Source organism: Lampris incognitus, chromosome 4 (assembly GCF_029633865.1).
Source record: "Lampris incognitus isolate fLamInc1 chromosome 4, fLamInc1.hap2, whole genome shotgun sequence".
Classification (NCBI taxonomy): Eukaryota; Metazoa; Chordata; class Actinopteri; order Lampriformes; family Lampridae; genus Lampris; species Lampris incognitus.
This window is the reverse complement of record NC_079214.1, coordinates 47,517,584-47,754,719: the sequence shown is the minus strand read 5'-3', so window position 1 is coordinate 47,754,719 and position 237,136 is coordinate 47,517,584. Positions and strand designations below refer to the sequence as shown.

The 237,136-nt window shown below is 43.7% G+C and overlaps 4 protein-coding genes and 1 long non-coding RNA gene across 6 annotated transcripts; 2 read left to right on the top strand and 3 right to left on the bottom strand.

The window, feature by feature from the left end:
• Positions 1–5,604: 5,604 nt before the first annotated feature.
• Positions 5,605–9,000, bottom strand: LOC130111699 (cocaine- and amphetamine-regulated transcript protein-like). Its single transcript, XM_056278962.1, has 4 exons — positions 8,991–9,000; positions 6,255–6,421; positions 5,978–6,061; positions 5,605–5,712 (listed from the first exon to the last, which is right to left on the bottom strand). Exons 2-4 carry the CDS (start codon positions 6,417–6,419, stop codon positions 5,605–5,607), a joined length of 357 nt encoding a protein of 118 aa, XP_056134937.1. The 5' UTR covers positions 6,420–6,421; positions 8,991–9,000.
• A 51,520-nt stretch (positions 9,001–60,520) lies between these two features.
• Positions 60,521–62,023, bottom strand: cartl (cocaine- and amphetamine-regulated transcript-like). Its single transcript, XM_056279202.1, has 3 exons — positions 61,805–62,023; positions 61,588–61,665; positions 60,521–60,904 (listed from the first exon to the last, which is right to left on the bottom strand). Exons 1-3 carry the CDS (start codon positions 61,940–61,942, stop codon positions 60,797–60,799), a joined length of 324 nt encoding a protein of 107 aa, XP_056135177.1. The 5' UTR covers positions 61,943–62,023; the 3' UTR covers positions 60,521–60,796.
• Positions 62,024–67,701: 5,678 nt separating this feature from the next.
• iqgap1 (IQ motif containing GTPase activating protein 1) lies at positions 67,702–131,296 on the top strand. 2 transcript variants are annotated; one of them, XM_056279234.1, is made up of 37 exons: positions 67,702–67,914; positions 69,271–69,373; positions 87,746–87,902; positions 88,388–88,465; positions 88,873–88,949; positions 89,948–90,015; positions 90,864–90,977; positions 91,321–91,499; positions 91,833–91,920; positions 97,144–97,301; positions 97,520–97,604; positions 97,884–98,047; positions 98,382–98,542; positions 100,227–100,351; positions 100,766–100,929; positions 106,460–106,550; positions 106,990–107,157; positions 107,295–107,437; positions 107,529–107,699; positions 107,858–107,941; positions 108,061–108,132; positions 108,503–108,572; positions 108,711–109,075; positions 109,239–109,402; positions 109,980–110,204; positions 110,725–110,865; positions 111,454–111,538; positions 112,807–113,039; positions 113,581–113,713; positions 113,995–114,097; positions 115,546–115,681; positions 115,817–115,904; positions 117,792–118,001; positions 118,954–119,120; positions 119,887–120,009; positions 127,638–127,746; positions 129,422–131,296. In XM_056279234.1, the coding sequence occupies exons 1-37, from the start codon at positions 67,869–67,871 to the stop codon at positions 129,533–129,535; spliced, it is 4,962 nt and encodes a 1,653-aa protein (XP_056135209.1). In that variant the 5' UTR covers positions 67,702–67,868; the 3' UTR covers positions 129,536–131,296. The 2 variants fall into 2 exon arrangements, with proteins under 2 accessions (XP_056135209.1, XP_056135210.1); XM_056279235.1 differs by lacking the exon at positions 107,529–107,699.
• Positions 101,472–103,530, bottom strand: LOC130111934 (uncharacterized). The gene is made up of 3 exons (XR_008810190.1): positions 103,420–103,530; positions 103,215–103,313; positions 101,472–101,549 (listed from the first exon to the last, which is right to left on the bottom strand). It is a non-coding gene; the product is annotated as an uncharacterized LOC130111934 (long non-coding RNA).
• A 230-nt stretch (positions 131,297–131,526) lies between the features above and the next one.
• crtc3 (CREB regulated transcription coactivator 3) lies at positions 131,527–217,626 on the top strand. Its single transcript, XM_056278352.1, has 15 exons — positions 131,527–132,795; positions 141,240–141,350; positions 143,244–143,374; positions 150,319–150,378; positions 173,510–173,572; positions 174,723–174,826; positions 181,806–181,844; positions 181,951–182,036; positions 188,647–188,696; positions 193,135–193,355; positions 194,860–195,125; positions 196,088–196,246; positions 197,448–197,531; positions 213,851–214,073; positions 216,592–217,626. Exons 1-15 carry the CDS (start codon positions 132,664–132,666, stop codon positions 216,795–216,797), a joined length of 1,935 nt encoding a protein of 644 aa, XP_056134327.1. The 5' UTR covers positions 131,527–132,663; the 3' UTR covers positions 216,798–217,626.
• The last annotated feature ends 19,510 nt before the right edge of the window (positions 217,627–237,136 follow it).

Below are 237,136 nucleotides of genomic sequence, written 5' to 3'. Positions count from 1 at the left end.
CTGGACTCGTTAAAAGCACAGACGGTTAATTAGCTGTAGCTCTCGCAGAAACCGATATTAAACCGATATCACAGCAGTTCGTGTGACGCGGGGACGGATCGATACATTGGTCAAGTCAATGTCAGTGGTGTAATGTTCTGTGCCCTCTGGCTATGTTAACTTATAACATTAATAAAGCAAGGACGACTTCTCTCGTGCTGGGTGTTTATTCATCGACCGGATTCCGACTGACGTTGTTACGTACATCACGTGACTTTGTTGTGGCGCTACGGAAAGCCGTAAGGGACATTAGCAAATCAAATGTTACTAGCAAATATTACATCTCCCTTTTTCTGAAAAGTGCTGCTTTCTCTGCAGAGATACAGACCACGTTGAGCACGTTTATAAGCGAATACAATCTTAATAAGAAAGAATATGAAAGTGGAACTCTTATATAACTGGACTGCAACAAAGTAGTGTAAAACATTTCCTTCACTGTCTAAATGTGACACCGTAATAACATTTCATCTTTTTTTTCATTTCATTACTGGTAACTGCAAACAGCAGGTAGGTACACAAGGTAAGTGAACGCTGTAAATATTTCTTTTCAAAACATAGCAGGTATAGTACAGGTTGGTGTAAAATTCTCTTTTTTTAACATTCATAAGTCAAGGATTTGTCTTGGTTTGATCGTGCGACCTGACCTCGTGGTGTAACCAGGCTGTGTGTCTGGTTGTCGCTGATTGTTCGTGTCTGGAGGTTCAGCATGCTCTTGCTGATGGGCTTGTGTGTTGTTGTTAGCGCTGGTAACAGTCTGCTGTGAAGTGTGTGTGTGCGTAGTGTGAGTGTTCACTCTGCTTTGTCGCAGGTGTTGACGGTTGCGTTGGTAGATCTGACCTTCTTTGGTTTGGATGTGGTAGCTCCTCTCTGTGTTCGCTGGTCTTTCCACAGTTGCAGGTCTCCAGGATCCATCCTCCTGCCGGAAGCGGATTGGTGTGCCTGCGGGCAGGTGGGGCAGAGGTTTGGCTGTTCGGTTGTAGTATGCCTGCTGGCGCTGTTGACATACCTCTCTCCTTTTGTGAACATCCTCCTGACTGGCGATCTGTGGCTGCAGGTGTTTTGCTGTTGATGGGAGAATGGACCGCAGCCTCCGACTCATCAGTAGCTGTGCCGGTGATTTCAGGTTGTCCACCGGTGTGTTGCGATACTCCAGTAAGCTCATGTAGGGGTCTTTGTTCTCAGCTTTGGCTTTGTCCAGGATGCGTTTGGCCGTCTGGACAGTCTTCTCGGAGAGGCCGTTGCTCTGTGGGTAGTGGGGGCTTGTGGTGGTGTGTGAGAAACCCCATGTCTGTGAGAAGTTGCGGAACTCACCAGAGCTGTAGCACGGACCGTTGTCGCTGATGATAGTCTCGGGGATTCCGTGTCGAGCCATTGCTGCTTTCAGCTTCATGATGACGGCAGATGAGGTGCAGCTGTAAAGTCTTTCTAGCTCGAAGAATCTGGAGTAGTAGTCCACAGTGACTATGAAGTCCTGTGAGTTCCATGTGAATAGGTCTGTGCCTATCACTTGCCACGGCCGCTCGGGTATGGCGTGTGACATCATTGGTTCCTTTGCATTTGCGCTGCGCCGTTCTTGGCATATGCTGCAGTCTGCTACCGCATCCTCGATCTGTTTCCCCATGCCAGGCCAGAACAGTAAGTCTCTTGCTCGGCATTTGCTTTTTTCCACGCCAAGGTGGCTGGCATGGATGCGCTGTATCATGTCCTTGCGAAGCTTTTGGGGGACAATGATTCTCTCACCTTTGAACAGGATACCGTCCATTTCTGAGATTTCTGCTCTGTGGTTCCAGTATTCCTGGATGCTGGGCGGGCACTTTTTCTTTGTGTCTGGCCAGCCAGTGAGTGTGGCTCGTCTGAGTGCGGTGAGCTGTGGATCTTGCGCTGTTTCCTGCTTGATTTCTGTGAGTCTTGTGTCGCTCACAGGGATGTTGCTGAGGACTGTGTGCACTTGGGCCTCCATCCCTTCCTGTAGGTCACTGTCGTGGTGTTCTATTGACTTGCGTGACAGTGTGTCGGCCACCGGTATGTCCTTACCGGGGCGGTGGATGATTTGGATGTCGTATTTTTGGAGCGCCAGGATCATCCGTTGCAGCCGGGGTGGTGCTGCTGCCAGTGGCTTTTTTAGTATTGCCTCCAGAGGCTTGTGGTCTGACTCCACAATCACTTTTCGTCCATACATGTACTCGTGGAACCTCTTGCAGCCGAAGACCACAGCGTAGAGCTCCTTCTCTATCTGTGCGTAGTTTTCTTCAGTGCTGTTGAGTGACTTGGACGCATAGGCAATTGGTTTGCCATCTTGGAGCATGACAGCCCCAAGGCCACTTTTGGATGCATCCACTTGGAGTCGCAGCTCTTTCTGCGGGTCGAAATATGAGAGTACTGGACCTGGGTGCTGTGTAATGAGATTCTTCATCTCTTGGAACGCCTTGTCGTGGACTGCATCCCACACAAACTCACTGTCCTGTTTCAGAAGCTGTCTGAGGGGTGAGTTTATCTGTGAGAGGTGTGGAGCAAATCTGGCGAGGTAGTTGATCATGCCGAGGACTGTCTCCAGCTCTGCTTTGTTCTGTGGGGGTTGCATGTCCTTGACCGCCTTCACCTTGTGTGGGTCTGGTTTGATGCCTTCGTGTGAGAGCGTGTGGCCGAAGTAGCTTACCTCGGACACGCATATGTGACACTTGTCGGGGTTGAGCCGCACCCCTCGCTCCCTTGTGCGCTTCAGCATCGCTCTGAGACGCTGGTCATGTTCCTCTTTAGTCTTGCCGAACACTAGTATATCGTCCACTATGGCCGTCACACCGTCCAATCCTTCATATGTTTCATCCACGCGTCTCTGGAACTCGTCTTGAGCGGACACGATTCCGAATGGCAGTCTGAGGAAACGATACCTGCCAAACACTGTGTTAAATGTCGTCAACATTGAGGATTCAGTGCTCAGTTTGATGGCCCAATAGCCTGACCGCGCGTCTAACACGCTAAAGTACTCAGCTCCAGCGAGCTTTGTGGTGGCGTCCTCCAGCGTGGGGAGGGGATAGTGAGGTCGTTGTATCACTTTGTTAAGAGCTCTGGGGTCTAAACACACTCTAAGTTTGCCTGTCTTTGGCTTCTCAACAATGACGAGTGCGTTCACCCATTCTGTGGGTTCTGTTACCTTACAGATTATGCCGCCTTTCTCCATGCTGTCAAGCTCGTCCCTCAGTTTGCTGCGTAGGGCGATGGGGATTCTGCGTGGCGGGCAGACGACCGGCGTTGCATCTGGTGTGACGCGGAAGGTGCACTCGCCTGGGAACTCTCCTATTCCCTGGAAAACATCTGCATACTCATCCATTATGCTCTGTGATGTGACATTGTTTTCCTCGCTCACAGCCATCACTATTTTTACCAAGTTTAGGTCACGGCATGTTTTCATTGCCATGACTGGTGGGGCGTTTGTGTCAATGACGTAAAAGTCCAGCATCATTGCATTGTCTCTGTACTTACATTTGAGTTTGCATGTGCCTTTCACGCTCAGCGCGCCTCCTCCATATTCAGTGAGTCTGTGTATTGCTGGTTTCAGTGTCACATTTTTGAACAGCGCCTGGAACAGGTTGGTGGGAATAGTATTGGCCTGTGCCCCAGTGTCTAGTTTAAACTTTACCTTCTGTGGAGGTGTGCCAATTCCAACCTCTACGTAAGCCTGCTCGTTGCTTTTTCCGTTGTTCTCTATTGAGATGCAGTCTATGTACAGCTCTGTCTGTTCTCCCACAGCGGTGCTCTCCACTGTAATGTTGTCGAAGTACAGTTCTTCCTGCTCTCTGTCAGTGGTGTACTCTTCTGGGTTCTCTCCGACGGCATGTACTGTGCCGCGGTAGTACTTTGTCTGTCCCTGGGAGCTAGACTTGCATACTTTAGCAAAATGATTGAGCTTCTTGCATTTAATGCATTGTTTACCCTTAGCTGGGCAAGTGGCTTTAGCGCCGTGTAGCCCTCCACAATAGCTACACGCCCTAGCGGCGGTGCTAACGTTACCCTCCCTTTGTCTGAAGTTAGCGTTAGCTGCTTTGGGTGCGTTCGGTTTGTAAGTCTTTCTGCCTATTGCGTGCACCGTTTCATGTGTGCTGCCCTGGCCCATAAACGTTAGCTGTTGCTTTGCTAGCTCGTGTGAGCGGGCTACATCTATGGCTTTTTCTAGCGTTAGCTCAGCTCCCTGGCTAAGTAGCTTTTCTCTCACTCTGGGTGAGTTGGTGGCAAACACGATGCGGTCCCTGACCATCTCGTCGGCATTTGGGTAGCCACAGTCTTTGACTAGGAGCTTTAGCTCAGTTACAAATCGTTCGAAGGATTCACTCTCTCCCTGCATCTTTTCATGAAATTTATATCTGGCATAAATCGGGTTTGCTTTGGGGGTGATGTACTCAGTGTACTTATCGTAGTACGTTTCTAGCTTCTTGGCTTGTTCTCCGCTGAGTGTCCAAGTGTTGTGCACATCGCGCCCTTTTTCCCCTATCCAGAGCAGGAGGTAGCTGCATTTCTCCTCTTCATTCTTCCCGCGCAGGGGGCCCGTGAACATTAGCTCCGTTGTTTGTCGAAATCGTCTCCATGCTTCAGGTAAGTTCGCCGATTCCCAGTCCATCCGTGGAGCTGGAACGCCGTACGAATCCATATTGGGTATTTAAACTCCGCTACTCTGACACCATGTAATGTTCTGTGCCCTCTGGCTATGTTAACTTATAACATTAATAAAGCAAGGACGACTTCTCTCGTGCTGGGTGTTTATTCATCGACCGGATTCCGACTGACGTTGTTACGTACATCACGTGACTTTGTTGTGGCGCTACGGAAAGCCGTAAGGGACATTAGCAAATCAAATGTTACTAGCAAATATTACAAGTGGCGCATGTCAGAATTAAAAGATGTGCTAAATCAGCTCCGACTGACGGTGGCCGTGTCAGAAAATGGGTCAACATCGATCATGACTAGTCGTCCAATGGCAGGTTTATACCCACAGCCGACTTCCTGTGAATCAGACTATCTGAATATTGGTGAATATAACGGAATTGCTGTAAACCTATTGTAACAAAGCATCGAATCAATAACATCGGACCACCAACGTGTCGTGTGTTGACTGATTCCCCGGTCTCTGGTGGACGTTCATAAATCTTGACCGATCTGTGTGAGATCATAGCAATAAAGATAATAAAAAGTGAATAGCGCAATACCTGTCCAATTTGAAATGCAGTGACCGTGTCAGAACACAGAGAATACATCCAAATACGATCACGCCGCAACTTTACAAGTCACACACACACACACACACACACACACACACACACACACACACACACACACACACACACACACACACACACACACACACACACACACACTCACACACACACTCGACAAGACACTTACAGTTCAAAATATTTTTTTCTGGGGGGGGTCGCATTCCAAATAAATCCTGTTATTGTATCATAGAGAACATAAACACGTCTATATGTTACACAGGAACGATGTACCGACATTTCAGACGGGGGGGGGGGGTTGTTTCCCACCAGCTCACGTCCACAGACATCCAGCGAAAGTTCATAAACATTTCAGTAGAAAGAAGTTGCAGAGAGCTCCACGCGGACAGTCGCACATCCTGCCGATCCGTGCGCCTTTTCTCACGGCGCACTGCTCCCCGACCTCACACTGAAATGGGGGGGGGGGGGATCCAGAGGTTACTGTAATGCATGGAAACCCCTCCGCACACCACACCAAACCACAACACACACTACAACATAACATATCACACCAGACCACATTACATCACACCACGCCGCGACATATTCAGGATGGAGCGAGGATGAAGATGAAGATGATCCACAATGAACGTATAGATACACAACGTGACAGCCACCGAATGCAATGAACAAAACTAAATCCGTTTAATTCATGACTAACGCACAGCCCGTACCGTTGGGACTTGACCGAATTTCTTCTCCCAGTGTGGCAGTCGCTTTGTCTGCAGCTTTTCCAGAACTTCCTGGAGAGCGCCAAGCTGTCGAGATATAACAGCAACAACAACAACAAAATATATATTACGTCACTGGTAACTCAGAACTGAGACATACAGACAGAGCAAGACACGCAGAGGGAGAAGTCGTCATTTGACTCGCTGGAATATCAGCAGTCGTCGTTGTGCTTGGTCTAAGTTGCGTAAAATCAACCATTTGGTCAGAAGACATGCTCACCAGTTGCTTTTCATTGGTCAGGTTTGGACCTTTGGGGTAAAAGTCCCGCAAGGCTCGGACTTTGAGGTCTTCCTCTGAGTCCCAGTCGTACATCTCGGCTCCGAATACGACGGACAGCATCATGACGCACACAGCCACCTTGGTCCACAGTCTGGAGCTGTCCATGGCCCCGCCACAAATGTGCAGAAGACTGACTGAGATGGCAGATATACTAAAGTTTCCCCCCCAACCCTCATCACCTTTTATCTGTCTCTTCCCATCTCCAGGACCGCCCGCTCCGCCGTGCTGCTTTGATTTTTTTGTCCATGCGTAAGATAGCGCGGGGTGACTCATTGCGTAAAGTTGCTGGGCAAATTTGCCCCCAACTTGACACAACGCCGAAAGTCAACGGATGGAAACATTTTTAGGAGGGGCAGGCCTATAATGTTTAATAGTTTGTGATTCGTACAAGCAAAACATGATCACGAATCTGACATTACGGATCCGTGAGATACCTGAACAGAAGAGATGGTGTGAATTGTCTTGGAGAGGGACTTGATGAATGGGTGCTATCTATCTATCGATCGATCGATCTATCGATCTATCTATCTATCTATCTATCTATCTATCTATCTATCTATCTACAGTTTATGTCACTATGTAGAGAGCTCCATCTATGACCTTATTTTCCATCTGAAGCCACCTCTGTCCATGGTCACCGCTCTGGGGTTAAACGTCGACCTGTTCTGGACAGGCAAACCCATGCCGCTGCAGCACATATTGTTTCCTGAAGCAGCGTCTCTTTTTCCAGGCTCAGTGTTGACCGATGCAAAAGCTGCAAACTGTTTTATTAATACCCAACTCCAGTGTTTTCCTGCTTTAACAGCCATTAGCCGAGACAGAGACGGAAGACCAGGCGGCTTTGACTGCTGGCAGCTTGCATGACTCATCTTTCTGTCCTGACGTCCAATGTCTTCTGCAGCTGTATTCATGGCAGTCGTTGGTTGCCTGTTCCGAATTTAGTTGTTTGTTTGTTTTCAGTTCAGGGCACACAAATGTGACTTTCTGTGTTTGTGGCGTGATGTTGCGACGAGATAAGGTATAGTGCTGAATGTGATCTCAGATCACGTAATATGAGCAACGAGGCACAATTTCATGAGAGTGATTTATTTGAAAAGTGGCTAGCATTAAGATGACTAGAGCAAATGTTGAACAGGTCGAGGGTTTATCTTCTCCTGGTCATCGTTCTATTATTGGAGCTACAAATTATGAAATATGTTGTTGTCTGCTAAACTCTGACATTCCTCTAATCTGGTTTTCCAGCAAAGGACGCACTTAGTTCATGCACCATGGAAAATTCAATCATCCAAATTTCATCAAAAATTTGGCCATTCTTCTTGAAGTATGACCAACAAGTATCGAGATGTGTACAGAATAGAAACCCTGCCACTGTCCTCCAGGGAGGGTAACCTTGTATTTGTCAGTACCAAACAGCAACCCCTACTGATTATTCTTCAGGAAAAGAAGAAATAGTACATATAGCACCTTTACTAAGCAACAGTACAAAATGAGAAAAAAATCATCTTTGTGGGAAGAATCATTCTAATAAATTTGGCTCTTTGTCTCCCTTTGTTACCCAGGGTAAACTCAGGTTGGCTGGGACATCAGGTTGAGTGGACACTGTGTTCATTTTTCAGACAAATCACGACAGATTGTAGATGTGCATGTGCTAAATGCAAAATATAGGTTTTGATTCGTCTGATAGTCACACTGGATATGGTCTCGTTTGTCAAAAATCGTTTTGCCATCATCACTTTTCAGTGTATCCTTTTTCTGCTCTCAGTCATCAGGGGAACCTGGCCGGTAAGAGGGCTTACCACCCAGTAACGAGGATAACAGCAACCCGGGCCCAGTGTGTGTTGTTACTTATAATGTATTGCACAGTTATGTTCATGTGATCCTATAATCATTAAAGGTGCTGGCCTTGAACTGAGATTATTCATTTAATTCTTGATTACATTTTGTCAGTGCACCCATGGGCATTTAATTGAATGTTAACATAACGTGGTTCATGTAAAGCATGACATACGTTTACGCAAACTGTAAATAAATAAATAAATAATAATTGCATTTAGTTAATTAGTTAGTTAGTTAGTTACTTAGTAAATGTTATCGTTAACTTGTAAAATGTGGCGAATAAAGAGATGCTGGCTCTCCTCTTCTTCCTCCATTTCCAAGAACAGCTCCAATGTACCAGCCTCCCGACTGGGCAGGGGACTGGCCGTCCGCTGCCCTCCATGGAGAAGCTGACGTCAAGGTGAAAGGGAGGGCGGGAACCAGAGACCCTCCGCACAGTCATCCGCTGTGTAAAACGCCTCTTCTCTGGGACTGTGTCAGTACACTATGAAGTGTCACGTCGTGCAGCTTTTCTTCCACATAAACTCTCATCTGCACCGTTTCTGGACTCCTCTTCAACATTCTCCGTTCAACCTAGCACATTTCTGAAAGGAAATGTTTGTACAATCCTCCACCATTCATAATGTCTGCATAATTAATCCCTCGATCAAGCAATCAACCATTGAATGAATGAATGAATCAATCAATCAATCAAAAATTATGAAGCACATTTCTTCTTTTTTTCATGACGAAATAGTGGAACAGATGTTTTACTGAAGAGTATGTATAAAGTCGTGTCTATCAACACGGCACGGTGGCGCAGTGGTTAGCGCTGTCGCCTCACAGCAAGAGGGTCCCGGGTTCGAACCCTGGGAATGTCCAACCTTGGGGTCGGCCTCTGTGTGGAGTTTGCATGTTCTCCCCGTGTCTGCGGTGGGTTTTCTCCTGGTACTCCGGTTTCCCCCACCATCAACAAGAAATGCGTGTTAGGGTATAGGGTCTGTGCCCCTGCCCGAGGCGTGGCAAGACGAACTGGAATTGGTCCGCGGGTGCTGCACGGCGGCTGCCCACTGCTCCTAGCTACACAACTAGGATGGATTAAATGCAGAGTAATTTCTCTAAGGGGATTAATAAAGTATATCAAAATCAAACAAACACGCGCGCGCGCACACACACATAGACGCATGTATTCACACACACACACACACACACACACACACACACGGACATGTATAGAAACGAACAAGGGAAATACACAAGCAGATACTACATAACCCCCCCCCCCACACACACACACACACACACACATATACGTACACACAAATACATACACACGGGGACACGCGCAAAAACAAACAAGGGTTTGTCACAACCGCCCCCGCCCTCCCAGGTCTCACCCTCTTCGTTCCAGGCGCCCTTATCTTGGCCAGTCCCCTGCCCTGGTCTCTCCGGTTTGTATGTGTATATGTGCTTCAGGGATAGAGGCTAGGTCTACCACCTGGATCTCCTCTATCAACCGTAGGAAAAAGAGGGCGCCCGGGTAGCGTAGCGGTCTACTCAGTTGCCTACCAACACGAGATCGCCGGGTCGAATCCCCGTGTTATAGTCCATGGCCCAGAGCCCAAAATTTCCTATTTCGGTACACTCAAGGTGGCAAAACTTACTTATAATTTTTGAAAGGATCCATGTCTGTAGATGATATTTTGGTATGATAACAATTCCTGAGTGGCAGCTGTATCACAGTTATCAGCTCATGAAGTTAACCACCCCCTAAAGTAAATTGCATTTTAGACGCTGGTGCATATCCTGGTTTAGCCTCATGGTCAGGACATTTTTCAATGTTCTATAATATTGTCTTTGGTATCATTTTAAAGGGGACCTTCTTAGCTTTCATTCAAGTCCTGTTGTGGATATTTCTCACAAATATAGAGGTCACTTGAGCTCTTCAACCCGTCAATAACACACATCTTTCTGCAATTTTCGCCTAAACTATATACTTTCTTTTAGCCCTGTGGCATCTAGGAATATCAGGGACACAAAACACAAAAACTGTAATACTCACAGGACTGTAAAGATTCAGGAAATGTATAATATACCCATACTATTTCATTGTGTGAGGTGATTGTGAACCTTAAATTAGAAGGGCATTATTACTAAGAAACTAACTAGACCAAAGCCAGTTAGTCCATGGGTCAGACCAGATATCGATATCACCCAAGGTGACACAACTTCACTGGTGCCATTTTATTTGGTACACTAACAGAAGTAAAATAATACATGATAACCTTTCCAAATGAGCAGCTATTTCATTTTTCTTTCAGGAAACCTGTTTCTGTGCCTCTCACGATTGTGTATTTGCCCAGATTTTTACAAATATAGCATTTCAACACCCCTGGTACTGATTAGCCTAGCTTAAACTCTGGAACAGTTCTTAGTTGGCCAACAACCAAGGATAACCAGTAATGTGTACTTCCATTCATTGTGCTAAACTAGGCTAACGTGCAGCCAGATAGCTTTCTACTAAACACATATAGAGGAAACTGGTATCTATCTTCTTGTCTCACTCTGGAGAAGATTGTAAGCTAATTTCCCATAATGTTAGCATGTTCTTTTAATGTATATGTTAATATGATTAGTTAAAGTGGCTACGAGGAACTTTCATCTTGTGTTGATTTTAGCGGCCTCATGTGGACAAAATACAGCTGTTGCATAGCAACTAGGTAATGTATCTATTTGTGGCTATGTAAGATAAATAATGGTAATATGACGCTGGTGAAGCAAAGTAAACTTTGTTTCAGTAGTGTTCATACACCTAAATTACATGTATTTGTTTGTATGTGGCAGGTGAAAACTGACTGAATATGGCCACTGGTGAACAAGCAAGTTTTTACCCAATACCAAAGCGCCCACGGGTGGAGTGCATTATCCACTGTTCTGATGATACAGATAAGCTGGTTTCACTACAAAGTGTCGACTCATGGAGAACTCTGCTCAGGGCAGCTCAGATACGAAATCATGCACCAGTTTTGAAACTGGCATAAGACATTCCTGAGGGACAGATTCCAGCAATCTACTACCACAGAAAGTGTCGCAGTATCTTCACTATGAAGCAAATTCTTGATGGCCTCCTTGCAAAAGAAAAGAAAAGTTGTGTCTCTGCTGAAGAGAAACAATCTAAGAGAGTAGCTCGACATGCTCCAAGTACATCTAGGACTTATGATGCAGAGTGCATATTTTGTCAGAAAAACAGCAAATATTCCAAGAGACAGAATACGAGAGAAGTACTGGTGCAGTGTCGAGAACTGCGAGCTGATGCAAAGATCAGGAGTGCAGCCACAAAGAAAAGGGACAGCAGAATCCTTGCCATTGTGAGTAGAGACCTTGTAGCAGCTGAAGGGCACTACCACAGGTCATGCTATAGACTTTACACCAAAGAAGAGGTTTCCAAAGGAGAGGTTGCCAGCAATGAAGATGATGATGCTGCAGCCCAGTATGAAGCTGCTGTGAATAAGGCATACAATGAGCTGTTCCTCTTCATCAGGATGGAGCTTTTTGGCAATCCTCAAGTGATGACAATGACTGATCTCTCTTCTAGACTGGTAGCTTCAATGAACTCCCAAGGCATTGCCCAAGTCAAGGAATCAACCAAGAAGCACATAAGGCAAAACCTGGAGAGTGAGTTTGCTGGAGCCTTGCAGATATTCCCTGATGAGAAAGGAAAATTCCTCCTCTATCCCGATAACTTGTCCATGAGGGAACTTGCCAAAGAAAATCAGTCTCTCAAAAGGGAGCTGCAGACCCTGAAAAGTGTCAGTGCACAAGATGTTATAGCCAAAGCAGCCATCAAATTGAGAGCAGACATTAAAAGTCAAGATGTTCCTCAAACCTGGCCGCCTGAAGTCAAACCAGAAGCAGAATGTCCTACCATTCCAGAGTCACTCATTATCTTCCTGTACTCTCTACTCACAGGCTCAAATGATCCTGATCATGCATCCCAGAGAGTGCAGTGCCTTCTGCAGTCATTTGGCCATGACATAGTATATGCAGTGACATGTGGAAATACCAAGCCTTCCAAGCACATTGTTCTGCCATTAAGTGTCAAATCGTTGACAGGAAATGTAGAGTTGATAAACATCCTCAACCGACTTGGTCACAGTGTGTCCTATTCACAGATGGAAGAGATCAACACTGCCCTGTGTCTCCAGAAATTCTCATCATCAGGGAGTGGCATTGCCCTTCCAGCTAACATCCATCCTGGCATATTCACAACTTTAGCCTGGGACAATATCGACCGTCTTGAAGAAACTGTCAGTGGTGAGGGAACATCTCACAGAGTCAATGGGATTGCTGTGCAAGCAAAGCCAGTCAACCCACTTCCTGTCCAACCCATGCCCACTGTTCCCAAAACAAAGAAGAGAAGCATTGATGGACCCCCACCAATGTTACCAACTTACAATGCTGGACAACGGGTAGGGCCACCACAAAGCAAAAAGTCAGATGCCGATACTGCAGCCAATACTAAGCTTGCCAGAGAGAAAAACCTTCTTTGGGTCCTAGCACGCATGTCACAACAAGAAGAACAGTCAGTCAGCAGCTGGACAGGCTTCAACGTCCTGACTCGAGGAGAGATGATGGTCATCCCCGACAATATAGGCTATCTGCCTACCATCAATGCTCCAGCGACACAAATGTCTACTGTCAACGAGGTGCTTAACCAGTCACTGAGCATCATGCAGTGCTTAGGCCTGAGGAAGATTGTCTGTGTCTTTGACCAAGCCCTGTATGCGAAGGCTGTCGAGATCACATGGAAACACCATGACAAGTTCCATGATATCATCGTTAGGCTTGGGGTATTCCACACCATCTGCACACTGCTGGCAATAATAGGAAAGCGTTTCCAAGATGCTGGACTCAAAGACCTCTGCATTGAGTCTGGCATGATTGCAGAAGGCTCAATTGCTGGTGTTATGGATGGCCGCAAGTACAACAGGGCAGTGCGACTACACAAGCTCCTGTATGAGGCTCTCATGCGACTGACCTTGAATGGTTTCCTGTCCTGGTTGGAAGAAACTCACAGGAATGACATGGTTCACCTGAATGAGACACTGAAGACCATTGACAGCCTTGGGAAAGAAGTCTCACAACATGCTTTGAAGGAGGTCCTCGAGAACAGCTCTTGTACACGCATCATGGATCTATGTGAAGTCTACCGTGAGTTCCTTAGAGGTGGAAACAGCAGCCTCTCGAACTTCTGGATGTCCTATTTGGACATGGTTGAAATCTTGTTGGGGCTCATCCGAGCATCCAGAGAGGGAGACTGGATGCTACACTTGGCTAGCATTCGAGCAATGATCCCATGGTGCTTTGCTTATGACAGGATGAATTATGCACGCTACCTCCCCTACTACTACGCCCAGATGTCTGAGCTGCCCATCACACACCCAGATGTGTACACAGAATTCATGGAAGGAGGCTTCTCAGTCCAACTGGGCTCCACCAATCCCTTTGGCCGAATCCCTGTTGACCAAGCTATAGAAGAAACGGTGAACAAAGACACCCAAACAGCTGGAGGGACAAAGGGATTCAGCTTGAAGCCAGGAGCTGTGACCAAATATTATCTCACAGCTGAGTATAGAAGCATGTACCTCAGACAGCTGAGAGACCTGACAGGTCAAGGCAGGTGCAAATGGTCTCATCCAGATCTACAGAGTCCAAGGATCAAGAGAGATGAAGCAGATGTCCAGTCTCTCATGGACCTTATGGAGAATAACTGGCTCAATCCTATGTCCCCTGATGAGATTGATTTGGTTAGCCTCTCCACTGGCAACATGGCTCCACCTGATGTGACCATAGATCTCTTGAGAGCTCTTGAGAAAGGAGAAGAGGCCTACCAAGCATTCCAGCAAACAAGGTTAGATGCAGACCCACCACCTGTGAAATTCCATGACAAGATGACCAAGCAAAGTCTGAAAACATTCTCCAATGTCAGCACAAAACAAGCTCATGGAAAGAAAGCACAGGATGTGGTTCTGAAGGCAGATAGAAACCTTTTCAGTCACATGATCCTGGTGGCTGAAAGCAGGAAGGTGAATCTGAAGGATGTCCTTGCCTACCCATTGGGCCCACTACCATGGGCACTGGCAAATGCTGATGGGTCCTTACGAAAAACAAACAAGGCTGCACTTGCCAGAGAGCTTGAAAAGAATGTATCTCCTGCAGAAGACATCCCAATCCCATCTACTTTCATCATTGATGGGATGAGCCTGGTCCAAAAAATGAATGGCAACAACAAAACCTTTGCACAGGTGGCAGAGTCAGCCTTGACCCAGGTCCTCCATGAGGGAGCACAGAGTGGGAGGATTGATGTTGTTTTTGATGTCTATCACCAGACTTCGATCAAAGATGCTGAACGACTGAACCGGGGTGGAGACATCACTCTCCAGTACAAGAATCTTGCAGGGGGACACCACGTCCAGCAGTGGAGAACATTTCTGTGCAGTTCCTCCAACAAGACCAGTCTCATCAAGTTTCTGGTGGAAGAGTGGAAACTCCCACGATACAGAGCTATGCTGCATGGCAAGGTGTTGTACATGACCTGTGAGGAAACCTGCTACAAGTTGACAGAAGATGGGTGTGAGGAAGCAGCAGAACTGCACTCCACACATGAAGAAGCTGACACCCGTCTGCTCCTGCATGCATTGCATGCAGCAAATGCGGGCTCAAAGTCAGTTATCATCACAGCTGAGGACACTGATGTCATGGTGCTTTGTCTTGGCTTCCAGAAGGACATCAGCTGTCCCATCTACCAGAAGCGTGGGACTCAGAACCGCACACGGTTTGTCGACATCACCAAACTGGCAAGTTCACTTGGAGACAGCATCTGTGACAGCCTAATTGGCTTACATGCCTTCACAGGCTGCGACACTGTCAGTGCATTCGCTGGTCGAGGGAAGCTGAATGCCCTGAAGATAGTGAGAAAGCACACTTCCTGCCAAGAGACTTTTAGTCAACTGGGACAGACATGGAATGTGAGTGATGAGCTGTTCCAGAAAATTGAGCAGTTCACCTGTCGGATGTATGTTGCTAATAGCAGCACTGCTGAGGTGAACAAACTGCGTTACCAGCTCTTCTGCACCAAAAGGGGAGAGGTTGAGTCCAGCCAGCTGCCACCATGTAGAGACTGTCTCTTTATGCATGTTCAACGAGCCAACTATCAGGCAGCAATATGGAAGTGCTGTCTGCAGGCTAACCCTGTGGTGCCAAGCCCTACTGAGTATGGATGGACAGACGATGAAGGCAAGCTGGCCATTTACTGGATGCGCTCCCCACCTGCACCAGATGTGGTCTTGGAAATGCTAACATGCAAGTGTGTGCATTCATGCAAAATGCCAAGCTGCATGTGCCTGTCAAATGGACTTCCATGCACAGACATGTGCAGGTTACAGACCTGCAGTAACCAAAAACAGCAGGATGGTCCAGAACTGGACTTTGAACTTGGGGAGTCAGATGATGAGAGAAACGAGCAGTTTGATGAATGACAGTGTGATTATTCTGATGGTATTACTGTGGCAGTAGTCTATTGATGCACAGGATGTTGATTCTGGACTTGGTTACCCAGAGCTTGATAACAATCTACTACTACTTTCGGCTGCTCCCGTTAGGGGTCGCCACAGCGGATCATCCGTTTCCATTTCTTCCTGTCTTCTGCGTCTTCCTCTGTCACACCAGCCACCTGCATGTCTTCCCTCACCACATCCATAAACCTCCTCTTTGGCCTTCCTCTTCTCCTCTTCCCTGGCAGCTCCATATTCAGCATCCTTCTCCCAATATACTCAGCATCTCTCCTCCACACATATCCAAGCCATCTCAATCTTGCCTCTCTTGCTTTGTCTCCAAACCGTCCAACCTGAGCGGTCCCTCTAATATAATCGTTCCTAATCCTGTCCTTCTTCGTTACTCCCAGTGAAAATCTTAGCATCTTCAACTCTGCCACCTCCAGCTCCGCCTCCTGTCTTTTCGTCAGTGCCACTGTCTCCAAACCATATAACATAGCTGGTCTCACAACCATCTTGTAAACTTTCCCTTTAACTCTTGCTGGTACCCTTCTGTCGCAAATCACTCCTGACACACTTCTCCACCCACTCCAACCTGCCTGCACTCTCTTTTTCACCTCTCTACTGCACTCCCCGTTACTTTGGACAGTTGACCCCAAGTATTTAAACTCAGATGTCTTTGTCACCTCCACTCCTTGCATCCTGACCATTCCACTGTCCTCTCTCTCATTCACGCATAGGTATTCCGTCTTGCTCCTACTGACTTTCATTCCTCTTCTCTCTAGTGCATACCTCCACCTCTCCAGGCTCTCCTCAACCTGCACCCTACTCTCACTACAGATCACAATGTCATCCGTGAACATCATCGTCCATGGAGACTCCTGCCTGATCTTGTCCGTCAACCTGTCCATCACCATTGCAAACAAGAAAGGGCTAAGAGCCGATCCTTGATGTAATCCCACCTCCACCTTGAACCCATCCGTCATTCCAACCGCACACCTCACCATTGTCACACTTCCCTCATACGTATCCTGCACCACTCCTACATACTTCTCTGCAACTCCTGACTTCCTCATACAATACCACACCTCCTCTCTCGGTACTCTGTCATAAGCTTTCTCTAAATCTACAAAGACACAATGCAACTCTTTCTGGCCTTCTCTATACTTCTCAATCAACATTCTCAAAGCAAACATCGCATCTGTGGTGCTCTTTCGTGGCATGAAACCATACTGCTGCTCGCTGATCGTCACCTCTCCTCTTAACCTAGCTTCTATTACTCTTTCCCAAATCTTCATGCTGTGGCTGATCAACTTTATACCTCTCTAGTTGTTACAGTTCTGCACATCGCCCTTGTTCTTGAAAATCGGTACCAGTATGCTTCTTCTCCACTCCTCAGGCATCCTCTCACTTTCCAGGATTGTGTTAAACAATCTAGTTAGAAACTCCACTGCCATCTCTCCTAAACATCTCCATGCCTCCACAGGTATGTCATCAGGACCAACTGCCTTTCCATTCTTCATCCTCTTCATAGCTGCCCTCACTTCCTCCTTGCTAATCCGCTGAACTTCCTGATTCACTATCCCTACATCATCCAACCTTCTCTCTCTCTCATTTTCTTCATTCATCAGCCCCTCAAAGTATTCCTTCCACCTTCTTAGCACACTCTCCTCGCTTGTCAGCACATTTCCATCTCTATCCTTGATCGCCCTAACTTGCTAGACATCCTTTGCAGCTTGGTCCCTCTGTCTAGCCAATCGGTACAAGTCCTTTTCTCCTTCCTTAGTGTCTAATCTGTCATACAACTCACCATACGCCTTTTCCTTTGCCTTTGCCACCTCTCTCTTTGCTTTACGCTGCATCTCCTTGTACTCCTGTCTACTTTCTTCATCTCTCTGACTATCCCACTTCTTCTTTGCCAACCTTTTCCTCTGTATAATTTGCTGTACTTCCTCATCCCACCACCAAGTCTCCTTGTCTTCCTTCCTCTGTCCTGATGACACACCAAGTACCTTCCTAGCTGTCTCCCTCACTATTTCTGCAGTGGTTTTCCAGCCATCTGGCAACTCTTCACTACCACCCAGTGCCTGTCTTAACTCCTGCCTGAACTCCACACAACAGTCTTCCTTCTTCAACTTCCACCATTTGATCTTCGGCTGTGTCTTCACTCGCTTCCTCTTCTTGGTCTCCAAAGTCATCCTACAGACCACCATCTGATGCTGCCTGGCTACGCTCTCCCCTGTCACCACCTTGCAGTCTCCAATCCCTTTTAGATGGTGCCTTCTACATAAGATATAGTCCACCTGTGTGCACTTCCCTCCACTCTTGTACGTCACCCTGTGTTCCTCCCTCTTCTTGAAATATGTATTCACCACAGCCATTTCCATCCTTTTCGCAAAATCGACCACCATCTGTCCTTCCACATTTCTCTTCTTGACTCCATACTTTCCCATCACCTCCTCATCACCTCTGTTCCCTTCACCAACATGTCCATTGAAGTCCGCTCCAATCACCACTCTCTCCTCCTTGGGTACCCTCTCCACCATGTCGTCCAACTCATTCCAGAATTCTTCTTTTTCATCCATCTCACACCCAACTTGCGGGGCATATGCGCTGATAACATTCAGCAATAAACCTTCAATTTCCAGCTTCATACTCATCACTCTGTCTGACACTCTCTTCACCTCCAGCACGCTCTTGACATACTCTTCCTTCAGAATTACCCCTACCCCATTTCTCCTCCCATTCACACCATGGTAGAAGAGTTTGAACCCACCTCCGATACTCCTGGCCTTACTCCCCTTCCACCTGGTCTCTTGCACACACAGTATGCCTACCTTTCTTCTTTCCATCATGTCAGCCAGCTCTCTCCCTTTACCAGTCATAGTGCCAACATTCAAAGTTCCAACTCTCACCTCCACATGCCTACCCTTCCTCCTCTCTAGCTGCCTCTGGACATGCTTTCCTCCTCTCCTTCTCCTTCGCCCAACAGTAGCATAGTTTCCACCGACACCCTACTGGTTAACAGTACCGGTGGCGGTCGTTGGTAACCCGGGCCTCGACCGATCCGGTATGTAAGTCTTATTTATGATCCGCATATTTGATTTGGCAAAGATTTTACGCCGGATGCCCTTCCTGACGCAACCCTCCCCATTTGTCCGGGCTTGGGACCGGCACTAAGGATGCACTGGCTTGTGCATCCTCAGTGGCTGGGTTAGAGCTTGATAACAATAATGTAACCATATTCACATATACCCATTACCATACCCATTACCATTACACATACCCACTAATGATATGGGATTACATGTATCATTGACTAAGTATATGTAAATGTCAATGTTGTTTAAAATATTAAAATAGTTCATTACCTCACTATGGTATTCCTTTTTATCATGTATTTTGATTGTGTATTTAAACAAATGTATAGAGACCAGTTTGTGACCTAACTGGCTTTGGTCTAGTTCTCATTTAAGGCTCACAATCACCTCACACAATGAAATAGTATGGGTATATTATACATTTTCTGAATCTTTACAGTCCTGTGAGTATTACAGTTTTTGTGTTTTGCGTCCCTGATATTCCTAGATGCCACAGGGCTAAAAGAAAGTATATAGTTTAGGCGAAAATTGCAGAAAGATGTGTGTTATTGACGGGTTGAAGAGCTCAAGTGACCTCTATATTTGTGAGAAATATCCACAACAGGACTTGAATGAAAGCTAAGAAGGTCCCCTTTAAAATGATACCAAAGACAATATTATAGAACATTGAAAAATGTCCTGACCATGAGGCTAAACCAGGATATGCACCAGCGTCTAAAATGCAATTTAGTTTAGCGGGTGGTTAACTTCATGAGCTGATAACTGTGATACAGCTGCCACTCAGGAATGGTTATCATACGAAAAATATCATCTACAGACATGGATCCTTTCAAAAATTATAAGTAAGTTTTGCCACCTTGAGTGTACCGAAATATCGTCTGGCCCATGGACTATTACCTCCGGCTTGGTCGGGCGTCCCTACAGACACTGTGTCTGCGAGTGGGAAGTCAGGTATTTATTCTGGTCGTTGCACTAGCGCCTCCTCTGGTCGGTTGGGGCGTCCCTCTGATCGGCAGAGAGGGGGTGGAGCGGCGACCGGGATGGCTCAAGAGCGGGATGCCATGTATTGGTTCATGTACAAAGTATCTGGCGGGCCAGATATAATTGGGGAGAAAAAAGGGGGAAACTTGGGGGGGAGCCGGAGCCGGCGGAAGAAGATGAAAAAGAAGGAGAACATAAGAAGAGATGGCGCTGTGAGTAGATGTGTTTCTGCAGCGGAAGTTTGGCGAAGGCAATTCTCTCAAAATTCTACTCTTTAAATAACAATTTACATAGCAAAAGATTGATCTATGTTCTTCTAAGGAACTAATCTCAATGATATGCTGATAACTACACCCTACTGGGCGGTGATTCAAGTTTTCGGCTGCCAAAGTAAGTCTGTCTATATTCAACTAAGCTAGCTAAGATGTCCACCCAAGCCGCCAAAAAATTGAGGAATGCTCCGTCAACTGCCGAACCAACCCAGATTAAAGTGCAAAATAACATCATACAAATCCGCTTTTGGAAAATCAATGAAAGAGCAGACCAACTCGAAGGTATGATCGAGAAGAACTCCGCTGAAATTGAGAACATGAGTGAGGCTCTTAACGCAATTAACAGAGAGGTCACGGAATTAAGGAAAGAAAGCGATATGCTGAAAATAGAAAATGTGGAGTTAAAGAAAAAGATGGCAGAACTGGAATCAAGAGTTAATGAGCAAGAGCGATACAGCCGAAGATGGTGTCTACGCCTGTATGGTGCAGCTGAAAATCCTGCTGAAAATGTAAAAGCCAGAGTCAGAGAAATCTGCAGTGTAGTGATTCCAGAGGCGGTGAAGAATGAGGTGGCAGCAGCGTTTGACATAGCACGCCGTCTTTGTCGACTTAAAACCAGGGAAGAAGAAACGTGAGACCACGCCCGATCATCATGAGATTTGTGTCGAGAGCAGCGAGGGATCTCACATGGAAGTATACCAAGCAAAGCGTCTCTGAAAAGTCATGGATACAGCTTCAAGGAGGATCTCACCACCAGTGACAAAGCAGCAAGGAGTCGTCTGTGGCCAGCGGTGGAGGAAGGCAAGAAAGGAGGGCAAGACTGCCTACTTCAGTGGAGTCAGAACGTTTATTGATGGGAAGGAAGTGCATCCTGATGGAAAGTAAAGGTAAACGAAAACTAACAGATAATTTTATCTGAAATTGTTGAGTGTATTAAATGTCTTAAAGACAACAAATCCCCAGGTAATGACGGTCTGACAGGGGAATTTTATAACACCTTCACCTCAACACTTGCACCTTTCTTACTAGCCATGTTTAGAGAATCTATTCAAAAGGGTGAGCTTCATAGTACGCTAAAGCAAGGGGTAATTACATTAATTCCCAAGGTAAACAAAGATAGACTACACATTGAAAATTGGAGACCTGTTAGTCTACTTAACAATGATGGTAAATTATTTGCTTTTGCTAAGAGACTAAAACAAGGATTAAATCAGATAATAGATGAAGAGCAATCCGGTTTTATGCAAAAGAGACATATTAGTGATAATATTTGTTTGATACTGAATATGATAGATTATAATAATCTGATACCTGATGAAAGTTTTATTTTGTTTATTGACTTCTACAAGGCTTTTGATACAATTGAACATGAGTTTATCTTTAAAGCCATTCCCTTTTTTGGTTTTGGAAAATATTTTCAAAATGCAATTGAAACACTATATACTGGCTGTTCCAGCTCTGGGAAGTTAATGTATGGCACATCAGAAAGATTTAACATTCATTGTGGTATTAGACAAGGCTGTCCAGTATCTCATTTTTATTTTGTTAGTTACCCAAACAATGGCTACGCATAAAAAAAACAAAAACAAAAAACACCCCTCCTAGGAATAAATACAGTGGGGAAGAATTTCAAACTTTGTCAACTAGCAGATAATACTCCAATTTTTCTAAAAGACCAAAGTCAGGTTTCAAAAGCAGTGGCTTGTATAAATGAGTTTACTAATGTTTTAGGTTTAAAATGAACTTGGATAATTCTGTCTTATTCCCAATTAAACCTTGTGTTCTGTCAGATTGGTATGGGATCCCAATTAAAGAAAAGGTAACTTGCTTAGGTATTGTTATTTGTAAGAATTTGGAACAACGATCTAAATTAAATTTTGATCTTATTATTGAAAAAACAAAATTGAAATTGAATTCGTGATTAATGAGAGATATTTGTTCTGTTATCCAAAGCAGAAGGAATCCCTAGATCAGTGTATTTATCATTGTCACTCAGTATCCCAACAAATATTACAAAGAAATTGGATATAAAAAAAACCCATTATCTTAAAAAAGACATTATCAGAGGTAGTAATGAACAATGTGGTCTCGAAGTCTTGGATTTTAATTTATTGAATAATACTTTTAAGATATAGAATTTTTAAAGAATCCCAACAGTATCTGGTATGCTTTTCTTGCATATTTATTTAATTCTACTGGTGGCATTGATTTTCTTTTGTTAGAATGCTATTTTTCTGTTGACAAAATCCCAATTAAATTAGCTAACTTCCATAGAGAAGCTCTTTTAGCATGGGTATTGGTATACAGTGCATCTGGAAAGTATTCACACCCCTTCACTTTCCCCACATTTTGTTATGTTACAGCCTTATTCCAAAATGGATTAAATTCCTTTTTTTCCTCATCAATCTCCATACAATACCCCATAATGACAAAGTGAAAAAGGTTTTGTAGAAATGTTTGCAAATTTATTAAAAATAAAAAACCGAAATATTGCATGTACGTAAGTATTCACATCCTTTGCTGTGACACTCAAAATTGAGCTCAGGTTCATCCTGTTTCCACTTATCACCCTTGAGATGTTTCTACATCTTGATTGGAGTCCACCTGTAGTAAATTCAATTGATTGGACATGATTTGGAAAGGCACACACCTGTCTATATAAGGTCCCACTGTTGACAGTGCATGTCAGAGCAGAAACCAAGCCATGCAGTCAAAGGAATTGTCTGTGGACCTCCGAGACAGGATTGTATCAAGGCACAGATCTGGGGAAGGGTACAAAAAATTTCTACAAATTTGAAGGTCCCGAAGAGCACAGTGGTCTCCATCATTCAAGTCAAACACAAAACAGAAAGTTAAAATAATTGTGAAGGGAGCTGAGAAGTATTTGGGTATAAAAGATGTATCCTGGGAACATATTAATAAAAGCCTTGAAGCAGATGGAAAGCCGTGAGGACCAGGTGATAGGACAATCTGATTATTTTGCAATGAAATGCAAGAAGTTTGATATCGAATTGCCAGGAGTTTAAAGGATTCATTAAAGATCTTAAAAAGAAACCAGAAACCATATGTGTACAGGAAACCTGGCTGAAACCAGAATTAGAAATTTGTTATCAAAGGATAACAGAGTTAGATGTGAGGGCAATGGAGGAGTGTGTATTATATTTTAGAAGCAAGAGATGCAATATAGAGCTTTGGGGTAAGGAACAAGAGTTGGAATATTTGGTAATTGAAGTTTGGACAAGAGAGGGAAATGTTAACGTTGTTAACTTTTACAATCCATGTAAGAAGTTTTTGATAGAATTAATGGATGAGCTAACTGTGCATTTAGGCAGGAAAGTGATATGGATGTCCAGGTAGCATAGTGGCCTATTCTGTTGCCTACCAACACAAGGGTCGCCGGTTCGAATCCTTGTGTGACATCCGGCTTGGTTGGGCATCTCTACAGACACAATTGGCCGTGTCTGCGGGTGGGAAGCCGGATGTGTCCTGGTCGCTGCATTAGCGCCACCTTTGGTCAGTCAGGGTGCCTGTTTGGGGGGGGGGGATGGCATGATCCTCCCATACACTATGTCCCCTTGGCGAAACTCCTCACTGTCAGGTGAAAAGAAGGCGCTAGCGACTCCACATGTATCAGAGGAGGTATGTGGTAGTCTGCAGACCTCCCGGATTGGCAGAGGGTGGAGCAGTGACTGGGACGGCTCGGAACAGAGGGGTAACTGGCCAAGTACAACTGGGGAGAAAAAGGAGGAAAAATCCAAAAAAGGAAAGGAGGGAAAGTGATATGTTGTGGTGATTTTTAATGCCCATAGCACATTATGGGGTAATGGAAGTGATGACAATGGAATGGTGATTGAAGAGTTAATGGAGAATAAAAACCTAGTGTGCCTAAATGACGGAAGTGGTACAAGAATCAAAAGCAGAACAGGTACGGAATCGGCATTAGATCTTACACTAGTGTCAGATTCATTGGCATGTGTTTGCTCAAAGGAAGTAATTAGAGGAACGAGTGTAGGAAGTGACCACTATCCTATAATGATTGAAGTTGGGTTTGGAAGAACATGCTACTGATGGGTTACAGAAATGGTCTTCCATTGGTGCTGACTGGGAGAAATTTATGTATATCAATGAACAAGAAATGCAAACAATTGATATTAATGGAGATATTGATAGTTTAAATGTTTTTGTTTGTAAAGCTATTCTAGAGGCTGCAAAAAAAGTCAATTCGGATGAAGGGAGGTAAGCACAAAAGGAAAATTGTACCATGGTGGACAAAAGAATGTGATAAAGCAAGAGAAATAAAGCTTTTAAAATGTTGAAAAGGAATATAAAAGGTATATAAAGGAATATCAAAGGATGCAAACAAATGTAAGAAGAATCCTAAAAAATGCAAAGAAGGAATTTTGGAGGTCATTTTGTAACTCAGTGGGAAGGGAAACAAATTGATAAAATTTGGAGAATGATAAAAAGAATGAATGGGATCAAAAGAGAACATGAGTATCCAGTATTAAATGTGATGGGATGGCGGCCTGTCCAGGGTGTCTCCCCGCCTGCTGCCCAGTGACTGCTGGGATAGGCTCCAGCATCCCCGCGACCCTGAGAGCAGGATAAGCGGTTTGGATAATGGATGGATGGACAGTATTAAATGGTGGTGAAGTAACAGCAGTGAGAGATGAAGAGAAGGCAGAGATGCGGGTAAAAACTTTGGTTAAAATTCACAGTTCTACCAATATAAGTGAAGAAGGGAAAAGAGGAAAGTAAAATACAATAGCAGAGAATGAAGAGCTATTACAGCAAGAAGAAGACTCCAGTGACCTAATAACAAGCCATTTACAAAGACAGAACTGGATCGCTCTCTCGAGAAAACCAAGACGTCAGCACCAGGAAAAGATCAGATTTGTTATTTAATGATAAACCATCTTCATGAACCATCGAAGGATATTTCATTGGAATTATATAATAAAGTTTTGGAGGATGGGAAATTCCCACAAAGCTGGAAGGAGGCTGTTGTAATTCCAATACATAAACCAGAAAGGATTGTACAAACTCAGAGAATTATAGACCAATTGCTTTAACTTCAAACATATGCAAAATAATGGAGAAAATTATAAATGAAAGGTTAACATATTATATAGAAAATAAAGGTTATATATCTAAATACCAGATTGGCTTCAGGAGAGGAAGAAATACCATCGATCCAGCTGTATGTTTAGAACATGAAATTAGAAAAGCATAGATAAACAGAAAGTGTAGTGGCTGACTTTTTGATATAGAGAAGGCATATGATATGATGTGGGGGAGAAGGATTAATAATCAGACTTTGCAAATTAGGTATCAAAGGTAGAATTTAAAGATGGATTAAGGACTTTTTGCAAGGAAGATCAATACAAGTTAGAATAGGAAAGAAATATTTTGCTGTTGAAAATTGAACACCTCAAGGAAGCATAGTAAGCCCTTTATTATTTTCCATAATGGTAAATGATGTATTTATGGGAATGGAGAATGAGATGGGCATTTTGCAGATGATGGGGCAATTTGGAAGAGGGGAAGAGATGTGAAATTCATTGTAAAGAAACTGCAGGGGGCTATTATGAAAGTAGAAGAATGGTCATATAAATGGGCTTTAAATTTTCAGTTAAGACAAAGACTGTTCTTTACAAGGAAAAGAATTGGTAATGAAGTAAAACTAAAAGGATCTAATAAGAATTGGAAAGAGTGAAACACTAAGTTTTTAGGGGTATGGTTTGATGAAAGAATTACATGGCTTATACATATTCAGAAAGTAGTGGACAAATGTAAGAACGTACTAAACATAATGAGGTGTTTCGTTGGAAGTGAATGGGGGGGGGGGGGTAGGGGGGTAGATAGAATTGCTTTGAAGGCCATATACAGTGGTTTAATTTGGTCCGTATTAGATTATGGTTGTGTGGTGTATGGGTCAGCAGCAAACACTTCTATACATTTTTTTTTTAGATAAGATACAGTATCAGGCTTTGAGATTATGCACAGGTGCATTTAAAACAACCCCAACAGCAGCATTACAGGGGGAAATGGAAGACATGCCATTAGAAATGAGGATATAGCTATCATTGAACTACTGGGTTAATTTACAGGGCTATAGTCAGGATCATCCAACACTAGACACTTTAACTCCTTGTTGGGAAAAGGACAGGAGGGAAACAAAAAGCTTTGGATGGACAATGCCACAGAATGCAATAGAACTTGAAGTAGATCAATTAAACATTAGTCCAACAGTGCCTTTGCCAGCAATACCACCTTGGATACTTCCAGATGCCACAGTAGATTTCACATTATTAGAAAAGAAGAATAAAGATAAGGAGTTTGATTATGATTCACATACCATACAGGCTTATATTGATAATTACCACAGTTATGTGTTCCTGTAAAGCCCCTTGAGGAAAATTTGTAATTTGTGATATTGGGCTACATAATTGATTTAACCTGCATCCAGATTTATACAGATGCATCAAAGAGTTCAGTAAATAAAGGAGGAGTTGCATTTATTGTTCCAGAATTTCATATTAAAGTAAGGAAAAGGATCAATGAGGAAATATCAGTACACACAGCAGAAATGCTTGCAATATTGTTAGCAGTGCAAGTGGATAGAGGAAACAAGACCATTGAGAGCAATTATTTGTTCAGATTCAAGTTCACCGCTAGCCAGTTTACAATACAGCCATTCAAACAGCAGACCAGACATTTTAACAGAGGTACAACAAACATTATATAGAATTCAAATGATGGGTCTTACAGTATAATTTTCATGGGTACCGGCACACATTGGCATTAAGGGAAATGAAATAGCAGATAAGGTTACAAAGAAGGCTACAAAACATAATCACTTAGATTTAGGAGTTAATTTAAGCAAGACAGAAAAAAGAGCATTATTAAGCACAGATTGAAGGAAAGGTGGCAAAAGCAATGGGAGGAAGAGAGGAAAGGACGATGGTTTTACACAGTTCAAAGAAAAGTGGGAGAAAGGAGGTGTGCAGGCAGGGACAGGGGAGATGAGACAATAATTTAAACACTCAGATTTGGACAAACTGGACTAAACAGTACCCTTTGCAAAACAGGCAAACACAATACAGGCAGATGTGACTACTGTGGGCAAGAAGAAACAGTAGAGCATCTTATGATATATTGTCAGAAATATGTGGCAGATAGAGGGAGTATGACTCAAAATCTCTGGAAAATCAAAGTACAATTTGATTTAGTAGATATTCTACAGAAGAATTCAAGTGAGGTCTTTTTTTGTGCAGGGAATAGTGTAACTAATAGACATTCTGATCCACACTCCATACCAGTTAGTGGCGGTAATGCACCAATTCGTCGCCAATAAACAAGAAGAAGAAGAAGAGGAGGAAGAGGAGGAGGAGGAAGAGGAAGAGGAAGAAGAAGAAGAAGAAGTAGCAGCAGCAGCAGCAGCAGCAGCCACCTTGCCAGATCGTAGTGCCTGCGCAATTCAGTTTATGGTTCCAATCTTTATGTTGAGCCATTGCCTGTTACCTGGTTGCCCTCCAAGTTTCCCCACAGTCGTGCCTGCTCTGCCCAGCCCCTGCCTCCGATTGTTGGTCTGTCTCCATGGAACTCCGTTTTGTCTCCCTGGTTTGGTCAAGGTCCCCCTCCCCTGTGCGCTTCCCCCTCCTCCCCCCCCTCCCCAATTGTAATTAGCCAAATACCCCACTCTTCCGTGCCATCCTGGTCGCTGCTCCACCCCCTCTGCTGATCCGAGGAGGGCTACAGATTACCACATGCTTCCTCTGATACATGTGGAGTCGCCAGCCGCTTCCTTTCATCTGACAGCGAGGAGTTTTGCCGAGGGGATGTAGCACGTGAGAGGATCACGCTATTCCCCCCAGTCCCCCCCCCCCCGAACAGGCACCCTGGCCGACCAGAGGAGGCGCTAGTGCAGCGACCAGGACACATACCCACAGCCGGCTTACCACCTGCAGACACAGCTAATTGTGTCTGTATTGACTCCCGACCAAGCTGGAGGTAACACGGGGATTCAAACCGCCAATCCCCGTGTTGGTAGGCAATGGAACCGCTACGCAACCCGAACAACATGTGCTCTTGCCCTGGACCCAGTGTTCCGCTGTACCGGCTCCTCGTCTTGCCTGGCATTAAAATACTTCCATCCATCCATCCATTATCCAGACAGCTTATCCTGATCTCAAGGTCATGGGGATGATGGAGCCTATCCCAGCAGTCATTGGGCAGCAGGCGGGGAGACACCCTGGACAGGCCAGCAGGCAGACACACACACTCCCACATAGGGACAACTTAGTATGGCTGATTCACCTGACCTACATGTCATTGGACTGTGGGAGGAAACCGGAGCATCCAGAGGAAACCCACGCAGACACTGGGAGAACATGCAAACTCCACACAGAGGATGAACTGGGATGAACCCAAAGACTTGTTTTGCTGAAACCCTGGCTTGAGGCGGTCTGTGTTGGTATATTGGCTGACACATACAGCCTTGCAGCCCCAGTTAACAGAGTTACAGAGACGAGTACAAGCAGATCCCCCCATGCACACACACTTAGAGGCACACGTTTAGAAATTTGAGCGTAATGTGTATGCAGGTTTAACGTTCCAATGAAGGACTACATCAGCAGTGTTGTCAGTTTCTCATTTGATTGAACACATTTGTCCATTTAGAAGTTATATTTTCAAAATGGTTAACACAGGCCTGAACTGAGTCGCTGACCAAAATGACACATTTTGCTTGCAAAAAAGTTTGAACACTCACTAAACGTTAACATGCAACAAAAGCGAATATTCAAAACACAACTTATGTTCAAATTTGTTGAATCACAAAAAAATACAGCTATCAATATAAACTGGTTCAACCTCAATTTGTGCTATGACTGCCATTTGTTGATACTTCCATAGTGCTAGTATGTGCCAAAAAAGACAAGTATATATCACAGCATGATTTGAATTGTGTTCTCCGCAGATGATTTGACTAGAGATAACAAACCCTGCTGTACTCTTTTGCCAAGTTTTCTTCATTATTCTTGCGTGCAGGTCTTTCTGTGCCCATGGACTGTTGTTGACATGTAAGACCTACAGTAAGCACCTTGACAAATTCAGACAGTCATTATGGTACAGCTTTTGTACTGCATTCTTTCTTCACCAAACCAATAAAGAATTTCACCCAAAATCAGAAATGTTGAATACTGTAAATAAAACTAAAATAAACATAACAGCAACCAAAGGAAAATTTATGGGTGGAAATATCCAAAAAACAAAGAGTTGAAATACTCAGAATTTTACATTTTGGTGCATTCGTTCCTGAAGATTAGGCCACAGGTTCTCATTAACATTGCACCAAAAAATCTCCTTGTGTGGCGTATCCATCCCTGACTGTCCTCTGCACCTATTGCCAGGCAACCAGCTTTCATTGCCTCCTGGAGGGAGGGACAGCTGGTCACATGGCTGATGATTATATACCTTCCATCTCCAAGCAGAGAAGAATTCTTCTATTGGGTTCAGAAGAGGAGTATAGAGAAAGGAATTGCATCATCATATGAGACTGTGCTGCAAACCATTCACAAGGCGAGAGCGGTGGAGGGCAACATTGTCCCAAATGATGACATACAGAGTCACGCCAGGCCTCAACAGCCCTCTCTCATCTACCAGTCTTTCATTCAGTGTATCAAGAAATGTGATGAGGCATTCTGTATTGTATGGGCTGATAGTTGGTATGTGGCAAAGGACAGCATCATTAGAGATGGCAGCACACATGGCAATATTGGCGCCACTCTGACCTGGCGCTGTAGCAGTGGCTCTCTGCCCAATGATGTTCTTCCCGCATCGCCTCACTTTAGAGAGACTGGAGCTGGCTTCATCCACATAAGTGAATGTGTGATGTGCCCCTTTCAGCTTCAAGCTCCATTATTCTCTAAGAAAAACCAAATTCATAAAACAAATTATTCTAGTTGCATGTATATGGTATGACAAGGCATTCCAATACAATAACACATCCTTACCGGCACATCCTGGAGTCTTGCCTCCTTCACCATGTCAGAGCTTCTTTGGAATGGAACTCTGTACAGCTGCTTCATTCCAACATGGTTTCATGTAAGGATTCAATCAATAGTAGCCAAACTCACACCGTTCATAATTCCAAACACTCCCTGATCTGCAATTACTGCTGTCTGGATTTTACACAGTCCGATCACATTGGTTGCCGTGACCATATCTATGATGGCCACCTCCTGGTCAGAACTAAAGCTCTGTCCTCTGTCACCAGTGTTTTGTAACCTGTGGATTCTATAAAGTAAATGTAAAAAAGCATGTCAAAATTGACATTATGACAGTCACAGTACAGCTGAAATACACACATTGTGACTTACCTATTCTCGTTCGGAAAAGGTCTGACAATGTCCCAGGGCTCCAACTCAGAATGCTAAAGGACATGCCAGGATTGATGACATGGTCAATTGTTGCCCGAATTTAATCTGAAACTTGAGCTCTGTTTTCTCCTCTTGCAGCGGCTCCTCCACCACACATGCAAACTCCTCTTCCTCAGGCCTCTTACTGTCCTTACATGTCTTTGATCCATGCTTGCAAATAGCAACACAGAAGTGGCATCTTTTATAGATGGATAAGGACTGATTGCTGATTGAAGAGTTATGCAAAGGCATTTCACACGGGTGCACTAGAGATTCACAATTTCTCTGAGCTGCGAATAGATGTTTTCCTTTTGTTTAAAACAGTTAATCCAATAGAGGTGTGGGTCTTTTTCTGAGATCTGTGTTTTGAAAAAGGGTGTGAAAAATGTGTGAATGAAAAGTGTTAACATATTTGCAAGAGAAGATGTCTGCTGTGCTAAGAAGGTGATAATGAAGATCAAGTGGATCCCAGTTTCATTAAGCGTGTTTTAGCAATCGAGACTGGTCTACTGTATGTTTCACAGTGTCCTCCTGAACATGATATATCCAGTAAAAATAAAATCGTCCCATCCCGTTCTGCTCTCAGGAATTATAGTGGAATGGATTCCAGTGGCACGGGGGTCCATTTCAGTATTGCCCACTATAACCCAATTTCACCAGAGCACAACCTGATGTCACACACTGGTATGGGCAGGTATAGGTTTGCACTTGTGGATACATCCTATTGGTCCAGACAAACATTCACTTCGCCAAGTTAGATTGAACTTTACATGCGTCTTGATGAGCGCAAAATGTCTTTGAATCACAATAAACTCAAAAGCCACCTATCATTTTTTCTTTTTTGGATGAACTTGTTAAGAATGTTGCTTTCAGTTAGTTGTTGCAGTTGGCTTAATGATTTATCTCAGGTGAAATGAGTAGGCTAACAGCCATCAAAACATTGGGATAGATGTTCTTGTGTGTCCTTGCCTAGACTGCTGCAGGGAAATAACTCATCGTATCTGCATCTGAGCTTAGACATGGTCTGAGCCAGTGAAGGCGTAGACACAATTTCAGGCCAAAGTGGACACCAAAACTGTATGTCAGCAGATCTGCATTAACACATCCCTAAGTGCTCCACCGCACAAACCCTGGTGCAGTCAGGTTCCTCACCAGCATACAAATTTACCAAATGGACACATGCATTAACAATACACCTTGTGCCCAAGGAAAATTACCAATCAGCCTGCATTTGCACCTCTACCGGCCTTCAACTAGTCCGTGTGTGTGTGTTATAGGTATGTGGGTGCACGTACACATGCTTGCTTGCATGTGTGTTTTCAGATGTGAATCCCCATGTCTATACGGATATATTAGATGAGGTGTGTATCTCATTTCAAATAAAACGTACAAGGGTAGCTCCGCCATTTCCTCCTTACACGTAATCCTCTCCCTCCTCTTTCATGCTAACTCACCTCTCATTTGTTTCTAGCAGTTGGACTGACAGACACCCGTGCTGCATCATTATTCATATATACCACCAGCACCTAAAGATAGCTGTATCAGTCTTGAACGGTCGTCTCTCTCCCCTACTCCATATTTTACCTTACAATGTGTTTTCTTTATTATAGCGGCAAAAAATAAACTGTGATGCCTTTTGCAAATAAGGAGGTGGTGTGAGGAAGGAAGAGGGTGACAGACAGAGACAGAAACGGCATGTACGGGCCAAGCTTTAACTACATATCCATACAACTGTGACCAAGCTGTGGGCAAAGAGCATTTCCCTGTATAGGAAATGCTTTACATGGACAGGAGGGAGATGAGAAAGACAAGACCGATGAAGAGGGTCACTTCAGATTGATTCTCTCTCTCTCTCTCTCTCTCTCTCTCTCTCTCTCCCTCTCCCACACTCCACTCTGTCTCTCTTTCAGTTTTCAGTGTTTTCTTCAAAACATGGTTGACCCCATCTGGATCGGCCGCCGGAGCACAAGCAATTTTCTTGACAGAGCACCAACGGGGTCCCGTGTTAATTCCATCGATGAGTCATACGTACAAGTTTAACTCATAATGCAGTTATCTTTGTTTGATAAATCCACTATTAATGAGCAACAATATTCTAACTGTCTAGCAGATGCAACAGAATGATACCCCAATCATAAAACCCATCTCTGCCACTAGACATGGTCGGGGCTTTGTGTATGACTCTGCCAGTGGCTGTGACTTCTGATGTCTTACAACCGAATGAGTCATTGACTGCCTTTATGTACTGCAAGTTTAATGGGATTTTCCTGTTGTGGTGCCCCTTCGCGCTGAACCCGAGCAATCATATAGTTTGTCAACCTCTTGGGTAACTGAGTTTTCCTGTGGAAAAGTTTTATCGAAATCATTACAACTTATTGAAAGTTTGCACTTGTGGGAGAGGCTTCGCATTGTTCACATGCAGGCTTACAACGGTATATCAGGATTTACTTTGTGAGGGAGCCAAGATAATGGTTGCAGAGGTCATGAGCCTCAGTGTTGATAAGGAGAAATTGCCTTGACACCTTCATATTTCCCAAGGACACATTGGCGGTGATTACAGGTGAATCACAGCATTCAACCATTGCTTCCCATGGTGCTTAAGAGATGCTCAGCCAAACGCTCCTCATCTGATCAAGTGTGTTTAAAGCCAAAGGATGTAACTGCATAGTATTACTGCACATCCACTATTGACTGACTGGCTGTCACCTGAATCCAGGCTCCTTGCCGACTTTCATTATTTTCTGCATGAATTGCCTTCAATTATAACAAATCCAGCAAAAATTAGCGGACAGAATGGGAAGACCGATATGTCACGTCAGGCGAATTAGTTCCCTAGTGTTCACAGCACAGTTACAGATATCACCTAAATTGAAATTTGTCAAGCTTAGATTGCACAATGTGCCATAACCCACCAACTACACTCACCCCCCCACACACACACACACATCAATCTTCAGTTGACCTGTTGTGTTGGGTTTTTTTTATATCCTCCTCCACTAACGTCCACCCTCTCACTTATCTCTCAGCAAAGTTAACTCCATCTGAATCTTTGGGAGGAAAATGTGTTCTTTCACCCTTGGGTGGGTGGAGGAGATGATTAATGCAAAGACCTATCAGTATTCACCACCAAATTAACACATTATAAAAGCTTTAAAAGGCTGCCTGTCAGAGCAGAAACTCAAACCTCTTGAAATGTGTCACACGTGGCTAGGTCAAGTCAGTTTTGAACTGTCTGTCATGTAAGCAGGAAGAGGAAGTAGCTTTTGCCGTCACTCAGTGGAAAGAAAAATGCATTGAAAAATAATTAAAAGTACGTGAATGATAGTGCCGTGCACTATCATTTTTGTGTATCCTATGCTGAGTTTATCTGCTTCTCTGTGCTGTTAAGCACTTTGAGCTGCATTTCATGCATGAAGGGGGTTATATGAATTAAGATCATTATCATTGTTGTCGTTAAACATTCGGAAGTGAGAGTTGCCTGAGCCCAACCTTTCTTTTTGGAAAACACGAGAGAACACGGAGGCACTGAGATCACCAGATCGGTAAATAACATGCAGTCTATCAGGGCAGCATCCTTCCGGAGCACTCTCGTGCATTATCTTGAGGTTATTATGGGTTGAGGTCTTTCTCCTTCCTACACATTTTAACTTTGGTCTCATTTCATGCTCATTTCTCCAATTGCAGTGTAGAGGAATCCTGGTGGTAACCATTTTTACAACACTGATAAGATATTCCCTCCCTCCTCCTACCCTTTGTATAATGTATTGTGTATGTGTGTGTGTGTGTGGGGGGGGGGCACAAATATACAAACACACAGATATACACACCCACACACCAACACACATCCAGACAGACTGACAAATTGGCTGCATTGAGAAAACGTGCAAGGACCCAAGTGTGCACAAATGCAGTCTTTTACAGAAAGGGACATGCAGGCATTATGAGCTTTGTTTTGCAATGGTATTATCCTTGAGCAGATAGGGATTTACACCCCGTGGACCCACCACCTGCGGGGATGAGCACTGGGGTAGAGTGCAATGCAGGCCTGGGCGGCAGGCAAAGGCAGCGACTGGGGCGTGCCGACTTCCGGCAGACTGGTCCAGGAGGACCAACTGGGAAGAGACCCCGGGGTAGACCCAGAACTCACTGGAGGGACTACATGTCCATTCTGGCCTGGGAACACCTTGGGATCCCCCAGGAGGAGCTGGCGGGCATTGCTGGGGAGAGGGACATCTGGAGTGCCCTACTTAGCTTGCTGCCACCGCGACCTGACCCTGGATGAGAGAGAGAGAGATAGGGATTTATCTTTTCAGTCTGTTACCACCAATAGTAATACTTATCTACCCATACTTAAATATACAGCATTTATTTGGCGTAAAACATCGTTTTCAATTTCTTTTTGTGATGGTAATCGTTACCACAAACTTGTAATTGTTGGAAAACTTCACAATGGTGAATCACTGTTCTGCATTTGAATGGTTGCTATCAGGTGTTGCACTACAAATACTGTATAAGTGCCAAATGACAAGAACGTCCCTCAGACCCACATTAAAATATTCTCTAACCTTAATCCTGAGATCATGTCAAAGGGGAGCATTAGGAAAAGGCAGACCAAATAGATCCTGTCTAAATGTCACACTGCAGAAAAAAATTTAATCTCGTTAGAGTTTCAATCTACTTCGATAGGACTGGTATGTAAATCAGTTTCAATTTGAAGTTTCTCCCATTGTTTGAGACAGAAGGAAAGTGCTAACCACTGAAGACGGGAAGCTGCAGAAAAAAGTAGCTAGTCTCCACTATACTAGATGTTTCAATTAGACTGAACATGACAGGGGAGGTCATGTGGAAGAAAAGATCCAAACTACTACTACTACTACTACTACTACTACTACTACTACTACATTTGGCTGCTCCCATTAGGGGTGACCACAGCAGATCATCTGTTTCCATCTCTTCCTGTCCTCTGCATCTTCCTCTGTCATGCCAGCCTCTTGCATGTCCTCCCTCACCAAATCCATAAACCTCCTCTTTGGCCTTCTTCTTTTCCTCTTCCCTGGCAGCTCCATATTCAGCATCCTTCTCCCAGTATACCCAGCATCTCTCTTCTACACATGTCCAAGCCATCCCAATCTTACCTCTCTTGATTTGTCTCCAAACTGTCCAACCTGAGCTGTCCCACTAATATACTCATTCCTATTCCTGTCCTTCTTCGTCACTCCCATTGAAAAGCTTAGCATCTTCAACTCTGCCACCTCCAGCTCCACCTCCTGTCTTTTTGTCAGTGCCACTGTCTCCAAACCATATAAAATAGCTGGTTTTACTACCATCTTGTAAACCTTTCCTTTAACTCTTGCTGGTATCCATCCATCTATCCATTATCTGAACCGCTTATCCTGCTCTCAGGGTCATGGGGATGCTGGAGCCTATTCCAGCAGTCATTGGACAGCAGGTGGGGAGACACCCTGGACAGGCTGCCAGGCCATCACAGGGCCGACATACACACACACACACACTCATACCTAGGGACAATTTAGTATGGCCGATTCACCTGACTTAAATGTCTTTGGACTGTGGGAGGAAACCGGAGCCCCTGGAGGAAACCGACGCAAACACGGGGAGAACATGCAAACACCGCACAGAGGATGACCCGGGATGACCCACAAGATTGGACAACCCTAGGGCTCGAACCCAGGACCTTCTTGCTGTGAGGCAACTGTGCTAACCACTGCGCCACCATGCCACTCTTGCTGGTATCCTTCTGTCACAAATCACTCCTGACACTCTTCTCCACCCACTCCACCCTGCCTGCACTCTCTTCTGCACCTCTCTTCCACACTCCCTGTTACTTTGAACAGTTGATCCCAAGTATTTAAACTCATATGCCTTCGTCACCTCTACTCTTTGTATCCTCACCATTCCACTGTCCTCCCTCTCATTCACACATACAGTGCATCCGGAAAGTATTCACACCCCTTCACTTTCCCCACATTTTGTTATGTTACAGCCTTATTCCAAAATGGATTAAATTCCTTTTTTTTCTCATCAATGTCCACACAATACCCCATAATGATAAAGTGAAAAATGTTTTGTAGAAATGTTTGCAAATTTATTAAAAATAAAAAACTGAAATATTGCATGTACATAAGTATTCACATCCTTTGCTATGACACTCAAAATTGAGCTCAGGTTCATCCTGTTTCCACTTTCTACATCTTGATTGGAGACCACCCGTAGTAAATTCAATTGATTGGACATGGTTTGGAAAGGCACACACCTGTCTGTATAAGGTCCCACTGTTGACAGTGCATGTCAGAGCAGAAACAAAGCCAATAAGTCAAAGGAATTGTCTGTGGACCTCCGAGACAGGATTGTATAGAGGCACAGATCTGGGGAAGGGTACAAAAAAATTTCTACAGCTTTGAAGGTCCCGAAGAGCACAGTGGTCTCCATCATTCGTAAATGGAAGAAGTTTGGATCCACCAGGACTCTTCCTAGAGCTGGCCGCCCAGCCAAACTGAGCAATTGGGGGAGAAGGGCCTTGGTCAGGGAGGTGACCAAGAACCCGATGGTCACTCTGACAGAGCTCCAGCGTTACTCTGTGGAGATGGGAGAACCTTCCAGAAGGACAACCATCTCTGCAGCACTCCACCAATCAGACCTTTATGGTAGAGTGGCCAGATGGAAGCCTCTGCTCCATAAAAGGCACATGACAGCCCGCTTGGAGTTTGCCAGAAAGCACCTAAAGGACTCTCAGACCATGAGAAACAAGATTCTCTGGTCTGATGAAACCAAGATTGAACTCTTTGGCCTGAATTCCAAACGTCATGTCTGGAGGAAACCAGGCCCCTCTCATCACCTTGCTAATACCATCCCTACAGTGAAGCATGGTGGTGGCAGCGTCATGCTGTGGGGATGTTTTTCAGCGGCAGGAACTGGGAGACTAGTCAGGATCGAGGGAAAGATGAATGGAGTAAAGTACAGAGAGATCCTTGATGAAAACCTGCTCCAGAGCATTCAGGGCCTCAGACTGGGGCGAAGGTTTACCTTTCAACACGACAACGACCCTAAGCACACAGCCAAGACAACGAAGGAGTGGCTTCGGGACAAGTCTGTGAATGTCCTTGAGTGGCCCAGCCAGAGCCCAGACTTGAACCCCATTGAACATCTCTGGAAAGACCTGAAAATAGCTGTGCAGCGACGCTCCCCATCTAACCTTACAGAGCTCGAGAGGATCTGCAGAGAAGAATGGGAGAAATACCCCAAATATAGGTGTGCCAAGCTTGTAGCTTCATACCCAAGAAGATTTGAGGCTGTAATCGCTGCCAAGGGTGCCTCAACCAAGTACTGAGTAAAGGGTGTGAATACTTATGTACATGCAATATTTCAGTTTTTTATTTTTAATAAATTTGCAAAAGTTTCTACAAAACATTTTTCACTTTGTCATTATGGGGTATTGTATGTAGCTTGATGAGGGAAAAAAGGAATTTAATCCATTTTGGAATAAGGCTGTAAAATAACAAAATATGGGGAAAGTGAAGGGGTGTGAATACTTTCCGGATGCACTGTATATGTATTCCATCTTATGCCTATTGTCTTCCATTCCTCTTCTCTCCAGTGCATACCTCCACCTCTCCATGCTCTCCTCAACCTGCACCCTACTCTCGCTACAGATCATAAATGTCATCCGCGAACATCATAGTCCACGGAGACTCTTGCCTGATCTCATCCGTCAACCTGTCCATCACCATTGCAAACAAGAAAGGACTCAGAGCCGATCCTTGATGTAATCCTACCCCTTGAACCCATCTGTCATTCCAACTGCACACCTCACCACTGTCACACTTCCCTCATACATATCCTGCACCACTAAATACTTCTCTGCTACTCCTGACTTCCTCATGCAATACCACACCTCCTCTCTTGGCACCCTGTCATATGCTTTCTCTAAATCCACAAAGCCACAATGTAACTCCTTTTGGCCTTCTCTATACTTCTCCATCAACATTCTCAAAGCAAACATCGCATCTTTAGTGTTCTTTTGTGGCATGAAACCATACTGCTGCTCACTAATCATCACATCTCCTGTTAACCTTGGTTCCACTACTCTTTCCCATATCTTCATGCTGTCACTGATTAACTTTATACTGCTGTAGTTACTACAGCTCTGCAAATCACTCCTGAAAATTGGTACCAGTATGCTTCTTCTCCATTCCTAAGGCATCTTCTTACTTTCCAAGATTGTGTTAAACAATCTAGTTTAAAACTCCACTGCCATCTCTCCTAAACATCTCCATGCCTCCGCAGCCATGTCATCTGGACCAACTGCCTTTCCACTCTTCAGTTGGGTGAAGCTGAGTCGCAGGCCCAGCCCTGGCACAGTGGATGTGTGTGTGTGTGTGTGTGTGTGTGTGGGGAGGGGGGGGGTTGGGATGGACACATTATAAACAGGTGGAGTTGGGCTGGACTTGTGGGTTTATGACTTGGCCAGTCAAACCAGCTCCTCTCATACCTTTTAAATGCTCTGTGGCCATATTTCATGTCAGTCAGTTGAGAAGGCCCTAACTAACACTGATGCCCTGCTCCGCGTTAATGTCCACAGCAGCATCATGTCACATCATGACCACACAGCTGATGTGCTGCCTGAGGCAGTTTGGAGGTGGAAGACGAGAATCCAGCTCCGAACATTTGCATGAATTATATTTATTACAGATGTGGTGACAGGAAAGTAATTAGTGTGAAGAAATAAAGGCAAGCCATGACATTAACTTATAATTGTGACGTGGCTAACAAGTTGGCATTGAGGATAATAAGCAGCGCAAATCCCCTCACCTGCAATAGAGGAAGCTTCATTATCCAAATGTCACAATAAACATTTTACAAAGTCTCGCAGTAAACTTGATGGACATGGTAGTATGGACGTTCCTCTGCGAAGAGTCCAATGACATTGTAGCTCTGTTAATAATCACCTGTGAATCATGGTGCCATTTTAAGAAGAAAAGTCGACTCTGCTTATAGCAACAGCATCTCTAAACTCTGGTAATACATGCTGGAAATAATTTGAGATGCAGCTCAATGTTTTATTGGATATTTCAGGTTGACTTCCTTCTTTGGATTTCTCTCTATATCTGAATGCACCTGAATTTGAGGACCTCGGGTTTTTCTGCGGCAGATCTTTTGGTCAAGGAGTACCTTCCTCAATACTTTGGGCTAATAGTCTTCAAGACAGCTTAAGTGCCTTTGAGCAAAGGGCAGTTAACATGTGGATCTGAACCTGCTTGATGATTTACCAATAGAAATGACATCAGTAAAATTCAGTTTACCAAGCACATAAATTCACTGGAATTTGCTTGGTTGACATTCATTTAGGTACAGGTCAACATCCGGCATCTTAGGAAGGGGAGCCCACCAAGTTCAGAGAGACAGGGCCAAGTGGACTATGGGCTGGTTTCACAGACAAGGCTTAAATCAAGCCAGGATCAGTCCTTAATCCATACTAGTTAAACTAGGACATTTAAGTAGCCTCCATGAACGTATCTTAAATTTGGTTTAGTTAGTCAAAGACTATGGAGTCCTGGAGTAAGATAAGTAAGTCTAAATGAGAGCACCTGGGTTAAACCTCATCAGGTTAAGTATGAGCACATGACGTTCGTGTCATGGTGCTCATAAAAACCCGGAGTGGAATCGAAAACACAATTTAATGGTATGAATCCTGAGACATAACAATGGCAGAGGCAAAAAGAATTCGTTCAAAAACTTTAGTGAGTATGAAAAAACGCTACTAAAACAAATATCAAACCATCCAGTTATTGAAAGTAAAAACCATACTACTGCTACTGAGCAAAAGAAAAAGAATGCTTGGGCCGCAATTTGCAGTGAATTCAATGCAAATGAAAATGTAACCACAAGAACAGTACAACAACTTCAGGTGAGAAATCTACATTATTATCAGTATTCCACATTTATCATATTCATATTTTTGACATTATTAATATTGAATGATATCTGCCTTTAGACTCTGTGGAAGAACATTAAACTGGCTTTAAAAAGAGAAAATGCAAAGACCAGAAAAGAGAGATTTAATACTGGTGGTGGACCACCAAAAAAAGACAAGGCTGATGAATTGAGTGACTTGCTGTCTGGAATAATTAAACCCCAGCAGCCTCTGGATGGTATACCAGACGGTGACCATTCGGATAGTTCAGATGAAGAACTGAGCACAAATGGTAAATAAACCAAAGAAAGTAAATTGGTTACTTCCTTTAGTAAATGTATTACACTGACTGTGTCAATCTTTATTCTTCTTCCATTCTATGGACGATATGAGTTTATTTGTGCTTCTAACAGTGTTGTTTTTTCCAGAGGAAAGGAATCTGAGCAGTGTGGAAGAGCCTGCAGTGTCCAGTGAGTGTGGGCCCTCTACATCTACTGTAACATCCTTAAGAGAAGATGCTGCTGCCACCTCTCAACAGAGAACAAAAAAGATGACCATGCATAAAAAGTTAGCCAGAGAATTTCATGAGCATAAAATGAAATATCTGAAGGAAGAACATGAAATGAAAATGAGAATTCTACAGGTTGAATTGGATATGAAGTTGGAAGAGAGAGCTATCCAAAAAAGATACAGTAATGAGACAATTGTGATTGCCAGTCATGATGAACAATATACGTAAAAATAAATAAATGTTTTGTCATTTGCATATTCATGAGTTTGAGTATTTTAATCACGACAAACTACATTTCAAACCAGCTTTAGTTTAGTCACTCGTTTAATTTGCTGCACACCATGTACAGAAAAAACATTATGCAAGCAAACATAGGCCATAATGAATACATTCCATATTTAAATGCATCTCATCTAGCTGAAGTGCTGCAATGTGAAAGCAGCTCTGTATGCAAGTCCTCTTTGGTCATTCCCTGCCTCAGCCATGGGCACATCTGTTTGATCCTGGTCTTCCATTAGAGGATCAGGACAGCAATGCTGCCTCAGGTAGTTGTGGAGCACAGCTCTAGCAATTATCACCTTGCAGCATCTTCTTGGCTCAAAACAAAGTGTATTGCGTAAACACTGGAATCGATTTTTCCATACTCCAAACATACGCTCGACCAGCCCTCTAGTGCGGATATGAGCTCTGTTGTATCTTTGCTGCTCAGTGGGATTTATGTATGGGGTGAATAAAAAGTTACTCTGACCATATCCACTGTCACCAAGGAGTAGTCCACTATGTTGTCCTCTCTGAAATTGAGCACACAATGAAGAGTTGAGAAAAATCCTTGAATCGTGAGTTGCACCTTTCCAACAGGCAACAATGTTAGAAAACTCTAAATTAGGAGTGCATTCACCCTGAACATTGATGGAAAACCAGTTCTTGCGGTTCCTGTACTCCTCAGCATCAGGAGTTGATGGTCACTTGATGGGAACATGACATCCATCTATACAGCCAATCAGTCCTGGGAAGTGCCCATATTCATAGAATTGCACTTTATAGTTGGCTTGGCCAGGAGCATCAGGAAACTTGATGTAAATATTCCTCAGTTCACAAATGGCCCTACAGACTTTGTGAACTATTCTACACATAGTTGCTTCACTGGCACCACATAAATCACCAGTTTCACGACGAAACATTCCAGAAGCCAGATATCTCAAAGTGATCAGAACTTGGAGAGAACTGGGTAACGGCCTTCCTCTTTGAGACAGAGAGGAAAGTCTAGGATCAAGCAAAGATATGATCTCCAGTGCATTTTCTTTATACATACGAAAGCGGTCTTGAAAAGTTATTTCATCAAAGTAATTTAATGGATTACTTCTATCCACAAGTACTCGTCTGGCTGGCCTCTGTATTGCATGTTGGTCTTCATTTAGCTATTCCAAGTAGTTCATGCTCCCTCGCAAACTGCTAAGCAGAAATTAAACCTGCCTCTTTGAAGGATTAATTTAAGCTTCAATTTAGTCCTAGAGTAACTATGATCCTCCTTCTCACAGTCGGTTTAGTTTAATCCAGAACAGGCTAAACCTAGGACTATTTTAAGATGTGTCTGTGCAAGTCACTTTAAGTTAAGACAACTCAAACAGACATTTTAGTCTGGGACTAGGCTTAAGCCTTGTCTGTGAAACTGGCCCTATATGATTTACTGCTGGATTTAACAAATAACACAGATAGCTGCAGCCATACCAACATGTACCCTGGCTCTGCCGAATTATGGAAGCTAAGCAGGTAATTGGCTAGTGCTTGGATGGAAGACCTCCTGGCAACGCTGAGTTCCTGCTGGAAGTGGTGTTGGTGGGCGAGTACGGGGCAGTCTTCCCTCTAGTCCTAATAAAAAACAACAAAAGTCCCAGTGCTGTAGGAGATGCCGTTCTTCAGATGAGACATTAAAACCGAGGTCCTGACTCACTATGGTCATTAAAGATCCCATGGCACTTATCGCAAAGAGTAGGGGTTCCCCAGTGTCCTGGCAAAAATCCCAATCTGGCTCTCTCCATCTGGCCACCTAATCACCCCCCTGTGTAATTTGTTCAATGATTCCTCCCTCTCCACCTCAAGCTGATGTGTGTTGAGCGTCCTGGTGCAAAATGGCTGCCGTGAATCACCCATGTGGGTGCTACACATTGGTAGTTGAGATGAGTTCCCCCTCTTCACTGTGAAGTGCTTTGGGTGTCTAGATAAAGCACTATATAAATGTAATCCATTATTGTTATTGTCATCTGTCGAAGTGGAAATTAACTACAGGCCTACATAGTATGCTGGGACATTGTCTGATAGCGGAATGAATCTAGTATTAGTCATTGATGTCAAAGAGTTTGCAGCAAAAGCCAATCTAAAGTTTTGGTGACACATGCTGTACACACAATTAAACATCTAAATAATATAATAGTGCCACTGTGTTGCCTTTTGCCACCACTGTTCACCAACCTTGCATTCAACTATTTCTTTTTCACATGTCACATATAATAGTGACAAAAACAAATGTCGTTTTTCTACAAACCTGGAAAGTAATTAGGAATGCTACATAATTAATTCTGGGTGGGCATCGTTATTAGAGTTCTCATAATGACTCACATTAGTCACAGAGGCTTCCCCTCTCTCCCGTTGAATCAACATATTGAGACACTGTCTTTTTTCTGACAACCAAACGAGAATAACTCCTTTGGCAGGGAAATTACACTAGGCCCAAAGGTCGTTAGTGGTCTGACTTAATGTCTTATTGCCTGCCTGAAATAAGGTCAGTCATGGCAAAACCTGTCTGTCCAGCGGCAAAACCCCAAACCAAACATCACAGAGCTTTAAACAAATCCACTGGGTCATATAACACCTAGATAGATTTATGTAAATGTCAGGCCTATAGATAGATGGGATTTGTAGACCAGCAGATTAGATCAGAAGGCTTACGTAGTTTGCTAGAGAGAAGCCCTGAGGTAAACCAAGCAAAGCTAAATTTATAGACGTTCCTGAAAGAAGCGAAGAATAATTTGAGATGGAAATAATTTGAGATGGAAATGACTGGAACAGGTTATCTGAGAACACTTTTCAAATGAAGGCTGGTTTCACAAAATTTGGTGGTGGTAAAGTTAGACTCAGACGTGCTACACAGTCCAAACAGTTTAATAAGTGTATTGCTGCCAGACATTCAGTTGTGAATTTAAAGGGCTTATTATAGGCTACAGAGCGGCTGCAGTCCAGAAACTTGACTGAACTGCCAAATTCAGGGTAAAGGTGGGACTTGTAGACCAAGTATAAGATTGTTTTTTGTTTTTCTTGCCCTTTTGTATCTGTTTAAGTCGAAGAGTACTGCTGCCGTCGTGTGTGGCTGCCACTTCTCCCTCTCGTTATGTTTATCTGTGGGTTTGTTTCACCCCGTTTATTGTAAAGCGACTTTGAGTGGTAGAAAAGCACTATATAAGTTTGATTTATTATCATTATTATTATTATTATTATTATTATTATTATCATCTTTATTATTATACTATCTGCTTTAAGCCATTACTGGGAACAAATTTGCATAAATGTCCCATTGTGCACATCAGTGAAATGCACGTGTCACCGTGTGTCGTTATGTGATGCTGTTGGCTCTAGCTCCATTTCGTTGTTACCAGAGTCTACCAGAGATTAAAACGAGTAAAGCTAAGGGAAAAACTTTCACCATTCCCCCACAGTGCATACGAGACCACGCAGCCACCAAGCTGGGGACTTTGCCTTCCATCTTTTTATTTATTGTAGTGCGCTTTAAGCTCACTGAAATACATTCTATAAAATGTGCTATATAAAGAAACTCTTATTATTATTATTATCATTATTGTTATTATTAATATATTTGCTTTGACATCTTTGCTTATCATCCACTGTCCCATTGGTGTGAATCCCTGCACCCGAGGTATTTTATGCCCCCCGCCAAACTTAATATATATATTTAAACATGATAGTGAACAGTATACACAGAAACTTGATTACAATTCCAAAACAAATAACAAATGAGGATCAAGCTGCCGCGTAATAGATGATTTTAGATTAATAGTGCCCTCTACTGGTATACTGGTATCCCAGAACGGAACTGTGGGAGCAACATGGATGAAATTAGGCCTTATTTCGTCACTTTTATTTATAGAAAGGCTGATTCGGGGTCTCAAGGAATGAAATACACTTAGCACGATTTCCGATTCCCACACTGAAACAATACCTTGTAACTTCCCCCCTTTTCCTCCCCAGTTGTATCCGGCCAATTACCCCACTCGTCCGAACCGTCCCGGTCGCTGCTCCACCCCCTCTGCCGATCCGGGGAAGGCTGCAGACTACCACATGCCTCCTCCGAAACGTGGAGTCGCCAGCCGCTTCTTTTCACCTCGCAGTGAGGAGTTTCGCCAGGGGAACGTAGCGTGTGGGAAGATCACGTCCCCCCCCCCCCCCGAACAGGCGCCCTGACCGACCAGAGGAGGCGCTAGTGCAGCGACCAGGACACATACCTACATCCGGCTTCCCACCTGCGGGGGCGCCCGACCAAACTGGAGGTCACGCTAGGATTTGAACCAACGATCCCCGGGAAAAACTTTCACCGTAGGTAGGCAATGGAATAGACCACCACGCCACCCGGACACCCTTGGTACCTACCTGGTACCAATAACACCTGGTGACTAGTTTCAACAGCAGTTTGACATGGTGCATGAGATGAGAATACAGGAGCCAGAAGGAAATCCAGCTAGAGCGCCACCAAGTCCAGTTTAATTACTGATATCAAGTTGCTGATGTGAACAACTAAAGTTATAAAGGTGATTTTGCAAGATTAAGTAGCAAGATTAAGTTTAGGGTGGGGGGGGTACGCGAGGTAGGGTAGGGGTGTGTATTATCAGGTCTGCGGTTGTGTCATCCCAACAACTTGTGAGCATCATTCAAATGGGTACCTGCTATTGATGACTGACGTGATCTTTCTATATAGATTGCAGAAATCATTGGATTGCTATTTGGATGTCATGCAAAACGTTGCATGGCAGTGGTTCATCCAAATGATCCTGGTGTAAGCCACCATTCTTTTATCTATTTAGGAGTTTTTTTTTAGATTTGTTTTACAAAAATGTCATTGTTTGCTATGGCACTGGAACAATTTTTTCTAAAAAGTAATTTACATGTCCAATCTGGCCTGGGACCGCCTTGGGGTCCCCCAGGAGGAGCTGGAGGGTGTTGCTGGGGAGAGGGATGTCTGAAGTGCCCTACTTAGCTTGCTGCCACCATGACCTGACCCCGGAGAAGCAGCTGATGACGAGATGAGATGAGAGTTTACTTTTCTTGAAAAACGGACTTGGTATGGACTAAACCAAAGCTCTAATAGTGAAATCTATTATCTGGGTGCTTGGAAGCTGAATATTGAAGGCAGAATATTGAAATCAAGTCAATTTTATTTGTATAGCCCAATATAAGGTTAATTGGAATTCAGTTTTTTCAAGTAACATTTCATTGAGTTGATAGCATATTAGTGTAAAATGAATAACAAAAATAGAAGAAAATCTTGTTTATATTCCGCAAACAAAGCTATTTTGTTAATTCACATAAAATTGCCACCCTGAGGAAACACCATAATGGACGTCTGCAAATTTAGATTTTGACTTATCGTCTCTGTTCCTTTCTCAAAGCGACATGTGTGTGCAGTAAATGATGAAAGTCTAGTGAGTGGCGTACGCTGCAGCCCACCTGTCTGTTACTCCATCCTATACAGTGTCCATTCACATCACCACAGCAGACTGTCAGCATTCACTTCACTGGGCAGGTTCAGATTGGTTTTGTCCCTTCAGGCCACATTTGTAAATGAAAACGAGATAAAGCTAAGAAGTGTCATGTAGATGAATAACGCACCCACCAACGTTGACTTCAGATAATTGGCATCCTAATGAAAATATTTGCCTCAACTGAGATGTAGATGTGAGCAATCAGAATAAGAGCACCTCTTTTCTCCAATCCAAAAATATGTACCATAACATCTATAGTCGAGATGCCTCGAGTTTAAATTAAAATTTCATTTCAGGATAAAGGATTACCAATGGTACCGTACTGTGTTATTTCAATACTCAGCCTGCCTAACAGTGAAGACAAAACTCAGTTACATTTTTTTTTTGCTCAGAGATATTGGTGATGGATCATTTTCATAAGCTTTATAGTTTCCTGAAACCGGAGGATTTCTCATTTGTTTTGTGAAATCCCAGGAGCACAATCAAAGATTAGTGAACACATTTTAAAGTATTATTCACAGTGACGCCATAAAGGTCAGGTTCACATTTGTTTCGTTTGTAATCATTGGACCAAAGCCTTAAGATAACATTCAGCATGCATGTTGTGAAGTATATTCTACTAATTTACGCCGGCTTTGATTATCTTGTGCTTATTCCACTATACAGAAAATGAGACGGCAAAAATCTGAAACCATATACTGTTGTCTTCACATGCTACATGCTACTTGTCTGTACAGCAGGTCTGCACATTAGGACAACACAATCACACCATCATGAAGAGTCATTATGATGAGAATCTCCTTTCATTGGAATACTAGTTGACCTGAGGAGAAGCAATCCCTCATTTTCCCTTTCATATAAACTCTGCATTTTGAGAGAAGTTGATTGGATGAAACGCAAGCTCTGTTATTCGCTAACATAATTAGTTAGCTGTGCTATATAAGCCTAATGCACTCTGGCATCACTAATCCAATTACAACATTCATAAAAGAGAACCTTATCACAACCTGTGCTAATTGGTAACACAGCATAATTAAAATCTCCTGTATGCTGCACAGCATTATGGTTTGGAGCAAAGGATGTCACAGGCGAGAAAAAAACCCCCCACCTTTATCTGAGTTTTGCAGCTTGACTCCAGAGGGATGTTGAATCACAGCGCATGACATTTTTACTGAAAACATTACTTGAAAAAGTAGCTTTTAACGTCATCGCCGGACTCTAGAAGGAAGAAATGGCTGTGCGGACTCTAATGAGGCAGGGAGGCTTTTTAACCAACTTTGGGGTGAATTTAACCTGGTAACATATAACGGTTTGCTGTTTTTGGCTTCATTGATGGATTACCATGCCCACACGAATAGGATGCATAGGGCTGTGTTGAATAATACTGTTGATGACTGTTGAATGTCCAATTTGTCATTATCACACAAATAACTTGTTATGATGAAACACTGGGTGTGGAATGAGGGACAGAGCAGGATTGCATCATTTCCCCCCCTTCCTTTTCTCATCTTGAATTAACCAGTCCAGTGAATAAAAAAACTTTCCTTATTCAAGGCAAATAAAGTAAAATAAAAAACATTTCTAAACACCAGATTATTACATTTTTATATGTGTACAGATCACTTTTTTAGGACGCCATTGCTGGAAGAAACTGTGTCAGTCATTGTTTTAATAAACACTCATAGGAGGGGAACGGGGGGGGGGCAGAGGGGAATGGGGGGAATCAGTCACCAAGAATCTTACCGTGACAGTTTCATCATTGGGTCAAAGGTTAACTGAGTATCTGTTGCCTTTCGGTGGTTACCAAATGACCCTCATCATTTCTCCTCCTCCTCCTCCCCCTCCCCCTCCTCCTTCTTCTTCCTCTCTCTCTCTCTCTCTCTCTCTCTCTCTCTCTCTCTCTCTCTCTGTGTCTTTCACTCCACACTATTCATAAATGTGAAGTGTTCGCCAATAATGAAGCAATAAAACCGCGTCTCTGAGGAACTGTTAAAGTATGCCATCCATCCAGAATGGTAACAAAGCAAACATACAATAATCAACAGGAAATGCAACACTAGTGATGTCAGTCAGTGGGGGGGGGGGGGGGGGGGCTCTGCTAATCAATTCAGATGCCTGTATTCAACAGGAGGTGAATGATTTGACGCTGTTAAGATGCCACCCATCTACTCCATCGCTATATTTTATATTATTCATTTTCATCTTGGGTGCGCAAAGTTGGGGGGGTTCCTCTCGCCATCGCTGTTTCTAGAGTACTTCCTAAAATACTGTAGTAATAACATATGGTAATACAACAATACTGTAAAACTAGTGTGCTGTAGTGGTAGAATACGCTAGTACTAAGATACCATAGTGCCATTATACTGTTGTGCTAGTGTCCTTTCGTACAAGAATACTATGGTACAAGTATACTGTATTAATAGTATGATGAAGTTGTTGAATTATGCAGTACTAGTATGAGATAGTTCTTCTATGATATAGCACTAGTTTTGTACTCTGTAGTTTTAGTACTCTGTGATACTAGTAAACTGTTGCTCTAGAGTACTGTCATATTTGCAGTCATCCTAGTATACTGCAGTACTAGTACTGTATAGTGTAGCACTAGTATGATGTAATTTTAGCATACAGTGTTTCTAGAAAACAGTAGTTGTAACCTACATAACTCGGGATCTATTTTCTCTTAACCCTACATTTCAATATTTTTATCGTCTCCCACTGTTATCAATTAACCTTGGTTCTAAAGTGTTCAATAATCATCAAGTTTTGTTACTTTTTACTTACTTGTCTTTATAGTATGCAGTGGCTCTAGTACACAGTAGTACTAGTATACATCAGCTGTAGTTTGCAGTAGTTGTCGTACCCTGCTGTGTGTTCTTCTTGTGACGAATCTGTAGTATGTAGTAGTTCTAGTATACAGTACACATACTATGTATAGTAGTGTGTGTACCATACTATGTATAGTATGATGTATGTGGTATTTCTAGTGTACAGTGTTGGTATTGTTTGATCATAGCAATAGCCTGCCTTGTCTAGATTTCCTGTGTCATAGAGCAAAGTGTTGGTCACATTTTCCTACCAGCTGGATGCATTCATTATGTACCAGTACCACCACTCTCATCCTGTTTCCTTTATACTGTATAAAGACAGGAAGCGCTGCTCTGCCTGACAGCTGGTACAGCAGTGCACGCCGCATAAATAAACAGACAGACAAAAAGGGAGAGAAAGTAATGAGGGAGCGACAAAGGGAAAAGAGAGAGAGAGAAAAGAGGAAGACAGAGAGTAATTTTTGAGTTCAGGTAAGCTGGAGCCGCACCTTGGTAGATGTTGTGTAGAGCCCACACACATAAAGGTAACAAAGAAAGTAAAACAGAAGCACTGAGATGTTTCTCCCCCCCCCCCCACCTCTTTAACCAAAACCACACTGTGGTAGCCTCGGGCTGTGGTAGCCTCGGGCTGCAGACAGATGGGGGGGGGGGGGCGCTGTCGCGGGAGTGCAGATGCAATGCAGAGACTGATTAGTGATCAGCCACAGATGTGTTAGTCTAACCACCTCTTCTGTATATACCGCAGTGAGGCTGGGTCCGAGGGATGCTGACTGACACACACGGGGAACTTGGCAGAAACACAGAGCTGGAAACAGAGAGACGGAGGAAAGGGGAGCCCCTCGATGAACTGGCTCCAGCACCAGAGCACACCGGCTGTGCGGGAGACTAAATGAGAGAGACACTGTTAAACAAAACCTGTGTTAACCACCAAACCCGTGTCCACCTCCATCGCAAACCCTTCCCGTGGCATAGACTTGTCACACAGACGGAATGACTTCAACCAAAGAATACTGATTCTTTTACACCAACACCTTCTTTTATTCCTCCACCCCGGCCTCAGATGCTGACTTAGCAACAGGCAGGGGCTATGGGTATTGACATCACCTTTACAAGCCAAGCAGAATTCAGTAATAAACACCCGTTCTCTTTGATTGTTGGTCGGTTTTATTGCAGGTTGAACTGCTTCAGGCATTGCGTGAGGACTGGGAGCAATACACCGCTTTCCTTTCTCCTCACCCCAGCCCCCAAAGCCAAGAGGCCATATCACCTTCAAATTAGCAGTCCTCATTTATAGCAGTCTTTTCTGGATAAGGGCTTTACGTAAGTCACCACTGAAGGCACAAATCCCACTGTGCTGTGTGTTATATATGTATGGGAGCTGCCTCTCAAGGTCTGAATTTTGAAAAAGTTCATAATCATGTCCCAAATAGAGACACAAGTTTCATCTGTGGTCACAGTTTGCAGCCGAGAAGTAGTCTGCATCGACTATGAGCTGAGAATGAAGGTGTGTCTCAATTCCTGATGGAGGATGGAGGATTAGTCTATGGTCCTGTATGCTATCCTGTTTTATATGAAGAAAAAAGAAAGCCACTTTACTTTTTTGTTGTACAGTTGTTCGGTTACGTTGAAATTTGTCTTCTCCATTTCACCCGTCCTATTGTATAGGAGCAGTGGGCAGCTGCAGCACCCGGGGACCAACTCCAGTTCTTTTTCCATTGCCTTGGTCAGGAGCACAGACAGGAGTATTAACCCTACTGAGACGTTACTTTATTAGAATGTGAGAAGAGTACTTTTATTTTGAAGTTTATTTGCTCCCCCTAGCCTTCCTCACGTGACTTAAATTCAGCAAATAGTTTCCTGCCTGATAATCATGGTAACAGCACAGTCCAGCTTTCCATGCGGAGTTTCATATGTTTGCCCAGCTCCTGTGTTTATTGCTTCTATCTACGTTTGTGCCTTGGAGAGCATCGTCTTTTTACAAAAAAGGTTGAATGTTCCTCAACTTGGACCGGGACTCTGTATTTCTTTGGGATTCTTCATGTTGGCTATCTGTCGGCCTGTTTATACATGGACACAAACACGTAGGACAGAATAGTAAAAAGACGACGTCACGGCGGGCACTACAGCAACAGGATCAATAAACAATGATGGACAACGACGTAGCCAATGGAAACACTGAAGGTGATGAGACGAAACAGGACCGCTCACCTGACGCTGCATCTCTACATTCCGCCTCATCATCTGGATCTAAAACCTCCTCAACTGGCAAAGCTGCAATCAGGGCTCGCGCCAAAGTCGAAGCTGCCCGCGCACGTGCATCCTATGGTCAACGGGAAGCTGAATTAAAGGTAGAGGAGGCCTGTATAGCAGCTCACCTGAAATTAGAAGAGGCTCGTCTAGCAACTGACATTAAAGTTAAAGAAGCTCAAATAGCTGCCGAGTTATCAACATTGGGGCATGAGAAGGAGGTAGCGGCAGCTATAGCAGAAGCTCAAGTTCTCGAAGAAGCGGCTGAACTTGAAGATCGTGAGGGAAGCGAGAAGAGTCGATACAAATCGGTTAGCAACAGACTTCAACGCACACGTGACTCCGTCGAACACCACTCTAAGCTACAGACTAATTAAGAGGAGCCCCCAGAACTTGAACGATATACGCAGCTCAGAGCCCCTCACCTCTCAGCCACGAACGATGTTCATGCAGTACAGCAACCTGCAACCACAACGCCAGCTGCCGCACATCAACCTGCAAGTTCAATGCCAGCAGCTCCAGCACAGCAACCTGCGAGGTCAGCGCCTGCAGCTCCGGCACAGCAACCTGCGAGGTCAGCGCCTGCAGCTCCGGCACAGCAACCTGCGAGGTCAGCGCCTGCAGCTCTTGCACAGCAACCTGCGAGGTCAACACCTGCAGTACATCACCAACATCCTGCTCAGCTCTCCCCTCCTCAGCCTCCTCCTGCTCAGCTGCACCACTCTCCTCTCAGAGACTCACCGCAGCCACATCGTGATGACACGACTGGTATAAATGACATTGCGAGGTACCTGGTGCGCCGAGAGCTTGTGAATTCTGGTCTCATCCAGTTCAACGAGTGCCCAGAAAATTATTGGGCGTGGAAGTCCTCTTTCTTCAACGCCATTGAAGGACTGAACTTAACTGCCAGCGAGGAGCTCGACCTCTTGACAAAGTGGTTAGGAAAAATGTCCTCAGAGCACGTTACAAGGATTCGCTCTGTGCACGTCGCCAACCCTGTTGTGGGCCTACAACTTGTCTGTGAACGCCTAGAAGAGTGCTATGGCTCCTCTGAAGTGATCGAGAGAGCGTTCTTCGAGAGGCTAGAGAACTTTCCAAAAATCTCTCAGAAAGACCCCGTAAAGTTGAGGGAACTGGGAGACCTGCTGATGGAGTTAGACTCTGCTAAGTATGAGGGCTACCTGCCGGGGCTCTCGTACTTGGACACCGCCAGGGGTGTCAACCCGATCGTTGAGAAGCTGCCACACAGTCTACAAGAGAGGTGGATAACTAAGGGTTCCCAGTACAAAGAGCAGCACCATGTCTCTTTCCCCCCATTCACCTTCTTCGCAGACTTTATCTGCAGCGAGGCACGCAGAAGAAATGACCCCAGCTTTACTCTCCTTTCAGCTCCCTTGAAAACGTCCAACAAGTCCTCCTCAGGGTCCTCAAAACATGAGCGATCAGAAAAGGAATCCAGACACGCCAAAAGGCATGTCTCCACCCACAAGACAGAGGTCTCAACAAACCACTCAGCTTCTCAGTCACGCAGTTCGAGCAGCAAGCCTGACGACATTGGGAAACAATGTCCCATCCATCAGAAGCCCCATCCTCTAAAGAAATGTCGGGGTTTTCGAAGCAAGCCTCTTGAGGAGCGCAAAGCCTTTCTGAAAGAGAATGGTGCCTGCTACAGGTGTTGCTCCTCCACAAATCACCTGGCGAAGAACTGTAAGGCAACTTTGAAGTGCAGCGAATGCAAGAGCGATGACCACATAGCGGCGCTCCACCCTGGACCTCCTCCATGGGACAAAAAAGACATGGACCCCACCTTAGAGCATGGCGGGGAGAGTGAAGAGGAGGCGCCTCCACCAGCAGTCACCTCTAAATGCACAGAAGTCTGTGGCAGAGGCCAAAGCCTCAGATCCTGTGCCAAAATCTGCCTGGTGAAGGTATACCCCAAAGCACACCCAGACAGAGCTACTAACATCTACATCGTCCTGGACGACCAGAGCAATAGATCTCTGGCAAGGTCTGAATTCTTCAACCTCTTCCAAATCAGAGGTTCAGACTCACCGTACACCCTGCGTACATGTGCAGGAGTCACCGAGACATCTGGAAGAAGAGCCACAGGGTTCTTGGCAGAGTCGTTGGATGGAAAAATAAGTGTGGTGCTTCCAACACTCATCGAGTGCAACCATATGCCTGACGATCGGTCAGAAATCCCGACCCCAGAAGCTGCACAGCACCACAGCCACCTGAAGTCCATCGCTCGCAGAATCCCTCGCCTGGACCCTGAAGCCCAGATCCTGATACTTCTGGGACGCGACATCCTTCAGGTCCATAAAGTCAGGGAGCAACGCAATGGTCCTCCCAGCGCCCCCTATGCCCAACGTCTAGACCTGGGTTGGGTGGTTATAGGGGACGTGTGCCTGGGTTCAGCCCACAAGCCAGCAGCTGTGACTTCCTATCGCACCAGCGTGCTCGAAAACGGAAGGCCATCTCTCCTCACTCCATGCCCCAACCGTCTCCAGGTCAAGGAAAGATTCAGTTCCAAAGCACAGAACAGCACCTCTCCTCCTTACAGCGTCAAACATGACACCCCAGTCCCTGATGACTGCAGCCTAGGCAGCACTATCTTCCAGAGTACTAAAGATGACGACAAAGTGGGGCTTTCCATCGAAGATCGTCTGTTCCTGGAGTTCATGGACAGAGAGATGGTGATGGACGACACCAACAGCTGGGTGGCGCCTCTCCCATTCCAATCCCCTCGTCGACGGCTCCCGAACAATCGAGACCAAGCTCTTAGCAGACTTACCTCTCTCCGCCGCACCTTGGAAAGAAAGCCTAAGATGAAAGCCGACTTCGTCACCTTCATGCAAAACATCTTTGATTACGACCAGGCTGAGTTGGCCCCACCGCTACCGGAGGGAAGTGATTGCTGGTACTTACCTATCTTCGGTGTCTACCACCCTCAAAAGCCAGACAAGATCAGGGTTGTCTTTGACTCCAGCGCTCAACATCACGGCATCTCCCTGAACGATGTGCTACTTACCGGCCCGGATCTGAACAACAGCTTGCTGGGAGTCTTGCTGCGCTTCCGAAGAGAAACAGTGGCTGTCATAGCAGACATCGAGCAGATGTTTCACAGCTTCGTCGTTCGAGAAGACAACAGAGATTTCCTGCGTTTCCTGTGGTTCAACAACAATGACCCCAACCAAGAGGTTGTCGAGTATCGCATGAAAGTCCGCGTATTCGGCAACTCACCATCCCCAGCTGTCGCCATCTATGGACTTCACCGAGCAGCAGAACACGGCTCCAGGGAACACGGAATGGATGCCAAGCACTTCATGGAACGCGACTTCTACGTCGACGACGGCCTCAAGTCGCTCCCGCCAGCCACAGAAGCCATCGACCTGTTGAAAAGGGCACAGGAGATGCTTGCTGCCTCAAACCTGAGACTCCATAAGATAGTGTCAAACAATTCTGATGTCCTGGAGGCCTTCCCTCCAGAAGACCATGCAAAGGGACTGCAAAACTTGGACTTCAACGACAACTCCACCCTCACCCAACGCAGCCTGGGACTCAGCTGGGAACTCAAGCACGACATCTTCACCTTCAGAGCAACGGCCACAGAGAAGCCCTTCACCCGCAGAGGTGCTCTAGCCATGGTGAACAGCTTGTTTGAGCCCCTCGGTCTCGTTGCTCCAGTCGTCATTCAGGGAAAGTTTCTGCTGCGAGAACTCACCTGCAATGAACCTCTCGACTGGGACACCCCTCTACCAGATGAAAAGGAAGCAGAATGGAGGATGTGGAAAGATTCATTACAAGACCTGAAAGACATCAGGATACCAAGAGCCTACACTCCCACCACCCTATCTACCGCGCAAAGGAATGAGCTCCACGTCTTCTCTGACGCTTCAGTGAAGGCTATCGCCGCGGTAGCTTACCTCAAGGTGATCGACAGTGATGGAGAGTGTCATGTCGGTTTTGTCCTGGGAAAGGCGAAACTGGCGCCTCCGTCCGCTCATACTATCCCAAGACTGGAGCTTGGCGCCGCTGTGCTGGCAGTGGAAATGGCAGAGCTTGTGGAGAGGGAGTTGGACATCCGTGTAGACACGATGCGGTTCTACACAGACAGCAAAGTTGTCTTAGGGTACATATACAACCAGACCAGGCGGTTCTATGTGTACGTCTGCAACAGAATGCAGCGAATCAGGAAGTTCACCAAACCAGAACAGTGGAGCTACGTCCACACAGCTCAAAACCCAGCGGATCATGCTACCCGATCGGTACCTGCCGCCGAGCTAACAAACACTACATGGCTCACAGGACCCCCTTTCCTGTCCCCGCCTGACGGAATTCACACTCCTGAAGAGGAGCCTCACGAACTCATCGACCCGGATTCTGACAGTGAGGTGCATTCTCATGCCACGACTCTCTCCGTCCCTCCAGCTCACCTGGGATCTCATCGCTTTGAGCGGTTCTCCTCATGGAAGTCTCTTGTGCGAGCTATCGCATCCCTAACCCGCATCTTGGAGCTCAAAAAAGCTGCTGTGGAAGACAACCTCAAAACCTGTATCGGTCCCACAAAGTCTTGCACAGCGGAACAGCTATCGATGTCAGAGACTGTCATCATCAGCTGTGTGGAAAGACAGACCTACATCTCGCCAACACCTTTTGGCACCGATGGAGGCGTGAGTACCTCCCCACACTCCAAAGTCGCAGCAAGTGGCAGGACATGCGTCCTAACACCAAGGAGGGCGACCTAGTTTTGCTGAAGGACAATCAAGTGACGAGGAACGAGTGGCCCCTGGCTCTTGTTAGAAAGACATTCCCTGGCCAGGATGGAAAGGTCAGGAAGATTGAGCTCAAGGTCACAAAATATGGATCTACAAAGACCTTCCTGAGGCCTGTCTCCGAGACAGTCCTACTCATGCCTGCTGAGGATATGGACTGAGTTAGTTTGTGTTCTCTGGACATGCTCCTCCTGTTAGTTTAAGGTAGTGGTATAGTAATTATACCAGGCGGGGAGTGTGACGTTACTTTATTAGAATGTGAGAAGAGTACTTTTATTTTGAAGTTTATTTGCTCCCCCTAGCCTTCCTCACGTGACTTAAATTCAGGAAATAGTTTCCTGCCTGATAGTCATGGTAACAGTACAGTCCAGCTTTCCATGCGGAGTTTCATATGTTTGCCCAGCTCCTGTGTTTATTGCTTCTATCTACGTTTGTGCCTTGGAGAGCATCGTCTTTTTACAAAAAAGGTTGAATTCTCAAAGTTCCTCAACTTGGACCAGGACTCTGTATTTCTTTGGGGTTCTTCATGTTGGCTATCTGTCGGCCTGTTTATACATGGGCACAAACACGTAGGACAGAATACCTACCATGCATGTCTTTTTGATGGCGGGAGGAAACCGGAGCATACCCAAGCAGACACCGGGAGAACACGCAAACTCCACACAGAAAGGACCTGGGACTGCCTGGGGTTTGAACCCAGGACCTTCTTGCTGTGAGGCAACAGCGCTAACCACTGGGCCACCATGCCACCACAGATATGCAAGAGGGTGTTCATGCCTTCTCACATATCATATCTTAAAAAAATAAACAAGTTGGGTCCACGGTGGTGTAGCGGTCTAAGCATCGGCTTTGTGTTGATGCAGTTGCCCACTGGGGGACTGGGGTTCGCACCCCGGTCTCGTCAGATCCGACTATGGCCGGACTCGATGAAGCAGCAATAATTGGCAACGCTGTCTTCGGGTCGGGAGAAGGGCGGAGTCGGCTTGTGTTCGTCACATGAATGCGTCTCTGGGTGTGTTGGAAAAAGCAGTGGTTCGGCCTGGATTCCCCTTGTCACGAAAGTGGCGAGGCAGTCTCCTTCGAGACTGCCGGCCGGAGAGATGCAGTTGGCAAACACATGGAGTACGAGGGTGGGTGTTTGAACTAGAATAGGGATCGATTGGCTACTAAATTGGGAGAAAAGAAAAAATCAGAAATAAAAAAACAAGTTTTTGATAATATAAAAGGACCGTATTTGCATGTTTTCTCTGTGTTCATCTGGGTTTCCTCACACAGTCCTCATATATATGTATATTAGGTTAAGTGAATACTCTAATTTGTCCATAGGTGTGAATAGGAACGTGTGTGAATGTGCACTCTGCCCTTTGATGGATCAGTGACATGTCCAGGTTGTCTCCATGCCTATACGCCCATTTCACCCCGTGGCCATCTTGGATTTGAAAAAAAAAACCAAGCGGTGGGAATTTAGCCACGCCCCCTTCTTACTCAATCGGAAATCAATGCAGCCGGGGCCAGCAGCAAACATGGTTTGGACTACCAACCTCGAGCACCTACCGTCATTTACCACAATATGAAAACTAAGCTGGATCTTTTCTTTTTCGATTACTTTCTGCCTCTCCTGTGCCAGTGAGGAGAGACACACACACAGGGCTGTATTCAAAGAAGCTGTTTAATCACAATAAAATAAAAAATAAGATACATTTCATTTTTATACTGTACATTCAATATTTATACATTAGATTGTCCCATCTACAATATTTTCATTCTTTGTCCTTTAACTTTAACAAAACTGTTGGTTAATTTTAAACTAAAATATGTTCAGTCAACTGTCATTCTGTTGTAGCGATAAACTGGAACTCGCTACCAACTCAAATCATCAATTGTTTACTAAATTAAGATAGTGATTGCTCATCTCAAGGTGTGGGCTAAAAAATGGGACTGTACTGAAATGAAGTTAAATATGTTTCAATCTATCTAAGGTTAGTGTGCACTATTTTCTTGTCAGCTGAATTTAACAAAGGTTTAAAACAGTGGTCCCTGAAAATTTGTTAGGAGATCACACACAGTCCACAGTTGGTTGACTGTTCCACTTAGTGAAAGGGGTCTCCATCAAAAATGTGGTACTCCTTTATGCGTCTTATTGACCGTTCGACGTGTATTCTCAAGCCAGCAATACTCTGTGTGTCTGTGAGCTCATCACAGCTAAACTGTCCACTTGGGCCTAAAAATGCAGGGATGACAAGTTTTACATCTATTTCATCGAGCAGGTCTTTGATAAGGAAACCCTTATCGGCCATGGCCTCATCACCTGACTCTAAGAGGTCCAGAACACCTGACCTCTTAGTTATCTCCTTATCAGAAATACATCCTGTGTATAGATTACTTACCAGGCTGTGTATAGATTACTTACCAGGCTAACTGACCCTGAGGGAGTGATCCCAATTAGGGATTTCAGTGTAGTGTTACTTTTATAATGGCAGTATGTCATGGTGTTCAAAACCTTCCAACTAGCTGTTTCGATGCGGATCTCTGTGCAGTCTAGTATCACTCTTGTGTTTGGGTAGAATTCCCTGAATACTGGTGGCATTAGCTCATCTACTGCTGCTCTGCTAGGCCATATTGGGAGGGTCCCTAACATAAAGAGCAAATAGTTGGCCCACGTCGTACAGTTCCTGCTGACTGTGGCCGGCGACACATTGAATCGTACAGATAAATCCAGAGCAAAAAAGCCCTGCCTCACACGGCACAAGAACAGGAAAAACTGATCAATCAGTGATAAATGCTCTGCATGGAAGTCGGACACAGAAATGTGTTCTAGGTTATGGCTGTTCCTTTGCATTTGAGTCCATCGCACCATGGACTCTGCAGTAGGCTGTAAAGCTAGGAAGAGTGCTTTGAGGGTGTGGTAATCCTTAAAACCAGTGTAAAACCTGATCAGATTGGGCGCACACTGGAAGCGTTCTAGACCAAAACGCTCACCTTTCAGCTTTTTATTTTCGTCCTCCAGGAAAGCAATGCGTTTCTTTACTGCGTCAAGCTGGTCTTCCACAGAAAGGGGCTTCACGTCGTAGTCATGATCAGGTAGAGTCGCCCAAACCTCACTGGACACATGAGGATATGTCATACATGTGGGAAGCAATATAAATCCACACATTTTCCTGTTATCAAGATGATGTGTCAGAACAGAGCTATCCACTATTGAAAGATTAGTGAATATATATATATATACACACACACATATATACAGATTTATTTCTTTCCCTTCTTTGATAGCAGTTGCAGGATGGTACACAGCAGTACGACATGTTGCTTCCAGCAGTGTTTTCAATTAAGTAAGAAGGGGGCGTGGCTAAATTCCCACCGCTTGGTTTTTTAAAATCCAAGATGGCCGCGGCGTGAAATGGGCGTATTGGGACAGACTCCAGATCCCCCTGCTACACACTCTCAGGCTGAGAGGGAGCGCGACATGTCAACCATGATGAGTGTTACACATGGAAAACCATGCAGATGTGTTGGTGCACAAGAGCCCTGGAAATATTTCCCTACAGTGAGAAATGGCGATCATACATTCACCGAGGCCAGCTACTTGATCTATGATGCTGATATTGAAGGGAGATTCTCCTCATCAGGCCGATGGACTAGAAGACCCTGTGAGGAGTATAAGCAAGATCGATTCAGAATTACAGCAACCGTAGCACTGCCTGCCTTATCTGTCTCCTGCCCCCCCCCCCCCACACACACACCACACATAGACTCTCGTGATTTCATATAATATGCTTTGGTATAAAGCATGTTGCATCTGGTTTTGATATGCAAACTATGCTTTATTTGTAAAGTTTGATTAGTTGGTAGGTTAAATGATGAAAGTCCTATGGGCCCGCTCTATGTATCTAAATAACAATGTGTGACTCTGTCATGATTGTGTGATTGCCAAGCAATATTTAAAAGACATGAAAAATAATTTTGGTAACTAGAATTCAAAGGAATAATATGACGGACAAGTACGGCGAATAATATATTTATTCAACATTGGACATGCTACATACTCATTACAGTCAGCAATACAAAATCCATGCTCTTCTTCAGAAAAATAACGACAACAACAACAACAACAACAACCCTTTATGATAATTGATTATGATGACATGGGACTAACAGTGAACTATCTGTCTGGCTTGTGGTTGCTACATAGCCACCCCTTGATAGATGGTGATGGATGGGGGCTGTTTGCACTGCTGCAGAGCCGTTACTGGCCGTGATTCTGTGAGGAGGACAACTGGTTCTAGATACACTTGAGAAGGTATGAGTTGCAGTTGCTCCCCCTGCCACAGTCACACAACTTCCCAATGCGGGGCCCGAATTTCATCGCACATCTATCACCCATCCCACACTATGATGAAAAAGAGAGAGTCAGAGCGAGAGAGAGAGGGAGTTAGAGAGAGAGACAGACAGACAGAGAGAAAGTGTGTGTGTGTGTGTGTGTGTGAGAGAGAGAGAGAGAGAGAGAGAGAGAGAGAGAGAGAGAGAGAGAGAGAGAGAGAGAGAGAGAGAGAGAGAGAGAGAGAGAGAGAGAGAGAGAGAGAGGTTAGTAACTTAGATAATTAAACATTATTGATGAGCTGCTCAAAGATCCGGCCTGTTGTGAATAATTTCATCCGTACAGTTTGAGTTAGAGTCACATTCTCGTTAAACCTATTAATTACACTCATTTGAGGCCCAACATGCTCAGTGGTTACAATGGTCTTCCCTGTTATCTTTTAATTGCTAACATAATGCCTGCTGGTTCAGCTCAGATGAACAACAGAGTGAATTATTGCCTAATTTACTAACAGAAGAGGAAAAAAACAAGACATTTATCAATGAGCCCAATTATGATCCCAAAGTTAAATTAGTCACTTAACAATAGGCTCCATATAGTTTGCCACAAATTACAGACAATTTATCTTAATTAAGGCCCTGTGAAGTGTGTTATGGATATGCTGTCAAAAAACATTTCTGGAGAGCCCCTTTTTTCTTCTAAATGCTGCTATTATAGACTTTAATTTCAGAATGAGTTGATCTTGAGATAGTTACCAGCGGGATGCTGCCTCGCTTTTCTGTCGAGGAAACGCGGTAGTGCATCCTTCCCAGAAGAGTCTCGATCGCGTCTATCTGGTTAATTAAGACAGGGATGGAGGAGATTAACTAATAAATGCGTAGAAGTTTCACGCCACAGCCTTTGTTCAACTTCATCCACAGGAAATTGACCCAAGGTTTCAGGAAAATATGGACCGGTGATATTGGTACTTACAAGCTCTCTCTCCGCTGTTACATCGGACTTGTCACCTCCGAAGTCTTCCACGGAAGCCTCCTTAGACGCCTGGCCGTAACACATGACGGACAGCAGGCCGACGCACAGCAGCCCGCGGAGGATCCCTGAGCTCTCCATGGTCCTAGCGGGGCACGAGACGGAGGGTCGCGCGGCGGGAGAGTTGTGGAGTCGCAGGTCCGGAGATGTTCAACACGTTAAGTCCAGCAGACCCCCCCCCTCTCTCTCATCAACTCATAGCCCCGCCCGCAAGGCTATGCTGCAGTGTCAATCACATAAAAAAAGTATCATCACTGGCCGGAGGATGCAAACGGCGCCTAATGCCCCTTTCAGAATGCTTTTGTTTAGTTACGGGACTCTTCGCAGTAGCATTTTTATGCTGGATAGTGAAACCTATACATATTTAGTCTAATTTTTTTGTTTTGTTTTTGTCTCAATACTTCTCACTTGTTACAACGCCAGATGGAATTACAGCCACTGATCGCGCGGTACTTAGGTTAATCAGTATAGCCAATAGAAATGGCACATTTTCTTTCTTTCATCTGGATAACCTATACTTAATAAGTGCAGTCCGTCCTCAGGGCAATAATTTTCGGATATATTCAATACTGAAGGACGGCCCCAAAAGAAAGAGAAATGTGTTACTACGGGGTGCCATTATTGAACATTAATTGTTATTACCAGCGATTTACATTTACCAATTTCCATTATTGCGTGCAAACAACTGATATGCCCCGAGCAGAGCTTGTGTGTGTGTGTGTGTGCGTGCGTGTGTTCAAATGAGGAAGTGAGGAGCACTTTTATGCGTCTCGAGAAGATGACGCTATTCGCGTCTTAAGCTATGACGTAGGCACGTCCCTGTTGCGTAGGCGCGCGCGCGCGAATTTGCTTCCGGCTCCATCGACTTGTTGGCAATATGCCTCACTGCTGTGTCCCCCTTTGTTTAAATCGATCAGAGAGTAAAACTGAGACCAAACTGTCTTTCTATCGCTTTCCTCCGAAAGACAAAGATAAGAAGAGATGGCTGCAGTTAATACGGTAAGTTGCTATTGAAGAAATGCATTGAAAATCGAAGTTTGGCGCCGACTTTTGTGCTAAGTGCAGACTAGCTACTACCGGTAGCTACCCTCTTGTTACCGAAATCCACGTTACATACTAGACAGGTATTTAGATTTTTAGCTAATTCAACAAGCGAGGATCAATATATGTGCTTTTCCATATGTTTTTCTGCTCAATAAGGCTTTAATCAGAGTGTAGTGGAGGGTAAACAAGCATCGGTTAGCCACTTATGTTGTTACTACTACAACCCTGTCTGTGAAGACATACAGTTACTGTAAGCAAGCATTATGTCAGCTACACACTCGGAAAACTGCATTATTCTATGCATTGTTAGCCCATGATTATCTAAAACGAGATGATGCATCTCAAGGGGATTATCATTAAAGAGACTTGGAGTAAATGCATGAATAAGCAGGGGTACATAACGTTAGATAGTCCAGGTGAATGTGCTGTTTCTGCCTGTTTTGTTACAGTAGTTTCACTTCTGACTTTTCCCATATAAATCAAAAAATGAAACTTCATATCTACAAAAAATAATGTTTTTGTAGGGAGACTGACATCTAATTCTAAAGCCTTACTATGTAACCTTTCCTTTATGAAAAGGCTATGAAAAGGCTATAATATTTGCCCCCCCCCCAAAAAAAAACTGTATTGTATAGTATGTGAATACAATATAACTTGCCCAATCTGTATGGTAGACTGTTTGTATAATATCATTATACAATCTTTACAGTAGAGTATGTTAACACAATAGAAATTGTGTTTTAAATAATTGATGGTTAAAGTGGCATTCTTTAACTTTTTTTGATAAAAAAATAAAGTTGATTTTGGTCAAGATTTACCACTATCTTTCACTGAAGGAGGTAACACTACTAATTCAGCCTATTTCCCATTCACAAATCCTTCACCATCTGTTACAATGCCCATGTTTGTGACTGTGTCTAACCAGACACAGACACAAAAATGGGCATTGTAGCAGATGCTGAAGATTTCATGAATGGGAAATAGGCTGAATTAGTACAGTGTTACCTCCTTCAGTGAAAGATAGTGGTAAATCTTGACCAAAATCAACTTTATTTTTTATCGAAAAAAGTTAAAGAATGCCACTTTAATTGTTCAAATCCAGGGCAGACGATAAGTTACAATGCAGCTTCAAGTTTTCATTGCCAATCATTTCTAAATCTCTCATTCTTTTTTTTTTACAGGCGTGATGGCTTTACACCAAGCCCCTGCTCAAGGGTGTGCAGTTGGCATTTTCCAAATGGCAAAGCTGCTGGCCCATCACGTTTTGCTTGGAACGAGGGGAAGACTTTCCCAGGCCACCTCAGCCTTCCACACAAGAAGAGAAAAACAGTACCACTCCCTCCCAGTGGTGAAGAAGGGACAAATGAACTTGAATTACAAAATTCTGACATTGCAACCGCAGAGCCCCCTAGTACTTCAGACAACCCAACCGCAGACACCCCTAGTACTTCAGACAACCCAACCGCAGACACCCCTAATACTTCAGACAACCCAACCGCAGACACCCCTGGTACTTCAGACAACCCAACCGCAGACACCCCTAGTACTTCAGACAACCCAACCGCAGACACCCCTAATACTTCAGACAACCCAACCGCAGACACCCCTGGTACTTCAGACAACCCAACCGCAGACACCCCTCGTACTTCAGACAACCCTTTTAACAGTGTTGCGCTGCTAGAGATAGAGGTTGACATGTTGAGAAGAGAGAATGAAAAATTGAAAAGAGAATTGGAGAAACAAAAACAGACCTTTTCCTTCAGCCAAATATCTTCCAATCGTGTCAAAGTAAAATATTTCACTGGCTTACCAGATGTTGCTACCGTCCTGGTTTTGGAAGCACTCTTATCTAAGTTTGAGCTACAATATCATTCGAATTGGACAGTCCAGTCTATGCCACTAGTCGATCAGTTGCTACTGACTTTGATGAAGCTCAAACTTAATTCTGGTCATGAAGACCTTGCAACCAGGTTTAATTGCAGTACAGCCACAGTTACCAACATTTTTATCACCATTGTCAGTGCCCTGTATGACATTTTATATGTTGGTATGCTTGAGAACAACATCCCCTCCATAGAGAAGAACCAGGCATCGTTGCCAGAGTGTTTCCGTCCGTTTCCTAACTGTAGGATTGTGCTCGATTGCACAGAGTTAGCAGTCTCCAGGACAGAGAGGCTTGACAAACAGAATCATTTATGGAGCCAGTACAAAAAACGGACCACACACAAAGCCTTAATAGGTGTAGCTCCTAATGGAGTGATAACATTTGTCAGTGACTATTATGGTGGAAGTGCCTCAGACAAGGCTATTACATTAGATTCTGGAGTTCTCAATCATCTACGCCCAGGAGACATGGTGATGGCAGATAAAGGCTTCACAATCCGGGACATCTTGCCAGAAGGGGTTTCACTCAACATCCCGTCTTTCCTTGTTAATGGACAGTTCACACAAGAAGAAGTTAAGAAAAACAAACTCATATCCAGTGCTAGGATCCATGTGGAGCGCTCCATTCAGAGGTTGAAATTGTTCAACATTTTGGACAATATCCCATATCAGTTCACTAAAAACATAAACAAAATACTGAAAGTGTGCGTGTGTCTTACCAACCTACAAACACCAATTCTTCGGGAAATAGCATGAAATGACTTGAATAAATGTAAGCAGAATCAGATTCATGTATTTATACTTTTAATAAAGTAATACTGAATTAAGAACACTGCTTGATTTTTTTAATCAAAACACATTTGTAACAAAATGCATAGTGCAAAAACTAATGTCACTGTAAAAAGTATAAAGTGCAAAACATCAACATTGGTAACAAAATGCATAGTGCAAAAACTACTGTCAACGTAAAATGTATAAAGTGCAAAACATCAACATTGGTAACAAAATGCATAGTGCAAAAACTACTTGTCAACGTAAAGAAGAGGATCACCATATGATGAATACAACATTTAAATATGCAAATTTGCATATTTAAATGATAATGATGTACCGTGCATGTTCACATCATGTATACTTTACATTACTTAACCACTTATCCAACCCATATGGTTGGACAGAGTCCTTCAGGGCTCTAACTAAGTGTCTTGTGTTTTATGTTATTATGTTATGCTCTCCTCGAACCATCACCTTAACGTGGTGGAGAGGTTTGAGTGACCCCATGAATCCCGAGAGCTATGTTGTCTGTAGCCTTGCGCTACTGTAGGGTCACACATGGCAAACTGGTCTAGGAGGGAACAGACTTAAGAATGGTTCAAGAGCTGTGAGGAGTTGTGCCCCACAGTCCTTAAATACGCACAAAGGTTTAAATTTGATTAATTTGATTAATTAAATTTAATTAAAACCCTTGGCAAACTCGTCTGAGGATGACTAAATGAATGCTGGGGTTCATGTGGTTAAGACCATTCTTCTAATATTACATGTTTCCAAACATTTTGGACAAAATAGAACATTTTACATCAAGGTGCCCAGAGATTTCCTGGTGCCCAGCTGACCTGTATCCAACGTGGCCTATAACGTTAATAAGAAACAAATCGTAGCACACATGGTAGCCCTAAAATGGCTGTGATCTTACATGTAAGTCTATATTTCATTAATTCCTAATATGTATTTTAAATTCATTAAACCTTTACAGCGTTACAGTATGTACGATCATAGCCATTCTGGAGCTAGACACATGAAAAGCTAGCCTTGGATCCAAGAACGTCAGAGTTATTTTAACAAGTCAAACGTCGGAAAACAATTATCTACCGACAAAATAAAGCACTGGCAGTCTTTATCCAAGGCTTATGAATCGCCAGTAAACGTGGGATATAACATCAGAAGCCAGAATACCCAACATTACCAAGCTAACGCTAGCTAACCCTGTTAGCTCACTCACCTCAACCTGATAAACTTTTTGTTTCATGGAAGCCTGTACCTTGCCTTTTATAATGCCCCCTGAAACATTTACGTTCACAACTCTATCTGAATTGAAAGCATTGAGACCCTTTTTCACCCTGAGAGGTTCGTCTTTAAAAAAAGACGTTAATGTAAATATATTTACGGGTTCAGACATATTGTTTTGAGTGGAAAATAATGCAGTGAGATTCCCCAAGGCACCGGAAGTATAACTCCGCCCACACGTGACGTCTTGTCGTGACGTCGTGCTTAAGAGCCGAATGGACGGATTCCCGCTTCACGCCTGGTTATATAACACTCTGCTCCATCAAAACGACGATATTATAATGAAACACCATTGACTGTGGTGATGGACATTTGTTGGCCCTAAATTTAGTCACGATAAAAAAAAACGAGTTGACGACACATATCACATTCAATAATAAAACGGTGTGCGATGTGTCAGATTAACCTGAGATAGAATCGCCGAGAGGCCAGGCGGCATCAAGGTAGGCCTATATCACTATTTTTGTCATATATTGGTGTGTGTGTGTGTGTGTGTGTGTGTGTGTGTGTGTGTGTGTGTGTGTGTGTGTGTGTGTGTGTGTGTGTGTGTGTGTGTGTGTGTGAGGTTAAGCGGTTTGGATAATGGATGGATCCAAACTGATGGATGGTGTGGGTGAAGAGGGTCCATCCATTATCCAAACCGCTTATCCTCACACACACCAATATATGACAAGTAGTAGTAGTAGTAGTAGTAGTAGTAGGTGTATGTGAAGAGGATGACTCTAATAACCAGGAGATGGCGCTGCATCCCTGGTTTCACCGAGAGGCGGCCGAGGGTGTTTCCTGAAATGCATACTTTAGGATTAGGAAGAACACACCCTGTGACATCAGTGAAGTTGAAGCGGGGGGGGAAAGTCTCAACTGCAGAGAAGGAGCGAAGGGGCCGTGAGGTCCATCCCATTTTTAGTGATATTGCCAGCGAGGACAGTAAAGGGAGGACAAATTAACCAAACGCAGCGTAAGTGACGACACATCTGACCGCGGAGCGGGGACTATAACTTTTTTTCGAGAGAGGATGTCAACTTCAGACGAGGCAGACGGGCTGCGGCCGAGATATGGATGTAAGTGAAAACTTTCTTCACCTTGAGATGCCAAGTACTGTATGGCTGAAAGGCTTTTGCTGCCACCGAGCAGGAATGCCGAGCTCCGTATCGACGGGCTTTTATGCGCAAAAACAAAAAAAGGAAGTTACTACGCGTCTCTTTCAGAAAAGGCTTTCATACCTAGGGTCCTTCCATATTTGACAGCATGGCATATCTGATTAACTTCCGCGTTTTTATTATCAGCTATATAGGTGGTAGGCCTGTTTGCACGATCACCCCCCCCCCAACCCACTCTCCATAACTATTAAGCATGAACATAGCTTAGACTACTTTGTCATCACAGGCGCACATGGATTTTAAGGTGGTTTAAGATTTGATCGCACATGAACTATTGAAAATGAAGCTGTAATTGTCGGTGTTGTAGCATGCAATGCCCGCTAACAGCTTTTGTCCCATTTACCAACCAAATGTGAAGAGGTACTGGATAACTTTTCAGACACGCCACTCGATTCCAGCGCATTATGTTTCAATACAGGTCAATGAGGCAGTATCGTGGAAGAAGACATTTACTACAACCATAAAAAGACTTGATCAGAGGCTCTCCTTAATAACCGACAGATTTTATAGTGGGAATGACGCCGTCTGCTCAGGATCCCATTGGCTAAATTTGAAGGGACGGCTGAAAATAGATTGTATTGCGCTGCTACCCCCCCCCCCCCACACACACACATTCGCCCCAGCATGATTAAAACAGAATAAAAAAAAAAAACTTGATATGCAGGATGCTGGACTGGGTCTTGGTACAGTCTGTATAGGGTCTACAGTATTTTGTGATGTGAATAACGCACACGCTTTCAGTCTGTGACCAAAGTGTAAATACACAATCTGTCATTTATGCATAACTGAAGTACATATGCAGAATACACAGTAATGCTAACTCTCATATGAATTCAAGCAGACCTTAACAAATAGATGCTTTTTACATTTATTTTTTATCCCCCCCCCCCCCCCCCCGGCCAATTACCCCACTCTTCCGAGCCTTCCGGTCGCTGCTCCACCCTCTCTGCCGATTTTTGTTTTTATTTTTTAACATTTCTGGGAAGTGTATGGACAACTAGGGAATACACAACAAGCTTTTTGTCAGAGCTCATCTTGATGTCTGAGTGAATAAATGGATATTTTATATTCTTGTTGGAATGTTCGCCTCATCATTAGGGTATTTTTTTCCTGCCCAGTGAGTGATAGGTTGACATAGAGAGAACCAGGCAGGCACAGTCCTCGATTCACTCAGATACTGTCCCAGGTGCTAAGATGCATTGCTGTGATGGGTACATGCTTGCTCAGTGTACATGGGCTCTTGTGTTTTGTTCCCAGCGGTTCTGGATGGCGTGGAGCGGCTCACAGCAGAGGAGATGGACGAGAGGCGGCAGCAGAATATGGCCTATGAGTACCTGTGTCACTTGGAAGAGGCCAAGAGGTAAGAACCAGATCATATAAACAGGAGACAAACACCTGTGTGTGCTCATTCAATTGTCAGTCCCCTGAATTCTTTCCAAAGGGCGTTGGGGATGTTTCTAGTAGATGCAAAATGACAGCAGTATCCGGCTATCATAGCTTTGACACCATAAGACTTAGTTATCCAAAGGAGTTGAATCAAGTGCAACTGGACTTGGTATATATATTCGTGAAGACGTTTCGCCTCTCATCCAAGAGGCTTCCTCAGTTCGTGCCTTTCTGAATATATATACCAAGTCCAGTTGCACTTGATTCAACTCCATTGGATAACCATGACCTGGATGAATGAGAACATTCACAGACATAAGACTTAGTATGAAAGACTTGATTGTTGTCTTTTTTCTTTTTCTTTTTTTATTCAATTGCAGTGATGTGTTAATCACTGTCGAGTTGTTGCTGCCCTGGTTGTTCATATGAGATCAAAGTGCTTCAAATAACAGAAGAAGATGAGTTATTAAAGTTAGTATTATTATATGAGTCATGATGGATAATACCATTAAAATAACATAAGTTTTAGAGGACAAATTTCACCATTTCCTGGTGCATGTTCATTTGAGTGTAGTAGGTGCATGCATGCATCCATGCACGCACATGTGCAGAGTGCATGCATGTATGTTTCTAATAGTTCTTGGCCAGGCCCTACTGTGCACTCTCCTTTACAGAAGAGGAAGGGCTTAAGCAAGACAGGAAATGACTCAGTCTCCGTTGATATTAGTCTCTCCCACTGTTGCCACAGAAACCTGTGGTTGTCAGAGTAACAGGTTCCGGTGTTGTGAGGGTGTATGCACAGATGAAAAGCTGAGTGGTTCATGTGCTGTGTTACTTGATTGTGTACCCCACTCCCAAGCAAATCCTACCCCCCACCCCTTCAAATCCCCCAACTCAACCACTCTTCTTTCAGCTCACCTAAGCCCACTTCTGACCAGTTCTCTGTCACGCACATTGTTGTGTCAGTAAATGTAAAGTGATGATGTTGAAAGCACTGACCCCCAGCCCTTACTATTTATTGGTTGTAATGGTGTTGGTCAGGGTACATGAGTTTATGAAGCTGTTAAACTCACCGCCTATTATTCTGGACAAGAGAGTCAGCTAAAACACGACAATACAAACTGAAATGTAATTGACAGAGGCGAGTATTTGTCGTTGCAAATTAACTTGACACAAAGATTCTAGTTACACGTCGCATTGAAATTAATCTTGGGTCATTGGATAGCAATCCAATTTCACTCGTTTTCAGAAAAAGTAAAGCTGTAAATGCACCCAGAAACTCGTTGGGGTTGAACTGTAAACCACATCTACCCCTCCCATAAATGAGGAATTTTAACTGTGAGCAGCAAAGTGCTGGTGGGATACAATGGGTTTTCAATCTGGCTATCAATCTTGCTTTTTGATAATTGGTGTAAATGCAATGTGGATAATTCACATCTGGAATACATTCTGGATCCAAGTTGCCTAAAATGCCAAATGGAAATGGGGCTCCAGTTACGAAATGCCACCTATGTTTGTTTGCGCTGCTCATGAATGTGCCTGTACCTCACCTTATGAGTCCCCTGCTGCAGGGGGAGGTCATCATAGGGAGGACTTGTTGTTTATTTGGTGAGTTTCAGGTAAACCTGGGCTGCATGTGATCGCCTGCAGGCTAAAGCTGAGGAGGGGAGGAATGCTGAGGAATGTGTGGTATGATGAGAATTCCTCTGACAGGTGAACTGCGAGGTGGGACGGTGTACCTATGTTGGAGTGGGAAGGTGTACTTGTGTTTCTGTGTTGATCAGTCTGTGTGTGACACGGCGTTGGCTGCAGAAATGCATTGTTGGCCTGTCACAGTTATGGCGTCAGTCCTATGATGGGTTTAATGAATTGTACTTATTAGTATTTTTGCAGGGCTCTTGCAGTTAAGCCTCCAGACATGGGTGTGGCCTGTACCTGAAACTATCACTGAGACATTGCTCTGAATTTCCATGAGTTTATCATATGCAGCCTCAGAGTCTTAAGCATGTTATCTTGTGATATTTGAATAGTGAGTGCTTAGCGCTCACCTCTCAGGCAGATCACAGTTTGACCTTTCCAACGATGGCAGTATGTGAACCCTCTCATATGTTAACTTTGATCTGATCGCGTCGTTGAAGCAAACTGTAAAATGCTCTTGCTTTGTTTTAGTCAGTTTTTTCTACACTTTGTCTTGCTCTCTCTCTCTCTCTCTCTCTCTCTCTCTCTCTCTCTCTCTCTCTCTCTCTCTCTCTCTGCTGGGAATGTAGTGGGGCATGTTTTCAGTTGTGGGGTTGAAAGAACACTCGCTCCTTATCAAATTGCTGAGAAATGGAACATTTCCAGGCTGTTCAAAAATAGATTCATTGGTGATGAATGAAGTTCCAGCTAGCCTGCAAACTTTTTCTTGTATCAGTGCCTGTGATCTCTCTCTCTCTCTCGAGTGGAAGTGCGAGTGAGTGAACGGAGCGACAGCGTTTTTTGCTTCGGTGTGAGCGAGAATTTCCATGCTTTCTCTTTCTTTTCTGTATCTATTTTCGTGATTAGTTTGTTGTTAGGTGGTCACTTTTTTTGGGTGTAGTTTGGTGGTGCGGTTGGCAGCCAGGCACTATGCTCGTTGTCAGTAGTAGTGCGGAGCTGGAGAAACTGACACGCCGTCATGCGGTTAAGATATTGCCGAGTGTCGGCTGTTCAGCGGAGGAGGCCAGCTATGCTGTTGGAGAGGTTGTCGGGTTTGAAAGTGTGAAGTCTGCTTCGCGTATGAACAAAGCTGTTGTCATTTTCTTAGATGACGTGGCCAAAGTTGGAAAAGTTGTGGAAAATGGCGTCGTGATTCGCGACTCTTTCACCCCTGTTCTCCCGCTGGTGAACCTGGCAAAGAAGGTCACTATTTCAAACGCGCCTCCGTTCATTAAGAATGAAGTGTTGGCCACGGAGCTGTCGCGTTTCGGGCAGCTGGTGTCCCCCATTAAATTGGTTCTGCTGGGGTCCAAGTCGCCAAAACTAAGACACGTTGTGTGTCACAGAAGACAGGTGTTCATGATCCTTAAGGACAACACAGGCGATTTAAACCTGACTTTCACGTTCAAAGTAGACGGTTTTAGTTATAACGTGTTTGCCACCTCTGAGACGATGAAATGCTTCGGTTGCGGTGCAGAAGGACATGTGGTTCGGTCTTGCCCTGAGGCCGGACAGCAGACCAGCTCGAACCCTCCTGAAGCGCCGCAGCCTGAAGCGCCGCAGCCCGAAGCGCCGCAGCCTGACGCGCCGCGGCCTGAGGCGCCGCAGCCTGAAGCGCCGCAGCCTGAAGCCGAGTCTGACTCGCCTGGTGCGCAGCAGTCCGCAGAGAAAGTAGAGGAGACCGAGGCAGACACGCAGGACAGGGAGCAGAGTGAGGAACAGGACCAAGCTAAGAGTCGAAATGATGCCGATAATGCCCAGACCAGAGAGAAACCGGAAAAATGTAAGCTGACAGAGGATAGGAAATGTGATAAAGGTAAAATGAACTGTGGTCAGAGTGTGGAAAGTGTGGTCAGTGAGGAACTGGTAGATGGCAACATGTTTACGGAGGAGACTGGTTTAACAGCTAAACGCAGTAAAAGGAAAATGCCTGACAAAGAGCATTGATTTTTGTGAATGTTTATGCCCCAGTTTCGGGCGTTGAGAGAATGAGACTGCTGAACACCTTATGTGATGTAATTCACAATTGTACCGATTTCTTTTTGTTTCTGGGAGGTGATTTCAATTGCACGGAAAATGCCAAACTAGACAGGAACCATCTAGAGCCTCATCCCGCTTCATCTGCTAAACTTAAGCGGTTGATTGAAACCCATGGCCTACAGGATGTTTGGAGAGGTTTTTACAAGAGTGACAGGCAGTACACGTGGAGTCACTCCAAGGATAATTTGTTATCTCTGGCCAGACTTGATCGTTTTTATTGTTTCAAACATAATTTTGGTATCTTTAAATCAAGTCAAATAACTCCTGTTGGTTTTTCTGACCATTGTCTTGTTCAGTGCTCTTTTTTCATTCAGAATGTTAAAGTACAGAGTGCATATTGGCATTTTAATACTGGTCTTCTACATGATAGAACTTTCAGAGAGGCTGTCGAGTTTCTTTGGGCTTTGCATGGAAAAAGCAAGACCACTTTTTCTTCATTACAGCAATGGTGGGATGTAGGAAAGAGCAAGATAAGACAATTATGTCAGGAGTATACTCGCAATGTCACCAAGTACATTACCAGATCTCTTAAAGAACTGGAGATTGAAGTAGTAGAGTTACAGGGTTTAGTGGATTCTACAAGAAATCAAGGGCATATTGAAGCCCTTAAAGCTAAAAAGGCTGCCTTAGCCAACCTGTTGGGCACTACAGCACAGGGAGCTCTGGTCCGTTCACGTTTCATGAATGTGTCTCAAATGGATGCCCCATCACAGTTTTTTTTTGGTTTGGAGCGAAGGAATGGTCAGAGGAAGATCATTCATTCGTTACGCTCTGGCGATGGAACCACAATAACGGGAACCCCTGAGATCCGCAGATATGCCACCTCCTTCTACAATGATCTGTTTAAAAGTGAATTTGTGGAGGATGCAGAGTTGGCCAGTTCTTTTTATGCTGGGCTACCTCAGGTGGACAGTGATACCAATGCGGTGTTAGATGCAGAACTGTCTCTGAATGAACTGTACACTGCTCTCATGAGCCTGGGCAATTGTAAAGCACCTGGCATTGATGGACTGCCCGTTGGATTTTATAAGTCTTTCTGGTCTGTGGTCGGCAAAGATTTGCTGGAGGTGCTTCAGGACAGTTTGTGCAGAGGACAGCTACTGCTGAGCTGTAGAAGGGCAGTTATCACTTTGCTGCCGAAAAAGGGGGATCTACAAGACCTGAAGAACTGGAGACCTGTATCTCTGCTGTGTGGGGACTATAAAATCCTCTCTAAAGTTTTAGCCTCTAGATTTAGAGGTGATGAGTAAGGCCATTCATGTTGACCAGACTTACTGTGTGCCCGGCAGGTTAATAAGTGACAATATCACACTAATTCGGCACGTTTTGGAACTCTCTGGATCATTGGGTGTAGATACTGGTATCGTTTCCATAGACCAGGAAAAGGCTTTTGACCGGGTTGAACACAAGTACCTGTGGCAGACGCTAAATGCCTTTGGGTTCAGCCCAGGTTTCATAGCCAAGATCCAGGTACTGTACCGTGACATTGTGAGTATACTAAAAATTAATGGTGGTTTGGCTGCACCTTTCATTGTACAGAGGGGAGTACGTCAAGGATGCGCACTCTCTGGAATGCTGTACTCCCTTTCCATTGAGCCTTTCCTTCACAAACTCAGGGAAAAACTCTAAGGTGTTTTTTTCCCAGGTTGTACCACAGCTGTTAAGGTCTCAGCATATGCAGATGACGTTATGATAATGATTAACAAACAGAGTGATATTGATACCTTGGAGGGGACTGTAGGTCTTTTCAATAGTTTGTCATCTGCTAAGGTAAACTGGGGAAAAAAGTGAAGCCTTGATGGTTGGGAAAAGGCCACTTGACAATTTAGTTCTACCGGGAGGGCTGATTTGGAAAAAAGGAGGGATAAAGTACTTGGGAGTTTATTTGGGTGAAGAATCTGTGTTGGAAAAGAACTGGGAGAACATTTTAGAAAAAATAGAAGGCCGGCTTAAAAAGTGGAAGTGGCTCCTGCCAAGCATGTCTTACAGAGGGAGGACGCTTGTAATCAACAATCTAGTATCCTCCTCATTATGGCACAGATTAGTTTGTGTTGACCCCCCTCCAAATTTACTTGCAAGAATTCAAGCTGTTTTAGTTGATTTTTTTTGGGATAAATTACATTGGATTCCCCAGGCTGTCCTTTTTCTCCCAAAGGAGGAAGGAGGACAAGAACTTGCACATTTGGCCAGTAGAGGCGCTGCGTTCCGCCTTCAATTCCTCCAGAGACTGCTTTATGGCCCGAAAGACTTGGTGTGGAGACCACTGGCACACATAGTGTTGCAGAAGTTTGGTGGTTTGGGACTGCATGACTCGCTGTTCCTCATGGATTTGAAGACTGTGAAGTTTCAAACCCTGCCACCTTTCTACCGCGGTGTCTTCACAGTGTGGAAGATGGTGGTGAAAGAGAGGACAAAGCAATGCGACTCCCTGTACTGGTTGTTGAGGGAGCCTGTGGCGCATGGAGGACGTCTGAACACACCCTGCTGGGCAGGATCGGCAGTCACAGAAGTGTTTTGCAGAGCAGGTTTTCTAACCCTTGAATCGGTGGTGAACGCTGCTGGACCTGACTTGTGCAATGCAGCTGCTCTTGCGGCTGGTCTGGGAGTGCGTTCTGTGAGGATCATCAACAAGCTGCTTGAACACTGGAAACGCTGTCTGACGGGGCATGAATTCATCCTGTTGAATGAATACAGCAATGGTTTGATCGTGCCTCATACAGATGATCCTTTTCCTTGTTTAAGTATTCGTCCCAGCTTTGATGACTGTTCAGGCTTTTTTTTAATGAGAAGAGAAGTACTTTTCTAAATTTAGAAGAAGCAAAAGGCAAACTACTGTATGGAACGATGGTTAAATGTCTAAACAAGGGTAAACTACATGACCGTGTCGACACACCTTGGCGAAGTCATCTGGGCTTGGGAGTCGATGTCAGACCTGCTTGGAGGGGTTTATACAAACCACCATTAACAAAGAAGGTTGCTGACTTGAAGTGGAGGATTGTGCATGGGATAGTAGCAGTTAATGCTTTTCTCTCTGTTATTGGTCAGGGTGTGAGTGATAAATGTATTTTTTGCCCTTACAAAGAAACTGTTTTCCACTGTTACCTGGAGTGCGTGCGCCTGGTACCACTGTTCATGTTGTTGGAGAGTTTATTCAGAAAGGTAGGGGAGGTTTTCTCCAAGCACACTTTCATTCTGGGGTTTGTGTATAAACGAACTGTAAAAGAAAAATGTCAACTGATGAATTTCCTCCTGGGACAAGCAAAACTGGCCATATATGTAAGCAGAAAAAGAAAGATAGAAGACTCAGTAGACACTGATGTAAAGCTGCTGTTTACTAGAATGGTAAAAGCCAGGATGATTCTTGATTTCAATTATTACAAAGAAATGAAAGATACCCAGCAATTCAGTGCTATCTGGGCTTACAGGGAAGTGTTGTGCTCAGTAAAAGATGACCAACTTGTTTTTTCTGGAGAATTGATGTGATTTACCTTTTATTTTCTACGCAATTTATTTATTGGCTTGTGGTTTGAATATGATTGTATTTTTCTAAAATAAAAGTCACTTTTTAAAAATAAAAAAAACCTCTCTCTCTCTCTCGCTCTCTCTCTCTCTCTCTCTCTCCCTCTCCCTCCCTCCTATCACTCTATCTCTGTGTGTGTGTGTGCAGTATAGTTTGTTTATGTTGAAATAGATTTACATGTGTGTCATCAGATCATTACATCATTGACATGTGCAATATGTTGGTGTCAGTGGTTGTATTCTGCATAACAGAAGGGTGACAGCTTAAAAATGCTAAGCAATGTGGAATTATGAGAGGAGGGGCTGGATCTACCTTTGTGGGGAAAGAGGAGAGCGAATTGCATGTATTTTGCCTTTTCCTCACCATACTAAAAACAGCCATTGTGTTGTTGACGTTTATTGTTTTAACAAGTCCTGGCTATTTTATTCTTCTGTGTTTTTAATTTATTTCTAAAATGTCATATGTTATTCTGTATTTCCTATTTAGTTTTAGCCTTTTAGTGCCAGGCGTTAAGCATTTTGAAGTGCCATTGTGTATGAAAGGTGCTATACAAATGAACTGGCCTTGCCTTGTAGAGTTCATTGTTTAGCTTAGGCTGATTTTGTTGATAGTGTTGTTTCTATGAAGTAGAGATAAGGCTAAGTCGGGGTAATTTGCAACACAGGGAGTGTCAGTGCATTCACTGGGATGTGGTCTGTCGTAGAATCAGCCTCTTTCCTGCTCCATTGGTCATCTATAATTTATTCACAATGTTGCATCACTCATCACACTACATTATTCATCACCTATATACCATGTTATGTTTTCCACAATGTTACTTTATCAAGTTGTCAACTTTAATTACCACATTTGCATCTTTATTCAAAATTTAACATATTTTCATTTGACTGCTATTTGTATTATTCATTGCCCTGTGGGTGGTGAGATACTTACTGGTATTGGGACAGTTAGTTATTTTCCCCTCGGCCTGTGGCGTTAACCTCATAAACTAACAAATACAGACTTATTTCTTCATACCAATGAGGGTACAACTTCTGTTCCATTACCGCTACTTCTCATGTGTAGTGTGGAGTCATTGCTTGGTTCTTTATTTTATGATTTACAAATTGCCCTAATTACTTCCGGTTATATACCAAAGCACAGTATGATCTAGCAGTATCTCTTTTATTCTTTCCTAATAGACAACTTTCTTGCTACTAGCTGCACTGAAAATAAAGAGAGGAATGGTTACTGTGTTTTTCCTAGAGCAGCACTAACAGGCTGACATGCTTTCATCCTTCCTTTGCTTTACCGGTCACATAATTCAGTCAAGCAGCACACTGGCTCACCGTGTAAAGGCTTTCACCTTGGACCTGTACTAACACGGCATCCCAAGGAGACAGTATAGTCCTGAAGTGAAGTATGTTATACTAACATGCCGTGTGGCCCGGCAGTTCCCTTCTGTTTTTATCTCTAGAGTCTAAACTTTCTCACTGCTCTCCATACTCATGACAAACTGAAATATAGACCATGGATCTTAACGCCTCTGGTTTGCGCTTTTTATTTTTATGTTATTACTTATTACACTTCAGGTTTACATTTATCCTCACAGGGAAAAAACATTTTCACCATGGACCATAAGTTGGTATACACTCACCCATGTCGTGTCATCCTTCTGGTAGGCTGCATTTTTTCCCCTGTGTCACTGACTGACAGAGTGACTGATGGATGGATGGATGGACGGATGGACTGACTGACTGACAGCCTGCTGCTGTTGCAGGCACTCAATTAGCAGCCTAATTCACAGCCTTTCCTTCACTGTTCTGGGCCCTACAGGCACTCCATACTACAGCAATGAGTTCATAGTGTGTTTGTATGGGAGACACGCATGTCTGCTTTGAAGCAGTCTTACAATCTGTTATTAGAGCTAACTGTGTTAACAGATTCAAAAAGGATTATCTACAAGTAATCAGCATTTAACCTGAGAGGAGCATGTTGCTATTGATAGAGTAGGGCTGGGCAGTAATTTCATATTATCGTTCAACATATCTTGAACATGGTAATCTATACGGAGGAAATTAATTTATTTTCATATTGTGACACAGTTTTGTTTGCTTGATTAATGATGACAATAATCTGTTGACTAAAATTACTCGCAAAATGAGGTCTGAAGTATCAGGAAATATTATTTGAAAACTAGTTTTGGTTTGATTTTTATGCTTTAGCAAACAGTTCAATGTGATGATGAGCCTCGGTTGGATTCTTAAAGATGGTATTCTTGTATATGTAAAAATTAATATTGGGATATATATCGAAGTTGTGTAAAATTCCCCGTGATTATATTTTCCATAGCAGCACTAAAAAAGAGGCCCGTTGAATACTACCGTGGTTATGTCATTGAATCTTCTGAATCCCTCCTATTTTTTGTTCCTTGTTCAGTGTATAAGCACACGGATTCCACGCTTTTCACAGTCAGTCTCAAGGTTTATCCAGAACCAGTTTACAAGTGTTAACGCTTAAGTTTTACACATATTTTACACCTATAAAATGAAATGATTACCAGTGTTGGATAACAGCGGGTATTTAGGGTGAGGGAAAAAAACTCAAAATGAGTCAAGGCGAGGCTTTAAAGCAGATCATCTTTGCATTCTCTCTCAGCAAAGCGCTCCAACTCCAGCTCAATTCCCCTTATAATAGGGCTGGCCATTTATCTTGATTTCCTGTTTCCAAATAATTTCCAAGCGCCCATTTCTGTTGCTGCCACCACTGTGCCTATTATGTAATGTCCTTCTCGATGGTGTGCTGCTGTGCAGAGCAGCTAAGGACCGGTGGGTGTAGGCATTTGCTAGGTGAGATTCTTTCAGTGCTGATGGGACTATAGTCCCGGCTGGTGTCCTGCCATGCTACAAACGTGGCTTTTAAAGCTAGCAGGCCCCCTGTTGAAGAGGCCTAAAGGTAATAAAATTAAACACACATCTCTCACTTTAATGTGCTTTTTACAAAGTGTCCCAAGACTCATGGGAAACCTTGAAAAGCTGTGAATTTTCAAAATTGCATTTTCCAGTCCTGTAAACCTTATGAGAGATCAGGTTTTTGAAAAGTCCTGAAAATTGATTTGTTCACTTCAAACAGATTAGTTGTTGACTCATGTTTTCCCCCCTCATGGGCACATACACACAGAAGTGTTCCCAGTGTTTCTTCAAATGAGGTCTTGGAAATTTGATAAGGTGTCATTTAATTTAATGCTGTAGCTGAAAATGCCTTGGTGCCTTGTTGGAAAAAGTCTATGCCTTGGTCACTGTGAGAATGTTAGAGCTAGAAGCGTTTGGGTGCAGGCTTGGCTGTTACTACAGACAGACTATGTTACAAGTACCATAGGCTGCTTGGTGAGTGCTGTAGTGAAAGCCTAACTTGTCTGTAAAAGGTTCAGAAAGACTATCTGTTTCTGGGTGACTGAAGGAGGGGTCAATGCTTCATAAAGGCCCTCTGAAATTCTGCAAAACCATTCCACCCACCCTTTCACTCGCCTTCCCCCTCAGCCTTTCACTTGACCATTTGTGAAATCTGAGACTAGAAGTTACTCTTCCAGTATGGAAAACAGTCTCAGGTAGATCCGGCATGTTTATATAGCAGGCAGATTGAAACAACAGCCATGGGGGACTGATTAGAGTCATGGGGGAAGATATGTTGTCTCCAAAGCAGCTTTAAGGCCCCCACAGACTATAGTTTGTGACCATCTTGGACAATTATTATGTCACGTTGTGTGGCAGGAAAAAGGTAAAATCCAAAATCAGGACCACTTTATTTGTCATTTAATTTCATCTTGATACATCTCCCTCTGTCAGACTGTGTAAGCTGAAGTGAGACTACTGTCACATTGTGCGTTTGGTGGAAGGACTAGACTATGACCTATATCATCCGATGGCAAGCTGACCATGCACTAAGACTGAAAAAGAAATTCTGACTTGTCTCAAGGAAAAAAACATGCAGTTGCATTTGACTTGAGAAAACTAAAAAAAAAAAAGGAGAGAGAGAGAAGGGGATAAGGATTCGGACTTGTTTGACCATGTTTAGGTTCTTTCCACAGCTGGTGTGGCAAGATGTCATCGTTTCCTACCACGCTCCTTCCTATTGGTCTCTCTCCAGTATGATGTCGTAGCAATAGCTCGTATTGTTCTAGCACCTGCCACACTACACAATCATGGCCCAAGTTTCCTGACGCTGCTGGAACTATGTTGGGGCCTACAATTTGGTGGATTCAAACTGTTGGCTGTTCTTATCCCTGTCACACTGAACAACCCAAGACAGCCGACCGTCATTCATTACGTGACTGTAGACGGCCGTATGAAATGGCAGACTGTCCTCTTGCTTGATCAGCGGGTCTACCCACCTTACGCAGTCCTAGGTTTTCCCTTATTTCCCAGTCTCCATGTTGTTAGCCCTGGGCTGGTATTTGCACTCCCAGAATATCCACTGGGAACCAATATGGCCATATCCCAGCGCTTTGCTGGTCAGACAGGAACTGATGACTCATATTTTAGTGGGAAAACCCCCAGGGTGTGATGGTATTTTTTTTTTGTTGCTTTGACTGTTGACTAGACTTCCTCTATTTCATCGACTGGCCTTTCACCATTTCTAGCTTATTCTTTTATATTATAATGCCATTTATTCTGATTCTGTTCTTAGTTTAACTTTTTTCTCTCTTTTTTTTTTTTACTCCTACTGTTTTGAAAACTACTTGTTTCATTTTCTCAAGTGTACATTAATTAAGATAACTTGACGAAAGCTTGTCTCATCTTAACCCCTTGGCACCCTAGTGGAATGAGAAATAAGAGTTTAATGTTGTCACACATGTTTGTATACACACACACACACGTCTCCTGAATGCATGACTGTGTGTTGAGCACTAACCTGTGTATGGTGAGGTGAAATGAATGGTGTTAGCTCAGCTGCTCTGACTCTTTCTTGCGGTGATAGTGAAGAGGTCAGGCAGCGCAGGATTCCACTGCTGCAGCAAACCATGTAATGGGCAATTTGGCTCCAACTTCCATCCTTTTCTTTCTCCTCCCTTTGGCCATCTTTCCTCTCATTCCCCTTCTTCTTTTTTTGTGTTTTGTCTTCTTGAATCTCCCATGATCACACAAAAGGCCTGGTCTGGCCAGTGGATAATTCTAGACTGGTTGGATAATTGACTGTTTAAGAGAGGAGGATGCTGTTGAAATTATGTGTCATCGTAGACAATGTCTCCCACCCACTCCATGACATGCTGGTCGGGCACAGGAGTACTTTTAGTAAGAGACTCATTCTGCCAAAATGCACTACAGAGCGCCACAGGATGTCATTCCTGCCTGTGGCCATCAAACTTTACAACTTCTCCCACAGACTGTCAGACACTCGGCATTAATGGTCATTGGACTGGCCCTTCGACTTGTTTTACCCTGTCAGGTTTTTTTTGTGCTGTTTTTTTTTTGTGCTGCGGTAGTGCGGTATAGATAGGGTGTTATGTGCACCATGCTTGTTTACATAATTTGTTCTTATTTCTATTTCTTATTTTATATTTTATTTCTATTTGTTGCTGTTTTTCTTGTTTCTGTTTGTTCCTATTTTCTTTTTATCTTGTATCTTGTCAGTCTCTAGTTTTTTCTTACTAGAGCATGTGTCTGTAATAGAACCCAATTTCCCCCCAGGGATGAATAAAGTATTCTGATTCTGATTACCAAATTTCTCAGAGTACATAACTGTTTTTATGCCCAATAAAATTTCAAGATGAGCTTAACTACTATTTTGGTGTTGAACTTGTATGTCACATGAAGATTTCGATTTTTTTTTATTTTGATATACTTTATTCATCCCTGTGGGGAAATAATGCTCTGCATTTAACCCATCCTAGCTGTGTAGCTAGGAGCAGTGGGCAGCTACTGTGCTACACCTGGGGACCAACTCCAGTTCATCTTGCCATGCCTCGGTCAGGGGCACAGACCGGAGTATAAACCCTAACATGCATGTGTTTTTGATGATGGGGTAAACCGGAGCACCTGGAGAAAACCCACCGCAGACACGGGGAGAACATGTAAACTCCACACACAGGACGACCCGGGATGACCCCCAAGGTTGGACAACCCCGGGGTTCGAACCCAGGACCTTCTTGCTGTGAGGCGACAGCACTAACCACTGCGCCACCGTGCTGCCCAAAGTGATAAATGGACTAAGCTAACTGTAGCTAACTTGCCACTGAAATAGTAAGTGTACTTGTCAGTGGTTTCCATATTCATTTTGAAGTGTGGTCCTCCACACAGGTTAATCATAGAAGGCACTTGTGAAGGTCAGATCTTGACTTGAGGAAGGGAGTAAAACATATACTGCCCTCTATGTAGTTGCTGGTGCTAACACAAATCTGTGTTACAGTTTGCCCAGCAACACCTTTATTTCACTTTTTGCCATATCTTTTTACTAATCAAGCAGTATCTGTTGCATCAATTCTGCTCCCTGTTTTTCTTAGTGATGTGTTGGATATTGGAGGAAGTAAGGCAATTGTTGGTCACCTGTTACTGGATCGTTGTTAGTATTTTGCCAAACAATCCGTACATGCAGTTTGCATGGCATCACAAGAAACAGGCTGAAAGCAAACAGAGCCAGCATGGGGGAGAGCAATCCTGTGTCTGTCACTTATTCAAGTCAAGTCAGTTTATTAATAGAGCCCATGTAAAAATGTTGACCATTGTGCTGTACAGAGAAATCAAGGATACACATATAAGTAATACGAAAGAAAAAAGATAATTAGAACAAAAAGCACAATCATAAAACACTTGTGGCTATATGTATAATTTTCTAAGATAAGTTAAGATGAATATTACAGTGTTGATTTTGTTTGTTTGTTTTTGTTTTATGATTCCTGTATCCGCATTGTGTAAAAAGCTGTCTAAGGCGGAGCACTGTGTAAACACATGCCTGCTTTTGAGTAGATGGACTAAGACTTTGTGCAGATTTGACAGTTATATAATTTTCTGTTGCACATTATTTTTCTCAGTTTTTTGCCTTGCACCAACTCCGGCTTGTAGAGCCAGATGTTTATCTTATTTGGCCTTCCGGTTAATGCCACTTGGTCTGCCTTGGTTGAACCTTGCAGGTGTTATGACCCCATGACAGAGCCCTTAGGATTAGTAAGAAATGCATATAACTCACCACACAAAGATAACAACATGTGGTGCATTTCTGAAGTACTTTTTTTCCCTGTAATCTCAGGCATCCCGGGCTTCTCTTCACCTTTTACTGGTTTTAGCCATGGGCATTGTCAGGCTTGACAGTCAGCCTTTTACCCTTCTCCTAACACTGCAGTCCTCCTCCTGCTTTGTGTCCAGTGTCGACATAACAGGTAACTGTATTTCTGTGTGTTGCAGGTCAGAGAGACATTGAATAGCAATTTTTTTTTACTCTCTTAAAGATAAGAGAAAGGGGCCATTTACGATCAAGAAAGACATCTCTGCTTCGTGGGACACTAGATCAGCCGAGTTGTCTTGCTATAGGATGGAGTTTGGAGCAAAGCGAGGATGGTTCAGCTGAGTTCAATGGGAGCGCGTACTGAATGGCTAGTTGCCAATGGAGATACTGGATCCTAGATGGCTGCAATGTAAACAAGTCCATCAAAATGAAAGGCCCAACCCAACTGACCCTCACAATGAGTTCAATGTCTACGAGCAGCAAGTGAACAATGCATCCTCGCATCATTAAACCAAGGCTCATGTTAGTATAAGCAGCATATCATGTCATCGTGTTGAAACAGGAAGTGTAGAGGAAGTTCTTTGTGTAGCAAGAAATGTATGTTTGTGTTATGCAGAGAACTCGGTGAAAAAGGAAGTTTGTGTTCAGTACGTGGACTTGAAAGAATCTGCCATTCCTCAGACTAAACATAATCCATTCACTTGCTGAAGCCAAACACTTAGCCTTCATGGACTGCAGATATGACAGTTTGTAAAGCCACCAGCACCGGTGGCTTTCCACCAGTACCAACAGCAGTCGTGAGATTGAATTGTGTTGAGATCTCTGTGTCTTCGTGGTTACAGGCCTCTTCCTATGAGAGCAACCTCTGAACTCTGCACGAGTTCAGGCTTCCTGTCAGGGATTTTCTGGTTCACTGATTTGGATGTGTGTGCCTTTACAGTAGTATTGTGTTTTACCTTTTATCATAACTGACTTGGCCTCACAGCCAGTCTGTCCTGAGACAGGGAATAGCTGAAACCTCCAGCTAGAGGTTAGAAGTGTGAGCTGCAACTTTCACTTTTCATTGGGGATTGATAATGACTGTATGCTATTCTAATCAGAGTTATACTTTTTCTTTCCAATACATAATTATACCATAACCACTGGTGCCAAAGGATCTCTTGTTCACTTGTTCACTTGTTCAAGTCAGTATGTGGAGATACTTTTGGTATTTTTTTTTCTTTTTATTCCAGACATGAGTATATGTGCCACGTTCACATTTTGATGATTTAGTTTGCTGTTCTCTTGTTGTTGGAGCTCTATTGTTGATATTCTGAAATCCCATTCATAGCTGGGCTAGTTATTGGCTAAGTGTTGGGTGTGTCTGTGTTTGCGCTAGGCTGGGAAGGGTGTGCGGCCCTGATAAAAAAGAAGTATGGAGCCTTTCACTGCTCCAGTGTGGCCTGAAAGGGGGCGTTGTTCCTTACCGCTTAGCCCAGGCACCAAGCCTCAGGGCTGGCTGCTCTGGTCTGAATAGGAGGCCTGTGTCTGGAGACCCCATGTCATGACTTCCTGGGAAGGGAGTTGTTTCAGCTGCTGGTTAACAGGCCTGTGCACTAAAAGATTTTGTGTGTGTGTGTGTGTGTGTGTGTGTGTGTGTGTGTGTGTGTGTGTGTGTGTGTGTGTGTGTGAGAGAGAGAGAGAGAGAGAGAGAGAGAGAGAGAGAGAGAGAGAGAGAGAGAGAGAGAGAGAGAGAGAGAGAGAGAGAGAGAGAGAGAGAGAGAGAGAGAGAGAGAGAGAGAGAGAGAGAGAGAGAGAGAGAGAGAGAGAGAGAGAGAGAGAGAGAGAGAGAGAGAGAGAGATTCTCAGGAAGGAGTTAACTCTAATATTTTCCTGTCCAAGGCCAAAGTTGCAGAGGAGTGGGAGGTTTTTTTTTTTTCGTCGCAGTGTGTGTTTGACCTCAGCCAGTCTGTTCTCTGACTGTGAAATATCTCACGGCTGATGTTAAACTCTTACTTTCATATCAGATAGCTCATACTTTTGAGGCCACATTAAATGGGGCAGGCACACATGACTGCACAACACTGGAGGAAAGTGAGCAAACCAGTGTATGCTTTTAGGAATCTCGATTTATTATAGTCATCTATTTATTTATTTATTTTTGGATTTGTTCCCCTCTTTTTCTTCCCGATTGTACTTGGCCAGTTACCTCACTCTTCCGAGCCGTCCCAGTCGCTGCTCCACCCCCTCTGCCAATCCGGGGAGGGCTGCAGACTACCACATGCCTCCAGAGGAGGCACTAGTGCAGCGACCAGGACATATACCCACATCCAGCTTCCCACCCGCAGACAGACAATTGTGTCTGTAGGGACGCCCGACCAAGCAGGAGGTAACACGGGGATTCGAACCGGCGATCCCTGTGTTGGTAGGCAACAGAATAGACTGCCATGCCACCCAGATACCCTCGATTTATTATATTTAAAGGATGGGAAATCATGTTTGTGATTTGTTGAATGACAAATGATGGGTATTAGCAGTGGACAAATGAAACCACACATTTTAAGATACCAACATTGAAATTTGGGCCACTGTGCTCAAAAAGTTTATTTGCTAACAGAGAATTTCCCAGGAACCACTAGTGATATGTCACAAATAAAACCAAAGTGACTTGATTCTATACAAATCTCTGACCTTCCCACAAAGAAAAATGTGTGATGGCTCTTAAGGACAAAAATTCATCGGGTCTTAATCATTTTTGTCCAGCCACCTCAAAACTTAATGGACGTAGCCTACATTGTTCTGTAAAGTTACTCGAAAAGGTTTGTGTCTTAATCACTGCTTTGGTATGGACAGTGAAAAGGTCTGACGGCAGCGTCTGTAGTAGTTACTGGCGAGCGATGGCATGAGGTAGTGGAATCCAGTCAGCCGGGCCCGTCCCAGTGGGAGAGCTCAGTGTATCTGTGCTGTGGCCCTGGGCTGACACCGGCTGTCAGCAGTGACTCTGAACTTTGACCTCAAAGAAATTAAATGTCATCTTGGAGGAATGCTGGGAATTCACTGTGATGGAGGAGTGGATACCACAGGCCCCGTTTAATGTTTTTTGTTTTGGTATCTGGGGATGTTTCAATGTATAAATGCTTATTATTAGCACGATAGTCTAAAAACGAAATAACACCATGTTAAGATCTGTAACTATAATATCACATACAACAGCTGACATGGTGGCTGAACAGTTGGCGGAAAGAAATATTAAACTGAACACTCAGTGCTTTTTTTCCTATAGTTTCACTTTCTCATGCTCAATTCCTACTGACATTTATACACACGCGCACGCACATATGCACATACACACAGGCATGTACGTGCACATTATTTTTTGCCATGCTAAACTTTCAGTAAAATTATGCTATCACTCTATTGGTATCTCAGTCTCATACCCAAACGTTTTCACTGTGCAGAAATGTTTCACCTTAGGTTATACTAATTTATGAGTGAACACACTGCTGTCAGTGTCACTGACAGGCAGTGCTGCAGGTGGGTTGGCTGGTTGTGTCCTCTTGGCTCAGGTTTTACCAAGAAGCTGCGTTCATTTTATTAAATAAAACATTTGAAAAGTGAATCCTCATTTGCGTTTTTGTCTGCTTATCTATCTATCTATCTATCTATCTATCTATCTATCTATCTATCTATCTATCTATCTATCTATCTATCTATCTATCTATCTATCTATTTAATTTTTTTTTGCATTTTCAGCTGCTGGAAAAACAGATTCTATGGAATAAGTTTTGCATGTATGGGTTCTTTCCGTACACTCATCTCTCCCCCATCAGATGTCCTTGCTTGGTACCTGGTACATTATGTATATTCACATGCTCTTTGTGTCCTGCATAGTATGTGTCTTGATGTGTTATGGGTTTCTGCTGGTCTTCCTAGATGGATGCAGGCATGTCTAGATGAGGAGCTCCCGCCCACCACAGAACTGGAGGAGGGACTAAGGAACGGTGTTTATCTGGCCAAACTGGGCAACTTCTTTGCTCCACACACAGTCTCCCTGAAGAAGATCTACGACCGTGAGCAGACCCGTTACAAGGTGGGAAAACAGGGGCAAATATCATATCATATCATGTACATGATCACTCTCCATGAAGGTCACGTGTTTAAAACACTCCCAAGGTGTCATTTGTAAATTTCCCCCCAATATTTGGTTCCTAGTCTCTGGGGTATTGTGCTATGAACACCAGGGTTGAAGCATTTGATTTGCTTTTTGCTTTGTCTTCAATGTAGTCTTAGCTAAAATGAGGTGTGCTTCCTCTAACAGCACAATAAGGCTGTCTTGGTCAGCCAGCCAGTCAGTCAGTTAATACCTATACAGATATTTACACATTTTGGTCTGTCTGTCTATAAATCTATTGATCGATCAGTGTTTTCCTGTGTTGTTTTGACACCCAGCAGTAACAGTTGCATGGAGCGTCAATTCAATGTGTCTGTTGTTTAACTGAGTAAGGCCCAAGTTTACTCTATGAGATTGGAATGAATGACGTGTATGTGTGCTGAATTTGTCTTTATCTCCTACAGGCGACGGGTCTCCATTTCAGACACACAGACAATGTTATTCAGTGGCTTAATGCCATGACAGAGAAGGGCCTGCCAAAGGTGAGAATAACTAGCTAGCAGGCTCAATCTGGCTCTGTCATACCTCCTTTCTCTTCTAGCTATCTGTCTACCTCTTTTCCTCTTTCTATTGCTTTCTCTCTCTGCCTCGCCGTCTCTCTCACTTTCATTCCCTCTGTCTATCTGCCTCACACAGTCTCCCTCTTTCCAACTCTGCCTGTTTCTCTCACAAACTCTTGACTTTCATACCCAGCAAACACAGTCTCCGACACACTGCTTTCAGTGACAGTGTCGGAGCATGTGAAGGGCCTCTTGTGTAAGCCCTTGGTTGGGCTCATACACAGCACCACTCCTGCAGATCATGCTGGGACACGTCTGTATCCCACAATTAACCGTAAATTGCTGAGATCACCGCCCCGAGTGTCTCACTGTCCACAACTCTGTTTCAGATCTTCTACCCAGAGACTACAGATATCTACGATAGAAAGAACATGCCTCGCTGCATCTATTGTATACATGCTCTCAGGTATATGCGCTCTCTCTCTCTCCTCTCCCCCCCCCTCTCTCTCTCTCTCTCTCTCTCTCTCTCTCCCCCTCTCCCCCTCTCTGGTTCTACCTGTGAATCGGGCCTTCTTGCTCTGCAATCTCCTTATTGTGCTGAAGTCAAACACAGTTACAGCCCTGTTCCAACTCCTCCATTGCTGTTCACCAAGTAAACAGATTACAAACAAATAAACACAGAGCCTAAGAGGTCACAGAAGAGATCATTTGCTTGTGTGCAGAATGTTCCTTTCTCTTCAGAGTTGTGTGAATTCCTTAATTTATCAGATCTCTGTGTTCAAATTACTCAGGAATTTGTTCTAGAAAATGGTATATATTCCTCGATGGGGCTGAGAATGATTCAAGTCTCTCTGACATCTTTATGAGGTGAACAGTGCAGTTTTTCAGCTGAGAGGCATTCAGTGCTAAAAAGTGGAAAGCCCCCAACCCCCCCCCCCCTTCCCACACTCCCTATATTTTAGTAGAAAACTCTGTTTTTTAATAGGGCTCGCTGGTAGATATAGAATGAATGCAAGGTCCAGGGCTGTCAATCTGGTCTCTAGAGGCAGGAAGTCATCCAATAGAGAAGGAGTCAAGGCATCGTGGAGAAGAGGGATGATGCCAGTTTCTGTGTGTGCTCGTCAATGTGTGTGTCTGTGTTTCTTTGTGTATATATGTTTATGTGATTGATCGTGTGTGTGCATGTGTTTGTGTATGCTCTAGGCTAGATGACTAGCTGTATGTTGGACTAAGGCCTTTTGAACACAAAGCCCAGATTTCTACAATATAACTGTATTTATAAACTGTATTAATTTAAAGTCAGTAGAAGAACAATGGACTGTCACTACTACAGCCCATGCCTTGGCCCAGCTGCCTGAAAATCACTGTCAAAGTTTCTGGCTACTTCCATTTCTCTGCTCCCCCCTTCTCCCTTTCCTCTCCCCTCTTACTTTCTGCTAACTCGTTCTCGTTCCTCCTCTACAGCCTCTACCTGTTTAAGCTGGGCCTGGCACCGCAGATCCAGGATCTCTATGGCAAAGTAGATTTCACAGGTAAGACTGATCGTGGCCGGCCTCAAACCATATCTGAACCACTTTTCTCTACTTAGATCCATCATCCGACTGTCAGTTTGAAGTTACAATCCTGAAGATCATCGTTTTGGTTTAACTCCAGAGGTCCGTTCTAAGTGAAATGTTGAATCGGAGTCAGCAGTGCTGTTGTGTCAGTGCCCTCTGCAATCTCTGTATTATAAACATGGTTGAACCTGGGTTTTAGCTGTTGATATTGTAATATCTGTTGATAAAGTTCTTCTTTGAGCTTGTTCTGCCCTATCAGCTTGTAAGCCACAAAAATTCCTCTCCAACTTGCAGAAATCCGTCTTATTCCTTCACATTTAGCTGCTATGGTGAAGACATAACATGCCACATTATTTGTACTTGGAGTCACAAGGAATATTGATATGATTGTTTGTGGATTAGCTATTTCCCTGAATACACCAAAAAGTTGTACAAAGACCATTTGTTTTCATGTAAATCTTTGTGGTTATAAATTAGATTCTAAAATGATATCAGATTGGCACAGTTAACAGGAAGCAAATGGGGAAATGAAAGGGCAGAGAGAGGAGCTGTAGTGTGGAGACTAAAGGGTGGAAAGTTTGTTTCTTCTTTTTTTTTCAACTACTGGTGTGGAGGAGCTGCTGGTAATGTGTAAGTCATTAGTAATTGTTAGAGCTTTTCCTGTTGTTGGGGCTCCCGCTCGATCCCCTGTCCCAGGGCCAGGAGGTTCTCTTTCTCTTTTTCCATCTCTCTAGGCTGCCAGGCTTTCCCTCCCTTCACCCTGCCCCCATCTTAAACCCATCTCTGAGTCCCTCGTTTCATTTCCATTCATCTTCCTTTTCCAGAGGAGGAGATCAACAACATGAAGAGTGAGCTGGAAAAGTATGGAATCCAGATGCCCGCCTTCAGCAAGATTGGCGGGATCTTGGCCAATGAGCTCTCGGTGGATGAAGCTGCATGTGAGCAGGGCTCCTATGTCACAGGGAGTGGGCGGGACTAAGGGCCATGTCAGCAACCAGGTGCTGGTTATACCATGAACTATGTTATAACCAGCAGCCGGTTGCTGACATGTGACTTGTATTAAACCTATATTGTACACATTGAAACAGAACACATTTACCAACCTATATGTGTCAGAAGGAGATTTGAAAAGAGATCAGAGACAAATATTATGTAATCCATAAAGAAGTAATTTATCATCCATTATCATCAAGTGTGTAATATCATCAGGTATTATTTTATCCATTAAAAAGGTCCTCTGTGAGTATGAAATTCTTCACCAGTCTCTTTCTCTACCTTCAGTGCATGCTGCTGTGATAGCCATTAATGAAGCCATCGATCAGCGTGTACCTGAGGGTACCTTGGCTGCCATGAATAACCCCAACGCTATGCTGGTCAACCTTGACCCCAGCTCCGGCCAGCACTACCAGGACATGCTCGACCACGCCAAGGGGGAGAAGGTGGCCAACTCACGCAAGCGGGTACGAAGCCGAGCATCTGGCCAGAGGAAGCAGTCTTTCCCTCATTTAACGAGAAATACAGAAAATGATATTCTGCTCTCAGGAATTAAATTAATTCAATTCAAAACTACCCAAGTCTCACATAAGCATTAAACAGAACTTATGTATAAGAGCAATATTTTAAATACCGATGAGACTGGTTTTATAAATGTTCTTTTCCTCCGGATTGGTACACCACTTCTTGGGGATAGTTTTGTCCTGTGACAGGGATGTTCTGTAATGTGTAATAAGTGAGGAGACCTTGCCATTCTCTTTGTTTTCATATGTGGTTGTTGTGTTGTGCTCCCTGTCTAGCTGGGGGAGAATGCAGATGCAGAGAGAGATGTTTATGAGGAGCTTCTCACACAAGCGGAGATACAGGGGAACGTCAACAAGGTCAACTGTAAGTCACTGCTCCATATCCTGATTCTGATTTTGATTTTTTTTTTTTTGATTTTGATATACATTATTAATCCCTGTGGGGAAATTCTTCTCTGCATTTAACCCTTCCTACCTGTGTAGCTAAGAGCAGTGGGCAGCCACCGTGCAGCGCCCAGGGACCAACTCCAGTTGGTCTTGCCATGTTTTTGCTGGCTGTGATGACATCATCACCCATTATGAGTGGTTGGGATGGTTGAACACAGTGGACCCCTACCTTTCTGTCAATTACTAACATACTCAAACAAACACACACACACACACACACACACACACCTATATACTGACTGTGTGTTTTCCTACATCTATCTATCTATCTATCTATCTATCTATCTATCTATCTATCTATCTATCTATCTATAGATAGATAGATAGATAGATAGATAGATGTAGGAAAACACACTGTCAATAAGTATTACGTTGCCAGATAGATAGATAGATGTAGGAAAACACACAGTCAATAAATATTACGTTGCTCTGCGTCACGCCCCTAATTACGGTGGACAGCAACCAATGAAAGGATAGAAAATATTTGAAATATTACAACCAATGGGGTAGGTAGTTACGATGCACAGCAACCAATGGTGGGATAGAAAACATTACAATCAATGGGGTAGGGTTTGGGGCTTATTTTGAAAAAGCAAGGATTTAAAGGGCCAGGGCACTGCTGAAAAAGCATACATTTAAAATATAACAAGATAACGTCAAATGGGGTAATTTACATGTATCATATAGTGGAGCGGTGTTGAGGTACATTTGGAAGGAATATATATATATATCCATCCATCCATTTTCTGAACCGCTTATCCTGCTGTCAGGGTCGTGTGTGTGTGTGTCAGCCTTGTGATGTCCTGGCGGCCTGTACAGGGTGTCTCCCCACCTGCTGCCCAATGACTGCTGGAATAGGCTCCAGCATCCCCGCGACCCTGAGAGCAAGATAAGCGGTTCAGATGATGGATGGATGGATGGATGGATATATATATAGATATAGATATGTGTGTGTGTGTGTGTGTGTGTGTGTGTGTGGGGATAGTGAATCAGGAAGTGCGGTGGATTAGCATTAACAAGGACGAAGTGAGGGCAGCTATGAAGAGGATGACGAGTGGAAAGGAAGTTGGTCCTGATGACATACCTGTGGAGGCATGGAGATGGTTAGGAGAGATGGCAGTGAAATTTTTAACTAGAGTGTTTAACACAATCTTGGAAAGTGAGAGGATGCCTGAGGAGTGGAGAAGAAGCATACTGGTACCAATTTTCAAGAATAAGGGTGAAGTGCAGAGCTGTAGTAATTACAGAGGTATAAAGTTGATCAGCCACAGCATGAAAATATTGGAAAGAGTAGTGGAAGCTAGGTTGAGAGGAGAGGTGATGATCAGCGAGCAGCAGTATGGTTTCATGCCACAAAAGAGCACCACAGATGTGATGTTTGTTTTGAGAATGTTGATTGAGAAGTATAGAGAAGGCCAGGAGGAGTTACATTGGGCACATTCTCTAAATCCACATTTCTTTGTGGATTTAGAGAAAGCATATGACAGGATGCCAAAAGAGGAGGTGTGGTATTGTATGAGGAAGTCGGGAGTTGCAGAGAAGTATGTAGGAGTGGTGCAGGATATGTATGAGTGCAGTGTGACAGTGGTGAGGTGTGTGGTTGGAATGACAGATGGGTTCAAGGTGGAGGTGGGATTACATCAAGGATCGGCTCTGAGCCCTTTCTTGTTTGCAATGGTGATGGACAGGTTGACGGATGAGATAAGGCAGGAGTCTCTGTGGACTATGATGTTTCTGGATGACATTGTGATCTGTAGCGAGAGTAGGGAGCAGGTTGAGGAGAGCCTGGAGAAGTGGAGGTATGCACTGGAGAGAAGGGGAATGAAAGTCAGTAGGAGCAAGACAGAATCCATGAACGAGAGGGAGGATGGTGGAATGGTGAAGATGCAAGGAGTAGAGGTGACGAAGGCATATGAGTTTAAATACTTATGGTCAACTGTTCAAAGTAACGGGGAGTACAGAAGAGAGGTGAAGGACAGAGTGCAGGCAGGGTGGAGTGGGTGGAGAAGAGTGTCAGGAGTGATTTGTGACAGAAGGGTACCAGCAAGAATTAAAGGGAAGGTTTACAAGATGATAGTGAGACCTGCTATGTTATATGGGTTGAAGACAGTGGCACTGAAGAAAAGACAGGAGGCGGAGCTGGAGGTGGCAGAGTTGAAGATGCTAAGATTGGGAGTGATGAAGAAGGACAGGATTAGGAATGAGTGTAATAGAGGGACAGCTCAGGTTGGACGGTTTGGAGACAAAGCAAGAGAGGCAAGATTGAGATGGCTTGGACATGTGTGGAGGAGAGATGCTGGGTATATTGGGATAAGGATGCTGAATATGGAGCTGCTGGGGAAGAGAAAAAGAGGAAGGCCAAAGAGGAGGTTTATGGGTGTTGTGTGGTGAGAGAGGACATCCAGGTGGCTGGTGTGACAGAGGAAGATGCAGAGGACAGGAAGAAATGGAAACAGATGATCCACTGTGGCGACCCCTAATGGGAGCAGCCAAAAATCATAGTAGTAGATATACACTCACCGGCCACTTTATTAGGCACACCCGTCCAACTGCTCGTTAACGCAAATTTCTAATCAGCCAATCACATGCCAGCAACTCAATGCATTTAGGCATGTAGACATGGTCAAGACGATCTGCTGCAGTTCAAACCGAGCATCAGAATGGGGAAGAAAGGTGATTTAAGTGACTTTGAACGTGGCATGGTTGTTGGTGCCAGACGGGCTGGTCTGAGTATTTCAGAAACTGCTGATCTACTGGGATTTTCACGCACAACCATCTCCAGGGTTTACAGAGAATGGTCCGAAAAAGAGAAAATATCCAGTGAGCGGCAGTTCTGTGGGCGAAAATGCCTTGTTGATGCCAGAGGTCAGAGGAGAATGGCCAGACTGGTTCGAGCTGATAGAAAGGCAACAGTAAGTCAAATAACCACTCATTACAACCGAGGTATGCAGAAGAGCATCTCTGAACGCACAACACGTCGAACCTTGAGGCAGATGGGCTACAGCAGCAGAAGACCACACCGGGTGCCACTCCTGTCAGCTAAGAACAGGAAACTGAGGCTACAATTCGCACAGGCTCACCAAAATTGGACAATAGAAGATTGGAAAAACGTTGCCTGGTCTGATGAGTCTCGATTTCTGCTGCGACATTCGGATGGTAGGGTCAGAATTTGGCATCAACAACATGAAAGCATGGATCCATCCTGCCTTGTATCAACGGTTCAGGCTGGTGGTGGTGGTGTAATGGTGTGGGGGATATTTTCTTGGCACACTTTGGGCCCCTTAGTACCAATTGAGCATCGTGTCAACGCCACAGCCTACCTGAGTATTGTTGCTGACCATGTCCATCCCTTTATGACCACAGTGTTCCCATCTTCTGATGGCTACTTCCAGCAGGATAATGCGCCATGTCATAAAGCTCAAATCATCTCAGACTGGTTTCTTGAACATGACAATGAGTTCCACAGTCACCAGATCTCAATACAATAGAGCAACTTTGGGATGTGGTGGACTGGGAGATTCGCATCATGGATGTGCAGCCGACAAATCTGCAGCAACTGCGTGATGCTATCATGACAATATGGGCCAAACTCTCTGAGGAATGTTTCCAGTACCTTGTTGAATCTATGCCACGAAGGATTAAGGCAGTTCTGAAGGCAAAAGGGGGTCCAACCCGGTACTAGCAAGGTGTACCTAATAAAGTGGCCAGTGAGTGTATATATATATATATATATATATATATATATATATATATATATATATATATATATATATAATATCATACATATAAAATGTCTACCACAGCAGACAGGATCCAAGGTACAGGCTGGACAAAGTTGCCCCTGAGAGAGTCCAGCATATATAGTAGCAGGCTGTAAGACCCAGCCTAGGGCAGCATAGGCTGAGAAGCAAAACCAAGTTGCCGGGATAGTAACATCTGTGTAAGGGGGATTCTTTATTTACACATACATACATACATACATACATACATACATACATACATACATACATACATACATACATACTAAGACATTCAGTCTTCTCTTTCTGGACCAGGATTTATATCCAACCCGCTTCAACTGAAGCCTCCATCAACCTTCAGCCCCCTCCCCTCACCCTTCCCCTGGTTCATATCTTGCACCAACACTGCCCATCAGCACACTCACATACAACCACACATGCATGCATTTGGCCCGTACACTGAGCAAAGATACAAAAAATTGATTGCAGCGCTCTAAATTTAAAATGTGTTCATTGAGGCTTGAGAATGCAAGAGCAGAGAAATTCTGAAAAACATTTTACAATTCCAAGCACATCATAAAAATGTAAGACTTGCAGTGAAAATGTTCAGCGCCCCGTGGCTCTTCCTCAAATGGTTCATACCATTTTTCTTCCTGCTATAAGCATGAAATTCTTTAGTGAAGTACAACCTCACAAGCATCATGTCAACTGAACGGATGTAGAATAAGTCTGTGTCACCTCTCTCAAAGAAACAAACACTGGCAGTGAGTGCTTGGATGGCGCTGTGTGAAAAGCAGGTACTGACTGCTGGGAGGAGGTGGTACCTAGTTGTTGCAGAAGTTGAGATAAGTTTCAGAGTAAAAGAAATGCTCCTCCCACTTTCTCATTTTACATATTGTGATAATAAAGGTAAAATGTCAAATTAACAGCCAAATCTATTATCAACTACTTACCAATTCATTTATCAGTCGATTCATTTTTAATTTCTCCTCTCTGCTTAGACAAAGGAGGTCTAGCTTTTGTTTGTTCTCTAGTCCTGCCCCTCCTCTATTCTTAATGATTTGGAGAACTTGAAGGGGTGTTGATGAGCTATGCAATTCAGCAAAATTTGAAAATTTTTTGCACCTTGGAACGAGATTGAGCTTTCATGATGCTAACCTGTAAATGGAGGTGAAGAAGTCCCTGCATTGGGCTGAGTGCTTCAAGCACCACCTTTGCTTTTTTTACAGGTTTCCTGTGGACACATGGTCAAAATTTACTGAACTCAAATTAACCACTTCCGTATATGCTTATGTGACATTCATTCAACTGTACAAAATGTGCTATCCAAATAAAGTTTGATTGACAGATGATATCATTAGCTCTGTTCAGATGCTAACCTTTAACCCTTCCTTTACCAGTGAGGAATGCCCTTAGTGCAGCAGAGCAGGCCCTGCTCGGTGGGGACGAGGACAAGCTATTTGACGCGCTGAAGGCGATGGGCCTTAAGAACCTGCAAACGCAGAACAAGGGCTGGTACCTCAAACAACTGCTGGCTGACCGAGAGAATAATGAACAGGTTGGACCCTCTCATATTCTTTTATTCTTTTTTTGTTTGCTTTTATTTCATAGGGGCTGTTCATTTTTAAAAGAAGAAGAGCCTACTCTTTCTATAGAGGATTACATTCTTGCATAGAGCAGGAACCTCTTAAGTTCCACTGTGCACTGGTTAAAAAAAAAAAAAAAAACAAGACCAAAAAGCTAAATATTGAATTTCCCCCTCTTTTCTCTTCTAAGACCTCTCAAGGAGAAGCCCTGATGAAGGACAAGTTACAGAATGGGGTGGATGTGGCCAATCACATTGCAGAAGACTACCTGAAGAGTATGTGCTCAAAATTAGACAGTCTCACAGCATGGCACCCTTGAGATTGTTGTCATCATCTTGCTGCCAGCTGTTTTCTGATCCTTTTTATTCTCATCTGCAACGTGTATCATTGTGTTTTTGAGTATGCATGTAATGTATGGGCTTACATTTCTGTGCACCCATGTTTGTGTGTATGTATGCCTGCATGCACGCGTGTGTGTGTGTGTGTGTGTGTGTGTGTGTGTGTGTGTGTGTGTGTGTGTGTGTGTGTGTGTGTGTGTGTGTGTGTGTGTGTAGTGCTGCAGGCGGTAGAGCGTATCAATGCGGCCATCCGGGCAGGTGTAGCAGAGAAGACGGTGGAGGAGCTGATGAAGCCCGAGGCCCAGTTGCCTGAGGTTTACCCAAGCGCTGCAGACCTCTACCAGAGAGAGCTTGTCAGCCTGCAGCAGCAAAGCTCTGAGGTACCCATGCACAAATTCTCTGTATATTAAAAAGTCTGAATTGTATCTACATAACAATGATGTCAGTATATAATGGCAAAGAATATACCAGTTATTATTACAAGTTCATCATATAGCACAAGACAGCCGGTCTCTACATTATTAGCTCCATAGTGTCTCTATACATGAAGTATGTCAAAATACACAAAAATACAAATACGTATACACTATACCAGTACACATGAACTTTTAGGCATTAGTGAGGGCATCATGAAATGTTTGGTTATTTGTTGTTTGTATTCATGTTAAGTGGCAGCTTGACATATGAGATTAATTTGCGGCCTGTGTCCCGCAGGGTTCGCTATCCCACCCTGAGCTGCTGGTTGCTGTGGAGATGCTGTCGTCAGTGGTGCTGATGAACGCAGCGATGGATGTTGGGGACAGAGCCGCCCTCTGGAAACAACTGTCCAGCTCCGTCACTGGACTCAGCAACGTGGAGGACGAGTATGCGCAGAGGTAGGAGCATGGGTTATCAAGGACACGTCAAACAGTCAGCCCATGAGCTTTTTTTGCATGTTTTGTGAATGATGGAAGCCGGGCAGTTTATGTGGTGACTGTGGGTTAGTGGTTTTTGTTAGTGGCTATGTTAGCATGCACACAATAGTATGATAAAGTTCTCTATGCCAAATGCCCCTTCCATAGCATACCCTTAGCATGCAGCTTGCCCTCTTTTGATGACAGATGATGCTCTTTGTTTTGTTAAAATATGGTAACTTTGAAGGATTAAAATTGCTAGTGGTTGTTCTGTTTTTTTGCATCTTAGTATGAACTTTTCAATTTCTTTCAGCACTTGTAAACTTGTTCAGGCATATTCACATATTCACTCCTTTTCATTCAGCAACCCTTTTGAAAATTTGCCCATTATCAATTTTGAAAAAAAATATTTATTTTTATCTATTTTTCATTTTATTACTTTATTGATCCTCACGGGGAAATTCTTCCTCTGCATTTAACCCATCCTAGCTGTGTAGCTAGGAGCAGTGGGCAGCCGCCGTGCAGCACACGGGGGGCAACTCCAACTTTAGGCGTAAGGACATAAGGACTTTGTGACAAAAGAATGCCGTTGAGGGTAAAGAGCAAAGTATACAAATCAATGGTTAGGCCTGCCATGCTCTATGGTATGGAAGCAGTGACAACAACAGAGAGGCTAGAACAGGGGTGGCTAACCATGTGCAATAGAGAGCCATGTGTATGCAGGTTTTCATTCCAGCCAGACTTCACACCAGGTGATTTCACTGATTAGCAACCCTTCAACCAATGAGGAAGAATGTATCAGTGAAATCACCTGGTGTGGAGTCAGGTTGGAATGAAAACCTGCATACACGTGGCTCTCCATGGCACATGGTTAGCCACCACTGGGCTAGAATCCACATTACAACAGAGATGAGCATGCTGCATTGGTCCTTGGAGTGACTAGAAAAGACTGGAAGGAAATGAAGAAGTGAGAGCTACGTTCAAGATCAGAGGAATGGATGAGAAGTTGAGAGAGACAAGATTGAGATGGTTTGGACATGTCCAGAGAGAAGACTTTGACTATATAGGAAAGAAGGTATTGGACCTGGAAAAATACCTGTAAAAAGAGGAAGACCAAGGAAAAGATAGAGAGAACTGATATAAGAGGACATGAGGAGGGTTGGACAGTGGGAAAGGGATGCGTCAGACAGAAAGCTATGAAAAATCCGCTGTGGTGACCACTGAGAAATAGGAAACAAGCCAAAAGAAGAAGATTTAGACATAAAGACAGTTTCAGGTTCACCTCAAAATTGCTGAGATGTTTTTTTTTCTTCCTCCGTTCTTTGTGCAGTGTAAATGATGACTTTCCAATACTAGATGAGTGTTGTCTGTCTGGCTGTTGTCACTTGCCAAATGGCAGCAAAAAAGTGACATGAAAACTCTTGTTTAGAGCAATAATGTCATTAATGTGTTAACATGTCTAAATAGCCTTTAGTTAATCTGAGTCATATCAGAATAACCCATATTTTGAATGGTGAAATGCTTACTTTGACTGAGACCTTATTCAGTCAGTGGGAATTGAAAAAACTTGTTTACAAAGTTATCTCTTATTTAAAATACTTTATTAATCAGATTCAATATTGGAATATTGGTAGGGCTATTGATTGGGTCCATGTGTATCCCTCAGGTACATGGACGAGCTGATGAGGCTGAAGGCAGCAGCCAGAGAAGAAGGCAGTGATTACCTGACCTGGAATGACATCCAGGCTTGTGTTGACCAGGTCAACCTGACAGTGCAGGAAGAGCACGAACGTGAGGGACACACACTATACACATATGTACTACACACAAACACACATGCACATTAACATACATTCACAAAGAAATACACGTGCACATACTAGAGGTATACACACAAAATATACGCACATAAACATACACATAAACAAGGACCCAAGATTTCCTAATCCAAACCTAGATCCAACTCAGAGCCCTAACATGACATATGGTTGTTCTTAGTCCTAGGACTCTCACATACCCACACAAACTCACACATAATCACACTGGGACACACACACAGGGGAACATTTACACAAAAAAGACACACATGTTTGAATTGTCTGTTTTATGTCGCAGCTCATCCTCAGTGACTATGCCACTGGTGTTTGTCTTGACTCATTCCAGTCACCATAGCGACAGACTGACTCTCTCTGGGTGTGTGTTTAGGTATTGCTGCTATAGGTCAGATAAATGAGGCGCTGGATGAAGGGGATCCTCAGAGGACGCTGGCGATGCTCCAGCACCCCTCAGCTAAACTCACTGACGTGGACCCATCTGTGGCCCAGCACTACTACGACAAGCTCCTGGAGGCCCGCAGAGAAAAGGCTCATGTAAGATAGATACACACGCACACACACACACACACACTTATAATCACGCTCTCAAATCACCAGCAGCTCGGTGTGGATGTTTATTTGGCTGGTGTCTCTGATTTGCTTTGCCATTGGGATCTCTCTCTGTCTGTCAGCTGCCCTCCGTCACCGTCCAGTTGGTTCTACTTTCTCATCAAAACAGTTGTTTACTAGTGTAGCAGTCTATTCCGTTGCCTACCAACATGAGGATCGCCAGTTCGAATCCCCATGTTGCCTCCCACTTGGTCGGGCGTCCCTACAGACACAATTGGCTGTGTCTGCGAGTGGGAAGGCAGATGTGGGTATGTGTCCTGGTTGCTGCACTAGCGCCTCCTCTGGTTGGTCGAGGCGCCTGTTCAGGGGGGAGGGGGAACTGGGGGGAATAGCGTGATCCTCCCATGCGCTATGTCGCTCTGGCGAAACTCCTCACTGTCAGGTGAAAAGAAGTGGCTGGGAATCCACATGTACGTATTGGGAAGAGGCATGTGGTAGTTTGCAGCCCTCCCCGCATCGGCAGAGGGGGTGGAGCAGCGACCAGGACAGCTCGGAAAATGGGGTAATTGGCCAAGTACAATTGGGGAGACCGAGGGGAAAAAAACCTAAAAAAAACAACAGAAAAAACAAAAAACTCGTTTACTCATGTCTTGTTTACTCATGATAAAAGCATCTAACTTTGCCACAAAAGCAAAAACCGTCACATTATGTTTATACAAACTGGCTAGAGGGGCTTTTCATCAACTCACTAACAGTGTTCTGCATTAGCATTGTAAAGTTATTCTTATAGTTTGTTTGTTGGCTACAGAAAGAGCTAAATATGCAAATGGACACAATAAAATGAAAACTAAATGGATGTTTAGCATCAATGTAGGGATGACCTTAATTCACATGTATGCATTCTCTGGGTTGATACTTGCTCCCTTCTTGTGTGATTTGCTTTTCTGTGAGTGTCTCTTATTCAGACCAGCAATATGCAAACATTTACCACCTCATGCAAATGGCACTCAGCTACAGTAAAAGAGGTGTTAATCAACCTGTCTCAGCAAGTTACACGTTTCAACGCTGAGTTTTATAGTGTCACTAAAAAGACACTTAATATGTTAATATGATGTCATGGTTGCAGCAGAAGTGTTTGCTATTGTAAACAGCACAGGTTGTACTACAAACACTTCAGAAACCATAAAACCCTACAGGAGTTCGGTACGTAGGCGGTACATATTTTATTGATGTTGAAAGCCTGAACATCAGTACAGTTTTCTACTCTGATAGAATTATCAATATAAGTGGTAATAAAGGCTGTAAACTTTTAGCTAGTTCGTAGTTTGCTGTTTAATAAAGAAGCACACAATAATTAAATGAACACATTTTTTTCATGACTAACACTTGAATAACTGTGACAATATAAGTAATTGACCAGTTTATACATAGAAATTACTTTACATGCTAATTCATATACATTTCAGTGAAAGTAAAGATGAACATTGTGAGGGGGCATCTGGGTAGTGTGGCAGTCTATTCCGTTGCCTACCAACACGGGGATCGCCAGTTCGAATCCCCGTGTTACCTACGGCTTCGTCGTGCGTCCCTACAGACACAATTGGCTGTGTCTGCAGGTGGTAAGCTGGATGTGGGTATGTGTCCTGGTCGCTGCACTAGCGCCTCCTCTGGTCGGTCCGGGCACCTGTTCGGGGGGGAGGGGGAACTGGGGGGAATAGCATGATCTTCCCATGCGCTACATCCCCCTGGCGAAATGCCTCACTGTCAGGTGAAAAGAAGCAGCTGGTGACTCCACATGTATTGGAAGAGGCATGTGGTAGTCTGCAGCCCTCCTCGGATTGGCGGAGGGGGTGGAGCAGCGACCGGGACAGGTAGGAAGAGTGGGGTAATTGGCCGGATACAATTGGGAGGGGCAAAAAAAAAATTGTGAATAAATAATTGACCAATTTATATATTGCAATTACTTGACATACTAATTCATAGACATTTCAGTGAAAGTAAAAGGAGAACGTCACGTTAAGCTAAATTTAAAATGTTTTAAATGTATAACTTGAAAGTGCAAGTCCTGCACAATTCAAGCCCTTCTTTCTGTTGAATCACCCTGACATATATATGTCAGCCAAGTGCCGCTGAATATCGCCGGTGAAGAATGTATTGTCCCAAGGTGCTTAGTGTCAGATGTGTCATCCCTGCATGACTCGCGCAGACTGCCGATGTCATGCTGTGGTTCCCGCTCTTTCGAACGCCCGTCTGCTACTACTCCTACTCACTTCCTGTCTGGCCGAGCGTATGGGGTCAGGATCTGTCTCTGCTTGCTGTCAGTATCTCTCTATACAGGCCCGGGTCTGTCTTTGGTTCCGTCCATGTCTCTATGATAGGGAAAGAGAGCCTTCCTTTTGTTATAATTGCTACCAACAAAGACATGTCACTCTAGAAAGAACCTGAAATACTGAGCACCCTGACTCATTTGCTTACGTTATCGCAGCTTGGGGAGGTGAAGGGGTGATTGCGGTTTTTGTACGTGCATGTCTCTGTCTTGTTTTTGCATATGATGACACAGCTGAGCAACATTTTGGAGGCTGTTCTCTGTCGAAGGAGAAACCGAAAAGCCGGGTCAGTTTTAGGTGAGGTCAAAAGGGGTTTTAACACTGTTGTGTAGAGCTGCACAGGAGAGTCACACTCGGTTGGTGCAGGTTAAAATTACGCTGTGCTGCGGAAACCCAGGTTTCTCATTAGAACCTGGGATTAAATATTTTGTCGAGGTGTAGATTTCTGGTGGGCGGGGCCCTTAAATTCAACAGCTCCCACGTTTTGTCAGTTTTTGGATCTCCGTCTTGTTTTGTCCTGTGTAAATAAAGATAAAATGTCTTATCAGGGCTACATTTCTGGATTCTCAGCTACTGCCCCATGTTTCCAATGTCAACAGCCGTTTGTTACATTAAGAGCCTCTGTTTCATCACGTGGGAACTAGGTGGCTGCTTGCTGGCAGGCGCCATTTTCCATCATGCTTTGAAAACGAGCACAAAAAAAAAACAGCAAACTATTTCCCTGGTGATTTCACAGGCACAGGAAATAACAAGGCAGGGAACAGTCAATTGCTTCCATAAAAGGCCAGAAAGCTAACGGCTATATTAGATGGACTACCTTCAGATGGCTTCAGTCTTTTGACTCAGAACCATGAGTAGGAAAACACAGACACACACACACACACACACACACACACACACACACACACACACACACACACACACACACACACACACACACACACACACAACACTGTCCTGTTGATGTTGTGTGGACGTTTGTCTGTTTGAGAGGGTTGGGCTTAGAGGGAACTTCCTGCCGGATTTCAAAGGCCTGGTGTTCCCCTCATGTGCTCTTTCTTCAGCTGGTGTGTGTCTGTGGGGGGGGGGGGGTTGCATAAAGGAGATGTGGACTCAAGAGAAAAAGGCGTGATCAACTGAGGAGAGGGAAAACAAGTGCGTAGCAAAGATTCATAAGTCACAAAGCGCTATTTTCAAACAGTGTGAGATCAGAGGATGCCAGAAAAAGCTTCTTCTTTCTTCTGGGCTGGTGTTTTATCTGTGACCTTGTGTTATTGCAGCAGTTGGTCGATAGACAGTTAGCCAAGGGTCTCTTTCCATTGTGGACTGAGCACCAGCTGCCAGATAACCAACATCAGGCATTCTGTCACAGACTGACCAATAGATGGAGTGCAGACCACAGTGTAGCTGTCTGCCGACCTCACTGCTGTGGACGTTGTGTGTATGTATTTGTGGGTGTATGTGTGTACTTTACTGTCTGCTTTTCTAACAGTTTCTTATCTCGTGTTTGCTGTGCCCTTGGTAATGGCATTACATACATCAATATACAACATGAAATATACGCATATATAAAACATAGGCTGACATATCCATAATCTATGTGTATCGCCAGTATCGTATCTCACTTTCAAGCTAATAGTATGAGAATATACAATTGGGGAAGGCATTTTTAGACATGAATTTCACTTCCCTTTTTTTCCATCAGAAGTGGTGTGCATAGAAAAGGGTGCTGAACGAACGCGAGATACGCCCAAGCTTCACCCTCAGTCACCGCCAGCACCAGCCTCAGCTAAACACCAGCGATCAGTTACATTGACTCACCCCCTACAAACATCAATCATAGCGCCAAAGTACAGATACACAAAACATTAATCAGCTCTTTACCGGCTAAGGCTGTGTGCACTATAAATAAAACGGTTTTCCTCCCCACAGGGCTGTGCTGCTACACATCTGCTACTTGCCTATTCCACATCCTTAACCCCCCCCCCACACACACACACACTCACTCACTCGCACTCACAATCTCTCTCTCTCGCACCCCCCCCCCCCACACACACACTCACCCACCCACCCACCTTCAGACCAGGTATCAGTCCCCTTCATTCATCCTTCATTCATCAGTACAATCAGAGGGGGGAGGGGCAAAGGAGTGGAGAGGCCCAAAGCAAATTAGTTGTTTTAATTGAAACCCGCAGGTAGTAAGCAGTTCTCTCTCTCTCTGTCTCTCTAACTCCCTCTCTCGCGCGCTTCTTAAACAACTCGACTAAAAAGCGTTTGTACTCACAGCCACGCAGTTACAACGGGGGTGTGTGTGCTCAGCTCTCACTAAACGGCTCGTGTGAGTTTAGATCTCACAAGTTTTACTCAAATTTCCTGCTGCTCTCTCTCTCTCTCACACACACACACACACACACACACACGGCACAAGACACAGTAGACCACCTAGAGGATGGTACAGACTGCCATCTAGAGGCAGCCTTTTGTTATAACAGAATGTGATTACAGTTTAAGCGTTGTGGTTGAGCTCGTAGTGAGTCTAGTTTGCAGACTGGTGTGTTTTGTGTTGGGTTAAGAATGCTGTGATTGACCAAAATGTTGGGTTTCTTTAAGCTGTAGTGGTTGACAGTGCATGTGCTGAACTTTACAGCAAGAAAAAAAATAGAGGAAAAATTATGAAATCCTCTGCTAATATGATGTTACTTTATTAAACAGCACGAACTATTTTACCATCTTGCGCTTTCTACTGTATTTTATAAATGTTTATTATGTGCCATGAGAAATAATTAACTTGAACATTTTTTATATGTTACGTCATATAATTTCCTTATAAAATTTGAATTCATTTGAGAGCAGGATTTTGGATACTTAAAATATTCATCACCAAAGACTAGGTTACTTTAAAGTAAGCCATCAAACTCTTCTGTCAAAGAATCATTTTGAAGACAAAATGTGTGGATCGGCAGCCCATACTTCTATGTAGATATCACGATGAGCCACTCAAAGGAGATATGGTGCCCCAAAGGTGTGTGTGTGTGTGTGTGTGTGTGTGTGTGTGTGTGTGTGTGTGTGTGTGTGTGTGTGTGTGTGTGTGTGTGTGTGTGTTTGTGTTGTGTTTGTACATGCATGCGCTGAAGAATTCTGAACTGTTTTTATTTTGTTTTTCAGTATTTGTTCTTGTGTTCCTCCAGGAAACTCAGGACCCGTCTGCCGTCTTGTGGTTGGATGAGATCCAGGATGCTATACTCATGGCCAACAAGGACACACAGGAGGCCTTACAGTGTAAGAAACCACACTTCTATACTATTACAACTACTGCCATTATTGCAGTTACTACTACTACTTCTATTGCTATTGCTACTGCAGTAACTATTGATTTTACTACTGGTGCAACAGTGGTTCTGTTTTTACTTTTATGGCTATTACTACTGCTTCTACCATTATTATTACCATAACTATTATGACTACAGTTGGCTGCTACAACTAGTGTCAACTGCAACTGCTATTATTATTACGACTGCTACTGTTGCTGCGATTACTACTTATACCACTACTACAACTTTTTTATTCCTGCTGCTACTACTAGTACTACAACTATTATCTGTAAAACTACTCCCATTACCCCTCCTACTACAGCATGGCATAGCAGTAGGAGACTGGCACAGCATTAGGAGAGGGTGTAGCACACCGGATGCTGATATTGCTGTTGGTTTTGTCTCAGTCTCTCAGGCCATCCAGGCCATAAATGAGGCAGTGGACAATGGCGACACCTCCCATACCCTGGCTGCGCTGCGTAATCCCGGTGCAGGATTGTATGGAGTCACTCCTGAGTGTGCCCAGACCTATCAGGATGACCTGGTCAAGATCAAAGCTGAGAAAAAGAAAGAGGGTGAGGGATGGATGGATGGATGAATGAATGGGTGGATGGATGGATGGATGGATGGATAGATGAAGAGGGGAAGGGCATAACAGATGGATTGATTATTACTAGTTGTGTTCCATGATGTCTTCATGTTGTATCACCAGGGGATAATGGCAGTGATTGGATGAGACACTGGGTGAAGGGAGGACACAAGTATTACTACAACATGAAGACAGGGGAGGGAACTTGGGTGGAGCCAGAAGGCTTTGACCAAAATAACACCCAGCTCAACAAAGAAGACATCCAGGTAGGCCACTGCACAAGTCCACTCACTGTTTGTCAAAGTGTTTCAGCACCATACCTAAGTATCTGTTTCATTGTTTTATCCTCCACATCAGTCTGTGGTGTCTGGGGTAACCACAGCTTATAACCGGAAGCAGCTGTGGCTGGCCAATGAGAGCCTGATTGCTAAACTGCAAGCTCGTTGCCGTGGCTACCTGGTGCGGAATGGCTTGAAGGAGCGGATGAACTTCCTCAAGTCCCAGGAGCCGGCGGTTAAACGCATACAGGTTAGAGAGATTCCATCCATCAGCATGACTGGAGGAATCTTACAGGAAACAAGATTGAGTCTCTATAGAGGCGTTATGTTGTGTGCCCGCTTGTTGACGAGTGAGCTTGATTTATTGTTGCTGTTGCTGGGCTCACATTGTCTCCATCACTCTCCCAGGCCCACTGGAAAGGCCACAAGCAGAGGAAGAACTTCAAAGACCGTAAGCAGTACCTCAGAGACCACACTGATGAAGCAATCAAGGTATCAATGCTTATGCGATCACACAAGGTCCTTAATCTGACTATTGTAAGTAGTATTTTTACAGCTGATATTCTGTGATTTTTATTTTTTCTTTCTCTTCTTTTTTTTTTTCTTCTTAGATCCAATCGATGGTTCGGATGCACCAAGCCCGCAAGAAATACAGAGACCGCCTGAAGTACTTTAAAGATCATGTAAGTGCAGCACAGTAGCCTAAAACACATAACATTAAAGCCCCTCCGCTGGGGCCATTTTAGTGAACAATTTATCAGAACCAAGAGATTACATTGTAAATCACAAAGGTCACAAAGGGCGGCACTTCAAGTGAACAAGTAGCTGTTCTAAAATGAAAGCATTACGTCATGTTTTCTGCAGATAAATCTCCCCTGATGTGTCCGCTGACATTTAATCGTGCTGCTTTGGGGTTCCATGGGGGCAAATGGCTCATTTTGGTCTGAAAAATGCCTCAGCTCATTTGTACACTAACTCATAGTGGATCACCTATTGAGTATTGCATGGACTATTGATCAGCTAAACTGATTGCCACTGTTGTTGTTGTTACAGATCAATGATGTGGTAAAGATTCAGGCTTTCATTCGAGCCAACAAGGCCAGGGATGACTACAAGACCCTGAGTGAGTAGAGTGTGGTCTCTGTTTATTTTGGTTGTTTGACTGAAAAAAAAAATTAACCAAATAAATTCAGAATCAAAGTTGGCATAGCCACAGTGCTTCTGTCATCACAAAGGTTGTTGTTGTTCCCTCCTCCCATAGTCAATGCTGACAACCCTCCAATGGGGGTGGTGAGGAAGTTTGTCCACCTTCTTGACCACAGCGACCAGGACTTCCAGGAAGAGCTGGACTTGATGAGACTCCGGGAGGAAGTGGTGACCAACATTCGCTCCAACCAGCAGCTGGAGAATGACCTGAATCTGATGGACATCAAGATTGGACTTCTGGTCAAAAACAAGATCACACTACAGGAGGTAGTGTCTCACAGCAAGAAGCTGACCAAGAAGAATAAGGGCCAGCTTTCCAATCTAATGATGATGAACAAGCAGAGGGGAGGATTGAAGGCTCTCAGCAAAGAGAAGAGGCTCAAACTAGAGGCCTACCAGTACCTTTTCTACCTCTTACAGGTAAAAACGCATTGAGCTCTCCTCTTTTATATGAAGCGTGAATACTTTGAGTTTTTCATTATTTCTGAACAACTGTTTCTTGGACATGTACATCATTTAACCTGTGCTGTTGTGTGTCTTTTGGAAATGTTCCTAACTTAACCAGTGGTCTACCTTCTTTCAGACCAACCCCACATATCTGGCTAAGCTGATTTTCCAGATGCCCCAGAATAAATCCACCAAGTTCATGGACTCTGTTATCTTCACCCTTTGCAACTACGCGTCCAACCAGAGAGAGGAGTATCTGCTGCTGAAGCTCTTTAAAACTGCCCTGCAGGAGGAGATAAAGTGAGTACCAAACCGTGCAGGCTGCTTGTTCAGCCCCCATTATAATTAATCATGTTGGTGTTGCATATGATATGGACTAGTCATAACACATGCCGGACTTGTAATTGCTATTACCATCTTTAGCCACAAGATAGAGCTGTTGTCCTTCCCTATAGTGCATCACAAATTCTTTGCTTCCTCTTTTCTTTCACAGTGGCTCTCAAATGTTTAAACATCTCTGCTCACTAACTGGCCCAAATTTCTGTTATCATTGCTCAGTGGTCCATACAATAAGCATGTTGAGCATTTTTAACCTTTTACGACAAAGTGAGCATTGGGGCAACAACATTTTCATAAATATCCAATTACTGTCGTTGATAGTGTGGATTTAGTGCCACCTGTATGTATGTGTGTGTATGTTTACATATAAAACTAAAAAGGTGAATGTGAAGGGTAAGGGCCAAGTGCATGAATGTGAATGTGCTGATGTGGACTACCGGGACAAGATACAGACCATAGCTCTGGTCATGGGGGAGTTATGTATTGACTATGATTGCACAGTTATACTGAAAACCTTTAAAACCCCACATCTGCACAGATCCAAAGTAGACAAGATCCATGAGATCATAACAGGAAACCCAACGGTCATCAAGATGGTGGTGAGTTTCAACCGTGGCGCGCGGGGCCAGAATGCACTGCGGCAGATCTTGGCGCCGGTCGTAAAGGAGATCATGGACGACAAAACACTGAACATCAAGACAGATCCCGTGGACATCTACAAGAGTTGGGTCAATCAGATGGAGACGCAGACCGGAGAGGCCAGGTGGGGTTCTGATGGTATTTCTGGAGTCTGGTGACACCAGCTGAGACTGACAACACTGCCCTTTCCCTGCCATTATCTTCCTCTTTTCTGCTGTTTTTCACCTACTTTCCCTTTTATTGCTCTCTTTTCAATGCACAGTAGAGTGCCACTATGTGTAAATGTTACTTATTTTGTAACTGCCAGGTCTTTCTTTCATGTGCTATCTATGTAAAGACAGAACACACATACATTTTGCTAGAGATAATATTCATTTGAAAGTTTTCATGTCAAAATAACTCCACCTTCTCTAAAAACATGAGATCTATACTTATATTGATGTATTTTAAAAGTCTTAGATTGGTAGATACTTCTTGTTACATAATCTCAGATATTCTTCGCTCGTGTCCTTTTGTGGTCAAATTGAACATTCCACCCAGGCAAAACACCAAGTGTGTGTAAACTTACTTTGGTGTCAATAAAACTTGAATACATTTAAAATGTATCTTCTTTTTAACTGATTTTCCTCGATTGTCCCTGACAGTAAGCTGCCTTATGACGTGACCCCAGAGCAGGCCATGTCCCATGAGGAGGTCAGAACCAGACTGGAAGCATCCATCAAGGACATGCGGACAGTCACAGACAAGTTTCTGTCCGCCATTGTTGTTTCGGTGGATAAGATTCCGTAAGAAACATACACACACACACACACACACACCCTTGCGCATGGCTTGGGTCCTGAACGCGTGGTTTGGGTCCTGGACTGTTCCGGTGGCATCTGGACACTGTTTGGCATCCTGCACAACATATTCTTCATACGTTTTTTAAGTCCATTATAATTCTGTTTATCCTGTTTCAAGTTGTATTGTGTAAATTGTGTAAACACAACATCCATTGCACGTTGTCCGTCTTGGGAGAGAGATCCCGCCTCTGTTGCTCTCCCTGAGGTTTCTTCCTGTTTTTTCTCCCTGTTAAAGGTTTTTTTTTTTTTTTAGAGGGGAGTTCCTTATCTGATGAGAGGGTCTAAGGACAGGATGTTGTGTTGCTGTAAAGCCCACTGAGGCAAATTTGTAATTTGTGATATTGGGCTATACTAATAATATTGACTTGACTTGACCCTTTATATATATATATACATATATATATGTGTGTGTGTGTGTGTGTGTGTGTGTATGTACACATACACAGAAAAACACACACTCCAAAAAAAGCAACTCACTTTCTTTTTCTTTCATTCATTCCGTCTATCCATGTAACACTTTGTGTACATCAGGTATGGAATGCGTTTCATTGCAAAGGTACTGAATGACACTCTCCATGAGAAGTTCCCAGACGCTACAGAGGATGAGCTGCTAAAGGTTCGTCTTTTCATCAGTCAGACATCGGTGTATATTCTACTGTGCTCCACTGTTTCTCTACCCAGCAGTGCTCCTCTCTCCTGTTCTGTCCAATGAAAGAATTTTCCACTTTTTTTCCATATCTTGCCCTGCCTCTCTTCTTTCTTATTCATGTGTTTTTCTTCTTTCTTCCTCTTCCCTTGCTCTATTCTTGACTCTGTGCCTGCGCTGTCTAGCTCCAGCCTCTTTGTTGGGGGTGTCCTTCTCTCTGCCTGCTGACAAGGTGAGCCATGACTCTTTCTGGGCTCATCTCCTTTTTTTCCCCACACCTTCTTACCGAAACCTGATTCATTCACTTCTCAGTAATTCTCACTAGGAATGTCAGCCAGTGTAAGTCATGGCTCATCTATTCACACAGTTAAAGTTTTGGGAAATTTCCGAAACAGAGGTTATCGATAGCCCTTTTTGATAATGGCAAAAATTAGCAGCCCCTATACAATGCAAGTTTATTGTATAACTAAACGGATGAGCCTTAGAAATTTAAGATTTTGTCCTTGTAATGGTTTGTAGGCTAAACTTAGTGGATAGTTTTAACCCTGATAAACATTTCTGTTGTTTTTGGTAATTATACTGCCTAATGAATTGACCAGGACGGCACGGTGGCGCAGTGGTTAGCACGGTCGCCTCACAGCAAGAAGGTCCTGGGTTCAAACCCCAGGGTTGTCCAACCTTGGGGGTCATCCCAGGTCATCCTCTGTGTGGAGTTTGTATGTTTTCCCCGTGTCTACGTGGGTTTCTTCTGGGTGCTCTGGTTTCCTCCCGCAGTCCAAAGACATGTAGGTCGGGTAAATCAGCCACACTAAATTGTCCCTAGGTGTGAATGTGTCGGCCCTGTGATGGCCTGGCGGCCTGTCCAGGGTGTCTCCCCGCCTGCCACCCATTGACTGCTGGGATAGGCTCCAGCATCCCCGTGACCCCAATTGGGATAAGCGGCTTGGATAATGGATAGATGGATGGATGGATGGATGGATGAATTGACCACTCATTTAGCTTTTCCCATCACCTCCTTAAATTCATCAACAGTTTGAGTGGATTACTTATTAGTCTTACATGTTGCTGTTTTTGTGCAAACTTACTCATTATTTACCTTTAATGCTACTTTTTATACATATTTGCGTATTTTATGTTAATGGAGGGCTTGTTAAAAAATGGATCATAATGTAAATTTGCTTCAGCACATGAGTATGACCAGCCATTTAAAATAATTAATTTACTATAAAACTTTACAGATTGTGGGCAACCTCTTGTATTACCGTTATATGAACCCTGCCATCGTGGCGCCGGATGCCTTTGATATCATTGAGCTGTCGGCTGGAGGTCAACTGACCATGGACCAGCGACGAAACCTGGGCTCCATTGCCAAGATGCTACAGCACGCCGCCTCCAACAAGATGTTCCTGGGAGATAACGCCCACCTCAACCCCATCAATGAATACCTCAGCACCTCCTATCAGAAGTTCAGGTCTGACTCTTTCTCTCACCCTGTTTTTCTTTTTTAGCATGGTGGTGCTTGTCTTCTCACCAAGTGGTTTTCAACTCCCGTCTCCAGCTCACCTGTTGTGCCAGGTCGAAAAATTCCCTTATTAGAAGGTTGGAATACCTGACAGAACAGATGAATGTAATGATTTACCAACAGAAAAAAAACAAAAACAGAAGTACTGTGGGATCCTAAGGACCTGAGTTAAAAATCAATGATCCAGAAATTCTGATATAAGTTGATGTTAGTGTTAATGTCTTTTTACCAAGAGGAGGCCAATAGCTGGTGTAATGTAGCTGGAAGTTAATCTAATTTAGTCTATAATGTTTTGCAGGGGTTAGTGCCATGTGTGCACACTTCTTTTCTCCCTCAAGTTTACCATATTTTAGCATCCAGAAGCTCGGGACAAGGTTATATACATACCTCACTTTCTCTAGTGTTTGTCCCCTTTAGTTTGCCATATCATATTTTCCTTTCTTAGTCTTTTTCTTCACCCCATCTCATTCATGCTTTTCTTCCTTTTCAGGCGTTTCTTTCTTGCAGCATGCGATGTTCCCTCTCTGGAAGACAAATTTAACGTGGACCAGTACTCTGACCTGGTCACACTCACAAAACCTGTAATCTACATTTCCATAGGAGAGATCATCAACACTCACACAGTAAGTTTGGATTGTGTCCTAGCCTTCTGCTTACACACATTGGCACACACATACAAATTCATGCAAATACGCACAAGACCACATGACAACAAAGTTATTTTTGCCGTTTCCTATTCTGCATCTATGTAGATGTGAAAAGAGTATTTGTTTGTTTGTTTTTTACTGCATTTGCTTTTCTGGAACATATTTCTCCAGGGAGAAATTGTTCAATTCGGGATGTATTTATATTTGAAGTTTTACGCTTCTAAGACCAATGGTCCTGCCTGTTGTTCCCCTATTAGTTGCTATTGGACCATCAGGATGCCATAGCACCAGAGCACAATGACCCCATCCATGAATTACTTGAGGATCTAGGAGAAGTGCCCACTGTGGAGGCCCTCATCGGTAAGTGGAGTGCAGCACAGAGAGGCTATTTTGTCAGTGATTTTGCATTCAAACCAAAACTAATCTTGTTTCCATTCATAGGATGAGTGAATTTTAAGCAGAATTTTTGTATCAATGAAAAAGAATGTAATTATAAATCAAATGAACGGACGTCCGCGTGGTGTGGCAGTCTGTTCCATTGCCTACCAACACGGCAATCACCGGTTCGAATCCGCGTGTTACCTACGGCTTGGTCGGGTGTCCCTACAGACACAATTAGCCGTGTCTGCGGGTGGGGAGCCAGAAGTGGGTATATGTCCTGGTTGCTGTACTCGCGCCTCCTCTGGTCAGTCAGGGCGCCTGTTCAGGGGGAAGGGGGAACTGGGGGGAAAGCGTGATCCTCCCATACCCTACGTCTCCCTGATGAAACTCATCACTGTCAGGTGAAAAGAAGTGGCTGGCAACTCCACATGTATCGGAGGAGATATGTGGTAGTCTGCAGCCCTCCCCAGATCGGCAGAAGAGGTGGAGCAGAGATCAAGACAGCTCGGAAGAGTGGGGAGAAAAAAAAAGGGGGGGGAATACACACAAAAAAAAATCGATTGTATTTTCATGGGCTGGTTTCAAGTGATTGTAAACATTCTTTGTTGAAGATCTATTACTACTTTCATCCATTTCCATCTCTTCCTGTCCTCTGCATCTTCCTCTGTCACACCAGCCACCTGCATGTCCTCTCTCACTACATCCATAAACCTCCTCTTTGACCTTCCTCTTTTCCTCTTCCCTAGAAGCTCTATATTCAGCATACTTCTCCCAATATATCCAGCATCTCTCCTCCACACATGTCCAAGCCACCTCAATCTTGCCTCTCTTGCTTTGTCTGCAAACCATCCACCTAGAGCTGTCCCGAAGATGAAATCATCAAAACATTCAAATGAAAAAACATAGAGAATGATTGAAAAAGAATAACTTTCCATCAGAAGAATAAGAAAAATCCTGTTTCCATCATTATTTATTGCGCAATCTTTTTGTTGGTGAGGTAACTCCTCTACCAGCAAGCATAAAACTTTTTCGTGATATTCGAGTTATTTTGATATTTTGGTGTTTCCATTTAGCTTTTCTTATTTACATCGTCACATTCTGCATAAAAGATAACTACTGACACCTCTGATTGGAATTATTTGAGGATCAGGATGGATCCCTTTGTGTATTCTCTGACACTCAATTCTACTTAAGAGGGTCGCATTATGTCCCCTCTGTTTAGTAGGTGAACATCACACCAGTCGAAAGCCTTGTATGCAGACTTTGTTGACAATCACTAAAACTTTGAAGACTTGAAACTAAAAGTGGATGCAGAGAGCAATATTGGATATAGATCACTTACATGGTATGAGTTCATCCTTTGGCAGGACAAAATGGCTTTAAGTGAATTTTCTCTCTCTCTCTCTCTCTCTCTCTCTCTCTCTCAGGTGAAAATCCCCTCCCCCCTGATGATCCCAACAAGGAGCAAATGGGGAAGACGGAGGTGTCCCTCACGCTCACCAACAAATTTGATGTCCCTGGTGAAGCCAATGCTGAAATGGATGCCCGGACCCTCCTGCTCAAGTAAATAAAGGAGCCCCTGTCATCTTTAAACAGAACATAAAACAATAATTTGTTCACAGAACTCAAGAATTACATGTACAAATCAAGCAGTTACATCGATATCCTCCTTCCTCTCCTACATGTGCCTCTTTTCAGCACCAAAAGGCTAATAGTGGATGTGATCCGGTTCCAGCCTGGTGAGACCCTGACTGAGATCCTGGAGTCTATGGCAAGCCCAGAGCAGGTTGGTGCTGCTGGTAGTGGTGGAGGAATTAACAACAACAAACCTTTTTTATATAGCACATTTCATACATAGGCAACACAATGTGCTTTACATAAAGTTAAAATACTATTGAAAAACTCATAAAGGCGCAAATGTAGAAAATAAATGCACATCAACAGTTGTTAGTGCAGCTATACAGGAATTGGAGCAGAATATACAAAACACACACACACACACACACACACACACACACACACACACACACACACACACACACACACACACTAAGAACTTAGCTGTAGGCTGTTGTGAAAAGTAAGGTTTTTAACCTGCTTATAAAAGTGTCTAGTGTGGGGGCCTCTCTCAGGTCCTCAGGCAGGATGTTCCATCTACTTGGGGCGTAAATACAAAAGGCAGCTTCCCCTGCCTTAGAGTTAGTACAAAGAATGGTTAAAAGACCACTGCCTTTGGACCTGAGAGTTCTTGCTGGTTTATATCTAATCCACTCTGTGCATAAATGTAGTCCACTGACTTCCAGTTTCTGCTGCAGCGGTCATACCAGTTTCCTGTTTTGTTGGCTTGTGCTATTGACAGTAGCATATTTTTTGCGATACCTGTACATATCAAATTGATATGTACAACTTGAAACTTTTCACCCATTTGCTGCAGGTGAAAGTTTGTTGACAATTCTGTGCATGTCGTTGACATTTATCCATGGTAAATCTTGCAGGCATCGCGAAAAATATGCCATTGTTGATAGCACACACCAACAAACAGCAAACTGGTATGACCACTGCAGTAGAAACCGGAAGTCAGTGGACTACAGCTGTGCACAGAGCTGATTAGCATGTCTTTTATATAGTGAAGTGCAAGGCCATTTAGAGCTTTGTATACAAGGGGCAGAATTTTAAAATGTATTCTAGTTTTGATGCGGAGCCAATGCAGAGATCTAAGAACAGGTGCAATGTGTTCATAATTTTTAGTTCCAGTGGGAACACATGCTGCCGCATTTTGAATTAACTGTAGCTGAGGACACATCTGATTTGGGAGGCTGGTGAATAGACCATTACAGTAGTCCTGTCTACAAATGCATGGATTAATTTCTCACAGTCGGATTTCGATAGAAAGCCCCTTAGTTTTGAAATGTTTTTAAGATGGCAGAAGGCTGATCTTGTGAGATGATTAATATGGCTCTTAAAATTTAGATCGCCGTCTATGATTGCACCCAGATTTCTAGTTTCGCTTTTGCACTGGAGAGACAGACAGCCGAGATGAGCTGCAATTCTCTGTCTCTGAGTCTTTGCACCAAAAATTAGTATTTCTGTCTTGTCTTGGTTCAATTGTAGAACGCTCTCTGACATCCATAGTTTAATATCATCAGTACACTGAGTTAGGGAATGAATGGGACCTAGATCATCAGGAGGCAGGGATATGTACAGTTGTGAATCATCTGCATAATTAGGTTAATTCACTTCGCGTTTCTGTATAACATGTGCGAGTTAAGAAGAGGTCTTGAAGGCCTTTCATGTTATTTTCATAGTTATTTGTTCATAGTTTTTTTCTACTTTGAAATGTCGTATTCATGTATTTGTGTCTTTGATGAGAATCCCACCAAGTCGAATTCCCAGTATGTACAAACTCTCTCTCAAACAACTCTCTATAATCTGATGAGAATCCCACCAAGTCGAATTCCCAGTATGTACAAACTCTCTCTCAAACAACTCTCTATAATCTGAACTTGGTGACTCATTCCTTGGCTGCCAGAACTCACAATTATAGGATGAGTTGCCTGAAATGTAAATAAGAAATGGCTTAAATACTTTAGTGTATCCTAAAAAAGGACAATATTTCTGATGAACTCTATTATAACCCAAAATGCTACAAACCACCACATTTTTTGGGAGACAGGAAGTAGAGTATCAGCGTGCGATGCAGAGGAGGGCGATCCGGGATGCTAAGACTCCAGAGAAGATGAAGCAGTCTAAACCTGTGGTGGATGACAGTCTGACACTGCAGGGGAAGAAAGACAAGATCCTCAGTAACCTGCAGAGACTAGCAGAGCTGGGAAAGGTCCAGCCTGAGAACCGCTACCAAGACCTCATCAATGACATAGCAAAGGTAAAATATTATCAATAAATGTCCACTTTGTTTCAAAGGAGCTATATGTAATTCTACCTGAATCATGACCTCTGTTGTTCAGCTTTGTTAACCATGACAAATCAGACATCCGGGTAGCGTAGTGGTCTATTCCGTTGCCTATCAACACATGGATCTTTGGTTCCCCGTGTTACCTCTGGCTTGGTCGGGCGTCTCTGCAGACACAATTGGCTGTGTCTGTGGGAGGGAAGCCGGATGTGGGTATGTGTCCTGGTCGCTGCACTAGCGCCTCCTCTGGTCGGTCGGGGCACCTGTTCAGGGGGGAGGGGAACTGGGGGGTATAGCGTGATCCTCCCACGTGCTATGTCCCCCTGGCGAAATGCCTCACTGTCAGGTGAAAAGAAGCAGCTGGCGATTCCACATGTATCGGAGGAGGCATGTGGTAGTCTGCAACCCTCCCCGGGTTGGCAGAGGGGGTGGAGCAACGACTGGGATGGCTCGGAAGAGTGGGGTAGATGCAGATGCAATTGGGAAGAAAAAAAGGGAGGGGGAAAAAAAAACATGACAAATCAAGAAAAGCAAGAGAAAACTAATTCAAACAAAATGGTATGGAATACACAGTGTTTGCTGGCATCATATCCAAACGCCTTTTTAGACATCAGTTTTCTGCAATCGCTTCATGGTTCACAAAGGACTGCGAATCAGGTATTTGTGGGATGAGACAAAAAAACAACACAACTCAAACTCAAAAAGCTCAGTTTTCCCAGTTTCGATGTTTTTTGGGAGTGAGGGGTGGTGTGAGTCATTTGATTCATTCAGTACCATTCAACAAGCCCTGTAAATACATATCAATTATCATGCAGCAAGAAAGCAGAATATCTCACATTGAACCATTTATCAAAATGTGTGTGTGTGTGTGTGTGTGTGTGTGTGTGTGTGTGTGTGTGTGTGTGTGTGTGCATTTGCCTTGCAGGACATCAGAAATCAGCGACGGTATCGTCAGCGCAGGAAAGCAGAGCTGGTGAAGCTGCAGCAGACCAACTCTGCTCTCAACTCCAAGACCAACTTTTATAATGTGCAGATTGATTACTACAATCAGTACATCAAGACATGCATGGACAACCTGGCCAGCAAGGGCAAGTACGTGGATTTTAGTCTGAGAATACATCATGCTTCTAACTTGTGGATCTCTCTAAACAGACTTCTTTATTTCTGTAATTTAAAATCCCTCCAATATAACTGACTTGGTTTAAGACATATCATTTACACAAGAGATGGTGTTGATGGTTGTGGAGCAGGTGGAGCCATCTCCTGTAATATAATTCTCAAGAGCTCCAGAGGGACTGCAGGCTGTGGGTTTTGTTGGTCAGGTTTGAATGAATCTGACTGGAAAAACAAACAATTTGCTCAGTCAACTTTCTCTAGATGATTATCAGATTACAGCTACAATCTTGAAAATTTACATTAAAACAAATGTCTTTTTAATACTTTATATTGCTGGTGTATTGAAAACAACAGCTAATCCACAAATGCCCATATCATGAACATGTGTGTAGATTCTCATTTTAATGGTTAATGGCACATAGGACTTTCCCAGAAAAATATATTTGGCACCTACCGTTTTACATCTTCCCCATAGCAGCCAAATGCTGATGGAAAAAGGCAGGTAGTGGCGACTTGTTTGGTGGTGGGGAAGGTACAGACATAACAGCACTAGCAAATCTTTTAAATCTTGAATTAATGTCTGGAATTTGGAGTTCTTGAACATCAACAGTTAGTTAGTAATACCATAGATGTCCCTAAGGTAGATGTGTATTCTCCAATTTGGAATTGATGGGACTACCATTTCCACCACCCCGATTGAGTGTTTGGTGTGTGTGACTGCATCATCTTTCTCTCCCCTCAGGTTGTCAAAGAAACCAGGTGACAACAAGGCCAAGAAGAGTAAGCAGGTGTCACAGAAATACACGGCTGCCCGACTCCATGAGAAGGGTGTGCTGATCGAAATAGAGGACCTGCAGACCAACCAGTGAGTGTAGCAATCAATCAGACTTCATTTACATAGCAACATTTTGTACAAAATTACAATGAAATGAGCTATCTACACAAAACTATCAGTGAGATTCCCCTTTAACATAATATATAGGCTATGTTTGGCAACTCGTATGCCAATAAGTTGTAGCTTTGGTCTGTCAGGGCTTCTGTTCACCACCCTGAAGACCTTTACTTCTGTCACAGAATAGAGTCTGTGTGCACCTGCTCACAGAGAACAGGCTCCACTGTTCAATAAAAATATACTGGGTTAATATACTGGTAAGCATCAGTCCCATGCCCTGCAGCCATGGGTATACTTGCAGTTGAAAATATGCCAAGTTAGCTGCCCCTGGGACTAAGAACAGATATATTTATGATAAACTTTAATAATTTCCACAAGGGAACTGAAGTGTGTGGCAGCATGCAGACATAAATGCAGACACATTTGGCCGGCAGCCATACCAACATGTACCCTGGCTCTGCCAAATGACAGAAGCTAAGCAGGTATGGGCTTGGCTAGTACTTGGATGGGAGACCCCCCGGGAAAACTGAGTCGTTGCCGGAAGTGGTTTTGGTGGGCCAGTAGGGGGCAGTCTTCCCCCGGTCCTAATAAAAACAACAAATATCAATGCCCCAGTGCAGTGATGGGGACACTGTGCTGTAGGAGATGCCGTCCTTCGGATGAGACCTTAAACCGAGGTCCTGACTCACTGTGGTCATTAAAGAATCCCATGGCACTTATCACAAAGAGTGAGGGGTTCCCCGGTGTCCTGGCAAAATTCCCAACCTGGCTCTCTCCATCTGGTCATCTAATCATCCCCCCATGTAATTGACTCAATCATTGTGCTGCTAACTCTCAAACGAGCCCCGCAGCTGAGGCGAGGATGAACAGGACGTCACTCAATGGTCGAAAATTTCTTTATTTTTAACCAACAGGTTACGAACCTTGAAAAAGAAAACACACAAAATACAAACATACATCATTCAAGTACCCTCAACTCAAAGCTAACACACAATATAACTCACTCACTCTTGCAATCACTCACCAGTCCGTCCTCGTCCCGTCATACTAAAGAGTCCCCGCTCTGAAGCTGTATTAACTTTCTTGACGTCACCCCCAGAACGTAAATCAGCCAATCACAGCAACTCTCTAACTGAGACCCCGGATGCACGCATTTCTCGCCAATAGAATTTCGCAATAAAAGTCCTTATCAAGCACACAGAAATCACATACAATCGGAACTGGAATAAATCTCATTATTATTATCAATACTCAGATTCACTTATGTAACTAACAATTCAAACAATGTTACAATTTAACTACATGTAAACGAAATAACTTTCACAAGTTTGTACTTAAACTAAACAAAAATCTCTGACTAAACACAACTCAAATCCAACCACCCCATAGAAAGTAACACACCTCCCACTTGGTCTACTGAACTCTAGACCTAAGGAGACCACACTAATAATCACCGCTTTCTCTTTGGTGCTCTTTAATTTCTTCTTTAAGTCTTTAACGACCCCGGAGCCAGGTCCCCCCGAAGAGGCACGGCCAGCATCACAGGGTCGCTCGCTGCCAGCAGGGTGCTTATCCATGCTCCATACGAAACCAGCGGCACTCCTGTCTCTCCTGTGGTCTGGACCCTTCCATAGCACAACAGTAGTCCTGACATCTCTTCTCTGACGACTACAAGCCTGTTCAATGTAGACTCAGGGAAAGCTACCCCCTCTTGGGCTGCCAAGCATAGGTCCCAAAAGGCAGCTCTGACCTCCCCCACATCGATAACTGGCTTGCCCACCTTCCCCCTCGAGTGCTTAGCCTCCCACTCTGCTCTCTCCATGGCTCTCCCGCGAATCATCCGTCTCTTAACAGCTCGGCGAACCCAACCGATCACCCCACAGAGCTTGGCCAAGCTGCTGAACTTTTCAGGCTCAACCAGATCAACGATAGCCACGCCCCAGAGCCTCTCCTTGTTTTCAATCTCAGCGGAGGTCGACTCTTCCTCCTTCACCGTGTGCACAGGAGCCTCGTCAGTCCCATCCAGACGCCCCTGGACAGGATTTGCCGTCTTCTTCCACTGGGCTCTAGTGAAAGCCACTGTGAATGCCCTCCGCTGGAGCTTACTCACAGCCTCTCTGGTGCTGGCCGCCACCTCCGCCGCGGACTTCATGGGACACTCTTCTACTGGCCTCACTTGGAACTCAGGACCCTTTTGCCAAATGGAGCCCTCACCCAGGTCTTCTAGAGGACCTCCTCGGGTGATAAGGTCGGCGACGTTCAGATCTCCTGAGATCCACCACCAGTCAGCTACTGGCCCAGCCTTCTGAAACTCCCCGACCCTGTTCCCGAATAACGTTTGATACCCGTAACTCTCCCTCTGGATAGCTCCCAGGATAGTCTGGCTGTCTACGAAGTGGAACCATCTCTCCACCTCAAGTCGAGCCTGCCTCTCCCAGAACCCTCTCAGCCTGGCAGCGAAGACGGCGCCGCAGAACTCTGCTTTGACCACGTCGCCCTTCTAGTCAAGGGGTGCCAGCTTGGCCTTTGACTCAACAAGGCGGATGTCCGCCTCTGTAGACGTCTCCCACCTCAGGTACAGAACAGCTCCGGAAGCGTCATCACTCCCATCTGAAAACGTGATGCCCCACGGCCTCCCCCTCCATCCAGGAAGAGTAAGGCTCCTTTCGAAACTGATTTGACGAAGCCGCACATACTCTTCAAAAAGCTTGATGGCATCTGCCCAGAGGTCTGTCAGAAGGGGACTGTCCCACGTGTCTTTCTTGGAGTCTCCTCCCCCAGTCTCCTGGAAGGCTCTCCTTACCAAGATGGCCCCTCTCTCTTTGGCCGGGGTAGCTACACCAACAGGGTCGTAGAGCCCTGCTACCTGGCTTAGGAGCTCCCGTCTGGTCTGAGGGTTTAGCGTTTTCTCCTTGATCTCCTTCTCTGAGAGGTCGACCCCCGTCCTCATCTTCTGCTTTCTTTTGGAGAAGTTGATTGAAACCATCAGGAAGAGTCTGTCGCTGTCCACGTAGTATCCGACACCAAGAGCCTTGTTGTCTTTCTGCCCTAGCTGGTTGGGCAACACCAGGGTTCCGGACTCTAGACTTGGGCTTTTAACAGCTTGCCCAACCTGACTACCCTCGCACCTCCCACTTTGACCGGACCGAACCCACGGTTTGAGCGAGAAGCCTCCGGCCCAGAGTATCTCCTCCACTCCTCTTGTGATCTTGTCCAGCTTCCCTGGGTCATTGTGGGACGTGAAGATGTCGTCCACATAGCTTTCCTCTTCAAGCACTCTTCTCTCGTCGCTCATGTGAGAGAACCTGGGCAGTCTCGCGGTTTCCCTCATGGCCAACTGCGCTATGCATCCCGCTGGCCTGTCTCCAATATTGACCCGAGTGATAGTGAAGTCTCTGATCTCTTCCTCGAGTGAGTCCCTCCAGAGGAACTGATGAAGGTGAACCTCTCTTTCGTTCAGCCACACAGAATTGTACATCTTCTTGATGTCTCCTATGGCCGCATGCTTTCCTGCTCTGAACCTGAGCAGAACCGCCCGGATTGGGTTTAGCACATCCGGACCCTTCAGCAGGATGTTGTTCATGCTCGTCCCTTTGAACTCTTGGCTACTGTTCCAGACGAGCCGCACTGGCGTGGTGACAGAGTGAGGGTTCGGTGCGATTAGGTGACTTACGTACCAAACTGGCCCTCTCCAACTGTTGATTGTGTCCTTCTTTAACTCAATGGCTGCTCCTCTTTCCACCATCTCGTGTACTTGGGCTACGTAAGCAGCTCTCCACAATGGGTCCTTCATGAGGCGCTTTTCGGTTCTCAAGAATGTCGCTTCCACCACTTTCCTGTTATTTGGAAGTGAAGCCGGGTCTTCAGTCCAGGGGTATCCCCCGTTCCAGTGCGGCGAGTCACTGTGGTCGTCAGTAGCCACATAGGTCAGGCCTTCCTTGATCTTTTCTTGTTCCTTCCCTTCAGCTAGAGTCATTTCCTTCCCCCCTGGCTGGCATTTCCCGCACCGGCATCCTCCGCACTTCGGCTCACAGGCAGCTCCGATGCTGTCCCATTTCCACCACTCAAGAACTTCCTTGCTGGTTGTGGCCATGTTCCTGATCTCCTCACCACTCTCTTGCTCCAGGCCCAGCGTTTCCTCTCTGGAGCTATTTGGCTCTCTGGAAATCTCTTCGACCTTGATCACTTTTGCTCTCATTGAGCGTGCAAAATGTGTCTTTGAGTTGTGAATGGATACCTTCACCTCTTCGAACAGATCAGGGTGCGCTCCCCCCACAGTCTTGCCCAGTGGGCCGTCCCACAACACCAGGTCTCCCACTGTCTTCATCCGCTGCGGAGCAAGCCTACCCTCTCGGTGGCTGATTAAGAGTTCGATTTTCTTTGGCCTGACCAGTTCCTCTGTCTTGACCTCCGGGAAGAACTTCTTGAGCTGCCGCGGGCTAACGACATGGTCTGCTTGTGCGATCTCGTCCAGTCCATAACAGACGATCTGGTGGGGACTCCACTCATTCTCTGAAGTCCACATTCTGACTTTGAGCAAGTACCTTTTTGTCTGGACTCTTATTCCACCAACTCCATGCACGACCAGCATTACCTTCTCTCCTTTCAGTCGGAGTCTGTTGGCGGCTTGGTGGTTAATGAAATTAGTGTCAGACGCAAGGTCCATCAGGGTCCCAATAGTTTGTCCTCCATTGGTTGTGACCTCCATGATCATCATAAGCACTGGATGCTCTGTCAAACCCCTTTCTTCAAGGAGACCATCACCGTTTGTGCTCGCTCTCATTGACGCTGTTGTCTTGTTGGTAAATGCCCTTATTACCCTTTTCCGCTACTTCAGGGGAGACATCAGCTAGGGCCTTCTCTTGTTCTTTTGAGAGCCTTCCTGCCTTTGTGTCTCTCTTTCCCCTTTCTTGCTCTTCCCTCTTTTTCTCATCACTTTTGTGCCCTCCTTCCACGGAGTACAAGCGGTAGTGGTGGTCTGAGCCGTCTCTTTTCTGGCAGCACTTCTTCTTGCAGAGGAACCTGTTACTACATTTTCCATCCGCACCATGGGATGCCAAGCATCTCCTGCAGGCTCCATTCCTTTCGATGACGTCTTTCTTTTCGGCTAGGCTGAGCCCTTTGAACTTCTCGCAGAAGAAGATCCTGCCTCTGTGTTTCTCATCTCCACACACGCTGCACTCCTCTTTTGCCAAATTCCTTCCTGTGGCCCTTGTGAACGCCCTCCTTTCCGGTTTGCTCGATTTCTCAGGCTCTTCTGACACTCTTAACTGCTCCAGCCTTTCTAAAACTGCTTCTTGCTCCTTTAGGAACTTTAAGAGAGCATTAAAGTGACCATCAGCGGTGACACCGTTCTCGGGTTTGGTTTTGAATTTGAGCCAGTCCATCTTCACACTGTCAGGTAGTTTACTTTCTATAGTTTCCATTGCCAGCGGATTCTTTATGGCATCAGTATTTCTGAGATCCGTCAGATAGGTCAGGGCCTTCTCCACAGCTTGAATCAGATCAATTGTCTTTCTTGGTTGGTTTCCTTTCACCGGTGGAAACTTCTCCAACTCCCTGATTATCTGAATCACGATGGTAGTCTTGTTCCCAAACCGGTTCTCCAGGACCCTGAACATTTCTCCTGCAGTATCGTAGCTCGAAAGTCTGAGTTCTTTGGCGATTTTTTTCTTCCATGCTGTCTAGGAGCTGGAATTTTTTCACTTCCGGTGATTCTGACGGATCTCCCTGCCTCTGCAGACTTTCCCAGTCTCTTCGCCATCGGTGGAAGTCTCTCATGCAACCGCTGAACGTCGGTAGTCTTGTTGGTTGGAGGCGCACTCTCGGTTTGGCTGCTGCTTGCGCGCCTCCCGCTCCCAGGCTTGCCATACTGGCGCTATGTGCTTCCTCCCATGCTTTCCGCTGAGCCTTAGCTAGCTCAGCACGCTCTTCTTCGGCAGCTCCTGCCATCCTTTGCTGAGCTTCAGCAGCCTTTTTCCTGGCCTCCGCAGCCCTCTCCTCAGACTCGGCGCTAACTTCGGCAGCCTTTAGCCTGGCCTCAGCGGCTCTCTTCTCAGTCTTGGCGATCTCATCGGCCTCCTTTTTCCTGGCCCTGCCGAATTCTGCCAACCACCTGATCCAGAGCTCGTTTCTCTTGTCCTCCGGCACCTGAAGCCGCTTACTCATGTCGCGCGTAACACCTTCAGGGATCCACTCTTCCCAGACAGCCAGCAGATTTTCTGCCTTGGCAATGAGACCTTCCAAGAGTGCGTTTTGCTCCTTACCGTTGCTGTAGGTTACTCCTTTCAGGCTGACTCCTTCAGTGCTTTCATAGCTTCTTTCTGCCCGTCCAATGGCAGATATTAGCTCGGTCTCAAACAAGCCCCGCAGCTGAGGCGAGGATGAACAGGACGTCACTCAATGGTTGAAAATTTCTTTATTTTTAACCAACAGGTTACGAACCTTGAAAAAGAAAACACACAAAATACAAACATACATCATTCAAGTACCCTCAACTCAAAGCTAACACACAATATAACTCACTCACTCTTGCAATCACTCACCAGTCCGTCCTCGTCCCGTCATATTAAAGAGTCCCCGCTCTGAAGCTGTATTAACTTTCTTGACGTCACCCCCAGAACGTAAATCAGCCAATCACAGCAGCTCCCTAACTGAGACCCCGGATGCACGCATTTCTCGCCAATAGAATTTCGCAATAAAAGTCCTTATCAATCACACAGAAATCACATACAATCGGAACTGGAATAAATCTCATTATTATTATCAATACTCAGATTCACTTATGTAACTAACAATTCAAACAATGTTACAATTTAACTACATGTAAATGAAATAACTTTCACAAGTTTGTACTTAAACTAAACAAAAATCTCTGACTAAACACAACTCAAATCCAACCACCCCATAGAAAGTAACACAATCATTCCTCCCTTTCCACCTCAAGCTGATGTGTGGTGAGTGTTCTGGCGCAAAGTGGCTGCCACGCATCACCCAGGTGGGTGCTACACATTGGTGGTGGTCGAACTGAGTTACCCCATTCAATGTGAAGCGCTTTGGGTGTCTTGAAACGTGCTATATAAATGTAAGTTTATTATTATTGTTATAAACAGTACTAAAATGACAAAACACAGCAAAAGTGGTGAGAAAAAGACCATTACAAACACTGTACAAGCTGTAAATAGTATACGGAGAAAGCAATAATGTATAGCAATAAGTGTGGTTAACCATTACCATTGTTATCCACACATCTATCTAGGCTTATCTATTCCCTGGTATCTGTAGTAGTGTTCTCTATGAGAACTGTGCTGCATAGTGCGATTTCTACCAGGGCCCTCTAGACCTGTTGAGTTTCATCCAGATTGAACCGTCAGCCATCAGATGTCAGGTTTATCTCTCTGTAAATATTGTATTATCTCACTGATGTGGGGGTATATATTTGTACTGTGGTACTGAGGACAGTTAAAGACTGTAGATTGTAAGTTAATTGACCACGAGACTTTTAGCACTACTGTAATTAATCAAGTCTTCTCATTTCTGATGGGAAAATCAATTTTATGCGTTTAATGCCCTCACTTTTCTTTTCTGTTCTTTCTCATCAGGTTCAAGAATGTTATCTTTGAGATCTCGCCATCAGAGACCGTCGGAGTATTTGATGTGAAGGCCAAGGTCATGGGTGTACACTTGGAGACATTACAATTAGAATATCAGGTATTGCATTTTTTCAAGAACTAATCTCTGCTCTCCACACCAAATTGTAAATTTAAACTGAATCTATGTATTTACCAATACACAGTATGGTGCCATACTCCAGAGTGACCTTTCACACTTATGTAAAACCAATTCACACGACATGCTAATGCACCTGTATTATTCCATGTCCTGGCCCAGTGTACTAGGTATTTATTAGTTACTTTACAGCACAATGCTGTCATGAATCCAGTGGTCCATCTCACAGGCAGCATAGCTTGCTAAACTACCTAAACCAGCTGTTAGAGGGTTTGCAGACATATCGTTGGGGTTTTCAAGTTGGCACCTTAGTTTATCAATATCTCATTGAGTTTGGCCCACACTACATCTAAAAGGCTCAACAGTGCACTCCACTGTCCTGGAACCAGGACGATGGTTAGCTACAACAGTGATTCTGATAATTAATGTGCTTGCTTCAGCAAGAATACTGGCACCCTCCATGCATGTCTCGGGTGATGAGATTGTAACCAGAAAGGTGTTAACCTTATAAGACTACAGGTCCAAACCTAAATACGCCTAACATGCATTGAGGATGGATTGTGATCTGGTAGGGCTGCAAAATTAATTGTAAATTGGATATTGGAATTTTATGTTTCCACAATTGATAATCATGTAATTTGGCATTATTGAAGTTTTTAAATTATTTTTTCAAAGCAATTGAAATTCTGTGTGTTAAATCAAGCGCTTCCAGTACGCCCGAGTCTGACCAGTCACAACCTTTGATTGCACATTGTGCACCGATGTGACTAAAATGAAAGAAGTCTATAGTAACAAGTGGGAAAGAAAGAGAGGAGCCCTACATAGAGCAGTTTTTTTTGGGGGGGGGGGGACTAGCAAATAATAAAGTGAAAAAGAATGGATAGGCCCAATATTGTATGTTTCTTGCATGCAACAAAGTAAATTTGTGTCTTGAAACTGAGACTAATAATCACACTGCCCACAGTGTGATAACTGCAATAACTGAGGCAGTTTATTCCTCCATTTAAAAAAATTGAGAAAGCTGTGAATAACAGCACACCTTGACAAATGTTTATTATAGTGAGCATAGCCTGGCTGGCAGATGTGGTTTTTCTTGCGTAACTTTGACCAAGTAGTGTGCATGGTTATCTGCATTTGCTGGGGGGTGAATAATTACATCTCAGTGTGAATGCTGGAAACACATTTTAATAACAGATTTAAATGTAATGTAGCTAAATCATATCTAGATGCAGTCCAGATGCAAAACATATTTTATAGCCAAATGTGAAAGGGGGCCTAACCTAAGTTATCATTATTATTATTATTATTATTATTATTATTATTATTCTGTTCACTTTTTTGTTACTTATCTTGTCTTACTTTAAGGTACGAATGCCATTCAATTTTTCAGATGATCAGGATCTTTTTTTAAACGATTTGTTTCTATTCAAATTTTTGTTATATTTTTTGAGATGTAGAATTTTTTTCAAAAAAATTCCCTGTAAAAATGAAAGGTAGAGTGTAATTCCCTCAACTGAAGAATGCTGATGATGTTAAAATTCCCTCTTGGCTCATCATAGACTCACACTAAACTTGCAGTTCAGCTGAGGCGAGTCCACAAATCTTCAGAAAACTGAGCCTTTTCCAGTTATTCATTGTTTATTTTCTCTTGCCCTAGGATCTCCTCCAACTCCAGTATGAAGGCGTGGCTGTGATGAAACTCTTTGACAGGGCCACCATCAACGTCAACCTGCTCATCTTCTTGCTCAACAAGAAATTCTATGGAAAATAGAAGGAGAAGGGCGAGTGGGTCCACAGACTGATTATGAAAAAAAAAAACCCAAAACACGCAACAGCCACCGACAGATTTGCTGAAAGCTCCGCCTGTCACCATCCCACTTGTCCCCATACTCACCCCTCTGCACTTGTCTGATGTGCCAATGCAAATATTATGTGCACTATTTTTTTTTTTTTTTTAATCATGTGCAACTTCTTATGTGCTTTACTTTTCATAGAAATGTCTGTGCATGCCAGATGCAGTCTGCTGCAGTCTATTGCTTATTGTCTTCTCTGGTCCTGCAAGTCGGTCAAAGGTTTAAAACTTGTTTTATTTTTGCTTAGAATATTACACATATTTTACACATGGGTTTCAGTTCCTTGTAAAATGTATGTTTTATGTAAAGAAATTCTTAATATTTCTTTTTTACCTTTTAGTTCCGCTGCAAACCAGACTTAAGCACAGACATCTGGATTTCTTTCAGTTGTACCAAAGTGCTGTAGTACTTCACTCCGAGGTTGTATTGGCCTTATCCTAGGCTTGAGCCTCCACGTCTTTGTTTTGACTTTTGATATTTTCGTATATCTTGGCTAGGAACTTGTATCTCAGCCCAGGACCAATGCAAATGAAATCTCAAAGAACTATAAAACTCAAATGAGCCCCCCCCCCCCCTGCATATTGTGTCCCATGCTGGAAACAGCCGAATATCATATTTATAAATGTTTATGCAAAATGTTTCCTACCATTTTAGTTCAGAGAAGATCTTTTCTCAGTTTTTTGCATTTTACAGTCCACCCCATCATTCGGAGTCGGTTCATGATCTTGGTTTTTTTTGGGTTTTTTTTTTTTGTTGTTTGTTTCTGTCTTGGACTTGGTGGAAGTTGTCATGACTACGGCCCTGCTACATTCCCCATCCACCAGGGGACATCACTCCCACCTTTTACGACTGGACTTGCTCTGACACTCTGATAAGAGTAGAGAACCTCCATGCACTTGTACTTAGGGCACACAAGGATGTGCAAGTGTGCTGATTTCATTTGCTTTCTCAACTGTAAAGACAGGATTTCTTTTTTATTTTCGCGTTTGTCCTGTATAATTGAAACACAGAAGGAATTCAGACAGTTTAGTAAGCACAGTGCAAGTTCACACTATAATTCTACTATTCTAAGCCATAGGATAGGATTTACTGGAAGTCTTAAAATAAATACTGAGCATGGATTTATTTTATGTATTTTTTTTAACGGATTCAGCAGACCATGTCCCTATGTATGTCATATGTTGTCGGTCCACAATATACTATGGTAAATGTTTGGAAAGCTAAGGGCGACATGTAAGGGAGGTTATCGGCCCTTAAAACATGTGCAGTATTATGGTTAGACATGTGAGTCCAGTCACTCGACGCTATCCTTTTTGTAGAAAATATTCATTATTTCAGAGTTTGATTTATTTCAAGAAGGCTTTAAATGATATTCTACATAGATGAATTGAACAAGATGTTAATTTTTTTTTCTTGTAAAGCTCTCTTTTCAGAGATTGACAGTGTCCCCTAAAAATTCGGTTGGAGACTCTTTGTGCATTGTTTGCCCTCTACAATCCATTAAATGTATTTTAGTGTTTTAGAATAAAGCTTTATAGATGCAACGTGTATTTTCCTCCCTAATCTGAAACCTGCAAGCCAGATCGAGAAGTTTGTAAAGAAAGGATTTTCCGATTTGGTCCAAACAAGTTGGTCCAAATACGCTGCAGCATCCAGACATCAGAGTAAATTAAAAATTTGCCACACAGTACATGAGCTTTTAATGAAAAAGCATCTGCATTTACTTAACGGATATGCATTTAATGAGCGATAATAATGAAAACAACACTACATCAACAACATAATGCTGTTACTATCAATAAAAGCAAATGCGGTGCTTTATCGCCGTCTTGTGGACACCAGTGGAGTCGACGCTCGACGTTACCAGGCAGGCGGTGTTTTTCATTCAGTATGAGGATAACAAGTCGAGGTGTGTGTTGGGGGGATTCTTGACAGGCAACGGCAAATGAGTTTTGTTTTTGTTTTTTGCAGAAATTTCGCAGATAAATTGATTTATCGTCCGGGTTTTCTTTTTTTCTTCTATGCTGAGTCGTCAGGCAATATGGAGCTTGTTTGGATGTGACAAATGTTTGTTTGGCGTCCCCGTGCTGTGCGTGGATTAACTAACTGAAGACTGGCATCAGGAGCAACGCTGCACTGTCAATTTGATGGTTAATTTGTGGATTACTACCGTTTATTCCGTGTGTATTTTTTTTACCGTTGAGTTGATTAGTTAGGAGACATTTTTAAGAAGAGTTTTAAATGTAGTCTGTTTTGGTCCGGATCGGTGGACACTTGTTGAAATCCGAATTGTTGAGCAAACCTTTGCTCGCCAACTCGGTTTATTATTAAAGAGACACTGATAACAATGTTAATCACTTTATTTGACGTTAATAGTCGCTGGCCGAAGTCGCTTGTGGCCCATCTATCCCCGGCGTTTGACTAAACTGGGAACTGTTGCAGATTTGCGTTCGCCAGAATTGTCGAGATGACACCGACGACAGCTTGAAGCTAAAACTAGCTAGCCGCGGCTGTCCTCCTCTACGACAACCTGTAGCCCCGAAGCGCTACGTTAGCTAACCGCTAACGTCATGAGAATGCTAGTTAACGCCAGACTCAAACAAGTAGTTCCCCGGCGAAATGCCAACAGTAAATCCCGGTATTCCGGCACGCAAGTTTAAATAGCACGGTATTTTGCTTGCAAGTTATACGCAAGTTTTTAAGTCCGTGGACGCCATTCGCTTTTTTTCTTCTTACAACTGCGGTGTTTATCTCGCCGACTTAAGCTAGCGGGCGGCAGAGGAGAACTTCATTAAAAGGGGGGTGGGGGGCAGCTTTAGCTTTAGCCGCACGGGCGACGAACAAACCTCGTTTATTCAGATACACAACACAACTCTGCGGGGCTTCATCTCCAGGCTAATTTAGGCCGAGGCAGCTATGTGACACGTTTTGTTTCAGACCCTGATGGATTTCGACGAGACGTCACCCGAGTGCGGCAGAAAATCAGACTCTTGAGTGGACGTTTTTGTTTTCTAAAGTAGCCGAAGTTTCCAAACTGCGGCCCACAATGTCCGGATCCCCGGGCACAGGCGGCTCCAACCCGAGGAAGTTCAGCGAGAAGATCGCGCTGCACAACCAGAAGCAAGCGGAGGAGACGCGGGCCTTCGAACAGCTTATGACAGACCTGACTGTTTCCAGGGTAAGTTCTCTTTGTTGTTATTGTTGTTTTTGTCGGGTTGTCTGTAAGTTCACGTTTGCAATAGTTGTGTTTAGTGTAACTAAACACCCCCCCCCACACACACACACACGTCGTTTTCACTTGAGGACGCTCTCTTGATGGACTGCTCAATAGGAATATGTGACTGTCTGGTCCGAGATGTCATTCGGGTGAATAAAGTTTTCCTCTCGATTCATTCTCGGTAGCTGTAACTGTCGCTATTCTGCAGACTTTCCCTAAAACTTCATCAATTTGCCCGATCAAAAATTAAACTGATATGGTGGCAGTGTTTAAAACGTCGCCCCATGTGAGAATTTACATGTAGAACTTTCTCAATATTGCCAGCTCTGAAACAGGAAATGGGAGAGTGGCTGTTTGGAAATTGACGCCGCGCCAAAAAAATTGCCTGAGTCTCTTCTGTGACCAAAGCCCCATAGAAAACACATGTTTGTTTCCTGAAAACCAGATGGGGTTGTATTCTGTCGTTCACTTGTGTTTGATCAGTACCCAACTTGGAAGACGTGACTTTCATCCGGTCTCCTTGGCAACCGGACCGGAGGTTTTCTTTATGGAAGAGGAGGACTTCCATCAGGGATCTTATCTTTTATCTCCTATAGGCTTTATCATAAATATGGATGTCTCTCTACCCCCAGCCTTTTTGCACCCAAATACGACAGGCAAACTGCTTAAGAAATATTGAGTTAGCCATGATGTGCCATTACTGATCAACAGTAATGGCACATCTTCATTTTCAATGCAGAATTGAAAAAATAAGCTTCTCCGCTGCTATAATTTGCATATGTCCAAATGACTCTTAATAGACTAAAGTGTAACGCTAACTTGAAGACTGTAGAAACTGCAAAAGTTCTTGGTAAACTGTCCAAAAGCATCTTCATTCTTTCTTCTTTCACCCTGCTACAGAACCAAAACATAATACTCAGGGTTTGAGAGAGGCCAGACTGTGGTTAGAGTGTTATTGTGTGTGGATGCTGACTAGTCTCTCTGAAAAGGAGACGGTGAAACGGATAGAAATGAGTAAGGGAAGATTTAGAATGCTAATGTTTGATTTGGTTTTGTAGAGGTTCTTGTTTTCAAACCCAAAAGGACACCTGCTTAGTAGAGGGAACACACATGGATCTTAATTCTTGAGATCAGAGTGTTCCCGCAGGATCCATTTTAGATGCTTATTCGTAAATGTCAAGGTGTCACAACAGCTTATTACAACATGTTTCCTCTGAGAAATTCTTTAAAGGGAATTCTTTTAAGGGAGCTACGATCTCTTTTGCTCTCCATTGCGTGCAAGGATAAAGCATACATTCAAAAATATAAATCTAATGTCTCTTGAGAGGTTATAAAGCTTCTATTCATGTTATTTCTAGACCACTGGCTCACAATGTGGGCTTCTATGAGAGGGAGAGTTTTGAATGGCTATTCGTGGAGGATGTGGTTAGAGGTTCTGCTGAGTTGCGGTCACCATAAGGTATGAACTGTCAATGACCCCTGTGAGACTGCAGCTGGTGAGGCTGGTCAGGGCACCAACATGCTGTCGGCAAACAACTGGAGTTAGAAGGAGCTGCTTCAGTGTTTGCTACAGTCACCAGTAGATGGAGTTTAAGAGGCCCAGTTTGCACTAAAGTATGGTTTTATTTGTCAGTGATGTTTTTTTTTTTTTTTTTTTTTTTTTTTAATTTACTCGTGCCTGACTGCATCCCCTACTGTGATGGAATCTTTTCAGAAATGAAATAAGAATTTCTCTGTTTTGTCAAAGCTATTTCATCATTAAATTGGCAAATGTCAGGGTGATACATTGAGTCTTTGTTTTGATCCCATGTCTTTATCAATCACTTGCCACTTACGACCAACCATGTGCAAGACAAGTTTCTACAAGTTCCTACATTTATCCGCCATCCCATATCTGCATATAAGATGAAAATTGAAGGTTATGGATACGATTATGCTTTACCTTTAGGGTTGGGTATCAAGAACCGGTTCCAAGTTGCAACGGATTCCAAATTTCCAAGACCCGTGGATTCGATAAGACACGTGCGTTTTGGTTTTGCTTCCGTTCCTAACTTTTATATATTTCAGTTGTGCTCCCGGGTGAACTGCAGTGAGCATTTTACAGTCCATGGAAGTTGCACTTACCTGCCAGGACCTGCTACATGGACCTAACGTCACATCATGTTATGTAGTACATCAACTAAGCATGTGAAAAGAGACACTTCTGTTTACATCCTGGACCATGGCTGACCGCAACAAATCCTCAAAAGTTTGGATTAGCTTCAGTAAAAAAAGATAACACCAAAGCAAAATGCAACACCTGGAGTAAGGATATTTCATGCAAGGGAGAAAGACCCTCCAATATGATGAAACATTTACTTCAACACTCCATGAATCTGAAGGAATGTCCTGTGTTCGATGTTTTGCCGTCTCCCAGCTGCAATAACGCCCCAGATACAGTTAACATTAACAGTAGCAACATCTCACGTTCAGGTACAAAAAACACAGATGAGCTGCCATTCACCTTTTTTCTTGAAGGTAAACTAATTATGTCTACAAATTATTCTAATATATACACTACCGTTCAAAAGTTTGGGATCACCCAAACAATTTTGTGTTTTCCATGAAAAGTCACACTTATTCACCACCATATGTTGTGAAATGAATAGAAAATAGAGTCAAGACATTGACAAGGTTAGAAATAATGATTTGTATTTGAAATAAGATTTTTTTTACATCAAACTTTGCTTTCGTCAAAGAATCCTCCATTTGCAGCAATTACAGCATTGCAGACCTTTGGCATTCTAGCTGTTAATTTGTTGAGGTAATCTGGAGAAATTGCACCCCACGCTTCCAGAAGCAGCTCCCACAAGTTGGATTGGTTGGATGGGCACTTCTTTGAGCAGATTGAGTTTCTGGAGCAACACATTTGTGGGGTCAATTAAACGCTCAAAATGGCCAGAAAAAGAGAACTTTCATCTGAAACTCGACAGTCTATTCTTGTTCTTAGAAATGAAGGCTATTCCATGCGAGAAATTGCTAAGAAATTGAAGATTTCCTACACCGGTGTGTACTACTCCCTTCAGAGGACAGCACAAACAGGCTCTAACCAGAGTAGAAAAAGAAGTGGGAGGCCGCGTTGCACAACTGAGCAAGAAGATAAGTACATTAGAGTCTCTAGTTTGAGAAACAGACGCCTCACAGGTCCCCAACTGGCATCTTCATTAAATAGTACCTGTTAGAGCCTGTTTGTGCTGTCCTCTGAAGGGAGTAGTACACACCGGTGTAGGAAATCTTCAATTTCTTAGCAATTTCTCGCATGGAATAGCCTTCATTTCTAAGAACAAGAATAGACTGTCGAGTTTCAGATGAAAGTTCTCTTTTTCTGGCCATTTTGAGCATTTAATTGACCCCACAAATGTGATGCTCCAGAAACTCAATCTGCTCAAAGAAGTGCCCATCCAACCAATCCAACTTGTGGGAGCTGCTTCTGGAAGCGTGGGGTGCAATTTCTCCAGATTACCTCAACAAATTAACAGCTAGAATGCCAAAGGTCTGCAATGCTGTAATTGCTGCAAATGGAGGATTCTTTGACGAAAGCAAAGTTTGATGTAAAAAAAATCTTATTTCAAATACAAATCATTATTTCTAACCTTGTCAATGTCTTGACTCTATTTTCTATTCATTTCACAACATATGGTGGTGAATAAGTGTGACTTTTCATGGAAAACACGAAATTGTTTGGGTGATCCCAAACTTTTGAACGGTAGTGTATTTTTCTTAGATAACGAGTTCAGAGAGCATCCCTCCACCTCCGGTACATCCCCAGAGACCCCCCTCTAGTACAGATACTCCTTTCACTTTAGCCATGAAGGGGAAAATGAGCAAGGTGAAAGCGGATGAATGTCACCAAGCAGTGACAACATTTGTGGTGAAGGACACCTTCAGGGATCATGTAGAGTCCATGTCTTCACGGGTCGAGGCTGTTATGGCAGAACACTGAGGACCAACAGCATATTAGGCAGGTGGTCATAATGTTTTGGCTTATCAGTGTATGTGTGAATTTTTCACACATTAGTCCATGTACACACATTCATACCTAGGGACACATTGTCCCTAGGTTGGAATGTGTTGACCCTGTGATGGACTGGCGGCTTGTCCAGGGTGTCTCCCCGCCTGCCGCCCAATCCCAATGCGGGATGCTGGGATAGGCTCCAGCATCCCGTGACCCCAATTGGGATAAGCAGCTTAGATAATGGATGGATGGATGGATGGGTTACATCCCTTTGCTACTGTTGAGTCTCCTCCATTTAGGTATACAAAATGCATTATTGATATCTGGTTATTCTTAGCAATATCCATGGACTTCAACCTTCTTTGATGTTTTCCTGTGTCATAGCACTTTTTGCTATATTTTTCCATTATTGTTTAAATAGTTTTGGTTTGTAACTGTTTTTGTTGATCATTCCTTATGAGAGTAATATGTATTTTTATAAATGAAGGGAAAAATAAACCTTCCTGATACAGTTGACAGTTTATTCATTATAGCTCAAATAAGCCAAGAATAAAGGTAGGCTAATTTTGTTCATATATATTTTTAAAGCGGTCATTTTAATGTCACACGGGCTACAGAAACAGCAAGTTGTTTCACTACAGTTGTGTTTGCAATGGCTTTGAATGTAACTACAAGCATCTCATTTATCAGCTGGGAATGGGTTTTTGTCAGAGTTGGGAGTCTGAGTGAATGCAACCCTTAGAATGAGTTGCAATACGTTTTAACTACTAGCTGCATGCAGGTTGACGGTATTGTTCAGGGAGTAGAAACCGCTCTCCAATGTTGGCATGCTGCATGGATAGCAGATCTTATCACATTCCAAGTCCCATGTAAGCTGTGTTCATTTATATACCATGTGTTACATGAATTTTTTTTTCTCATCAGTAATATACCCAAATACAGATCACATGTTAATACCAGGTATAGAGGGGGTTAGTATTCACTGTAGTTGGATGCTGAAGCAGTTGTCGAAATGAGTAGTGAAAATAACCTGTTTGGTCTTCCTGTTTTTTTTTCTTTCTCATGGATGCTTATTGGCAGGGCATGTTGGCACAAGGCTCTCACGAGAAGCAGGAAACTGATTGACTGCATGCTAACTTGTCTCCTATAGTTAACCGTGGCGTCTTAAAATGTGTAGTTGGTCCCAGTGTAGCTTTGATGGATCAGCATCAACAACAGCTGTTTGTGTTTGACCAAAGCTCTACAGTGTAGCATATTGTTATCATGTAAATGTAGGAATATGAATAAGGATTAAGAATAATAGTAGATTAATTTTACTGTGGTTTCCCACATCATCTGCCTTTAATGTCAGTATGATGTACATTGTGAGCCCTTCAGGTTCATATCCAAATGTTTTTTAATAATCATTGTACATTTTTTTTAGCACTAATAGACCATAGCACGTCATGTTGATAACTGTGAGAGATCATCTCTATCCTGTCTGTGTAAATCCATTGATAAAATCAAATGAGGTCATTCTTTGAAATTCAAATTTTGCCCTTTCAGCAGCATTTGGAAGAAACGCCTATTCCTGATTGCAACTGATGATTGTCTTTGTTTACCTTACCTTGGCAGAACAAGCCCCCTTCTGTTGGCTGTGGGTTCGTACTGGTGACTTGTTGGTCGGGCACTGGTTTAGCCATATCAACCATTTCCTAGAGTGTCCTCTCAGTGTACTGTTTATTGAATTGCTAATGGTGCTTCCAAGTACAGCTCAGTTTGAATGAGAATAAGTAATTTAAACCGGTTGTGCACTTAATTCTAAGGTCCTCTTCCTTAAGTGCCCCATACAGACAGTACCATTTTAACCCATTTTCCAGCACTTTTTATAATCTCAGACTAATAACGTGTCATGGGTGAAATTCTAGGACCTACATTTTCCTCAAGCCCTGGCTCATCGAATGTGACAGGCTCTACGTCTGCCAATTGTACACAGTTTCACATTGTAACAGGTCTAGCAGTGTCAGAAAATGTTGGACTTATTTGTGTATATTTGACAGAGCTTACAAACCAAATCCAATGACTGAACCATTGGAACATTTCTAGAAAAGACATCACGCCCACACGGGGAACATTGTAAACACGAATCATGTTGGCGAAGAGAAAGTGTTCCGCAACCAATTGGATGTCGTTTATGTTTCTCATGATCTTTCACGCAAAACACTGTCAGCATAACACCTACCAGCTTGTGTTGTTGGGAATCGGAAGCCATACTTGAGCCAAACACAGAATGTGTCATCAACTTTTCTGCCGTTCATACAATTTGACCAGGTTGATGTCAAGATTATAATCTTGTCACGACATGTCACAGTGAGACACGTAATCTTAAAAGACAGAATCTTTTGTTAAGTGTGATCGCAGCTTAATATTTAGCCCTAAAAGTTCAAGGCCATCGCACGATAACATACGCTAGCACCTACGTATGTAGGACATCTTGAATATGTGGGCTAAATGTTTGCTGATGCACAGATGTAATGAGAACTTTTTTATTTGTGAGGGCAAAAAATGTCAGATGTATGCTAATTTACATAGCAGAAAGGAAGATGAAAACATTTTAGCGGTTGGTCACACACTTGCTAATAAGTTCCTTGGTTAACATGTAAATTAATTGGTCTGACGTAGGTATTTCCACTGTAGAGTAGCAGCTACCTTACATGCAAATTAGCTCAAATAGCCTTTGCCTACTGATTTAAATATTCAGAGGGTGAAGGGTTGCTTTGGATGCACAGGGATGTTATGCTCTCTCTGTTACATGCTATGAATTGATGTGTACGTACATAGTGTTTTATTTTCTTCTACTCCCCTTTGTCTGTTTTAGATCTTGTGCCATTGGTTCATGTTTAGCAAGACACTTCCTCCCATCAGCAGTGAAAGCAGTACATTCATCAATCAATCGGAAACTGCTACCTGCAGCATATTAACCAAAAGCTATGTTTCTGTGGGCTTTCTTCTCTGATAGGTCAAATGCTGTCAGTTTCGTCCTGTGCCCCTTGTTGTTGGTCTTTTTTTGTTATTCCTGTGGGCTAAAAAGTTACATAAGTTTGGGGTATCCTACCCAACATGTAGGCTGTGGAAGGTCTGTTAAACGCACTAGGAATGAGTTGAGTACCAACGACTAATCAGAATTCTTAGGATTATTATATTTCCCTGAACAGCTGAATACTAAGGTAGCTTCAGAATTTGCTTTATTAGGTTTATTACTTTAGCACCATCTTGGTCCTTTTTCCTTTATCCTTCCTATCCGTGCTGGTTGTGTGTTTTTTTTTTTTTTAAATATTGTAAGTGGATACACTTGTCCCCTTGCAATTGATTCAGTTCCTTTAAATGTCCCATGAAATAAAAACATGTATTTTCATTCTTGTTAACTCTTTTATCTGTCCTTAATTTACATCTATTTAACACCTTTCTAGAAATTCACGATAAAATATTTTATATAAGAATGTTTTTCTCACGTCCAGGTAGTGTAGTGGTCTATTCCGGTGCCTACCAACACAGAGATCGCCGGTTTGAATCCCCGTGTTACCTCCGGCTTGGTTGGGTGTCCCTACAGACAAAATTAGCCTTGTCTGCGGGTGGGAAGCCCGATGTGGTCGCTGCACTAGTGCATCCTGTGGTCGGTCCGGGGGCCTGTTCGGGGGGAGGGGGAATAGTGTGATCCTCCCATGCACTACACCCCCCTGGTGAAACTCCTCACTGTCAGGGTGAAAAGAAGCGGCTGGTGACTCCACATGAATCGGAGGAAGCATGTTTATCTGCAGCCTGCCCTCCCTGGATCGGCAGAGGGGATGGAGCAACGACCAGGATGGCTCGGAAAATATAGTAATTGGCCAAGTACAATTGGGGAGAAAGGTGGGGGGGCAACAAAAAAGAAGTTTTTATTTTTCTGAATAATATAGTAATATTTAATTTCCATCACTGTGCACTTGCAGCCGTACACTAAAACATGTCCAATGTGTGTGAGATAGAGACGACGAGTGCTCTACCACCAAATTGAAACTAGCCAACAGCATGTCAGTGTCTTCATTCATCTACACATGCCCTGCCATTATTGGCTGTTTGTCAAATCAGACTCCTTTTCCTCACAAAATCTCACCCGACAGTTGCGTTCCATTTGGATATACGTCAGTTTGCATGCTGTGTTTCTTGGGGTCTTTTAACTGGTTGTATGTTGCACTATATGGTCACACATGGTAACACAGAAATTTTGATAGTACAATGAATGTCTTTGAAATTTGGTGTCCATGAAGGTGTCCCCTAATTACCACTAAAGTTACTTTAACAGGAAGCCTATACATGTACATATACAGCCTGTCTGTGTCTTCAAGGTAGAATAGTCATGCATGATTTTTTGCCTCTTTCCACTGACCGATAGGTGCAGTTTCAGAAGATCCAGCAACTGCGTCTGTCACAGTCCAGGAATCAGTACTATGGAGGCTCTCTGCCCAATGTCAACCAGATTGACCATGCCAGCATGGACTTCCAGGTGGGACCTTGGCCCAGTACTGTGCCAGGGAAGGCTACATGACTGTTTACAATCCTTGTGCTCTCATAATAGTTGTTGTACCAATGTTGTGCTCAGTGTAGCTGAATGTTTTCCTCATTCATATTTTTTAATACTCCCCATCTAACAAAAAGCATTGTCTATAGAAGGGAAAGTGATGTTTTTCTGGCAAACACTGCTCGCTCTGTAATAACAGTCCTTTATCAAGTGTAAGGTCCTCTTTTCAACCCGGGTTTTCTCAAGACCTGTCTAGCCTGGACACAATGATTTTCTAATGTAATGTTCTCTGTACTTACAGCAAAAAACAACCTAACACCACATTTGCCTTTTAAGAAGTGCAAAGAAGCCTCCCTTGGGGTTCTTAAATAATTCAGATGATCTTCTAAAAACCAGCAGAGATAGAAAAGTAGATCAGTGCTCTCCTCTGGCTGCGGTGATTCCTAGCTCTCCTTACAAAGCACACAGCCTCTCTGTATCTGTCTGGGCTCTCTGAGGAGAGGACCAGGACATGTAGGAGTCAGGTGAAAGTGTCCTTGTTGCTTGGAAGAATGGCCTTTTGAGTCACTGCAGTTGATAGAGCAGTGATCCCTGCACTGTGACTGGTGTCAGAAATCAATCTAGGTTTGGATGGAAAAAAGCCCTCTTAGTGTGATGCAGTCCAAACACCCTTTCTATCAGGAATTAAGGCTCTTCTGTGTTTAAGTGGCTTCTAGATTCCACTCGATAATTATAGTTAGCGTTCATTCAATGGAATGAAACCTCAGTCTTTGTTCAAAAGAGGTTTGTGTATTCTTTATGCATTTGGAATTATCAGAAAGGGTTTTAACCTAAAAGGGCTGTGTGTCAATTCTGTCTGCTTGTTGAACCATGTTAAATGACTATAAATCAAAATAGACACACAACTTGGCCCTTTCTCACTCAAACAAGACAGCCAAATTCAAATGGAAAGGTAGTGGATTTACAGCACATTTGCCGAGATTTGCTGCCAACCAACAAAAACACTCAGACAGCCTCTGGCTCCTATGTTTCTGAATACAGAATTCTGGGTAGGAGGATCACTATCGCTCATCAGTCGCCATTGATATTTACTAGTCATATTGGGCAATTCAGGAAAGCCAAAATATTGTATATTTCGCCTTTTTAATTTGTGTAAACATGTTATAACTATGTTCTGATGTCTCTAATAGATAAGCACAAACCTATGTTTGACATTAGATGCATCTTCCCCTCACCCTAAATTCTTTGTCCATCAACACTGCCCTTTTTACTACTAATAATAATGCATCATGTTTTTACAGCCCTTTTCTAGGTACCCACAGTACTTTACACAGCAAATAAAACAAAGCCAAAAGTTAAAAAGAAACCAGGGAGAATAGATAAATTAGGCTACACAAGTCTAGCTGGGTTTCAGAATCAGAATACTTTACTCATCCGTGAGGGGAATTGGTGGCTTTTTGAATGATGCCAGGGTTAAGGGTTAATATAGGCTAAATTTGTCACCTGTAAATGTTGAAGTTTTCCCTAAACTCAACCCTTTCCCCCTTACACTACGGATGTCTTGCCATGTTTGTGAACAATGGCCTTTGCGCATGTGCCTAATGCAATGACAGAAAGTTCGTTATCTGTAAATTGAACACTGAGATACTTTAATGGCTAATGAAGACAGTTGACTGAATTACTGACACATCTTGTCAACATAAAACAATGTTATCCAAGGAAACTGAGCATTGACATTGTTTGTTCCAGCTTGTTTGTATTTCCACCACTTCCACTTGTGATGCAAGTTCCATCTAGCATCGTCCTTCTATAAGCTCTATTGATTTGTATGTGTAAGCTGTCTGATATAAGCTGTCCATCTCCTCTCTCCTCCCTCAGGGGGGCTTCCCTGTTGGACTGGACTCAGTCAGAGGGACACGTCACCACGGACTGGTGGAGAGGGTCCACCGAGACCGGAACCGCATCAACTCCCCCCATCGCCGACCCGTCGACAAGCACGGACGGCAGATATCCTTTCAAACCTGAATCAGCCATGCTATAACCAAAAAAGAAACCCCCATCCCCACTGCTTATCTATGTCAAAGGTTCACAGTTGATATGCCAATAAGTATTGTGGCAACAGGTGAATGGTTATCATGGTGGGTAGGCAAGGTGGGGCTTGTGTTTAAAGTGTGGTTCTGGCTGTGTGCATAGCCGGAAATCCCAGAAGGGACAAGACCCCCCCCCCCCCCAATATATCACTGTAAACACAACTATGTAATTTCAATAATATCAATAATACACAACAAATGCACTTGAGCTGATTGTAGACACTTAATAGCGCATTTTTAAGTTTCAGAAGATTGTGACCCCACCGCCCTTTGCCTCACAATGGTTTGATCCACTGCCTCCCATCCCTCATTCCTCAGCAGTGGCACGTTTGCTAGCTAACTACATTAGCATCAACCAGTGTTTGCAGCTGTTTGAATTTGAGTCAGTAAGAGAAGCTGGCAATACAATATAGTGTTCCTTAGCTGGCAGGGGGAGTGCTCGCTAGCAGTTACAGCACTACTTTTGGTGGACACCAAAAGGGGGACAAAATTTCATGTACGTAATTTACCCCTCCAAAGGTGATATCAGATTTTCGCCCCTGTCTGGGTGATGATGTTGACCAGTGTTGGCAGGGGTTTTTGTTCCAAGGAAATGAGTTAGTCACTTTGCTAATATGATGCAGAAATGGCACATTTCACAAGTTCTTAATGGATGTTGATGATAGGAAATTTTCATATAAGCTGCATTTGCTTTTTTTTGTGTGTGTGTGGACATTTGTAGCAGGGCACAATTAAATGTGTCCTACACGTTTCTCACAGAAGATGTGAATGGTTGTAGTTGCTGCGAGATTGTAGGTCTGAAGTGGGAGCAGAGGAGCGAATTTTGTTGTGTCAGGTGTTCTCCTGTTGACCAGCATTTTTAAAACACCCTCTCATGGAGGGGGCTTCTGGGTAATGTAGGGGACTAATATGCTTGTGTCCCAATGCTGAGATTCATGGCTGATGTTTGTTACACAGAGCATAATTGGCAGTGCTCCTTTGGGAAGTGGGTAAGGGTGATAAGTCCAGTCATTTCAATTACTGACTCCTACAGGTGTTAGGGCCCCTGTACAGGCACAGGTGGATGCGGGGGAAATAGTGCAGGCCTCTGCAATCATTTCTCTGGTGAAACCTGCTGCTGGCAGGTTAAAAGAAGTGGTCGCTGGCTCCACGTGTATCGAAGGATGAACATCAGGAACATTTATTTGTCATACACATGGAAGGCTAAAGCCTGCCTGTGCCATAACATTGGTGAGACATTAGAAGAACAAAAAACTGAACATGTCAAATATTGATGAAAAGGTGATCTAAAAAAGGGGGAAAAAAACACTCCCTCATCAAGCTGCCTTAAAATTCTTAAGTGTTGACTTAGGACTGTGTAATTACATAGTATTTGTTTATTGTAATTCCAGTTTTCAGACCCTAGAATGGTCTTGACTAATAACAGACACATTTAGTTTCATTTAGGATGAATAAAAGGAAGTGCTGGCATTTACAAGCCATAGCTGATTTCAGTATGTGCTGTGACAAGGCACGACTGTTACGATCTGGTTTGCAACATCTTGGTCTGTATTCACATACAGCATTTCAAATGACTTTAGTAGCTCAGTGGACACTTAGGGCCCTATTTAAACGATCTATAGCGCATGGTCTAAAGCACATGGCGCAAGTGCATTAAGGGCGTGCCCAAATCCAATTTTGCTAGTTAAACGGCGCATAACCTGGTTGCAAAGTAAGGCACAAAGCGCAATGGGGGGGGTTGTACTTAGTCTCTTAATGAATCATCGGTGAGTTTTGGGTGTAAGATGAATTACCAATAAGTGTCATCTCCCATTCCCTTTAAAAGCCAGGTGCGCTTGCACCTTGGTGCATTGCTATTTAAATGGCAGATTTGGCAAGTTAGAGAAACGAGCTGTTTTCTGCTGAGGAATGAGCTGTTTTCTGCTGAGGAAACTAATCTGCTCATGCGCTTTCACTTCGCGTACGAGCAGACCATCTATGGGAGCAGCAGGAATCCACCAAAGCTCCCTGCTCAACTTACATGGTCTTGTATTGACATTGTGGGACTGTCAACCCGTCTCTGATCCATTTTCAATAGGTTCTTTTGTTTGATGGGTCTTTACAGAAACCCCCAACCTGAGAGGTCTGTTTAAATACCTATGTGTATTGCCACGATTGGTCAAATAATTAGCCAATTTCATACCTCATTACTGCGATTAGCTAATTCTGATAAATATTATAACCATTTTGACATTTATGTTTTTCAAATATCATGACGTACACAATAATATTTCACATTGGAATGTTTTTAGTTGTAATCTTTTTTGTATGTGTGCACTGCTGTGCATCCCTCTGTGTGTGTGTGTGTGTGTGTGAGACAAGCAGAGTGTAGGTGTGTTGTGCACCTGCCTATAGGCACATCTTTACTATCTGAATAATGCGCCCTTTAAATAGCAGGAAAATACTGCCCCACTGACTTTAGACCAGGTTTTTGTTGGTCAATGGTGCAATTGTTTTCCGCTGCCTCAAGAAAACAATACGTCAACAGCGCGCCTGACGACACCTCGTTTTAAGACTAACATGTCCATGGGCACAAGTACATTTGCTATTTAAACAATGTGGGTGCTGGACAGGAAAATGACAACTGCGTCTGTCGGAAATTAGCAATGACACTTGCGCTGCACTTTGCACGGGGTGTAAGATTGGGTCCGTAGTCACGTGCAGAAGAAACCAACGTTCGGCTACTTGAACTACAGATCCAGAACTATAAAGCCAAAATTGTGTATTTTTATAGCAAAAAAAAAAAAAAAAAAAGGATCCTCATTTATGCTGCTATTACAAACCAGATGACTACAGTCAGGTTCAAAACAGTGCCAATTGCCCCTTGGGAATGGGTGCAGTTAGTCAGTGCACCTCTAAATATCAAGGCAGATTGATTCAGTCACCTGGACAATCATCAAGGCCCTTGCTGGGCTCTCCAAATGTCTACAATTGCAGTATTCAGTGTGTTTCCCCATCCACCAGGCTCTGGCCAACAGTATGAAATTACAGCAAACATCATCAGGCAACATATAGGGTTCTGTCAGTCTGTGCCACAACAACCACAGGAGGATAGGAAAGAGTATCATATCGGGCCTTGAGTATGTTTCCTTTAGAAAAAAGAACAAACGAAAAAACTAAAACAGAATTGACTTATCAGTTTGGTAACTTGTAGAAAAAAACTGCAGTTGTTCCTAAGATAATCAAATCTAATAATCAAACCCGTTAAAGATGATCAAGATAATGATCTTTCTCTTGTTTAAAAATGACTGCACAGCCGTAAAATAAAACTATCAACAAAATAATTGGTGAGACAGATGTGCAGCATAATTCACACACATTCATTGTCAGTAAAACCAGCTCTAGTATGAGAATAACAGACTTTGTTTGTTCTTTGGTTTCTAACTTTGGGAAGGAGTTTTTAGATGCTGATTTGGCTGACAGGTCTTGGGCCATGGGAAATGCATAGGCAATATAAATTGAGTTTCATTCTGTTGAGGAAAGTACACAAAGTTTCCACAGCACACATCTAAACACACTTAACTGTCTGAAAGATTTGGCAGCTGGTCAATTCAATTTACTTTAGAGTATGTGAAGCATTGAATCCCAAGTCTGTAGTTCATCACTGAGTCTATAAATTGTAAAAAAAAAAAGTGGGAGAATGAAGAACAGACCAGCAGTAGTCACGAATGTTGTCAGCAGCATGGAGTTCCTATGAACGTCTGCTCATTTTGGTAACAAAAACAGCAGCCCTGTGTTCTGTATGCGGGCGGCAGAGTAGGGGTTTCATGAGATTTTCAAAAATGAGAAAGTGTCCGTTCGTTGTTTGGGTCAATGTTGTCTGACAGGACTATACAGAAAGATGGTGATGACCAAAGCATCTCAGTCACTGATAAAATTAAGCAACATCATGTAGTTTTTTCTTTAAATTTAAGATCTGGAGTGTGTACACAACAAATTGAGACCTCTTGTGCTTCAATCCACCACTTAATTCCACTGCTATCATCTCAAATGTTCTAGCGTGACACGCATGGAAAGTATCATTAAATGAGATATGATCATTTCTTTGTGCACAAGGAAATGACGTTCACTACAAGGCATAATAAAAACGAATGTGGGGTTTTTCTTTTGCATTGGACCGCATGTATTTTGCTGCAACCACTAGCACTAACAAGGCAAGAATATATCCTGCAAGAAAATAGTGATAAAAATAACAGCAAAATAAGGGTTTTTTTTTTTTTATCAGTGCAGCATATACATCATGGAAAAATTAATGAAGTGTCAGAAAATCTTGTGTTCGTTTTTATCATGCCTCAGCGTGGGTCATGCCTCAGCATGGGTCAAGTAAGGATCACGTCTCATTCGCTGTTGATGTTACTGCCCGTATGTGTCACATCAAACCATTTGTGGTGACAGCGGTGGAATCAAGTGGTGTATTGAAGCACCAGAAGTGTCGATTTGTTGTGTACACACTCCAGATTTAAATAAATTAGCAGAAAAATTACAACAATGTCACTTTGATATGTTAACCCCTCATGTCTCCGCACAGGAAGTGGTTAGCACATAGGAGGTGGTTAGCACAAAGTGGGCCACTGCGCATGTAGCCTGCCCTTGTTCTCAGTCAGAATTGAGGCTTTTGTTTCAGCAAAAATATGTTTGCCCGTGCATGTTTGACAAAGGGGTTCATAGTTTGTGAGTGGTTTTTTTTCTCTGTCTTCATAGTTGTTCAGCATATGGTACTCACACAGAGAAGGAGGCCAGCTTTATAATGTCCTTACTCCAACTTTTTTTTTAAGGCACCATATGTCTCTCTGTGGAAGCTTGTTTTTTCCTACAAATGAGCCAAACTAAATCTGCCAAAATTAGACAGCTGGCTTTATGAAAACAATCCAAAGAGGGCCAGTTTCACAGTGTCTTGTATTTGAAGTTATTCTACCTTTTCCATTGCACACTGATCATGGTCAAAGTGATCCAGTGGTGAAAGAACCAATCTTACTAATTGTTCAATCTAGACTTTCAGCTCTGGGCTTTGGTTATAATCTACATGTTTACAATAAACATTTTCAGAGAAATGTCAGGTAAAGTGACCAGTCTTCCACATTTATAATGACCAGAATATTGCTACCAACTAACTTTAAGTAATCCAATCTGAATAAATTTCAGTTAGCAAGTGCCCACCCTATTGTACTGCTAGCACGCAATACTTTTTTTTTTTTTTTTTTACCCTGAAGCATTCGTGTTTTCCTGTGTTTTGTGTAGCTGGGCATATACATCTTGGGTTCTGCCTTCATGTGTCTGTCTCTGATGTCTCTTGTATGTCTGACAGCACTGCAACCTTGTTTCCAAACAGCTCTGAGTACATTCCTGTTTCCTAGGCTTGAGTCACTTGTTTTGTTTTTTTTTTGGTTTTTTTTTTTAGCACTTGTGATCTTGCGTTGATCTGAAAAACTTGTTTTGCATAATCACAGACAGCCACATATAACTAGGCAGAAAGAGGACATTTTGGATTTGTTTGAGTTCCCACAGAGTTATTCTACATTGCAGCATTGTCCACAATGTAGTATATTTTGCTTTTCATAGACCAGGTCGTGTTAAGGCAGACTTTTGTTCATGTGCATGATGCCTGTGGGCAACAGGAGTTTCATTCTGCCATGATAGTTGATTGTATACTTTTTTCATGTGCATGGTGCCTGTGGGCAACAGGAGTTTCATTCTGCCATGATAGTTGATTTTATTGTTAGAGGAATCCTGTCCAACAGGTTGAGTCACTGGTTCATACTCTATGTCGAAGGGCCTGCAGAAGCCAATCAAATGCCTTCCCTCCACTGTGTATGTGTGTATTCGAAAAAGTGGCTTATCCTTTGATTTCCGTGAGAGGTGACCAGTGACTTGAGGGTTCAAGCAAACCATATTCCACCTTAGCAGTCAAAAACAGTTAATTTATCCATGCCCCATACTGATATATGCAACATGCTAATCATAAGAATAAATAAGGATAGTTGAGCCACTGCCCAAAGAAGAGCCAGGCTTCCACACACTCAAAGATGGTCCGTCGGCAAGACACAGCAGCCCCCTCTGAAGTCCTGCTTTCCAAGAGACAATGCCAGGAACTCTGCGTAGGCATTCAGTATGAAACCATAATGCTTGCATTGTTTCATCAAGTCTTTGAACAAGGCAGCACTATTGTTCACACTTGCTATCCAGTGCTGCAGGGCTTGAGATGAGAACATATGCTTACATAAGTGCTTTTTTTCCCCTTTTTTCATGTGTATTCTCAGGCTTTATGGCACGCATTTGTGCCTGAAGCTGTTTTTATAGCCCGTACTTTTTTAATTTAAGACAAAACGGTATGGAGCTCCCTGTTACGGAAGTGGGCAAAGGCATTTTTTTTAACTCATGTTATGATGCTGAGTCCAAGGAAAACAAATCATGGAGCCCAACCACATGCTATCAGGCCCAAGAGTGTGGAGGTTTTATATTCCAACCAAACGCTACACCAACTGGTTTCACTGATTACTCTGTTCTCTTTGGTTGAAGGTGTTACTGATTAATGAAATCAACTGCTGTCCTGTTTAGTTGGAAAACTTAAATACTCTTGGACCCTTATCGCACATAGACAGCTTTTAGACTGATGGAGTGTCCTCCTCATGGCTTTTCTTTAATAAACAAGAAATATAAAGAATAAATTAAACATGTTTTCTCACCAACGGAGTGATGTTTCGACTTTGAGTGACTTTGAGTGTTAGAAAAGCACTATATAAGATTGATTTTTTATTATCATTATTATTATTATTATTATTATGTTCCAGTATTTTTCATTGGTTTTCCTTAACTGAGTTCCACATGGAGAGTTCCCCATACGGAGCAGTGTACCTGTCCCCACCACCGGACAATAACTGGAGAAGGTGAGCGATCCCTCAGTGAGAAGCATAATTTGTGTCCTCTCTTCCTCTGACCAGATTTTTTTTATTGTAGTAAGTGTGTGTGTGGTGGGGGGGGGGTGTCAAGCCTTGCCAGAGGTTTGTGCTCTGAGTGCTCTTGTTTCTAGATGTGTTGTGCCTGCCCTGAATCTGTTTGACATGTCATTAGGGACAGGTCTGCCGTATTATCCCCGGGGAAGGTGCATCTACAAAAATAAGTTTGACAGATAGCCTTTTGGTTCAAAGGTTATGCCCCACAGCAGTCAGCCTGCTGTCTGTTGTTCCTAGTTGTAACAGCGTGGCACCACCAACATGAGATATCTCCAGCTGAACATGCTGCTGAGCAGTGATTGTAGTCTGGTTTTTGCTGAATATATGCTGGGTAGCAGGCTCCCATGTTTCAATTCAGATGCCTCATCGTAGTATGCCTCATGGTAGTATGCCTCGCCTAGTATGCTCTGTGTAATTAGTAGATGACCTTTACAAGGGAGTGAATTATAACCCTGCAATAAAAAATAAAGGGGAAAAAAGCTTGCTTGGACAAGCCCCTCCTCAGCTCTTTCCCTCCCTTCCTTCCTCCCTCTCTCCTCTCTTCCCTGTTCTCTGTTTGTGTTCTGAATGCCAGTTTGACTGTTTGCCAGTCACCCTGCCTCCTCTTCCACCTGAAGCACTGTAGAAGCTGGGACAGTACTCAGACACAGCCAAGTTCATACTACTATGACAGCTTGTAAAAGTGAATTAGGGCCACACCCTCCCCTTATTGTTGACTGCAGAAGACATACTGGCTGATGAACCTACAGACCGTGTTCTCAGAGTGGGTGTGCCCCTGAGACAGGCATGTGGCACAAGGCCCGGGTTTTTGTCCTGCTCATACCTTACAATTGACAATTTTGTGATTTTGGACATGTCTTTGGGATAAATCAGAAATTGTGCTGTATTGCATGTTGGTTGTAGCGCCAGTATACCCATATGTACAAACAAGGGATCAATATTTGAGCTGTGGCACTAAGCTAGTACAACTTTTTTGTACTATTTTATTCTCCTAGCATGCCCAACAACATCAGGCAAAAGGACTGCCGATGGAAACTAGCCTCTTAGCTAACTCCGGTACATTTACATTTGTTTCGAATGTTGATTAATGTGCATTGTTCCTTCCCTAATAAACCTTTAAAAACTTTTTTTTATTTGATAAAGATTGTCATACATGCCCAGCCTCCTTTTTGTGATTTCTTTTTGAGGGAAAAAGGATACATATAGCCTTTAATGTCCATTGTTTTTCCAAATGTCAGATTAGCAGTTTTTCACCATGTAGTGTTTGATGTCTTTTCTTAATTGTCTTGACTTCCTGGGTTTGCGTTGCTCTGCCCTTCTGACATGTCTCTTTCCCACCCCTACAACCATAGAGCCAATTCATTCTACCACCAATCTTTCTCTAGCTCCGTATGATTGGCATCAGCTCTGTCATGTCTCTGCAGGCTGAGTGCAGCCTCCTGCTCCAACCTGCAGCAGATTGTTGTCACAGTATGTAACTGGGTTATGCTTCCCTTCAGAGGTGGAGCTCTGGCCCTCTGCATCATCTTAGAGGCAATGATATACAAGTTTTCCCTCAGTGCTGGCATAAAAAAAAATCTTAAGTGTCAAAGTAGATGAGAGGCAGGAGCCTGGAGAGAACTCAACCCATCTGCTCACAATCACAACTACAAGCCATGTTTTAGTTGAATTGTCTTTTTGGTTGCTGTTTTGGCTTTCAGCATGTACTGAACGTGGCGTGAGGGGAAGTGTGGCCAGCTTATAATCAGTATGAAGCGCTGATGTAATCTAAAACCCTCTCACTCAAACCTACCCTGAATCTGCTGTCTTTGCTAAAGCCCTAGAGACCCAGGGGGTGCTTTTAACTGCTCCGGCTTGTCGCTGGCCATTTTAGATCACTTGCTTGGGGGGGAAAATAAATTACATGCATCCTTTTGAAATGTAGCCCGGCTTGATTTGGCTTGACATTATGAAGATTTCAATGATTCATAGGGGTCCTACAGAATGTCATTATTGCTAAGAAGTTCAAAACGGGGCAAAAGGATGTAGAAATAGAGATAAATGTGAGGTAGGAGTTAAGTAGCTGGAGGAGACCTCAACTCATTTGTAGCACAGTTTATGGTAGGATGCAGCAGCATTTTCATTCACCACCTCTTTTCCATTTTAGTAGTTTGTCTGTCTTGGGAGAGAAATCCTTCCTCTGTTGCTCTCCTGAGGTTTTTTCCTAATTTTTCCTCCCCGTTTAAGGTTTTTTTTTTTTTTAGGGAGTTGCTCCTTGTGCAATGTGAGGGTCTAAGGGACAGGATGTTGTAATTCCGTAAAGGCCACTGAGGAAAATTTGTAATTTGTGATAATGGGCTATACAAATTTGACTTGACTAGCTATCATATCAGCAACGTTAAAAATACAATCCTCAAATCATATGAGGTCACCCCGCTACCAAAAGCAGCGCTGGAACCCGCTGTCACCTCCAAATTGATTGATAGGTGTCTTTGATACAAGGACTAATACTAAACAACTAAATCTTGAGTTTCTTAATGTGTTCTTATGGCGTAAATGGTTTGTTTACATCAGCAATACTTAGTTTGAATCTATAACTCAAACTCTTAAGTTATGTATGTTGATATACTTCAATTTTATATGATCAGGTAAATCACAGATTGGGACTTCAAGTAGATAAGATCAGAACTGTTTTTGAGTTGCTGATAACCATCTTTAACCACAGGTCACAGACCCGTGGTTAAAGATGGTTACAGCCTAGAGCAGTGTTTCTCAACTTGTGGGTCGCGGACAAAAAGTGGGTCGCGGACTCGTTCTGAATGGGTTGCGGAGTGTGTCGTCACAAAAACAAAACCTTGTATTTTAATGCTAGAAAAACCAACCCTTTAATTCTACATCATCGCCCAGGCAAATGTGAATATGCGCCTACCAGCAGGGGGCGCTATTGCAACAGATGTTTGCAGTCAAAATAATATCTACTACCTATGTTAAATGCAAAAGTATTAAACACCATGCTTTTAAGCTCTAGTCTATAAATCCTGTCTTTTTTTTTCAAACACAAAAAACATAACCTAATCAGTTTCAACACTTTTGTGTTCTAGAAAACAGGTTCATGTGATCAGCCCACAGAAGCTCAAGCCTTTACTCTGTAGTCGAAACAGAAAAATCTCATAATTTCTTTGAAGCCGTTCCTTGCCATTGTTTCTCTGGAAAAAAAAAACTGACTAGAGGCTCTCAATATTTGGGTTTCTGCCACCATATGTTCCACGAGCAGATAGCTACAATTCCAACAAAAGCTTTAGTTCATTCATAGACAATCATACACGCTGTGTGCCTCAGTCACAATAACAGTCCCTGACGTGTGTCACTATGTCCATGTCAAATAAACACAGAAAGCTGTCGAGTTTACTGGATATTTTTGTTTTGGCATAATCGGTTGGAGCTCCGTTAGAATAGTATGTGAATACAGCCTACCTAGTTCTACACTGACTGTCTGTTCAACTCAAATCCTGCCATCTCTCGCCGTCTCATGTCTCATCTCGCGCCGCTGATATATCAGAATCTAGTTGCAGTGCGAGGACTCATTGTAGATCCATTCATTTTATTGTAGCCACGACGAAGTGTTATTCAACAAATTTAGTCCCAAGTGCATCCCTGCTTATCTTAGGTGAGTGCATAGAGCTTTACTTTTTTGTAATTTCGCCCACAATTATGCATTTGCCCACAAACAATCTTTATTATCGTCATCACACTGTTGTTACAAGGGCATATCAATTATAATTTGCATGAAGTTAGTTTCGATGGCTGACGATTTAGACCGCTGGCACTTACAGTTAGATTGAGGAGGCCATTCAGCTTTTCCATAGCATGCTAAAGGAGGCTCGTAGACGCATTCATACTTGGGTACCAGCGCAAATTCATGTTTTGTCTGGCTGAAGTGGTTGTCAATAGTCAGGTCAATCTATCCTAATTTTAAGAACACATGCATTTAAATCACAAATATTTTGGAAAAGTCATGGAAGATTGATTCTAGCATTTTTAGTTTTGGAGAATTTTTTTTTTTTTTTTCTAAGGGTCTGCATACATTAATGTGTGCTTTGGTGCAAGTCAAAGCAAAGGAACAGGTTGGACACTGAGCATGAGCACCCCAGATATTGAAACTCTTATCAGGAGTAAAGCAAATCCGCAACTATCTCATTAGCTTCCCCAAATACCTGTTAAGTGAAAATGGCCCGTAGGCCTTCTCGGGGAGAAACACAGTTATGCAGTTATGATTTTCATTTTATTGATAGTCACCAGGATCAGCAGCATGCAGTTATGATGTTCATTCTCATCAGTTTATTAATCAGGATCAGTTTGTTATTGCTAGAGTGATGTGCTCTGAATGCAGGAATGAAAATATTTGTTGATTTTATGTTAAAAAATGGTCATGATGACATTGTCTATGTGTGTTTACCAGCCCATTTTTGAGAAATAAATTTGCTTGGTTAGAATTGGGTCGCGATTTAATGACCATGGGAAAATGTGGGTTCCAAGGCCAGACCAGTTGAGAACCACTTGCTTAGAGATTACTCTATTTCTAACAACCAATTTCATTCTAGAGGGAGTTATTGGCCTTTGACGTGAAGGCTCACATGGAAATACTAGCACAGTTGTGCTTATCATCAAAGAGGAAAATATGATTTATTTTAAGATAAAACCATCAAACTCTTTTTCCACAAATGTCTTTTCATTAAGTTCTGTTTGATAAATGACCTGGTGTCCAAAGTATAGTGTTTGATTTTGCCAGTAATTGGTTTTGGCCAGTAAAAAAATTCAAACATAAATTAAATGAATGAAAAGTCTTGTGTAACTATTGTCAGTCTGAAACCTGTAAGTTAAATGTATCATTTAATGTATAGACTTTCGGTCACTCTCCTCTAAATTGAATAAATGAAATTAACAAAATGGATGCATCTATTTTCTGCCACATGACTCGTATTTTCAATCTCAAACTGGATCATGTTAAAATGAACCAAACATATTTTGCACTTAAAACTGAGCAAACGATCTACTGTGTAAACCCTCTCAGTAGAGACTCAAAACTTTACATGGGCAGAGATAATGAGACTTTGGGATAAAGTCTTGTCTGACCAGGTAGCCCCTTTTTTCAGTAGCCTGCCGGGAATTCCCTATGATCTGTTTTTTTTTGGGTTTTTTAACTACAAAAAATCACAACATAATGTTATACATTTTAAAAAAAAACACTCTTGTCCACAAGTTCAAATATTAATGTCCTCTGGATCTTTGTCTCAGGATCTCCTGATGGAGTAAGAGGCGGATCCTCCGCTCATCTTTTCTCAGAGGACAGCAGGGCGGAAAGTGTTTACAGCGTTGACCACATCTGCACAGCATTACTGCCAGTGGGTTCTACAGAAGAGCACAAATCCCCTTAACTCTTTCTACACTCGGGCTACCTCCATACTACACATCCACAGCACATCTGCCAGCATTGTTAAGCTGTCTGCCCCCAGCTTACACTCTGGCTCTGAGGATTGTCACTTAGCTTCTAGGAGTGGGAAGGATGAAGATGTAATCGGCTGTGAAGAGAAACTTTTTGTTGCAGTTTAGGTTATATTTTCAGTGTTGTGTTTATGGGATCAGATGTCTCAGTTTCTGTGACATGGGCTTCCCTGCTCCCTGTCAGATCGGTGTGTTTGGCGAACCAGTGGGTCAGCACTGTGAGAGTCAGGCATTACAGAAATCCAGGGGAACTTGGCTGTTCTCACACTCTCTAACCTCGCCCTGACTAGCAGTCTGGCCAAGAGATTGTCATCTCTTTGGATTGATGATGATGGCTGTTTTTTGTTTCTCTGAAAAAATAAGAATCCATTTGCCCCAATGTTTTCATTTATCTTCAGGCAATGCGTGGGCTAGATATTCACTCTTTCACCCTTTCCAATGTCCTGTCCATTGCTTGCAGTAGACTAAAATATGCAGGGCTGGATGAGAGGTACAAAGCATTCAGTGCACCAGGCACCAGGTTTGCTGGTGCCTGGGTAAAGAGGGTTCCGTCTGTGCCTGGTCATTGGATCCCAAGGTCCCAAGCTGAGGCATGGACATGTCCCTGCGGAGACCAGCTGGTCTAGGTCACCCAGTAGGTCACAGCCTTCATCCCAGTCCCACGCCCTCCTCCTTTTCCACCCAGCTGTCTGTCTTTTGTCTGCTCCCCCAGTACCAGTCTCTGAGGAATGAGAACTTGGAGCCGACGCTCTCAAGAGAGAGTTCTGCGCAAAGAGCCCGTCCAGATGGGAGATGTTAACATTTCCATTGCTGGCTCAATAGAGGATGTGGTGTGACTCTGATACTGACTCTGAAAGCCCTAACCCTCCTCTTAGGTGGTCTTAATTGCCATCCTCCAGTTAAAAAGACCTGTGTTTTCGTAAGTGAATGCCAGGCGGGACCAAGCTGCTGCTAAAAAAAAAAAAAAACTCAAAACAGTTGACTTCAGATGGACAAAGCCATAGTGCATTTGCACTGCAGTTTTTGGCTGATGTACCCTGGTTGAGTGGTAATCTGTATCAGTGTGATTTTGCATTTCATCCTCCATGCTACACTGAGTGCCCTCTAATCATCTGAGAGCTATTTTCAGAGTGCTGCCTTTTGGTTGCTGCTGATTCTACCGATAAAGATAAAAATTAATGGGGGTGATTTTTGGTGGAGCAAGGGGGTCTTTAGATGGCTCATCTGTAGTGATGTAAAAATATGTTCAGATTTGATCTGAAATAGTGAGTTAACAACACTGTTATAATTAAGTTAAAATCAAACAGCCTACAGAACATGACGCGTTTCTTCCCTTGGGCAGAAAATGGTGGTATTGGTTTTGTGAATTTCATTGTCAGATCCGATTATTGTCACAATAGATCTTTCAACTTCACAAGGTGCTGTCATTTCAAGGAGAAAAGCCCATTGGTATGGCTCTGGTGTGTGTGTGTGTGTGTGTGTGTGTGTGTGTGTTTAAAATAAATAAATAAATAAATAAAGATAGCTGCAGGGAAAAAAAAACCTTTAATACGTAACAGTGCAAGCTGATGAGTGCACAACGCACAAAACAAGCTGGTACTGCTATGTGTTAAAGATTTTTTTTCTTCCCACATCTATCTTAATATTCTGCTCCTCATTTGTTGAACACTTTTATCAACACTGTTGATGGTTTCTGAAAAAAAAGATATATACACACACACACACACACACACACACACACACAGGAGTGACAAATTAAAGGAAACAACTGAATGCTTGACCCCTACAGGGGGAGCATTTTCCTGGCATGGTTTGTGTTCACTTGGATCCACAAATTATATGGCCTGTCACCAAATCTAAGTCCAGTTGAACACCTATGGGAGATTTTGTACCGACATTAGACAGTACTCTCCACCACCATCATCAAAACACCAAATCAGGGAATATCTTTTGGAAGAATGGTATTCCATCCCTCCAGTAAAGTTCAGAGACTTGTAGAGTCTAACAAGGAGCATTAAAGCTGTTCTGGGGGCTTGTGGTGGCCCAACACCTTTCTAAGACACTATGTTGGTTGTGAATGTAAGTCTTTTCCACTTGGGATGTGATCGTTTGGCTTTGGAAGGCTTTGATTATGCTGCACGAGCTGCATGGAATAATTTATATATATATATATATATATATATATATATATATATATATGTGTGTGTGTGCGTGTGCGTGTATATGTATGTGTATATATATATATATATACACACACACACACACACACACACACACACACACAGTGCATCCGGAAAATATTCACACCCCTTCACTTTCCCCACATTTTGTTATGTTACAGCCTTATTCCAAAATGGATTAAATTCCTTTTTTTTTCTCATCAATCTACACACAATACCCCATAATGACAAAGTGAAAAAGGTTTTGTAGAAATTTTTGCAGATTTATTAAAAATAAAAAACTGAAATATTTCATGTACATAAGTATTCACACCCTTTGCTGTGACACTCAAAATTGAGCTCAGGTTCATCCTGTTTCCACTGATCATCCTTGAGATGTTTCTACATCTTGACTGGAGTCCTAAATTCAATTGATTGGACATGATTTGGAAAGGCACACACCTGTCTATATAAGGTCCCACTGTTGACAGTGCATGTCAGCAGAAACCAAGCCATGAAGTCAAAGGAATTGTCTGTGGACCTCCGAGACAGGATTGTATCGAGGCACAGATCTGGGGAAGGGTACAAAAAAATTTCGACAGCTTTGAAGGTCCCGAAGAGCACAGTGGTCTCCATCATTCGTAAATGGAAGAAGTTTGGATCCACCAGGACTCTTCCTAGAGCTGGCCGCCCAGCCAAACTGAGCAATCGGGGGAGAAGGGCCTTGGTCAGGGAGGTGACCAAGAACCCAATGGTCACTCTGACAGAGCTCCAGCGTTCCTCTGTGGAGATGGGAGAACCTTCCAGAAGGACAACCATCTCTGCAGCACTCCACCAATCAGGCCTTTATGGTAGAGCGGCCAGACGGAAGCCTCTGCTCCGTAAAAGGCACGTGACAGCCCGCTTGGAGTTTGCCAGAAAGCACCTAAAGGACTCTCAGACCATGAGAAACAAGATTCAGTTCAATTCAATTCAATTTATTGTCATTAAAAACAATGTGCAGGCACATGTTAAAAATGAAATGAGGGCTGTGGCTTCACCAAACAGCGCAAGACAGACAAACACAGCAAACACAATATAAGATATATACACATGAAGACCAAAAGCTAAAAATAAGTTAAGAGAGCTGGAGTACAAAATATTTAAAAATATCTACAGACATTCAGTGGGTAGCCAGGTTCAGGTGGGCAACAGCTTGTGGAAAGAAGCTGTTTTTGAGCCTGGTAGTGTGGGCTCTGAGGCTCCTGTAGCGCCTCCCAGAGCGCAGGGGGAGAACAGTCCATGGTTGTGGTGGGTGGGATCTCTGCTGATGCTCAGACCCCTTCGAAGGCAGCGTTTGTGATAAATGTCTTTTATGGCTGGGAGCTGGGTACCGGTGATATGCTGGGCCGCCTTGACGATCCGCTGCATGAAAAACAAGATTCTCTGGTCTGATGAAACCAAGATTGAACTCTTTGGCCTGAATGCCAAACGTCACGTCTGGAGGAAACCAGGCACCTCTCATCACCTTGCTAATACCATCCCTACAGTGAAGCATGGTGGTGGCAGCATCATGCTGTGGGGATGTTCTTCAGCGGCAGGAACTGGGAGACTAGTCAGGATCGAGGGAAAGTTGAATGAAGTAAAGTACAGAGAGATCCTTGATGAAAACCTGCTCCAGAGCGCTCAGGACCTCAGACTGGGGCGAAGGTTTACCTTTCAACACGACAACGACCCTAAGCACACAGCCAAGACAACGAAGGAGTGGCTTCGGGACAAGTCTGTGAATGTCCTTGAGTGGCCCAGCCAGACCCCAGACTTGAACCCCATTGAACATCTCTGGAAAGACCTGAAAATAGCTGTGCAGCGACACTCCCCATCTAACCTTACAGAGCTTGAGAGGATCTGCAGAGAATGGGAGAAATACCCCAAATATAGGTGTGCCAAGCTTGTAGCTTCATACCCAAGAAGACTTGAGGCTGTAATCGCTGCCAAGGGTGCCTCAACCAAGTACTGAGTAAAGGGTGTGAATACTTATGTACATGCAATATTTCTACAAAACCTTTTTCGCTTTGTCATTATGGGGTATTGTATGTAGATTGATGAGAAAAAAATGGAATTTAATCCATTTTGGAATAAGGCTGTAACATAACAAAATGTGGGGAAAGTGAAGGGGGGTGAATACTTTCCGGATGCACTGTGTGTGTATATATATATATATATATATATATATATTAAAAAACAGTACCTATTGACTTCTTTTATTTTGAAGAAGGCTGCTATGAAGTTGTGCTAGTTATGTCCCTGTGTGTTGTGTAGACAAAGACACGTGGTTTTCTGCTGGTTCAAGATTGAGAAGATGATGGTGAACTTTTCCTTTCTGGGTGAACTGTTCATTTAAGCGTTGTTTTCTGTGTTCCATGTCATTGCAAAAGAGATCTGTTACAGCTAGAAAGGTGCTATAAAAATGCAACTTGATTGATTGATTGAGCCTTGGTTTTTCTGGTTTGTATCCTTTATAGGAAGTTGTTCATTAATGCTGATTCAAAGATTGCTGCAATGATTCTGTGATATGTTGGTAAATTTCTTCCAAGAGGCATTTCTTAATATATATACTCCAGATAGTCATTTAATCGCACATTTCATGAAGCATTATTATGTCAATCTTATATAAGCCATCTGAGTAGAGATCTTGGTTTTGTTTTGTCTTAACTTTGGCAGAGCTACTGATTTTAATTTGGAGAGTGGCCTATACTAGAGAAGTAAAGTTTGTACATGAAAATACACTGCAATTTGCCTTACCTAAGAACAGATATATCAAATATATTGTATTGTCGTGTCAGGGTATGGACACAGTTTTACTCAGCTCCAAGCCAATTGGGCTCAAACAGAACAGGTGAGGGCACGCCCCACACCGCCACATATACATAAAAATCCTACCAGTGGCTTGAAATGGCTGGACTCAAGGACAGTACAGAGGCTCTTATCATAGCAGCACAAGAACAGGCACTTGGCACTAGATCAGTTGAGGCAGGAGTCTACCACACCAGACAAGACCCAAGATGCAGGCTGTGCAAAGATGCCCCTGAAACAGTCCAGCACTTAGTAGCAGGTTGTAAAATGCTAGCTGGAGAAGCATACATTGGAGAGAAGATAAGATAAGGTAAGATAAGATACCTTATTGTCATTGTGTACACACAACGAAATTTCATTGAAAGGCATAACCAAGTGGCTGGGATAGTGTACAGGAACATCTGTACTGAATACAGACTGGAAGTCCCCAAGTCCAAATGGGAGACGCCACCAAAGGTGGCTAAGAATGGCAAAGCTAAGATCCTGTGAGACTTCATGTTCCAGACTGACAAGCAGATGCTGGCTAACCAACCCGACATTGTGGTGGTCGACAAGCAACATAAGACTGTAGTAGTGATCGATGTGGCAATCCTGAGCGATGGCAACATCAGAAAGAAAGAGCATGAGAAGCTAGAGAGATACCAAGGGCTGAAGGAAGAACTAGATTGGATGTGGAAGGTGAAATCCACAGTGGTCCCAATGGTAATTGGGGCACTCGGGGCTGTGACTCCCAAACTGGGAGAGTGGGTCCAGCAGATTCCAGGAACAACATCTAAGGTCTCAGTCCAGAAGAGTGCAGTCCTAGGAACAGCCAGAACCCTGAAACTCTCAGGCCTCTGGTACAGGACCTGAGCGAAATAGGGTGAGAGGGATATATATATATATATATATATATATATGTGTGTGTGTGTGTGTGTATACACACACACGCATACATACACACACACATACACACACATATATGTATACACACACTTGCTTGCTTGCTGGTTGTCCATCGTGCCCGATGATGACCATCTTCTTCTATTTGTGGGTCCTTTGGTGGCTGAATAGTCCGATCCTGGATGCACAGTTGCGGTTGCAGACTGGGCATGTAAAAGTGGTGCTGGAGGGGGTAGGGGTAGCTTTGCGAGCATGCCTCTTCACACGCTTTACTACACGGTGTTGTGTGCGCTGGTTTTCAATGTACTTCACTCCCTCTGAGATGTGAGAGCGCCAGGTTGTGCGGCAGAAAGCAAGTTCCTCCAAAGAAGAGGGGTTGATCTGACATCTTTTTAGTGTGGTCTTCATTTGGTCTTTGAACCGCTTCTTCTGCCCACCAGCAGTGCGTTGGCCAAGGCGTAGTTGGCCGTAGAGGACTTTTCGTGGGAGTCGTTTGCTGGGCATGCGAATAACATGCCCAAGCCACCTGAGTTGATGGCGTTTTAGGGTAGACTCCACGCTGCAGCTGCCTGCCCGCTCCAACACCTCTGTGTGTGGCACTCTGTCCTCCCAAGTAATGCCGAGGATCCTCTGGAGACATTTTACATGGAAGGCCTCCAGGCTTCTGAGATGGTGGCTGTAGATGGTCCATGCCTCACATCCATAGAGTAGTGTGGAGATGCACACTGCTCTGTAAACAAGCACTTTAGTGTGGAGATTGAGGTTGCTGTTTTGGAAAACCCTTCTTAGACGGCCAAAAGATGTTGAGGCTTGTTTGAGGCGGTGCTGAATCTCATCGTCTATTTTGCAGGTGTCGGATAGCATACTTCCCAGATATTTGAAGGCAGGAACAGTGGCCAGTTGTTGCCCTTCTGCTGTGAAGGTTGTTGGGTGGTTTGGGAGGCCGGCAGTCAACTGACAGATTACCTCTGTCTTTTGGGTGTTAATAATCAGTCCCATTCTCCTGTATGCTGTTACAACTGCCGACAGAATGTTTTGTAGAGCTTCTGGTGTGAGATAGCAGAAGATACCTGCGCAGAGATGGTTTTTAAAGTGGCATGGGGGGTGCGCTTCTCCCAACGCCACATGACTTGATTGTAGAGGAGATGGTTCCTATGGCAAGGGAGATCCCTAGACGACCAGCACCTCCACACAACTGCAGGGGGCTGCCGGAAATCCAGTTTTTCGGAAACCGCCTCAAAGCGTGCCGCCACAACTTGCTTTTCTGTTGGGGTAAGCTCCCTTAGCCTTATGTCTTCCAGATTCACCCACAAGGCAGCGGGGCAGTGGTTGATAGGTGCCAGGGCGTGTCCACCAGGGTGGGCCTGCATACCATATCTCTGGGGCCCACTGCTGCTCCGAGATCCCCTGCCAAGTTAGCCTGGGGCCGCAAGACCCCAGTTACCATGTGTGGCCACGGGGAGGCCTGGCAGGAGTCTTGGTGAAGGAGAGGCTATGTACTGGCAGGGGAAGGCTTACACACTAGGATGCTTCCCTATTCGCCACAAAGGCTAGCCAGCGGCAGCAAGCTAAGGGCAGGAGGGACACAAGCGGTTGGAAGAACACCTGCACCTTCCCTCCAACTACACACTGCTGCGCTAGACGCATCACAACACCCTGTGTGTATGTACACACACACACACACACACACATACACACATATATATATAGGGGTTTTTTTTTCGGAAACTGTCAATGGTGTTGATAAAAGTGCTCAACAAATGAGGGGAGGAATATCAATATTGATGCACTATATGTACAAAAGTATTGGGACACACCTCTTAATCATTGAATTCAGGTGTTTCACTCAGACCCATTGCCACAGGTGTATAAAATCAAGCAGCTAGCCATGCAGCCTGCATTTACAAACATTTGTGAAAGAATGGGTCGTTCTGAAGAGCTCAGTGAATTTAAGTGTGGTACTGTCATAGGATGCCACCTTTGCAATAAGTCAGTTTGTGAAATTTCTAGATATTCCACAGCCATCTGTAACTGCTATTATTGAAAAGTGGAAGCATGTAGGGACAACAGCAACTTAGCCATGAAGTGGCAGACCATGTAAAGTCACACAGTGGGGTCAGCGAGTGCTGAGGTGTATAGTGTGTAAAAGTCGCCAACGCTCTGTTGACTCAATAACTGCAGCGTTCCAAACTTCCTCTGGCATTAACATCAGCACAAAAACTGTGCGCCGGGAGCTTCATAGAATGGGTTTCCATGGCCGAGCAGCTGCATGCAAGCCTTGCGTCACCAAGCACAATGCCAAGCGTTGGATGGAGTGGTGTAAAGCACACTGCCACTGGACTCTGGAGCAGTGGAAACGTGTTCTGTGGACGAATCACGCTTCTCTGTCTGGCAGTCTGATGGACAAGTCTGGGTTTGATGGATACCAGGAGAACGTTACCTGTCTAACTGCATTGTGCCAACTGTAAAGTTTGGTGGAGGAGGGATAATGGTATGGGGTTGTTTTTCAGGGGTTGGGCTAGGACCCTTAGTTCCAGTGAAGGGAAATCTTAATGCTTCAGTATACCAAGACATTTTGGACAATTCTATACCTCCAACTTTGTGGGAACAGTTTTTTTTTGGGGGGGGGGGCTTTTCTGTTCCAGCATGACTGTGCCCCAGTGCACAAAGAAAGGTCTATTAAGATATGGTTGGGTGATTTTGTTGTGGAAGAACTTGACTGGCCCACACAGAGCCCTGACCTCAACCCCATCGAACAACTTTGGGATGAAATAGAACGGAGATTACGAGCCAGGTCTTCTCATCCAACATCAGTGCCTGACCTCACAAATGGTCTTCTGGATGAATGGGCAAAAATTCCCACAGACACACTCCAAAATCTTCTGGAAAGCCTTCCCAAAAGAGTGGAAGCTGTTATAGCTGCAAAGGGGGGACCAACTCCATATTAATGCCTATGGATTTAGAATACGATGTCATAAAAGCTCCTGTAGGTGTAAAGGTGAAATGGCCAGGTGTCCCAATACTTTTGTACATATAGTGTATATATATATATATATATATATATATGTGTGTGTGTGTGTGTGTGTGTGTATGCTCTATTTCTTGAGCACTTTCCCTACCGTTGAGTGTTTCTTTTAACAAAGATATATGTGTGTGTGTGTGTCTGTGTGTGCGTGCGTGCGTGTGTGTGTGCGTGCGTGCACGCACACAAACACACTGGTTAGAGAGGAGTGAGGGCGAAGTAAGTTAAGTGTATATCGGCATGTGTGTGTGTGCTGATATGCAGTGTTGGAGCAGAATTACAGACCCAAGTCAGCCCTGTGCTTGGTAGTGATTATCCCATATGGCTTTTCAACATTTAATAGTTAATCATCACAAAGTTTTCTTCACCAGTTAAGAAAAGCAGTAGGACTCAGTCCAGAGAAACCATCCAGGGATTGATCCGGAAAGTGAGACCTTTACAACTCAATTTTGGACTGATGTTGGTGGTTCCCAGGGCTGGATGGGTCAGGTATGGAGGATGTTGATCCTCGTCAGTGCCTTGCTCAAATATCAGGCCCCTCTAGAAGAGAGAAATGTGTAGGCCATGCTTTTCAGGGCCATCCACAATTTTTGGTGTGATGTGAAAGGTGTTTAGTCATTAGTTAGTCCAGTATTTCCAGTAGTATCGCATCCTCGTTTTTTTTTTTTTTCCTCCCCACCCATCAGGTGCATCAGACAGCTCCTCCTGGTGAAGGAGTACCCCCTGTGGTCGGACAGGAGACCTACAGGCTGTGGTGGCGCTTAACTGTCCTTTAAAGAGAATCTGAAGTGTGTCTATGCTTTGTCAAGCATGGGGTTTAGTTTTATCTATTCAAGTTAATAGTGGTTGACTGAAAATTAAGCAAAGCTGTCTAAAAATAACTTTTATTGAATTTAACATGTTTAATCACATAATGATGCTGACAGTTTGTGTTAGTTCAGCTCAGCTTAAACTCTCCTGCAGCTGCATCTGGTGCCTCATGTATCACTGTCCAACAATAGTCGGCCAGCATTGATGGGTTCCAGTTGCCCTGATACCTCTTTTCTATGGTCGCAATGTTCTGGTGAAACCTTTCACCATGTTCGTCACTGACTGCACAAAGATCAGCAGGGAAGAAGGCCAAGTGTGAATGCAGAAAGTGAATTTTCAATGCTATGTTGACTTTCCCTACCGTTGAGTGTTTCTTTTAACAAAGTTATATATATATATATATGTGTGTGTGTGTGTGTGTGTGTATATATATATATATATATATATATATATATATATATATATATATATATATATATATATATAAATAGTGCATCCGGAAAGTATTCACACCCCTTCACTTTCCCCACATTTTGTTATGTTACAGCCTTATTCCAAAATGGATTAAATTCTTTTTTTTCTCTCATCAGTCTACACACAATAACCCATAATGACAAAGTGAAAAAGGTTTTGTAGATTTTTTTGCAAATTTATTAAAAATACAAACTGAAATATTGCATGTACATCCTTTGCTGTGACACTCAAAATTGAGCTCAGGTTCATCCTGTTTCCACTGATCATCCTTGAGATGTTTCTACATCTTGATTTGAGTCCACCCGTAGTAAATTCAATTGATTGGACATGATTTGGAAAGGCACACACCTGTCTATATAGTAAGGTCCCACTTTTGACAGTGCATGTCAGAGCAGAAACCAAGCCATGAAGTCAAAGGAATTGTCTGTGGACCTCCCGAGACAGGATTGTATCGAGGCACAGATCTGGGGAAGGGTACAAAAAAATTTCGACAGCTTTGAAGGTCCCGAAGAGCGTAGTGGTCTCCATCATTCATAAATGGAAGAAGTTTGGATCCACCAGGACTCTTCCTAGAGCTGGCCGCCCAGCCAAACTGAGCAATCGGGGGAGAAGGGCCTTGGTCAGGGAGGTGACCAAGAACCCGATGGTCACTCTGACAGAGCTCCAGCATTCCTCTGTGGAGATGGGAGAACCTTCCAGAAGGACAACCATCTCTGCAGCACTCCACCAATCAGGCCTTTATGGTAGAGTAGCCAGACGGAAGGCTCTGCTCAGTAAAAGGCACATGACAGCCTGCATGACGTTTGCCAGAAAGCACCTAAAGGACTCTCAGACCATGAGAAACAAGATTTTCTGGTCTGATGAAACCAAGATTGAACTCTATGGCTTGAATGCCAAACGTCACGTCTGGAGGAAACCAGGCACCTCTCATCACCTTGCTAATACCATCCCTACAGTGAAGCATGGTGGTGGCAGCATCATGCTGTGGGGATGTTTTTCAGCGGCAGGAACTGGGAGACTAGTCAGGATCGAGGGAAAGATGAATGGAGCAAAGTACAGAGAGATCCTTGATGAAAACCTGCTCCAGAGCGCTCAGGACCTCAGACTGGGGCGAAGGTTTACCTTTCAACACGACAACGACCCTAAGCACACAGCCAAGACAACGAAGGAGTGGCTTCGGGGCAAGTCTTTGAATGTCCTTGAGTGGCCCAGCCAGAGTCCAGACTTGAACCCCATTGAACATCTCTGGAAAGACCTGAAAATAGCTGTGCAGCAACACTCCCCATCTAACCTTACAGAGCTCGAGAGGCTCTGCAGAGAAGAATGGGAGAAATACCCCAAATATAGGTGTGCCAAGCTTGTAGCTTCAAGCCCAAGAAGACTTGAGGCTGTAATCGCTGCCGAGGGTGCTTCAACCAAGTACTGAGTAAAGGGTGTGAATACTTATATACATGCAATATTTCAGTTTTTTATTTTTAATAAATTTGCAAAAATTTCAACAAAACGTTTTTCGCTTTGTCATTATGGGGTATTGTATGTAGATTGATGAGAAAAAAATGGAATTTAATCCATTTTGGAATAAGGCTGTAACATATCAAAATGTGGGGAAAGTGAAGGGGTGTGAATACTTTCCGGATGCACTGTATATATATATATATATATATATATGTGTGTGTGTGTGTGTGTGCGCGCGCATATGTATTTATCAGCTGATGAGTGCGAGACGCACGAAACAGGCCTGTACTGCTTTGCATTAAAATCTTTTCCTGTATCTGTGGTGATATATATATATATATATATATATATATATATATATATATATACACACACACACATACGTACACACATACATATATAAAACTGTACAGCAATGGAATGCTGTTAGCTGATCACCAGCTTATTTAAAGTAGCCTACTTATTTCCCCACAGTATTCAAAATATGCTCATAAGTCATGAGCACTTAACAGTTCTGTATTTTAGATAGAATTTTTTTGTAAAAGCTAACACTTGGAGGCGGCATGGCAGTGGTTATAGCGGTCACCTCACAGCAAGAAGGTCCTGGGTTCAAGCCCCAGGGTCATCCAACCTTGGGCGTTGTCCCGGATCGTCCTCTGTGTGTGGAGTTTGCATGTTCTCGCCGTGTTTGCATGGGTTTCCTCCAGGTACCCTGGTTTCCTCCCACAGTCCGTCGTCCTCTGTGTGGAGTTTGCATGTTCTCTCCGTGTTTGCATGGGTTTCCTCTGGGTACTCCGGTTTCCTCCCACAGTCCAAAGACATGTAGGTCAGGTGAATCGGCCGTACTAAATTGTCCCTGTGTGTGTGTGTGTGAGGTGGGAGGGGAGGAGGGATGGACTGTCGGCCTGTCCAGGGTGTCTCCCAGTCTGCCACCCAATGACTGCTGGGATAGGCACCAGCATCCCTGCGGCCCTGAGCAGGATAAGCAGTTTGGATAATGGATGGATGGATTTCCTTCTGGGTAAATGCAAAGGCTGGGCTTGATATTGAACTTACTGTTTCATTGTTGTTGCTTGTATTTTTCCAGAGCTCAGTCTATGTAAATGTTGCATTTACCTAAGTGGGGAAAAATAGATATCTTATACCCTTTTCCCACTGGCCAAAAAAACCTGCAAAAAACCCGCTAATGTCTGCCTTTGGTCAATGTAAAAAGGCAGATGTTAGCGGGTTTTTTAGCCAGTGGGAAAAGGATTTTATAAAACTGGTCTCAAATGCATTTTTTTTCTTTTTTTTTTTATGAAAATGAAATGCTAAATAAAACGTTACACAGAAATGTGTACTAGGTCAGGTTAAGAAAGTTAAGAGTAGGATTAGGCACGGGTACTCAAGAACTCATACTCGTTCAGAACCTTAGTATTTGAAAATGGTCAGTGTACTCATACTTATAAAATATTTAGTTTTTCAAAATAAATGAATACATATTTAAAATATGAATTAAAGGTTATCTCTATATACAGTCGTTAAATAAGTTTAATCAAATATAACAGTGTTAGTGTTGGATAAAATATTGAGACATCTATGGTGACTGTAGCTAATTGGTGTAATACAGTGGCTATAAAAAGTCTACACATCCCTGTTAAAATAGCAAGTTTTTGTGATGTAAAAATGAAACCAAGATAAATCAAGTCAGAACTTTTTACGCTTTTATTTAAATGGCAACCTATAAAAATAAACTGAAAAACAATCGAAACATTTTAAGGAAAAAAATTTACAAAAACGTATAATAACCTTGTTGCATAATTGTGCCTGTTCTTTTATAGTTGGGGAGGTGGCTGTGTTCAGAATTAACCAATCACCTTCAAAGTCATGTTAAATAGTAGTTAGTATACACCTGCCATAAATTAAAGTGACTGTAAGTAACCCCAAGTAAAGAGGTTAATTTCTTAAAGGCCTTCCTGTCGGATTTTCCCAACATCTTTTTGGTTACATCTAACTTCAAAAGCCATGGTTCACAAAGAACTTACAGAGCATGAACGGGATCTCGTTGTTGAAAGACATCGATCATGAGAGGGGCACAAAAGATTTTCAAGGCATGAGACATACCATGGAACACAGTGAAGATAATCATCAAGTGGAGAAAATATGGCACAACAGTGACATTACCAAGAACAGGATGGGAAGACAAGGAGAAAACTGGTCAGGGAGGCTGCCAAGAGGCCTACGGTAACATTAAAGAGCTGTAGGAATTTCTGGCAAGTACTGGTTGCTCCCTACATGTGAAAACAATCTCCCATATCCATCATATGTCTGGGCTACGGGGTAGGTAGGGTGGCAAGACGGAGGTGTTTTCACAAAAAAGAAACCATCCAAGTCCGGCTAAGTTTTGCAAAAAGATAAATCCAGTCTCCCAAAACAATGAGGGAAAATGTTTATGGTCTGATGAGACAAAGGTTGAACTCTGGACGTAATTCCAAAGGTATGTTAAGCATTAAAACAACACAGTACATCACCAAAAGAACACCGTACAGTGGTGGCAGCATCATGCTTTGGAGCTGCTTTTCTTCTGCTGGAACTGGGGCTTTAGTCAAGATGGAGGGAATTGTGAATAGCTCCAATTACCAGTCAATGTTGGTGCAAAACCTTCAGGCATCTGCTAGAAAGCTGAAGATGAAGAGGAATTTCACCTTTCAGCATGACAATGACATCCAAATCAACAAAGGAATGGATTCACTAAAAGATCGTTTCGGCATGGCCCAGCCAGAGCCCAGACCTAAGTCCAATAGAATACACTACCGTTCAAAAGTTTGGGATCACCCAAACAATTTCGTGTTTTCCATGAAAAGTCACACTTATTCACCACCATATGTTGTGAAATGAATAGAAAATAGAGTCAAGACATTGACAAGGTTAGAAATAATGATTTGTATTTGAAATAAGATTTTTTTTTACATCAAACTTTGCTTTCGTCAAAGAATCCTCCATTTGCAGCAATTACAGCATTGCAGACCTTTGGCATTCTAGCTGTTAATTTGTTGAGGTAATCTGGAGAAATTGCACCCCACGTTTCCGGAAGCAGCTCCCACAAGTTGGATTGGTTGGATGGGCACTTCTTTGAGCAGATTGAGTTTCTGGAGCATCACATTTGTGGGGTCAATTAAACGCTCAAAATGGCCAGAAAAAGAGAACTTTCATCTGAAACTCGACAGTCTATTCTTGTTCTTAGAAATGAAGGCTATTGAGAAATTGCTAAGAAATTGAAGATTTCCTACACCGGTGTGTACTACTCCCTTCAGAGGACAGCACAAACAGGCTCTAACCAGAGTAGAAAAAGAAGTGGGAGGCCGCGTTGCACAACTGAGCAAGAAGATAAGTGCATTAGAGTCTCTAGTTTGAGAAACAGACGCCTCACAGGTCCCCAACTGGCATCTTCATTAAATAGTACCTGTTAGAGCCTGTTTGTGCTGTCCTCTGAAGGGAGTAGTACACACCGGTGTAGGAAATCTTCAATTTCTTAGCAATTTCTCGCATGGAATAGCCTTCATTTCTAAGAACAAGAATAGACTGTCGAGTTTCAGATGAAAGTTCTCTTTTTCTGGCCATTTTGAGCGTTTAATTGACCCCACAAATGTGATGCTCCAGAAACTCAATCTGCTCAAAGAAGTGCCCATCCAACCAATCCAACTTGTGGGAGCTGCTTCTGGAAGCGTGGGGTGCAATTTCTCCAGATTACCTCAACAAATTAACAGCTAGAATGCCAAAGGTCTGCAATGCTGTAATTGCTGCAAATGGAGGATTCTTTGACGAAAGCAAAGTTTGATGTAAAAAAAATCTTATTTCAAATACAAATCATTATTTCTAACCTTGTCAATGTCTTGACTCTATTTTCTATTCATTTCACAACATATGGTGGTGAATAAGTGTGACTTTTCATGGAAAACACGAAATTGCTTGGGTGATCCCAAACTTTTGAACGGTAGTGTATCTGTGGGGTGACGTGAAGAGGAAGTGCAGAGGAGAAGCCCTCGCAATTTGACAGATCTAGAATGTTTTTGCAATGAAGAGTGGGAAAATATTGCCAAGTCACGATGTGCCAAGCTGGTACTCTTAACCAAAAAGACTTGAGTGCTATAAGAAAATTAAAAGGTCCTCCAAATGTATTAGCTTAGGGGTGTGCACACTTACGCGACCAGGTTATTGTACGTTTTTGTTTGGTTTTTTTTCCCCCTAAAAGGTTTCAGTTTGTTTTTCACTTGAAATTTCTAGGTTGCAATTTCACATTAAAGGTAGAAAAAGTTCCGACATGTTTAAACTTGGTTTCTTTTTTTTTTCTTTTTTCTTTTTTATTACATCTCAAAAACCTGCCATTTTAACAGGGGTGTTTAGACTTTTTATATGCACTGTATTTGTCAGTTAAGGTACGAAGTACTCATTTCTAAAACAAGTACTCAGACAGCGAAATCAATTAAATTGTCGGCCTGTCCAGGGTGTCTCCCTGCCTGCTGTCCTATGACTGCTGGGATAGGCTCCAGGATTCCTGTGACCCTGAGAGCAGGATAAGTGGTTTGGATAATGGATGGATGGATCCCAAGTTGGAAGGAAATGCATGTGTTCTTTCTATGAATGAGTTTCTTTATTTAAAAAAACAAAACAAAAAACTAGTTGTATTTGGTTGTTATACCGACTGCAGGGAATGACAAGTACTGATCGATTAAAAAAAAATGTCACCACCCCTGGTTCTCATTATTGTGGACAAGAGTCACCCCCCCACCCCCAAGAGACAAGATGACGGCGCGCTGAACGCAGTTGTTACCGGGCATGCCAAGCAAGTGCCCCAAAAGGTCAGGGGTATTGTGTTCGCATATAGTAGGGATCCCCAATCATACCCTACAAGGGACATTTGTTCCAACCCTGCGTCGCGATACAGGGCCCAAGCTAGTCTCTATTGATGCGGGGGCCCCAAGCTACAGTCTCTACTGATGCAGGGCCCCAAGCTACAAAGTCTCTATTGATGCAGGGGCCCCAAGCTACAGTCTGTACTGATGCAGGGCCCCAAGCTACAGTTTCTATTGATGCGGGGTCCAAGCTACAAACATTTATTTCCTGTTGGTAAGCCGTTGTAAGTGGGAAGAAGGCTTCACAATGTGTTTGCAATGCTGTTAGCTGCTATTCTCATCTCTGTTTGTTTTGTGATTCAAAATTGTGTTGTACTTTGTAGTCGCCATCCGAATCCCATGCAGATTGGCATAACGTCGACTACCATGTTGGGTATTTGCATTAGTTTTACATTTAACAATGTTTAGTATTGTTTGCGTAGCCTACCTGATGGGGCAGGGGGGTTACTGCGGCTCCCTGTTGAGTGCTATGTCTTTGTCCCTCATTTTGTTTTTTGTTTTTTCCCCTCATTTCATTTTTACACGTGCCTGCACATTGTTTTTAATGGCAATAAGTTGAATTGAATTGAATGTTGTGAGGGCTCTGACGCTGACTCTTCTCATCATCTCCGGATAACTGATCCCTCCCCAGCTGCTGGTCCAAGAGCAGTTGTGGTGCGGTTTCTTATAACAGCTCCAAAGGTTCACGTATCTAAACCTTCCTGTTCTTTTCCCTTTTTGTCTTGTGTTTTTCCTCTTTCATTCATCTTTGCTTTCTTTTTCCCATGAACATAGTAAGACTGTGTGATGCTTCAGAATATTACACACACACACACACACACACACACACACACACACACACACAGTGTATTGCTAAATGACTAAATTAGTTGTTTTCTTTATGAACAGGCCATGAGTGTCATGTCTTCACCAACCAGGTGTGTCCCAGTGTCTGTTGCCCACTAAATGTCTGTCTTGCCTTTCCTGTGTGTGTGTGTGTGTGTGTGTGTGTGTGTGTGTGTGTGTGTGTGTGTGTGTGTGTGTGTGTGTGTGTGTGTGTCTTTCCATCTCTATCAAAGGGAACAGCAGCCGTGGACTGAGGAAAAACGCCCCGGGTTTAGATTAATATCACAACTCAACAGGTGACCTTTGACTTCTCTCTTGCTCCCTCATTCTTCCTTTCTTGCGTTATCTCTTGTCCTCGCTCTCTCACAAAGACCAACAATTCTGCTGTCTTTTGCAATCTCTTGATCTAAATGATTTCCTGTTCCATCCTTAATAAAGCTCTGCAATTCTCCTGTATTCTTAACGTCCTAACATCTAATCCTTTCAACTTTTTGAGGTGTTGAGGAGTTAAGAGCACAGTCATGTGCTCAAGACTGTATGCAGTTGATTATTGTACAGTAGTTTCCCTCTTATCTGTCTGTCCGGGGCTTCTTTTTAACATTAATCATTACTTATTTTCTTACTAACCCAGCTTTAGGTCACATGACTCCTGTCGCCACATCGTCTCCCTCACACCTAGAATCACGGCTCCTGATTCACATTTAATTTTCCTTTTTTTCAGCCTGTCATCTGTTTCTTTCTCAATGAACTGTATTTGTGAACAGTGTTTAGGAATTTTCTCTGTCAAAAATATGCTAATTTGCCCATATTTGATACCTGTTAAAATCAAATACCTGGGAAAATGTTTTCCACAATACTGCGTGAGACAAGGGCTTGTACGGTCAGGCAGAAGAAAGCATAAACAAAGCCATTGAGGCTTAATGGAGAGCACTAGAGAGAGCCCTCAGCTGAAGTCTAATGGGATTGTGTTTGTGTGTGTGTCTCTGTCTGTCTGTCTGTCTGTCTGTCTGTGTTTGTGAGACTGTTCGGAGCTAAAGGGTGAACCTATACATGGTGCAGACTAACCCAACCGAAACACCTCGTTTCTTTTGACAATAAAATAAGAGTGTTGAGCACGTCAGTGCCTCAAAGCACTCTTGTGGGTGTATGGCAAAATTCTGCATGGGATATTTTTGCAGAAATGTAATTTATTTCCCAAAATTATTATGTTGAAGAGTATAATAAAAATGGCACAAACAGTTACAATGCCAACATGTAATAAATTCACACCTTATTAAAAACCCAGTCAAGTGGGACTTGTGAAGATACATCTGTCAGGTCAGTGTCGGCCTGCAGGTGATTTCTATGCATTTGTCCAGAGGAGAACGCGGAATGACTCAGGGGTTTTTGTTGTCCCCTTCCAAGGGATTGTAAAACTTTGCATCATCTTTTCTTCCTCCTCCGCAGAACCAACTCAGACTCTGCTCTCCACACCAGCGCAATGAACCCAAACCCACAGGACCCTTTCGGCATGAGTCAGCAGATGGGTCGAGGTCTTCCTCAGCGCAATGGTGAGAGCACGTTATCTTATATTTGCATAAAACAAACATGCACAGACCCTTAGAGAGTGGTCGTTTTGATGGGCCTATGTGAGTTCGAATTGCCCTGTAGAAAGCAATGGGAGATGAAAGTAAGAAAGCAGGTGGAACTCTTCATAGCTTGATACTGGGACCCGGCAGCCCATGCAGAAAACCCATCCAGTAGTAACTTTATAGAAACTGGTTACGATGGTCAGCTTCAGTGCTCTCTGTCACTTACTTTATTCTATAAAGGAAACTCCTCACAATGTCTGAAATGGAGCATTTTATTTAAATTGGACACTAGATTTTAAACCAGTGTTGCTACCATTTATAGGGGCTATGATTGATAATTAAGCTTTCCTGAAGCATAATAGGAGTTGTAAAATCAGCAGCAGTTGCTGAATGGCACTGATTGTAACAAAATAAACATTTCACATCCCCCCATTTCCCAGATTTCCACATTAAAAAACACAGGCACATGGGCCAGTTGAGCTGTTTTTGTTGGCTGTCCCCACACACACACACACACACACACACACCTCCAAAAATGATGCAATATCAATAGCAAACTGAATTTGTTTGCTTTGTCCCCCCATCCAAAAGAAAATGTGGCTCACACTCAGTCTCAGGGAAGTACACAGTGATCACAGTGAAAATAATATCTAGTCATGTAGATCGCCTTGGGAAACTGCAAATTTCATCAGATTTGTTGGTAAGTACTACCTTTCTATTTGTCTTGTCTTATTTGACATGGTGTTTTTCCAAATCACAGAGTTCAAATATTATGTGTGAAAATTACACATGACACCTTTTGCCATGAAAGGGACTCACTCGTTGGCCATCCATTCTGTTACTGACCTGAGGTTATGTTGTAATTCAATTCCAGCTAGCAGCAGGAAATGGCAGGAGAATGACACCAACTCTGACATTTTGATTAGAGATTAGCATATCGGGCACATTTTTGAGCATCTTTATCCAGTTAACCTACTCCCCACACGTCAGCACTGGAACTTTACTATGCACTCTAATTGTGTATTGACAAAATATAGGTGTTGAGTTCATAACACTAGTGTTTCTCATATCTCATATGTCACCAGGAAAGCCACCCATCATGACAAGACACTTGTTGAGTCACACAGTGAGTGTAGTGCTGCTGTACTGGCCCATGACTTAGTAATCATGCTAGTTTATGGTGTTTGCATTTCTCTCCCTCGGTCACTCATTAACAGAGAACACAGTCCGTCCAGCGAGCTCCTCTCTGACCTCAAACAATCCAGTGTACTTTCCACTTACATAATATCACTCCTATGTCCTGGTCTTTGGAATATATTTCATATAGTCAAGTCAATTTTATTTGTAGACCAATATAACAAATTACAAATTTGCTTCAGGGGGCTTTACAGCAGTACAAAATCCTGTCCTTAGACCCTCGCATCGGATAAGGAACAACTCCCTAAAAAAAACTTTTAACATGGCGAAAAAATAGGAAGAAACCTCAGGGAGAGCAACAGAGGAGGGATTTATCTCCCAAGATGGATAGGTGTGCATGCAATGGATGTTGTGTGTACAGAATAGAACACAATTTATAGACTACAACACTGAAAGAGGATAACAGAATTACATTGGAATTATAAGATATGAAGAATATGATGAGGAGGACGCCAAGCAGTTTCCAGATGCTACCAGAACAGCCTAGAGCCTGAGCCACACAACACAATCATCATGTAGACCTGGCAGGGGACAGACTACACTTGCACAAATGGGAGACTCACATCACACCCTTCACATACATGGAAGAAGAGGCAAGAAAAGACATTAGTCACCCATTGCAGAGAGAAGGATACAACACTGAAAAAGGATAACAAAATTATATGGATTTATAAGCTATATAAAGAATGTGATAAGGAGGATGTCAAGCAGCGTCCAGGTGATCACCACCATCACCATGGAGATGTGGCAGGCGGACACTACATGAGCACACAGGGGAGACTCGCATCACACCATTCATATGTAGGGGAGAAGAGATAGGAAAAGACTTCAGAGAGATAAAGACATGGGGGAGAAGAGAACAGTTACAGTAATCAAATATCTATACTAATCTCATCAACAGGACAAAGCTTGGTAAATTCATTGAGACGGAAACCAACTCGCCATGCAGTACAGGTCATGAAGTACTCAATTTAATGGCAACTAATTGTCAGTTAAAGCAACAGAACAAAAAAAAAAGTTTTAAGTTTGGATTTAAAGGACTCAACAGAGTCTGATTTTCTGATGGCAGCAGGCAGGTTATTCCATAAGAACGGGGCCCGACAGCAAAAGGACCTTCCACCTGCTAACTTCTTTTTAACTTTGAGTACACACAGGAGCCCTGTATTTTGAGAGCGGGGTGCTTGAGATGGAATATACAGTTTAAGAGATCAAACAGATATGTTGGAGAAAGCCCATTTAGCATTTTATAAGTCAGCATATAAGTCAGCAGAAGCACCTTGAAGTCTGATCTAACATGGATATGAAGCCAATGAAGGGAGGCAAGAATTGGTGTAATACGGTCAAATTTTCCAGTTTTGCTTAGGATTCTAGCTGCAGCATTTTGAACCATCTGATGACTTAGTACTAGCACATGGCAGACCTGAAAAGAGAACATTACAGTAATCGAGTCTGGATGAAACAAATGCATGTGTTAGTCTCTACATCAGCCATGGAGAGGAAAGACCAAATTTTAGCTATGTTACATAAGTGGGAAAAAAGGCAGTCTTGGTGATTTCTTTAATGTGCTTATCAAAGGAAAGGCTGGGATCATACGTAACACCCAAGATTTTTGGCTGCCACACTTTGCGAAATCAGAGTTGTCAAGCGTTACTGTTACTTGATCAAATTGGTGTACATGTCTAGCAGGGCCAATGACCAGCATCTCAGTTTTATTTGAATTTAAAAACATGAACTTTAAGAGATCCCCAATTTTTCACTGCAGCCAAGCAGGCCTCTAAGTTAGTAATTTGAGTACGATCATCAGCCCTTATAGGCACATACAGCTGAGTATCATCTGCATAGTAATGGAAATTTATTCCATGACTGCATATAATTTGGCCAAGAGGTGAAATATGAAGAGAGAAAAGTAGAGGGCCAAGAAACCGAGTCCTGAGGTACGACATATTTAACATTAGAGAATTTCAATGTAATATTGTTATAGCAGACACACTGTGTTCTTCCAGATAAGTAGGGCTTAAGCCAAGAGACAGCTATGCCAGAGACACCAAAAATTACAGTTTATAGTATACATTGATCAATGGTGTTGACCAATGGTGTAGTATACATTGATCTAATAATATACATTGATCAATGGTGTCAAAGGCTGCACTGAGGTCCAGTAAGAAGCACAGAGGTGGAATCAGAGTCCATAGCAAGTAGAAGATCATTTACCACTCTGGTTAGAGCAGTTTCAGTGGCATGACAGGCCCTGAAAGCCAATTGAAAAAGTTCATATTTATAGTTTTCTTCTATATGGGTCAAAAGTTGTTGATATATAAATCTCTCTGGTACTTTAGAAAAGAATGGACGATTAGAGACTGGTCGATAGCTATTAAGAGACCCTAGATCGAGGTGCGATTACTTAAGTAGAGGTTTGACCACAGCTGTCTTACAACTGCTGGGAACAGTGCCAGTAGTAAGTGATAAATTAACAATGTGTAGCATTGTAGGTCCCAGAAAAGACCAGAGGTCTTTAACATGTTTTGCTGGTAAGGGGTCAAATAGGCAAGTAGTTGATTTAGAAGCTGACATGAGCTTAGACAAAGTATCAAGAGAGAGAGTCTCAAAAGCTGTAATAGCAGGGACTTTCTGTGGCTCATTGTATAGATACTATGAATTTGGTAAGACAGAATCTGCAGGAGTAGCTGGAGTTGAACTAATTTTGTTTCTAATCTCATCAACCTTATTGCAGAAAAAGTGTAGAAACTCATGGGCTGTGAATGGTGAGCAGCTGATAGACGGCTGCATTTTAGTAAATTTAGTTACAGTGTCAAAGCGAAATCTAGGATTTGTTTATTAACGTTGATTAAGTGAGAGATACACTGTGTTTGCAGCACATAAAGCACGCTTGTATTTCAATAAACACTCATGCCAAGATAGGTGAAAAAAAACTTCCAATTTTGGTTTTTGTCATGGAAGTGAAGCCTTGTTCTGATTTACAGCCCTTCCAGCTAAAAACAAAGAAAGGGTACAACTTCAAATATTTGAGAAGTAAGACAATATCCATGCGACTCCTCCTTGCTTCCCCATCCACTCTCCCTCTGACTACCGCCCACCTTTCACTCACTCTCTTCTTCCTATCTCTTTTCTCATTTAGCCTTTTTCCTGCATGTTACTACTACTCCACTTCCCCTCCTCCCACACTGAGGGGTGACCGTCCTCCATCACACAACCCACGATGTGTTCTACTTTCCCAGTTCTCCCAACTGATGGGGCGTGGAATGAAATGGAGCAGATTACCACACTCTTTGTTTAGCCAACAAAGTTAAACAGGATATTGGTTTAAGATCCGGGGAAAGCATGAGTCGCAAATACCAATAGATTAAAGGCAGCACAGACGAGGCTCAGTGCTGTCTCTTATTAGCTCACCTAAAACGTACACACATACCTAAAAGTGTGCATTCGTGCGTGTGTACACCGATTTATACGAGCTCTGTGTAATTTCTGTAGGAGTGCAGTGCTGCCCTCTAGTCAAGTCAAGTCAATTTTATTTGTATAGCCCAATGTCACAAATTACAAATTTGCCTCAAGGGGCTTTACAGCAACACAACATCCTGTCCTTAGACCCTCACATCGGATAAGGAACAACTCCCTAAAATACCCCTTTAACAGGGAGAAAAAATAGGAAGAAACCTCAGGAAGAGCAACAGAGGAGGGCTCTCTCTGTCTAGTGTTCACTGATGTAATAAAGTAAAAATAGGCAAGACAAACAGATTCAAACAGAAAGGTATTGGATACCCAGCACATTTGCCATAATTTGCATCTTTTTTTTCTTTTTTTTAAAAATTTATTTCTGATTTTTCCCTTTTTTCTCCCAATTTAGTGGCCAATTGATCCCTATTTTAATTCAAACACCCACCCTCGTATTGCATGCGTTCGCCAACTGCATCTCTCCGGCCGGCAGTCTCGAAGGAAAGCGCCTCCCCACTTTCGTGACAAGGCGAATCCAAGCCGAACCACTGTTTTTCCGACACACACAGAGACGCATTCACATGATGAACACAAGCCGACTCCGCCCCCCTCCCGAAGACAGCGTTGCCAATGATTGCTGCTTCATCGAGTCCGGCCATAGTCGGATCTGACGAGACCGGGGCGCGAACCCCAGTCCCCAGTGGGCAACTGCATCGACACCAAGCCGATGCTTAGACCGCTACGCCACCGCGGACCATAATTTGCATCTTGAATACAGAAATATCGGGAATGTCGGGGGGGGGGGGGTTGAATGGTTTATTTTGTTTTGGTCGGCACCATTCAGCAACCTCTGCTGATATTTATTTGTCATATTATCAGGTCTTCAGGAAAGCAGATATGATACTCACTGCACCTTGAATGAATGAAATTAGGAAATGGAAATGCAATGTTTGATTGGCCACTTTTACTCCATCCCCTTTGGGGAAAACTGCGATCTAAGGATCTCAGTAAACCAGTGGATATTCAAACAGGCCCTTTATACTTTCATTGAACTGTATATAAACATTTCTCAATATATTATCGTTGATCGAGTCTACCATTGATCCAGTCTTCCCACATGTGTGGCCTTGCACACAACCTACTAAACATAGCGTACATAAATACACACCTATAGCCTGTATGTCCTAGTCTGTGAAAGCAAACTGGTTCTTGCTAGAGATCAGATGGTGCTGAGTACCTCAGCGTTGCCCTCAGCAGGAGAGCCGGGATATATGGATGCCCAAGGCAGTCATTGACACCAGTCAAGGTTCCAGTTGGCTCCGGGCAGTATTAAACCCTGGCTGGTTAATGCAGCATCCAATGTGGAATCGCAATTATGAGTCACGCACTGCCGGGATGGAAACACTCAGGACCAGGAAGGGGGAGTGGAATCCAGATTCACTCTGTTTTTCAGACCCAATTCTTTTCCTAAGAGGAGCACTTTAAGTTAAAGTTTGAGAGCAGAGTTAACATTCAGATTGGAGCTGATGGGCCTATGATTGCTGGTGCACCTTCACGGTGATTTTTTTTTTTTCCCCCAGGCGTGTACATATAGGGCTCCTACTTGTACAGGGTGAGGGCTCCTGCCAGGGATGCAGGCCAGAAATTTCCTGTCCCACTTATCCTGTCTCTGTCCCTAATTGCATCTTTGTGAGTAACAGCGATCAGACACTTTTGATGTGAAATGGTGTGTCACCTCATTGTCCTGCTGGCTGTAAGAGCCTGAAAGCTGTCTCTCTGTTGGGAAAGCAAAAGAATTGGCAGGAGGAGGGTTAAAAAGCAAATGTAGGAGAATATGTACTTGAATGAGGACACTTTAAAAAGGAACGAGGAGAGGGAAAATATTTGGCCGATAAGGAGTAGTGGTAAGCGGAAGTGTAGGGTGTATACAGATGAGTTGGACCCAAATAGACAGAGAAGTTGGAAAGAGACAAATGGAGGAGTGTATATCTGGCTTCTAGCCTGCAGTATGAAAGAAGAGGAAAAAGCTGTTCTTTGTGTTATAATAATGGCCCTCTCTTTATTCTTCTTCATTCTGTGACTCTTTCCATCCTGCCATCTCACCACCATCTTTCTCTTTCTGTCTCTCTCGCTCTCTCACACATAGATAGGAGTGTATTTTCTTAAAAGGAAGATCCCTGTTGCTTCTACGAGCTGAGGAGTGAGCCTGAAATGCTAATGTTTTTTTCTGATATGTCTTCTGACTTCTGTATTTTTTCCCCTTTATCTTTCTCACCTTCCTTTTCTTCACTTTGCGGTGGCTGGGGTGCAGCAAGTGTGAATGAGGCGGAGGTAGAAGGTTCTGGAGATGGTGAGTGACACAAACACGCGCATACACACATCTATAACACCTCAGTTATCCAGCTATGCTCACTCATCGATCTTTGTCACACTGAAGTTGTCTTTTGTCTCCCCAGTCTTCTCCTTCTCCACCCTGCCTAATGAGGAAAGACTGATAGGTGTCAGCAAGCCTCTGCCCAAGCAGCTCTGGGAGGCTAAGAAGGTGAGCCTGTGATGGGAGGCTGAGGATAAAGAAGCCATGCAGACCAAACATTTTTTATTTCAAACTGACAAAATGTGTTTGTATTGTCATAAAAAAATTGATGATAATAATTGTAGTATGGAAAACTAAATGAAACCCATCACTGGACAACGAAGATTTTGCTTCCTGAACACTTTTGGGTGTATTTAATGGATTTTGGGCTGCTGAGCACAAAAATCACATTGAAATTTTCCTATCACAGGCATCCATTCCGTTGACTACCAACACGGGGATCACCGGTTCAAATCCCGTGTTACCTCCGGCTTGGCCGGGCATCCCTACAGACACAATTGGTCGTGTGCGGGTGGGAAGCCAGATGTGGGTATCTGTCCTGTTCGCTGCGCTAGCGCCTCCTCTGGTCATTCGGGGCACCTGTTCGGGGGAGAGGGGGAATAGCGTGATCTTCCCACACGCTACGTCCCCCTGGCGAAACTCCTCACTGTCAGGTGAAAAGAAGCAGCTGGCGACTCCACATATATTGGAGGAGGCATGTGGTAGTCTGCAGCAACTGGAACGGCTCGGAAGAGTGGGGTAATTAGCCAAGTACAATTGAGAAGAAAAAGAGAGAAGAAAAAAAATTCCTATCACATACTGTTTTGTAGATATAAACCCAGTCACTGAGGATGCATGTGCCGGTATTCTTAGTGCTGGTACCGATTTTCAAGAATAAGGGCTATGTGCAGAACTGTAGCAACTACAGAGGTATAAAGTTGATCAGCCACGGTATGACAATATGGGAAAGAGTAGTGGAAGCTAGGTTAAGAGGAGAGGTGACGATTAGCGAGCAGCAGTATGGCGTCATGCCAGGAAAGAGCACTACAGATGTGATGTTTGCGTTGAGAATGTTGATTGAGAAGTATAGAGAAGGCCAGAAGGAGTTACATTGTTTCTTTGTGGATTTAGAGAAACCATACGACAGGATGCCGAGAGAGATGTGGTATTGTATAAGGAAGTCGGGAATTGCAGAGAAGTATGTAGGAGTGGTGCAGGATATGTATGAGCAAAGTGTGACAGTGATGAGGTGTGCGGTTGGAATGACAGATGGGTTCAAGGTGGAGGTGGGATTACATCAAGGATCGGCTCTGAGCCCTTTCTTGTTTGCAATAGTGATGGACAGGTTGACGAACGAGATCAGGCAGGAGTCTCCGTGGACTATGATGTTTGTGGATGACATTGGGATCTGTAGCAAGAATAGGGTGCAGGTTGAGGAGAGCCTGGAAGAGGTGGAGGTATGCACTAGAGAGAAGAGGAGTGAAAGTCAGGAGGAGCAAGATGGAATACATATGCGTGAATGAGAGGGAGGACAGTGGAATGGTGAGGATACAAGGAGTAAAGGTGACGAAAGTGTATGAGTTTAAATGCTTGGGGTTGACTGTCCAAAGTAACGGGGAGTGTGGAAGAGAGGTGAAGAAGAGAGTGCAGGCAGGGTGGAGTGGGTGGAGAAGAGTGTCAGGAGTGATTTGCGACAGAAGGGTACCAGCAAAGGAAGGTTTACAAGGTGGTTATGAGACCAGCTATGTTATATGGGTTGAAGACAGTGGCACTGATGAAAAGACAAGAGGCAGAACTGGAGGTGGCAGAATTTAAGATGATAAGATTTTTATTGGGTGTGATGAAGGACAGGATTAGGAACGAGTATATTAGAGGGACCGTTCAGGTTGGGGAGTTTGGAGACAAAGCAAGAGAGGCAAGATTGAGATGGTTTGGACATGTGTGGAGGAGAGATGCTGGGTATATTAGGAGAAGGATGCTGAATATGGAGCCACCAGGGAAGAGGAAAAGAGGAGGGCCAAAGAGGAGGTTTATGGATGTGGTGAGGGAAGACATACAGGTGGCTGGTGTGACAGAGGAAGATGCAGAGGACAGGAAGAGATGGAAACGGATGAACTGCTGTAGTGACCCCTAACAGGAGCAGCCGAAAGTAGTAATAGTAGATATAACCTATTTCTGTGATTTCTGTCATATTCTAAGTCTACTAGTATAGTGCCCACAAAGCAAGCTGTTTTGGTCAGTCCAAGCATTCCTGGGCATGCAGTCAGTGTCGGTGCTATGCAAATGTTGTCTTAGGCATGCCTGGGCATGCTTAGTCAGGTTAGATGCTGGCAGACAGGCTACAAAAGCTGCTCGCGTTTACAGATGCTGTATACTTAAAATAGGATTTATTGTCTTCAGGAAGATTTGATACAGCAGAAATGTCTCGTCAGTGTTGCAACAAATGCGATACATTCTGTTAATTCTGTGGCGAGTATATGCTTAGGCTCAAAGATGCACCATGACTGCACTTAGTAAGAAAGCTCACAAGCCCTACTTCGGATATAAAATTGGTGACCAAGGGAAACCCCGGGCTCCTCAGATTTGTTGTGCAACATGTGTAGTCAACCTGAGAGCTTGGCTCAGAGGTACTCGGAAGTCAATGCCATTTGCAGTCTCAATGATATGACGAGAACAGAAGGATCACGTGATGGACTGTTACTTCTGTCTGACCAATGTATCTGGCTTCTTTACTAAAAATAAGAAATCCATTGACTACCCCAATCTGCCTTCAGCCGTGAGACCAGTGCCACATGATGACAGTTTGTCAGTTCCGAAGCCACCAGAGGCATGGAGCCTAGATGAGGCAGATGAAGATGCCACAGTGCATGAACCAGATGTGGAAAACAACACTGATCCAGATGTTGAACCCTTTATGCCTGGTTATCCTCATCTGATAACACAGCCAGGATTAAATGACCTAGCCAGGGACTTAGATTTGCCAAAAGCTAAAGCAGAACTACTTGGTTCAAGATTGCAAGGATGGGATTTGCTGTCACCAGGTACAAAAATTTCTATCTTTCAGAACCGTTAAGAACATTTGACAAACTTCTTTATGCAGGTTGACAACCTCCGTTTCTGCATTGACATGGATGGATTGTTCATGGCTTTGGGTTGTGTGCATGACCCACAACAATGGCGTCTTTTCATAGATTCTTCAACGTTGAGCCTGAAAGCTGTCCTGTTACACAATGGCATTGTCCACCCTTCAGTACCCATTGGCTATACAGTACACATGAAAGAAACCTACAATAACATGGAACTGGAACATCTGTGGTGATCTAAAAGTATTGGCATTGCTACTAGGAATGCAGCTCAGATACACAAAGTACTGTTGTTTCCTTTGTGAATGGGATAGCTGTGCTAAAGAGTCACATTACATTAAAAAGAACTGGCCGCTCCATACGCATTTCGTTCCAGGGCAGAAAAGTGTGGCGCATAAACCACTTGTCGACCCAACAAAGATTTTTCTGCCTCCGTTTCATATAAAACTCAAGATTGATGACAATTTTTGTGAAAGCAATGAACAAAGAAGGTGATGGATTTTGCTATTTGAGACAGATGTTTCCAAGAATAACTGATGCCAAGATTAAGGAAGGCATTTTTGTTGGTCCTCAAATCAGACAGGACATCAATGACATGGAGTTAGAAGATCTGCTAGTGGGGCCAGAGAAAATAGCATGGAAGGCATTTAAGGATATTGTTGAGAATTTTCTTGGCAACTACAGAGCACCAAACTACATTGAGCTGCTTGACAACATGCTTAAAGCATACAAAACCATCAAGTGCAACATGTCATTGAAAATTCATTTTCTGCATTCACACTTGGACTTCTTCCCTGGTGATCTTGGTGCAGTCAGTGACGAACATGGTGAAAGGTTTCAGCAGGACATTTCGACCATGGAAAAGAGGTATCAGGGCAACTGGAATCCATCAGTGCTGGCTGACTGTTCTTGGACACTGACACAAGAGGCACCAGATCCTGAGTACAAACGAAAATCGGCTGCAAAACATTTTAAGCTCAGTTGAACTAATACAATGTGTCGGCATCATTATGCGATTAAACATGTTAAATTCCACAAAGGTTATTTTAATGGTTCTCCGAATTCCTACGTGATGCAGCAAATCTGAAATTATTTTTGTGTTCAGCTTGACATTGTCTATCATAATCTCCAAAAAATTTCCAGGAAGCAAAACGTTTGAAAAAATGTGTCGTCCAGTGTTTATATACACATATATATAAACACACATATATATACACACACACACACATTTATATATATATATATACACTACCGTTCAAAAGTTTGGGATCACCCAAACAATTTCGTGTTTTCCATGAAAAGTCACACTTATTCACCACCATATGTTGTGAAATGAATAGAAAATAGAGTCAAGACATTGACAAGGTTAGAAATAATGATTTGTATTTGAAATAAGATTTTTTTTACATCAAACTTTGCTTTCGTCAAAGAATCCTCCATTTGCAGCAATTACAGCATTGCAGACCTTTGGCATTCTAGCTGTTAATTTGTTGAGGTAATCTGGAGAAATTGCACCCCACGCTTCCAGAAGCAGCTCCCACAAGTTGGATTGGTTGGATGGGCACTTCTTTGAGCAGATTGAGTTTCTGGAGCATCACATTTGTGGGGTCAATTAAACGCTCAAAATGGCCAGAAAAAGAGAACTTTCATCTGAAACTCGACAGTCTATTCTTGTTCTTAGAAATGAAGGCTATTCCATGCGAGAAATTGCTAAGAAATTGAAGATTTCCTACACCGGTGTGTACTACTCCCTTCAGAGGACAGCACAAACAGGCTCTAACAGGTACTATTTAATGAAGATGCCAGTTGGGGACCTGTGAGGCGTCTGTTTCTCAAACTAGAGACTCTAATGCACTTATCTTCTTGCTCAGTTGTGCAACGCGGCCTCCCACTTCTTTTTCTACTCTGGTTAGAGCCTGTTTGTGCTGTCCTCTGAAGGGAGTAGTACACACCGGTGTAGGAAATCTTCAATTTCTCAGCAATTTCTCGCATGGAATAGCCTTCATTTCTAAGAACAAGAATAGACTGTTGAGTTTCAGATGAAAGTTCTCTTTTTCTGGCCATTTTGAGCGTTTAATTGACCCCAAAATGTGATGCTCCAGAAACTCAATCTGCTCAAAGAAGTGCCCATCCAACCAATCCAACTTGTGGGAGCTGCTTCTGGAAGCGTGGGGTGCAATTTCTCCAGATTACCTCAACAAATTAACAGCTAGAATGCCAAAGGTCTGCAATGCTGTAATTGCTGCAAATGGAGGATTCTTTGACGAAAGCAAAGTTTGATGTAAAAAAAATCTTATTTCAAATACAAATCATTATTTCTAACCTTGTCAATGTCTTGACTCTATTTTCTATTCATTTCACAACATATGGTGGTGAATAAGTGTGACTTTTCATGGAAAACACAAAATTTTTTGGGTGATCCCAAACTTTTGAACGGTAGTGTATATATATATATATATATATATATATATATATATATATATATATATATATATATATATATGATTTAAGAGGCAGGTACACTGTTGTTTCTTTTTCATATCAGTACTCTAATATTTGTACAAACTACATGTAAAACATCAGACAGTCTTAATGTAATGTTTAGGTAATATCCTAGTTATTTAGTCACTCACAAATCCATCAGTTCTGCACGTCGTACATTTCACAACGTTTGCTTGGGCTCTTTCTGCGACACTACCAGTGCTGTCATCAGAATCAAAATACTTTATTCATCCCCGAGGGGAAATTGGGTCATTGCGGAAAGGATATTCTAGAAATTTACACGAGAGTGTAAATTTCAAACATCTGTATTCCTCAGCTTGTTTTGACTCGATTTGGCTTATATTGACTCGCTGGCAAAAAAAAAAAAAGTTCATTTCAAAAGAGACTTGAACTTGAGGTTTCATCAAAAGGGTTTGAGCAGGACTTCCTTTTGGGTTGGTTCTAACGCTGCCTTCTCACCAACAGAACTTGTATCAACACATTTCAGGTTGACAGGTTCAGATTTGGACAGATTGAGATTGGTTCAGAGGCACATATTGTACCTTTTGATATATTTGATGTATAGCCAAAAGACACAAGAAGGGAATAAGTTTTCAAAGTTATGTAATTTAAATTCTGTACTTTCATATTATCTCTTTAAAACCCCCTCCTTTTACCTTTATGAAAAACGTATGACCTCAAACTTAAAGTTGCAACCCTGAAGATCATTGTTTTAGTTTAACTTTCTGACAGCTTTGGTGATAATGGTAATTGCAGTGATGTGTGACCCCTCTGTATACTAGAGATCCATTCAAAATGAAACAAAGTCCCCAAAAAACACATAATTGAATGTGGGTTTAAGCGGTTGATGTTAGTATCTGTTGGTAAAGGTCTCCTGCAAGCTCTGCCATATTTACTTGGTCAACCACTTGAATTTTCCTCGTCAAACTCGCTATCTGCCCTATTCCTATGCATTTGGCTGCTGTGTTAAAGACATATAAAGCCATATGGTACATGTAAAGTTTTACCTGAGTGTAACCGCTTAAATAAATGACTGTAAAATGTTAATAATATGGATATTTGCAGATTTTATTTTGTTTTCCTAAATATGCCAGTGGTAGAAAACATCCACAAAAGACATTTGTTTGCATGTGAGTGATCAGGTTTGTAACTTTGAAATATAGTATGTAGAAAGGTGTTGCGTGAGACTCACTTAAATCACCTGTCTGTTGCAGGTTCAGTCCCTTGCCTCACGTCCTAAATCCTGTGAAGTGCCTGGAATCAAGTAAGTCTAGTATTCGATTAACAGTTAATGGCTTGCTTTGTTGTCGTTTTTGTCATCGTTGTCGTCTTGCTGCTGTCCCAGGGCCATCCTTAGAGTCCTTTTACACAAAGGCTGTTTACATGGAGTTGCAGCCGAGCTGTCAAATGACCGCAGCTGAAAATAGGATTTGGATGATTTCCCCAAACTCTCGTAGCAACAGCTCGACCATGAAGCCATGAGCCTTGTGTTTCTCCCCAAAAATTGTCTGCAACCCTCTATACATCTTTATCTCTGTTTATGCAGGGGGGAAAAAGGTTATTTCATTGTTCTATTTCCACTTGGATTTTACCCATACTGATCTTATTTGGGGTACTGATACATGTTGGTAATCTGCTCCCTAATAGACATGGAAAGAATTTGACTGATTTTGTTAGTTTGGGAACAGATCTTTAACAACATACTTTCTTTTGGTGAGATTAGATTAAACCATTCCTCAGCTATTTTCCTGTGTCATTTTCCCCTCATCTAGCATTGGTGAAGGGGGTTGGGAGTTTGACAAATACCAGCAAACCTGCAATGGTTGCAGCTTCACTGCTGTTATTTGTTGACATAGGGCTGTATTTTTGTGCTGGCACAGGGCTGGTGGAGACACAAACACATGCTGACTGGCAATTTCCTCGAGTGCAAGGAGAATTTTTCCTGCCTACAACCATTTAGTAATTTCATGGCTAGAAAGGAACCCGCCTGTACTGAGATGGTTGAGGTAGCACAGCTGGGGATGTGTTGATGCAGATCCACTGGCGCAGTAAAATTTTGGTGTCCATGTTGGTTTGTAATCACACCTCTGCCTCCACTAGCACAGACCACGTCTAAGCGCAGATGCAGTGAGCAATTTTCATGCTGCAGTGTAGACTAGGGTGACCAGTCGTCCCGGTTTGCCCGGGATTGTCCCAGTTTCAAGCTGGGTGTCCCCAGTCCTGGCCTGTCTTTTTTTGGTGGGAGGGGATAAAAATCCTTCAGTGTATCATGTCCGGTGAGACAGACAAGCTTGTGAGCGTGTGCATATGCGTGTGTGCATGCACGAACGTGCAGTACACTTTTTAGGGTCCTGGTTTGGGATTTTGAAAATCTGGTCACCCTAGTGTAGACAAAGTATGAGGTCATCATCCAAATTTGTTTTAAAATTAAACGTATTGGGACACTTGGCCATTACACCTACAGGAGCTTTTATGACATCTCATTCTAAATCCATAGTCATTAATATGGAGTTGGTCCCCCCTTGGCAGCTATAACAGCTTCCACTCTTCTGGGAAGGCTTTCCAGAAGATTTTGGAGTGTGTCTGTGGGAATTTTTGCCCATTCATCCAGAAGACCATTTGTGAGGCCAGGCACCGATGTTGGATGAGAAGACATGGCTCGCAATCTCCGTTCTAGTAGTTCATCCCAAAGGTGTTCGATGGGGTTGAGGTCAGGGCTCTGTGTGGGCCAGTCAAGTTCTTCCACACCAAACTCACCCAACCATGTTTTAATGGACCTTGCTTTGTCCTCTGGGGCACAGTCATGCTGGAACAGAAAAGGGCCCTTCCCAAACTGTTCCCACAAAGTTGGAAGCATAGAATTGTCCAAAATGTCTTGGTATGCTGAAGCATTAAGGTTTCCCTTGACTGGAACTAAGGGGCCAAGCCCAACCCCTGAAAAACAACCCCATACCATTATCTTTCCTCCACCAAACGTTACAGTTGGCACAATGGAGTCAGGCAGGTAATGTTCTCCTGGCATCAGCCAAACCTAGACTCGTCCATCAGACTGCCAGACAGAGAAACGTGATTCGTCACTCCACAGAACACGTTTCCACTGCTCCAGAGTCCAGTGGCAGCATGCTTTACACCACTCCATCCGACACTTGGCATTGTGTTTGGTGATGTAAGGCTTGCATGCAGCTGCTCGGCCATGGAAACCCATTCTATGAAGCTCTTGGCGCACAGTTTTTGTGCTGATGTTAATGCCAGAGGAAGTTTGGAACTCTGCAGTTATTGAGTCAACAGATCATTGGCGACTTTTACGCACTATGCGCCTCAGCACTCGTTGACCTCACTGTGTGACTTTACATGATCTGCCACTTCATGGCTGAGTTGCTGTTGTTCATAAACCCTTCCACCTTTCAATAATACCACTTACAGTTGACCGTGGCATATCACATGTGTCCTGGTCGCTTCACTAGTGCCTCCTCTGGTCAGTCGAAGCGCCAGGCAAGAGGAAAAGAGGAAGGCCAAAGAGAAGGTTTATGGATGTGCTGAGGGAGGACATGCAGGTGGCTGGTGTGACAGAGGAAGATGCAGAGGACAGGAAGAGATGGAAACGGATGATCCGCTGTGGCGACCCCTAACGGGAGCAGCCGAAAGTAGTAATAGTATTCAGAATTGGACGAATTCCTGCATTCAGCTGACAGAAGGTTCTGGCGTGTTGAGGACTTACCTTGGCAATTTTACCATCAGCGCATTAGCTTTACTTCCTGGGAGAAGGATGCTAAATATGGAGCTGCCAGGGAAAACGAAAAGAGGAAGGCCAACATGAAGGTTTATGGATGTGCTGAGGGAGGACATGCAGGTGGCTGGCGTGACAAGAGGAAGATGCAGAGGACAGGAAGAGATGGAAATTGATGATCCGCTGTGGCGACCCCTAACAGCAGCAGCCGAAAGTAGTAGTAGTAGCAGTGGTAGCATTACCTTTGCTTGATGGCAATCTTGACAGCCAATCATCTTTCTACAGAGGATAGAACTGTTTTGTTAAGGTCCTTAAATGATCTGCATGAAAACAGCATGTGGTGTCTAACATGGGAATAAATAAAGCAATGTTGTGTAAAACAGTATTTCCTGGAGTTCTTCATGATGAGTGAGTCTTGCGCTGTGAGCTGAATTTCTCAAAACCTTTTTGTTCTTGCCCTCTAACCAGGCAGAGGGAGAGACACGTTTGTTTGTGGCAGCAAGCCACACATTGTTGATTGTGCCTGAGTGAGTGAGTCTGGAAAGACAACAGTGAGTCACTATTTCTGTGCAGATGCCACAGTCTTTCACTAACGTAACACTAGCAGGACCACGAATTAGAGAAAAGATCAAGTCATTTAAAGGGGTGGTAAACATTTTTTAGATTTTTTGAGCTGAAAACGTTTATATGGGCTAAGCGTGGTAGAACTGATTTCTCCTTAACGATTAAGTCAACAAAAAGAGACTCATCACATGGCCGCTTTGAAGGAGAAATGTATACTTGTTTTACTTCCAGGGAAAAATGCATGTTAAGATCAACCCCACTCCGCATTGCCTACTTAACGTGGGGGCATCAAAGACCCCGAGACCCATGTGACACAGGCAACATGCAAGGCTGATAAGATATGAGCTGAGTAAAATGGCATTATGCTGGTGTTGGCCACTAAACTCTCTGGGTATACTTGTGAGAAGCTGGTTCATGGGGTTCTGTTACAACATTGCCACCTGTAGCCCTCACACACCCCACCATCATGTTCCTCTTAATCTATATATATATATGTAAACGTTTTTCAAGATGTCAGTAGGCGGGGATAGGCAAAGAACAAGCAATTACTTTTGGTTGTAGCTCGGAGGTCAGGAATGGACCTATCGCTCAGTCCCGCCTCTCGAACGCAGACGAGCCAATGGCAGTGTAATACCAAATGCACGCGGGAGCTCACTTGGACATCTAGAGCTAACGACTCCATTAAGTAGCATCAGAGTTGCATTAGAACTCATAGTTTTTGTGGTGTTTTATGGATATAAGTTGTACAAAAATGGTCAAACGATGTGCATGGGGTACATGCAACACTGATACAAGGTGTCCTGAGAGGATAGGCAATGGGGTATATTTTATCCCACTTCCCAAACCAAAACAAGAAAGGTAAATTAATTTATCTTACCCTGCGTTGCACGAACAATGCTGGTCCTGGATGATATCTGCAATCGTGATGACCGTGAGATGAGGCTTTTCCCTCTTGCATTGTGATCTGTAAACTCTCGCCTCCAATTTAAGCTCGTCACCCACAATATCTAGTTTTAAATTTTGTACATATCCCTCCATAGCATAGTGAAGTCCTTTTTGATGGCTTCTAGATGGAATCGGGTCCTTCTGTCTCCAAAAGTTATGTATAGCCTCTTGGGATATAGTTTTGACACCGATAGCTGCCATTGTAACTCTCTAGTCAGCCCGGGTAGCTTGTCCGAGTTAGCATCAGTAACTGAGGGGGGTGGGACTGAGCGATAGGTCCATTGGGCTAGAGAAAATGGATAGCAGGGCAAAGGTCCTGGTGCTTTGGAGAACAAGACTTGAAATCATTCATTCATTCTGTGGTCATCAGTGTATAGAAATGTTTCCTGATTGACAGTAAGTGTGTACTTCCTCATACATGTGTTTTATGAAGTTGTCTGAATGATTCCCCCCCACACACACACAGCATTTTCCCATCACCGGAGCAGAACCTCGGCCTGCCCCACTACCAGGGCTCACTCAACACGGGTGGTTCTCTACCGGATCTCAGTAACCTGCACTTCCCCTCGCCCCTCTCCACACCACTGGACCCTGATGACAACGGAGGCTACCCCAACCTCAGCGGGGGCAGCAGCACAGGGAACCTGCCTGCAGCCATGATGCACCTGGGCATTGGCAACTCACAAGGTGGGTGTAGCTCAGCTTCGTGTATGTTGGAGTGGTTTTAATGTATGGTATGTCATTTTAAAGCAAGACTAAAGCACTTTCACTCTTTGCTCTATCCATGTTGCATTGAGAAAGTCTTTAGCAAACCACTGCAAGTGAATGTGGTCAGTGTGAATTTGTCTTAGAATTAGATAAATGCAGAGAAACAATGAATAAATGTTATTCTAAGAATATATTTTATTTAAATATAATTTAATGTAATTTGAATTTAGAAATATATTTTCTTCAGATACAAATTAATATGTAATATTTGTGGTTTACAGCACTTGTTTGTAAGACATATGTAATGGACGTGTAAATCATGTTCTCTGCATTTATTTATTTTGATGCAAATCTTATAAGTGTTTCCTCTACTCTTATCTGATCAAATAAACCATTCCCTCTCATGCAGACAGGGGCTGTTATTTAATAACTCCTGTGTCTTTACTGTGCTAAATGAACATGTTACAAGTTGGTGAAAGCAGCACCACATAACTTTCTTTTTTCTTTACCAAAATACACAAACGATCAATTTCATTGCAAGTTCCTGGACCCTAATACCACTGTTCCACCTCAACTTTGGTGCTTCTCCTCCTCCTGTGCCCGAGAAGCCTTTCCAGCCTGGTCATGATGAGGCTCAAAGCAGGGGTCCAGTTTGTGGTTGGTCCCTGTTTGCCTCCTCTGCCTGCCAGCTAGCCACACATTATACAACATCTTCTGAATGATGTCTCTGTCTGAACCCTCCACTGGATCTGATCCTTTCCTCCCATTTTCCTCAGTCTCGCCTCAGAGTATTTGCTTGTGTGCGTGCGTTTTTGAGTGGCTGGCGGCTTTCCATGTTGAACTCTGTTCAGCTTGGCTGAACACCAAAATGACATAGGAACTCTGACCTTGTTTTGGCTGCACAACAGTCGTCTCTTTTCTTTTCTCTCCTTTCCTCTGTTCTCTTCATCTTTCTGGACCTCTACAATCTCATGCAACAGAATCTAGTGTTGCTAGGTGGGGATCGAATTAATGTTCTGGAGAATTTAGTGTGTGCTTTATTATAATCTCTTTGGGCTCTGAGGACCTTTATTCAACCCTGGACTATGTCAGTCAATCAATCAGACTATTGAAATGTCATGCTTTGTAACATCAAATAGCAATGTGCTTAACATAAGAGCAAGTTAGAAGTTACTAATGAGGAGTAAAAAATATAAGTGTTTACTGTCTACATAGGATATAAAAGTGTGTGTGGGGCGGGGGGGAGATAAAAACCTTGGTTAGAAGAAGAGCAGCTAAGTGTATGTATGGGAGTGTGCTGACAAAAGTGTCGGGGCAAGATATGGACACCAGCTGGGTGCCGGGGCCAGGATTGGGCTTACAAAGTTCGATATCAGTTGATGAGTTTTTAGTCTTGTTTTAGACGAATTGAAACATGCTGGAAAATGTTACCAGTGGTACAGCGTCTGTCTCTTTATCCTCTCTATCTTCTGTCCCCTTGCAGGTCTCTCTTCTTCTCTGAGTAACCCCTCCATCCAAGCATCCCTAACCAACTCTCAGCTGCACTCATCCCTCAGCAATCCTTCCATCCACTCGTCCCTGCGTCTGTCTTCTTTGTCCAGCCCTCCTCCTGGGGGCATCACCAACTCCCCCCGCCGACGGCCTGCTCCCATCAGTCCCCTCACCCTGTCACCGGGCGCAGAGCAGCGCAGGGGTCTCGCCAAGCAGCTGTCTCCCACCATGTCGCCCTCACTGTCCCCCATCACACAGGTAAATGAAACACACACACACACTCTGTGAGTGCTTCACATCACCCTAGAGAGAAGTGGGAGAGATCAGGGGCTAGCCTTGGTCCACATTGGGTGTGTCTGTTAGTCATTTATCTTGAGCCAGAAAAACACTCATTTTAATCACTGATGCTTTTTTACCAGGTCCATTTAAGTAAGAGTCCTGGCTGCATCGTATGCACTCACTGCAGCCTGTTGTCTTTGCTCATGCCATTTCCCTCAGATGCCCCTGCATTTGTTCAGGCGCTACACCACCTGTACAAGTCACTGATGACAATGGTGGGACACATCACCCTGTGTGGCACCCCACCAAGGAACATTGCCAGATGTGTTCCCTAAGATGCCTGGCTGAGCTGGAGGCAATGCTGAGGTTCTGTGGACCTCAGTGTTGGGATACTGGCACATTAGTCTACAGTGCCACCCAAGCGCCTCTTTTTATTTATTCTTTATCATAAAAATGCAAAACATAAAAGAAAAAGAGCGTACTGTTATCAGAACAGCAACACAAAACAGGTGGATTAGGTAGAAATTCTAAAGAACCTGGCTGATAATGTTTCATAACAAGCGCGTGTTTATAGACTTGTAATGTAGGCCTACAATTACCGTCTTTTTCTTCTTGTTAACGTAAATCCAATATTCATTGTTCTAAGAATGTGCTTATCAATGATGGAGAATATTCATTTGATCACATCTTGCCTTTGATGTCATACTTTTGAATACACAGCCAAAAATGGAACCAGTTCAGACAAAAACAATGTCACATTACATTTAGGCAATATATGTAGCTAGCATGCACCTTAAGTCAGGTGACCAGTGTAGACCCAGTGCTTGACTTAAGTGCACAGCTTGTTAACTGTGAAGTCAACAACACACATCCTAGTTCAAAGGAAGGAACAGCTGCCTTGGTTACTCTTCTCTGACTTAGTCATCCTGTCCTCCATCCAGGGGGTTGCCTTGGATACCAGCAATATGCCCATGGAGCCCCCACCTCCCTATCCCCTGTACCAGCAGTCCCAGCATGCAGTGGGGCAGGGGCAGCAGAGACAACAGCAACACCCTGTTTCTCCCCTTCAGAATCTGCCCCTGGACTTTAATTCCAGTTCAGTAAGTCTCAATGTGACTGCTTGCTTTCCTGCCAGTCACTCACCCTAAATGAATGTGCTTTATACATGTGCCACATAGTGCTCGTCTCTCTTTTCTTCTTAAACAATGACATTGGCAAAATAAACAGGGGAATAGAGAATAGATGCTCTGGTACCAAACAGTGATGATTGACCTACCATGGCGCCCCCTATAGGCCAGAAATATCCTGAACTTTAAACAAGCAATCCTCTCAGCATTGCAGCTAGTCTTTCAAATTTGGTATGCGCATGTATTTCCCCTATCTGAACATCTTTTTCCTCTTGGACCATTACGCTCTGCCTACTTATAATTACTTTTTTTTTTTTCTCATTCCACTGCTATCATGTGAATACTGTATACAACAAAAAACTGAACCACGGCATTTTGTCAGCATACATTTCTCATTCTCTGGCTCCACGCAACAGGACTTGGCTTGTAGTAGTTAGTCTTTGCTAATCGTAGCCTTACTATATGTCTCTGTCTTAACTTGTCATCAAAATGTTGTAATTTGCCTATTACAGTTAATACATTAGTTAATACTAATGTCATTTCTATTGCAGGAATACATGCTGTCAGCATCATCAATATCTTTTAGTATCTCAAATTCGCTGTTGAAATTCCAAATTTAATACCCAAGGGTTTGTCTATACACATTCCAAAGTGCCAGCAAGGAGAGCTGAATGGTAACCGTTATAAGGAGTTTAAAACAGGAGCTGTGCATACTTGCAGTGTTGTTTGCCTGCTGTAACGACCTCTGAGGGTAGCTTTGGTATAATAGGGTGAGCTATGATATTTTTAGTAGCACACTATCAGGGAGCATGCTGGCTCTACTCACACCCATTACAAATTCATCCACATGATCATCTCATGATCAATTTCAAACCCAAGCATCCCCCTGGCTCGCCTGCTGACTGTACAGTCTCCCTTTTTTTTCTATTTCAATGGGATGTTGTATTTAGCTCTGATGATTTACTCTGGAAATTTTACAAAGATGTGGAATTAAAGTCCCCACACTGTCCTGTTAATAAAACTACTAATATGTGGTCAGCTCATAAGTAATTTGTGTGCATAGTCATGGCTGAAGTTAATGTCCTCTTTAATAAGAGAAACTTAAATCATATTCACATGGACACTGAGCTTGTGAACCTGTGACAGGTGTCTTGTGACTTGTGTCTCTTGACAGCACATCAACATGGCTGGTTTCTTCAGCGATCCCTTCATGGAGGCCCAGTTCTCCAACCAACACGCCAAGGCAATACCCTATCAGGTATACACACAGTAGTCTACTCTTTATTCAATTATTCACCCTACTGGAATACACTGGGAATACAATGGGTTTCATCTCTATAGGACTTGGATATCTCTATAGGCAGACTGAAAAATTATCATTCTCATATAGCCTAAAATCCTCTCAATAGGTCTGAAGACAAAGTGGAGGGATTCATTTATAATTTATAATCTATTAGTTTCCCTCAGGTTTTGGTAACAGACCAAATTTAAAGTATCTTTACAAGGTTGTAAGATTGTTCCTGCCCTGTAACTTGAGCCCATCTAAGCCCTTATACACAGTTGAAGTCAAGTTTACATACACTTGCAAAGGACATGATGTCATCACAGTCTTGGGATTTCAATTTCTACAACTGTTCTTTTTCTGTGACAGAATGACTGGAGCACATACTTGTTTACCACAAAAAACATTCACTATATTTGGTTGTTTTAGAAATGCATTATGGGTCTCTAAATTGAGCTAAAATTAAGGTTTTAGAATGGCCTTCCAAAAGTCCTGCCCTCAACCCTATGGAGATTATATGGAATATTCTGAAAAGACAAGTCCGTGCCAGAAAGCCAACAAATTTGGTTGAACCATACCTATTCTGCCAAGAAGAGTGATCAAACTGTTAGGGCTCGGTCTGTTGACCAACCTGGCAACCAGCAATGAGAGCGGGGGAAGGGCGCGTCTGAAACACCTGCAGCCTACCTACTCGTTAACCACTCTAGTATAAGTTTGTTTGCTTTCCAGAACTCGTCGCGAGTTCGTCCTGAACAGTCCCGTGAGTAAATTCTTCGTCTCGAGTTTTGTGACATTTCTGTGTCTCCCGGTGGAGTACAGATTGTAGTATTCTCCGTGTTTTTGCTTGTTTGATTATTCCCTTGTGTCAGTTCTCCTTGAGAGCTTGTTCGGAGAAGAACTCTCTTTGTGTTTTCCCCATTGGATTTTCCCATCGTGATTTTCTAGTTGAGATCAAGTTTTTGATATTCTAATTTCTCCTCTCTCACTGTGGATCTTATTACTCGGTTGGACTTCTACCTTAAAGGAGCAGTTTGTGTTTTTTCCCCTTTCGGACTTTAAAGGAGCAGTTTGTGTTTTTTTCCCTTTCGGACTTTAAAGGAGCAGTTTACGTTTTTTCCCTTTCGGACTTTAAGGGAGCAGTTTACGTTTTTTCCTTTTCGGATTAAGGGGGCAGTTTACGTTTTCCCATTTTTAAGAAGCTATTCTCAAGTTCCGCCTGAAGCGCCTCCCCCTTCTGTCCAGGCCCGGCCGGCTCTCCTCTACGAGTCCTGCCAGGTTGGTGCTTTACTTTGTCTTGTGTTGTCGCTATTGGGTTCGTTCTACAAACCTTAACAGTACGAACTCGCCTTCACTATGAACCCAGACAACCTAGACGCCAATCCTGTCCAGGCTGCTCTCTATAAGCAGATTCAGCTTACAGCCTCCCACGGCCAGCAACTACAAGAGGCCGCTGTTGCCATGCAGGGCCTCCGGGCTCAGGTGCAACCCCTCCAGGCTTCGGTGGATTCTCTTTCGGCCCAGCAAGCGGCGCTCGCGAGCCAACAAGAGGAGGTTCTTAAGCAGTTGCAAACTCTCACAGCGGCTATCACCATCCAGCCAGCTGTCCCACCAGTTCCGGCCGCCCCTCCTCCAGCAGTGCCCGCAGCCGTTGCCTTAGACAATCCTACCGTTTATGTTTCGGATTTCCGGGAGCCCAGTATCTCCAATCCCAAGCCTTTTGATGGCAACTTTGAGACCTGTGCCACGTTCATCATGCAGTGTGAGCTTGTCTTCGCCCACCATTCCAGGGGGTTCACCACAGATGCTGCAAGAGTTGCTTACGTGACTAACCTGCTGACTGGCCGCGCTGCTCAGTGGGCCACTGCTTCCTGGTCCATGGGGGCCAGTTTCTGCTCTTCCTACGATGACTTTGTGGCTGAGCTTCGGAAGGTATTCCATCATCCAGTGTACGGTCAGGATCCGGGTGTCCGATTGAGCAGGATCCAGCAGGGCAGTGGCAGTGTCACTGACTACTCAGTCGAGTTCAGGCTGGCTGCGGCTGAGAGTGGCTGGAACGACCAGTCACTTCGGGTAACCTTCCGTAGGGGCCTCAGCGATGCCGTCAAGGATCAGCTAGCCACTCGACGACCTTATCAGCCTTGCCATCCGCATCGATGGACGTCTCCGCGAGAGAAGGCGCGAGCGAGGTCTACGGGGAACCGTTTCTACCTCTCAGCCATCCAGAGCTTCCGAAGGGGGCTCTTCTTCGTCGCACTCCACTTCCCCTGTGGCAAGCCTCTCCTCCTCCCAGACAGTGACAGAGGAGGAACCTATGCAGCTTGGGCGTACACGACTGACTCCCGCTGAACGTGAGGCCCGGTTCAAGGCAGGTCTCTGTCTTTACTGCGGTCTTAAGGGACACCGGATCAGCGAGTGTCCTACGCGGCCAAAAGATTAGGCTCACTGGGACCCCGGGAGATCCTAGTGAGCCGTCTTTCCTGTTCCCGCCATCCTGCTCCGACTAACCATCTTGTGAGCGTTACCCTGGCTTGGGCAGACCAGCGGCTCACTGTAGGCGCACTCATCGATTCGGGAGCTGATGGGTGTTTCTTGGACTCTACGTTTGCTGCTCAAGCTAACATTCCATGTGAGGAATTGGAGAGGCCAATAGAGGCCTTTGCTCTGGATGAGCGCCGCCTGGCCAGTGTTACCCGACAGTCCTGTCCCGTGTCTCTCACTATTGCTGGAAACCATGTGGAGAGCCTTCAGTTCTTCGTCATCCAGTCTCCCTTAGTACCTGTGATCTTGGGGCGTCCCTGGTTGGCTCAGCATGAGCCACACATTGCTTGGTCGTCTGGTAACATTTTGGAGTGGAGCTCCTCCTGTCACGCCCGGTGTCTTCAGGCCGCACCTGGTCCAGCAGTCCAGACTGTTCCGATTGCCCCTCCTCCCGATCTTTCCTCTGTTCCTCCCGAGTATCATGATCTCGGGGAGGTCTTCAGCAAGACGCGGGCTCAGTCTCTCCCTCCGCATCGGCCATATGATTGTGCTATCAACCTCCGTCCTGGGGCCTCTCTCCCTAGCAGTCGTCTTTACAGCCTTTCCATTCCCGAGAAGGCTGCTATGGACGATTACATTTCAGAATCGTTGGCGGCAGGGCTCATCCGACCCTCATCCTCCCAGGTGGCAGCTGGTTTCTTTTTCGTTAAGAAGAAGGATGGTGGTCTCCGACCCTGCATTGATTATCGCCAACTCAACGACATCACCATCAAGAATAAATACCCCCTGCCTCTGATGAGCTCCACCCTCGAACCCCTGACCCAGGCAACTGTCTTCACTAAGCTGGATCTCCGGAACGCCTACCATCTCGTTCGGATCCGGAAAGGGGACGAGTGGAAGACAGCCTTTAAGACTCCCCGTGGTCATTATGAGTACCTGGTAATGCCGTTCGGCCTCACCAACGCCCCGGTGGTGTTCCAGGCACTCATGAATGACATCCTTCGCGACATGCTCGACCAATTCGTTGTCGTCTACCTTGATGACATCCTCATCTTCTCCAGGTCCCTCGAGGAGCATGTCCAGCACGTGCGGCAGGTTCTCGAACGCCTCCTTCGTAACCGGCTGTTCGTCAAGGCTGAGAAATGCCTGTTCCATTCTGAGTCAGTGGACTACTTAGGTTTTATCGTGGAGGGAGGCAAGACTCGAGCTGATCCTCGCAAGATCAAAGCGGTGGTGGAATGGCCGGATCCTAAGTCACGTAAGGAACTGCAGAGCTTCCTCGGGTTCGCGAACTTTTACAGGAGGTTCGTCCGAAACTACAGCTCTGTAGCAGAACCCCTCACCCGTCTAACCTCCCCCTCTCAGCCGTTCGTCTGGTCCCCAGCTGCTCGCTCTGCATTTCTGTCGCTCAAGGAGAGGTTCACCAGTGCCCCCGTCCTACTCCATCCCAAGAGGCAGTTCATAGTTGAGGTGGACGCTTCGGACACCGGATTGGGGGCTGTGCTCTCCCAACGATCAGAGACCGACCAGAAGGTTCATCCTTGCGCGTTCTTCTCCCGCCGGTTCCTTCCCGCCGAGGAGAACTACGATGTTGGTAATCGGGAGCTTCTCGCTGTAGTGGCTGCACTTGAGGAATGGCGCCATTGGCTGGAGGGGGCAGAGCATCCATTTACCATCTGGACTGATCATAAGAACCTGACGTTCATCCGGGCAACCAAACGTCTCAATGGTCGGCAGGCACGGTGGGCCAGTTTCCTCAGTCGGTTCGACTTCACACTGACTTATCGTCCTGGCTCCCGCAACACCAAGGCAGATGCTCTGTCTCGTCAACACCTTAAGGAACCTGTAACGGTGGAGCCAAGTCCCGTCCTCCCTGAGACCAAGGTCGTTGGCGTGGTGACCTGGGGCCTCGAAACGGTGGTCAAGCGCGCCTTGCGCTCCAGTCCAGCCCCGAGCAACGTGCCGCCTCGCCGACTGTTTGTTCCGGACTCAGTGAGGTCTCGGGTCCTCAGATGGGGCCACACCAGTCAGCTCGCTTGCCACCCTGGAGTCCACCGCACTTTCACTTTCATAGCTCGACGGTTCTGGTGGCCCACTATGAGGAGGGACGTCAAGGAGTTCGTCATGGCCTGCACCATCTGTGCCCGCAGCAAGGCCTCTCACCAGGCACCGGCTGGTCTGCTGCAGCCCCTTCCTATTCCCAGTCGGCCCTGGTCCCATGTGGCGTTGGATTTTGTCTCTGGACTTCCTCCGTCTCAGGGCAACACAGTGATCCTGACGGTGGTGGATCGCTTCAGCAAGGGTGTTCACCTGGTGGCTTTGCCTAAGCTTCCTTCTGCTTCAGAAACCGCTGACCTCCTGATGAGCCACGTCTTCCGTTTGCATGGACTTCCCTAGGACATTGTGTCAGACAGAGGGCCCCAGTTTGTTTCCCGTGTGTGGCGTGCTTTCTGCAAGGGGTTGGGCGCCTCGGTCAGCCTTTCGTCGGGATATCATCCGCAGACTAACGGACAGACTGAGAGGATGAACCAGAGTGTGGAATCTGCTCTCCGTTGCGTCGCTGCCAAGAAGCCAACCTTTTGGAGTCAGTTTCTCCCCTGGGTCGAGTATGCGGTCAACTCCCTGGTCAGCTCCGCCACCGGCCTCTCGCCCTTTGAGGCATCCCTGGGTTACCAGCCGCCCGTCTTCTCTGCACAGGAGTCCGAAGTGGAGGTTCCCTCCGTGCAGACTCATCTGGACCGCTGTCGTCGTGTCTGGGAGATCACCAGGGCTGCGCTGCTCCGTGCTACGGAACGTGCCAGACGAGGAGCTAACCGTCGCCGATCCACAGCACCAGCTTACCAACCCGGACAGAGAGTCTGGCTGTCCACCAAGGATCTCCCCCTTCAGTCCTCTGCCAAGAAGCTGAATCCCCAGTTCGTTGGACCCTTCGAGATCCAGGAAGTACCCAGTCCTGCAGTTGTGCGTCTTAAGCTCCCGGCCTCCATGAAGATCCATCCGGTTTTTCATGTGTCCCGAGTAAAGCCTGTCTCCGAGAGCCCCCTTATGCCTCCGGCCCCAGCTCCGCCTCCCCCTGAGATTGTGGATGGGCATCCACAGTGGAAGGTCCGTCGGCTGATGGACGTCCGACGCAGGGGACGGGGGTTCCAGTATTTGGTTGACTGGGAGGGCTATGGGGTGGAGGAACGAAGCTGGGTATCCCGCCAGCTCATCATGGACCCTGGTCTGCTCGCTGAGTTCTATCGCCGTCACCCTGACAAGCCTGGCAGGTCGCCTGGTGGCTCCCGTAGAGGGGGGGGTACTGTTAGGGCTCGGTCTGTTGACCAACCTGGCAACCAGCAATGAGAGCGGGGGAAGGGCGCGTCTGAAACACCTGCAGCCTACCTACTCGTTCACCACTCTAGTATAAGTTTGTTTGCTTTCCAGAACTCGTCGCGAGTTCGTCCTGAACAGTCCCGTGAGTAAATTCTTCGTCTCGAGTTTTGTGACATTTCTGTGTCTCCCGGTGGAGTACAGATTGTAGTATTCTCCGTGTTTTTGCTTGTTTGATTATTCCCTTGTGTCAGTTCTCCTTGAGAGCTTGTTCGGAGAAGAACTCTCTTTGTGTTTTCCCCATTGGATTTTCCCATCGTGATTTTCTAGTTGAGATCAAGTTTTTGATATTCTAATTTCTCCTCTCTCACTGTGGATCTTATTACTCGGTTGGACTTCTACCTTAAAGGAGCAGTTTGTGTTTTTTCCCCTTTCGGACTTTAAAGGAGCAGTTTGTGTTTTTTTCCCTTTCGGACTTTAAAGGAGCAGTTTACGTTTTTTCCCTTTCGGACTTTAAGGGAGCAGTTTACGTTTTTTCCTTTTCGGATTAAGGGGGCAGTTTACGTTTTCCCATTTTTAAGAAGCTATTCTCAAGTTCCGCCTGAAGCGCCTCCCCCTTCTGTCCAGGCCCGGCCGGCTCTCCTCTACGAGTCCTGCCAGGTTGGTGCTTTACTTTGTCTTGTGTTGTCGCTATTGGGTTCGTTCTACAAACCTTAACACAAACCAGAGTTTTGCCAGAAACTTTTTGATGGCTATCAAAACCAACTGATCGAGGGAAAAAGGGCTAAGAGACATGCAACCAAATATTACATGTGCTGTATATTTTTGACCCAGCAAATATTTCCTCATTTTCAGAAAACCTACTGTACATTTATAAAATGACTAAATTTGTGAATGTTTTTTATGACAAGTAAGTGTGTTTGAATCATTCTGCTGCAGAAAAAGAACAATTGTAGAAATCATTGAAATCCCAAGACTGCAATGACATACATGCCCTTTAAAAGTGTACATAACCTTTTGACTTCAACTGTACATTAAGGTTCAACCAAACATCCCCAAAAAGACTGCCGTGTGTTTCAAAATATGGCAAAGAAGCAGCCAGTCTAAAATGGGATTCCTAGCCTAGTTATGGGGATCACTGTCTATAGGATTTGGTTGTGCACTTGTAGGCCTCTTTGCTGTCGTAAGCATGATACGTGCTACCCATTTACCCTAGAGGGTGTGTTTACAAAACCAACATATATATAGTACAAGCCAAAAAAGTCTGTAAATGGAAACAAAATAATAAAGTCAGCAATGATTCTTCAGTTTATGCCATTTTTTGTTATTGGTTCTGTGTTGTCTTATATTTTGTCTTCTGCTGTTGGATTGTGTCTGTGTGTATATTGTTTCAGCCCCTTTGTCCCTACTCCTATTTTAGTTTCATATTGATATCAGGCTTCTAGATATCTTAACCTCCTCAACCAGTTAGTGCTGGTATGATGTCATCATCATCGACGGTCACTCGCGGTCGAGTATGACTGTCTTCCTTCTTGGTCCTTGTGGGTCTTCAGGTGGGCGAAGAGGCTGATCCTGGAGCCACATATTTTGGTGCAGTGTGGGCAGGGGTGGGTGGTGGTAGTCGTGGGATTGGTCTGGGCCTTTTTGGTGGAAACTCTCTCTTTTCTGAGTCTGCTCTTGTCTTCTGCAGCACGGCGGAGATCATTATTATATAGTGCAGCTCCTTCCCGGACAAGTTTTCTCCAGGTTGCCCTGTTGGTTGCTGTGTCCTCCCAGGTCTTAGGGTCTATGTGGCATTTTTTGATGTTTGCTTGGATGTTATCCTTATACCTTTTCTTTTGAATCTCCCGGGGCATGTTGTCCTGTGAGAAACTGGGAGTACAGGACTTGTTTTGGAAGGCGAGAGTCAGGCATATGGATGACGTGGCCAGTCCATCTGAGCTAGTGTTGGTGCGTCTATCTTCCCAGGTGATCTTGAGGATTTTTCGGAGGCGCCTCTGATGATGTGCCTCTAGTGCCTTCAGGTGCCTGCTGTATGTGGTCCAGGATTCTGATCCATACAGTAGGGTGGGCAACACTACAGCTCTGTAGACCAGAATTTTCATCCTGGCCTGGAGGTTGTGGTTTTCAAAGACCCTTTTTCTCAGTCTTGAGAAAACCCCACTGGCACAACTGAGGCAGTGGTGTATTTCCTCATCAATGTTAGCTTTGGAGGATAGGAGGCTTCCGAGATACGTAAAGTGGTCCACATTTTCCAGTCTGGTTTTGTCAACAGAGATAGTTGGGGTGGAGCAGGGTTATTTGTGTTGGGTGGTGGCTGGTAGAGGATCTGGGTCTTTTTTATGTTAAGGGCCAGACCAAGCTGCTTGTATGCCTTGGCAAAAGCATCCAGAATGCACTGTGGGTCCTCTTCTGAGTGGGCCACGAGGGCATTGTCATCAGCATACTGCAGCTCCATGATAGATATGGTGGTGGTTCTGCTTTTAGCCCTGAATCTGTTGAGTTGTCCGTCGGTTCTGTACATGATTCTGACTCGCTGTGGCAGGTGTTTACCCGTAAGATGGAGGATAGCAGAAATGAAAATGGATAACAGGATAGGAGCAATGACACAGCCCTGCATGACTCCAGTGTGAACCCTGAAGGGTTCTGTTTCATCTCCACTGCCACTGAGTACTGTGGCTGACATATTGTCATGCAGTAGTCTCAGTATCCGGATGTATTTGTCCGAGCAGCCTGTTTTTGCCAGAACCAGCCAGAGAGCCTGACGGTTCACAGAGTCAAAGGCTTTGGTGAGGTCTATGAAGGCCAATGTATAGTGGTAGATTTTTTTAAATTTTTATTTATTTCTAGTTTTTCCCCTTATCCCACCCGATTAACCCAATGGCATATGGCCAGAACTCTTGTCGAAAAACTCCCCTGGCTCACGTTTCCACAGGAAGGAGATAGGCGTAACACCAGCTTCCTTCAAACTCGTGTCGGCTGCTCTCGCTATTGTACACGCTGAAGCGTTGCATGGATTGCATCACCTCCAAGCCACGAAGGAAGCGTAAGGAGAATGCTTTCAGTTGCTTGGCTGCAGGCGCCCGGGTGGGCCAGAGGGGCCGCTGGAGAACGACGAGTCCCCAAACACTACACCGATCTACACCCACTATCCGTCGGGTGGCCTAATGAATGCCTTAACCCGTGGACGCTCTGGCCGTGACCGGTTACGGCGAGTCTGGGATACGAACCTCCCAGCCACATGACGAGGGGATTGCAAGGACGGTGGTTTATTCCGCTCGGCCGCCAGAGCGGCCCATAGTGGTAGATTTTGTTCCTGGCATTTTTCTTGTAGTTGTCGAGCAATGGAAATCATGTCCATGGTACCTCTATTGGGGCGAAATCCACTCTGAGACTCAGGGAGAATGTTTTCTGACAGGGGGAGGAGTCTTAGCCACAACCCGGGCGAGAGTTTTCCCAGTGGTGGACAGGAGGGAAATGCCATGGTAATTTCCGCATTCTGCCTTGTCTCCCTTCTTAAAGATGGAGACAATGAGGGCATCCCCAAGTTGCGCTGGAATTTCCTCTTTTCCCATATTTTGCGGGGACAGGGCGTGGATGTGACTAAGGAGAACTGGCCCACCATCCTTCAGGATTTCTGCAGGGATGCAGTCAGGTCCAGTGGCCTTGTTGTTCTTCATCTTCCTTATGGCATCCTGCACCTTGTTCCGACTGGGTGGTGCTCCCATATTCTTGTTGTTGAGGGAGTTGGTCAAGGGCCTCCATCTCAGGGGTTGTGTCCCTGTTCAGTAGCTCCTCATAATGCTCTTTCCATCGGTTGGTCATTGACTTATTATCTTTCAGCAGCATTAGCCCATCTTTGGAGTGAAGGCAGGCTAGGCAACGGTGGCTGGGGCCATATACTGCTCTTATGGCATCGAAGAAACCTCTGGTATCCCCACAGTCAGCAAGGTGCTGGATCTCCAGACTCTTCCTTGTCCACCACTGGTTCTTCAGTTGCCCAACCCGAGATTGAACAGCTGCCTTTACTTTGGCATGGGCTACTCTTTTAGCCTTGCAGTTGATGTCATTTTGCCAGGCATTGAAGGTTTGCCGCTTGATGTCAATGAGCTGTTGGATTTCGTTGTCATTCTCATCATACCAGTCTTGATGTTTCCGGGTTTTGTAGCCAGGGGTGCTTTTGCAGGAGTCCATGGTGATAGACTTAAGCAGGCCCCAGTGTGTATCAATATCTTCTGGGTATGGCTTGGACAGAGCAGCGCTGAGAGTAGCCTGGAGCTGTTCTCAAAAGGTGGTGTCACCCAGCCGTTCAATGTTGAGCTTTGGCCGGCACTGCCTTTTTTGCACCTTTCTTTTCCGCATGAGACTGATGGACATGATGAAGCGGATGAGGCGGTGGTCTGTCCAGCAGTCATCTGCACTGGTCATCACTCTGGTGTTGAGCACATCATGGCGGTCTTTGGCACGGACGACTATGTAATTGATGAGGTGCCAGAGCTTTGAGCGAGGATGCATCCAGGATGTTTTGAGTTTATTCTTTTGGCGGAAAAGTGTGTTGGTGATGACCAGGGTGTGTTCTGATCACTTTGATAGCAGTAATATGCCGTTGGAGTTTGTGTTGCCAACTTCTTCCTTCCCTATTGTGCCTCTCCATATACAGTGCATCCGGAAAGTATTCACACCCCTTCACTCTCCCCACATTTTGTTATGTTACAGCCTTATTCCAAAATTGATTAAATTCCTTTTTTTCTCATCAATCTACAAACAATACCCCATAATGACAAAGTGAAAAAGGTTTTGTAGAAACTTTTACAAATTTATTAAAAATAAAAAACGGAAATATTGCATGTACATAAGTATTCACACCCTTTGCTATGACACTCAAGGTCCCCCACTGTTGACAGTGCATGTCAGAGCAGAAACCAAGCCATGAAGTCAAAGGAATTGTCTGTGGACCTCCAAGACAGGATTGTATCGAGGCACAGATGTGGGGAAGGGTACAAAACAAATTCTACAGCTTTGAAGGTCCCGAAGAGCACAGTGGTCTCCATCATTCGTAAATGGAAGAAGTTTGGATCCACCAGGACTCTTCCTAGAGCTGGCCGCCCAGCCAAACTGAGCAATTGGGGGAGAAGGGCCTTGGTCAGGGAGGTGACCAAGAACCCGATAGTAGAGTGGCCAGACGGAAGCCTCCGCTCAGTAAAAGGCACATGACAGCCCGTTTGGGAGTTTGCCAGAAAGCACCTAAAGGACTCTAAGACTGTGAGAAACAAGATTCTCTGGTCTGATGAAACCAAAATTGAACTCTTTGGCCTGAATGCCAAACGTCATGTCTGGAAGAAACCAGGCACCTCTCATCACCTTGCTAATACCATCCCTACAGTGAAGCATGGTGGTGGCAGCATCATGCTGTGGGGATGTTCTTCAGCAGCAGGAACTGGGAGACTAGTCAGGATCGAGGGAAAGATGAATGGAGCAAAAGTACAGAGAGATCTTTGATGAAAACCTGCTCCAGAGTGTTCAGGACCTCAGACTGGGGCGAAGGTTTACCTTTCAACACGACAACGACCCTAAGCACACAGCCAAGACAACGAAGGAGTGGCTTCGGGACAAGTCTGTGAATGTCCATGACTGGCCCAGCCAGAGCCCAGACTTGAACCCCATTGAACATCTCTGGAAAGACCTGAATATAGCTGTGCAGCGACGCTCCCCATCAAACCTTACAGAGGTCGAGAGGATCTACAGAGAAGAATGGGAGAAATACCCCAAATATAGGTGTGCCAAGCTTGTAGCTTCATACCCAAGAAGACTTGAGGCTGTAATCGCTGCCAAGGGTGCCTCAACCAAGTACTGAGTAAAGGGTGTGAATACTTATGTACATGCAATATTTCAGTTTTTTATTTTTAATAAATTTGCAAGAATTTCTACAAAACCTTTTTCGCTTTGTCATTATGGGGTATTGTATGTAGATTGATGAGAAAAAAAAGGAATTTAATCCATTTTGGAATAATGCTGTAACATAACAAAATGTGGGGAAAGTGAAGGGGTGTGAATACTTTCCGGATGCGCTGTATTGTGGTTTCATGCCACCCTGGCATTGAAATCTCCTAGCAGGATTAGCTTGTCCTCCTTGGGGACTTTGGTTAAGATGTTGTCCAGGTCAGCATAGAAGGCCTCCTTCACGTCATCCTGTGCATCAAGTGTTGGCGCGTTGGCACTAACAACAGTGGCCTTATGGCCACCTGCAAGCGTCAGGCATTTGGACATTAGGCGTTTATTGATGCCCACAGGGAGTTCGGAGAGGTCGTTGATCAGGCTGTTCTTAATAGCAAAACCCACGCCGTGGATACTTGGCTCATCAGCAGGTTTTCCTTTCCAGAAGAAAGTGTATCTGCCTTTTTCCTCCTTCAGCTGCCCTTCATCAGCCAGTCAGGTTTCAGTATGATGTATATTTTTTTTATAATTAAATAGAATAGTAGATTATTTATTAATTGATAATAGTTATAGATAGTAAAATAAAATGAAATAAACAAAATAAATCAAACAATGACATATATTTGAGAGTGGAGGGTGAAACCAATGTTCACCCCCAGGTGGTAAAGTGGCTCTCTCTATCTTAAAGTGATATAAAATAAACCGAAATAAAACCAAAGGAAACAAACAACTCCCTTCAGCAAAACCACAAAGTATTGTCAATATTATAAACCAAGCGCTTGCCGTTGGGGCCCGTTGGTGCACCGAGGCAACTTCAACCACTCGTTCCTCGGACCAATGTCAGCTCCCTGAGCCGATGGTTTTACCTCAATTCCCATAGCTTTAGGGTGCAAACTGTGTGTGCGTCCATCAGTGCAAGTGTAGGCCGCTCACAAGCGCCTCCACTCAGTCCACGAGCCTGGGAACCGTCACCCTCCAGCTGCTTCCTGGCTAGCAGCCAAAACAAGTCCCGTGAGCACCGCCACCAAGGAGGCGATCAAGCCCACCACAGTCCGCTCCTCCTCATGAACTCAGAAGATCCCTCTAAAGGGAAACAGAACTAGCTCACCATGGTTAGCAAACTTGTCAGGGTCCCGCAGTGCTAACTTGTAGCGTCAGCTAGCTAGTTAGCTAACACCAGTAGCTAGCTAACTAGCGTTACTCGAATAAACACTGTGAAACTCAAAATCACGGAACAAGAAAAACGCACGAGGAGGAACGATGATCCGAATGACCAACGCTGTTTTACACTTGTGGGCCTATGTACACAAAGATACATTATACTTGGTCTCCACAAAAACCAGCAGTGATGCAGAGCAGTACGAGAAGTAACCTCTCTCTCCAGAGTGTCGACCCGGACTCTCAGATTCCTCTGCAATTTTGCGGCTGCAGTGCATTAACAAATTATGATTGGCTCTTTACAAAATTCAAATAAAAACACATAAAATGATTGACTTATCACAAAATCTCACCTCAACAGCGGGAATCTTTACACTACAAAGCATCCTGGTAAATGTAGTAACTGGAGAAGAAAAAATACATATATATATAGTGTGCATTAGTAGTAGTTGTTGTAATTGTGTAACCTCTTAGATAGTTTTTTCCCCAAAAAACAATTATTGATACCTATTGTTGTGTGGCCAAACTATCAAAAATCACATTTGTTTTCTATGCCATCATGTTCATGCTGTGCTGCTTTTAGTCCCCCCCCTTTTTTTAAGACTTGATCCAAACTGATCATTTATAACCAGAGGGACAGCTGGCGTCAGCCTCCTACTGTGTTCACAGTCCTCTGATGTCAGATCTCACATATAGGAAGGATGAACAGGACGGTGCAGGCCCATACTTTTACTTCTGCCTCCCTCACTATCTCATACTCTTTTTTTACTCAGTTCACTTTGCTTTATTGATGTGGTACAGTATTGTCAATGCTTTAAAAGGATGATTTGCATCTGGTTAGCGTTGCAGTCTATTCTGTTGTCTACCAACATGGGGATTGCCGGTTCGAATGCCCGTGTCTGCGGGTGGGAAGCCGGATGTGGATGTGTCCTGGTCGCTGCACTAGTGCCTCCTCTGGTCAGTCGGGGCGTCTGTTCAGGGGGGAGGGGAACCGGAGGGAATAGCGTGCTCCTCTCACTCGCTATGTCCCCCTGGCAAAACTCCTCACTGTCAGGTGAAAAGAAGCGGCTGGTGACTCCACATGTATCTGAGGAAACGTGGTAGTCTGCAGCCCTCCCTGGAACTGGCAGAGGGGCTGGAGCAGCAACCAGGACAGCTCGGAAGAGTGGGGTAATTGGCCATGTACAATTGGGGAGGAAAAGGGGGGGGAAAAGCCCCCCCCCAAAAAAAAGATGATTTAATATTGATTAATATTTTAATATTGTTCTGTTTAAACTACAGTTATTATACTGGTTAACAGACTAGTCTAAAAAAAATAAAGCGACCAAACTGATGTAATTTAGATTCAGGTTTTAGGAGGTTGTACTCGAGCGCCATTCGGTTGCGCGTGCATTCAAAGATAAAATACGAGTTCTGACGTTCCAGTTTTCCACTACGGTTTTCTTTTAACATTATCACTTGAGTTTGACATCACCTACACCAGTGTCAATAAATCAGCACTAGTGGTTTGTTTTTAATATTTTTCAGTGACATAGGCTATTTTATAGGTCTTACAAATGAGGTTCAATTTGCATATTTAAAGCTGGCTTAAGCAAAGGGAGACATTATTGCGAATGAATATATGAAATGTATTCAAATGCAGAAACATTTTGCTTTGATGTTCAGCTTAAGAAAATAACCGAGGGAGACAATTAATCATTATTTCTACAACCTACCATTTATTTAGGGACATTTACAAAAGGAAAACAGACTATTTGCAGCTTGCAGGCCTTAAAATTTTTTGCTTAACACATCCTAATGCTTCCTGGAAATATGCTGTTTGGGATTCCATGAGGAGTTCTAGCTCACAACTGACTCACCACATTCTGTTTCAAGCCCCTGCTCACCAGTTGTTTCTTGATTTCTATGTTATACTTGTATCATAAGACTGATTTCTTAAAACTAGTGTTTCAAAACCTGTTATTTTACCGTAAATGACAGTTCTATTAGTCACAATTTATAATGGAAACATATTACTTCAATTCAAAAATGATTTTTGTTTATATGACTGGTATATTTGACAATTTAGCTCATTTCTAAATGTTTAAAAAAACTAGTTGGTGGGCATCCAGGTAGCATAGCAGTCTATACCGTTGCCTACCAACATGGGGATCGTCAGTTCGAATCCCCGTGTTACCTCTGGCTTGGTCGTGCGTATCTACAGACACAATTGGCCATGTCTGTGGATGGGAAGCCGGATGTGGATGTGTGTCCTGGTCACTGCACTAGCGCCTCCTCTGGTCGGTTGGGCCACCTGTTCGGGGGGAGGGGGAACTGGGGGGAATAGCGGGATCCTCCCATGCGCTACGTCCCCCTGGCAAAACTCCTCAATGTCAGGTGAAAAGAAGCGGCTGGCGACTCCACATGTATCAGAGAAGGCATGTCGTAGTCTGCAGTCCTCCCCAGATCAGCAGAGGGGGTGGAGCAGTGGCTGGGATGGCTTGGAAGACTAGGGTAATTGGCTAGATACAACTGGGGAGAAAAAGGGGTAAACCCCCCCCCCCCAAAAAAACTAGTTGGTTAACCCCGCCCATCCCTAATAGGATAATTAACAATAAGTCTGACATTAACAATATAACATATGGCAGAATGTTTCATTTGTGTGTCGGTATTTGTGTGTTATAGTGCTTAATTAGTGAAAGATTTAGTTTGCTGTGTGTTTAGCTCTAATATCTGGATCCCCCCATATACAGTGAGTGTCAAAAAGAGTCACATTTGGGGCATTTCTGTGAGTGTTTCTAATAAAGAGGGAAAAAAATAAATAACCGAGCAGGGAAATTCAGCTGGTTAATTCATATAATTCAAAATTATTTTTGCAAGTCTGTAAAGGAAAAGAAATCAAAATAACACTCAAAAAAAAAAAAAAATATATATATATACACACACACACACACACACACACACATATATAGCGTTTTTTTCCCCGAAACCTTCAATGGTGTTGTAAGTACTGAACTAATGAGGAGCGGAATATCAACACGGATACAGGGAAAAAAAGTTCAAAAAAAAAAACTTGTTCTCCTGTATCCGTGTTGATATACAGCCCTAAATACAGACAGAACAATCAAACACCTGTAAAATATGAAGCTTAGTGCTTGCTCATTCTCCTTTCTTTCTATGTCGCTCCCCATCCTTGTCTCTGTTGCTCTCATCTGCCTGCCTCTTTCTCTGTTCATTTTACCTTTTGTCATGCCATCTCTCTCAATATATCTTTCTGGCTCTTTTATTCGATCTGTCTTGGTTCTCGCTCTCTCTCATCTTTGGTCTGGTGTCTCTGCCCACCCCATTTCTCTGTTTCAACTCCCCACCCAACCCACCTTGTCTCTCGTCTGTCTTTCTCATTCCCTCGCTACTTCTCTCCATCTGTCTCCCAGTTGGACCAGTTCAGCCTCTTGGAAAATGCGATGAGCTCAACAGCAGTGGCTTCCTGTTTTGATGCCCCTGCCTCATCCTCAGCGTCTTCCTCTCTCTACTGCTCCCAGGCTGCCCTCTCTGGGCTTGCTGGTAGCCATGGCAGCCTGCAGGACCCCCTCCAGATGCGGTCCAATATGCTATACTCCAACTGCAGTGGCGGGGTGCCAAACATCATCCTGACTGGTGAATGTTTCTTTCTTAAATATTGATTTTCCTCACCCATCATCAGCATTATCTCAAACTCAGAAATGTCTACTGTAATTCAGAATACCCCTGATATTTTGTCGGATTGATATTCTGATCAGAGCATGCTTTTGTTTCTTACCCCATCAAAGGCAGTGCTTGAGTTTTCCTAATTTAGAGCATGTTGGCAAGTAGAAGGTTCTGCTTTCATGAATAAACCAAACCATGTCAGTCAAGCAGCCTGTTCTGCATCATTTTTGTCTAGCTAACATCTGCTATAACTGCCATAACCACATCCCCACTAATATCCCAAGTGTGTCACAGGCGTTTTTCTTGCACTCAGTTGACAGTAGCTTGTCTGAGGATATAAAAGGGGATTGTTCAGTGAAAGATGAGCCTTATGCCATATTTCTCACAAATTGATTGATAAAGTAGCATCGCGCTGTGATACTGTTGTCTTTAAATTCATACAAATGAAACTATTTTTGAAATCTGTTAGTAGTATTAATTATTAGTTCACTGAAAAGTAGTCCGTTTCATTACTTATTTCTATCAGTCCTTTGAAACTTGGTTCTCTGGCTTGTGTTGATTTCTAGTGATGATTTCACAGGTCAGTCCATTCACTGGTCCTATCCTTTTGAAAGCATCCACTGTTGTGCTACTTAACACCTCCTTGTCGATTTCTTAAATTCAGTACCAGTTGCCCAATGTAACGTCAAAGCAACAACATGATTTTCTGCCTTCTCTATACATAAAGGGATGTTAGGTCATTTTTAAAGGAAAATTCCAGCATTTTTTTAACCAAAGCCCTATTTTCCTGTCATTGTCAAACCAAGCAATGGGTATCCAAGTCCTTTGAATTGATTCAATACTGAGCAAGGTCCCATCTGTCAACTGCTTCACACCTAACTGCAGTGTAATACTAAATGACAATAGAGCTTGGCAAATAATATCAATTTATCAGAATGAGAAGAGTCTAAAGAGCCATGGACACAATGTCAAATATGGAATTATACAGATAACAATCCATTTCTAACCTGGACCAGGAGTCTCACTCTGTAGTCCTGTGAGGCATGAGTTGTTACAGGTAGGCAATAGTGGAAGCCTTAGTTTAAAAAAAATGCAACAAAGGTCTATCACTGCACCGACTGACTGTACTGGGATTGTCATTTCATAATGAGAGGTATTTTCAGACACTACTCATTTTGAGCCTGTTTGCGCTTAAAAAAAAAAAGAGCTCTTGTATTGGACATCATTTGGTGAGTACTATTGCCCTGAAAGACAATAGTGCAGCTTGGTGTGCATAAGTTGGCTTACTCAATACTGAATCTATTGATCAGATTGGTATTCAGTATTAGCAAAGAGTAAGTATTAGTTTAGTTCTTAGAATCAGTATTCGCAGTAAAAAAAAAAAAGTGGTACTGGCTTCAAATCTCTTTCAAACTGGCTCTATCATCAGTGAATGACCTTTGTTGAGCATTTTCAAGTGAAATAGTGCTTTAGAAAAGGCGTCATAGTTGTGTGACGTGGTTATGGCAGAAGTTAGTAGCAGAAATAAAATGACAAGTCCGTTTTTCAGCAATAGAGATGTCTAGAGATTACCTGTCTTGTAGGCCAGCCAGAAAATGTGCTTCACAACGATTTCTTTCAGCTGTCTGTATCAGAAAATTAGTGGGTTAGGATGTTTCATTCTATGATATAATCTTCACAAATGAATCTAAATTTTAACCATTTTTACATTTTCAGTATAATGGCAAGACGATGTGCAGCCACACCCCTTGTTCTGTTTCTAAGACAGTCATTTGTTAGTGCCTCATTCCTCTGTGCTGTACACTCTTAACAATTCACAAATTGAATGTTTACTGAACAATTTATAAGGCAACATTTCTGAATCTTCTAAGCTTGTGTTGTCTATAGACCTTATTTGAGGCGTTTAAAACCCCATTCATTCTCACACATTGATTGACTTAACAGAGAGAGTAGAGTGGGAGCCAAGAGAACTTCTGGCTCAAAAATGCTAACTAACTTCTGGGATTTTAGCCATGAAAACTGTATTTCTGCATTAAGCAGACTATGTGGACATTGCCTACAGAAGTTTTGAAAACACTCTACTTATGAGGCTGTGGTCTGTCTAGTCTGTATCAGGCTGCAATGTGACAGATGTGAGGCATCCATGACATGTTTTTGGTGTTCCCTGTCACCGTGGTAATAGTCAGAGATGCTCTGGCTTTGATGTACTAGCACTGAGCAGAGGTGCCTTTCAAATACATTTGGAATGTCTTTCCTTGATTGGAGCGCTATTCTATAAGTCCAGATGATTCATGAATGAAGGATTGCAGGCTGTAAAGGCAAAGTAGCTGGTTTCCAAACTGGAAGTAGGAAGAATATTTCTCCCACAACACACACACTCTCTCTCTCTCTCTCTTACTTACACACTCCTCCAATGCACATTTTCGCTCATTAACACTAACACTCTCTTGCTTACTTGCGCTCTCTCTCTTTGTCTGTCTGTCTGTAGATGACTCCAACCCCAGTCTGTCAAAAGACATCAGTGGCGTGCTCTCCGCTGTTCCAGAATGTTTTGGTTCGGAGGGAGGCTTCCCATTAGAGGATGAACTACACATAGAACCCTTGAGCTTGGATGGTCTGAGCATGCTCAGTGATCCAGACATGGTATTGCCAGACCCATCGGTGGAAGACACCTTCCGCAGCGACAGACTTTGAACAAGCCTACCAACACACAAACCTACAGTATATGGAGAGTACAAATCCAAATATGCATGCAGACAATCACCCTCTAAGGCCACTGTCACCAAGATTCAATAAATGTGAAACAAACTTTATAACATGTACACATTTATGCATACAAGCTCTCGCACACGCTTTTTCAGAGAGAGACTTGTGAGCACCGTTTACACACACTTAATGCAAAGTTACCCCACTCAATCACTCTAATATTTGTGTCCAGTTATCTTGTAAGAGTTAGACCGGTGTATCTTATTGCGAGTTGACCACATAAACAATACCAGCTCTGACGGCTTACTCAGTTTAGGTTGGAATAACTCTTACCATGAACTCTCAAATACCCTCTGAGGTCATGTGACCTTCAGCAGTGGAACAAGAGCATTTACAGTGGGGGGAGGGCAAATGCATTTTTTTTTTACCCCTTAGTGACCAATTCAGGGGTCCCGGAGCTCTGTAACATTCTCCTGAGATGCGAGTTGAAATTTTCCTTTGCTGGCCACTTGTTCACGCATTTCCTCAGCCTCCCACAGAACCCGGTTACCTGTTCACTGTGGTTACAGATGCCCTAGCAATCCCTACCACCATGCTGACTATTACTAGGAATGTCAGCATGCACTGTCCTGCGCTAACACCAGCCACCTGCGTCCAAACCAGTGGAAACACAGAGCACTTTTACAGTCCTTGTAAAGTTATCCCATTTGGTGTGGAAAACTCCAGTCCCTGGAATCCAGTTTGACATTGAAAAGCCAGTCGAACCAAGGCTACTAATGTGCCCTGCATGATCTTCAACTATCATGGTTGATCTGAAGACTAGAGGGCTAGCTATATATATATATATATATATATATATATATATATATATATATGCAACGCATTATTTTTCAATTTATTTCTTGCATATACAATAGTAGAATATTTTTTGTAAAACATTTGCCACAGATCTGTCTGTGCATGTAAGCCTCAATGATTGCAGTCAAATTAGAATGTATTTTCAAAGCAGAGACAAAAAGGGCAAACTGTTTACAGAGAAGAGATTTTAATATAGTACTTAATTGAGTATACAGTTTTGAATTTATGATTCACATGTATATTCTTGCTCACAACTTCGATGGAAATCCCCCCCTTCCTTTTCGTTTGGTCACAAATGAACTGCCCTGAGGTCGACTGTGACCTCTTCCTGGCTGAGAGCCACAGTATGCAGAACTCTCACTTAAAAAGAACAGCACTGGGACAATAGCAACTATGGAAAAAAGGAACTTTTATTTTTAAATGATTTTGTGTTTTTTAAATCTACTTCTATATGTATATTGATTACATAACGATATCACGTTTTGTATCCACTTGTAATGCCGCTTGTACTTTGTAGAAGTCTTGTGTTTTGAGTGAGGGAAGGCACTGTGCTACTGTGGATATTTATTTGGACTTTGGAAACATCTGTGTGATTGGGTCAGGGTTGATAAATATATAATCCTGTTGCAGTGACACTAAACACAATCCAACCCCCTCTCATGGCTTGAAAAGTCAAAAGTGGTAATTTCGGAGAGTAGATGCCGACATGGACATAAGACCCATGTAACATTGCATTTCTCCCTATATTTTGCACTGTTTGGTACCCATGACTCAGAATGTTGTAGATGAATGCTGTTTTTCTCCCCATATACTGTGGTGATAAAACAATTTTTGTAAAAAATTCAACGAAGCCATTATCAAAAGGTGTAGACATGAAGTGACTAACCATGCACCGAATGATTTTAACAGTACAATACATCTTTAAAAGATGTGTGACATGTTTTGGTGAATGCCAAACTATGTGGCATGAAATAACATGTATGAATGACAGGGGTTGTGTATTTCTGTCCTGAAAATCATTTGGTCTTGCAGCCATGTCTCAGTTCTTCCTTTGCATTAATGCTGGTTATTTAGTGTTTGCATCAGTCGCTGCAAATGAAACTATGAGGACAGGAGTCATCTTCAGTGATGCTCACAGAAAGCTTCCCGTGATACATTTATTCTCAATTTTTGTTTCAATCTACTGTTGACTGAATAGTGGGTACCTTCTTAAATATTGTTACATGTCAGTTTACTTTTGAAATTTTCCACTGTGTTTGGGGTATCACATTTGAAAGGAATAGCAAAAATACTTGTTTCTAATTACCACAGTGTGTAGACAACAGGAAGCTCTGTTGGTTCACTGTTACATTGACTTGATTGGCAATAACTTACGACTTCCTACACAGTTTGTAAACATCAGGTGGTGTGAAGTAACCTTGAGGCATTGGTACAGAGCTGCATGGCACCGTATGCTTAACAACTTTACATTTCCAAGTGTCATAAATGGTGTGTGTTGCACTTTGGGCTTTTGAGTGCGTTATTATGTTCCATTTTATTATGGGGAAAAAAGGTTTAGAGTGGAGGTGTCATAAGGTTGTTTCCTAACGAGACTCTTTTAAAAATGATAAAATATCTGATCCATCGTCTCAGGTGAACATTACAGCTCTTTGTATGCCCTGTATGACACTGAGTGTGCTCGGGCCATCTTCACAGCATAGTTATACACCCCCGTTTATGATAGATATCTCACTGCACTTGCTGTGTATGAATGCATTTGAAAAGTCCCCTTCCCTCCCAGCCAAGCATGTCTTCTACTGCCTTACTTTGCTGTACTTTGACTTTTCACATCCACTAGAACTTTTGTTTTCTGCTAATCCGGAACTGTGACTTCCTGCCATTCGTTTCATTATTGTCCTCTGGGTTTCTGTAAGTTTCATTGTTTTTTAATACAAATATCATAGCTAATTTTTGTCAATATTGTTAATTTTGCTGAAGGATTTCAGAGGGGTTTTTTTTCTTTGTTTGGTGTCTTACTTTTTTAGTTACCTATTAAAATGTACAGTTCTTATTTAAAGAATGTTTCTTGTTCACTAGTGTTACTACTTTTTTGTAATGTCATTTGAGATCCTTTTTTCAGATTAAAATTTTACTATACTACAAGGCTTTTGATTTGTGATGTATGTTATAGTGCTTACGTTATTTTAATCACAATAAAACCCATTACTGTGTACCAAATAATGTACTTTTGTCATTGACAGCTGGAACCGTTGCCCGTGATGACCAGCAGAGGGCAGCAGCTTGGCGTTGTTGGTCTTAGATTACATTACAGTCATTTGCGACGCTTTTATCCAAAGTGATTTACAATAAGTGCATTTAACGGAGGAAATCAGGAGAACTACTAGTCATCAGAGGTCATAAGCCCATCTTCTCTAAACCAGCGCTAAAGTAAAAGCGCAAGAAAGATTTTTTTTTTGTTGAAATGAGTGAATACAATAAGTGCTAAGAGCAAGTAACAGGGTAGTAGTTCTTGAAAAGGTGAGTTTTCAACCTGCGCCGAAAGATGGGCAGCGATTCCGCTGTCCTGACATCAGCGGGGAGTTCATTCCACCACTGTGGGGCCAGGACAGAAAAGAGCCGTGACCGGGTCGATCGGCAGCAGGGGCCTCTGAGCGATGGGGCAACCAGGTGTCCCGAGGCAACAGAGCGAAATGGTCGGGTGAGGGGGGGGGGGGGTGGCCATGGCCTGGAGATAGGAAGGAGTTGTTCCTTTCACTGCCCTGTAGGCTAGCACCAGAGTCTTAAACTGGATGCGAACAGCTCCTGGGAGCCAGTGTAGGGACATGAGAAGGGGAGTTGTATGGGAGAATTTAGGGCGGTTGAACGCCAGACGAGCTGCAGCTTTCTGAACAAGCTCCAGAGGTCCGATGGCCGACGCTGGGGCGCCAGCAAGGAGGGAGTTGCCGTAGTCCAGCCGGGAGATGACCAGAGCCTGGATGAGCACCTGCGCCGTCTCGTTGGTGAGGAATGGGCGAATCCCCCTGATGTTATAGAGGAGAAATCTGCAGGAACGACCAACTGATGCAACGTTTGCAGCAAACGACAGTTGGTCGTCCAGGATCACACCCAGATTCCTCGCTGTCCGAGTTGGCGTCACTACGGTGTTCTCAATGGGGATGGCCAGGTCTTAGTTGTATAGCCCCCCCTTTCTCAAACTATGGGCCGATCATAAGCCTCTGGAGGTCATCATATGCAAGCCGCTGAGCAAAGCACCTGCGCGGCTGCAAGGTATGCTTTTACAACTGCAGAGGTATGATCTGAGTGTAACATACACACCAGGCAAGCACATGTACATTGCCGATACACTCTCACGCGCTACAGCTAGCAGAGAAGGAGACCATATTGATGAAAACCCTTGTGATGAGAGAGTTGTGTATGCCTTGGATGCCACAGATGCCTTGAGCGAGGAAACACTCAGCCAATTAAAGAAAGCAACGGCAGCAGATAGCGTGCTGCAAGCTGTATGTGAGAAACACAAGAAAGGCTGGCCCATGAAAAAGAAAAGTTTGGACAGAAAACTACACGCCTACTGGGCAGTAAAGGACATTATAAGCATGGAAGATGACATTGTCTTGGTCGGAGACAAAATCATCATACCCCAGAGCTTCAGGAGCACGATTTTGGAGAAGCTGCATCTTGCACACCAAGGAGTGCAGTGCACAAAAGCCAGAGCAAGAAAGTCTCTCTACTGGCCTGGCATGGCACGAGATATAGAGGCAATGGTGGAAAAGTGCGTGCAATGCCAGCAGCTACAGCCCAAACAGCAGGCTGAGCCACTTATGCCGCATCAGGTCCCAGAACTGCCATGGATGAAAGTCGGAGCTGACATCTTCAAGCTACACGGTCAGTCATACCTGTTGTTAGTTGATTACCTAACCAAATATCCTGAAGTGCTCAACATATCTGACAAAACAGCATACACAGTAATCCAGAAGATGAAGTCTGTTTGCCAGACACGGGATTCCTAGGGAGATAGTGAGTGACCATGTCCCATTTGCCAGCTATGAGATGAAGTCATTTGCAGCTTCATGGGAATTCAAGCTCACACACTCCAGCCCAGGTTTTCCCTCTTCAAATGGCATGGCTGAGAGAGCCATAAAGACAGTGAAACATGCGCTGAAGAAGGCAATGCAGACCGGCACTGACCCACATCTGGTGCTGCTGTCACTGAGGAACACACCGGTGACAGGACTGGACGTATCACCTGCACAAATGTTGATGGGGAGAGTTCTACGAAGCACACTTCCGTGCTCCAGTGCTGTGCTGACACAGTCAGTCCCACAGCACATTCACAGCAAGATCCGGAACCTGCAGTTCCGCCAAAAACAACGTTACGACCAGTGTACAAAGCCCCTGCCAGTGTTGACCCCAGGAGACACCGTACACATGTAAACGCGGCGCGGCTGGGAGCCTGCCGTTGTCATCCGACAGCGAGATGAACCACGGTCCTACACTGTGCAGACACCGGCTGGGAGGATGCAAAGAAGGAACAGGCGACATCTGAGGAAGATACATCCGAGCCTATTCAGAGACACGGACAGTGAGGAACATTTTGACTCAGAGGTACAACCCTCACCCTCACAAGCGCCTGGGCCAGTCGACTCACCACCACATGACCTGCCACCACACGACCTTCCTCCGGTGACTACAGGCAGTACACCCACATGCGACACAAAGTGCGGCAGAGCAGTTAGGCGCCCTGCCAGATACAATGACTAACCTCAGGGTTCTTTTGTGTGATCATTCAAGTGGTTATTAAGAAAAAGAAAAAAAGAAGGTGAAACAAAGAGTACAAGGTGTGTTTAACCTGAAATGTTGCAAGATTGCTGAATGTTCAAAATGTTTACATGCTAACCACCAGAATGTGAAAAGGAAATGGTTTATGTTGTTTAATGAGAGTCATCTGTCATTTAAAAAAAAACATGCTTTATTAATCATTGAAGTATGCAAGTAGAAAAAGACTTGTTCAGTGTTGATGCCATAGGGTTAATGGTTCGGTAAAGGGTCTACTGTTGAAGTAACTGATGAGTAGGCCACATCTCAGTTGGAAAAGAGGGATGTGGTGTATTGGATCGAGCACTCGGTGCTCGATTGTGTTGGACTGTCACCACTACTGAGTTCTGTAATACACTGGTCTAGCCTGTGGTGTGTGATATCTCAGTCAGTAAAGATCAGACTTGTGCCGCATCCTCGTCTCCGTGTACTTATATATATATTAGTGATTAAGTTAGTAACCCACGAATAGTAACACTACAATAGTGTACATAAGAGAAGTCACAACAGCCTCCAAGAACAACAGTCGTTCACTAACGGCTCCAACGACTCTCATGACCACTGAACAATGAAGCCGAAATCAACACCCCCAGCGACCGTCGCTGCTAAACATATGCAAATCAATCGCTCCGATAACGACGGGCGCGGCCATGACATCGGTACACAAAAGAGCCACGCATACCTATGGCTCTGTTAGCGACGGGACATTTTTCAGACGAATGACAAAATCGCTGCATTCAAGAAAAAGCTCTCCGTCTGGAAAACTCGAGTTGGCAAGGGAGTTTATGATGTGTTCCCATTATTTTTTTCTCTGGCTGATGAGAGTGAGGCGGATTTGAGCCCCATGCGCAAATTTATGGGAGAACACCTGAGCCAGACTTTGCTCAAATTCGAGGAATACTTCCCATCACAATCTGACACACGCACCGGAAATCAATGGATGCGTGATCCGTTCACCACTGCCGAGACCAGCACATATCTGCCACTCTCGAGGAGGACACACTTGTGGAGCTGTCATGTGACAGAGGGCTGCACGCTCGTTTCAATACTGTGCTGCTTTCCGAATCCTGGCTGGCCTGCCGAGGAGAATACCCGCAACTCAGTGACATGGCAGTGAAAATGTTGCTCCCCTTTCATTCCACCTATCTGTGCGAGTCCGGCTTCTCAACTCTTGCTGCGACAAAAACGACATACAGGAATAGACTGGCTTCTGAAAGCACCATGCGTGTTTCCCTGTCCTTCTTTCCCCCTCGGTTTGACCTACTGGTTTCAAGAAGACAGGCGCACCCATCTCATTAGGTGAGCACATGAATCAGGCATTGATTATATTGTGTTTTTTAAGACTAATTTGATTTATATTGTTCCTCTTATTCTGTCTCTCCCTATACCCCCTCTCTCTCTCACAAACATGCACACAGCTTTTTATTAAATAGCCTATTGATTTGGTCACCTGACAGAAAAATGATTTGAGGGAATGTCAGTCATGTGTGAAGGTGTTTGTCTAATTTATTTCGTTTTTAAAGCTAATTAGTACCTGTCATTTACTGCAGGGAAAGATTAGGTCCAACAGAGAGACAGCCAACTCAGCCAACAGAGAGACAGCCAACAGAGAGACAGCCAACTCAGCCATCACAGAGACAGACAACAGAGAGACAGACAACTCAGCCAACAGAGAGACAGACAACTCAGCCAACAGAGAGACAACCAACTCAGCCAACAGAGAGACAGACAACTCAGCCAACAGAGAGACAGCCAACTCAGCCAACAGAGAGACAGACAACTCAGCCAACAGAGAGACAGCCAACTCAGCCAACAGACAGACAGACAACAGACAGACAGACAACTCACCCAACAACAGACGAGACTTTCAAATAGACATGATGTGGCGCGGACAAAAGAGACAGACACAATTCTGTAAATATAGCCTACATTTAAATGATTAAAATGTTTTATATAATAAAATACATTGAATAAAAAATTTAGTATTTTTTTCCCCAAAAAAATTACGTAAGCGGTCCCCAGAGGTTGAGGGCCATGGATTACTGGTCCCTGGGACTAAAAAGTTTCGAGAGAGGCTGGTATAGCCCAATATCACAAATTACAAATTTGCCTCAAGGGGGCAGTAAGGTGTTGGTCCACCACGAGCCTCCAGAATAGCTTCAGTGCTCCTTGTCACAGCTTCTACAAGTCTCGGAACGCTACTGGAGGGACGAACACCATTCTTCTAAAAGATGTTCTCTCATTTGGTGTTTTGATGATGGTGGTGGAGAGTGCTGTCTAACACGTCGGTCCAACATCTCCCATATGTGTTCAATTGGGTTGAGATCTGGTGACTGAGAAGACCATAGCATATGATTTACATCATGTTCATCCTCATCAAACTATTCAGTGACCCCTCGTGCCCTGTGGATGGGGGCGTTGTCATCCTGGAAGAGACAACTCACATCAGGACAGAAATGTCTAGCAGTGATGTGTGGTGAGGTCAGTGGCTGGGTAGGCAGTGGACATTCACAAATCCAAATTACATCCTTTTGTGCTCTCTAATGTTTTATAACAAGCAAGCAAGCACAATTTTATTTATATAGCACTTTTAAAAACATACAGTTACAAAGTGCTTAACACTCAATACATAAAATAAATTTAATGAATATAAAACATGGCATAGGGAGTAACAGACCAAGCTAAAAACGAAACAAAACAGAAGGCAGGGGTGGGTGGGGATCTATCAAAAGGCTTGCCTGAAAAGATGGGTTTTTAGAAGCTGCTTAAAACAGTCCATTCATGAATACAGGACCACACAGCGTAACGAAAATCGGCACCTTCGCGTTGTGCGGGGAGACTTGGTGTTTGTTAGCCTTGTTTAAAGCTAGGTTGATCGGAGTGCATTTTCCAAGGGTTTTCAATGCTACTTGATGTTGAACGTGTGCACTAGACCACTCGTGCTTGACCTGCGCTGCAGGCAGGTTGTTCAGGTCACAGTAGCTGGCACCTATCCATGTATTTTCCCGCTTTCTGGAAAACAGCAAACAAGGGAAGCAGTAGAGCCTAATGGTGGTAGCATCAGAGCCACAGCCACATAGACTCCTTATAAAAGGAGGTAAAAGCTGCATCGTAAACAAGATGAGCACGCAGAACGTGTGGCAAAACATGGCCAGGAAACAATGTGCGTACTGATGAATCTCACAGATGAAAACGTATAAAACTTAAAATTAAACGGAGAAAAGTTAGAAATTTGAGAAAATGGAAATCTCAGAATACATTGAAGGTCTAAGCAAGGAAGACAGAAAGCATTACAAGTCGAAACTTACTAAGTACTGGAGGAAAACTTCCCAATCCGTCTATGCTTGCTGAAGCTCAGTGGACAAGTGATATCACGAAGTTGCCAAACATCGGCTGGAGGGATGTGATTGAATACCTTATAGACACACCAAGTATATTTATGAAAGAATCAATGAAGGCATACAAGTCTTTAGAAGCATACGATTACTTTGTTGGTGGATATGTCCAAGACTGCTTTTGCCATCCGTTATTGAAGGAAAACAAGTTTTGCTTCATCAAATCAAAGGTAAGCCCTCGTAGTTTAACTGTTTGTATGGTTGAATTGTTTGTACAGCTATGAGATCGAGGCTGGAGTGAAATGATGACCTCAAACATTATGACACATGAAAGCTGATAGAATCGTTGTCAAATCTGAGGAAGGCTAGGCATTAACATCTCAAACTTTGGTTTGGCCACTTGAATGTTTGCTCTACTAGGACAGAATCAAATTTAGAGCCGTTATTTACGTAGGTTCAATCACAATACTTATTTGTGTAAGAAACGGATACATACCAGATATGCATGGCTGGATTAACCCACCAGGGGGCCCCAAGGCACGCCCCCCCCCACCCCCCGTCAGATAGGCTACACAAACAATACTAAACATTGTTAAATGTAAAACTAATGCAAACACCCAACATGGTAGTCGAAGCTATGCCAATCTGCAAGGGATTCGGATGGCGACTACAAACTACAACACAATTCTGAATCACAAAACAAACAGAGATGAGAATAGCAGCTTAATCAAATCAAATCAAATTTTATTTGTATAGCCCAATATCACAAATTACAAATTTGCCTCGGTGGGCTTAACAGCAACACAACATCCTGTCCTTAGACCCTCTCATCGGACAAGGAACAACTCCTTAAAAAAAAAAACCTTTAACAGGGAGAAAAAATAGGAAGAAACCACAGGGAGAGCAACAGAGGAGGGATCTCTCTCCCAAGACGGACAGCATGCAATAGATGTTGTGTTTATGCAATTTACATAATACAACACTGAAAGACGATATATAAAATTAATAAAATTTATGAAGAATATGATGTATACATATTCTTACAGCATCACAAACATATTACAAAGCTTACAGCGTCGCAAACATATTGCGAAGCCTTCTTCCCACTTACAATGGCTTACCAACAGGAAATAAATGTTTATGTCAGAGCAAATATTTTAGTGAAATATAGACATATTTTAATAAAACTATCTGTTTAATTATTTTTCAGTATGGGCATTCTAGCTAGTACAATTGTTATACATAATGAAAAAATGAATTTGATCATAAGCATCGAGTTTGCGCTATGTCAGACTTTGTTGCACTCTCAAGGCTACAACGTAAACACGAGGCACATGTTGAAGTCTTAATTGCTACAATGTAAACATAAGGCACAAACTCTTTAAACCAGCGTTGTGATATATTTAGAAACCACCCCCGACGTAATTAGTACTGTAACATGCACGGATAAATAGGCTCGCTAGCCCTTGGCTAACGGGTCAGACCCTTTAGTCGATTAAAGGGTCCGACCCGTTAGCCAAGGGCTAGCGAACCTATTTATCCGTGCACGTTACACTATGTTTATATTTGTAATATCTATGGCTCTGCTTCAAACGAATCCCTAGCAACCGAAAAAGGCTTCCACTTCGACTCCAGGTTTCTTATACTGTCTATGTCGCAGACTGTGAAAGTATGATGATGTTATGGTGATACTACACAAAGTTAAGTCACTCTTATAATGCGACTTGCTTGAGTCCGATTATTTCAGGTCACTTGCCTCAATGGAGAAATCAGTAGAGACTGTAGCTTGGGGCCCCGCATCAGTAGAGACTGTAGCTTGAGACTGTAGCTTGGCTGTAGCTTGGGCCTGTCCCCCCATCAATAGAGACTAGCTTGGGCCCTGCATCGTGATGCAGGGTTGGAACAAACGTCCCTTGTAGGGTATGACTGGGGATCCCTACTATACGCGAACACAATACCCCTGACCTTTTGGGGCCCCTCGTGGTCCAGGGCCCCGGGGCACTCGCCCAACATGCCCGGTCCGTAATCCAGCCTTGCAGATATGAAATGTTCACGCAAATCTTCGCGTTTGATACGTATTTGCTCCTCTGACCATGTCTTCCAGTCCCCCCAACGGATCGCATGAATCCAAGCCTTTGTTTTTCAACTGGAGTTTTCCCTTTCCGCATGCAATAAAAATGCAGATGCTTGTTTTTACCATCTTTACGATTTGTACAACCAACAGCGCAACAACTGTGATGCATTCGTTTCATTTTAAATCAATTTCTCTGTGATAGGCTCCAGCATCCCCACAACCCTGAGAGCAGGCTAAGCAGTTTGGATAATGGATGGATGGATGGATGGACCTCTTCGAAATGAACGTAGTAACGTTTACAAACACAACACTCGTGGTCCCTTTTTGCGTCACAATCTGCGCATGTACATTTGGCGCATGTAAACAAGGGAACATGTCTATAGCCACTTTTTCCTTATGTGCCACTCCGGCTGGAATGATCGGATGATTTTTTGCCCTTTAAGCTGGTGTACGCCTGCCTTGCTTGATGACAAATAAGTTTTGCTGGTAATCCAGTTTATTAAAACTCTGAAAACATATGATGGCCTACATTACTGATTTTGCTCTGAAGTGTAGCAAAGCTGCTCAAATTCAAATGAGCTAGCTTGCTTTATTGATAGCACAGATGTCTATAACATAGTAGTAATTTAGCGGCTCTGTAGTAATTTAGCGGCTCCTTGGTGGCTCTGATAGGGAGCTTGGAGTAGAGCTGCTCCAGGTCAACCTCACGTGAGACACCGCAGGTTATTGACAGCTGCTGTTTGATGCATAGAAGTGATGATGTTGCCTCAAACTATTGTTAGGTCCATATTGTTTTCATGATCAAATTGTTCGTATTTCTAATGGTTAAAGTAAAGACGTAGCAACGTAAATCTTTTTTCCCCCCCAATTGCACTTGGCCAATTACCCCACTCTCTGAGCCATCCCGGTCGCTGCTTCACCCCCTCTGCCGAGCCGGGTAGGGCTGCAGACTACCACATGCCTCATCCGATACATGTGGAGTTGCCAGCTGCTTCTTTTCACCTGACAGTGAGGAGTTTCGCCAGGGGGACATAGCACGTGGGAGGATCACACTAGTCCCCCTAGTCCCCCCCCCCAAACAGGTGCCCCAACTGACCAGAAGAGGCACTAGTGCAGCAACCAGGACACATACCCACATCCAGCTTCCCACCCGCAGACACAGCCAATTGTGTCTGTAGGGACACCTGACCAAGCCGGAGGTAACACAGGGATTTGAACTGGCGATCCTGGTGTTGGTAGGCAATGGAATAGACCGCTACGCTACCCGGATGCACCAGCAATGTAAATCTTTATTGAATTCCATGTTCACCATCCCCTATTCTATTGTTAGCTAGCTACTCTGCCCTGGAATTTAAAGGCATTATTAACTGTTTTCTGTCCTGTTTCATGTTGGCATACAACTCTCTGACACAGCTAAAAGCCCGTTCTCCATTGTATCCAAAAACATTTACGATTTCCTGTCTGGACGTTGTTCAACTGGGCTATACTTTCAGGTGCCATGCAGTACAGTGCACATACAACCCCACCAATGACAGCTTGAACTGAAGCAGCATCACGGCGATATATGGCACTTATATAGTGAGCCACTGCCATGAGACCCAAATCCAGGTTTAGAGTTAACTCACAAACCCACTAACCTTGAGACAGGCCTCTTGTATTTACCTCCACTACCATGGATGTGGGTGAGAGGAGAGCCATTTCAGTCTCTTAACAGCACTCCTTCTTTGGTCACTGTCTCATCCTTGCTGCTTCTGTGTTACACCTCCTTGACTAACTCACCCACCCAAATGACCTTTTCTTTCTTTCTCTGTCTCCTTCTCTCTCTCCCCCTCCCTCTTTCTCTATTCTCTCCTCCCTCACTCCCTCACTCTTCCCCCTCTCCCTTTTTCTTGCTTTCTCCTTTTCTCATTGTCTCCCTCCCCCCCTTTACTCGCTCTCTCTCACTCCTTCATTAAACCTGTTATATCAAGGGAGGCAGGCTCTGTCCTCGTTCCCTGTGGGATTAGAGCGTTCAGTCAGACGTCTCTCTGTAATCCTGCCTGCCGTCTGTGGGCTGTGACAGCGCTGAGCGCCCTGAGGCTAAATGAATGCTGGGTAATTACCTGCCTAGTGCCTACAGCCTGCCCCCCCCCCGCCATCCCACCCCACCTATTAGCCCAGTCACCCCTCACTGTTTTGCTCAGGGTGGGACATTGGGGCCAGATATCTGTTATATCTGTTGGGAGCAACATCCCTTCGCAGACACGGTGATCAAACACACACACTTTACAGAGGAGTGCGCACACACACACACACACACACACACACACACACACACACACACACACACACACACACACACACACACACACACACACACACACACACACACACACACACACACACACACACACAGAGAGAGAGAGAGAGCGAGCGAGCGAGAGAGAGAGAGAGAACGTTGTATCTCTGAACAGATAATCTCGGCCTGGGACTTGGAGCTGGTCCACAGCGATTCAGTCTAAACTAGTCAGGATTCACACCTTAAATTCCTCTCAGAATGATGTTACTGCATGTTATGTTTAGCTGATGCAAATTTCACACCACACGAAAAACAAAATCCCAGTTAAAAGTAAATAATGAAGACTTAAGTTGCTGACAGTTTAGGGACCGGTCGGACCAAATCATCTCCAGAACCACAGTGCAGCACCTTGTGCCATTGTAATGTGGCCCAGTTTCTCATCAAGGACTAACTGGAGGTTTAACAGCGCCTTTTTGACCTATACACTGAGCCAAAACATTATGACCACTCACAGGTGAACTGAATAACGCTGATCAAGGTTTAGGTAGATTAGACGGTAAGCGAACAATCACTCCTTGCGGTCAACGTGTTGGATGCAGGAGAAATGGGCAGGAGTAAAGACCTGAGCAACTTTGACAAGGGCCAAATTGTTATGGCCTGACGACTGAGCCAGAGCATCTCTGAAACGGCAAGGCTTGTGGGGGTCCCAGTCAGCAGTGGTGAGTACCTGCCAACAGTGGTCTGAGGAGGGACAAACCACAAACCGGCGACAGGGTGTTGGGCACCCAAGGCTCATCGATGTGTGAGGGCCACAAAGGCTATCCCATCTGGTCCGAACTTACAGAAGGTCTACTGTGGCACAAGTCACAGAAAAATGTAACGATGGTTATGGGAGGAATGTGTCACAACACACAATGCATCACAGCCTGCTGTGTATGGAGTTGCATATCTGCAAACCGGTCAGACCCGTCCACCATCCAAAGCGCCTACATTGGGCATGCAAGAGTTGCAACTGCACCTTAGAGTGGTGGAAGGTCGACTGGACCGATGAGTCCCGTTTTCTTTTAGATCACATGGATGGCTGTGTATGTGTGCACCATTTACCTGGGGAAGATGATGGCACCAGGATGCACTGTGGGAAGACGACAAGCCGGTAGAGGGAGTGTGATGCTCTGGGCAATGTTCTGCTAGGAAACCCTGGGTCTTGGCATTCATGCGGCTGTTAATTTGACATGTGCCACCTACCTAAACATTATTGCAGACCAGGTACATCTCTTCATGACAATGGTATTCCCTGATGGCAGTGGCCTCTTTCATCAGGATAATGCGACCTGCCACACTGCACACATTGTTTGGGAATGGTTTGAGGAACATGATGAAGTGTTCAAGCGGATGCCCTTGCCTCCAAATTCCCCAGATCTCAATCTCATCTGTGGGATGTGCTGGGCTGACAAATCCAATCCATGGTAGCTCCATCTCACAATTTACAGGACTTGAAGGATCTGCTGCTATTGTTTTGGTACCAGATCCCACAGGACACCTTCAGAGGTCTTGTGGAGTCCATGCCTCAATGGGTCGGTGCTGTTTTAGCGGCACACAGAGGACCAACGGCATATTAGGCAGGTGGTCATAATGTTCTGGCTTATCGGTGTATACTGATGCACATCAGAGTAGGAAAGTTTTTATTATTTCACTCCCGACCTGCACAGGAGCACCTCCCCTCCTCAGTGTTGTAGTTCATTTCTTCACAACATCCTTTGCATTCTTTTCAAACACACCGTTTTTCAGCCCCTCCACCAACACACACACACACACACACACACACACACACACACACACACACACACACACACACACACACACACACACACACACACACACACACACACACACACACATCTCTGGCCTGTGTGTCCTGTTTTCTGCCTCTTGGTCACCGTGTGCTTGTTAAATCGCACCCCGGTGGGGCGATTTAATAAAAGTCAAATGGGAACTTAATGCTGGTTGTCATCGTCTCCAGCGTCCAGCTCTCCCCACTCCATCTTTGGTTATTTTTCTTGTCATTTCCTGATGTTGACTGATGCAGTAAAGGAGATATCGGTGTTGTTTTAACTTTAAAGTCACCTACCCTATACTGCTGTGTCTGTTTTGTTTTCCAGTTGATCTTACTGCCACTTTGGGTCATTCACCTGATGTTTGCTACAATCTTTCGGCTTTCATTTTCTTTTGTCTTTTTTAGCACCCCTTTTTCTTTGACAATTTTGTCTTTTTGCAGCGCAAAGTCTCCTTTACTTAAACATAACCTAATTTCCTCACCCCCCCCCCCCACACACACACACACACTGAGTTGACCCTATATTCTGCTGTTGTTCATCAGACTTCATCCCGCTCTTCTGTTTTCGTTAGTTAAATCCAGCCAGGGAGTGAACACTGCTATGTGCTATCTACATTGTTTTGGCCTGTTGTGACTGAAACCATCCATGGAATGGGTTTCTGTATGTGGTTGCTATAGAAAAGAACAGTTTGGAGTTGCTTGATCCTTTTCATCTTTTTTTTTTCTTTTATCTGAAGGGCTGAGCAGAGTTCACAATGTACTGCTGCAGGATGAGTGCCAGCCAACACCCCACGCACTTTGAGCTCAATACTCTTTCAGCGCACAACACTGAAGCTCCTCAGTGGAGTTAGTTACTGTGTTGGTACACTCATAGCATCCATCAAGTACACACACACACACACTATGCACAGGCCTATACTACCGGACAGTACTACTAATGTTCAGAGTCGGGTAAAAATCTGGTCATTTTAATACCATTCACATTTACAGCTGCATGGATGCCTTGTAGGATGCATATCACTTTTTCTTTTAATGAAAATGTGATTTGCAGACATTTGCAACAAACACCATGTTAACTGTTACTACAAGCAAAATATGCTCGGGACTCACACCGACAGAGAGTGAATTGAATGAATCACGTTTCAGCATTCCTGTCAGTCAGCTGTTTTCTAGCACGTAAAAGAGATTAAATCGGCTTCAGCAGATGAAGCTCAACTTCTGAAACGCAGTGTCGACAAAACAGATTTCTTGGTTACCATAGGCTTGTGAGCTTCATTTTCAGCACACCGGGACTTGGATTTGAACATGGTCACAGTTCTGGAAATCAAATTCTGTTGAGCCGAATTTGACCCCCACCCCACCTAGGTGTTCAAGCACCACTTTTGTTATTCATTTGTCTGCACTGTGGCCGCAGGGGCCTCAATCGGCCACTTGGTTTGCCGACCCTGGACAGAAGTAATCCCACAACAAACCAAAATTTGCCTTCTACAGCCTCAAACATTATCCCCACAACAGAACCATCAACCGCTGAGGCTCTAGTTTGTCGTGTTGTGACACATACATGATGTGAAAGAGAGGCTGGCTCTGGTTAACATGTGTTTTATTTTGGATTAGCCCATCATTTGTTGTGGTGTGTTATTCTCTCTCGGTCATGACTTGTGATGTTCTGGCCACGTTCTCACAGCACGGCAACACCTGTGGAGAAACGGCCTTGTTCATGTTTGTGATGTTTCATCACTTGGCAAATGTGAACAAGTTATTCAGCAGTATAGACACACATATACATACACACAACACAGCACAGTGGTCAGAGGCATGCTCTGCAGCTGATTCACCATGCAGCTGTGTTTACCGGACAACAGATGTTTGTGTTGAATTATTGAGTTGTCCTTAGGGGGTCCCATCGCTCTTTCTCACAAATAAGCACACACACACACACACACACACACACACACACACACACACACACACACACACACACACACACACACACACACACACACACACACACACACACACACACACCATCAGACTGTTACTCAGACTACTGTGCCACTCACATAAACACAAGTTCATGGTTGCCTCCGAGCTTCCTTAGCCAAGCAATGTATTTGTGTGTGTGTGTGTGTGTGTGTGTGTGTGCGCCATTTACTTTCCTTCTACAAACATCCCAAGGTGTCAGCTGAGAGATCTGCTTGGACACAGGAAAAGCCTGAGGGTCAATGGAGTCATTTTCTGGCACTCATATGTCAAAGGAAAGCAGCTAAGACGGCATCCAGCATCATGCAAGGAAGAGGAGGGCAGATGTGTCTCATCCAGATGGTCTGTTTAGAGCAGAGCACCGAGGAGCTGGGAGAGGACTGGGCAGTGGGATATTAGAGGGGTAAAACACAGTTATAAATCCTTCAAAGTCAGTCTTCAAAAATCACCCACTCCCCAGATTATGGCAGAATCTTTTCCAGTGAAGGCGACGCTGCTCTGCCTTTCCAGTCCATTGCAGTGAAGGCACTTCTTTACATTTTGGGTCTCATATAAAATCTAGGCACAGATGTCCCACCTGTTTTCAGTATTCAAAACAGACTGTAAAGTCAAATAATAAATGTACTGGATGTGTACTTGGTTGGTATTTACTATGGGTTTCAAATGGTATTCCTGTTTTGTTTTTTTGTTTTCTTCTTTTTCTTCCTATGCAAGAACAGCTGGTAAAATTAACCCGCTGGTGTCATGTGATGGACAAACCCTATTATAAAGTCGAGCTGGAGCAATGTGTATACCGTCAAAACTTCACTTGCTCACCGCGGGTCCGCCAAGCATCTTTGCTGGGAGGATTTCATACCTGTGTGTTACAGACCATGTTATTCTCTCATTCCTTCCCGCCAGCCGTAAATCACTGTTATTGTTCTCTTCTCTGTTCCACCTCTTCTTTTTTATGAACTTTATGAACCCCATCTGTCAGGCATTTGTGGCCTTTGAACAGCATGCAGAGTAAGCATGCACCCACAAAATAATCCCTGCTTTACGTCCATTAAACAGGGGCCACATCATAACATGTCCAAACATAACATCCACCGCATAACTTGTTGCCCTGGCGACAGAAGACATTTTGAGATTAAAGCAGGAAGTGCCTAGAGGTATTCAGTAAACGCTGCCAGGCTCAGCCAACGAAAATCCTGCTATATCATTTATAGGTGAGATACGTCTCTACCTTACACCATAAATACCACCCAGGATAGATGGATGAAGGTCTCCATCAGTTACACAGAGAATCAAGAGAGTTGGGATTTCTGCATAGACATTCAGTGCCCCTAAAGCTACAGTCCTGCAGATTTACATGCAAACAAATGTCCTATGTGTTACTTAGTGACATTGCCAAGTTTAAGACCAAAGCTAATCCATGAAGCAACACAAATACCAGTATCACCATAGGTGTCAGTAAGTTAAGTAAAAATTTTGATCTTCAGGATTGTGTCTTTAACATCACCAAGTAGCTCTGTAATTTTCCCTTCACTTCACCCTAACCAGAGTCGCTGTTTCTATTTTTTGCCCTTGTCATGTGTCACCTCTGTCATATTTTTTACTGCATATGTACTTCTGTATACACTTTTGTGTCAGAGAAGTTTTTGTTATTTTCTATTTAGTTAAATCTCACATTGCCTTTCTCTGGCCAGTTGAGGCAGCTTAACATACGAAGAGAATGCATATACATATTCTGCATGAATACATGTATATCTAATATAATGTACATACAGGAATAAGATGGCTGTATTCTCCTTTGCTTGGCACAGAGGAAAATGTTAGCGACATTTTGGGACATGTTCTCACACACAGTAATTCATTTGTAGAGGGGAGCCTAACGTCAGATCACATGCATACAATGATCAGCCAAAATATTAAAACCACCTGAGGCCACTGCCATCAGTAGGGATGGGTATCGTTAGGATTTTATCGATACTACTCTTATCGGTACTGCTTATCGGTTCGGTACTTTATCGATACTGTTATCGGTTCTTTTTGATTATGCAAGAAAAAAAGACAATTAAGAACAGAATCGACATTGCTTTATTATTCTATTATATAACTTTATATAAATATAAACAAATATTATTTATTCAGCAGCAACAGCAGCAGCAATGTTTTAAATGCATCTGGATTATAGACTTTATAATCAACATTCAACAACAACAAATAAGATAAAAAAATAAAAGTAGATAAAGAAAAAAATATATATATTAAAAATAAATTTTTACAGCAAAAGGCTAACGGAAGTTCAAACAAACAAGAACCTAGAACATTATCCTAACAGTTCTTCTTCAGAAAAATCAACATATCTGCCTTCTCCGGCAGGAGTCGTGATCTCTCCTGATTTATAGTGTCCCCGGCTATTAGCCTAGCTAACTCCGTATCTATGGCTTATATATTTGTAGCTAAACAACTAGCTAAGCAATTATATTTTATTTATTGGCCTATTCGTAATAATTCGTTATTAGCCTAGCTAACTCCGCATCTATGGCTCATGCGGCTTACCTGCAGTGGACGTGGATGGAACACTACGAGCAAAGCAATGGAAAACGCCGCATTTCTGCAGATTAATACCATGTTTCGACAAAAGATGCTTCGACAGATTGCTTGTATTGCCACCCTTACTGGCAAATGATTTGTTGCACTTGTGGCAACGAGCGTTGTTGTCATCGACTTTTGAAAAATATACCCAAACTTTTGAACGTTTAGTTCTCTCCGCCATGATGAGCACTTGAGCAGAGCTGTCTGCGCGTGTGTGAGCGAGTGTGTGGAGCACAGCACAGCCCCGCACCTCGCGCAGTAAGAGAGAGACACACAATTGCCACAATATAAATCTCACTCCATGATTTCTCGAGTACCTACCGACTACCGATAGCAGAACCGAAAACGTCGGATCTTAAAAATGCTCCGGTTTTTACTAATTTAGAACCGGTTCCCGTTTAGAACCGGGTTTCGGGGGGCATCCCTAGCCATCAGGGAATACTGTTGCCATGAAGGGGTGCACTTGGTATGCAACAATGTTTGGGTAGGTGGTATGTGTCAAAGTAACATCCACATGAATGCCAAGACCCAAGGTTTCCCAGCAGAACATTGCCCAGAGCATCACACTGCCTCCAT

Bases quoted from the DNA above. Each gene is read 5' to 3' on its own strand.
- iqgap1 (XM_056279234.1), top strand. From the start codon at position 67,869: ATGTCAACTTCAGACGAGGCAGACGGGCTGCGGCCGAGATATGGAT. The intron at 110,866-111,453 runs GTAAGAAACATA...TGTGTACATCAG, and splicing joins GTTTCGGTGGATAAGATTCC to GTATGGAATGCGTTTCATTG. The intron at 119,121-119,886 runs GTACGTGGATTT...CTCTCCCCTCAG, and splicing joins AACCTGGCCAGCAAGGGCAA to GTTGTCAAAGAAACCAGGTG.
- cartl (XM_056279202.1), bottom strand. From the start codon at position 61,942: ATGGAGAGCTCAGGGATCCTCCGCGGGCTGCTGTGCGTCGGCCTGCTG. The intron at 61,666-61,804 runs GTAAGTACCAAT...TTAATTAACCAG, and splicing joins TAACAGCGGAGAGAGAGCTT to ATAGACGCGATCGAGACTCT. The intron at 60,905-61,587 runs GTAACTATCTCA...TTTTCATCATAG, and splicing joins AGCGAGGCAGCATCCCGCTG to TGTGGGATGGGTGATAGATG.
- LOC130111699 (XM_056278962.1), bottom strand. From the start codon at position 6,419: ATGGACAGCTCCAGACTGTGGACCAAGGTGGCTGTGTGCGTCATGATG. The intron at 6,062-6,254 runs GTGAGCATGTCT...ATATCTCGACAG, and splicing joins TGACCAATGAAAAGCAACTG to CTTGGCGCTCTCCAGGAAGT. The intron at 5,713-5,977 runs GTACGGGCTGTG...CCCCCATTTCAG, and splicing joins AATTCGGTCAAGTCCCAACG to TGTGAGGTCGGGGAGCAGTG.
- crtc3 (XM_056278352.1), top strand. From the start codon at position 132,664: ATGTCCGGATCCCCGGGCACAGGCGGCTCCAACCCGAGGAAGTTCAGC. The intron at 193,356-194,859 runs GTGGGTGTAGCT...GTCCCCTTGCAG, and splicing joins GGGCATTGGCAACTCACAAG to GTCTCTCTTCTTCTCTGAGT. The intron at 197,532-213,850 runs GTATACACACAG...TCTGTCTCCCAG, and splicing joins CCAAGGCAATACCCTATCAG to TTGGACCAGTTCAGCCTCTT.